Below are 250,000 nucleotides of genomic sequence, written 5' to 3'. Positions count from 1 at the left end.
TTAGGGTTCTATAGAACCTGTCTGTGTAAAAGGTCTGTTGTTTCCATGTTCCGCGGTTACAGTAGGGTTAGGGTTCTATAGAACCTGTCGGTGTTAAAGGTCCATTGTTTCCATGTTCCGCGGTTACAGTAAGGTTAGGGGTCTTTAGAACCTGTCTGTGTTAAAGGACAGTTGTTTCCGTGTTCCGCGGTTACAGTAGGATTAGGGTTCTATAGAACCTGTCTGTGTTAAAGGTCTGTTGTTTCTGTGTTCCGCAGTTACAGTATGGTTAGGGTTCTTTAGAACCTGTCGGTGTTAAAGGTCTGTTGTTTCCATGTTCCGTGGTTACAGTAGGGTTAGGGTTCTATAGAACCTGTCGGTGTTAAAGGTCCATTGTTTCCGTGTTCCGCGGTTACAGTATGGTTAGGGTTCTTTAGAACCTGTCGGTTTTACTAAGGAGTGGCTTCTGTCTGGCCACTCTACCATTCAGGTCAGATTGGTGGATTGCTGCAGAGATGCTTGAACCTTCTAGAAGGTTCTTCTCTGTCCAAAGAGGACCATCGGATGATGGAGGCCACTGTGCTCATTGGGACCTTCAAAGCAGCAGATCATTTTTTGTAACCTTGTAATTGTCATTGTGAAACACTGCATTTAACCCATCACCCTCAGTGTGCAGTGTCTGGAGACGGTACCTCAGGGCACCCTGGTGGGTCGTATTTCAAACCGGCAACCTTCTGATTATGGTCCCGTTGTCCACTAGGGCCACCACTTCCCCTTATAAACTTCCTATGAAGAGAAGAGGAACTCAGACTAGAACATGACTTCCAGGTCCTATGGTGAGTGGGCGGGGCTTAAATCTGAGACATGAATATATTACATGTGAGCGTCTCCCGTGTAATACGCTGCATGGCAACATCCGTACTTGAGACAAATAAACATGTTTTGGTGAATTATTCATATTGAGCCGGGTGGCCTGTTAAGTCCGCGTTTGACGGAACTTGATAGTGATCAAGGCCACAATGAGACATTAAAAACGTACTTAGCAGCGCGGTGCTGAAGCGACATGAAAGTGGCAAATTGAAGTGGCTGTTTAATGAGTTCTTACTCCGGCAAATGGACTTCCTCAAGACCGGCGTGTTATTAGAGAGCAACTCTTTCCTCTCCAATTAGAGCGCGGCGGCGTAACGGCGATGTTTGTGCTGGGAGGGAGAATAAAGGGAACGTTTTCTGCTCCATTCTCTGGTAATGGTGCGTCTGAATGTGCTTGAAATGCTTCCACAGCTAGAAGATGAGCAGGAGAGGTGAGGAACGGAGAGTTTAATGCTGGCCAGCAGTCTTCAGCTCAGCCCGTGTGCGTCGTGTCTGAAATTGCAGGTTTTTTTTTTTTTGCTCTGCGATTGCTGCCAAATGAGCCAATTATTAAAATCTTAATTAGCCAGCAGGACATGAAAGTGAAGCAGAAATATTTGAAGTAAAAGGCGACCTGTAACTGCGGAACTGGAATTATAATTGCTGTATAAAAGCAAAGAATATCAATTCCGTGACGGCTTTGATTTGTTGAACAACGTGACAACGTCAGCACCATGGCGACCAGATGACAAGGTGACAAGGTGGGGCTGCACCAAACACACACACACACACACACACACACACACTGTCTAGTTATGGAAGTGGACTTCAAATCCTGAACTGCCAAGCTGCCACTGAGGTCCCCTTGATGAAGGTCCCATCCCCACACGCTGATCCCCGGGTGCCTGTCATGGGCTGTCACCAAGGGTGACGGTTAAATACAGAGGACACGTTTCACTGTGTGCTGTGCTGCAGCGTCTCATAATGACAATCACGTCACTTTCGCTTTCAATTCTCACACAAGGACTGGACACATTCAGGACATGTTTCACCCGGAAACCCGGCCAAGTTCAGGCCATGACACAATGACAAAAGCCACCAGTTTTACTTAAACATGCACAGAACACATATACACACACACACACACACACACACACACACACACTCCCGTGCAAAGGTCACTGAGGGACAGCTTGGTGTGACAGAGGCGTGACCGTTGTGTGATTGGATGGGAGATTGTGGTGACCAACTGACCAGAGATCAGTCCTTCTACATGCAGTATAGAAGTGTGCAGGTGGCAGGATGGTGTTCCTGTTGACGGCCCTCAGACACAGATTCCATCACCTCAGGGCACTGGTCACCACACGACTCTTCCTGCACAGAAGCAACCAGAACAAAGAGCATTTCCCATGAAGACCACGCCTACTTCTTCATCCCCCACTCCACTGCTGTGGTCCTGGGCGAGCGAGAGAACATCTCCATGATTGTGAGCACCTCAACAGAAGGTCGAGTTTCAGACTTTCAGAAGAGAAGAACCTCATCTCATGATGACCATGATCGGATGCTCAGGATCAAGTGGAGCAGCAGTGAGGGGGTCTGGATTATGAAGAACCAGCCTACATCCATCTTCTAAACCTTTTCAATGTCAGGGTGACAGGAAGGCTGGAATTCGTCCTGGTGGCAAATACACACATACACACACACACACACACACACACACACACACACACACCTAACCAGCCGCCATGAATGTAAAACGGTGGTTTCTGATCACGCTTCTGGACGTGAGACCCTCATGGATGGATGGAGGTGGGATGTTACTGCAGATGTAATGAAGAGCTGCTTCAAATCTGATCTACCAACAGAACTGGATCTAATTTAAATATTCAAATTCCTCCCAGACCGGGAGGGAGGGGTGAGAGAGAGAAAGTGAGACAAGATGGATGGGTGGAAAGATGGAGGCAGATGAAGAGAAAGGACCAGACAGAGGGATAAATGAGATGCTGCGAGGTCCCTGACAGATGGAATGTGTATCTGATACTGTATGTGTATTAGTGTGTGTGTGTGTCTGAACAAACAAACACAGAACCAGTCCAATAAACACTTTGGATGATGTTCAAGTCTTTGAACACACAGACACTGAGATCCAGTACAAGCCTCTGAAGGCCACCCATGGCGCTGAGAGAGAGAATGTGTGTGTGTTCTGACATACTAATGATAAAATCAGCCGTGGGACTGGATCTCCTCCTCGTTCTCCTGGTTCTCTCTCTCCGCCGTGATCTCAGGTGTGTGTGTGTGTCGCGGGGGGGTGGGGGGGTGGAGCATCTCTCCAGCAGAACATAGCCAGGCTGGACATTTACCACAACTTCATCTCCAAACAGCCAGGTTCCGCCGCCACACGTCCCCAGACCCCTGACAGACAGCGGAGCCCCGCCCCCCCGCCGCAGAGCAGCGATTCATCACAGACCAGATGGCCGTGTGTGTGAACATCTGACTTGGTGCATAATGTGAAGTGTGTGCTCAGTAGTTACTTTGTGTGTGTGTGAGTTTATTAAACCCAGCGCTCGTGTTCCATCACCACCTTCATCCCAGTAAGCACCAACCCAGGAGGCCACGGGGCACGTTGACTGTATTCCCCCACACACACACACACACACACCATACACACGCACACCACACACCCACCATACACATGCGCACACCACACGCGCACACACACACCACACACACGCGCACACCACACACACATGAGCACACACACACACCACACACACGCGCACACCACACACACACACGCACACACACGTTTGTTTTTCATCACAATGAGTCATTTTGACTTCCATTGATTTCTGTAGGATAATTCTGTTTAGTAAGAGATTTTAACGTGATGCGAAGTTGTATCGTGTTTCTTGTATTGAATCTAATCTCAGCCAACTTTTATTTCTTCTTACTCTTCTATATCTTATTCTTTTTCTCTGCCACTTTTTCTCACTGCATTTAATCTCAGTTTTTAAAATACATTCATGTTTTCAGGGATTTAACTTCATATTCTGTACATGTGTATATGGGCTTTTTATAAGCCCACTGTGTGGGCTGAATATGATATTTCCCCCATTGACGATTGTCGATGTTCATCGTATGTCGGTATAATTCACACCACTTTATCGTAGTGACGTACTCTTTACGTTTCCTTACCCGCTAGGCCACATCTGCCCCGTCTTCAACTAAAATCAGCAGCAACGTTCATCAATTAAATGAAATCATACATCAGCTATATTTCATGTAATATCATTATGTCATGTTCTATTGCTTTTTAAATGTAAATTAAATGTTTGTTATGTTAGGTCGTGTGGGGTCACAGTGTGTGTTGCGCTGGGTCATGTGGGGTCACATTGTGTGTTGCGTTGGGTCGTGTGGGGTCACTGTGTGTGTTGCGTTGGGTCGTGTGGGGTCACTGTGTGTGTTGCGTTGGGTCGTGTGGGGTCACTGTGTGTGTTGCGTTGGGTCGTGTGGGGTCACATTGTGTGTGTTGCGTTGGGTCGTGTGGGGTCACAGTGTGTGTGTTGCGTTGGGTCATGTGGGGTCACAGTATGTGTTGCGTTAGGTCGTGTGGGGTCACAGTGTGTGTTGCGTTAGGTCGTGTGGGGTCACAGTGTGTGTTGCGTTGGATCATGTGGGGTCACAGTGTGTGTTGCGTTGGGTCATGTGGGGTCCCAGTGTGGGTTAGATTGTGTCATGTGGGATCACAGTGCATGTTGCGTTGGGTCATGTGGGGTCACAGTGCGTGTTGTGTTGGGTCATGTGGCGTCACTGTGTGTGTTGTGTTGGGTCATGTGGGGTCACTGTGTGTGTTGTGTTGGGTCATGTGGGGTCACTGTGTGTGTTGTGTTGGGTCGTGTGGCGTCACTGTGTGTGTTGTGTTGGGTCATGTGGGGTCACAGTGCGTGTTGCGTTGGGTCATGTGGGGTCCCAGTGCGTGTTGCGTTGGGTCATGTGGGGTCCCAGTGTGTGTTGTGTTGGGTCATGTGGGATCACAGTGCGTGTTGCGTTGGGTCATGTGGGGTCACAGTGTGTGTTGCGTTGGGTCATGTGGGATCACAGTGCATGTTGCGTTGGGTCATGTGGGGTCACTGTGTGTGTTGTGTTGGGTCATGTGGGGTCACTGTGTGTGTTGTGTTGGGTCATGTGGGGTCACAGTGTGTGTTGTGTTGGGTCATGTGGGGTCCCAGTGTGGGTTAGCTTGTGTCATGTGGGATCACAGTGCGTGTTGCGTTGGGTCATGTGGGGTCACAGTGTGTGTTGCGTTGGGTCATGTGGGGTCCCAGTGCGTGTTGCGTTGGGTCATGTGGGGTCCCAGTGTGTGTTGTGTTGGGTCATGTGGGATCACAGTGCGTGTTGCGTTGGGTCATGTGGGGTCACAGTGTGTGTTGCGTTGGGTCATGTGGGATCACAGTGCATGTTGCGTTGGGTCATGTGGGGTCACTGTGTGTGTTGTGTTGGGTCATGTGGGGTCACTGTGTGTGTTGTGTTGGGTCATGTGGGGTCACAGTGTGTGTTGTGTTGGGTCATGTGGGGTCCCAGTGTGGGTTAGCTTGTGTCATGTGGGATCACAGTGCGTGTTGCGTTGGGTCATGTGGGGTCACAGTGTGTGTTGCGTTGGGTCATGTGGGATCACAGTGCATGTTGCGTTGGGTCATGTGGGGTCACTGTGTGTGTTGTGTTGGGTCATGTGGGGTCACTGTGTGTGTTGTGTTGGGTCATGTGGGGTCACAGTGTGTGTTGTGTTGGGTCATGTGGGGTCCCAGTGTGGGTTAGCTTGTGTCATGTGGGATCACAGTGCGTGTTGCGTTGGGTCATGTGGGGTCACAGTGTGTGTTGTGTTGGGTCATGTGGGGTCACAGTGTGTGTTGCGTTGGGTCATGTGGGGTCACTGTGTGTGTTGCGTTGGGTCATGTGGGGTCACTGTGTGTGTTGCGTTGGGTCATGTGGGGTCCCAGTGTGTGTTGCGTTGGGTCATGTGGGGTCACAGTGTGTGTTGCGTTGGGTCATGTGGGGTCACAGTGTGTGTTGTGTTGGGTCATGTGGGGTCCCAGTGTGTGTTGTGTTGGGTCATGGGGTCAAATCTTGGCTTCCATTGTGGAGGTCGTTCCATCATCCATCCCCCGAATGCTGCATTGCATCCTGACGTGAATTCTGAAGCCCCTCCAGGAACCGTGACGCAGTCGGAGTGAAATGAATGGTGGGACGAGGTGAATTGAAATGCGGACCGGCTCCAGAGTCGAGCAGGTGGAGGCGTTTTTACTAATTCGCCACCGAGCAGCTCCTGCAGCACACGAGCCTGAGGAAATGAGAAGCAGACAGGCATTTACATGCAGCAGGAAGTCATTTCCATATGTTTCACTTAGCTGGGAAATATGGCCCCTCCTCTCCACACTCATGCTACGCCATTCCCAAAATCAATAATCCAATATGTTCACTTAGAGATAACGGATGATCAGACGAGGGGAGAAAATAGTCCCTGAGCGCCGCAGCGGCCCGGCGTGTCCATCACATAACGAATGCGGCGATACCGCCGTTCCAGCGTCCTTCTCCCTCCCCGTAATAGTCACGCTGGAGACAAATGTGGGCAATAACTGGAAACGAGATTAGACTTGGTATGAAAACGCGGCGGTTACGGTTAAAGCGCCTCGGCCACGCACGTCCTGGACGTCCCAAAATTCCCCACCGTCTACGGAAGACGGATCTCCGGAGAACCGCAGCAGAAATCACCGAAGGGAAGTCGATGGCGCGCAGCGTCCTGGGGTCATGGGATTTATGGAGGCGGGGTCAGACAGCCAGGAGGTGTCCTTTAAAGAACCTTCGAAGTGATGGAACGTTGATGAACGACGTCTTCCCTGGTCTGTGGTGTTTAGTCTGGAGCTGCTGGAGAGGTGACGTGTTTGTGACGCGCCCCGGCGTGGTGACGGGCCCTGTGTGCTCGTGGGGGCCGTGCTGGAGCAGCTTCATAGAAGGAGGCCGATCGCCGAGCGAGGAGTCAAAGGTGCGGCGGTAATCGCCAACTTGCCGAGTCTGGGCCATTTCGCCTGTCGTCTCCTGAGACTTCCCCGCCAGGCGAGGTGGAAAATGGACGTTTTCTTTCTTCTCCTCCACCTCCTCCACCTCCACCTGACTGGTCATTAAAGCAGATTGGACTCAACTGCGATGAAGCACAATCTGCAATTTAATTTCAGAGTCATTTAGCCTCCATTTACATCTCAATCAGACGCGGTGACGGCGCCACGAAGAATATGTTGTTAAAAGCGATATCAGAATTAGGACCGGAACGGTCGCGGCCCAGCAGGGACCCACATCCATCGTCCAACTCGTCCTCGGTCATTAGAGACCCGGCGCGTCCCGCCTCATCTGCTCCAGCTGACCCCTGATGTGTAAACGTGGCTCCAGGAACCAGTAATTGTTCAGCGTTCCAGAACCGGGGCCGCGGGTGCGGGGTCCGTGTCTCTCCTCGCCATGTCCCCCGCCATGCGCGTCCCACCACTAATGAAGACACAAGAACATGATGTCCACAGGTCACAGTGCGACAAATGACAAAACAAGAACCAATTACGGCGCTGGCTGAAGATCTCAATTTACAATCATGCTTGATCTTCAGACCAAACCACCTGCCACAGTACACATCCTAACCAGGACGTCCTTCAGCGTCTCCGTCACGTCCTGAACCAGTCGGAAGAGGTGGAAGCTGTAGGTAAACTGTCGTAACGACGCCATCAACGGTGTCCCCTCCCGATTCCCTCCATTAAAACAGCTTCAGTTTCTTATAAAACCCCAAATCACATACAGGATGTCTCAGTTGACAAAAACACCGGTGTTCCGGGTCCGATCCCGTTGCGTCCTGTATGCGTGCTATGTGTCTGTGTGTGTGTGTGTGTGTGTGTGTGTGTGTGAGGGCCCAGTGAGACATTTTTGTGATGTTTCTGGGTTTTCAGAAGTGGATTGTAGAGTAGAGCCCTATATGTTTGATGTTTTCGGCGTCCCACCTGCAGCTGGGTCCTCCCCTCTTCTCTTGTCTCAGAAGATCCCAGGGAACCTTGGTATCTGCTGCACTGATGTCCTGTTCACGCCTGACAACTGCTTCCAATATTAAAGCGGAAACGTGTCGTGAAATTCGCTGCCGGCGCCCCCAACTTCCTCAGGTCAAAGCAAAGAAGCGTGTAAAAAAAACAGAAACCTGGCGCCCTCCACACCTCACAATAAAAATACGGCGGGTTCCTCACAGAGAGAACCGGCAGAACCAACACTGTGACAGAGCGGCGAGAGCGCCCTCTACAGGAACTACTTCATACACACACACACACGCTATAGTGGTGGCCTAGCGGGTAATGAAGCAGAAGGTTCGAATCTGAGGTCCCCTTGATGGTCCCGTCCCCACACACTGCCCCCCGGGCGCCTGTCATGGTGCCCACTGTCACCAAGGTTCAATATAGTTAACAGTTAAGAATATTTATTGAAAATGTAGAAAACTCATCAAATGTTATTAGTTACATTCCATGTACATAGTAACTAAAATAGGAACATTTTAAATGCTAAATTGTAATGAATTACAGTAATTTAAAGTAATCTTCTATACATTGTGTGTAGTAATGTAGTGGATCAGGAGAAGAAGGCAGCTGGTGGGGCTGGCCCACCTGTCTCAGGTTCTCTGCCTGGCATCGCCATGGCGACAGATGGCGGGCATCCGCTGGTTCTCACCCTGGACAGGCCGCTGGAGTCTGGGGAATGTGAGGTTAATCCCATGCTCCTCTTCCCAGGGCAGGGAGTTAAGCGCTTACAGACAGAGGTCATCGTGGTGACCCCAGCGTTGCAGACGTCCGCCCCCTGTGGTCAGGACTGGAACTGTGATGAAAGTTCCACACATGAATCTTCCTGGTGAGGTGATGTCACATCACATGATTTATAAGAAATCAATGGAACTTGTGTCCAGTAGTGACACTGTTCCACCATGGAATAAAGGTCATAAATCACCATCACTTATTATTGACCTGAAGTGACCCTTGACCTTAAAAGGGACAGGAGGACCCTGACAATCGATGCAAATTGCCCCAATAATTCATTCCAATTTTCCTCCTGCTGTACAATGAGTTGCAGTTGATGTGTGTGTGTGTGTGTGTGTGTGTGTGTGTGTGTGTGTGTGTGTGTCATGCTGTGGCAGCTGCACCGGATGACCTGAAGGTCGTAGGTGAGGAGGTTTATTGTGGCTTTATTGACCCTGGTAGATTTTGGTCACTACAACGTCCCCAGGAGAGTAATGAAGAAGAAGCTGCTGACTGCGTCTACTGCAGGGAGGAGGAACCACAGCGGAACCGAAACAGAACCGCCAGTTTCTCATGAGACCTTCGTCCGGACCTCCACCCCTGGCGTTACCATGACGACCCTCGCTGGGAGGTCACTAGCCTCCATCCCTGTTGGATGGGCTAAACCGCGCTTCTTCTCGCCACAGACGCGTTCTGGCAAATAATCACCAGCGTAATTACGCACGGAGGGAGCCTGTCCATCCGTCCGTGCGAGGAGGAACCCCGCCTGTTCCTGGGGTCTCGGGGTGTTCCGCCGCTAATCAGCCGCTGGCAGCGGCCGGCCTCGGCGCGGTGGCACCCCGGGTCCACGCCGGGTTTGAAGTTTAATGATGCCAGCTGCCGACTCCGCCAGCCTGCCGGTGCTAACAAGCTGGCAGCGGCGGCGGCCGCGCGGCCCGGCCCGCCGCGGCGCCGCACGTGTTCCGCCGGTGGAGGCGGGGCCTGCAGGAGACCCAGGACGCCAGCGCTGCTCTTTGAAGAGCGGCCCCATTTCCATATTTCATTACGCGCCGTTGACTGACACGCCTCAGCCAGATGTTCTATTTTCAGCAATTTAAATTCTGACCTGCTTTTCCCACTGCGCTGGAGACAGGACATCTTGATGTTCATTCTTCTGCTTTCATTCAGAGGACAGAGCGTGGTGCTGGAGCGACTCCTGGAGCCTCTTCAGCTCCACACCATCATTTATCTGATAAAAGATTTGAAGTCTACAGGAACTGATGGAGCAGGAACCTGGTGGAGCTGAGAAGAGGAAGATCCTGGTTGCAGGTCGAGGTGAGTCAGAATCATGGTCAGGGGATTTCAAATCCACTTAACACCACAAACAGAAACAGAAAAAATGATGCTGTGTGTGATATCGACATTCTCCCATGATGCACTGGGTGTTAATAGTCATGTGAGGCCAGTGATGAGTCTGGTACAAATTCTCCAGCATTTAAAACTCTGGTCCACACTGCACAGTCAACCACACGACGACAGCGCTGTGATCGTAAGGTGTGTATGTGTGTGTGTGTTGAAAGGGGAATACTGTCCAGCCCACCCAACAACGTAACCCAGTCACAGGCCAGATGCTTCCATGTCCCTCATGAACACACACGCAATTCTAATGATTCTCAAAAGTCATCTATTCCCCATCAGATGTGGAGCACAGCCACTCCGAGCTTTAACATCCAATCATCTCCAACTCCACCCCCACCAGGCCAGAACACAGCCACTCCGAGCTTTAACATCCAATCATCTCCACCACCACCACCAGGCCAGAACACAGCCACCCTGAGCTTTAACATCCAATCATCTCCAACTCCACCACCAGGCCAGAACACAGCCACTCCGAGCTTTAACATCCAATCATCTCCAACTCCACCACCACCAGGCCAGAGCACAGCCACTCCGAGCTTTAACATCCAATCATCTCCAACTCCACCCCCACCAAGCCAGAACACAGCCACTCCAAGCTTTAGCATCCAATCATCTCCAACTCCACCCCCACCAAGCCAGAACACAGCCACTCCAAGCTTTAGCATCCAATCATCTCCAACTCCACCCCCACCAAGCCAGAACACAGCCACTCCAAGCTTTAACATCCAATCATCTCCAACTCCACCACCACCAGGCCAGAGCACAGCCACTCCGAGCTTTAACATCCAATCATCTCCAACTCCACCCCCACCAAGCCAGAACACAGCCACTCCAAGCTTTAGCATCCAATCATCTCCAACTCCACCCCCACCAAGCCAGAACACAGCCACTCCAAGCTTTAACATCCAATCATCTCCAACTCCACCACCACCAGGCCAGAGCACAGCCACTCTGAGCTTTAACATCCAATCATCTCCAACTCCACCACCACCACCAGGCCAGAGCACAGCCACTCCGAGCTTTAACATCCAATCATCTCCAACTCCACCACCACCAGGCCAGAGCACAGCCACTCTGAGCTTTAACATCCAATCATCTCCAACTCCACCACCACCACCAGGCCAGAGCACAGCCACTCCGAGCTTTAACATCCAATCATCTCCAACTCCACCCCCACCAGGCCAGAACACAGCCACTCCAAGCTTTAGCATCCAATCATCTCCAACTCCACCACCACCACCACCAGGCCAGAGCACAGCCACTCCAAGCTTTAACATCCAATCATCTCCAACTCCACCACCACCACCACCAGGCCAGAACACAGCCACTCCAAGCTTTAGCATCCAATCATCTCCAACTCCACCACCACCACCACCAGGCCAGAGCACAGCCACTCCAAGCTTTAGCATCCAATCATCTCCAACTCCACCACCACCAGGCCAGAGCACAGCCACTCCGAGCTTTAACATCCAGTGGAGCAGTGTGTGGGGACAGTGCTTTGATTAAGGCTACTTCAGTACCAGGCAGGCCACTACTGCCCAGGGTTTTATAAAAGTCCTTCAGATTCATGCTGTGGTGCATATTTAAACTTGACACTAAATGATGGCGACCTGAACATTTTAAACAGACTCATGTTCCTCCCTCATCATATCCTTACGTCAGTTTACTGATAATAATTCTACTTCCTTTTCAAGAGTTCGGATTTAAAACCTCCACCTCCGTTTCATACCCAACATGAAACTTAATCGGTGATGTGAGATGTGTAGATGTTGACTATTTCAGCTGTCATACTTCTTCTGTAACACAATCAGGCCACTTGAGTACCTCACTACAGACCAAAAAACGTGTTACACCACATTAGTTACTGAAGATGCAACCTACCAGGAACAAACTCGAAACTCCAGCACACTTTCAAAGTGAACTTTCCTGCACTGCACTCTGCAGGAAGACCAAGAGGAGGACGACTTCACAGTTCCTGAACATTCTCCATGTTCTCCATCCTGGACTTGTCTGCAGAGTGGAAGTTAAGTGGAGAACATCTCCTGGTGGTGATGCTAGTTTAAAGACCTTACTCATTTCCACAGCCATTTTAAACTGATTAATATTGGATTTTTTTTTTTTTTTATAAAAACACTCCTGAACTGGAGCCCTGGGAGAAGAACACAGACACCAGTCTCTCCATACGAGGAAGACAATATTCCATTTATTAAATGCAGAAACCCAAAAGGATTGAGAACAAATAAATCCCAACAGGGGCAGAAGAGGTCAAAGATGACAGGAAGAGGGCGAGCCTGGAACAGGCCTGGACAGAGTTGAGCGGCTTCGCTCCTTCCATTCATAAATTAATTTCTGGGTAAAGGATGAGGTCAAATTGTGGATTATTTGATCAGGTTCCTCAGCCTTTGGTCCAGCGCTGTATCCAGAACACGAGTTCTAGAAGTCTGGACGATCCTTCTTCAGCTGCTTGTAGTCCGTGTTGACCGAGAAAAACTGTAATTACATTATGAGACTTACTTAAAGACCTCAAAGATGAAAACTGCACTTACAATATTCACATAATTCATGTCCAGTTCAAATACAAATAGATGATTAGAGACGGTGGTGAGACTCTCGGTCCTACCTTGTACTGGTCATTGGGACCCAGCTTGTTCCAGGGCTCAGGGTTGTTGGTCTTGTCCCAGCTGAGAAGACATGAAGGAGAGGAGAAGGTCTGAGTACATGCATACGGAACTCAAGCAGCCGGAGCAGGTGGAGGAGAAGCTCACCAGACGTCAGGGTTCCGCAGGGCCAACCTGGCCAGGTAGGTCAGGGACATGGTGCATCCGCCGCCGATGAAGATGAACAGGGGGATGAGCTGTGGACGAATTAAGAAGACTTCGCCATTTAAAATGCTTTAATGGCCGAGGACAGGAGACCCGGGTCACCGGCTCGCCCTTCACGGACTTCCGGGGCCTAAAGGCTAATGCTATCTGGGAGCTTTAAATAAAGATTATTTCACGCGATTCCCTTTCGTGTGTAAAACCCCGAACTGGGACACACGCTCTTTTATAATAAAAAGTAATAAATGATAATTCAAAATATGACTTTAATAAAAAAGATAGAAAGTTCACAGATCCGCGTCATTTCTGGCAGAAGTGAGCCAGAGTATCACTTTTTTCTGTAACTTCACTAAAAGTTCACGATATTGTAGATGTGACAGTTATATAACTGTTGGCAGCGTCTTTGGACGCGAAATATGTAAAAACCGCGATAAAGCGTCACTGCGCCGCTAACATTAGCACCCAGGCTAACGGGCTAAAGTGGAGGAATAAAGTCCGGACTGCAGCCGCCTCAGCTGCTACTTACAGCCGGGTGGCTCCTCAGCTGCTTCCCGACAGTAGCGAGCATGACGGCGCGGTTCGGCGGCGAAAATCTCCCAGAAGTGTGAAGAAGTGCGGCGAAGTGCGGACTGGGGTCCTGAAGCCTCCGCCTGATCAAAATTCATCACGTGGCCGGGCCGACATGAAATACTACTCCATCCTCGTCCCTCGTAAAACAGCACTGGTCTCATTACAGAGTACAGTTTCGACTTGAAAAGGGCCCCATTTATACACGGCTGTTGTTCATTAATTTTTACAGAACCAGGGGTGGAGCATTAATATTCCTGCAGCTTTGGAAAATTGGAAGTAAATCATGACGTGACGTGACGTCAGCAACTGACACCCATTAGTCAAGGTCAGAGGTCACAGTAAAGGCCGCTTCATATCAAGGTCATAAATACCAGGCCTCAACAGATGAAGAACTCGAACATGACCAGCGTCTGCAGCTGGAAAGTTTCATATCTACCGAATCATGTTTGTGATCATCTTTCATACCTTATTCACTTTCATGCTAAAACTCGGTAATAAATGTCGGACGTTTATCTGTGAGTCCAACGGTGAAGAGAACTTTTCAGATTTTTATTTTATTAACAAACGAATGAGTGGCCAGTCGTCATATAAACCTTGGTAGAATTCCTCAGGAAGGTTCCTCCGTGTCTGCGTTTCAATCAAGACTCGAGACGAAATGACATTTTGCGGGGACAGCTGCGGACCAGGCCACCTCTTCATCTCATTTCCAGACGCAGCCACCACATGAGCTAAATGAAGCGTAATCAAAGCGAAACTGATGTCAGGTTATTTGTGAAGATGATGCGTGGACACAAGCTTCCAATCTGCATCCGTGATGAAACAGCTGCTGTAGACGCCGCGGTCCCCACACGTCTATTTAACATGCAGCAGGAGGAGGAGCCTCGCAGAAGCTCTGCCTGGAGAGCGGGAAATCTTCATCCAGCGCCTTTAACCAGATTACCGTCCCTGACACCAACAAATCCACTTTGCGCTCCCAATTGAGCATTAACCTTCTGAAGCGCTCTTCTCCAGCTGCCTGGTGACCAGGGTTAGAATGAGGTCAGGGGTCAGGAAGTGGAAACCAGGCGGTGGAGTCCGGACCAGTTTAATGTCGTTACAGTCAGTGATCAGGTTCCCTTTTCCCATCATGCAACTCACTCTTTAGTATAAAAACAGAGATAGGAGCTGCATTTACACCATTTAAACACTCACGACACTATTTATAATCTATAAAAAAAAAAAAAAAGACAGAAGAAACAAATCTCAGGTCCAATTAAACATACAGAGACCGAGGGGGCGTGGCCATCTGTCTTCTCAGATTTAATCAGAAGACGAGGTGCAAACCACAGCTGGAGGAGGCGGAGCATGTTTATAACATATGAAAGCCACGTCCTCACGGGTACAAATGAGTGGGTGAACAGCAATGAGCTTGCTGACCTTTGACCTCACAGTACAGCATGTGTTTCAGTGAGGACATGAGGGGTCAGTAAAGTTCCAGATCCTCGTTCTACCCACCGCCATGACGACAGCGAGTCCGCAGCCCCAGCAGGCAGCGCGAGTCTGTGTGGTCCAATGAGAACGCAGGGGCGTTTCCCCCACGTCTGAAGTGGGCGTGGTCAGTGGTTGGGTGGGATTTGGGGGATTCTGGGTGAAGGACAGTCCTTCAGCTTAGTGTGTCGTTTTCTTGGGCACCTTCCCAAACTTTGCATCCAGGCCAAGACCTTCAGACGGAACACACACACACACACACACAAGGAACGTTAATATTCAAGTCACATGAGCTATTCAAGACACTTCTGCCCATCTCCACGAGAGAAGAGGATGAGTAGGACAGCAGAAAAAAGAAGAATAGTCTTCCAAATAAAGATTAAATGAAGGTAGAACATGTGATGTTCCTTTGTTAACTGACCAAGGAAGACCAGCACAGTTCCGACCCACTGAAGAGAACTGATCACGTTCCCGAAGAGCAGGACGGAGCCTAGGATGGTGAAGAACTTCCGCGTTGTTGTGACGATAGAGCAGGTCAGGGGGCCAAAGTAGACCACTGTCATGAAGATGAAGGTCTGAGGGAGGAGTCAGGCCTGTTACCACAGCAACCATGTGACAGGTGATGTACATGATCACCCAGCCATCCACCCACCTGTCCCAGAGCGCTGGTGAGGCCGAACAGCAGGATGTTGTAGAAGATGCTGGGATATCGATCGGTGAAAGTCAGGAACTCCCAGATCTCCCCGGTCCAGAGCACAGCTGGGAGGGCGGAACAGTCACAAACACGGAACCACACAGTGAGAAACGCCGGTGCTGCATAACTGGCGCGGGGCGCTGCTGCCCCCTACTGGAACCACACGCACAGTCACCACAACCAAACCATCTTCTGAGAAGAGATGGCTGGTCCACCGGGGGCTGAGGTGGCGAACCTGACAACGAGGTGGTGATAAAGAAAGAAAGGTCACCTAATCCCAGCACCAAGGTGGACCACAGGTTGATGTTGAGCATCATGTGGTTGGCTCCTGTCTGGAAGCGCCCCCTCATGTGGTCCTGGGCCACGCCAGTCAGGCCATCCAGCGTCAGCGACAGCAGCTGGGACACAGGAAGTTGAGGAAGGGTCAGCTGGGAGACACCCAGACACCCAGCCAATAGGGGTGCATGTTCTACCTCCGACATGTTCTCCATGTTCTACCCCCGACATGTTCTACCTCCGACATGTTCTCCATGTTCTACCCACGACATGTTCTCCATGTTCTACCCCCGACATGTTCTACCTCCGACATGTTCTCCATGTTCTACCCCCGACATGTTCTCCATGTTCTACCCCCGACATGTTCTTCCCCCGACATGTTCTTCCCCCGACATGTTCTCCATGTTCTACCCCCGACATGTTCTACCCCCGACATGTTCTGCATGTTCTACCTCCGACATGTTCTGCATGTTCTACCCACGACATGTTCTCCATGTTCTACCCACGACATGTTCTCCATGTTCTACCCACGACATGTTCTCCATGTTCTACCCACGACATGTTCTCCATGTTCTACCTCCGACATGTTCTACCTCCGACATGTTCTCCATGTTCTACCTCTGACATGTTCCCATTTTTCACCCCCGACATGTCTCCTGTCTACCCCCCCGACATGTTCTCCCTGTTCTACCCCCCGACATGTTCTCCATGTTCTACCCCCCGACATGTTCTCCATGTTCTACCCCCGACATGTTCTCCATGTTCTCCATGTTCTACCCCCGACATGTTCTCCATGTTCTACCCCCGACATGTTCTCCATGTTCTACCCACGACATGTTCTACCTCCGACATGTTCTGCATGTTCTACCCACGACATGTTCTCCATGTTCTACCCACGACATGTTCTCCATGTTCTACCCCCGACATGTTCTACCTCCGACATGTTCTCCATGTTCTACCCACGACATGTTCTCCATGTTCTACCCCCGACATGTTCTACCTCCGACATGTTCTCCATGTTCTAACCACGACATGTTCTCCATGTTCTACCCACGACATGTTCTCCATGTTCTACCCCCGACATGTTCTACCCCCGACATGTTCTTCCCCCGACATGTTCTTCCCCCGACATGTTTCTTCCCCCGACATGTTCTCCATGTTCTACCCCCGACATGTTCTCCATGTTCTACCCCCCGACATGTTCTACCCCGACATGTTCTCCATGTTCTACCCACGACATGTTCTCCATGTTCTACCCCCGACATGTTCTCCATGTTCTACCCACGACATGTTCTACCTCAGACATGTTCTCCATGTTCTACCCACGACATGTTCTCCATGTTCTACCCACGACATGTTCTACCCCCGACATGTTCTACCCCCGACATGTTCTACCCCGACATGTTCTACCCCCGACATGTTCTACCCCCGACATGTTCTGCATGTTCTACCCACGACATGTTCTCCATGTTCTACCCACGACATGTTCTCCATGTTCTACCCACGACATGTTCTCCATGTTCTACCCACGACATGTTCTACCCACGACATGTTCTTCCCCCGACATGTTCTACCCCCGACATGTTCTACCCCCGACATGTTCTACCCCCGACATGTTCTACCCCCGACATGTTCTGCATGTTCTACCCACGACATGTTCTCCATGTTCTACCCACGACATGTTCTCCATGTTCTACCCACGACATGTTCTACCTCAGACATGTTCTTCCCCCGACATGTTCTTCCCCCGACATGTTCTCCATGTTCTACCCCCGACATGTTCTCCATGTTCTACCCCCGACATGTTCTACCCACGACATGTTCTACCCACGACATGTTCTCCATGTTCTACCCACGACATGTTCTCCATGTTCTACCCACGACATGTTCTACCTCAGACATGTTCTCCATGTTCTACCCACGACATGTTCTCCATGTTCTACCCACGACATGTTCTACCCCCGACATGTTCTACCCCCGACATGTTCTACCCCCGACATGTTCTACCCCCGACATGTTCTCCATGTTCTACCCCCGACATGTCTACCCCCGACATGTTCTACCCCCGACATGTTCTACCCCCGACATGTTCTACCCACGACATGTTCTCCATGTTCTACCACGACATGTTCTCCATGTTCTACCCCGACATGTCTCCATGTTCTACCCACGACATGTTCTCCATGTTCTACCCACGACATGTTCTACCTCAGACATGTTCTCCATGTTCTACCCACGACATGTTCTCCATGTTCTACCCACGACATGTTCTCCATGTTCTACCCACGACATGTTCTACCTCAGACATGTTCTCCATGTTCTACCCACGACATGTTCTCCATGTTCTACCCCACGACATGTTCTCCATGTTCTACCCACGACATGTTCTACCTCAGACATGTTCTCCATGTTCTACCTCAGACATGTTCTCCATGTTCTACCTCAGACATGTTCTCCATGTTCTACCCACGACATGTTCTCCATGTTCTACCCACGACATGTTCTCCATGTTCTACCCACGACATGTTCTCCATGTTCTACCCCCGACATGTTCTCCATGTTCTACCCCCGACATGTTCTACCCCCGACATGTTCTTCCCCCGACATGTTCTTCCCCCGACATGTTCTTCCCCCGACATGTTCTCCATGTTCTACCCCCGACATGTTCTACCCCCGACATGTTCTCCATGTTCTACCCACGACATGTTCTCCATGTTCTACCCACGACATGTTCTCCATGTTCTACCCACGACATGTTCTACCTCAGACATGTTCTCCATGTTCTACCCACGACATGTTCTCCATGTTCTACCCACGACATGTTCTTCCCCCGACATGTTCTACCCCCGACATGTTCTTCCCCCGACATGTTCTTCCCCCGACATGTTCTACCCCCGACATGTTCTACCCCCGACATGTTCTTCCCCCGACATGTTCTCCATGTTCTACCCCCGACATGTTCTACCCCCGACATGTTCTACCCCCGACATGTTCTGCATGTTCTACCTCCGACATGTTCTCCATGTTCTACCCACGACATGTTCTCCATGTTCTACCCACGACATGTTCTACCTCAGACATGTTCTCCATGTTCTACCCACGACATGTTCTCCATGTTCTACCCACGACATGTTCTACCTCAGACATGTTCTCCATGTTCTACCCACGACATGTTCTCCATGTTCTACCCACGACATGTTCTACCTCAGACATGTTCTCCATGTTCTACCCACGACATGTTCTCCATGTTCTACCTCCGACATGTTCTACCTCCGACATGTTCTACCTCCGACATGTTCTACCTCCGACATGTTCTACCTCCGACATGTTCTACATGTTCTACCTCAGACATGTTCTCCATGTTCTACCCACGACATGTTCTCCATGTTCTACCCACGACATGTTCTACCTCCGACATGTTCTACCTCCGACATGTTCTACATGTTCTACCCCCGACATGTTCTACATGTTCTACCCACGACATGTTCTCCATGTTCTACCCACGACATGTTCTCCATGTTCTACCCACGACATGTTCTCCATGTTCTACCCACGACATGTTCTCCATGTTCTACCCCCGACATGTTCTTCCCCCGACATGTTCTTCCCCCGACATGTTCTTCCCCCGACATGTTCTTCATGTTCTTCCCCCGACATGTTCTCCATGTTCTACCCCGGACATGTTCTCCATGTTCTACCCCCGACATGTTCTACCCCCGACATGTTCTACCCACGACATGTTCTACCCCCGACATGTTCTGCATGTTCTACCTCAGACATGTTCTCCATGTTCTACCCACGACATGTTCTCCATGTTCTACCCACGACATGTTCTCCATGTTCTACCCACGACATGTTCTACCTCAGACATGTTCTCCATGTTCTACCCACGACATGTTCTCCATGTTCTACCCACGACATGTTCTCCATGTTCTACCCACGACATGTTCTCCATGTTCTACCCACGACATGTTCTCCATGTTCTACCCACGACATGTTCTACCTCCGACGTGTTCTACCTCCGACGTGTTCTACCTCCGACGTGTTCTACCCCGACGTGTTCTACCCCCGACATGTTCTACCCCAGACATGTTCTACCCCCGACATGTTCTACCCCCGACATGTTCTACCCCCGACATGTTCTCCATGTTCTACCCACGACATGTTCTCCATGTTCTACCCACGACATGTTCTCCATGTTCTACCCACGACATGTTCTCCATGTTCTACCCACGGACATGTTTCCTTACCTCAGACATGTTCTCCTGTTCTACCCACGACATGTGTCTCCAGGCTTCTACCCACGAACATGTTACTCCATGTTCTTACCCACGACATGTTCTCCATTGTCTACCCACGACCTGTTCTACCTCCGACATGTTCTACCTTTCCGACTGTTCTACCTCCGACATGTTTCTACTCCGACCTGTTCTACATGTTCTACCCCCGACATTTCTCCTGTTCTTACCCACGACATGTTCTCCATGTTCTACCCACGACATGTTCTCCATGTTCTACCCACGACATGTTCTACCTCCGACATGTTCTCCATGTTCTACCCATGACATGTTCTCCATGTTCTACCTCCGACATGTTCTACCTCCGACATGTTCTACCCACGACATGTTCTCCATGTTCTACCCCCGACATGTTCTACCTCCGACATGTTCTACCCCCGACATGTTCTACCTCCGACATGTTCTACCTCCGACATGTTCTACCTCCGACATGTTCTGCATGTTCTACCTCCGACATGTTCTACCTCCGACATGTTCTACCTCCGACATGTTCTACCTCCGACATGTTCTACCTCCGACATGTTCTACCTCCGACATGTTCTCCATGTTCTACCTCCGACATGTTCTCCATGTTCTACCTCCGACATGTTCTCCATGTTCTACCTCCGACATGTTCTACCTCCGACATGTTCTACCTCCGACATGTTCTACCTCCGACATGTTCTACCTCCGACATGTTCTACCTCCGACATGTTCTACCTCCGACATGTTCTCCATGTTCTACCTCCGACATGTTCTCCATGTTCTACCCCCGACATGTTCTACCCCCGACATGTTCTACCCCCGACATGTTCTCCATGTTCTACCTCCGACATGTTCTCCATGTTCTCCATGTTCTACCCCCGACATGTTCTCCATGTTCTACCCCCGACATGTTCTCCATGTTCTACCCACGACATGTTCTCCATGTTCTACCCACGACATGTTCTCCATGTTCTACCCACGACATGTTCTGCATGTTCTACCCACGACATGTTCTACCTCTGACATGTTCTGCATGTTCTACCCACGACATGTTCTACCTCCGACATGTTCTCCATGTTCTACCTCCGACATGTTCTACCTCCGACATGTTCTACCTCCGACATGTTCTACCTCCGACATGTTCTACCCTCCGACATGTTCTACCCCCGACATGTTCTACCCCCGACATGTTCTCCATGTTCTACCCCCGACATGTTCTCCATGTTCTACCCCCGACATGTTCTCCATGTTCTACCTCCGACATGTTCTACCTCCGACATGTTCTCCATGTTCTACCTCCGACATGTTCTCCATGTTCTACCTCCGACATGTTCTCCATGTTCTACCCCCGACATGTTCTCCATGTTCTACCCCCGACATGTTCTCCATGTTCTACCCACGACATGTTCTCCATGTTCTACCTCCGACATGTTCTACCTCCGACATGTTCTACCTCCGACATGTTCTGCATGTTCTACCTCCGACATGTTCTACCTCCGACATGTTCTACCTCCGACATGTTCTCCATGTTCTACCTCCGACATGTTCTACCTCAGACATGTTCTCCATGTTCTACCCCCGACATGTTCTCCATGTTCTACCCCCCGACATGTTCTACCCCCCGACATGTTCTACCCCCCGACATGTTCTACCCCCCGACATGTTCTCCATGTTTTACCCCCGACATGTTCTACCCCCCGACATGTTCTACCCCCCGACATGTTCTCCATGTTCTACCTCCGAGAGCGGCCGGTCGCTCAGCACAACGTACTTGATGGTTGCCGGGTTCTTTTTTGCAGTCCGCCTTTGTTTTGTCGCCTTCATTCACTTTAAAGTAGTTCCACACGGCTGACATGTCTAACCCCGCCTCCTCCCCGCTCTGAGCCGGGGGCGGGGCCTGGGGGCGGGCACTCGGCCCCTGTGATTAACCCTTTACACGCCGCTCAAACATAGATTTTTCAGACCGGGGTATTGGTCCCCGGCTTCGGGGGACTTGTAACGAGTACTTTAGAAAATGTGGTATCGCCGCATCCCTAAAAGCCAACAGTCTCGAAAGTAATAAAATAATCAGATTCTAAACTAAATAATGAAATGGAGAGAGAACAATCTTATTCCTGCTTTCTGCCAGGTGTGGAAGGTGTGAAGACCTGGACCCTGGACTGTGATCAGTCCCTCCACTGTCTCCCAGGCACCTTGGTCACCAAGTCCCGTTTACCTATGGTGACCTGGTGTCCAGTGTGAGACCATCGGTTCTTCACGAGAGTTGCACAGAATTGGTGATGAAGATGAAATGTGATCATCTTGCTAATAATAAAGTCAGTAAAATATCGAGTTGTGAGAAGTTCCATGTCTTCGTCGTGTAGGGGAAAAGTAATCATAGAAATAAAAATATCCTGAAGATGATCTTTCACTAAATGTGAGGACTCTCACCAGCAGCATCTCCCCAAACCCGAAGACGTGGGCGTCGGTGGCGGCCACGCCCTTGTTGGGCTTGTAGAGGAACAGGGCGACGCCGGTGACGATCAGGAGGACACACAGGTACTTGGTGACGGGGTACTTCTTCCTCAGGATGGTAACGCCCAGGATCATCACTGTCACATGCAGGCAGGGTGACATTTACACAAACGAATGGCGGCGTCATCGTCAAACAGCAGATATAGAAATCGGTCCTCTACAGGACACGTCCAGATCTTTCACCTACCTGGAATCGGTTTACACGACTTCCCCAACACCTGCTTACGGAGACAAGACGCTCGAATTATAGTCTGGTAGGACACACCCCGCTATTCAGAGACGTGGGGACACACCCACCTGTGTGGGGTAGTTGACGTACTGCAGGGCCGAGTTGCTGGACACCATGGCGCCCAGGTAGGACAGGGAGCAGAGACCGTAGAGCCATGAGCGGGTGTGGTCCGGTTTAGAGCCGTCAAAGAAGTGGATCACTGAGGAGAAATCAACTCGTTACTATTACAAGCAAACGGTGGTGGTAACCTAGCAGGTACCACACCCGCCTACGACCCAGAAGACCCAGGTTCAAACCCCACTTACTACCATCCTGTCCCTGAGCAAGACCCTGAGTGTCTCCAGGGGGGACTGTCTCTGTCACTACTGACTAAGTCGCTCTGGATAAGGACGTCTGGTAAATGCTGTAAATATCATTCTTATATTATTATTTCTAAATCTCAGATCCTCCAGCACAGCTCCACTGGTACCAGAAAGCATTCATCTAGACTCTTCTCCAGTTCTGGAATCATCTTCAAAAGCAACATAAAAACCTTAGAATCATTGGCAGATCAGGTTCTGGTGAACCAAATGACAGGTTCAGTCCTGGTCCTGGGGGTCCTGGTGGTCCTGGAGGTCCTACCCTCCTGCTGCAGACATCCCTGGGCCATTAATGAACTGATCGTGATTAAACTGGGGGCTCAAGGTCTGGCTGCTGGTGGGTCAGGTACTGGGGGCTCTGGTCACACACACAGGACTCACAGATGCGGGCGAAGACAGCGTTGATGATGCACTGGATGAAGACCAGTGTGGTGGCGTAACGGAACTTCTCCTTCTTCTCTCCATGACCGTAGTCGCCTCGCGTGCTGCACACACACACAGTGAACAGCTCACACACGCACAGACACAGTGAACAGCTCACACACACACACACACAGACACAGTGAACAGCTCACACACACATACGCACAGACACAGTGAACAGCTCTCACACGCACACACAGTGAACAGCTCACACACGCACACACAGTGAATAGCTCACACACACACGCGCACACAGTGAACAGCTCACACACACACGCGCACACAGTGAACAGCTCACACACACACGCGCACACAGTGAACAGCTCACACACACACGCGCACACAGTCAACAGCTCACACACACGCGCACACAGTCAACAGCGCTCACACACACGCGCACGCACACAGTGATCAGCTCACACACACACAGTGATCAGCTCACACACACACAGTGAACAGCTCACACACACACAGTGATCAGCTCACACACACACAGTGAACAGCTCACACACACACACACACACACACAGTGAACAGCTCACACACACACACATGCACACACACACACACATGCACACAGTGAACAGCTCACACACACACACATGCACACACACACACACATGCACACACACACACAGTGAACAGCTCACACACACACACACGCACACACAGTGAACAGCTCACACACACACACACGCACACACAGTGAACAGCTCACACACACACGCACACACAGTGAACAGCTCACACACGCACACACAGTGAACAGCTCACACACGCACACACAGTGAACAGCTCACACACGCACACACAGTGAACAGCTCACACACGCACACACAGTGAACAGCTCACACACGCACACACAGTGAACAGCTCACACACGCACACACAGTGAACAGCTCACACACGCACACACAGTGAACAGCTCACACACACACACACACACAGTGAACAGCTCACACACACACACACACACAGTGAACAGCTCACACACACACACACACACAGTGAACAGCTCACACACACACAGTGAACAGCTCACACACACACACACACAGAACAGCTCACACACACACACACACACACAGTGAACAGCTCACACACACACACACACACAGTGAACAGCTCACACACACACACACACACACCACACAGTGAACAGCTCACACACACACACACAGTGAACAGCTCACACACACACGCACACACAGTGAACAGCTCACACACACACGCACACACAGTGAACAGCTCACACACACACGCACACACAGTGAACAGCTCACACACACACGCACACACAGTGAACAGCTCACACACACACACATGCACACACACAGACACAGTGAACAGCTCACACACACACACCACACACACACACACTCACGCAGTGAACAGCTCACACACACAGTGAACAGCGACACCAGCAGATGTCCGCCTGGACTCACATGGTCTCCTGCAGGATCCCGTAGTAAAAATAACAGACGAAGACTCCGAGGAAACAGACGATGAAGCGCAGCCGCTCGTTCCCGCCTCCTGTCCCCGCCGCCATGCCGTCCTCTCGCTGTCCCGCCACCGGCACCGGCACCGACACCGACCCGCTGCCCGCGCTCCGCAGCCCGGCGTCCCGCTCCACTATACCGGCCGTGAGGAACCGCCGCGGGGGAAGACGCGCTCAGCAGGTCCTGCGGAACCGGAGCCGAGAAACGCGGAACTCCGCACGCACCACGTGACCGGCGTGTCCTGACGTGGCGACACCACGTGGCCGCCGCGGAATATGACGCTTTAATGCGGGACTAGAACGCGACATTAATATGAAATGTTGTGCCGTGTGCGGCATGTGGAGCGCTTTCATTGGTCCAAACTCAACTGCGTTGGACCAATGGAGAAGCAGGATTCAGAAAATGGGCGTGTCTTACAGTCACGGCTGCAGCTCCACGTAGCAAAACTGGAGAAGCAAGTTGTGAATAGAAATGAGATTCTGCCACTTCGACACGTTTTTATGAATGAACTAGAACATAAATACACATGAACGTTTTATTCCAACTTCCTTTAATTATGTAAGTTGGAGGAAAACCTGGTCGAATGTCAGTAAATTCGTTTCATTGCACAGGATTTGTTCCAGTGAAAACTGTGACACGTGTCCTCTGTATTTAACCATCACCCTTGGTGACAGTGGACACCATGACAGGCACCCGGGGAGCAGTGTGTGGGGACGGGACCTTCATCATGGGACCTCAGTGGGCACCATGACAGGCGCCCGGGGAGCAGCGTGTGGGGACGGGACCTTCATCAAGGGGACCTCAGTGGGCACCATGACAGGTGCCCGGGGAGCAGTGTGTGGGGACGGGACCTTCATCAAGGGGACCTCAGTGGGCACCATGACAGGTGCCCGGGGAGCAGTGTGTGGGGACGGGACCTTCATCAAGGGGACCTCAGTGGGCACCATGACAGGTGCCCGGGGAGCAGTGTGTGGGGACGGGACCTTCATCATGGGACCTCAGTGGGCACCATGACAGGTGCCCGGGGAGCAGTGTGTGGGGACGGGACCTTCATCAAGGGGACCTCAGTGGGCACCATGACAGGTGCCCGGGGAGCAGTGTGTGGGGACGGGACCTTCATCAAGGGGACCTCAGGGGGCACCATGACAGGCGCCCGGGGAGCAGCGTGTGGGGACGGGACCTCAGGTCCGCTTCCTTACCTGCTAGGCCACCACTGGCCAAGGCATCTATCTTCTCCCCACTGTACATCTTCTACAGTACTTCTACAGGCATTTTAATCTTCTGACCTCAACTCTCCGTACCCACTTAGTCCCTGTCACGGCTGCTGGAGTCCATGCTGGGACACTGGGTGCAGGGCAGGGTAGCCCACACCTACAGTCAATGCAGAGTCACCAGTCCATCTAGTTTAAATTCCTTTAGATGGTGAGTGGAAACCGGAGAACCTGGAGGAAACCCGCACCAAAACTGGGCGTGTTTGGTCTGAGTCGGGACTCGAACCTTGGAGGTGTGAACTTCGTGCGTTATGGTACATGTCCTTCCACCAACAAAAAACACCAGAACGTTTGTAGGCCATATGTATCTTTAATTTGTCTGTTCCATCTACAGGCATCTGCGTTCATGAACAAAAATCCTATATTCATCATCATCATCTCTCAACATCTATCAAGTGCTGAATTCAGACAAGGGAAGTAAAGCAAACTTGTATAATATTTCAATTAACAAATCAAGATATAAATGTAAGAAATGGCACTTTTTCATGGCTCTCTGGCTTTAAACACACGGACCTTGGTGCAGAATCTCAGTCATCGGTGGAAAAACCGCATTCCATCATTACAAGAACTTAAAAAGAGCAGAAAGAAGAGGATCGTTCCCAATCATCATCGTCACCATCCCTTCAAAGAAATGTCCTCTCATGAATAAAACTATAGGCAGGGAACATCTTCTCATCTTCCCCTGGTCACGTGGTGGAGGTGGCCGGGTCAGACAGGGGTCCAGGGAGGAACCCGCCCACAGCGGGTCCGGTTCCTGCACTTTGGGAGACTGACAGGCCGCGGAACAGGAGATCCATGGAGGGCAGGAGGGGCTTCAACAGGCTGACAGGGCAGAAGGCGGAGCCTCCGTGTGGCGTGAAGTTGACCTTGTTGGGGTCGGGAGAGGAGGGCAGCAGGAGGGGTTCTGCTGGGTCCAGGGAGCTGGAGAGCGGGAGACACAACATTAGAAAGGCGGTGCAGGTGGCGGGGCGTCAGCGGGGCGTCACTTACGCAGCATCCTGCCACGCCCCAACTCCCTCACAGCCCTCTGCCGGTTCTCTCGGGAAGGCGCATGTCTTGTTGGGGCGGGGGGAGCAGGCGGGCTGGAGGAGGGCGGGATCCACAACACAAGGGGGCGGAGAAGGACATGGGGTCACCGCGTCTGACGAACACACACATGCCCAGTGAGGACGGCGTGGCCTACGGCCAATCAAGCGGCTCGGTAAGGTCACTCACCGGCCTCCCCCATTGGACATGGAGAGTGCGAGGGGGAGGGGTCACTCTGGGAGCCACTGCTGCACCTCTGGAGCGGAACAGGAGCCCTGTGGCCGTCCGGTATGTCCAGTATCTGACAGTTAAAACACGACAGAACCCTGAAGGGACAGGAGGACACGAGACGGTCCCTGCGCCTCACACACTGACTGGACATGGAGAATAATATTTCACTCACGTGGAAATCATTACACTCAGAACCATGTCATGGACATTCATGCGACCAATTTACCTGGTTGTGCATCTGAAAAACCCCCTGGAGCTCCAGGTTGAGACCCTCCACACTGCGCCGCATCCTGGGGGCCAGGCGGCTCAGAGCCTGGAGAGAGAGGGGCGCGTCGGGGTGCGTATTTAACACTCAGAGCTGGCGTGGGTTTACCTGTGGAGATTCCGGGGCGGAGCCAGCGGGTGGAGGGTGGTGGGGGCGACTGCACCCCCCTGTGGGCGGGGCGGCTCGGAACCGTTTCTGGAGAGAATGGCGAAGTTTGGCCACCTGATGAGTGATGTGGGGGATTTATTTTCCAGTACGGGTCCAAGCGGATAAAACATGCTTTTTTAAATCTTTCGCGTCTCTCAGCCCCACCTCTCGAAGGTGATCGGTGCTGCCCCAGGATGCCGAGCGCTTGTGACCCCCCGCCCCTCTCCTCCCTCTGCTGTCCTCTGACCAGGAGCTGGGAGTCTGGGGAGAAGATTAGAACCAGAGGTGACAACACTGAGTGTCCTGGAGTGGAGAATCAATTACATGACAGACAAGACAGGTCACACACACACGGGGGGGGGGGGGGGGGGGGGGGGGGGGGGGGGGGGCAGTGGTGGCCGAGCACCCGTAATCAGAAGGTTGCCGGTTCCGTCCCCACGCGCTGCTCCCCGGGCGCCTGTCATGGTGCCCACTGTCACCAAGGGTGATGCTTAAATACAGAGGACACGTGAAGAGAGAAAGTGAAGTGATTGTCACATGTGATACACAGCAGCACAGCACACGATGCACACAGTGAAATTTGTCCTCTGCATTTAACCATCACCCTGAGTGAGCAGTGGGCACCATGACAGGCGCCCGGGGAGCAGTGTGTGGGGACGGTGCTTTGCTCAGTGGCACCTCAGTGGCACCTTGGCAGATCGGGATTCGAACCGGCAAACTTCTGATTACGGGGCCGCTTCCTTAACCGCTAGGCCACCACGTGTCACCGTGTTACCGTGTGCTGCGCTGCAGTGTCTCACAATCACTTTCACTCTTCTTTCACACAAAAAGACAAAGAAATGTGGAAACTGGAGATGAAAATGATGATATAACTCTATATTAATGCAGTAAAGATCTCACACACACATTGCATGGCGGTGGTGATACACACATGGACACAGGATGTCAGCTGCACCTGACATGTAGTAGCAGCTAAACCCTCCTGACCCTCTCCATCACGTGCCACGCCCTATGCAGCTGACTACCTGTTATTAAGCCTTCAACATGTCAACCAATCCACAACATAATTCACCTTCTGTTGAGAACTCATATTAATCTCATTTTATTACACGTTTAATGTTTAATTGTATTGACCATTACAGAAACAAATCAGAGAAAACAGCTGAAGATAGAGAGATAGAGAGATAGAGAGAGAGAGAGAGAGAGAGAGAGAGAGAGTGATACATACCGACATGATAAAATCTCACATTTCTTCAGCGACAAGGTGTTTAAAACAATGTCCATACAACGTCCAGAGAATGTCTCTTTCTACCAACGTCCAGAACAAGGGACCCCAGAGCCAGTTTTCAGAAGCTTGGACCCCTCATCTCTCCTCCTGTCGGACACAAAGTCTGCCTATGATTTCACCACCAGAATAGCCCAGGAAATCCTGATAGGAGGAACACATTTAGATGTCTTCCAGTTTTCGGTGGGATACTGTGCCCCCCCCCCTTCTATTCTCCCTCCCACAGGGTCATGTTGACGTGCATCTGGTGTACAGTTCCCACCAACACCCTCACCTGCCCCTCCCTCTCAAATACCCAACTCCCTCCCTCCATCTGTCCATCACGGGACATCCTATAAACAGCTCAACACGACAAGTGTAACATTTCATTCACACTGGACCAGTGTGGCTGTGTGTGTAGACATGGTGGACAATCTGCTCTACATCTGCATCTGCTCAGGTCCTGCAGACCGTGCGGTGAGCAAAGCTCATCCGCAACAAAAACAGAAGACCTGTGAGACTGTAGGACTTATTATTATATCATCCCCAACCCTGCACTGACACCATTTGCAGGCTCACTCTACCCTGGAAGGGGGTCCCTCTCTGTATCACTCCTTCCCAAGGTTTCTTCCTCTCTTTTTTTTCTCTCTCCTAGAGTTTTTCCTTGTGTGCAGAAGGGTCAAGTGTGGGGGGTGTCAACTGTAGGACCTGTCAAAGCCCATTGAGACATGTGATTTTGGGCTAAATAAGAAATAAATGTTGTTGTTGTTGTTGCTGTGAGAAGAGATCCACGGCACATTTACATTTACAGTATTTACCAGACACCCTTATCCAGAGCGACAGTTACGAGGACAGTCCCCCCTGGAGACATTTGGTAGTAAGTGGGATTTGAACCTGGGTCTTCTGGTTCACAGGCGAGTGTGTTACCCACAAGGCTACTACCACCCTACCAACGTGACACCAATGTGATACCTGATTAAATCTGGGCTTGGGTTGCACCGTACCAGGTGAGTTTCCAGGGTCCACGGCGCGGTGCGGTGATTGGTGAAGCCCTGACCTGTGTGGCCATGTTGTTGACGCAGGTGACATGGTGACAATCAGAATAGAGTGTAGTAGGTGAAGCGGACAATTCGGCCATATTTATCCGGGGAGAGTAGAGTATAGAGTAAAATAGAGTACAGAGCAGAGATGGGGAGTTGAGTCACTTAAGTCGAATAAACAGTGACTTGTGGCTTGACTTTAGACTTGCCCTCAGTGACTTGAGACTTGACTTGGATACTGTGACTCATAAACAGTGTTCATTTCATGGAATTATGGACATGTCAATTATCTCAGACTGAAAATGTGACCATTGTTCCTCTGTAAAATGAATGGGTTTCAATTGAGGGATGAAAAGGAGAAGTGCGGGTAAGGGGTATAAGTCGAAGGAGGTTAAATGTGGTTGAGTATGTTAAGTTTGTTGAATAGATGAAGTATGTGGTGGTTGGAAGTAGGACCACTGTTGCTCTGTAAAATGCATGGGGGTGAATGAGAGGATAGGTGGATGATGAGGAGGAGTAGAGGACATGTGAATGAGTGGATAGAGGTTAATTGTGGTTGAATTGGTAACATTTCTACATTTCTACACACATAAAGGATCATTGGTTTAATGGGTGAAATATGTGGTGGTTGGAAGGATGAAAGTTTGAGCATTTTTTTTCTGTTCTTGGTGAATGCGAGGGTAGAGGGATGAAAAGGATGAATGGAGGATAGTGGGAGGTGGAAGGAGGTTAAATGGGTGAAAAGTGTGGTGGTTGGAAGAGTGAAGGTGTTGCTCTGTAAAATACATGGGAGTGAATGGGAGAATGGAGTGATAAAAAGGGTGGAAAATGAGGAGTGGAGGTTAAAGAGTGAAAGAGAAAATTTAATTAGTCTCAGATGAAGGTGTGTACTAAGTTTGATGTCAATGTGTTGAAGTGTGTGGAACTGGTGACGGGTTCAATTTACCCTTATAAGTGAATGGTCCCATGTTATTCCTATGGGAAAAGTTGCTCTGGAAAAGGGGTGTGGCCAAAAACACACCCCAATGCCCACTCCCAATGGATACGGTACGTTCTTTATTTTCTATCATTTGGAAGTGGCTTCTAGGACATGTTGAGTCTCTCCAACTGGATAGGGGGCAGTGGTGGCCTAGCAGTAAAGGAAGCAGCCCCGTAATCAGAAGGTTGCCGGTTCGAATCCCGATCGGCCAAGATGCTGCTGAAGTCCCTTTGATGAAGGTCCCATCCCCACACACTGCTCCCCGGGCGCCTCTCGTGGTGTCCACTGCTCACCAAGGGTGATGGTTAAATACAGAGGACACGTGTCACCGTGTGCTGTGCTGCAGTGTTTCACAATCACGTCACTTTTTTTTTTTTTTTTAAAGGATGTTGATCCCGATGGTTCAGCAGCCAATTCCCTGTGCTAGCACAGTGTATTTTATTCTCCCCACTTCCTCCGTCTTTAACTTAATTTATTATATACATAGAATTTCTTTTTTAATTTATTGTTGGTCTATCATTATAGAGCATGGGGGACCAGGGCAGCTCTCTTCCGCCGGTCTGACACGACAGTCCGAGCCACAGCGTTCTTATTATAGTGAAAATAATAATGGTGATGACGAAGAACCAGAACCGTGATTAATCAGACAAAACTCCGCACATCCATCTTTGTCTGGGCGGGACTCTGGCCAATAAACCCTTCCAACAACGCGTCCGCCATTCAGTTTTATTCTATAGTGATGAAAAGATCCAGGAATAGGAGCAAACATGATTCACATCGCATCCGAATATCAGAAAATGAGCTTCAGGGGTGTAAATGTGAGTAAATCAGCGATTCACTCTGCAGTGTTTATCTTAACCACCAGAGGTCAGGCTCTTCCAACATATGGAAAGGTAATAACAAAATATTTCCTCATAATTTATTCTCATCACAGTTTTTAAAACACACACACGGAGAAAAATAAAAGCCCGACTCAGCGCTCCATCCATTTCTATTCCAGCTTTATTTCTGGTAGGCGTGGTGGTCTGTGTTGATAGGCTGCCGGGTGCTTCTAGCTGGGCGAGGCGGCCGGCGTGGGGTCCCTGCTGATGTTCACCAAACACTCACTGGATCTGAGACTGGCCAGAGACTTGGAGCTGGGCAGGGAGGCCAAGGAACCGCACAGGCCCAGCATGGAGGGCGTGTCCTTACCTGCGGAGGGGGGAGGAGCGAGCTGCAGGCTACACAACGCCGCGCGCGTGCAGGTTATACATGCGAAGGAGCGAGGGGGCGGGGTTTACCTGTCTTACACCACGAATCCCCGTTCTGTTTCCCATCACACGTCTGCGAGTCCGAATTCATGTTCATTACCGCACAGAGCTGATCCAGACTGTCCAAGCTCCTCCTTCACACACACACACACACACACACACAGGAAACGTATCGGCGCCAGATACCATCGTCCTGTTGAAGAAATAGATGAGAAGTGTCATCACCTCCGGAACAGCCTGACGTCCCCTCCAGCTGAAGGCCACTGGTTCTCTGCAGGGACTGACAGGTTCTTGGCCAGATGTGAGGAAGAATCGCTGGGAATCATGAGAGAGTGGAGAAGACGAGATAAAGAGATAGACAGTGTGTGTGTGTGTGTGTGTGTGTGTGTTTGTTCACATACAGCTGTGCCTGGAGCTCCAGAACAACAGCCTCCAGCTCCTTCTTCTCCTGCTGGCTCTGCAGCTGCAGCTCGTCCAGCCTGCTGCTCAGACGCTTGTTCTCCGTCTCCAGGTTCTTCAGCTGGGACTCCCTGAGCCGCACCAGCTCCTCCAGGTACCCCTGCAGGAAAACACTGCGACGTTGCACCCCGCGCTGAGTTGGGAGTAGAGCGAGAGAGACGGGGCTCTCAGCAGGCCCACCTTCTGGGCGTAGACGATCTTGAAGCGCTGCTCCATCCGGCGGTACTTGATGCTCCAGCTCTCCTCATCGGTGACCAGCGGGACGTAGGGATGGTCAGGAACGCTCTCCTCGCTGGCGCTGCTGTCCACACTGCGCCGATCCTCCTCATCACTCATGCAGTCGTAGCTATAGGTCACCATGACGACGATACAGCGTAGACACAAGAGGACCACGCCCTGATCAGTAAAATCTATCCATCTCACATTCAGAGCTTTCAAAACCATGCGCAGCTTCTCAATTCATGAAAAAAACGTCCACAAGTAACAAACCTGAAAAGAGCAAAGACAGATGTGGACAAAGGACCCGGGGACGCTGAACAAACACTGACCTCTGTGTGAACTTCAGGTAAGGTGTGTAGTCGATCACAGCCGGAGTTTTACCATCCAACACCTCTCCTTTCAGGCAGAAACTACGAGAGAAAGAAGGATGACATCAGACCCATCCATAAGACAGGTGGGGACTGTGGACAGGCGGGACTTGTACCTGAAGTCGATGGCACTCAGTCCAATCAGCATACCGGTCAGAACCGTGGCCTCTTCCCTCAGCATGATGGCACTGTCCTCATAAAACCGCCTGAACATCACACACACCAGTCATGGTCCATGTTCTCACCCCGCTAACTTGTACACCAACCTGCACAACATCCAGCTACCTGGTGGTGCGCGTGTCCCTCAGAGCTGTGGCCACGTATTCAGCCAGCCTCTTCTCCATCAGAGCCACCCGGATCCACGCCCGACCCTGATTCATAAGAAAGCAGAGTGAAGGCAGCAGTTTCCAGCAGCTTCGGAACAAAAACCACAGATCCCCCTTTCGTATGATAATAAAGTTTCTTAAGTTGCACATAAATGGCAATACACCCTCAGTTCAGGGGGAATCAGTAAATGTCAAACCATGAAAAGCTAACCAGATAGAAGAAAGGAGATGTGGACCTTACCTTAGCACGAGAGGTGCTAATGTTCTCGATGTTCTCAATGCTGCTAATGCAGTTGTTCTGAACCTTGCTGCAGGCCAGGCGGATGTAGTCCCAGAAGCTCCTCTGGCCATCCGAGCTGAACCAGCTGCCTGGACCTGCTCCAGAACCAAAAAATAACTATTAATAACTATTGTACACCCACTCACATCCAGACACTAACTTCTCTAATGGACAGACATAACCTCGCCTCTAATTAGTCAAGGAAGTAGCAATAAGACATGGGTTTGAGACCTGCCCCGTTACCTTTGAACCGATGGCTGAGGATATGCTCCAAGATGGCAGCAAAGTTGACAAACTCTTCAGACGAGTCATCAATGGGCTCAGCGGTGTACTTCTCGAGGAGAGTCTTCACAGAGAACCTGAGGATGGTCGGCAGAGACAGTCGACAGTCAAGGCAGGCCTCCTGAGCCTACACCCTACTAAAGAACAGCCATTTTGGGAGCAAAGCCACCAAGTTGGCCTGAGGTCACTCCCAATTGTCTTGTGTGTGACACAATGCCCCCTTCACATGCCAGGGTAGTGCTACCGTGTATATGACAACAATCAGTTCCCTTGTGTTCGAGCCAAAGGGGCGATGACAAAGACAGGGTCGGCACGGAGACCTTTGTCAACTCTCTTGGGTTTCAGTCCCCTGGCCCTTTTTGTTGAAAGAACAGTGCCATGATCTGAAAATGAGCGAATCGCTCTCTCTCTCTCTCTTTCTCTCTCTCAACCCACCCCCTTCTCCACGGTAGTGGCCTGATCTATTTAGGTCCGGTGCCACTGCACAAAGCGTCTCGCCACTCATTTTCCAACCACGACCCAGGTCCCTTGCGGACCGGACCTCACAGAACCCAGCATGGTCTACAGAGACTCAACAAGATCAGAGACTCTGTAGGGAGTGTCCTGGAGACGCCAAAGGGCACAGAGGATTCAGCAGAACTGGCTCGTTCTTCATCCTTCCGCATCTTCCTCCTCCTCCTGTCCTTACCTCAATGGGCAACACCAGCATCACCGAGGGAAAGACTGCTCTGTCCCTGGGTGGCTCATCCATAGCCCGAGGCAAGACCAAAATCTCCATGGGCAACACATCCATATCACGCGGGGTAACCACCACGTCCATGGGCGACTCCACCATCACCAGGGGCAAGACCACCATTTCAGTTGGCAGAGCAAGTTTCAGCCGAGGCAAGACGACCACTTCTTTCAGCAAGGCTCTCTTGTCCAAGCGCCGTACCACTTAAAATGTCCTCAGAGGCAGCCTCAAGGAGCGGGGGGATGGCGGCAAAGATGACAGCCAATACCGACAAAATGGATCCAGCCTCGGCCCAGAGGAAACCCACCCTCCTGCTGAAAAAGACTTCCTTCACACGGGGAAAAACTTCCTTACTTAGAACCAGGAAAGCCATCTCTTGGGGAAAGACCTCTGCATCCAGGACCAAAACCAAGGTTAGGAGAGGACAAACTGGGCTAGCCATCGGTACGACCACAGTCACCCATGGAGAGGTCACCAGCTCCCTTAGCAAGGCCACCATCTCACAAGGAAAGAAATCAGTAACTGTTGTCAAAACCTCAGTTAAGAGGGGCAAGGAAACCCAGTGGAATCTGTACTGGGACTTTAACCTTTGATTGCTGATGCCAGATCACACACACACACACACACACACACACACACAAACCTGCAGACTGGGGGGTGCTGGTGCTTTCAGCAAGGCAAAGGTGATGAAAACCACAATGCTTATATGGTATGTATGGTATGTACAGTGTGATGCGATGTCTAAACCTGCTTGTGATGGAAAAAAGTACAGGATCAGGGATCATAAGATTTCACTAAAAGTCTAATTTTCAGATCTAATCTAATGAGGGAACCGTTTGGTGACTACATGATGGGACCACCCATCAAATATTATTCTAATGAGGAAGCCGAGACATGTATTCAGTGTGACGTACAGATGGTAGACAGAATGTAGAGGTTGACCACAAATAACAAAATACAACAAAATTTACCAAGTGGAATCTATGTGATTGTTCTCAATTGTTTAATAATGTGAATACTGGCATATTAATAATAAAAAAATCCAGTTGAACCCACCACCAAGAGAAAATTGTCAATACCAAAATGATCTGAATTTCAGTGTAGCTGTAAACTAATTCATCTGTTTAGTTTCACATTCCTTATCAAATATGACCAGGGTCTTTTAAACTTGCTCCTTTGGTTTGACATGGAAAACGGACCATTCCAATATAATCATATAGACAGAAATCAAGCATGTCGAAATGTGTAACAGAACTCAAGTTCAGGGTCTTTACAGTATGATGGAGAGCCACTGCATTTATAGAAAAGAGTTATGGCGGAACGCTCAACACACTGGCCCTTCCACGCTCAGATCTCCCAACAAACATGTCAACGTTCACCTTGCACTGCAGTCATGTACAGTACCACGCCACCACATAACAGCTCTGCAGGGAACATTGCCATCAAACCCAGTGATGTCACCACCGATTGTGTGGATGCAACAATGTGCTCCTCAGTCTCTTCCGTGGAGTCGCCCTAGAGACGGGACAATGAGGTTCACTGTCCCCCCGTCCCCCGGAGAGCTCTTCGGCCTCCTACGGCAGCCTCTGTCCATTCAGGGCTCACAGGGGTGGTATGTGGCCTCTGCAGTCCCACGTCTCACTGCTCAACAGGGCCATTATGCTGCCGGTGGGCTGCACTGTCCACGTTTAGCATTCTGCTGTTATCCGGGTGCTAGCGGCTGCCTGCCGTCACACCCGAGCAGGGACGCTGGACGCCAGGGCGAGCTGCGCTGGGAATACGCCATGAGTCACACCTGTCAGTGAACCCAGAGAGGAATTAGGGGGAAAAACAGGCGCCAGGTGCTCCTCCAGGCTGGAACAGGTGCACTTTCCTGTAGTGCCATGGGGAACACCAGCATCACAGAGGGCAAAACTGCCCTCAACCTGGGCAGCACCTCCATCAAGAGGGACAAGACCAAGATCCAGCTGGGGAACTCCTCCATCAGCCGGGGCAAGAGCACCACCTCGCTGGGAACTTCCACCATAACTAGTGGAAAGACCAAGATCTCCATGGGTGGGGCCTCCTTCAGCCGAGGAACCAAGTCCACCTCCTTCCGAAAGGCACTAATGCCCAAACGGAAGACGCTCTAACCGGACGGGGATCCTTGGTCCAGGGGAAGGGGTGGGGGGGGTGGATGGGTGTGCAGACTGCAGCCTCTATTGGCTGGACAAAAAAAATAAATAAAACACAAATTATTCAAAGTAAGGAACACCATCACAGGGAACAGAAGAACCCTCTACTGCGTCCTCCAACCTTGGTTTGCTTTATTTTTTGCCAAACATGAAAGGATTCAATTTGCAAAGCTTGGATGTTCTGTCTACCATATTAACGCTGGATTACATTAGGAGAACAGGTCAGTAGCCATTCAATACTTCTTGTCCAGTTCACTACACGACATTAAGTTCAGTACATGTTGTCCAGTTCACTACATCAATCAGTTCAGTACAGTACATGTCGTTCAGTTCAGGACAAGTTCAGTACTTGTTGTCCAGTTCACTACGTCAATCAGTTCAGTACACGTTGTCCAGTTCAGTACATGTCGTTCAGTGCAGGACAAGTTCAGTACTTGTTGTCCAGTTCACTACGTCAATCAGTTCAGTACACGTTGTCCAGTTCAGTACATGTCGTTCAGTGCAGGACAAGTTCAGTACACGTTGTCCAGTTCAGTACACGTTGTCCAGTTCAGTACGCGTTGTCCAGTTCACTACATTAATCAGTTCAGTACACGTTGTCCAGTTCACTACGTCAATCAGTTCAGTACACGTTGTCCAGTTCAGGACAAATTCAGTACATGACATTCAGTTCAGTACATGTTGTCCAGTTCAGTACATGTTGTCCAGTTTAGTACACGTTGTCCAGTTCAGGACAAGTTCAGTACATGACATTCAGTTCAGTACATGTTGTCCAGTTTAGTACACGTTGTCCGGTTCAGGACAAGTTCAGTACATGACATTCAGTTCAGTACGCGTTGTCCAGTTCACTACGTCAATCAGTTCAGTACACGTTGTCCAGTTCAGGACAAGTTCAGTACATGACATTCAGTTCAGTACATGTTGTCCAGTTCAGTACATGTTGTCCAGTTGACTACGTCATTCAGTTCAGTACACGTTGTCTTGAAGTTAACACCCATCGGTGTTGTATGCTTGTCATGGTTCTTAATCTGTAGCATGTACAGCAGACTGTTCATGCATCCATCTGCCTTTCTACTGACGATTAATGTGAAAAAGCCGTGGGCTTGGGCGTGGCTGTCTGAGTTCATTACTAGCAGTGCTCAGATCAAAACTGCTGCAATAATTTAAACCTACAACATGCAAATTCCTGATCTTGACCTGATTAAAATGACTTTGCATAAATTAAAGGTAGAATTATCATGATGCTTGTTCATGGCTTTATCTCGCTGAGAATAGTTCTGGTTTTGATCGTATTCACTTCTGGTCCGTTATCAGCTGGGGCTTCTGACCTCCCCGTGTTTTTAAAGGGGGGGACTCGGCTGCTCCAGGGGACGGGAGACATTTGCCTTAAATGCTACAAGGTCTTGGTACGATTTGTCACTGGACAACAAATGTGCAGCTATGCAACAAACGTCTTTTGTGACCCCAGTTCGCCCACTGTGGTGCAGTGCCAGCGCTGAGTGGCACTGCGGTCCCCTGTCTGCTGACGCGGAGTCTCGTAACTTTAATCACCTTTTGTGTGCTCCTAGATTTGCTAGCCTGGATTCGCTTGTGTCCATAACGAGTCTCTCATGCATCTTGTCCCTGCAGGACCAGCTGTCTCTGGAGAAACATCTCTACAGGATCTCCTTGCAGGCGTGTGGGCGGGCTGTCCCCAGTCAGCTGTCCCCAGGCAGGTGTAACCCCAGGAACAAAGGACAAGAGCTGGCATGTCACCTTGGGAGTTCTGTACCATTGCGATTTGGTGTCTGGGGCCACGACCAATCAGAATCCATCTCCATGGTCATTGGCTGTCTTGGGCACCATCTGGCATGATGGTGACCACAGAAGGAGCCGCCTTTCAAACGCCCACCTACCCCAAACCATGTAGAACAAGAGAAATTCGGTTTCTGTTGAGGGCTCGTGTACGTGTTCTAAAAAGGGAAGTGAGGAGAATATGAGGAGATGCCAAGTTGACTTGTTACCACGGAAACAGTGCTGGACAGTTCACAAGAACCATGCACTTTACATTTAAAGTCCACAATTGCATGTTCACAGGGACAAGAACATGTCAGTTGTAGGTTTTATGATATAATGTTCTGTGCCGCAGAGTAACACAAAACCTTCAATCTCTGCAGAAAGGAGCGTGAGAGATGTTCTCGCTCAGCAACACTAACCGTCCTGTTTATGTCTCTCAGGTCGCCAGCATCAACTGTGACTCGGATTTGGACCAAAACCCAAAGAGTTTTCACCAGCAGCATCAAGTTCATTTACACGCTGATTTGGGTCTAAATTCATGTGAAGTGGCTGAAACAACCAATCAGAAAACAGCTCCAAGGTCTGGACCCTGCAGGCTGGCCATGTAACTGCCAGGTTAAAAAAGCAGGAGGTGTCGAGCCCTACATGCTCAGAGAATGTCCCCAAACGCTCAAACCCTGACCATTGACCTCTGGCCTGTGAGTAAACACACATCTGACACCCTGTGATGGTGAAACTTAATCTGATCCCCAAAGTGGGTGAAACACGTCATTCCCACCATAAAAAGGGTCCCTATAATGATTTTGTCCCCATAAAACCGAACGTCTGTGTGTATTTACCTGTTGGGACTGAATTGGATGTGCAGTTGTGTACAGGCATCTGTTAGTCCGGCACCAAGTGTTTGTGTGAATTATTAAAGCAAAGTTAATGGCTAAAAACGAAAGAAAAAGGGGGGAAAGAAAAGAAAAGAAAAAAAAAACACGGATGTGAACTTTGATTGGACGGGGTGTGGAGGTGGGTGGGATGGGGGCGTGGCTTTCAATATGAAACTAACTGTGCTCCCGTCAGTCATAACCCTGCACTCGGCCTGAGCCTCAATGTAAAGATAAACCTCAGCATGCACACACACACACACACACACACACACACACACACACACACACACACACACCAGGTCAGCAGCCATCTTGCTGGAGTCCCTGTAGAGCAGAGAACATGTTCTTCTCTGTAGACCACCGCCAAATCGTTTCCTGCTGGGGACGTCCAGGGCTCCAAACCTGGAGGTTTATCTACATGACGTCGCCCCGACTGACCGGAGATGTACCGGACACCACAGATCTGAGCAGGCTTCATCATGGGGGTTGTGGCTGACAGTGATGGGAATTAAGCTCCTGATCTATTGGACTGTAGACCCTGAGAGGGAATCAAGGTTTTGGTTACTTACAGCCTCACTGTCGCTTTGTCCATGAAAATAATCCTGTGGTCCCACGAGGAGACGCTGAAAACTAATCAAACTCTGTCTTATGTTTCTTCTTTGACGTCTTCAGTCCAGTGTCTGTCCCGTGTCTTGTCTTTTATTTTGTCTTTGGTACAGTTTAGGCATTTTGGGGAAAAGAAAAGTCCAAATAGATTTTCCCAGGAACGCCTCTAACAGTTTAAAGTCTCTGTGTGAAGAAGACTCTGTTTCTAGCGCCATGTTGTATGTATTTAACCACGCCCACGTTTCTGGGGTCTGACCGTGGTGCCGTACGTGTAATAAAGACGCCCTGATCCCCAACCTGGCTGCGCGTGGTTCTCCCCTCACGAATACGATACCGGGTACCCCACACCCGACACCCGACACCCAACACCCAACACCATACCCAGCACCCAACACCACACCAAAACACCACATACACACCCGACACCACTCTCAGCACCCAACATCACACCAAAACACCACACCCAGCACCCAACACCACACCAAAACACCACATACACACCCGACACCCAACACCACACCACACCCAACATCACACCCAACACACACCACCCACACCCAACACACACCCACACACCCCAACACACACACCAAACACCCACACCACACCCACACACACCAACACCACACCCACACCACACTCACACACCACACACCCACACCCACACACCACACCAACAACACCCCCCCCCCACACAACACCACACACAAACCCAACACCACACCCAGCACCCAACATCACACCAAAACACCACACCCACCCAACACCACACCAAAACACCACACCCAGCACCCAACACCACACCAAAACACCACATCCACACCCAACACCACACACACCAACACCACCACCACCACCCCCACCCAACACACCCAACCCAAACCACTACACACCCACACCAACACCACACACCACCCACACACACCAACCAAAACACCACACCCAGACACCCAACATCACACCAAAACACCACACCCAGCACCCAACACCACACCAAACACCACACCCAGCACCCAACATCACACCACCCAACATCCACAAACACCACACCCGACACCCAACACCACACCAAAACACCACATCCACACCCGACACCCAACACCACACCCAGCACCCAACACCACACCAAAACACCACACCCAGCACCCAACACCACACACAAACACCACCAGCACCCCCAAACCCACACACACCACACCCAGCACCCAACCCGACACTACACCCAACACCACATCCAGCACCCAACATCACACTAAAACACCACATCCACACCCAGCACCACACTAAAACACCACCTCCAACTCTCGACACCACACCAAAACACAACACCCAGCACCCAACACCATCCAGTGTTCGTGTGTTTGTACTTGTGTGGAGAAAATGGCACACATCCACCATAACACGTTCCAAAAGAACATAGACACATGACGCAGGGCAGGGTGAAGTGAATGACGTGATGACGTCATACATGCTGATCTTCTCGCCCATCTTCTCGGCTGATTTCCTGTGTTTACTCCTTCCTGCCAGAAGCTCCTACCTGCAGACGGTGATCAGGTTCCTCCGCTCCACGCCCACGTTCCGAGACGCCGCCTTCTTCGAGGTCAGACCCATCGCCATCGCGGCGTGGAGGCAGCCCGGTTCCATCCGCCCGCCGAACCGAACCGAACCGAGTCTCGCTACATAGAACGTGCGGAACCGCGCGCGCCGCCGGCGATGCGCGAGACTGGGGGTGGCGCGGGCGCGCGCGTGCACGGCGCCGCGCTGCGGCCAATGAGCGACAACATTTTACACACGTTGTACATATAAATATTCATATGAATGCATGTAAATATACTTGCGTGTTTACATTAATAACAGTACATACAAGGAAATGGATTCGTATTTTATTGCACCCTGCTGCGGTTGGTCAGAATGAAAGTTCTCGCTGCGGCCACCGTCCTCCGGGCGCCAGGTGGCGCTGTGGCGACGGCGACGACTCGGGATCCGCGCTGCGCGGAACAGGGACAGGGAAACATGTCGGGCTCCGACGAAAACAAACCCACCTGCACGTTCCTCTTCAAAAAGTCCACCAAGAAGTTCTCGGCTCGGAAAAGAAAAGCCAGCGGCGGCGAGAAGGGTGAGTGGGGAGTGTGAGATACTCGGCGTGGTGTGAGGCGACATGTTGATGTCCTGTCCTGTCCTGTAAAGATGGCAGCAGTGAGGAGGAGGCCAGCACGGTGGTCAGGAGGCAGAAGAAGAGCAGCATCAGCAACCCCATGATCCAGAAGGTCCGTACCTCTGTTAATAAGGTGCCCCGTGTGCTCCGTGTGGCCTGAGATGTTCTCTGCTGGTTCCAGACCAGGAAGGTGGAGCGAGAAGCCGCGTCGTCCAGCGACAGTGAGGAGCAGAAGGAGAAGCAGGAGGAGAAGATCACCGTGTCCTACAAGTCCAGCCGCTCTGCAGTAGGTGGCCGTGAGGACGCGGCCTTGGGGACGCGCGGGGGCTGCTGTTTAACCCTCATCTGCTTGCTGTTTCACCAGAAACCCGAGGGACCCGAGGACATGGGGGCCACGGCGGTTTATGCCCTGGACACGGAGAGGGACAAAGACGCTCAGGCCATTTTTGAGCGCAGTCAAAAAATCCAGGAGGTGAGAAGTTCTCGAAAGTTCTTTTCGTCCAGGTGAGGACAAAGGTGACGAATATGTCTTTATCACCAGGAGCTGAGTGGTAAAGACGACGACAAGGTCTACAGAGGAATCAACAATTACCATAAATATATTAAACCCAAAGACTCGACGATGGGGAACGCGGCGTCTGGGATGGTCAGGTCAGGGGTCACCGCCGCTGGTGAAACGGTCCACCGCTCCGTCGTCTCTGTTCACTCGAGTTCTGTTCCTCCAGAAAAGGACCCATTCGAGCGCCGGAGCACCTGAGGGCCACGGTGCGCTGGGACTACCAGCCCGACATCTGCAAAGACTACAAGGAGACGGGCTTCTGCGGCTTCGGAGGTGAGACGCGTCCCTCTCGCGACCGTCCTACCGCCCCTGTAGATACAGCAGTCAATGGGAGTGTGTGTGTGTGTGTGTTTTGTCCCCAGACAGCTGCAAGTTCCTGCACGACCGTTCAGATTATAAACACGGCTGGCAGATCGAACGGGAGCTGGACGAAGGGAGATATGGAGCGAACGGTGAGGCTTCCACCTGCTCCCACGTGCAGAATCCTCCTCCACATCCTGACCTTTCGTTTGTGGGTTTGCAGATGAAGAGAACTATGAGATTAGCAGCGATGAGGAAGACCTGCCCTTCAAATGCTTCATCTGCAGGGAATCCTTCAAGAACCCCATCATTACAAAGTCAGTTCTCCACTTTTCAGTCCCAATCGACCACCAGGAGGTTCACACAGTTTTAACCTCCGAGGTCCAAATAGTTTTGGAAACAGTTCCCGCCATGACAGTGCAGCATTTTAAAATGAGGGTTTAAACCGGAGAATTCCGTCCCGCGCTCTGTGACACGTGCTGTGTGCTTTATCTTATAAAGCACACAGCAGTGGTGGCCTAGCGGTTAAGGAAGCGGCCCCGTAATCAGAAGGTTGCCGGTTCGAATCCCGACCCGCCAAGGTACCACTGATGTGCCACTGAGCAAAGCACCGTCCCCACACACTGCTCCCCGGGCGCCTGTCATGGTGCCCACTGCTCACTCAGGGTGATGGGATAAATGCAGAGGACAAATTTCACTGTGTGCACCGTGTGCTGTGCTGCTGTGTATCACATGTGACAATCACTTCACTAATTTTTTAATTTTTAAAGTTATTAAGGTTTAAAATGACATGAATTTGGTGGCATTTTTGGCGTGATACAGGGATCCAGATCCTACACTTGTGGTGTATTTTTGCAAGATGTTTGCCAGAAATATTGGAATTTTAGAAATATTGTGTTAGCTAGCAAGAAGACAAACCCTGAGCAGGACACTTAACGCCGAGCGTCCCCAGGGGGACTGTCCCCGCCACTGCTCTGGATAAGGAGTTATTGATTTATAAGTGATGGAACGTCTCCCTCGTGTCCCAGGTGTCGGCATTATTTCTGCGAGGCCTGCGCGCTCCAGCACTACAGGAAGTCCAAGCGCTGCTACGTCTGCAACGTCCAGACCAACGGCGTCTTCAACCCAGCCAAAGGTCTGTAACGTTCTCAGGATAAAGGATCTTCTGGCCAGAATATGGAGAACATTCATCAGGGTTCTGTTTGTTCCTCTCATCTCCTTTTTAGAACTCATGGCTAAGATGCAGAAGCGCCTCGCAGCAGCAGATCAGCCTCCTTCAGAAGATGATGAGGATGATGATTAGTCCGGTCCTCACGTTCTAATATGTTTTTTAATCCATGTTAAAAGCATCTCCAATAAAGTGGTTTTTTTTGGTAATTGTTCTTTATTTGACACGTTTTCAACACTGAGGTGTCACGCTGAAGAAAATACCATCTGCCGGTCCTCCATGCAGCCAGTGAAGAAGAAAGACCACTAGAACAGAGCAGACATTCCACAAAACGTCCCTGTAACAACAGAACCCACTGGACACCCATGGTAACATGACATAGACCTGAAGTCTGTTAGTGATTGGTTCATGCAGTTCTCCAGTCAGAAGTCCCAGTCGTCCACGTCCAGCTGGCTGAGGCCGGACTCCAGGCTGGCCAGGCCCGCGGGGGAGTCCCGCAGCTGGACCGACTCGAAGCTGGTGATGGGGGACAGGGGCCTGAGCAGCTCCGGCAGGGCCTCCGAGGGCCGCCGCTTGATCTGAAGCAGAACAGTTCCTCCATCATCTGGGGCAAGGAACGTGCAGCCAGACGCCTACAGACATCTACTCACCTGTTTAAAAAAGGGATGAGCCGACAGCGCGCTGGCAGAGGGTCTGAGGGTCAGGAGACATTCCGTTACAAACAGAAACAGCCCGTATCTGAGGCTCATTCACCAGCGTCCAGGAAGATGGTCACCTCTTCTCCGGGTCCCTCTGCAGACAGAGCTCCACGAAGGCGTGGAACTGCGGGCTGAAGGTCCGGTTGTAGGGGTGGCTCCCCGACGAGGTCCCCGGACCCTCGCAGATGCCCGAGTCGGCCCCGGAGCGAGACGGCTTCATGCTCAGGTCCTCTGGGGGGATGGTGGTGGTGTCCAGCAGGCAGGGGACGGTTCCGTTCAGCTTCTCCAGGAGCATCTACATGATGAAAGAAAATAAAAACGCCTGCAGAACCACAGAACAAAATAAAAGGCGTCCTGGGCGCCCACCTGGGTGGCTGCCATGTCCTTAAAGGGGACGTGTCCATTGGCCAGCTCACAGGCCGTGATGCCGAGGCTGTAGATGTCGGAGCGGAAGTCGTAACCTTGTAGATTCTGTCAACACACACGTCCAGGTTCAGCATTACAGGTGGGCGCGTCCAGCAGTCCGATAAAAGGTCCTCCTCACCTGCTGCAGGACCTCGGGGCTGAGCCAGGGCAGGACACGGACGCTGTACTGCGGGAAGTCGTGGACGACCCGCGCCCTCTGGCCGTGGCGGATCAGGCTGAAGATGCTGCGCAGGCCGGAGAGACACACCTGTCCATCGGCGGAGATCAGCACGTGGCTGGCCTTCACGCTCCTGAAAGACACCAGCAGCTCCAGCAAAGGAAGAGACAAGCAGGAAGGGAGCGGCAGGCCGTCCTCACCGGTGGACGTAACCCATGTGGTGGACGTACTCCAGGCCCCTCAGGACCCCCAGCAGGATGTAGGCGATGGACAGTTCACTCATCCCTTCAGTGAAGTGGCTGCTGATCAGGTCTCGGGCCGAACCTGGACAGTCAGGACAGAGGTATATATTTACCCCGAAACAGACTGTCCACGACGTCCTGTCTGCGGGGACATGAGAGTACCGTAGGCCATGAACGGCGTGATGACCCACAGCTCGTTCTCCGCTATGAAGACGCTCTTGTAGGGGAGGATGCTGGGATGGTGGAACAGCTTGGACACGTGCAGCTCCCCCTGAGAGACACGGGTAGAGTAAGAATTGTGGGGTGGTGGCGACGGTCACAGTGACGGTGACGATCACACAGTCCTACCTGCAGGTACGTCACCATGTCATTGGTGCAGGACTCCAGGTCGATGCGCCTGATGGCTACGAGCTCCCCAGTGGGTCGGTATCTGGCCAGGTTCACAGTCATCAGATCTTCTAGACCCCGACCTGGAGCCACACAGAGCGGCGATGTTTGAAACCCGAGACTCACCGGCCAGTTTATTAGAAACACCGCGTAGGTTCGCTGGGGGGACACGTGTGTCTAATAAAGTGGCCACTGCGTGTTCCTCCACTTGTAGTCCACGGGCTCACCTACGATGGTGAGGAGCTCGTAAGAGGTGCTGTCCGGCAGGAAGCTGCACATGGTGTCCTGGCGGGGGGCGGAGCTCAAGGACTCCTCGCTGTCCTCATGGACCTGTTGCATGGACGGGGGACAGTTAGCCGCTTGCAGTGATTGGCTGTGGGGTGAGTGGAGGGTGTTTAGATATGCAGATGATACAGAAGGACCAGTCTGGGACCGACGTAGAACCGGTGGTGCGGTAGAACTGCACATTGTCTGAAAGCTCCGTCCATAAAGCCACACGTCATCACCAGGCAGGATGTTCTACAGAACAAGCTGGTCCATATCTGGACCATTAGCAGCAGTACCCATGGTTACCAGCAAAAGCATGGCCAAAGTAAGAGCATCTATGGTCACCAAGACTTCATCACTGTCCATCAGCCCTGCATGGATCTGATCTCTCCGTGTTCCTCAAGAGGGGCCTAATGGTTAAGCCGCTTTGAATCCCCAATCGTCCAGGTGCCACAAGGTCCCCACACACTGCTCCCCGGGCGCCTGTCATGTCACCGTGTGCTGTGCTGCAGTGTCTCACAATGACCATCACTTTCATCTCAGGAACTGGGTGGTAATGTGCAGTATATAAAACACTGAACAGATTCTAAAACAGAAACAGCTCGTAACCATGATAAATACATGAACGATTATGGTTTCTACTCATATTCTATACCATCAAAAGGTCTCCTGACATTATCTTCTTTGCTCTTTTAATCGGCCTTGTTCTGTAGCTGAAGTCTCGTGACTGGATCAGCCAAGTTGATCCAGTCCCACGATGAGATTTCCCAGGATGCACCGTTTCACCATCTATAGCTTTAAATGCTAATGAGGAGGAGAGCAGCCAATAGAAGTTGACGTCATCAACACCATCCACCGACCATGTTTGGAGGCCATGACGGTTGGAGGAGTTTTCATTCACTTCACTTCACTTTAGGGGAGGGGCGAAAAAGCACTCTGAACGGCGAAGCAGAACACTCTTTACACCGATCACCATTTGTAGCCGCTGCAGGACCGTAGACAGGCTAGAGGAACTCGTTTTAAGGTGAACTGTGAACTCACGACTCCCCTTCATCACCCCACAATCATCATCCTCACCCTCCCATTGCAGCCCAATGATGATGCTGGGTGGATGTGTGAAAATTCAGCATCGCACTGAGGGCATGCAAATGATACACACTCACACACACACACACACACATCTTCACAATGATCACAGCCTCCCATCTTCACACACAGGACGGTGGTGAAAATCGAAACAGAAATGCTGCACTTACGTTCCTGTGTGGGCTTGCCTGAGCTTGCTCTGGGGTAGAGAAACCACATCAGCATTGTAAAAAACACACAGAGAAGAGCTCCTCCATGAGATCAGAAGGATCCAAAATGCACAGCATGTAGCTCAGCAGCTGGGTGGAGCTGGAATGGAGGCGATCAGGCCTGAGCTGCTTCAGCTGGCGTGCAATGTTACCATGGAAACAACAAGCAGCCAACAGAAAAACATGGACACGAAACACCATGCATGATCCAGGACCAGCTCAGTTCCTGGGGGCCACATGCCGGGTGAAGAACAGGCGTCCAGGACTGAAGGTGCGCAGCTCTGGATCAGGCGATGACAGAAGCCATGAGAGCGATGCAGCGAGAACAAGAGATTGTCCACACCTCCTCAAATGTTCTATATTCTGCTAACTGGCTAAAAACATATTCACATCCTGAGAACTTTTCTTCTAAAAATAATCCAACCCATGACCTCTGACCCCAGGGTCATCTCGCTTGCTCTTCTGATACAAAAGAAATGGGAACAGCAATTCGCAGACTCAACAAAACCGCTACCGCAAACCCCAAAAGAACACAAACACACACATTTCACAACACACACACACACACACACACACACAGAGAGAGAGAGAGAGAGAGTCCCAGATATACAGATACCTTCTGACACACAAAAACTGAGAAGCAGGCGACAGCTCTTCACTCCCAGACCAGCAGCTCCAACCCACCTCCAAACAGCTCCAGGTCCCTCAGGCTCTCCACACTCAGCTTCTCTGACACCCAGCGCTGTAGAGAACAGAGAGGGCAGAGGTCAAGCACAGGGACAGGCCGCCATGGAGGACAGGAGGTTAACATTATCGGGTGGTAGTAGCCTAGTGGGTAACACACTCGCCTATGAACCAGAAGACCCGGGTTCAAACCCCACTTACTACCATCGTGTCCCTGAGCAGGACACTTTACCCTGAGTGTCTCCGGGGGGGACTATCCCTGTAACTACTGACTGTAAGGCGCTCTGGATAAGGGCGTCTGATAAATGCCGTAAATGTAAATGAAGGAGAGCAGCATCACCAGAAAAGACATGGATCCTGCCGAGCCGAGCCGAGTCGAGTCGAACCGAGCCTTTCTACGAGTCCATTCCGGCGAACCGAGTCCTGCAAAGGCGTCACATTTATTCACCACCGATAAATTCTGTGCGATAATCACACGTATCGTGTTAGCTAAATGCTAACTAACCTTATTCCTTCTCTCCGGTCTATTTTATATAATATTGTATCTATTTCATGTAATATTCGTCGGTCTAGTAATAACAATTATATTACATCGTCAAGCTTTTCATATTTTTAAAAATATATTGTGGACCTACACAACTTACCTACACCTCTGTGCTGTGGGCGGCGTCCTAACATAGCGCCCTCTGATTGGACGAAGAAAGAGGCCCCGATCCTTCGCGTACGTTGATTGGCTGTACGTCAGATAGAACGGAACGTCCTGCGTTCTTGGTTTGGGTCTGGTCTTCTTGGACCCACAGCCTCCGCGCCCCGTCCTTTAAGTCATGTCGTGTTTCTTTAAGCGCTTTGGCTGACTAAAGTTCTTCAAATGTATGAAAGTTCTTCTATGAATGAAAAAACGAATGAAATGACGACGTGTTCTCGCCTCTCGCGAGAAGTTACTCCTCCTCCTCCGACAGAAGAGGAGCGTCTCATATTTTGTACGTTCGACGCAGAAGCCGTCGCCGCTTTGATGACGCAAAACGCAAACAAAGCGAAGGTTCCGTCGGCGGAGGCATTAAACAGACGTGTGTAAAACCGCGGCCCGAAACAGGTAACGACGCCGCGCGTTTTATCCCCGCCGCTTCCCTCAGGGTCGTGGGCGCGTTTACTTCGGAATCACGGATCTTTTCTGCGGAATTTGGCCTCGGGGCCGCCGCGGCCTGCGCCTCCATGTTGGGGACCATGTTGGTCCAGCGGCTCTCCTGACCCGAGATTTAAAGTACTACATTTATATAAAACCTGCAGGATTTAAAGTATATAATTTATACTAGAAGCCAAAATTCCAGGGGAAATTGTGATGGGTCTGTCCGGGCATTGGTCACAGCTGCGGGCATGGGATTTGTAAAATGGGGCTTCTTTAATGTGGTACTGCAGTATCACTTCAAAGAATTCCCATTCGGCCTGACCACTCCGTTGTTTCTTTACGTTTGACGGTCTTCGCGTGGTGGTCTTTAACGTAAGACATGTTCTTTTTTGCCATTCTCAGCACAATAATAAATGGTCTGTCTTCCTGACAGACCCAATAAAACCTGCAGGATTTAAAGAATATAATCTATATAAAACCTGCAGGATTTAAAGAATATAATCTATATAACCCGTGAGAGAGCCAGGATTTAAAGTATATAATTTATATAAAACCTGCAGGATTTAAAGAATATAATCTATATAAAACCTGCAGGATTTAAAGAATATAATCTATATAACCCGTGAGAGAGCCAGGATTTAAAGTATATAATTTATATAAAACCTGTAGGATTTAAAGAATATAATCTATATAAAACCCGTGAGAGAGCCAGGATTTAAAGTATATAATTTATATAAAACCTGCAGGATTTAAAGAATATAATCTATATAAAACCTGCAGGATTTAAAGTATATAATCTATATAAAACCCGTGAGAGCTAGGATTTAAAGTATACAATTTATATAAAACCTGCAGGATTTAAAGTAAATAATCTATATAGAACCCGTGAGAGAGCCAGGATTTAATGTATATAAGCTATATAAAACCTGTGGGATTTAAAGTATATAATCTATATAGAACCCGTGAGAGAGACAGGATTTAATGTATATAAGCTATATAAAACCTGTGGGATTTAAAGTATATAATCTATATAGAACCTGTGGGATTTAAAGTATATAATTTATATAGAACCCGTGAGAGAGACAGGATTTAATGTATATAAAACCTGTGGGATTTAAAGTATATAATCTATATAGAACATTGCAATGTTCCTCTGTGTTTCACCTCTGCAGCTCCCAGCGATGAACTGGAACAAGGGCGGCCCGGCAGGGAAACGAGGCTTTGGCTTCGGTGGGTTCTCCCTCGGTGGGGCGAAGAAGGAAGAGCCTCGTCTGCCTGAGAAGACACACACGGCCTTCGGGGCGCCTGGGTCCTCTGGAGGTTTTGGCAAAAACCAGCAGCTTCCAGCTTTCTACAAGATCGGCACCAAACGGGCCAATTTTGATGAGGAGAACGCGTGAGTGAGAGAAACACGGCCGATATGATGCATTAACCCTGATTAATATGAAAATGTGAGGATTTGACGCCTCTTGTGTAGGTACTTTGAGGATGATGAGGAAGAAGCCAGCTCCAATGACCTGCCATACATCCCGGCAGAGAACTCCCCTACAAGGAAGCAGTTCCAGTCTGGGGGAGGCGGCTCGGACAGCGAGGATGACCCCCTGGATGCCTTCATGGCCGAGGTGGAGGTGAGGGATACAGGAAGTGTGTACAGGATCGCTGTGTCCACTTTGTGCAGGTGGAGACTTTGCTCATCTGTTTGACCTTCATCAGGATCAAGCAGCCAAGGACATGAAGAAACTGGAAGAAAAGGAGAAAGAGAAGAAATCCGCCAAGTAGGATTTTTCTCTTCTTTTAAAAGGATTTTTGTTTCTTGCCACGATCCAAATCAGCTCAGATTTCTGGACCATAAAGGTCATAGGGGGTTGTGGGTTTCCACGGGTGATTGGACGAGTCGCAGGGAAGTTTTTTTGTTCTCCGCTTGTTCTTCCAGGGGTATACGGGATGACATTGAAGAGGAAGATGACCAAGTGAGTGAACCTCCCATAGTTCTTACATTTCTACTGCAGAAAGGCGTGGCAGGTCCATTCTGCTTTCTCCTGGTTTACTGGAGCTGCAGCAGGAGTTTCATGGCTCCAGCTCGTTCCACACGCAGAACGAAACATGATCAAGTTAGATTCACATAATAATAAAGTGGAAAGTGCTGAATTCCCCTCTGGCAGAGCAGATCGTTCTTTGCAGGTCCCGGTAGATCTTCAGTATGAGCCGTATTAGAACCATGATGTCTGGATGCTCTGCTCTGGTCTGTCCCTGGTCTGATTTGCTCCTCTGTGTTCTCTGCAGGAGGCCTATTTCCGCTACATGGCAGAGAACCCCACCGCCGGCCTGACCCAGGAAGAGGAGGAGGAGAACGTGGACTACGACAGTGATGGGAACCCCATTGCCCCAACCACCAAAAAGATCATCATGCCCTTACCCCCCATTGACCACTCGGAGGTGAAGAGAAGCTCCTCCTGTCCCTTCATATGCAACCCTTTGTTGATGATGGCTTCACCTCAACCTTCTCCCCCTCGCCGCTTCAGATCGATTATGCGCCCTTTGAAAAGAACTTCTACATCGAGCACGAGGAGCTGAACAGCCTGACTGGGGTCCAGGTGGTGGAGCTCCGGCAGAAGCTGAACCTGCGGGTGGGTGAAGCGTCCGTCTACGTTCGTGTCATCAGCAGAGTTGAGAAGCTGCATTCTCTTCTGGTTTCTCCCTCTCCTGCAGGTCTCCGGTGCTGCCCCGCCTAAACCTGCCACCAGCTTCGCCCACTTTAATTTTGATGAGCCGCTGATGCACCAGATCCGGAAGTCCGAGTACACGCAGCCCACGCCCATCCAGTGCCAGGTGCAGAGGCGCCGCCAGGACTTCTGTTTCTGTAGTCTGGTGCAGTTTAGATGTTGCTGTGGACGAGGAGGACACGTCTCTTGTTCTTTCAGGGAGTTCCCATCGCGCTGAGCGGCCGTGACATGATTGGCATCGCCAAGACGGGCAGCGGTAAAACGGCGGCCTTCATCTGGCCAATGCTGGTTCACATCATGGACCAGAAGGAGCTGGAGGAAGGAGAGGGACCTATCGCTGTCATCGTGTGTCCCACCAGGGAGCTCTGCCAGCAGGTACATGAGACGGGTGGATCTACAGGCTGTCCGTGATCTCCAGGCCTCGACCGCGCCCTGATTCCGTGTCTGTGTGTGTGTGTGTGTGTGTGTGTGTGTGTGTAGATCCACGCGGAGTGCAAGCGCTTCGGGAAGGTGTACGGGCTGCGCTCGGTGGCCGTGTACGGAGGAGGCAGCATGTGGGAGCAGGCCAAGGCGCTGCAGGAGGGGGCGGAGATTGTGGTCTGCACCCCGGTAAGAGCGGCCTATCTCCATGCGAGTGGGAGAGAGAGAGACAGCGGGGACCGTGTGTGACCCTCGTTGTCGTCCCCACGCAGGGTCGCCTGATTGACCACGTGAAGAAGAAGGCCACCTCCCTTCAGAGGGTCACCTACCTGGTGTTTGATGAGGCAGACCGGATGTTTGATATGGGCTTCGGTAAGAATCGTCACCGTAGAAATGTTTTTTTTGTAATTTTATTTGAAATGCTGCGCCGCTAATGCGTCCGTCCTGTCCTGCTCAGAGTACCAAGTCCGCTCGATCGCCAGCCACGTGCGTCCCGACCGCCAGAGTAAGTGCTGCTCATTTGCGTTTGTTTCTGGGTTCATTTGCATCGGCCACCTTCAGCTCCTTTTTTCCCATGAGCCTCTGCTGCTGGGCTGTTTATTCTGCACCAGCTGCTCTTCACCAGGCTTATAGATGGTTTTCATGTAGTGAGGAACATCACAGGATAACAAATTACTCCAAAAAATATAGAACTTATCAACGGTGGTTCCTCTCTCAGCCCTGCTCTTCAGCGCCACCTTCCGGAAGAAGATTGAGAGGTTGGCGCGGGACATCCTGATGGACCCCATCCGGGTGGTGCAGGGGGACATTGGAGAGGTCAGTTCCGTATTTTAGTCCTTCATTGCCAGCAGGACGTGGGAAGAGTTGGAATGATGTTCCTGCAGGAACTGGGCTGAGATCTGACACCAGGCTGATCAGGAAGAGCAGAACATGAGTGCAACCATACAGTCATAATGTAATGATGTGAAACTTCATGATATTCTCCATCCTCCAGGCTAACGAGGACGTCACCCAGATAGTGGAGGTCCTGCACAGCGGCAGTGACAAGTGGACGTGGCTGACGCGGCGCCTGGTAGAGTTCACCTCGTCCGGCTCTGTGTTGATCTTCGTCACCAAGAAGGCCAACAGCGAGGAGCTGTCCACCAACCTGAACCAGGAGGGCTACAGCCTGGGTCTCCTGCATGGAGACATGGACCAGAGTGAGAGGAACAAGGTCATCACTGACTTCAAGAAGAAGGAGCCTTCCAGTGCTGGTGGCCACCGATGTGGCAGGTGAGGGGGTTGTGGGGTATTTGGGTGGAGGAGCCACTGCAGCAGATGTAGTAGAACGGGACGTTGTCTGTCTCCTCAGCGCGGGGTCTGGACATTCCTTCGATCCGCACGGTGGTGAATTATGACGTGGCTCGAGACATCGACACCCACACGCACCGCATCGGCAGAACGGGTCGCGCCGGTGAGAAGGGCATGGCTTATACCCTGCTCACCCATAAAGACACCTCATTCGCTGGAGACCTCGTCCGTAATCTTGAAGGAGCCAATCAGAATGTCTCAAAGGAGCTGATGGATCTGGCGATGCAGGTAGGACCTGCCCGCGCAGGAACCTGCCGTTTTAGCGGGAAAGGAACGTTCTAAACGCGCGTCTCTCTGTTGTCCAGAATCCCTGGTTCAGGAAGTCGCGGTTCAAGGGCGGGAAAGGGAAGAGGCTGAACATCGGTGGTGGAGGCCTGGGGTACAGAGAGAGACCCGGGCTGGGAGCAGAGACTTCGGTAAATCTTCATGGGCGGGGACCTGTTGAGGTGAGCGCACGGTCCTGAGCTTCTCTGCGGTTCTTTCTCCCTTTCTGCAGGAGCGCAGCAGTGGAGGTTCCGCCCTTGGGAACTACGAAGCCTACAAACCGTCCACTGGGGCCATGGGGGACCGCATGTCTGCCATGAAACAGGCTTTCCAGGTAGTGTAAAGACCTCCTTCCTGCAGGGAATACCTACAGTGGGGCAGCCAACGATTGTGCAAATTGTCCCACTTTAAAAGATGAGGGAGGTCCGTAATCTTCATCGTAGGTTCACGTCCAATGTGAGCGAGAGTGCAGGAGATCACATTGCAAGATCTTTAAATGATTTATTTGTATATGCAGATCTTCTCAAGACCTGTGATGTTTTGGGGTGTCACTGGGGGTGTAGCTCCACTGCTATAGCACAACGCTGGCGTCCCCGCCACACGTCATGAAGACAGCTTCGTAGTACAACAGTATGTACGGTATACGTGTATGGAAAAATGAAGTTATATACTGACCAAGGGCAGTGTGCAGAGAAGAGTCACGTTGAACATAATACATGTAGACAACAATGAGACCGACCGGCAGTCGGGGTCCGAGGTCTTCAGTACCTTCTTCCAGATGCTAGGAGGGTGAAGGTGCATGTGAGGGGTGTGTAGAGTCCTTCACAACGCTGGTGGTTTCCTGGTGCGGCGTGTAGTAAATGTCCGTTACGGAGGGAACAGAGACTCCGATGATCTTCTCAGCTGTCCTGTACGTTGACGTGTACCTATGATGAAAATGACCGACCTTCTCATGTTCTCCCCTGGGACAACTCGCACAGTCGCTGGCTGCCCCACCGTATATAATTCATACTTACGAATGAGTTCTGAGATGATGGTGTCCCCCTGGATAAACGTGAACTTTCTCGGTTCTTCAGGCTCAGTATAAGAGCCACTTCGTGGCCGCGTCCGGGACTGTCCCCAAGCTCAGCGCGAAGTCCAGCAGCTCCTCGGGCTGGACCAGCGCCGGCAGTCTGAGTTCGGTGCCGACCGAGGGGCCGGATCGGACCCCTGTGCTGCCCCCCCTCCAGTTGCCCCCTCCCGCCCCCCTCAGCTCCGGGACGAAGATGGCGGGATTCGCCAGCGCAGGATCTCTGAGCTCCGTGCCAGACAGCTACTCAAGCCACGCCCCCTCGGCCTCGCCCAGGGAGAGCTCGCGCAGTGACCGCCACGGCGATGACAGGGGGCGCCACGGCGACGGCCACTACCGCCACGGTGACCGGCACGGCAGCAGCGACAGAGACCGCCACGGGGATCGAGAGCGCCACGGCGACCGCGATCGATACGCCGACAGGGATCGCCATGGCGACAGCCGGAATGGAGATGGAAGCCGGAGAGATCGAGAGGGGCGGTCCGAGCGTGATGACTTCGCCGTCCCCGATCCACCCAAACGCAAGAAAAGTCGATGGGACAACTGAGCATGAAAACAGCTGCTGCTGCGGCCCGAGTCTGTGATTGGTGGACGTGGGTGGGAGGGCGTGGCCGCCCCATCTGGTCATCATGTGCTTTGTATGCCGTTTAAGGGGAGAGGAGCCCATCTCTGTGTGGTTTCTATCTTGCCGTGATGGATTAAAAATGTGCCCGTTCCGTAAACCCGTCTTTAGTACTAATGTGGAGAAAGGTCAGGGGTCAACTTCATGTTTAGTTGTGCCTTTTTGTGCACAGAATGTTTTTTTTTTTTAAATGAAGAACTGTCCCCGGATGCGTGCGTGCAGAGTAAAGTTTTAGAACCGTACGGGCCTGTGTGTGCACGTGTGTGTGCTCTTCTGCTGTATTTTTCTAATTTTAAATCCTGGATTGGTTCTGAACCCGGTTCCACCAGAGGAACCTCGTGATGTTAGACATGCGTCCTCATATAAACCTTTCTGGGCGCAGAAACCTGTAATGAGCTTCAATAAACAATCTCTGTTGTCACCGCTGTCACTCGCTTTCACTGTTCGCTTTCATTTCCTGTGTTCATAAATTTGGGGTACAGCGTGCTATAAAGATCCTGTACTGGAATAAAGTTGGGGTACAGCGTGCTATAAAGATCCTGTACTGGGGTAAAGTTGGGGTACAGCGTGCTATAAAGATCCTGTACTGGAATAAAGTTGGGGTACAGCGTGCTATAAAGATCCTGTACTGGAATAAAGTTGGGGTACAGCGTGCTATAAAGATCCTGTACTGGGGTAAAGTTGGGGTACAGCGTGCTGTAAAGATCCTGTACTGGGGTAAAGTTGGGGTACAGCGTGCTGTAAAGATCCTGTACTGGGGTACAGCGTGCTGTAAAGATCCTGTACTGGGGTAAAGTTGGGGTACAGCGTGCTATAAAGATCCTGTACTGGGGTAAAGTTGGGGTACAGCGTGCTGTAAAGATCCTGTACCGGCGTAAAGTTGGGGTACAGCGTGCTATAAAGATCCTGTACCGGGGTAAAGTTGGGGTACGCCGTGCTATAATAAGGTGTAAAGTTCTGAATGTTGTACATGTAGTAAAATTGCAGACATGTGATCGTGTGTGACCACCTGACCTGAAGTGAGACGAGGAACGAAGGAGGATCCTACTGAACCTGATCTGCACACTTTCACTTTCGAACAGGTTCCTGTCACACGCTGATAAAGTTCTGCAGCGATGTGGAGCACGACCATGTCTGGTCATGTCCGTACTGGGGCCTTCACCTCAAAAATAAGGACTCAGATGTTGTCAGAACGTGGGTCTGTGTTCAAATCATAGGTACGTCGGCAGGTCCTACCGAGAAGATCTTTCTCTCCATCTCCATGAAGTACAGAGCTGAGGGATCCAGCGTTCAGACACATTTATTTCTCTGTCTTGTTCTTTTGTCTTCCACATCATTTCATTCTTCACATTTCTAACAGAGAACCTGGAGAAACCGAAACTGCTGCCATGGATGCAGATAAGAAAATAACTTCACTGTTGTTTCTCCAGAGGATCGAGACACATCTAACACACGTCTGATCAGGGGACATCATGTGGGACAGCGTGTCCACGCGGATCGTTAATATTCGCCTCGCAGCAGGGCGGGGACCCGGGTGCGAGGGGGGCGGGGCCTAGCGACCACAGCCAATAGGCGCCGTCCTCCAGGCCCGCGGACACGGGGCGGGGCGCCGGTCCGGGAGGAGGGGAGAGGCCGTCAGACCGAAGCCGGCGGAGCGACGCGGGGGTCCGGAGGAGAAGCCGCAGCGCGGGATCGTGGTCTGCTCGATTTCTTCCAGTCTGCGGGTTTGGTGAAGCGCTGGGGATGGTGAGTGAACCCGGTGAACCCTGTCCCCTGTGTCCCCTCGGTCCCCTCTTCCTCCTCCTCCCCCTCCTCTTCCTCCTCCTTTGTGATGAGGTGATGTGGTGTCCATCGTCCCCGGTTAGCGTTAGCCGCGCCGCTAGCCGTGTGGGGGTATAAATGTCCATCATCTCCGTCATTTCTCCACTTCGTGTCTCTGTTTTCTAACCAATTCCGACGCAATTCTCTTAATTACGACTAAAACGCCGCGTAGTTCAGTCGTGTTATTAATAATGAGCGTGTTGTGTCTGTTCCAGAGAGGGTTTCTACTAAAAAGTGTGTGTGAGGATGTCAGGATTTTATAGTTTATTAAATCTCACCTGCACTGGTCCATTTTACCCAGAATTCCTCTGAATGGTTCCCTCCTAAAGCAGCAGCCAATCGCAGTGCAGGGTCACGCCGGGGCGCAGCTGGGGTTGGGGTCACAGGTCACCGTACCCCACCATTACACCTGCGTCACCCTCCGTCTCCACCCTGTGCGTGCAGAACATGGTTCCGGTTAGAACAGAACTGGTTCTGCGAGGAGAACGGTCGCTGTGCAGGTTTAGCTGTGGAACCGGGCCACTCTGGCTTTGTTCTGCGTGTTCTGTGCATGGAGAACATCGTGTTTTCCATGTGGACTTGGTTCCGGTTAGAACAGAACTGGTTCTGCGAGGAGAACGGTCACTGTGCAGATGTAGCTGTGGAACCGGGCCACCCTGGCTTTGTTCTGCGTGTTCTGTGCATGGAGAACATCATCTTCCATGTGGACTTGGTTCCTGTTTGAGGAGAACGGTCACTGTGCAGGTTTAACTGTGGAACCGGGCCACTCTGGCTTTGTTCTGCGTGTTCTGTGCATGGAGAACATCGTGTTTTCCATGTGAACTTGGTTCCGGTTAGAACAGAACTGGTTCTGCGAGGAGAACGGTCACTGTGCAGATGTAGCTGTGGAACCGGGCCACCCTGGCTTTGTTCTGCGTGTTCTGTGCATGGAGAACATCATCTTCCATGTGGACTTGGTTCCTGTTTGAGGAGAACAGTCACTGTGCAGGTTTAACTGTGGAACCGGGCCACTCTGGCTTTGTTCTGCGTGTTCTGTGCATGGAGAACATCGTGTTTTCCATGTGGACTTGGTTCCGGTTAGAACAGAACTGGTTCTGCGAGGAGAACGGTCACTGTGCAGGTTTAGCTGTGGAACCGGGCCACCCTGGCTTTGTTCTGCGTGTTCTGTGCATGGAGAACATCATCTTCCATGTGGACTTGGTTCCTGTTTGAGGAGAACAGTCACTGTGCAGGTTTAACTGTGGAACCGGGCCACTCTGGCTTTGTTCTGCGTGTTCTGTGCATGGAGAACATCGTGTTTTCCATGTGGACTTGGTTCCGGTTAGAACAGAACTGGTTCTGCGAGGAGAACGGTCACTGTGCAGGTTTAACTGTGGAACCGGGCCACCCTGGCTTTGTTCTGCGTGTTCTGTGCGTGGAGAACATCGTGTTTTCCATGTGGACTTGGTTCCGGTTAGAACAGAACTGGTTCTGCGAGGAGAACGGTCACTGTGCAGGTTTAACTGTGGAACCGGGCCACCCTGGCTTTGTTCTGCGTGTTCTGTGCATGGAGAACATCGTGTTTTCCATGTGGACTTGGTTCCGGTTAGAACAGAACGGGTTCTGCGAGGAGAACGGTCACTGTGCAGATGTAGCTGTGGAACCGGGCCACTCTGGCTTTGTTCTGCGTGTTCTGTGCATGGAGAACATCATCTTCCATGTGGACTTGGTTCCTGTTTGAGGAGAACGGTCACTGTGCAGGTTTAACTGTGGAACCGGGCCACCCTGGCTTTGTTCTGCGTGTTCTGTGCATGGAGAACATCGTGTTTTCCATGTGGACTTGGTTCCGGTTAGAACAGAACGGGTTCTGCGAGGAGAACGGTCACTGTGCAGATGTAGCTGTGGAACCGGGCCACTCTGGCTTTGTTCTGCGTGTTCTGTGCATGGAGAACATCGTGTTTTCCATGTGGACTTGGTTCCGGTTAGAAGAGAACTGGTTCTGCGAGGAGAACGGTCACTGTGCAGGTTTAGCTGTGGAACCGGGCCACTCTGGCTTTGTTCTGCGTGTTTTGTGCATGGAGAACATCATCTTCCATGTGAACTTGGTTCCTGTTTAAGGAGAACAGTCACGGTGCAGATGTAGCTGTGGAACCGGGCCACTCTGGCTTTGTTCTGCGTGTTCTGTGCATGGAGAACATCATCTTCCATGTGAACTTGGTTCCTGTTTAAGGAGAACAGTCACGGTGCAGATGTAGCTGTGGAACCGGGCCACCCTGGCTTTGTTCTGTGCATGGAGAAAATCATCTTCCATGTGGACTTGGTTCCTGTTTAAGGAGAACAGTCACGGTGCAGATGTAGCTGTGGAACCGGGCCACCCTGGCTTTGCTCTGCGTGTTCTATACATCTACTGTTGGTGCAGAACCGCAGAACATGCAGCAGCGTTGTTGACGTTCCGTCTGCGTTCCCACATGTTCCATCCTGTAAAAGCTGTTGGAGAATTTCTCTTTATTTACAGGCTCTGGTTCCGAGGTTCTGTCTGGTACCTGGTTCTTCGTTTCTGAGGCTCCGGACACTGACTGACTGTGTTTTTGTGGCGTTGTGGAGGGTGAGAACTGATCTCCAGTTCTTCTGCTGTCTGTTCCTCTTACGAAACAGGTTCTCGGTTCTTGCGACAACGTCGCGGTGGTGAGGTTGCTGAAGGCTGCGGTTTCTCTCTTCCTTCCTTGCGACGCAGCTGCAGATGCCTCCACCGAGTCTGTGCATGTTCTGCGTTGCATGTTCCTGTCTGTACCGAGCTCTCCATGGTAAAACGTTCCGCCTGTGCGTCGTGAATGTCTTCTGCGCTCTGGCCTGCCCTGTCCTCCTGATGTCCAGCGGAGGTGTGAAGGTTCCAAATTGTATGAAGGTTCCTGTAGGGTTCTCTACAGGAACCTCTCTCTCACACACACTTCCGGAGACGGGAAATGGGTTTTTGCTGCCATGTGTGAAGTGAAAAGGCAGAACTACAGACTGTGTCCACCACGGTGTTCCGTTCTACTGAAAAGCATCTAGATCCTGCAGGTGAACCGTTATTAATATGACCGACAGGAGAAGGTTGTGGAGAGAAGCCCGAGGCTCAGGCCTGAATTCCTGAGCAGTCACATGTCCTGCTGAAGTTGGCCTTCAGACGACCTCAAGAAGTAGTTTAGATTTGATCATTTTCTGCAGATGTTTGGTTGAGATCTGTAGAATATGGAGGACAAGTCAGAACCTCAAACAACCCATTTTGATCCTACTGAAATTTTGTCTCCATGAAGGAGTGAACTTGGTCACCAACAATGTTTAAGTAGGTGGAACGTGTCAAAGTTGCGTCCAGCAGTTCCCCAGCAGAACATAGTCCAGAACATCAGACTGGCTTGTCTCATGGTGTCCATGTGAGTTCTGATGCTCACGTGTCCTGACCAGGGTTCACACACACATCTGTCTTGTGGGCCTTTCCAGACATCTACTCCAGGATAAAGAGAGAATTTCTGAGGTCAGAGGTCATTTGATAATGTTTGGGGGATGTGTGGTCAGACGTTGGGGGTTCTTGATTGTTCCATGGAGTCATGGATGCTGCTGAATTTGAAAAGTTCTCCCATTTTCCCCGTAGTTTTGAAACTCTATTCCATCTGTAATGGGTCACAAGAGCAATAAATGCTGAACGTTCCACGTGTTCTTGTGTTTTCCACCCGAGACGAGCGTGTGGTGGATCGTCCGGCTTTCATCTCCATTTCCCATAATCCCACACTGTCCGGCCCCCCAGACCCACAGGGAGCGTCTGATTGGATTTAGTCCTGATAACGGGATTAGCGGATGGTCTGCAGGGAGGGAGTGAGACCCTGATCTTTACTTGCAGCAGGACGAATCCCAGGTGCTGTGTGTGTGTGTGTGTGTGTGTGTGTGTGTGTGCGCGTGTGTGTGAGAGGACTCATGAACCTGAACTCTGGAGGGGACCCTGTGAAGAACATGACTCTCGGTGACGTCTTCTTGTCTACTTTAGTGGCATTTTTTCATTGTTGGACACCTAGACTTCTTCGTTTTAACATGAAGTGTAGGTGTGTGTGTGTGTGTGTGTGTGTCTTCTGCCCCACCTCCACCCCAAGAAGGGAAGACAGGAAGTGTGGCGTCATGACTGCTTCCTGCTGCGGCGTTTCAGCAGCGCCGTGTACAAATAAGGGAAAAGGGGACAGATGGCAGCGTCCTGATCCACTTTCATCACCGTTCTCCTCTCTTAAAAAACGTCACGGTAACGCCGGGACGTGTCCAGGGAACGTAAAGTAAACTATTGTGAAGAGCTGGATCTTCTCCACCCTCTTATCTTTACAGGCTCCTCCTGGGTCCTTCCTGAGTTGTGGCTTCCTGTCTTCTTCTCCTCCTCCTGCTCCATCGCTCCATCTCCCTCTATTTTTAGCAGAGGCAGCCCAGGCCTCCCATTGGCTGTGGGACACAGGAAGTGGGTTTGTCTGCAAGCAGCAGGTCCTGTACTGCAGGGAACCAGCCTGTCGAGGAGGAGGAGGATGATGGTGGTGGTGGTGGTGGTGGTGATGATGAGGAAGGTGTGGCCCAAATTGGGTCACGGCTCAGCTTTCATCAACTGGAAGAAGCCACACACACACCTACACACACACACACACACACACACACACACACACCTCAACATATTTACCTACAACTCCATTCCAAACATGTATGTACATGCACACATACAGCCCATGGTCTTACCCACCACACACACACACACACACACACACACCTACACACACACACACCTCAACATATTTACCTACAACTCCATTCCAAACATGTATGTACATGCACACATACAGCCCATGGTCTTACCCACCACACACACACACACACACACACACACACACACCGGGTCAGGAGTCATGGTTTCAGGAGGACCTGCAACATCTCACCTAGGATCCTCCTCCTCTCTCTGGCCTGGCTGCAGCGGAACTGTATTCAGTGGTTTGATTGGTCAGTGCTGAGCAGGTGTGTGTGTGTGTGTGTGTGTTTTATAAATAGTGGTGTTGCCCAATGATTTGTGTAGGGTGTGTGTGTGTTTGTTTTTGGTGGATGGATGTAGGGTGTGTGTGTGTGTTTGTATATAGGTGGTTTTTCTGGACTCGTCTGTTTGTCCCCTCGTGAGTGTCCAGGGCCAGAGAGAGACAGCAGGAGTGTGTGGACTTGGAGCGCGGTGACGTATTGTGTCAGGTGGAGGAGGGCGTGGCTCTGGGGGGTGGTTTGGGGGAATTTTACACCGTGGTGCAGTGCTGAGGGAGGATGGGTGTCATGGCAACACTGCTGCTTGGTTTTATTTTTCCCTCCTTTTTCCAGGACAACAGAAACTCCACCGAAGACAAACCTGTTCAGCGCTCGAAGGTATTAAACCTTGAATTATATAAATCAAATTGTTCAGTAAAACATGACTGACGATGCATCCTGTTTCTGAATATTGATATTGTTATTATTATTATTATTATTATGAAGAACCAGGTTGTTCCTGGAGCTTGAAGTTGTGTCTTTTTTTTCAGTCGTTCAGCTTTAAGACTCAGAAGGAGGTGTGTGCGTCATGTGAGAAGACCGTGTATCCGATGGAGAGGCTGGTGGCCAACAACCTGATCTTCCACAACACCTGCTTCTGCTGCAAGCACTGCAACGCCAAGCTCAGGTTACACACACACACACACACACACACACGAGTAACACCTGGCTAATATCGCTTCTACCTCCTGTATTCAGAAATCACACACACACACACACACACACACTGACTGCAGCAGCTCCTCACAGCTTCTCACAGGCCACTTTAACCACAGGTTAGATCTGATCAGTAAATGTCCTGTCTGGTGTCCCGCCCGCAGCCTGGGTTCCTACGCCGCCCTGCAGGGGGAGTTCTACTGCAAGCCCCACTTCCAGCAGCTCTTCAAGAGCAAAGGGAACTACGACGAGGGCTTCGGCCGCAAGCAGCACAAGGAGCTGTGGCAGTCCAAGGAGGCGGAGACCATCACCAAAACGCCCTAACCCCCTGCAGCGCCCCGGACCAGCACACCACATCCATTTAATTCTGCCCCACATACCTAACAATTGAAGAATTATAGCACCGGGGGGGCTCAGTTTTAAGTTCTAGTTTTTAACGCTCGGATCTGGTCTGGTTTTTAACACACTGTGTGTCCTGACCGTGGTACAACTCAGGTGCACACTTCACACTCGCAGGCGAGGGCTGGGCGGGGTCCTGGAGGCCACGCCCCCTACAACAGCTCAATCAGCCCACGATGAATATTTCTTCCAAATAATAGTAACTAAACCCCAGGACCCGACTGTGAGACCCCGCTGGCTCAGGTACTGAAGTTCTACCACGATGGTTCTAATTCACCCGGCATTATAGCAGGGTTCCGTATTCATATCTGTGAAACATAAAGCAGGGTACAAACGTTGTAAATATTCTTCGTCCTCGTCTCCATCAGCCGAAGAGCCGTGCTTGGCTCCAACTTCCTGTCCATCCATGTCGCAGTCTGAAATGGATGTTCAAATTTTTCAAATTCAGCGGTTTTAGAGCCGCTCTTTGCTCTCAATGATTTCAACGCCCACGATGGACCTGCAGCAGGAAATATTCTTTGGATTTAGACAAATCCACTGCAGGGTGGGTCTATTTTTATAAATCTTTTTGGGTTTTATTTACGGGGGCATCTGTAGTCTTCTGGTTTTAATGTGAGAGATACTCTTGTACATAGTGCTAGGTGATGCATAGTGAATGTACCAAATTTTGCTGTGTGTGTGTGTGTGTGTCTGAGAGAGAGAGAGAGAGAGAGAGAGAGCGGTTTCTGCCCCACACGTCTGTCACCAGTGTTTGGGGTTCCAGGACGTCAGGGACGTCCAGCGACGCTCAGGAACCCGCAGGGCTTTGAGGTTGTGCTCGCTTCATCACATTCTGTGTGGTTCTCAGAGAAGATGAGGCAGAATGTTCCTTATCACACTGGTGCCATTGCTTATCTGTGAACCTGTGACGTCACGTCCTATGACATACCCTGCCGACCTGTGACCTTTGTGATGTCCCTTTTCCTGTTCCTTGTGTTTTATTGATCTGTAATAAAAAGCCACGCTCTGTCTGGTGGAACATGGCGTGCAGGGGTCTGATGATGTTCTAGGTTGGCGTGTGGGATGCTGTAGCTCCCCCTGCTGGAAGGAGGATCATAAAACCACTTTCCACAAACATCCAGAACTCAGAACGATTACTGTGAAACTGTGCCGTGGGCTTTCAGCCCCTAACAGAATAAAAACAAAGCCTTAGAATTAAGAACAAAAATAATTAATTTCACTTTAATTGTACTTTCCTTCTGCATTTTGAACGTGATGTAACTGTCTGCATTATAGAGTTTAAATAAAGATGCATGTCCCCCATTCTGTGCCACAAGGTGTGTCAGTAAACCACGGTTCTTGTTGCCCCCCCCCCCCCCCCCCCACCCCCCATTTGTGAAATAATTTTTTTTTTGTACACGCTTTTGGAAAAAAAATTAATAAAATGTGTCTGGGTTGATTTGATGTGCTTTTATTCAGTGTTCTGCGCGTTCTCCATACGGTACTACGTTCTGTAGGATGTGGGGATGAGAACCAGGGTATATTCTGATATTCAGTTGAATGAGTGATTAATTGGCCATATTTACTCATGTCTGTGAGGACTATTCAGTTAAGAAAGAACGCGTTACTCTAACATCACATACTACATAACAGCGTGGTACTCTAACATCACATACTACATAACAGCGTGTTACTCTACATCACATACTACATAACAGCGTGGTACTCTACATCACATACTACATAACAGCGTGGTACTCTACATCACATACTACATAACAGCGCGGTACTCTAACATCACATACTACATAACAGCGTGGTACTCTTACATCACATACTACATAACAGCGCGGTACTCTACATCACATACTACATAACAGCGTGGTACTCTACATCACATACTACATAACAGCGTGGTACTCTACATCACATACTACATAACAGTGCGGTACTCTAACATCACATACTACATAACAGCGTGTTACTCTACATCACATACTACATAACAGCGCGGTACTCTAACATCACATACTACATAACAGCGTGTTACTCTACATCACATACTACATAACAGCGTGGTACTCTACATCACATACTACATAACAGCGCGGTACTCTTACATCACATACTACATAACAGCGTGGTACTCTACATCACATACTACATAACAGCGTGGTACTCTACATCACAGCGGTTAAGGAGGTGGCCCCGTAATCAGCAGGTTGACGGTTCGAATCCCGATCCGCCAAGGTGCCACTGAGGTGCCACTGAGCAAAGCACCGTCCCCACACACTGCTCCCCGGGCGCCTGTCATGGCTGCCCACTGCTCACTCAGGGTGATGGGTTAAATGCAGAGGACAAATTTCACTGTGTGCACCGTGTGCTGTGCTGCTGTGTATCACATGTGACAATCACTTCACTTTAACTAACAGCGTGGTACTCTAACATCACATACTACATAACAGCGCGGTACTCTACATCACATACTACATAACAGCGCGGTACTCTACATCACATACTACATAACAGCGTGGTACTCTTACATCACATACTACATAACAGCGTGTTACTCTTACATCACATACTACATAACAGCGTGGTACTCTACATCACATACTACATAACAGCGCGGTACTCTAACATCACATACTACATAACAGCGTGGTACTCTACATCACATACTACATAACAGCGTGGTACTCTTACATCACATACTACATAACAGCGTGTTACTCTACATCACATACTACATAACAGCGTGGTACTCTTACATCACATACTACATAACAGCGTGTTACTCTACATCACATACTACATAACAGCGTGGTACTCTACATCACATACTACATAACAGCGCGGTACTCTTACATCACATACTACATAACAGCGTGGTACTCTTACATCACATACTACATAACAGCGGGGTACTCTACATCACATACTACATAACAGCGCGGTACTCTTACATCACATACTACATAACAGCGTGGTACTCTTACATCACATACTACATAACAGCGTGGTACTCTTACATCACATACTACATAACAGCGCGGTACTCTACATCACATACTACATAACAGCGTGGTACTCTACATCACATACTACATAACAGCGTGGTACTCTAACATCACATACTACATAACAGCGCGGTACTCTACATCACATACTACATAACAGCGCGGTACTCTACATCACATACTACATAACAGCGCGGTACTCTTACATCACATACTACATAACAGCGTGGTACTCTACATCACATACTACATAACAGCGTGGTACTCTAACATCACATACTACATAACAGCGCGGTACTCTACATCACATACTACATAACAGCGCGGTACTCTACATCACATACTACATAACAGCGTGGTACTCTTACATCACATACTACATAACAGCGTGTTACTCTTACATCACATACTACATAACAGCGTGTTACTCTTACATCACATACTACATAACAGCGTGGTACTCTACATCACATACTACATAACAGCGCGGTACTCTACATCACATACTACATAACAGCGCGGTACTCTAACATCACATACTACATAACAGCGTGGTACTCTACATCACATACTACATAACAGCGTGGTACTCTTACATCACATACTACATAACAGCGTGGTACTCTACATCACATACTACATAACAGCGCGGTACTCTACATCACATACTACATAACAGCGCGGTACTCTTACATCACATACTACATAACAGCGTGGTACTCTTACATCACATACTACATAACAGCGTGGTACTCTACATCACATACTACATAACAGCGGGGTACTCTACATCACATACTACATAACAGCGCGGTACTCTTACATCACATACTACATAACAGCGTGGTACTCTACATCACATACTACATAACAGCGTGGTACTCTAACATCACATACTACATAACAGCGCGGTACTCTACATCACATACTACATAACAGCGTGGTACTCTTACATCACATACTACATAACAGCGTGGTACTCTTACATCACATACTACATAACAGCGCGGTACTCTACATCACATACTACATAACAGCGTGGTACTCTACATCACATACTACATAACAGCGTGGTACTCTAACATCACATACTACATAACAGCGCGGTACTCTACATCACATACTACATAACAGCGCGGTACTCTACATCACATACTACATAACAGCGCGGTACTCTACATCACATACTACATAACAGCGCGGTACTCTACATCACATACTACATAACAGCGTGGTACTCTAACATTACATACTACATAACAGCGGGGTACTCTACATCACATACTACATAACAGCGCGGTACTCTTACATCACATACTACATAACAGCGTGGTACTCTTACATCACATACTACATAACAGCGTGGTACTCTTACATCACATACTACATAACAGCGCGGTACTCTACATCACATACTACATAACAGCGCGGTACTCTAACATCACATACTACATAACAGCGTGGTACTCTACATCACATACTACATAACAGCGTGGTACTCTAACATCACATACTACATAACAGCGCGGTACTCTACATCACATACTACATAACAGCGCGGTACTCTACATCACATACTACATAACAGCGTGGTACTCTAACATTACATACTACATAACAGCACGGTACTCTACATCACCTCGGAGAACAGGAAGACCCTCCAGCACATTATAAAGATGCCCAGTGACTCCCAACACTTGAGGAGAATGAAGAGCATCAACACAGATGAGACACGCCTGCACACACTTTTCACCCTGCTGCTTATAATCTCAATATTCTATAGAAATCGAACGAGAATTGCTGGTGTCTTCCTCTTGTAAGTCGCTTTGGATAAAAGCGTCTGCTAAATAAAGTAAAGTAAAGTAAAGTAAAGTCCACCACACGCTACAGTTCACCCTGCACATCCTGGTTCAGGACCAGCTTCTATCCCAGCGCTATCAACACTCAACTCCTAATTAACTACAGGACTCATCCCATAGACACCACATATACACTAGGGCTGCTACTAATGATTATTTTAAAAATTTAAACAAGAAAAGCATTCATTTCCAACCCTTTATACAAAAAAGTGTCACCTGAGCTGCCAGAACAATAAATCATTTATTTTAAAAAAAACTATACAAATCAGAAAATCTCTGCTGGCACCGAGCTCAACTAAACTTTTTTTAATCATCAAATGTCTCTGCGTCGTGCGACACAACGGATCGATTGTGAAATTCGTTGCCGAACGTTGATGAAATCAATTTTTATCGATCCGTTGATACCGCCCTAATATACACACACACACACACACACCACATACACATGCTGCCACCCTGGACTTGTACATGCACATCCACTCTGTCCTTATTATAATGTAATGGTGTGGTACTCTGCACTTTATTATCTGTCCCACGTCATTCTGTTTGTCTTTGGAGTGGAATAAGATGGACCTTTATTAGTCCCCACACGTGGGAAGTTGCATTAACGATATGCGTGTACATATGAGCGTAATAAATTCTATTTTTCATAGTTGACTTTAAAAGTAGTTGTATAGTGACAGGAAAGCGCTTCATAAACCATCTCCCATAACCCGCCGTGGACACGCGCGTCCTACGTCACGCCTGCGTGCGTGCGCGCGCCCGAGGCGCGCCACCAGTGCGCGTCCCCGCGTGTTGTCGGCGCGCTTTTCTCCCCCGAACCCGCCGTGGCCGCTGCAGTTCGGCGTGACCTTCGACCCACCGCGACCTCGGGCGTGTCCGGTCTGGAGGAACATCTGCAGAACATCTGCAGAACATCTGCAGAACTTGTTCTCTTCGCCAGGAAATGACGAACAGCGCGAGGAGCCGCCGCTGAAGTTCCACCTCAACTTCCTGCCAGCAGAACCGCGACGTTCTCCGCGGAGGAACCCGGACCTGGCGCGCCAGGAGAATGGAGCGGGCGGTTCGAGCCGCGACAGCCGCGTCCCGCCGCGGGTTCAGGTGAGTGAGCGGACAGGCGGGTCAGAGGTCAGCCCCGCCCACCGGCCGTGACGTGGGGGGGGCTTCTCCTGCCGGCGGACCTGTGGAGAGAAGGTCCCAGGAAGGTCCGGAGGATTGTGGTGGACGCGGTCATACCGGAGCGCGCCGCTGGGGGAACATGCCGCGCATTCCTGTGGCGGGTTATTACCCACAATTCCAGGTGCTGCAGCCCTTTCCCGCCATCTCATGAAAGCGGAGAAGCAACCTTCGTATCGAGATGTTGAGGGGTGTGTGTGTGTGTGTGTGTGTGTGTGTGTGTGTGTGTGTGTACAGTCCCTGACTAAAGTCTTGTCGCTTGTGTACAAATTGACCGCAAGTGCGGCTGAAACTTATTTCCAATGAAGATTTTTTTTTTCATTTTATTCCCAACAGCTTTTGTAATAACGTTTCAGTGCAAAACGAAACTGTCCAAAACTTGGTCAAGCCCACTGAGTCCAGACATAAGTGTTGTCCCGTGTCATATGAGCGTCACCTGTCACTAATAATGGATCAATTAGGTGTCAGGTGTGTATAAAATGAACCCCAGAACCCCACTAGACCTTCACATCAACTGCAACTATACACAATTATACACACCTGGGGCAGTGGTGGCCTAGCGGTTAAGGAAGCAGCCCCGTAATCAGAAGGTTGCCGGTTCGAATCCCGATCCATCAAGGTGCCACTGAGCAAAGCACCGTCCCCACACACTGCTTCCCGGGCGCCTGTCATGGTGCCCACTGCTCACTCAGGGTGACGGTTAAATGCAGAGGACAAATTTCACTGTGTGCACCGTGTGCTGTGCTGCTGTTTATCACATGTGACAATCACTTCACTTTTTAACTAGACCTCTGCAAACATGCCTAACGTTCACCATGAGACTAAAGTGTTGATTATCAAGAGGCTGAAGACCAGATCCACTGCTGATGTGGCCGACACCTTCAATGTGTCTCAGCGTCAAGTACAGAGGATAGAAAAAAGATTTGAAGAGACTGGGGACGTTTTTGACAAGCCCAGGTCAGGCAGACCCCGCAAGACAGCTGCTCGAGAGGACCGTTTGTTGGCTCGAGAATCCAAGGCCGGCCCATTTTCCACTGCAGCAGAGCTCCACGAGACCTGGTCACCTGAAGTCCCGGTTTGTGGGATTCTGTCTCGAAACGGCCTCCATGGTGGAATCAGTGCCCAGAAGCCAGAACTAAACAAAGACAATTGAAAAACCGTGTGGCATTTGCGGAGGCCCACAGCCTGTTAAAAAGATGGACGCTGGAAAAGTGGCAGAAGGTGGATTTTTCAGATGAATCTTCTGTTGAATTACACCACAGTCGCCGCAAATATTGCAGGAGACCTACTGGAGCCCGCATGGATCCGAGATTCACCCAGAAAACAGTGAAGTTTGGTGGCGGAAAAATCATGGTCTGGGGTTCCATCCAGTATGGGGGTGTGCAAGAGAGCTGCAGGGTGGAAGGCAACATCAATAGTCTGAAATACCAAGAAATCTTAGTTAACCTTCTATATTCCCAACCATAAAAGAGGCCAAATACTGCAGCAGGATGGTGTTCAATCACATACCTCCATCTCCACATCAACGTTCCTCAAGGTGAAGACGATCAGGATGCTCCAGGATTGGCCAGCCCAGTCACCAGACATGAACATCATTGAGGAAGTGTGGGGTAGGATGAAGGAGGAAGCATGGAAGACGAAACCAAAGAATATTGATGGTAGTAGGGTGGTAGTAGCCTAGGGGTAACACACTCACTTATGAACCAGAAGTTCAAACCCCACTTACTACCATCGTGTCCCTGAGCAGGACACTTAACCCTGAGTGTCTCCAGGGGGGGACTGTCCCTGTGACTACTGACTGTAAGTCGCTCTGGATAAGGGCGTCTGGTAAATGCTGGAAATGTAAATACTGATGAACTTTCTTCGCTGTTCCTGATGACTTCATCAATAAATTGTATGAATTCTTGCCAGAGCGCATGGATGCGGCCCTTCAAGCTCATGGAAGTCATACAAGATGTTACATTTGGATCTCGCAGCACCACGACTTCATTTGCTGACATATTTTTGTCTTGCCAAAATTTGACCTTTCTGTCTTGATTAAATGATAAATCATTTTCCAGTGAAACTAATTCATTGAAAACAGATTTATTTCTAACACCAATTGATTAATTAAAAGTCAGGTTAATAGCAGGTGTTTCTACAAAATACATAAACGACACGACTTTTGTCAGGGACGGTGTGTGTGTGTGTGTGTGTGTTTTACCTGCCTGCTGGGACAGCCGGGATTGGTGTGTGTGTGTGTTTTACCTGCCTGCTGGGACAGCCAGGATTGGTGTGTGTGTGTGTGTGTGTGTGTGTGTGTTTTACCTGCCTGCTGGGACAGCCGGGATTGATTGTGTGTGTGTGTGTTACCTGCCTGCTGGGACAGCCGGGATTGATTGTGTGTGTGTGTGTTACCTGCCTGCTGGGACAGCCGGGATTGATTGTGTGTGTGTGTGTTTTACCTGCCTGCTGGGACAGCCAGGATTGGTGTGTGTGTGTGTGTGTGTGTGTGTGTGTTTTACCTGCCTGCTGGGACAGCCGGGATTGATTGTGTGTGTGTGTGTTTTACCTGCCTGCTGGGACAGCCAGGATTGGTGTGTGTGTGTGTGTGTGTGTGTGTGTGTTTTACCTGCCTGCTGGGACAGCCGGGATTGATTGTGTGTGTGTGTGTTACCTGCCTGCTGGGACAGCCGGGATTGATTGTGTGTGTGTGTGTTTTACCTGCCTGCTGGGACAGCCAGGATTGGTGTGTGTGTGTGTGTGTGTGTGTGTGTTTTACCTGCCTGCTGGGACAGCCGGGATTGATTGTGTGTGTGTGTGTTACCTGCCTGCTGGGACAGCCGGGATTGATTGTGTGTGTCTCATCCCTGCAGGTTGTTGATTGTTTTTTTGAGGACCAGAGAGTGTGAAGATCTCCAAAGCTGATCTAGATCAAGAACACACACACACCAGCAAAATGAGTGAGTTTCCCTGTTGTGTCCTAATAAAAGTTTTGTATGTCTGTACAAACACACCCTTCATAATCATCACACACAGCAGGTATGTAACACACTATGGCTGTTAGAAATATCGATAAATCGCGATACTTTGCAATATTTTACGTGCTGATATTTTATCCATACAGGGAAATATCGCTGTTTTGTATAAAAAATATGAGTCTGCACCACACCAGCCTCAGATTTACTGACTGGGCATTTAAATATCTTCTTTTCAACATTGTGCAACATTTTTGGCTCCCACTACTTCAGATGTATTTTATTAATTTTTTTTTACTTTGGTTATTGGAATTAGAGCACAAGCTGTATTTTTACCTGCTGTGGGTTTTTAATCCAGGAGCCGAGCTCATCTTCATGTGATCAGATCAGTATTGATCCAGGCAGTGTGATTGTGGCCTGATGATGATGATGATGATGGTTGATGCTCCACATCTTCTCTTTGCAGATGAGCGACAGGCTCTCCACTCCATAATGAAGGACCTGGTGGCTCTTCAGATGACACGTCGGCAGCTCCCTCCTTCCTATGACACCGCCAAGCCGAAGCCGGCTGGCACTAACAACCGACAGGTACATGAACACACACACACACACACACACACACACACACACACACACAATTAGACAGTTAATGGGCTTGTCTTCTGTGTGCAGTGCTGTTACTTATGTTCTTCTTGTTCCAGGAGGACATCAGAGTAAAGTTTGAGTTCAGCGGGGAGAGGAGGTGAGTAGGAGCTGCTCTCCTGTGTTGTGTGTGTGTGTGTGTGTGTGTGTGTGTGTGTGTGTGTGTGTGTGTGTGTGTGTGTTCTGAGGGCGGGGCCTGTGGTTTGTCTGTAGCCACCTCAGAACCCACAGATATGCAGATGGGTGGAGTTACAGAGCTAAAGCCATCTTAGTTTCCTCTTTTAATGTGTGTGTGTGTGTGTGTGTGTGTGTGTGTGTGTGCGTGCGTGCAGGATTCTGATGTTTGCTCGCCCGGTGCAGTTTGAGGAAGTCCAGCAAAAGGTCAAGAACGTTTTTGGTCAGAAGCTGGAGCTGCACTATATGAATAATGAGGTACATCATGTAGCCACATAAAAATGAAAAATTGTTCATCACATCCACCACAAACATCAGGTGTGTGTGTGTGTGTGTGTGTGTGTGTGTGTCTGTCTGTGTGTGTGCATGCAGTTGTCCATCCCCCTACGTGACCAGGATGATTTGGATAAAGCCACTGAGCTGCTGGACCGCAGCTCCAACATGAAGAGCATTAAGATCATGCTGCTCCCTAAGGAGCACAACAACGTGAGTCTCTCACTCACTCACTCTCTCACTCACTCACTCACTCACTCTCTCACTCTCTCACTCTCTCACTCACTCACTCACTCACTCTCTCACTCTCTCACTCACTCACTCACTCACTCTCTCACTCTCTCACTCACTCACTCACTCACACACACTCACACACACTCACTCACACACACTCACACACACACTCACTCACTCACACTCACTCACTCACACACACTCACTCACACACCACACCACTCACACCACACCACACTCACTCACACTCACTCACACACACTCACACACACACTCACACACACTCACTCACTCACACTCACTCACTCACACACACACTCACTCACACACACCACACACACACACACTCACACACACACACACACACTCACTCACACACTCACACACACACACACAGTGCTCTGATTGATCGGGTCTGTGTTATGACCTGCATGATGGATTTGATTGGTAATTGAAGGGGTTGTGAATGGCATATCTGTTCACTCAGTCAAAACAAACACTTGACCTGACCTGGCGCTCAACTCTACTCAGATTGGATAAGACAAAGGGACACAACGAAGACATGTCTCATGTCTCAAGGCGGTAACACTGATTATAATTCAAGATGGCGCAGAGTTCTGTTTTTACATTTCATCATAATCCAGCATCAGTTTAACCTCAATTTCTCCCAAGTGCATTTATTTATTCTGTGCATTGACCAATGGTTGTGTGTGTGTGTGTGTGTGTGTGTGTGTGTGTGTGTGTGTGTGTGTGTTCTCCCCAGGCCTCATCACCTTCACAGCACACAGTGTGTAAGCAGGTGCGGATCAAAGCATCTCAGTCCACAGGAGATGTCAGCGTGGCTTACCAGTCTGGTGAGACCAGGGGACGACACCCGTCCACCAGTGAGTCCAGCACTTCTGACACAGTACCATGACCAGTACCAGATCCAGCACCATATTCAGTACCACTACCATGCCCAGTACTAGATTCAGTACCATGCCCAGTACCAGATTCAGTACCACTACCATGCCCAGTACTAGATTCAGTACCATGCCCAGTACCAGATCCAGCACCATATTCAGTACCACTTCCATGCCCAGTACCAGATTCAGTACCATGACCAGTACCAGATCCAGCACCATATTCAGTACCACTACCATGCCCAGTACTAGATTCAGTACCATGCCCAGTACCAGATTCAGTACCACTACCATGACCAGTACCAGATTCAGTACCATGACCAGTACCAGATCCAGCACCATATTCAGTACCACTACCATGCCCAGTACCAGATTCAGTACCATGACCAGTACCAGATCCAGTACTAGATTCAGTACCACTAACATGCCCAGTACTAGATTCAGTACCATGCCCAGTACCAGATTCAGTACCACTACCATGACCAGTACCAGATCCAGCACCATATTCAGTACCACTACCATGCCCAGTACTAGATTCAGTACCATGCCCAGTACCAGATTCAGTACCACTACCATGACCAGTACCAGATTCAGTACCATGACCAGTACCAGATCCAGCACCATATTCAGTACCACTACCATGCCCAGTACCAGATTCAGTACCATGACCAGTATCAGATCCAGTACTAGATTCAGTACCACTACCATGCCCAGTACTAGATTCAGTACCATGCCCAGTACCAGATTCAGTACCACTACCATGACCAGTACCAGATTCAGTACCATGACCAGTACCAGATCCAGCACCATATTCAGTACCACTAACATGCCCAGTACTAGATTCAGTACCATGCCCAGTACCAGATTCAGTACCACTACCATGACCAGTACCAGATTCAGTACCATGACCAGTACCAGATCCAGCACCATATTCAGTACCACTACCATGCCCAGTACTAGATTCAGTATCATACCCAGTACCAGATTCAGTACCGACTGAGCACTGCCACCCTACGTGGCGGTGCTGATTACGTTCAGTCGGACGCCAGTTCCATCACTTTCCCCCTCTCTTGTTCGTCCTGTCACAGCTTCCTCTCCTCCGTGGGTCCTCTTCCTTTTCCTGTCCACCATCACTGGCTGCCCTGCAATGGCCTGCTGGCCGTCAGCCAATCGGATTTGGAGACAGGTTTAGTGTGTGGGGGTGGGTGGTATAGGGAGGGGTCGCCCTTTCACCTCTCCATTCAGCATCTTTACTTCAGATATTTTATTATTAGGATGACAGCCGATCTGACGGTCAGAGACCATGTTTATTCCCTGTATATTTAATTTTTTCCATTTAAACCACAATCTTATGACAGCCAATCAGAAGCATTTTCTACTCTCCTCCTTCACCAGGCTCCCAAAATGCAGGGCGGAGCTCCCCGCCTCCTGGCTACGTTCCTGAGAGGCAGCAGCGAATCGCACGCCAGGGATCCTACACCAGCATCAACAGCGAGGGGGAGTTCATCCCAGAGGCCAGCGAGCAGTGTGTACGTCTCACACCGGACACAGGGACAGGCAGGCACAGAGAGACACAGACGGACCGGACAGAGGGACAGGCAGGCACAGAGAGACACAGACGGACCGGACAGAGGGACAGGCAGGCACAGAGAGACACAAGACGGACCGGACAGACGGACGGGCAGGCACAGAGAGACACAAGACGCACCGGACAGAGGGACAGGCGGGCACAGAGAGACACAAGACGCACCGGACAGAGGGACGGGCAGGCACAGAGAGACACAAGACGGACCGGACAGAGGGAAAGGCAGAGACAGACACAGACGAACCGAACAGAGGGACAGGCAGGCACAGAGAGACACAAGACGGACCGGACAGAGGGACAGGCACAGAGAGACACAAGACGGACCGGACAGAGGGACAGGCAGGCACAGAGAGACACAAGACGCACCGGACACAGGGACAGGCAGGCACAGAGAGACACAAGACGGACCGGACAGAGGGACAGGCAGGCACAGAGAGACACAAGACGGACTGGACAGAGGGACAGGCAGGCACAGAGAGACACAAGACGGACCGGACAGAGGGACAGACACAGACGAACCGAACAGAGGGACAGGCAGGCACAGAGAGACACAAGACGGACTGGACAGAGGGACAGGCAGAGACAGACACAGACGAACCGAACAGAGGGACAGGCAGAGACAGACACAGACAAACCGAACAGAGGGACAGGCAGAGACAGACACAGACGAACCGAACAGAGGGACAGGCAGAGACAGACACAGACGAACCGAACAGAGGGACAGGCCGAGACGGACACAGGGACAGGCAGGCACAGAGAGAAACAAGACGGACCGGACAGAGGGACAGGCACAGAGAGACACAAGACGGACCGGACAGAGGGACAGGCAGGCACAGAGAGACACAAGACGGACCGGACAGAGGGACAGGCAGGCACAGAGAGACACAAGACGGACCGGACAGAGGGACAGGCAGAGACAGACACAGACGAACCGAACAGAGGGACAGGCAGAGACAGACACAGACGAACCGAACAGAGGGACAGGCCGAGACGGACACAGGGACAGGCAGGCACAGAGAGAAACAAGACGGACCGGACAGAGGGACAGGCACAGAGAGACACAAGACGGACCGGACAGAGGGACAGGCAGGCACAGAGAGACACAAGACGGACCGGACAGAGGGACAGGCAGGCACAGAGAGACACAAGACGGACCGGACAGAGGGACAGGCACAGAGAGACACAAGACGGACCGGACAGAGGGACAGGCAGGCACAGAGAGACACAAGACGGACCAGACAGAGGGACAGGCAGAGACAGACACAGACGAACCGAACAGAGGGACAGGCCGAGACGGACACAGGGACAGGCAGGCACAGAGAGACACAAGACGGACCGGACAGAGGGACAGGCAGGCACAGAGAGACACAAGACGGACCGGACAGAGGGACAGGCAGGCACAGAGAGACACAAGACGGACCGGACAGAGGGACAGGCAGGCACAGAGAGACACAAGACGGACCGGACAGAGGGACAGACACAGACGAACCGAACAGAGGGACAGGCAGGCACAGAGAGACACAAGACGGACTGGACAGAGGGACAGGCAGAGACAGACACAGACGAACCGAACAGAGGGACAGGCAGAGACAGACACAGACGAACCGAACAGAGGGACAGGCAGAGACAGACACAGACGAACCGAACAGAGGGACAGGCAGGCACAGAGAGACACAAGACGGACCGGACAGACGGACGGGCAGGCACAGAGAGACACAAGACGCACCGGACAGAGGGACAGGCGGGCACAGAGAGACACAAGACGCACCGGACAGAGGGACGGGCAGGCACAGAGAGACACAAGACGGACCGGACAGAGGGAAAGGCAGAGACAGACACAGACGAACCGAACAGAGGGACAGGCAGGCACAGAGAGACACAAGACGGACCGGACAGAGGGACAGGCACAGAGAGACACAAGACGGACCGGACAGAGGGACAGGCAGGCACAGAGAGACACAAGACGCACCGGACACAGGGACAGGCAGGCACAGAGAGACACAAGACGGACCGGACAGAGGGACAGGCAGGCACAGAGAGACACAAGACGGACTGGACAGAGGGACAGGCAGGCACAGAGAGACACAAGACGGACCGGACAGAGGGACAGGCAGAGACAGACACAGACGAACCGAACAGAGGGACAGGCAGAGACAGACACAGACGAACCGAACAGAGGGACAGGCCGAGACGGACACAGGGACAGGCAGGCACAGAGAGAAACAAGACGGACCGGACAGAGGGACAGGCACAGAGAGACACAAGACGGACCGGACAGAGGGACAGGCAGGCACAGAGAGACACAAGACGGACCGGACAGAGGGACAGGCAGGCACAGAGAGACACAAGACGGACCGGACAGAGGGACAGGCAGAGACAGACACAGACGAACCAACAGAGGGACAGGCAGAGACAGACACAGACGAACCGAACAGAGGGACAGGCCGAGACGGACACAGGGACAGGCAGGCACAGAGAGAAACAAGACGGACCGGACAGAGGGACAGGCACAGAGAGACACAAGACGGACCGGACAGAGGGACAGGCAGGCACAGAGAGACACAAGACGGACCGGACAGAGGGACAGGCAGGCACAGAGAGACACAAGACGGACCGGACAGAGGGACAGGCACAGAGAGACACAAGACGGACCGGACAGAGGGACAGGCAGGCACAGAGAGACACAAGACGGACCAGACAGAGGGACAGGCAGAGACAGACACAGACGAACCGAACAGAGGGACAGGCCGAGACGGACACAGGGACAGGCAGGCACAGAGAGACACAAGACGGACCGGACAGAGGGACAGGCAGGCACAGAGAGACACAAGACGGACCGGACAGAGGGACAGGCAGGCACAGAGAGACACAAGACGGACCGGACAGAGGGACAGGCAGGCACAGAGAGACACAAGACGGACCGGACAGAGGGACAGACACAGACGAACCGAACAGAGGGACAGGCAGGCACAGAGAGACACAAGACGGACTGGACAGAGGGACAGGCAGAGACAGACACAGACGAACCGAACAGAGGGACAGGCAGAGACAGACACAGACGAACCGAACAGAGGGACAGGCAGAGACAGACACAGACGAACCGAACAGAGGGACAGGCAGAGAGAGACCAGACTGAGCTACAGGATTCTGTGCCACATGCGTGATGAGATTAATGGAGACAGCGTTACTCGGGGAAATGAGACTTGGTTTGACACCAACATGGTGTGTTTGTGTACATCGTCAGTGGAATTGATAAAAGGAATAAAATCTGTACTTGTGTATGTATTTGGGTGGAATTTATTAATATGATCTGACCAGGTGCTGGACCCGTGGAGCAGCACGGAGAACTCCGTCTCCGGCAGCTGCCAGTCTCTGGACCGGGACTCGGACAGGTGAGACGGTCTGATGGACAGACGTGAGACTCGGGCCTGAACCGGCGCTGACTAACAGCCTGCCGTATTTCACAGCCCCGCCCTCAGGAAGTCGCGCATGCACCGAGCAAAGAGTTACCCTGACAACCGGCAGGACGGCGCAGGTGGGCGTGGCCACATCTCCTAGCAACATCAGACGGTCTAATTCCACAGCCTCACGCTCCGTGTACTTCTGTTCTCCAGACTGTGAGAAGGTGGGGAAGGGCGGGACGTTCCCCCGCAGATACCACGTGTCCCTCCACCATAAGGACCTGAGTGAAGGTGTGGACACGTCACGGCTGCTGATTATTATTCATATTTTTGGGTGTGGTTTACAGGTCACCAGAATGCATTTTATTGATCAGCGAATCAACCACGTTGTTCCAGGTCGGCGGACGTTCCCACGGATACGGCGTCCCCAGGGTAACCTGTTCACGCTGGTGCCGTCGCGGCGCTCTCTGAACGGCAGCGAGGAGAGTCTGGCCAGCTGGCAGCTGGTGGACCCACAGGGCCGACTCCGCCCACAGGAGCGAAGCGTCGCACACAAGTGTGAGCATTCACGTTCACACACACACACACACACACACACACACACACACACACTCACACACACACTCCCCACCTCTCTCTAACTGGCGTGTGTCCCCAGCCCCCAGTGCCCCGGTGACGTGGCGGCGGGGTAAACTGCTGGGTCAGGGGGCGTTTGGGAGGGTGTACCTCTGCTATGACAGGGACACGGACACACTCTCACACACACACACACACACACTCTCACACACACACACACACACACTCACTCTCCACCTCTCTCTAACTGGCGTGTGTCCCCAGCCCCCAGTGCCCCGGTGACGTGGCGGCGGGGTAAACTGCTGGGTCAGGGGGCGTTTGGGAGGGTGTACCTCTGCTATGACGTGGACACCGGCAGGGAGTTGGCAGCCAAGCAGGTTCAGTTCGACCCCGACAGCCCCGAGACCAGCAAGGTGAGGAACCTCACGCCGCCACTGCTGGCACGTGGAGCGGGTTCTACGGTCTTCTTCTCTGCCTGCAGGAGGTCAGTGCTCTGGAGTGTGAGATTCAGCTGTTGAAGAACCTCCACCACGAGCGCATTGCCCAGTACTACGGTTGCCTCAGAGACCACAGTGAGAAGACCCTCACCATCTTCATGGAGTTCATGCCAGGGGTCTGTAGAACCCTCGTCTTTTGAAATGCTGCAGTAGGACGGAATGTGACCAGGGTGTCTCGTGCAGGGCTCTGTGAAGGACCAGCTGAAGGCTTACGGTGCCCTGACTGAGAACGTCACCCGGAAGTACACCCGCCAGATCCTGGAGGGCGTGTCCTACCTGCACAGCAACATGATTGTGCACCGGGACATCAAAGGTGAGAACGATATAAAACCAGCAGATGGTACAGCACAGCGCAGCACACGGTGAAACGTGTCCTCTGTATTTAACCGTCACCCTTGGTGACAGTGGACACCATGACAGGCGTGTGGGGACGGGGCCTTGAACCCACAATTTTCTGATTACAGGTCCGTTTCGTGGCCCACTAGGCCACCACTGGTCCTCGGTGTCGTGAATGTACTAGAAAAAAAGGAACATTTTTATTAGAAATATTAGAACAGGTGGAAGAGCTTTTCTAGAACACTTTAGTTCTCCGTCCTCCCGTGGGGTGGTAGTAGCCTAGTGGGTAGTAGCCTAGTTCGTCGTCTACGAACCAGAAGACCCAGGTTCAAATCCCACTTACTACCATTGTGTCCCTGAGCAAGACACTTAACCCTGAGTGGGGGGACTGTCCCTGTAACTACTGACCTTAACTCGCTCTGGATAAGGACGCCTGGTAAATGTAAATGTGTTCAGGTGCCAACATCCTGCGGGACTTGGCGGGGAACGTGAAGCTGGGAGACTTCGGCGCCAGCAAGCGTCTCCAGACCATCTGCATGTCCACCAGCGGAGTCCGCTCCGTCACCGGAACGCCGTACTGGATGAGTCCGGAGGTGATCAGCGGGGAGGGATACGGGCGCAAGGCCGACGTCTGGTGAGGATTTCATATCAGACGTAACATATTCATATTTCCCCATGAAACGCTGCCAGGTTCTCCAGGTTCCAGACCTGGATTCGCTGTTCTGCAGGTCTGAATGTTCTGCTCTGGGACTGTAGGCTTCGGATCTGGTTCTGCTGCTAATTTTGCCGTTGATCCGGTCTCAGGCTGATCTTTGGTGAGGTGTGTTTACAAAAACATTTGAGGTCACTGAAATGGGAGGAGCCTACAGTCGTACCAAGGGATTCCCAGCTCTACTCTGATGGGGACGCCCTGTCTAGGACTCACACATTGTCATCAATCAAAGGAGAACATTTCCACAAAAGCACTCCTGTGGTCCTCAACAGTGTTGGACCTCCTCCTCCTTTGTGTGTGTGTGTGTGTGTGTGTGTGTGTGTGTGTGAGACCTGGTTTTTATTCTACATCCCAGGAGCAGGCAGGCAGGTTTCAGATGGACTGATGGTTTGTGTGTGTATGTGGTTGCACACACAGGAGTCTGGGATGCACTGTGGTGGAGATGCTAACGGAGAAACCCCCCTGGGCGGAATACGAAGCCATGGCAGCCATCTTTAAAATTGCCACCCAGCCCACAAACCCCCTGCTGCCGTCACACATCTCGGACCACACCCATGACTTCCTGCAGCGCATCTTCGTGGAAGCCAGACAGCGGCCCAGCGCGGATGAGCTGCTCCGACACGCCTTCTCCCAGGTCCTGTGCTGAGGACCAGCAGGGGGCGCCAGACCACAGGTTCCTCCGTTCCACACTTTACTTTCCTACAGAATTCCTGCTGGGACGATGGTGGAAATGCATGGTGTGGGCACGCTTTCTTACGAAAACACACTCTACATGCATCACCTAGAACCTGGAGAACGTTTCCAAAGAACCTGAAGTGCCGTCATGTTGCCAATGTGCCGTTCGGGTCAGGTGACTGGAAGTCGGGAAGTGTTCTCGTTTTTCTGTCACCTCTTCTGACCTCCTGGTGGTTGGCATGCTGTATGCTTGTTACCATGGCGATACACAACTAGTAGTCCTGCTGAGGCTGATTTATTTCCCAGCTCCAGTCTTCCAGTATTTCTGTCTTCAGACAGGGTTCCATCGTGCCTGGTCATCCATTTCACCCGTATTGTTCTTTCTACATGTGAACCTTCTTGTCTGGTCCTCTCCGTTGTTCGTGTTTTCAGATAAACCAAAGACTTTTTTTTTTTTTTTTTTTATTGAACAGAGAATGACCATGAAGTTGGGTGAAATGCTCCAACTGTAGCTCTGTTGGTCCTCCTGAATCAGTGGTGCGCTGGTTGAGGAGAAGAGTGGGTCGTATGCACTTTTCACTGAATGTTCTTTCCTTGCTATTTGTTTTATTTTTTGTATTCAATGTGAAATCTCTATTTTTATTTATAATCTGGTGGTTCGCCATTTTTTTATAGCGACGCTGTATAAGTAAGAATATCTATATATATATATTATATATTTACTCCAGAACAATGAACTGCTTAGTAGTTTTCCAGAAATATAATGAAATGTATCCTCATGTAAAAGCAGCTGGTTTTGCAAAAATTACTATGGAATTATTAGTGTTAAGGTGTGGGTGGGCAGGGCGTCGACCCTTGATGGACCGTGAACGTTGATGATGGAGATGCAGGGTGAATGGACCCCAGTCACGTTGCTTAAAGGGAGGTGTGTGTGTGTATCTAGAAGGGAAGGCCAATTGGAGAGGGGTGGTGTCAAGAGGGCGGAGCTTAGCTTACCTGTGCAGGTAAACCCCCAAGGTCCACTGGTCCACCCAACACTGCGACGACTTTGTTTAGCTCAGGGTTCGAGTGTCCGGTGGCCCACCGATTCTGTACTGAGATCCTGATGAAAATGGCTGCTAGAGTAAATGTTCAAGGCAGCTAGACAGTATTGTAGAATTTGTTTTGGAGGAACTTAGAGAACCCTGAAGTAAGCAAAAGAACGTGTGTGTGTGTGTGTGTGTGTGTGGATTTTTATAATGATTATGGACTTGCAGTGCAAAGTCCAGTGTACAAAATGTTATTTACAATAAAAGATGAAATGTTCATCCATGTTGTCATTTTAACTCGCACAAAAATATTCCACTTATGCAGCTGACTGTTGCGCTTATGAAGGTTTAACTTTTTCAATTAAAAGCTAATGATAATGTTATTTTGGTTTATTTAATACAGTGTTCTGATTGTGTTAACTAGTGTTCAGGCCTCATAATAATGTGCCTTCATCCAAGCCACCGGGGGGAGAGATGCCACCACCCGGTGTCATCTTTCCTCACTTGGCATGCCACCCAGCTGCTGGTGCAGACTGGGCTTCCTGCTTCAACCCTTACAGATGCTCCAGAGCAGGAATTTCATCCATGATTACTAATATGCATCTAATGTAAAATAATGTGAATTATGACGTGGTTCCCTGATTTGATCCAGCAGCGAGGAGGCCATCAGGTCCAGGGGACACATCTTCTGGAGGTCCATCAGTCTACCCATCGGTTCCTTTTGATTACCTGCTTGGTGGCTTGAAGGTATTAAAGAACTGAGTCTCTATGAAGAATCCACCAGCAGGTCGACGTTGTGTAAGTGTGTGATGCCATTTGGTGGACTTTTTTTTTTATTATTTGATTTACCGTGTTATAGTCAAGATGAAGATGAGGTCGAGTCCAGGTCGAGTCCAGACCGAAAACAGACTAGGGTTAGAATCGACATCAAACCACTCAGATGAACTTCTGGGGAAAAAGATGTTGCTGTAAAGTGTCATTACTCGTTAAAATTCGAATTCATGTTATCTTTTTATATTTATTTATGTAAATTATTTTATTTATATTATATTGTCCATATGTGTCTTATTTAAAATCTCCCAGATTTGTCATATTTACAAGGCCTGATGGAAAATAATATTCTCAGCAATATAGTCCCATAAACATTTTATCAGACCTCAGGAAGAGAAAGACATGGGACGTTCCAGAAAGATAAAGTCTCGTATTAAGCCCTTAAAAACATTGAGGGACAGCGGTGGCCTAGCGGTTAAGGAAGCGGCCCCGTAATCAGAAGGTTGCCGGTTCAAGTCTTAATCCACCCCCTTGATGAAGGTCCCGTCCCCGGGTGACTGTTAAATGCAGAGGACACGTTTCACCGTGCCACTGTGCTGCTGTGTCTCACAATGGCAATAACGTCACTTTCGACTTTCATATCGTGTTTCCCACAGACCCACGATACTGCGACTACAGAAGAAATATATATAAAGTATTACACATTATGCAAAGGGTAGTGTACAGAGATAAAGTTACATCTCTACACACCTCACGATGGACACGACTCCGCTAGTCAAGGTTATAAAATGGAATTATTGCCTCTCCTGCACACAGACGTGGGATTGTGATCAGCCGGACTGGTCTTCTGTGCATACTGGAAGATTGCAGGCTCAGCCAACTACACCGCACACACAGACGGTTCTGGACTCCATCTGATGAACCTTCTCCAGTAAATCTCACCGTGCCGCTGTGAATGCAGCGTTGTGCTACAGAGAACAGAAGCTACTGAAGCCACAGGGACGGAAACAAAGGTTCCTTTACGAGCCGGGCCCGCGTTTTACTGCCTTGTTTTTCTGGCCCAGCCCCGGCTTCAGAGGAAGGGGGAGAAGATGGACAATCTGCCCGGTTGCTGTCGTGTCAAATCCCTGACCATGTTGATCCCGGGACCCCCGGCCAACCCCCCTTACCCCCACAAAAGCCCCTTTGTGTTGCCATGGCGCAGCAGTAATCCCCATTTAATTCACGGCGGCGGCTTAGTGCCGCGGTGAAGCAGATGTGTAAATCTGTGACTGTGTGCCGGGCCGAGCTCTTTGTTGAGACTGATCTCTGTTTTGGAAGGGGGGTTCAGAGCCGGACCACCGAGCGTCCTCTGTCCACACCCACCATGACATGTACATTTACAGCCTTTACCAGACGCCCTTATCCAGAGCGACTTCCAGTCAGTAGTTACAGGGACAGTCCCCCCCTGGAGACACTCAGGGTTCAGTGTCCTGCTCAGGGACACGATGGGGTAAGTGGGGTTTGAACCTGGGTCTTCTGGTTCACAGGCGAGTGTGTTACCCGCTAGGCTACTACCACCCAGTAGTTATAGGGACAGCCCCTCCTGGAGACACTCAGGGTTAAGTGTCCTGCTCAGGGACATGATGGGGTAAGTGGGGTTTGAACCTGGGACTTCTGGTTCATAGGCGAGTGTGGTACCCACCAGGCTACTACCAGCGCATGAACGACGTGATTCCGTCTAGAACTGGCCAGAGATGGATTCTGCCCCTCCCGGCCTCGCCCTGACTACACGGGGACAAAGCCGGCCGGAGGGCGTGGCCCCCTCCCCCGCATACCGCCACGGATCCTTTGGAAGAGCCATTGTCCGCCTCCGGTTCTCCTAGTGAGGGGAACCTGGGCAACACCAGCGGCGACTCCAGTAACGCCGGCTCCTTCTGATTTGTTCGCCTTTAATGACGTCAGACACACATTTCCCTTCTGGACCGAGTTTATTTACCGCTCCGCTGCCGGCTCGAGTTCCCACGCAGCTTCAGAACTTGCGGCGGTGAAAGTTGGTGGGACGGGGGGGACGGGGGCGGGGTTACGGTCACGTCTGGGGACAGGAACTGTTGGAGCTTTAAATGGCTTGTTGAATGTTCTCACCGTGTCTGTGTCTTTATTCCCCACATTTACAGCATTTACCAGAGCGCCTTGCAGTCAGTAGTTACAGGGACAGTCCCCCTGGAGACACTCAGGGACGCGATGGTAGTAAGTGGGGTTCGATTGACAGGCGTGTTACACAGTGGAGTCCATCTTTGTTGGCTGTATAATGTTATTCAGTTTAAGCCAGTCGAGTCTTTTTGTGCAGAATAGGACTCGACTGGAGAAGGTCCACCGTTACCGTGGTATCTCGAGAATGGAGGGACAGACAGACAGACAGACCTTAACTCAGTCGAGTCCGTAATAAAAATGACTGGACTGCTGTTAATAGAGCTGCTCAGTACAGACTGTCTGACTGGCCAGAGGATTACGTAATCGCATCATTACGTCCCGCCAAGGGGGACAAAGGGGAAGCCGATGGGAAATGTGGGGAGAGTATATGAAGACGAAGACAGATGAGGACGTAGTTCTCCACCCGTGTGCTTGTGAGGGTCGTATAAAACCCAGCCAGTGGCAGTGGGTGGAGTTGGGACGTTCATAGCTGAGTGGACAGGGACAAACGATCTCCGCTCCCCCGCCTGAACCCCCCTTCTGTCCCTGCTGCTGGGCTATAAAAGCCCAGTTCCTGCCCAGTCCCGGTTCTATTCCCACACCATGGACAGCCAGAGAGTTCTGTCTTCGTACCGCAAGCGCTTCGGGCCCCAAGGCGGCCCGTCCACCATCGGCGGGGTGGGACGGCTGTCCTCGGGGAGACTCTCGCTGCACAGCAGCCCCCGACACCTGTCCCTGTCCAGCCCCATCACGGCGACCACCTCGCGCCTGTCGCTGGGCGGCACCCCCATGGGGGAGCGGCTGGACTTCTCGGCCGACTCGCTGCTGAAGGCGCAGTACCGCGAGACGCGCACCAACGAGAAGGTGGAGATGATGGGGCTGAACGACCGCTTCGCCAGCTACATCGAGAAGGTGCGCTTCCTGGAGCAGCAGAACAAGATGCTGGTGGCCGAGCTGAACCAGCTGAGGGGCAAGGAGCCCAGCCGCCTGGGGGACATCTACCAGGACGAGCTGAGGGAGCTGCGCCGCCAAGTGGACGGCCTGGGTGCTGGAAAGGCCCGTCTGGAGATCGAGAGGGACAACCTGGCTGCAGACCTGGCCGCCCTCAAACAGAGGTGACTTACAACTAAATTTGGCAGGTCCTGGACCAGGACCTCAGGTCTGTGTAGAAACGTGGTGAGATAGAGAGGGTTTTCCTCCTGGAGATGGACCTGTGTGACCTCAGGTCTGTGTAGAAACGTGGTGAGATAGAGAGGGTTTTCCTCCTGGAGATGGACCAGTGTGACCTCAGGTTTGTGTAGAAACGTGGTGAGATAGAGAGGGTTTTCCTCCTGGAGATGGACCGTGTGACCTCAGGTTTGTGTAGAAACGTGGTGAGATAGAGAGGGTTTTCCTCCTGGAGATGGACCAGTGTGACCTCAGGTCTGTGTAGAAAAGTGGTGAGTTATAGAGGGTTTCCTCCTGGAGATGGACCAGTGTGACCTCAGGTCTGTGTAGAAAAGTGGTGAGTTATAGAGGGTTTTCCTCCTGGAGATGGACCAGTGTGACCTCAGGTTTGTGTAGAAACGTGGTGAGTTATAGAGGGTTTTCCTCCTGGAGATGGACCAGTGTGACCTCAGGTCTGTGTAGAAAAGTGGTGAGTTATAGAGGGTTTTCCTCCTGGAGATGGACCAGTGTGACCTCAGGTTTGTGTAGAAACGTGGTGAGTTATAGAGGGTTTTCCTCCTGGAGATGGACCTGTGTGACCTCAGGTCTGTGTAGAAAAGTGGTGAGTTATAGAGGGTTTTCCTCCTGGAGATGGACCAGTGTGACCTCAGGTTTGTGTAGAAACGTGGTGAGTTATAGAGGGTTTTCCTCCTGGAGATGGACCTGTGTGACCTCAGGTCTGTGTAGAAACGTGGTGAGATAGAGAGGATTCTCCTCCTGGAGATGGACCCGTGTGATGGGATCTGCATTTGCACATTGAGACATGCTATTAAAGTTCTCTGCTCCTGCATCATGAGGACGGTGTGAGGGAATCTTCTCATCACTCCCCCTCATTCGCCTGTTTTAGCTCATCAATAGAGGTCCTGCGGAGTCCAGAACACAATAGTCCTCCTGAATAGAGCCGGTCGGCAGGGTGGAGGTCTGAAAAGCTGGAGATACGGGAGACATCAGCGGGAGAATTCCATTCAGTAGAATTACGGTTGTAGCGTGAACGTTGTGAAAATGAGTAGAGTGATGTTTTACTGGTGAGAATAGTGTGTGAGAGTGTGTGGGTGTGAGTGTGAGAGTGTGTGGGTGTGTGTGTGTACTCCACCCCGTGGGAAAGACTCCGTGTGGAAGGCTAATGATGCAGAAAGGTCCTTTTGGCCATCAATCCAACCTGCACAGACCCTGTCAGCCCCACTGATGGAGGTTAAACTCCTCCTTCTCCAGGATGGGCGTGGACCCTGGCTCCACGTTACCTTTATAAGTCCTTGATTTCCACTTCCTGTCTGTGCAGGATGCAGGATGAAGCTGGTCTCCGGCAGGAGGCCGAGAACAGCCTGAACGTCTTCAGACAGGTGAGAACTCTCTACCACAGATAAACCTGCGGTGAGATGAAGCTGCATCAGTTGTGTCCTCATGATTGTGCAGGACGTGGATGAAGCTGCTCTGAACCGTGTGCAGCTGGAGAGGAAGATTGAAGCCCTGCAGGATGAGATCCTCTTCTTGAAGAAGATTCATGAAGAGGTGAGTGTCTTCATGGTAATAAGGACCATGGTTTGGTCAGCGTTTCAGTGAAGCATATCCCGCCCTTTTCTGCAGGAGCTCCGTGAGCTGCAGGAGCAGCAGATGGCCCAGCAGGTCCATGTGGACGTGGACGTGTCCAAGCCCGACCTGACTGCTGCGCTCAGAGACATCAGGGTCCAGTATGAGGCCATGGCTGCCTCCAACATGCAGGAGACTGAAGAATGGTACAGGTCAAAGGTCAGAAGACATGAGTGCAGTGTGGAGGAAGTCCGCTTGTTCTTTCCAGGGTCATGGATGGACTGGTTTTGTGTCCTTGTCCTCCCCAGTTTTCGGATCTGACTGATGCGGCCAATCGCAACGCAGAAGCCCTGAGGCAGGCCAAGCAGGAGGCCAACGAGTACCGGCGGCAGGTCCAGGTGCTGACCTGCGACCTGGAGGCCCTCCGCGGCACCGTGAGTTTCCAAGCCAGACGCTCATCACGTGACCTTCAGCGTCCGGCTCTGATTCCAGCCGTCTGTTGCAGAACGAGTCTCTGGAGCGGCAGCTGCGTGACATGGAGGACCGCTTCGCCATGGAAACCGCCGGCTACCAGGACACCATTGGACACCTGGAGGACGAGATCCACACACTAAAGGAGGAGATGGCCAGACACCTGCAGGAGTATCAGGACCTCCTAAACGTCAAACTGGCCCTGGACATCGAGATCGCCACGTACAGGAAACTCCTGGAAGGAGAGGAGAGCAGGTGCAGCTCACGCTTGCTCCCTAAATAATGGGTGGGCGGAGCCCAGGGTTCTCATCTCTGCTCTTGGGTTTCAGGATCACGGTTCCTGTCCAGAGTTTTGCCAACCTTCAGTTCAGAGGTGAGGTGGTCTTCACTCGTCGCATCTGAGAGAACTTGCAGAATTTGCTGATCTCCTCTCTTTCTGCTCAGAGACCAACCTGGACACCAAGCTGGCCCCTGAGGCTCACGTGAAGAGGAGCATCGTGGTGCGGACGGTGGAGACCCGTGACGGGGAGGTGAGGGGACTTTCAATAAAACGGAATATCGTCACGTTGATGCATGAAGCAGCATCTCCAGCAGATGTCGCCAATAGCTGGAAATCAGAGCTTCTCCTCAATATCAGTCCGAAAGAGATGTTCTGTCTGAAAATGACCTCTGTCTTCTCCAGATTATTAAAGAGTCCACCACGGAGAGGAAGGACCTGCCGTGACGGCTGCTGACCGGGCGGGCGGCCATTCCTCATTAACCCGTAACAAGGCCCAGCAGGAGCACCGTGCTGGAGCGTGAAGATACTAGTCGTAGCGACCTAACCGTAGAATGAGACACAGTGGACACGTGCTAGTCGGGAGAACTAGGTGGGGTAGAAGGGCGTCTTGGGAAATGTAGTAGGTGGCATGTGAGAGCAGACGGGGATGTAGTGGAGGTTCAGGAGGAGGACAATGTTGCTGTAGATCCGGAGGTCAGACGGGTGGATTTTAGATCTCGTGGAATGTTTGCTGTCTTGATATTCTTATTGACCAGGCGTGCCACCATCCCATCATCAACTACTGATCTTCTCCTTGCTCTTCTCCTGTGTCACTGTTACACTCACAGGCACTCGGCCGACCCCGAGTTTACTTCAGATAATGTCAGAGTGTGTGTGTGTGTGATTGACAGGGTGATGTCTTGTTGAAAAGGAGATCTTCTTCTCCATAGATGGTAAAATTCTGGAAGATTCCCTGCTGCCGTGTGAAGATGTTCCGTTTTTTACTCTGCTGCTTTATCAGTATCTAACACCAATAAAGTCCCAGACATGCTGTTCATCAGGTCCTGGCTTCTTCTCTCATATGTCCCTCATAACCACAGTCCGCACTGTGGACCCGTCTTCGTTCTGCTTTGAGTCGAGCTGTCATGGTAGACATCATAGTCTTTGTCCCGTCCACACTCATTTTAGTCAAGTTTCAGTCGACTGAATAAAACTGGAATTCTATTTACATTTCATCATTAAAACATCTTATCTTATTATTATAGAATTATTGTTACCGTATAGTCACAAGAATATTCGACATCCATTCCATCACCCAGCCATTATGAAACAGGGACTGAGGACGTGACGTCATCTGTGTGACCAGACGGGAGACAGAAACCTCCCATAATATCGCGATTCAAGGAAAACGGGGACATTTTTTACATTTAGTCTCGTTTTACTCATTATTACACGATCTATTTCATTATAGTCACCATCACACGACCAGCAATTACGTCTCGTCTCACTTCCTTCACGTAAAGCAATTCCGTTGACGAAAACCCCGCTTGTCCTGGACGGAATGGGACGCTTTAACTCTGTAACGGGGACAATGATGAGCTGAACACAGGAAGGCCACTCACCATGAATGTCTCTCTCTCTCTCTCTCTCTCTCTCTCTGCAGAATGAAGCAGGCCTGCGTGGTTAAATATTTTTAAAATATTCTCACAGTAAAAGTGAGTGACGGTGACAGTGACAGATATGGGCAGCTGAAGTGTTTCCCGACTTGGTGGAGTGTCTGAGCCGCAGAATTGATAAGAGAGACGCCTCCTTATGGTTTGACCCCCTGGTGACCCCTCACAGTCCAATCCAGCAACACGTTACTCATCCTCCTGCACACACACACACACACACACACAAACGCACACAAACGCATGTATTTGTATTAGATGTTAATTTATTCACAAAAAATAAAAGATGAAAAAATGTAAAAGGAAGAAGGTCACAACGCTTTTACTTTTATTCTGCAGAAGGTGAAATTAGCATAAACCTTGTTTAGAGCCGTAGTCTGGAATTCCACGGAGAGCGTCACCATCAATCTTAATATCCAGCTCAGCCTCCCATCGCAAGTATTCTAACGAGACCTGAAACGGGACGTTTTACAGCCGGGGACCAGCCAGCATGTTCTACCTCCCATAACTCCTCACCTGGAGGTCTGGGAGAAGAAGTTTTCATTTGGAGTAAAGGTGGCCTATCTGAGGATGTGTGTGTGTGTGTGTGTGTCACTGTTATCTGTCCTTGTGTTCAGTCTCACTCGCGTCCTGGAGGCCTGCAGATGCCTGGCCGGGAATGTGGAGCAGATAAGGTCCTTCAGACTGACCCTGAGCAGATCTCAGGCTGGACAGGCTGGACGAGGCGTGTTCTGCATCTGATCGTGTAAAAACCATTTAGAAAAATAAATTCATATTCACGTATAATAAACCACACACACACACACACACACACGGCATGCTTCAGTGGTATGGTCCACGGAGTGGAGAACGTGAGGAAGTTTTTATTTTTTTAACACCTTTAGATGTTCCTCTTTTTCCTGTTTTCGTTGTTTCAGTTGATTTCTGGAGAACACGACGTACTTTTACCCTGTAAATTCTGAATAAACATTTTTTATGGCCGCTGAAATTTCTGCTCCAGTCATGTGACGCGCTGCTCCATATAAAGCCCCTCCAGCGGTCCATGTGTGATCCTGATGTTCTCCACGCACCGTCCCCTGAAGATCTGTGTCATATCAGCTCGTTTCCGTGCTGGGAGACTCGCTCCTCTGCAGGAAGTTCTACATGCGCGACATGTGGCGTTATTCCGCGCGTCTGGGGACACGGAAGGACCGTTAAAATGCCGGTGAGACGCGGTCATGTCGCGCTGCAGAACACCTACCTGGACACCATCATCCGCAAATTCGACGGACAGAGTGAGTTTGACGCTTTCCTCCACCTTCTCAGCTGGGTCCTGGTGGCCTTGTGGACCACAGGGATGATGTTAAAAATATCTGGTATCTGCTCCACATCTCAGCTCGGAAACTGCTCCAGTACAGAGAGCAACGTGGAGAAGTGAGAAGGTGATGAGCTCCAGGAACAGAAGGACCCTTGTTGAGATGAGACGTATCGTGTCTCTGTCTCACGCAGCACCACCTAAAATGAAAGTGACATGATTGTCATTGTGAGACACTGCAGCGCAGCACACGGTGACACGGTGAAATGTGTCCTCTGTATTTAACCATCACCCTTGGTGACAGTGGACACCATGACAGGCGCCCGGGGAGCAGCGTGTGGGGACGGGACCTTCATCAGTGGGTGCTTGGTGGCAGTGGTGGCCTAGCGGTTAAGGAAGCAGCGTTGTAATCGGAAGGTTGCCGGTTCTAATCCCGATCCGCCAAGGTGCCACTGAGGTCCCCTTGATGAAGGTCCCCACACGCTGCTCCCCGGGTGCCTGTCATGGTGTCCACTGTCACCGAGGGTGATGGTTAAATACAGAGGACACATTTCACCGTTTCACCGTGCGCTGTGCTGCAGTGGTTCACAATGACGACCACCTCACTTTACTTTACATCGAGGGGACCTCAGTGGCAGTTCAGAACTCGAACCGGCAACCTTCTGATTACGGGTCCGCTTCCTTAACCGCTAGGCACACACACACACACACACACACCCAGTAGAGAGGGTGGGGCCGGACAGGGCCGGGACCGGAACGTTCCTCTGCGGGGGTGACGGCTGGCTGCAGAAATAGCCGGTAAATGCAGGCCTGTTCTCTCTGATGGATCCCTGGGGAGATAATGTGTGGATCCACCACCCAGCATCCACACTGACATGGAGACGTCTACTAGATACGCAATCTTCACCGCTCTTATATTTACCAGACTGACAGGGACAGTCAAGGTTACGTGTAAGTGGGGTTCGAACCTGGGACTTCTGGCTTAGAGGTGCGTGAACATCCCACTAGGCTACTACCACGTTTAAAACATCATTACACGAGGAGGAGCTACGGCCACGCCCAGCCCTTGTGTTGGTGTGTAATTACTGATTTGAAAGTGGGTGGAGCCTGTATCTGTAGTACCTGATCCTTCCCGAACTTTCTGACCCTTCACCATTTTATCTTCTACTCTGCCCCTCTCAGACCGCAAGTTCCTGATCGCCAACGCTCAGATAAAGAACTGTGGCATCATCTACTGCAATGAGGGCTTCTGCCAGATGTTCGGGTTCTCGCGGGCGGAGATCATGCAGCAGCCGTGCACCTGCCAGTTCCTGGTGGGGCCGGGCACCATGAAGAGCGCCCTCGCCCAGCTGGCACAGGCGCTGCTGGGATCAGAGGAGTCCAAGGTGGAGATCCTCTACTACTCCAAACAAGGTACTGAGCACCGAGGCCGGGAGGGGAACGAGACACACACACAGACACACACACACACACACACACACACACACACACACACACACACACACACTGTTGAACAGCTCGCAGTGACGGACCAGTGGAGATGATGAGTTTATTCATCCTCAGCCATCTGTTCTCCAGTGAAACACCGGAGAACGTTCCTTATCTTCTGTGTGTGTCTAATAGTAGTCACACACAGACACACACACACACACTTTGTGGACATTCACAGTGTTTGCTTCAGTGCTGATGGTGAGCATTATGGTTGCTGGGTGCCTGTTGTCTTGGAAACACTTTTCACTTTTACCACCTCACACACACACACACACACACACACACACAGCTTCAGTCACATTACAAGTGTGAATTGAATTTGTGTTTGATGGACTGTGTGTGTGTGTTTGTGAGGCGTCACCTCTCTGCTCTGTGTGTCAGGTGTGTGTCACCCGTGTCTGGTGGACGTGGTTCCTGTGAAGAACGAGGAGGGGATGGTCATCATGTTCATCCTGAACTTCCAGGAGCTGCTGGAGCCCTCAGGAAAGAAGGGGACCCTGAGACAGAGGATCACTCCGAGCTGGATACATTCTGGTGTGTGTGTGTGTGTGTGTGTGTGGTGTGTGTGTGTGTGGGAGGTTCTGATCTCACTCTGTATCTCAGGTCAGAACCACAGACTCCGGTTGAAGCTTCCTTCTCTCCGCCCGACGCACCGCCCTTCAGTCTCCAGGCAGCAGTTTGAGGATGTGGTGGTGGAGTATCTACAGGTAGGAGTCTTCAAGCTTCAAGTCACTGTGCAGCATACTGAACATGGACCACAGACAGCTGAGGAGAGATTAGAAAGAAAATTACAGACAAGCGTGTTCCATGTAAAGGACCATCTGAAAGCAAAATGGTGCACGTTATTCAGAAGTTAGGAAAGAAAAATAGTTACCAAAGAGCCCAGAACATCTCCCAGAGAGATCAGAGGTGATGTCCATGGACAAATTACATCACACCATCAGATCACACCATCCAAAGTTGACGACTGAGGAGGACGCCACTGCTGAAAGACTGGAATTTGCCAGACAAACCACAAAGCTTCTGGGAGAAGGTCCTTTGGACAGATGAGCCACATGCACAAATTGAATCATATGAAGACTGTACCTACTGTGAAACATGGAGGAGGTTCATACAAGGTACAATGAAATCAGAAAGCTTGGTCTCAGTCACAGGTCCTTCTGGGGTCCTGTCCTGGTCCTCCAACTGGGTAATGACCCAAAACCAGAGGATGGTAGTACGAGTTACATTTTTTAAAGAGTAGGTTTACAACAAGATCCTTTTTTTATTCCGTACATTAGACATGTTTCACCAATCAGACGTAGCCATGTAGTCACGTGACCACACAGACCTCTTCACACAGCACAGACACAGAACGAAGATGCGACAGACTTTCATATCGACACTTTTAGCATGTTGAACATTTTGTTAAATTATGCCAATAGCTAAAGTAAAATTAGCGTTATTGTTTAGCTGTTTTATTTAATATATCAATATTAACACATATAATTGCCGTATATAAGATTTGTATGCTCAGATCCAGTCCAGTAATTACAACAAATAATAGTTATTATTATTATTATTATTATGAAATAGCAGAATTTGCATGTTTAGATTTCTGAAGACATCATCTGTCTGAATACGTCATTTCTAAAAAATAAATGAGATGTTACAATGTAACAGTTACTCAGCACTTGAGTAATTATATCACTACTTCCTTTTTTTACTTGTATTTGAGTAGTATTATTTTGGATTATTAGTATAATAATAATGATTGAGTAGTATTATTCTGTGGTGTCTCTGCCCGCCTCTGCCCAAATCACAGAGCTAAAAACACCCAAGGATGGCCAAGAGCAAAACGCTGGACTATTCTGAAGTGACCCTCTATGAGCCCTGGTCTGATCTGATTTCTTCTTTAATATAATTCCCCATGACTAATTTTCAATAAACTGTTATGTATTAATCCTTTTTTTCGTGACCCTTATGGGTTTTACTGCACCAGCAATTTTGTCCATGTGTGTAGGTGTTGATGATGGACATGACGATGTACAGTATCTCAGATGTTGGTGGCAGGTTGGCTTGTAGAGGGTGTTGAGGGTGTTGAGGGTGTTGGAGGTATTGATGACTGGGTCAGATGTTTGTTGATGCCCCACCCTGTTCTTTTTCTCAGCAGCCTTCTGATGATCAGGTGCCTCTGAAGGATTTCTGCATCCCATCTGAGACCAGCCTGCAGTCTGAGACTCGGGCCCTGATCCAGGAGGACCTTCTGGTGCCGTCTTCTACACACTCCACACCTACCCGACCCCCCCAAACGCTGGATCCCAACCTTCCCCTCACAACACACAGCCAAGCACAGGAGAGCGTGCAAAGTGTGCGGCGTGCATCTTCTCTGGATGACATTGATGGCATGAGAGTCGAGTGGGGCGCCCAGGCAGCTGAGAGACGCACAAGTAGAAGTAAGTGTGTGTGTGTGTGTGTGTGTGTGTGTGTGTAGAGCCGCTGATGATGTGAGGGCGGTCGTGATCAGTAGAACCTCCCACCTGTTGCTGTGGGGATATGTCTGTCCCAACGTGTCCTAGGGTCCAAGTCTTCATTTCCCAGTAATCTGGATTACTGTTCATAACTATAATAATTATAATTACCATCATCATTTCCTGCACACAGACAAACAAATAGGGTTGAATCAGGAGCTGAAATAAACTATTAGCATTTCCCTGAGCACAGCGGAGGCCTGGAGAGATGGAGCCACGCCGGGAACAGGTGGAGGCTTTCATCCCACCTTTCATCTTCCGCGTGTGTGTTCCTCATCCTAACAATGTTCACATGACCTACGACTTTTAACCCTGGCACATGTGAGGTCACATGAAGTGAAGTGAAAGTGAAGTGATTGTCATTGTCATACACTGCAGCACACGGTGCACACAACAAAATGTGTCCACTGCTTTTAACTTTGCTCAGTGGAACCTCAATGGCACCTTGGTGGCTCGGGATTCGAACCCACAACCTTCTGATTTGAACCCGCAACCCTTTGGTTACGAGACTGCTTCCTTACCCACTAGGCCACCACTAGCCATCTTCACAAATAAAGAAGGAGTGGTAGTAGCCTAGTGGGTAAAACACTCGCCTATGAACCTGAAGACCCAGGTTCAAACCCCACTTACTACCATCGTGTCCCTGAGCAAGACACTTAACCCTGAGTGTCTCCAGGGGGGGACTGTCCCTGTAACTACTGACTGTAAGTCTCTCTGGATAAGGGCGTCTGGTAAATGCTGTAAATGTAAATGTACGGATGAGAAGTAACATCCTTAGCAGCACTTTCATACTGGGATGGTGTGAGGTTTTATTTAAAGTTTCTACTGAACGGGACAGTGAATCTTAATATGAGCAGATAAAGCCGTTCTCCTTCAGTAAAACCTTTAATAAAGAAGACACCAGAATAGAATCGGGGTGGAACTGACAGTATGAACGTGTTGTGATGAACGTGTTCATTTGTTGTTAGACGCCAACTCCACGTCAGACTCGGACCTGATGCGCCACAGGACCATCGGTCGCATCCCGCAGGTGACGCTGCGCCCACCCTCTCCCACTGAGATCGAGATCATAGCATCGAGCAAGATCAAGGACCGCACACAGAATGTGACAGAGAAGGTCACCCAAGTCACCCAGGTAGGAACATCTGAAGGTTCCAATCTCAGTTCCTCAGAAGCGCTACTTGATCTTCCATACATCAATACTGGATGTATGAGGGGAATAAAGGGTGGGATCAGATAGGTGGCCTGCATCTGTATCATGTGTTGGTTTGAGTAAATTGGGTTGGGTTGTCATGGGTCATGGGCAGATCTCACGTGGCCGAGTGAGTGGTGCTGTGCTGAAGATTAAACCCACTAGAGTCTTCTTCGTTTAACCAGATCCTGATTTCATGGGAGGCCAGGTATAAAATTCTGATGGTGACAAATGTTCTCCTCACTCGTGAATTCTGCTCCTGATGGAAAAGGTCAGAGAGTGAGAGGTTGATGGCATTCCCAGGCAGGATGGAATCCCACAGTGACCCATATTCTTTACTGAGGGGTGAACAGGGACATACTCAGGTCTGCAGAGGGAAAACGTTGGTTAATAGATATGTTCTAGATGTTTGTGAGACACTTGCATTAGCTTGGGTTCTCCAGCTCTTGTGTGTCTGGAGTTGTGGAAGAGACAGTTATTGCATGTTCCTGTTTTTTTCCGTTGTTGCTGAGTGTGTTCTGTGGTGAAATCGTCGGAATGTGTGTGTGTCTGGCTGTGAGCAGTATTAACTGGCAATGCAACGTTCATGTGAGCAGAAAGGAAAAGCGCAGCAGTCCAACTTTCGTATCGACGTCTCGCTGCATCGACGCACATGGAGGCCGTGTGTCGTCCAGTCAGTGGAAAAATCCATCCAGCCTGTACACACACACACACACACACACACACACACACTCACACCACCAAGTGGCAAAACCACACCTGAACCCCCATGAACAGTCTGTGCTCATAATCAGTCTTCAGTTTTAAGAGCTTTATAGGTCAAAAGTAGGATTTTGTAGTCAATCCTAAATTTGATGGGTAACCAGTGCAGTGATTGTAAGACTGGGGTGATGTGGTCAAATTTCCGGGTTCTGGTTAGAACTCTGGCTGCAGCATTCTGTACTAGCTGGAGTTTACTCATGCACCTACTAGAGCATCCAGACAGTAATGCATTGTAGTAATCTAACCTTGATGTAATAAATGCATGGACCAACTTTTCTGCATCATGCATTGAAATGATATTTCTTATTTTCGCAATATTTCTAAGGTGAAAGAATGCTATCCTAGTGACATTATCTACGTGCGAATTGAATGAGAGACCTGCATCAATGATGACACCTAGATCCTTCACTTCAATACTCGGTGAGATAGAAAGGCTATCCAGGGTTATTGTGTGGTCAGCTTATGCCTGGCTGCTTGTCAGGGTTTAACAGGAGAAAGTTGGTGAGCATCCACTGTCTAATGTCCTTCAGACAATTCTCTATATTGTTCAGCCGCTGCCTCTGATCTGGCATTGCTGACAGATACAGCTAATACCGTGTTTGCGGATGACGTCGCCTAAAGGTAACATGTATAGAGAAAAAAATAACGGACCTAGGACAGAACCTTGTGGAACACCAAACTCTACTTTACTATGTGAAGACGAAACACCATTGATGTCCACAAACTGATACCGATCGGTCAGATATGATCTGAACCATAAGAGGGATGTTCCCTTAATCCAGATATCATTCTCTAACCTGGCAAGGAGAATAGCATGATCAATAGTGTCAAACGCTGCACTCAGATCAAGCAGGACAAGCAGCGAGATGCGTCCCTGATCAGAGGCCAACAGCAGGTCATTAACCACTTTAACCAGCGCTGTCTCAGTGCTATGATGAGGTCTAAATCCTGATTGATATACTTCATGGATGTTGTTACAGTCTAGGTATGCGCTCAGCTGCTGGGCTACGACTTTTTCTAAGATTTTTTATATAAACGGAAGGTTGGATATCGGTCTATAATTTGAAAGCTGACTGCGATCAAGAAGGGTATAATTTATAATGAGATTAGTTCAGACTCTTTAAGGAGGTTGAATCGGTGGTCAGCTATTGGAACCTTATTTTCCATAGAAATTTCGACGGAGCTCATTTCTATTTATAACTATTTTAGTATTAAAGAAATTCATAAAATCATCGCTACTATGATGATATTGAGCGGTAGTATCCGTTTCTGTCTTATTCCTGGTTAGTTTGGCTATTGTTTTAAAATCTGGGATTTTTATTCTTATCTATTAACGAGGAGAGATACGTCGATCGAGCCGCGATAAGAGCCGCATTATAGTTAAGTAGGATCTCCGTCCACGCTATTCTGAATACGTTCAATTTACTTCGACGCCATTTCTAATTTCCGTGGTCTTCTTAAGCGAGCGTGTGTGATCATTATACCAAGAAATTACGTTTTTCCCTGTTTTCATCAGGGCCAGTGGTGGCGTAGCGGTTCAGGAAGCGGCCCCCTGATCAGAAGATCATAAACCAGCACACACTGGTCCCCGGGCGCCTGTCATGGCTGCTCACTGCTCCCCTTTTTTCTAACGTACTAGACATTTGGTCGCTTGGTCGAGTTCATCAGCGGTGATAGATCTGGTAGGGGATTAATAAACCTCTGCGTTTAAACCTCTGGGGAGTTTATTGTGTGTTAGACATATTTCAAAAGCAGGAAATGATCTGAGTTTATCTCACATTGCGGAAGAGTGACTATCTTCTATATTTAAACCAGTACAAGATCGAGCGTGTGACCACCTTCATGAGTAGGTCTCTACCCTGGAAGAGGGTCCCTCTCTCCATCACTCCTTCCCAAGGTTTCTTCCTTTTTTCTCTCTTTTTCTCTCTCTTCTTTTTCCTGTGGAGTTTTTCCTTGTGTGCAGAAGGGTCAAGTGTGAAGGGTCAACTGCAGGGTCGCATATACACGCCCCCTACTCCCCACACGCTCCCCTGGGGTTTTACTCTTCAGGAGGACCATGTTTGTGTTGGGTGGTCAGCAGCTGACCTGGAGATGACCTTGACCTCTGACACTTGTTCTCTCCCCACTGCTCATCGCTCGGCGCTTTCTGCCGCATTTTCATCTCGGTGTGTGTTGGTGCCCTGTGATGTAACTTTCACTTTCACCCGCTTCATAATTGGATTTTGATTGGCTCAGGGCAGCAAAGGGGAAACGATCGCAGCCATTGATCCCTGCGTCCATTGATCGGTCTGCATTACATCGAGCACATTACATGACAAGCTTTACAGTGTGTGTGTGTGTGTGTGTGTGTGTGTGTGTGATTTAGTAGTCTGTAGAGGGGGGGTCTTCCCTTTTATTTCCGCAAACTGAAGATGTGTGTGTGTGTGTGTGCACGTGCGTGAGTTTCGCGGTTGTGTAGCTGTTTCTCATTTATACAAGTGTGTGTGTTTTGGTGTGTGTCTGAGCGTCAGTGGGCTGCTGGTCCTGCTCCACTCACAGAAGCCTCAACATGAGCTTCAAACAGAAACTTAAACCTGTAAGTGCTGCTGCTCCTCCTGTCTTTCATCCTCCTCTTCGTCTTCTCCTCTTCTTCCTCCTCTCCTCCTCTCCAGCTCGATGTGATGGCGCTTTGGTTGGAAGTTGCTTGCAGGTTGTACTATTTTGCTCCACGACTGTGGATTTGTGGGTACTAGATCTTTGGAAGCGACTTCAGGTTCCTGTGCTGTCTTCTGGAATTGGCGTGTGGGACAGGGGGACAGATTAAAGTTGTTTGTGGCGGTTCTGCTGTGGATCCTGATTTGATGTTTCCTGTTTCATCTCTAGTTGACCCACTAGTCTGTAGTAAAAGTGTCTTAAGAAAAGCAGACAGAGTGAAGAGCGAGAAGGAGGGGTAGATGCCCTCAACTCAACTCTGTTGTGAAGCAGTTACACTTGAACCTACACACTCCATCTGACTTGTTTTAATTAACATTTCTTGACGTTTAAAAGCTGTTTTATCTTCTGAAAGTTCTACCCTGAAGTTGATTTAATCTTTGGTTAGTTTGTATGATGTGGTCACGTTCAGACCATAAAGAATGAAGTTCGGGGGTTTCTTCTCCTTCCCTGTAGAGCACAATAAACTGAATAATAATAATCATTATAATGACACAATAATATTTTTCATTCAGATGAGGTTTTATGGACCAAGTTGAGAACAGAATAGAATAGAATAGAATAGGATGGATAAGAAATCAATTAGAACAGAACAAATTAGAAACGGAATAAAATAGATCAGAATGAATTAAAATAGAATAGAGTACAAACAGACCAGAGTGGACTAGAACTAGTGAATGTGGGGAGACTTCTGTCCAATTTAACCCGTCAGTTCCAGTCATCTCAACTTCACACTCAGCTGAGCTGCAGTTCTCCGTTTTTTATTCAACTTACAAACTAAACTAGTCTCTCTGAGCACAGCCTGTCATGGTCGTCGCCTTGCCAGGTTCGAACCCCACTTACTACCATCGTGTCCCTGAGCAGGTGTCTCCAGGGGGGGACTGTCCCTGTAACTACTGACTGTAAGGCGCTCTGGATAAGGGCGTCTGGTAAATGCTGGAAATGATCATGGGGTGGAGCGATGCAGTACTGACCTCCGTCAGAATGAACCCCATTCTGACCCCAACCCTTTACAAGAAGGTTCTCAGACAGGTACACAGATTTTTCCACGTGACCTCTGACATTTGATTGACCTCTGAATGTTTGATTTGAAAAGAGCTGAAACAGGTCTTCTCTGGAGGCCGGTTCCTCACGTAGAACATCCATAAATACACCCTCACACACACTTGCAGTCACTCGGCCTGTTTGGTGAGATGTTCCATGGCGCAGCACTCAGCTGTCGATTTTCTCTCTGGAAATTGGAGGAATTAGTGAGTGTTGGCGGTGGGCGGAGTGCTTGGGGGGTCACATGATTAAAAGAGCTTCATGCCACTTGCAGTTTTGGGGCTTTTGTGGGAATTCAGACAGGAAGAGGAGAACGTGAGCTCTGCTACACATATTCACACATCGAGCACAGCACAATGTAAACACACACACACAGACACACACACACACACACACACCTAGTACATGCAGGCAGCGCTTTACACTGTGGTAGTTCATGTTGGGATGGTGATGGAGCGCCGCTGTCTGTTCCGGGGTCCTGATGGAGGAGCTCTGGCTGCTCTGAAGACGCGTCTGTGCTGCTGCTTCTGCAGCCCCAAACACCACGAGATGGAGCACCTGGACATGGAGGCGCTGATCGTTGTGCCGGTCAGTATAGACCTCTGGAAGGGAACTGGAAGGTGGAGGTTTTACAGCTGAAATGATGCTTGTTGCTCAGGATGGATGCTCTTCTCACCACAGCTTCATGTGCTTCTGGTGGGAGGCAGTGATGTCGTTTATTTTTGTGATCTGGTGCTTCCATGGTCACTGATGGAGTGTGTGTGTGTGTGTGTGTGTGTGTTTGTGTGTTGGTGTGTGTGAGCATCAGAGTTGCATTAGCGTGCTGATAAAAGTTTATATAAATGACCTCATTTGATCTGTCTTTAAAGCCCCGCCCCCTCGCTCTTCTTCTCGCTCTCTCGCTCGCCCCACATATTAGCCCTGATTGATTAGTGTCAAGTGCTGGAGAGAGCAGATAATGGAAAGTGGCCGTGTTTGTTGCTGGTGACGTATCTGGGAACAAACTCTCCATCCTTCCACATCCCTGAACACCAGGAGCTCTAATTCGTTCAGACTCGGTACATTCGTTCAAGCTCGGTTTTACCGGCGGACTGATGCGTGGTTCATGAAGTCGTTCAACTCGTTTGTTCGTTACCTCGAGAAGGTATTTCGCGAACAACGCCTGTGGTGAATGATTTGATTTGACTCTTGCTGTTGTTGGCGCCCGCGGCGCTGTAGCACCATGTGATCTCGGCCATGTTTGGGTTCTGGCTGTGAACTGGGCCGATTGACCTTTCAATGCAAAGCAGGGCTGAACATTTCCAATCAATAGGCGACAAATGTGACCAGAGCTCTGAGCCGGCAGGCCAAACAGTGTTTAATCAAATCTGATTCCTTTAATACACCGTACACCCCGATATAGACGGTCTACTTTCACTGCAGAACCCAGAGAGAGGGTCTCACGCGGTAACTAAACCCCCAGCTACCCCGACTAAAGCTTCAGGGATCTTCAGGTAGACCAGTAGCGTAATGGGCACGACCATGACACTGGACTAAAACCTACTCTGCACTGTCCAGGACCTCCAAACAGAAGCTCCATACTACACTTTTACTGGACTTCTCCACCTCTACAACTGTAGGACTTTTTTTCTCTTCTTGGACAAACTATCACCAACACTGCAGGCTCACTCTACCCTGGAAGGGCGTCCCTCTCTCCATCACTCCTTCCCAACGTCTCTTCCTCTCTCTCATTTATTTGTTCCCCCAAGAATGTATTTCGCAAATGACGACTGTGGTGAATGATTTTATTTGAAAGACAGAATATTTTTGTGGTAATTTTCCTTGTGAAGGGTCAAGCGTGGGGGTGTCATCTGTAGGGTGTCAAAGCCACTGAAAGTGAAAGTGAAGTGATTGTCATTGTGAGACACAGCAGCACAGCACACGGTGACACAACAAAATGTGTCCTCTGTATTTAACCGTCACCCTTGGTGACAGTGGGCACCATGACAGGCGCCCAGGGAGCAGTGTGTGGGGACGGGACCTTCAATCAAGGGGACCTCAGTGGCACCTTGGCGGATCAGGATTCGAACCCCATTAAGACATACTGTATGTGATTATGGGCTTTATAAGAAATAAATGGTGCTGTTGTTGTTGTTACTGTAATTATTCACACTACACTCATATCACTACACTCATCACACAAGGACTGATGGTACTGTACTCTACTGTATTTCACAGCAGGTACTGTACTCTATTGTATTTCGTGGTACTGTACTTTAGTCTCACACTTCACACTATGGTACCGCACTGTACTCTACTGTAATTCACAGAACAACAACTACAACATTTATTTGTTATATAGCCGAAAATCACATACACACAAGGAAAACAAGGAAAAACTCTAGGAGAGAAAATAAAGAAAGGGACTGTACTGTTCTGTACTTCACTCTACTGTAATTCACAGTACTATTCACTACTATATTTCGTAGTACTACGCAACTCTATTTCATGGTACAGTACTGTACTGTATTTCATAGTACTATCTACGCTACTGTATTTCACGGTACTGTACTCTACGCTACTGTATTTCATAGTACTATACTGTTCTCTACGCTATTGTATTTCACAGTACTCTACGCTACTGTATTTCAGCGTTACTGTACTCTACGCTACTGTATTTCATAGTACTATACTGTTCTCTACGCTACTGTATTTCACAGTACTCTACGCTACTGTATTTCAGCGTTACTGTACTCTACGCTACTGTATTTCATAGTACTATACTGTTCTCTACGCTACTGTATTTCACAGTACTCTACGCTACTGTATTTCACGGTTCTGTACTCTACGCTACTGTATTTCATAGTACTATACTTTTCTATACGCTATTGTATTTCATAGTACTCTACGCTACTGTATTTCAGCGTTACTGTACTCTACGCTACTGTATTTCACAGTACTCTATGCTACTGTATTTCAGCGTTACTGTACTCTACGCATCTGTATTTCACAGTACTATACTGTACTCTACGCTACTGTATTTCACAGTACTCTACGCTACTGTATTTCAGCGTTACTGTACTCTACGCTACTGTATTTCAGCGTTACTGTACTCTACGCTACTGTATTTCATAGTACTATACTGTTCTCTACGCTACTGTATTTCACAGTACTCTACGCTACTGTATTTCAGCGTTACTGTACTCTACGCTACTGTATTTCATAGTACTATACTGTTCTCTACGCTACTGTATTTCACAGTACTCTACGCTACTGTATTTCACAGTACTTTTACGCTACTGTATGTCATAGTACTATACTGTACTCTACGCTACTGTATTTCACAGTACTTTTACGCTACTGTATGTCATAGTACTATACTGTACTCTACACTACTGTATTTCACGGCACTGTACTCTACTGTATTTCACAGTACTATACTGTACTCTACGCATCTGTATTTCACAGTACTATACTGTACTCTACGCTACTGTATTTCACAGTACTTTTACGCTACTGTATTTCATAGTACTATACTGTTCTCTACGCTACTGTATTTCAGCGTTACTGTACTCTACGCTACTGTATTTCACAGTACTTTTACGCTACTGTATGTCATAGTACTATACTGTACTCTACGCTACTGTATTTCACAGTACTTTTACGCTACTGTATGTCATAGTACTATACTGTACTCTACGCTACTGTATTTCACGGTACTGTACTCTACTGTATTTCACAGTACTATACTGTACTCTACGCATCTGTATTTCACAACTGTATCAGTGTCCTTTGAACCTTACTTGACTTTCAGCATTAACTCTCCAGAGTTTGATCATCAGGATCATACTGACTTTGCTTGTGCCCCATTCTCAGGTCTTGTCTCTGGGAGCAGATGTTCTTCCGGAGTACAAGCTCCAGGCTCCACGCATACACAGGTGGACCATCCTGCACTACAGTCCCTTCAAGGCAGTGTGGGACTGGTTGATCCTGCTGCTGGTTCTCTACACGGCCGTCTTCACACCATACTCCGCCGCCTTCCTGCTCAACGAGCAAGAGGACGAGCGCCGCCGTACCTGCGGGTACACCTGCAACCCCCTCAACGTGGTGGACCTGGTGGTGGACGTCATGTTCATCATCGACATCCTGATCAACTTCCGCACCACCTACGTCAACCGCAACGATGAGGTCGTGAGTCAACCGTCACGCATTGCACAGCACTACTTCAAGGGCTGGTTCCTCATAGACATCGTGGCCGCCATCCCATTCGACCTCCTCATCTTCCGCTCGGGGTCAGACGAGGTGAGTGTGCAGTCCACATCATTCATTATGTCATAAAATGCAGAACTATTGTTCTAAAAACATCACCAAGCAGTTGCTGTGAAACTGGACTGGAGGCCACAGCTGTTTATTAAAGGCACCTTCGCGCTCTTTTAAAAGCCTCAGACCACCACTCTGATTGGCCTGCTGAAGACGGCCCGGCTGCTGCGATTGGTCCGTGTGGCGCGGAAACTGGACCGCTACTCCGAGTACGGGGCGGCGGTGCTCTTCCTCCTCATGTGCACCTTCGCCCTCATCGCCCACTGGCTGGCGTGCATCTGGTACGCCATCGGGAACGTGGAGCGCCACGGCTCCGCCCGCGTTGGCGGCATGCGGATCGGCTGGCTGGACAACCTGGCCGACCAGATCGGGAAGCAGTACAATGACAGCGACGTCACGTCAGGACCGTCCATCAAGGACAAGTACGTCACCGCCCTCTACTTCACCTTCAGCAGCCTCACCAGCGTGGGCTTCGGCAACGTCTCCCCCAACACCAACCCCGAGAAGATCTTCTCCATCTGCGTCATGCTCATCGGCTGTGAGTGTCTGTGTGGGTGTGTTTGTGTGTGTGTCTGTGTTTGTGTGTGAATGTCTGTGTTTGTGTGTGTGTGTGTGAGTGTCTGTGTGTGTGTGTGGGGGTGTGTTTGTGTGTGTATGTGTGTGTGTGAGTGTCTGTGTTTGTGTGTGAGTGTCTGTGTTTGTGTGTGTGTGTGTGTGTGTGTGTGTGAGTGTCTGTGTTTGTGTGTGTGTGTGTTTGTGTGTGAGTGTCTGTGTTTGTGTGTGTGTGTGTGTGTGAGTGTCTGTGTTTGTGTGTGAGTGTCTGTGTTTGTGTGTGAGTGTCTGTGTTTGTGTGTGTGTGTGTGTGTTTGTGTGTGTGTGTGTGTGTGTGTGTGTGTGAGTGTCTGTGTGTGTGTGAGTGTCTGTGTTTGTGTGTGAGTGTCTGTGTTTGTGTGAGTGTGTTTGTGTGTGAGTGTCTGTGTTTGTGTGTGTGTGTGAGTGTCTGTGTTTGTGTGAGTGTCTGTGTGTTTGTGTGTGAGTGTCTGTGTTTGTGTGTGAGTGTCTGTGTTTGTGTGTGTGTTTGTGTGAGTGTCTGTGTTTGTGTGTGAGTGTTTGTGTGTGGTGTGAGTGTCTGTGTTTGTGTGAGTGTGTTGTGTGTGTGAGTGTCTGTGTTTGTGGTGTGTGTGAGTGGTCTGTGTTTGTGTGTGTGTGTGGTGTGTGTGTGTGTGTGGGGGTGTGTTTGTGTGTGTGTATGTTGTGGTGGTGAGTGGTCCTGTGGTTTGTGTGTGTGGTGTGTGTGTGAGTGTCTGTGTTGGTGTGTGTGTGTGTGAGTGTCTGTGTTTGTGTGTGTGTGTGAGTGTCTGTGTTTGTGTGTGTGGGGGTGTGTTTGTGTGTGTGTGTGTGGTGTGTGTGTGAGTGTCTGTGTGTGTGTGAGTGTCTGTGTGAGTGTGTTTGTGTGTGAGTGTCTGTTTTTGTGTGTGTGTGTGTTGTGTGGTTGAGTGTCTTTTTTTGTGTTTGTGTGTGTGTTTTTGTTGTTTGTGTGTTTTTGTGTGGTTGTTTTGTGTGTGTGTGTGTGTGTGTGTGTTTTTGTGTTTGTGTGAGTGTCTGTGTTTGTGTGAGTGTGTTTGTGTGTGGTGTCTGTGTTGTGTGTGAGTGTGTTTGTGTGTGAGTGTCTGTGTTTGTGTGTGTGTGAGTGTCTGTGTTTGTGTGTGTGTGTGAGTGTCTGTGTTTGTGTGTGAGTGTCTGTGTTTGTGTGTGTGTGTTTGTGTGTGTGTGAGTGTCTGTGTTTGTGTGAGTGTGTTTGTGTGTGAGTGTCTGTGTTTGTGTGTGTGTGAGTGTCTGTGTTTGTGTGTGTGTGAGTGTCTGTGTGTGTGTGTGGGGGTGTGTTTGTGTGTGTGTGTGTGTGTGTGAGTGTCTGTGTGTGTGTGAGTGTCTGTGTTTGTGTGTGAGTGTCTGTGTTTGTGTGTGTGAGTGTCTGTGTTTGTGTGTGTGTGAGTGTCTGTGTTTGTGTGTGTGTGTTTGTGTGTGTGTGAGTGTCTGTGTTTGTGTGAGTGTGTTTGTGTGTGAGTGTCTGTGTTTGTGTGTGTGAGTGTCTGTGTTTGTGTGTGTGTGAGTGTCTGTGTTTGTGTGTTTGTGTGTGAGTGTCTGTGTTTGTGTGTGAGTGTGTGTGTTTGTGTGTGAGTGTCTGTGTTTGTGTGTGTGTGAGTGTCTGTGTTTGTGTGTTTGTGTGTGAGTGTCTGTGTTTGTGTGTGAGTGTGTGTGTTTGTGTGTGAGTGTCTGTGTGTGTGTGTGTGTGTGAGTGTCTGTGTTTGTGTGAGTGTGTTTGTGTGTGAGTGTCTGTGTTTGTGTGTGTGTGAGTGTCTGTGTTTGTGTGTGAGTGTCTGTGTTTGTGTGTGAGTGTGTGTGTTTGTGTGTGAGTGTCTGTGTGTGTGAGTGTGTGTGTTTGTGTGTGAGTGTCTGTGTGTGTGTGTGTGTGTGTGAGTGTCTGTGTGTGTGTGAGTGGGTAACTCACAGGTAACTCAAGGGTAACAGTGACGGCCCGGGTCGGGAAGTCCCAGGTTGAAACCCCACTTACTACCATTGTGTCCCTGAGTGTCTCCGGGAGGACGGTCCCCGTGTGGTAACTGCTGTAAATGGATGCAAATCTCCCCCTGCAGCTCTGATGTACGCCAGCATCTTCGGGAACGTATCGGCCATCATCCAGCGGCTGTACTCCGGTACGGCGCGGTACCACACGCAGATGCTGCGCGTCAAGGAGTTCATCCGGTTCCACCAGATCCCCAGCGGCCTGCGCCAGAGGCTGGAGGAGTATTTCCAGCACGCCTGGTCTTACACCAACGGCATCGACATGAACGCTGTCAGTGTTCCACACACACGCATACCGCGACGAGGCGAAGGCACGTCTATAGACCCCGCCCCCTCTCTCTCTCTCTCGCTCAGGTTCTGAAGGGGTTCCCTGAATGCCTGCAGGCTGATATCTGTCTGCACCTGAACCGCAGTCTCCTGCAGAACTGTAAGGCGTTCCGTGGGGCCAGCAAGGGCTGCCTGCGCGCCCTGGCCATGCGCTTCAAGACCACGCACGCCCCACCCGGGGACACGCTGGTGCACTGTGGGGACGTCCTCACCGCCCTCTACTTTCTCTCCCGGGGCTCCATCGAGATCCTGCGCGAAGACGTGGTGGTGGCCATCCTGGGTGGGTGAGAGGCAATGAAATGGCCGGGTCTTTGGACATTGTTCTTTCGTCCCCTAGTGGTCACTGATGGCTGTGCAGCATATTTTTTATTTATTTGAATTCATTTGAATTTCTGTACATTACTCTTCTCAACATTTAGCTCGATCTGAAGTAAAGTGAGGGTCCTCCTGTTGCTTATTTACACCCCTCCCCAGGCAAGAACGATATTTTTGGGGAGCCCATCAGCCTGTACGGCCGGCCAGGGAAGTCATGTGCAGACGTGAGGGCGCTGACCTACTGTGACCTCCACAAGATCCAGCGAGACGACCTGCTGGAGGTGCTGGACATGTACCCCGACTTCTGCAACGTCTTCTGGGGCAACCTGGAGATCACCTTCAACCTGAGAGATGTGAGTGGCTCCACACACCCAGTCACCATGAGGCCAGTGTGTTTGGGTGTGTGTGTACAGTGCCTATAAAAAGCATTCAACCTTCTTGCCAGTTTTCATGTTTTGTTGCCTCACAATATTAAATGAAATGGACTGTTTGAGATTTTGCATAATTGTATTTAACGGACATTAATTTTTTTATTGTGAAGCAATTGTCTTACTGAAAGGTGAACCTCAAAATCCACAGACGGGCTGAAACATGTTTTTCTGCAAGAATATCCCTGTATTATTATAGAATATCCCTGTATTGTTATTAGAGGTGGGCATAGATTAATTTTCTTAATCTAGATTAATCTCACTGTAATCTTGGACTTAATCTAGATTAATCTAGATTAAAATGGCTCATTTGAATTCTTCCGAAGGCATTCAGAATATGTGTGCTACCCAAATAGTGACTAAAAGTAAGTCTTTGAGAACGGGTTTCTCAAGTCAGGTGGCGCATTAGACCAGGGGCTCATCTCCTGTTTCCAAAATGCATCACAAACTGCTTGAGAAAGCTGTTCTACTATGATAATTGGTGATGAAAATAAATTATGTTCAATATGATGTACTTGTGTTTACCAACTGTTTATTCAGTTAAATAGCTGCATCCATGTTACCACGTCACGTTTGATGTGGTAATTTCACAGTTTGAAGACTCGTTCTCGCCCCCTACAGTGCAATTTGGCTAGGTATACATCCGCGCTAAAATATCAAGGTGAAAGTCATCATAGTGTAGCGGTTCTTCTTCTGCGTTGTGGAACTTTTTGTTTTCGTTTCTTGAACCACAAATGATGAGCTGACACCCAAGAGATTTTCTGTGCAAAGTGTATTCTGTACAAAAAGCAAGGTCGCGTCAGAACATCGCGTCTTACTGCACCTCTCACAACTCACGCCATGTGTCCAAGAGACCTGAACCGGGTCTCAAAAACAAAATAAAAGTCTTTAGGAAATAAGAAACTAAAAGACACAAGAAAGAAGAAATATACTTATAAATCTAGTGTAACCATTTAACTCCGGCACAATAGTACAATATCCCTGTATTATTATATAATATCCCTGTAATATTATATAATATCCCTGTATTTTTATAGAATATCCCTGTATTATTATAGAATATCCCTGTATTATATAATATCCCTGTAATATTATATAATATCCCTGTATGTTATAGAATATCCCTGTATTATTATAGAATATCCCTGTATTCTTATATAATATCCCTGTAATATTATAGAATATCCCTGTATTCTTATATAATATCCCTGTATTATTATAGAATATCCCTGTATTCTTATATAATATCCCTGTATTATTATAGAATATCCCTGTATTCTTATATAATATCCCTGTAATATTATAGAATATCCCTGTATTGTTATATGATATCCCTGTATTATTATATAATATCCCTGTATTCTTGTAGAATATCCCTGTATCCTTATATAATATCCCTGTAATATTATTTAATATCCCTGTATTGTTATATAATATCCCTGTATTATTATATAATATCCCTGTATCCTTATATAATATCCCTGTAATATTATATAATATCCCTGTAATATTATATAATATACCTGTATTGTTATAGAATATCCCTGTATTATTATATAATATCCCTGTATCCTTATATAATATCCCTGTAATATTATATAATATCCCTGTATTCTTATAGAATATCCCTGTATTCTTATAGAATATCCCTGTATTATTATAGAATATCCCTGTAATATTATAGAGTATCCCTGTATCCTTATAGAATATCCCTATAATATTATATATTATCCCTGTATTGTTATATAATATCCCTGTATTCTTATATAATATCCATTTACAGCATTTATCAAGACGCCCTTATCCAGAGCGACTTACAATCAGTATTTACAGGGACAGTCTCCCTGGAGCAACTTAGGGTTAAGTGTCTTGCTCAGGGACACAATGGTATTAAGTGGGATTTGAACCCGGGTCTTCTGGTTCATAGGCGAGTGTGTTACCCACTAGGCTACTACCACCCTAATATCCCTGTATTATTATAGAATATCCCTGTATTGTTATATAATATCCCTGTATTATTATAGAATATCCCTGTAATATTATAGAATATCCATGTATTCTTATATAATATCCCTGTAATATTATAGAATATCCCTGTATTGTTATAGAATATCCCTGTATCCTCATATAATATCTCTGTAATATTATATAGTATCCCTGTATTGTTATATAATATCCCTGTATTATTATAGAATATCCCTGTAATATTATAGAATATCCCTGTATTGTTATATAATATCCCTGTAATAATATATAATATCCCTGTATTCTTATAGAATATCCCTGTATTGTTATATAATATCCCTGTAATTGGGTCTGTCAGGAAGACAGACCATTTATTATTGTGCTATGAATGGCAAAAAAGAACATGTCTCACGTTAAAGACCGCCACGCGAAGACCGTCAAACGTAAAGAAACAACGGAGTGGTCAGGCCGAAGGCCTGACCACTCCGCACACGATGATATATTTTTTGTTTTGGTAGGTCGTACGGCCCGGCCACAAATCGGGTTAAAACGTGTAAAAAGTACCGTTTACCATCGTGCCGGGAACGCGTTTTTGGCTCCCTGAGGCTAACCGTTGAAGCTAGCGACCCGAAAATCGAGGCGGGGCCGAAGGTGCTGGACATGTACCCCGACTTCTGCAACGTCTTCTGGGGCAACCTGGAGATCACCTTCAACCTGAGAGATGTGAGTGGCTCCACACACCCAGTCACCATGAGGCCAGTGTGTTTGGGTGTGTGTGTACAGTGCCTATAAAAAGCATTCAACCTTCTTGCCAGTTTTCATGTTTTGTTGCCTCACAATATTAAATGAAATGGACTGTTTGAGATTTTGCATAATTGTATTTAACGGACATTAATTTTTTTATTGTGAAGCAATTGTCTTACTGAAAGGTGAACCTCAAAATCCACAGACGGGCTGAAACATGTTTTTCTGCAAGAATATCCCTGTATTATTATAGAATATCCCTGTATTGTTATTAGAGGTGGGCATAGATTAATTTTCTTAATCTAGATTAATCTCACTGTAATCTTGGACTTAATCTAGATTAATCTAGATTAAAATGGCTCATTTGAATTCTTCCGAAGGCATTCAGAATATGTGTGCTACCCAAATAGTGACTAAAAGTAAGTCTTTGAGAACGGGTTTCTCAAGTCAGGTGGCGCATTAGACCAGGGGCTCATCTCCTGTTTCCAAAATGCATCACAAACTGCTTGAGAAAGCTGTTCTACTATGATAATTGGTGATGAAAATAAATTATGTTCAATATGATGTACTTGTGTTTACCAACTGTTTATTCAGTTAAATAGCTGCATCCATGTTACCACGTCACGTTTGATGTGGTAATTTCACAGTTTGAAGACTCGTTCTCGCCCCCTACAGTGCAATTTGGCTAGGTATACATCCGCGCTAAAATATCAAGGTGAAAGTCATCATAGTGTAGCGGTTCTTCTTCTGCGTTGTGGAACTTTTTGTTTTCGTTTCTTGAACCACAAATGATGAGCTGACACCCAAGAGATTTTCTGTGCAAAGTGTATTCTGTACAAAAAGCAAGGTCGCGTCAGAACATCGCGTCTTACTGCACCTCTCACAACTCACGCCATGTGTCCAAGAGACCTGAACCGGGTCTCAAAAACAAAATAAAAGTCTTTAGGAAATAAGAAACTAAAAGACACAAGAAAGAAGAAATATACTTATAAATCTAGTGTAACCATTTAACTCCGGCACAATAGTACAATATCCCTGTATTATTATATAATATCCCTGTAATATTATATAATATCCCTGTAATATTATATAATATACCTGTATTGTTATAGAATATCCCTGTATTATTATATAATATCCCTGTATCCTTATATAATATCCCTGTAATATTATATAATATCCCTGTATTCTTATAGAATATCCCTGTATTCTTATAGAATATCCCTGTATTATTATAGAATATCCCTGTAATATTATAGAGTATCCCTGTATCCTTATAGAATATCCCTATAATATTATATATTATCCCTGTATTGTTATATAATATCCCTGTATTCTTATATAATATCCATTTACAGCATTTATCAAGACGCCCTTATCCAGAGCGACTTACAATCAGTATTTACAGGGACAGTCTCCCTGGAGCAACTTAGGGTTAAGTGTCTTGCTCAGGGACACAATGGTATTAAGTGGGATTTGAACCCGGGTCTTCTGGTTCATAGGCGAGTGTGTTACCCACTAGGCTACTACCACCCTAATATCCCTGTATTATTATAGAATATCCCTGTATTGTTATATAATATCCCTGTATTATTATAGAATATCCCTGTAATATTATAGAATATCCATGTATTCTTATATAATATCCCTGTAATATTATAGAATATCCCTGTATTGTTATAGAATATCCCTGTATCCTCATATAATATCTCTGTAATATTATATAGTATCCCTGTATTGTTATATAATATCCCTGTATTATTATAGAATATCCCTGTAATATTATAGAATATCCCTGTATTGTTATATAATATCCCTGTAATAATATATAATATCCCTGTATTCTTATAGAATATCCCTGTATTGTTATATAATATCCCTGTAATTGGGTCTGTCAGGAAGACAGACCATTTATTATTGTGCTATGAATGGCAAAAAAGAACATGTCTCACGTTAAAGACCGCCACGCGAAGACCGTCAAACGTAAAGAAACAACGAAGGCCTGACCACTCCGCACACGATGATATATTTTTTGCTTTGGTAGGTCGTACGGCCCGGCCACAAATCAGGTTAAAACGTGTAAAAAGTACCGTTTACCATCGTGCCGGGAACGCGTTTTTGGCTCCCTGAGGCTAACCGTTGAAGCTAGCGACCCGAAAATCGAGGCGGGGCCGAAGGCCTCGCCGAGTCTTACGATCCGACGTATGGGACGAGTCGGTGCACCAACGGGGGTTTGGAAAACCCGGAAAAAGCCGGAAAACCGGGAAAAAGGCAATAAAAGGACACGTCTTACGTCCAAGGCCGCCACGATAAGACCGCGAAACGCACAGAAACAACGGAGTGGTCAGGCCGAAGGCCTGACCACTCCGCACACGATGATATGATTTTTGTTTTGGTAGGTCGCACGGCCCGCCCACAAATCGGGTTCAAAGCGTAAAAAGTGCGGTTTACTGTTACGCAGAGGAAGAGGTTTTCAGCTCCCTGTGACCAGCCGTAAAAGCTAGAGACACGGGAGTCGAGGCGAGGCCGAAGGCCTCGCCGAGACACACGATCTGACATATTGGATGTGTTGCTACCGCCAACAGTGGTCAGGAACACATGAGAAATAGGGAAGAAGGCCAAAAAGGCCATGTCTCGCATTTGTGGCTGCCACGCTAAGGCCGTGAGACGCACAAAAAAAACGGAGAGGTCAGGCCGAAGGCCTGACCTCTCCACACACAATGACGTATTGGTTGCTTCTTTGGGGATTACAGGAGGGCCACAAATCACGTCCAAAACATTAAAAGTGTGAAAAAATCTGGTTTCCAAGAATTTGCGATGAAACGCTTCACAGCACACACACGATTCTCATATCAAATCGTGCGGCTTGTCGTTACGCACGGTTTGACGTATGGCTCGGCTCGGCCGGATTTACGGTCCGCGCGCAATTAGCCAAAAAGCGTTTTCGGAACGCGTTTAATATTCTAGCCCAAAATTGGACTTTTTTGGAGTTTGCGTCCAGACGGTTTGACATACAAAGAAGATATTGATGTCGTCTCGTAGATCTCGCCATGGCCGACGATTTGACGTATGGTTTATCTCCGTCTGACTTACGGATCATGCACAAATTTGGGAAAACAAAAAAGTGTAAATGCGCGAAAAAAATTTATTGGGTCTGTCAGGAAGACAGACCATTTATTATTGTGCTATGAATGGCAAAAAAGAACATGTCTCACGTTAAAGACCGCCACGCGAAGACCGTCAAACGTAAAGAAACAACGGAGTGGTCAGGCCGAAGGCCTGACCACTCCGCACACGATGATATATTTTTTGTTTTGGTAGGTCGTACGGCCCGGCCACAAATCGTGTTAAAACGTGTAAAAAGTACCGTTTACCATCGTGCCGGGAACGCGTTTTTGGCTCCCCGAGGCAAACCGTTGAAGCTAGCGACCCGAAAATCGAGGCGAGGCCGAAGGCCTCGCCGAGTCTTACGATCCGACGTATGGGACGAGTCGGTGGCACCAACGGGGGTTTGGAAAACCCGGGAAAAGCCGGAAAACCGGGAAAAAGGCAATAAAAGGACACGTCTTACGTCCAAGGCCGCCACGATAAGACCGTGAAACGCACAGAAACAACGGAGTGGTCAGGCCGAAGGCCTGACCACTCCGCACACGATGATATATTTTTTGTTTTGGTAGGTCGCACGGCCCGCCCACAAATCGGGTTCAAAGCGTAAAAAGTGCGGTTTACTGTTGCGCAGAGGAAGAGGTTTTCAGCTCCCTGTGACCAGCCATAAAAGCTAGAGACACGGGAGTCGAGGCGAGGCCGAAGGCCTCGCCGAGACACACGATCTGACATATTGGATGTGTTGCTACCGCCAACAGTGGTCAGGAAAACATGAGAAATAGGGAAGAAGGCCAAAAAGGCCATGTCTCGCATTTGTGGCTGCCACGTTAAGGCCGTGAGACGCACAAAAAAAACGGAGAGGTCAGGCCGAAGGCCTGACCTCTCCACACACACTGACGTATTGGTTGCTTCTTTGGGGATTACAGGAGGGCCACAAATCGCGACCAAAACATTAAAAGTGTGAAAAAATCTGGTTTCCAAGAATTTGCGATGAAACGCTTCACAGCACACACACGACTCTCGTATCAAATCGTGCGGCTTGTCGTTACGCACGGTTTGACGTATGGCTCGGCTCGGCCAGATTTACGGTCCGCGCGCAATTAGCCAAAAAGCGTTTTCGGAACGCGTTTATTATTCTAGCCCAAAATTGGACTTTTTTGGAGTTTGCGTCCAGACGGTTTGACATACAAAGAAGATATTGATGTCGTCTCGTAGATCTCGCCAAGGCCGACGATTTGACGTATGGTTTATCGCCGTCTGACTTACGGATCATGCACAAATTTGGGAAAACAAAAAAGTGTAAATGCGCGAAAAAAGTTTATTTATTGGGTCTGTCAGGAAGACAGACCATTTATTATTGTGCTGAGAATGGCAAAAATGAACATTAAAGAATGTTAAAGACCGCCACGCGAACACCGTCAAACGTAAAGAAACAACGGAGTGGTCAGGCCGAAGGCCTGACCACTCCGCACACGATGATATATTTTTTGCTTTGGTAGGTCGTACGGCCCGGCCACAAATCAGGTTAAAACGTGTAAAAAGTACCGTTTACCATCGTGCCGGGAACGCGTTTTTGGCTCCCTGAGGCTAACCGTTGAAGCTAGCGACCCGAAAATCGAGGCGGGGCCGAAGGCCTCGCCGAGTCTTACGATCCGACGTATGGGACGAGTCGGTGGCACCAACGGGGGTTTGGAAAACCCGGAAAAAGCCGGAAAACCGGGAAAAAGGCAATAAAAGGACACGTCTTACGTCCAAGTCCGCCACGATAAGACCGTGAAACGCACAGAAACAACGGAGTGGTCAGGCCGAAGGCCTGACCACTCCGCACACGATGATATATTTTTTGTTTTGGTAGGTCGCGCGGCCCGCCCACAAATCGGCTTCAAAGCCTAAAAAGTACGGTTTACTGTTGCGCAGAGGAAGAGGTTTTCAGCTCCCTGTGACCAGCCGTAAAAGCTAGAGACACGGGAGTCGAGGCGAGGCCGAAGGCCTCGCCTCGACACACGATCTGACATATTGGATGTGTTGCTACCGCCAACAGTGGTCAGGAAAACATGGGAAATAGGGAAGGAGGCCAAAAAGGCCATGTCTCGCATTTGTGGCTGCCACGCTAAGGCCGTGAGACGCACAAAAAAAACGGAGAGGTCAGGCCGAAGGCCTGACCTCTCCACACACAATGACGTATTGGTTGCTTCTTTGGGGATTACAGGAGGGCCACAAATCGCGTCCAAAACATTAAAAGTGTGAAAAAATCTGGTTTCCAAGAATTTGCGATGAAACGCTTCACAGCACACACACGAATCTCGTATCAAATCGTGCGGCTTGTCGTTACGCACGGTTTGACGTATGGCTCGGCTCGGCCGGATTTACGGTCCGCGCGCAATTAGCCAAAAAGCGTTTTCGGAACGCGTTTAATATTCTAGCCCAAAATTGGACTTTTTTGGAGTTTGCGTCCAGACGGTTTGACATACAAAGAAGATATTGATGTCGTCTCGTAGATCTCGCCAAGGCCGACGATTTGACGTATGGTTTATCGCCGTCTGACTTACGGATCATGCACAAATTTGGGAAAACAAAAAAGTGTAAATGCGCGAAAAAAGTTTATTTATTTATTATTTATTATTTCAGCCTTTTTTCGGCAATTAATGCGGGTCGTACCGAAGCACGCACACCCGCGTGTTATATATCAAAAATTAGAGCTTTGTTGCGTGAGGTGTGCTATTACTTTTATAAGCGATCGGACTGGGCCTGGCCGAGCTATTAACGCTGAAACAGGGTCATTTCCCATTGGAATGTATTGATCGCTAGTTTTAGCATTGGTAGCATTTGTAAAAAAAACTTCTTTGAAGTGATACTGCAGTACCACATTAAAGAATTCCCATTTTACAAATTACATGCCCGCGGCTGTGACCAATGCCCGGACAGACCCATCAAAATTTCCCCTGGAATTTTGGCTTCTAGTTTATTATTTATTATTTCAGCCTTTTTTCGGCAATTAATGCGGGTCGTACCGAAGCACGCACACCCGCGTGTTATATATCAAAAATTAGAGCTTTGTTGCGTGAGGTGTGCTATTACTTTTATAAGCGATCGGACTGGGCCTGGCCGAGCTATTAACGCTGAAACAGGGTCATTTCCCATTGGAATGTATTGATCGCTAGTTTTAGCATTGGTAGCATTTGTAAAAAAAAACTTCTTTGAAGTGATACTGCAGTACCACATTAAAGAATTCCCATTTTACAAATTACATGCCCGCGGCTGTGACCAATGCCCGGACAGACCCATCAAAATTTCCCCTGGGGATTTTTGTTTCTAGTTGGGTCTGTCAGGAAGACAGACCATTTATTATTGTGCTATGAATGGCAAAAAAGAACATGTCTCACGTTAAAGACCGCCACGCGAAGACCGTCAAACGTAAAGAAACAACGGAGTGGTCAGGCCAAAGGCCTGACCACTCCGCACACGATGATATATTTTTTGTTTTGGTAGGTCGTACGGCCCGGCCACAAATCGTGTTAAAACGTGTAAAAAGTACCGTTTACCATCGTGCCGGGAACGCGTTTTTGGCTCCCCGAGGCAAACCGTTGAAGCTAGCGACCCGAAAATCGAGGCGAGGCCGAAGGCCTCGCCGAGTCTTACGATCCGACGTATGGGACGAGTCGGTGGCACCAACGGGGGTTTGGAAAACCCGGGAAAAGCCGGAAAACCGGGAAAAAGGCAATAAAAGGACACGTCTTACGTCCAAGGCCGCCACGATAAGACCGTGAAACGCACAGAAACAACGGAGTGGTCAGGCCTTCGGCCTGACCACTCCGCACACGATGATATATTTTTTGTTTTGGTAGGTCGCACGGCCCGCCCACAAATCGGGTTCAAAGCGTAAAAAGTGCGGTTTACTGTTGCGCAGAGGAAGAGGTTTTCAGCTCCCTGTGACCAGCCATAAAAGCTAGAGACACGGGAGTCGAGGCGAGGCCGAAGGCCTCGCCGAGACACACGATCTGACATATTGGATGTGTTGCTACCGCCAACAGTGGTCAGGAAAACATGAGAAATAGGGAAGAAGGCCAAAAAGGCCATGTCTCGCATTTGTGGCTGCCACGTTAAGGCCGTGAGACGCACAAAAAAAACGGAGAGGTCAGGCCGAAGGCCTGACCTCTCCACACACACTGACGTATTGGTTGCTTCTTTGGGGATTACAGGAGGGCCACAAATCGCGACCAAAACATTAAAAGTGTGAAAAAATCTGGTTTCCAAGAATTTGCGATGAAACGCTTCACAGCACACACACGACTCTCGTATCAAATCGTGCGGCTTGTCGTTACGCACGGTTTGACGTATGGCTCGGCTCGGCCAGATTTACGGTCCGCGCGCAATTAGCCAAAAAGCGTTTTCGGAACGCGTTTATTATTCTAGCCCAAAATTGGACTTTTTTGGAGTTTGCGTCCAGACGGTTTGACATACAAAGAAGATATTGATGTCGTCTCGTAGATCTCGCCAAGGCCGACGATTTGACGTATGGTTTATCGCCGTCTGACTTACGGATCATGCACAAATTTGGGAAAACAAAAAAGTGTAAATGCGCGAAAAAAGTTTATTTATTTATTATTTATTATTTCAGCCTTTTTTCGGCAATTAATGCGGGTCGTACCGAAGCACGCACACCCGCGTGTTATATATCAAAAATTAGAGCTTTGTTGCGTGAGGTGTGCTATTACTTTTATAAGCGATCGGACTGGGCCTGGCCGAGCTATTAACGCTGAAACAGGGTCATTTCCCATTGGAATGTATTGATCGCTAGTTTTAGCATTGGTAGCATTTGTAAAAAAAAACTTCTTTGAAGTGATACTGCAGTACCACATTAAAGAATTCCCATTTTACAAATTACATGCCCGCGGCTGTGACCAATGCCCGGACAGACCCATCAAAATTTCCCCTGGAATTTTGGCTTCTAGTTTATTATTATTATTATTTATTATTTCAGCCTTTTTTCGGCAATTAATGCGGGTCGTACCGAAGCACGCACACCGGCGTGCTATATATCAAAAATTAGAACTTTGTTGCGTGAGGTGTGCTATTACTTTTATAAGCGATCGGACTGGGCCTGGCCGAGCTATTAACGCTGAAACAGGGTAATTTCCCATTCGAACGTATTGATCGCTAATTTTAGCATTGGTAGCATTTGTAAAAAAAAACTTCTTTGAAGTGATACTGCAGTACCACTGTAAAGAATTCCAATTTTACAAATAACATGCCCGCAGCTGTGACCAATGCCCGGACAGACCCATCAAAATTTCCCCTGGGGATTTTGGCTTCTAGTTATTATTTATTATTTCAGCCTTTTTTCGGCAATTAATGCGGGTCGTACCGAAGCACGCACACCGGCGTGCTATATATCAAAAATTAGAACTTTGTTGCGTGAGGTGTGCTATTACTTTTATAAGCGATCGGACTGGGCCTGGCCGAGCTATTAACGCTGAAACAGGGTAATTTCCCATTCGAACGTATTGATCGCTAATTTTAGCATTGGTAGCATTTGTAAAAAAAAACTTCTTTGAAGTGATACTGCAGTACCACTGTAAAGAATTCCAATTTTACAAATAACATGCCCGCAGCTGTGACCAATGCCCGGACAGACCCATCAAAATTTCCCCTGGGGATTTTGGCTTCTAGTTATTATTTATTATTTCAGCCTTTTTTCGGCAATTAATGCGGGTCGTACCGAAGCACGCACACCCGCGTGTTATATATCAAAAATTAGAACTTTATTGCGTGAGGTGTGCTATTACTTTTATAAGCGATCGGACTGGGCCTGGCCGAGCTATTAACGCTGAAACAGGGTCATTTCCCATTCGAATGTATTGATCGCTAATTTTAGCATTTGTAGCATTTGTAAAATAAAACTTCTTTGAAGTGATACTGCAGTACCACAGTAAAGAATTCCCATTTTACAAATAACATGCCCGCGGCTGTGACCAATGCCCGGACAGACCCATCAAAATTTCCCCTGGGGATTTTTGTTTCTAGTTGGGTCTGTCAGGAAGACAGACCATTTATTATTGTGCTATGAATGGCAAAAAAGAACATGTCTCACGTTAAAGACCGCCACGCGAAGACCGTCAAACGTAAAGAAACAACGGAGTGGTCAGGCCGAAGGCCTGACCACTCCGCACACGATGATATATTTTTTGTTTTGGTAGGTCGTACGGCCCGGCCACAAATCGTGTTAAAACGTGTAAAAAGTACCGTTTACCATCGTGCCGGGAACGCGTTTTTGGCTCCCCGAGGCAAACCGTTGAAGCTAGCGACCCGAAAATCGAGGCGAGGCCGAAGGCCTCGCCGAGTCTTACGATCCGACGTATGGGACGAGTCGGTGGCACCAACGGGGGTTTGGAAAACCCGGGAAAAGCCGGAAAACCGGGAAAAAGGCAATAAAAGGACACGTCTTACGTCCAAGGCCGCCACGATAAGACCGTGAAACGCACAGAAACAACGGAGTGGTCAGGCCGAAGGCCTGACCACTCCGCACACGATGATATATTTTTTGTTTTGGTAGGTCGCACGGCCCGCCCACAAATCGGGTTCAAAGCGTAAAAAGTGCGGTTTACTGTTGCGCAGAGGAAGAGGTTTTCAGCTCCCTGTGACCAGCCATAAAAGCTAGAGACACGGGAGTCGAGGCGAGGCCGAAGGCCTCGCCGAGACACACGATCTGACATATTGGATGTGTTGCTACCGCCAACAGTGGTCAGGAAAACATGAGAAATAGGGAAGAAGGCCAAAAAGGCCATGTCTCGCATTTGTGGCTGCCACGTTAAGGCCGTGAGACGCACAAAAAAAACGGAGAGGTCAGGCCGAAGGCCTGACCTCTCCACACACACTGACGTATTGGTTGCTTCTTTGGGGATTACAGGAGGGCCACAAATCGCGACCAAAACATTAAAAGTGTGAAAAAATCTGGTTTCCAAGAATTTGCGATGAAACGCTTCACAGCACACACACGACTCTCGTATCAAATCGTGCGGCTTGTCGTTACGCACGGTTTGACGTATGGCTCGGCTCGGCCAGATTTACGGTCCGCGCGCAATTAGCCAAAAAGCGTTTTCGGAACGCGTTTATTATTCTAGCCCAAAATTGGACTTTTTTGGAGTTTGCGTCCAGACGGTTTGACATACAAAGAAGATATTGATGTCGTCTCGTAGATCTCGCCAAGGCCGACGATTTGACGTATGGTTTATCGCCGTCTGACTTACGGATCATGCACAAATTTGGGAAAACAAAAAAGTGTAAATGCGCGAAAAAAGTTTATTTATTTATTATTTATTATTTCAGCCTTTTTTCGGCAATTAATGCGGGTCGTACCGAAGCACGCACACCCGCGTGTTATATATCAAAAATTAGAGCTTTGTTGCGTGAGGTGTGCTATTACTTTTATAAGCGATCGGACTGGGCCTGGCCGAGCTATTAACGCTGAAACAGGGTCATTTCCCATTGGAATGTATTGATCGCTAGTTTTAGCATTGGTAGCATTTGTAAAAAAAAACTTCTTTGAAGTGATACTGCAGTACCACATTAAAGAATTCCCATTTTACAAATTACATGCCCGCGGCTGTGACCAATGCCCGGACAGACCCATCAAAATTTCCCCTGGAATTTTGGCTTCTAGTTGGGTCTGTCAGGAAGACAGACCATTTATTATTGTGCTATGAATGACAAAAAAGAACATGTCTCACGTTAAAGACCGCCACGCGAAGACCGTCAAACGTAAAGAAACAACGGAGTGGTCAGGCCGAAGGCCTGACCACTCCGCACACGATGATATATTTTTTGTTTTGGTAGGTCGTACGGCCCGGCCACAAATCGGGTTAAAACGTGTAAAAAGTACCGTTTACCATCGTGCCGGGAACGCGTTTTTGGCTCCCTGAGGCTAACCGTTGAAGCTAGCGACCCGAAAATCGAGGCGAGGCCGAAGGCCTCGCCGAGTCTTACGATCCGACGTATGGGACGAGTCGGTGGCACCAACGGGGGTTTGGAAAACCCGGAAAAAGCCGGAAAACCGGGAAAAAGGCAATAAAAGGACACGTCTTACGTCCAAGGCCGCCACGATAAGACCGCGAAACGCACAGAAACAACGGAGTGGTCAGGCCGAAGGCCTGACCACTCCGCACACGATGATATATTTTTTGTTTTGGTAGGTCGCACGGCCCGCCCACAAATCGGCTTCAAAGCGTAAAAAGTGCGGTTTACTGTTGCGCAGAGGAAGAGGTTTTCAGCTCCCTGTGACCAGCCATAAAAGCTAGAGACACGGGTGTCGAGGCGAGGCCGAAGGCCTCGCCTCGACACACGATCTGACATATTGGATGTGTTGCTACCGCCAACAGTGGTCAGGAAAACATGGGAAATAGGGAAGGAGGCCAAAAAGGCCATGTCTCGCATTTGTGGCTGCCACGCTAAGGCCGTGAGACGCACAAAAAAAACGGAGAGGTCAGGCCGAAGGCCTGACCTCTCCGCACACAATGACATATTGGTTGCTTCTTTGGGGATTACAGGAGGGCCACAAATCACGTTCACTATTACTTTTATAAGCGATCGGACTGGGCCTGGCCGAGCTATTAACGCTGAAACAGGGTAATTTCCCATTCGAACGTATTGATCGCTAATTTTAGCATTGGTAGCATTTGTAAAAAAAAACTTCTTTGAAGTGATACTGCAGTACCACTGTAAAGAATTCCAATTTTACAAATAACATGCCCGCAGCTGTGACCAATGCCCGGACAGACCCATCAAAATTTCCCCTGGGGATTTTGGCTTCTAGTTGGGTCTGTCAGGAAGACAGACCATTTATTATTGTGCTATGAATGGCAAAAAAGAACATGTCTCACGTTAAAGACCGCCACGCGAAGACCGTCAAACGTAAAGAAACAACGGAGTGGTCAGGCCGAAGGCCTGACCACTCCGCACACGATGATATATTTTTTGTTTTGGTAGGTCGTACGGCCCGGCCACAAATCGGGTTAAAACGTGTAAAAAGTACCGTTTACCATCGTGCCGGGAACGCGTTTTTGGCTCCCCGAGGCTAACCGTTGAAGCTAGCGACCCGAAAATCGAGGCGAGGCCGAAGGCCTCGCCGAGTCTTACGATCCGACGTATGGGACGAGTCGGTGGCACCAACGGGGGTTTGGAAAACCCGGAAAAAGCCGGAAAACCGGGAAAAAGGCAATAAAAGGACACGTCTTACGTCCAAGGCCGCCACGATAAGACCGCGAAACGCACAGAAACAACGGAGTGGTCAGGCCGAAGGCCTGACCACTCCGCACACGATGATATATTTTTTGTTTTGGTAGGTCGCACGGCCCGTCCACAAATCGGGTTCAAAGCGTAAAAAGTGCGGTTTACTGTTGCGCAGAGGAAGAGGTTTTCAGCTCCCTGTGACCAGCCGTAAAAGCTAGAGACACACGATCTGACATATTGGATGTGTTGCTACCGCCAACAGTGGTCAGGAAAACATGGGAAATAGGGAAGGAGGCCAAAAAGGCCATGTCTCGCATTTGTGGCTGCCACGCTAAGGCCGTGAGACGCACAAAAAAAACGGAGAGGTCAGGCCGAAGGCCTGACCTCTCCACACACAATGACGTATTGGTTGCTTCTTTGGGGATTACAGGAGGGCCACAAATCGCGACCAAAACATTAAAAGTGTGAAAAAATCTGGTTTCCAAGAATTTGCGATGAAACGCTTCACAGCACACACACGACTCTCGTATCAAATCGTGCGGCTTGTCGTTACGCACGGTTTGACATATGGCTCGGCTCGGCCGGATTTACGGTCCGCGCGCAATTAGCCAAAAAGCGTTTTCGGAACGCGTTTATTATTCTAGCCCAAAATTGGACTTTTTTGGAGTTTGCGTCCAGACGGTTTGACATACAAAGAAGATATTGATGTCGTCTCGTAGATCTCGCCATGGCCGACGATTTGACGTATGGTTTATCTCCGTCTGACTTACGGATCATGCACAAACTTGGGAAAACAAAAAAGTGTAAATGCGCGAAAAAAGTTTATTTATTTATTATTTATTATTTCAGCCTTTTTTCGGCAATTAATGCGGGTCGTACCGAAGCACGCACACCGGCGTGCTATATATCAAAAATTAGAACTTTGTTGCGTGAGGTGTGCTATTACTTTTATAAGCGATCGGACTGGGCCTGGCCGAGCTATTAACGCTGAAACAGGGTAATTTCCCATTCGAACGTATTGATCGCTAATTTTAGCATTGGTAGCATTTGTAAAAAAAAACTTCTTTGAAGTGATACTGCAGTACCACATTAAAGAATTCCCATTTTACAAATTACATGCCCGCGGCTGTGACCAATTTGACACATGCCACCACCACTAACCGCTGAAGCTAGCGGCCCGAAAATCGAATCGTACGATCTGACATATGGGACGAGTCGGTGCCACCAACGGGGGCTTGGAAAACCCGGAAAAACCCGGAAAAATGGGAAAAAAGCAAACAAAGGACACGTCTTACGTTTAAGGCTGCCACGATAAGACCGTGAAACGCACAGAAACAAAGGAGAGGTCAGGCCGAAGGCCTGACCTCTCCTCACAAAATGACATATTGGTTGCTTCATTGAGGACTACAGGAGAGCCACAGATCGTGACCAAACCACTAAAAGTGCAAAAAAGGACATAACTTACGTTCAAGGCTGCCACGCAAAGACCGTGAAACGCACAGAAACAAAGGAGAGGTCAGGCCTTCGGCCTGACCTCTCGTCACAAAATGACATATTGGTTGCTTCATTGAGGACTACAGGAGGGCCACAGATCGTGACCAAACCATTAAAAGTGCAAAAAAGAACATAACTTACGCTCAAGACCGTGAAACGCACAGAAAAAAAGGAGAGGTCAGGCCGAAGGCCTGACCTCTCCTCACAAAATGACATATTGGTTGCTTCATTGAGGACTACAGGAGGGCCACAGATCGTGACCAAACCACTAAAAGTGCAAAAAAGGACATAACTTACGTTCAAGGCTGCCACGCAAAGACCGTGAAACGCACAGAAACAAAGGAGAGGTCAGGCCGAAGGCCTTAAAGAAGACACCAGTTCAGGAGGCTACACCCGCCCCATTTTACAAATTCCATGCCCGCAGCTGTGACCAATGCCCGCAGCTGTGACCAATGCCCGGACAGACCCATCAAAATTTCCCCTGGGGATTTTTGTTTCTAGTTTGGGCCTGTCAGCATGACAGACCACTTACTATTGTGCTGGACCAGCAAAAAAGGACACGTCTTACGTTCAAGGCTGCCACGCAAAAACCGTGAAACGTACAGAAACAACGGAGTGGTCAGGCCGAAGGCCTGACCACTCCGCACAATATGACGTATTGTTTATTTTGGTAGGTCGTACGGCCCGCCCACAAATCGGGTTCAAAGTGTAAAAAGTACCGTTTACTATCGTTCTGGGAACAGGTTTTTGGCTCCCTGTGACCAGCCGTAAAAGCTAGAGACACGGGAGTCGAGGCGAGGCCGAAGGCCTCGCCGAGACACACAATCTGACATATTGGATGTGTTGCTACCAGCAACAGTGGTCAGGAAAACATGGGACATAGGGAAGAAGGGCAAAAATGCCATGTCTCGCATTTGTGGCTGCCACGCTAAGGCCGTCAGACGCACAAAAAAAACGGAGAGGTCAGGCCGAAGGCCTGACCTCTCCGCACAAAATGACGTATTGATTGCTTGTTTGGGGACTACAGGAGGGCCACAAATTGTGATCAAAACATTAAAAGTGTGAAAAAATTTGGTTTCTTAAGATTTGCGAACAAACGCTTCACAGCACACACACAAGTCTCATATCAGGTCGTGCGGCTTTTCCTTCCGCACGGTTTGACGTATGGCTCGGCTCGGCCGGATTTACGGTCCGCGCGCAATTCGCCAAAAAGCGTTTTCGGAACGCGTATCTTATCCTAGTCCAAAATTGGACTTTTTTGGACTTTGTGTCCAGATGGTTTGACATAGAAAAAAGTTTTTAATGGTGTCTCGTAGATCTCATCAAGACCTAATTTTTGACGTATGGTTTGTCTCTGTCTGATTTACGGATTATGCACAAATTTGAAAAAACAAAAAAGTGTCAATGGGAAAAACAAAAATTTATTTATTATTATTATTTCAGCCTTTTTTCGGCACTTAATGCGGGTCGTACCGAAGCACGCACACCGGCGTGCTACATATCAAAAATTAGTTCTTTATTGTGTGAGGTGTGCTATTACTTTTATAAGCGATCGGACTGGGCGTGGCCGAGCTATTAACGATCAAACAGGGTCATTTCCCATTGAAATGTATTGAATGCTAGTTTTAGCACTGGTAGCATTGGTAAAATGGGGCCCCTTTTAAGTGGTACTGCTACTGTGTCATTGCCAGCAAAGGGGGTCCTACAAGGGGTACTGATACAGCAGCAGCGACAGCACTGTGATTCAATGGCAGATTAAACCAGCAGCTTCATTAGGATGACAATCATCCACATTATTAAGACCCCCTGGTCCTTTGGCTGCTTTATTAGGGACATTGTCCAAACATCACCAAATCTAACATGACTCATCTCGGCCACACCCTGTTAGCGGTTTTGATGTTAGCATTAGCATGCTAACATGCTAATTTTTAAACATGCTCCAAACGTCACCAAATTTACAGTGACGCATCTTGGCCACGCCCTGTTACCGTTTTTGATGTTAGCATTAGCATGCTAACATGCTAATTTTTAAACATGCTCCAAACATCACCAAATTTAACGTCACGCATCTTGGACACGCCCTGTTAGCGTTTCTGATGTTAGCATGCTAGCATTAGCATGCTAACATGCTAATTTTTTAAACATGCTCCAAACGTCACCAAATTTACAGTGACGCATCTCGGCCACGCCCTGTTAACATTTTTGATGTTAGCATTAGCATGCTAACATGCTAATTGTTAAACATGCTCCAAACATCACCAAATTTAACGTCACGCATCTTGGACACGCCCTGTTAGCGTTTTTGATGTTAGCATGCTAGCATTAGCATGTTAACATGCTAATTTTTAAACATGCTCCAAACAACACCAAATTTCATGTGAAGCACCTTGGCCAAGCCCTGTTAGCATTTTTGATGTTAGCATGCCCGCGCTCCTACGAAAAACGCCCGGACAGGCCCATCAAAATTTCCCCTGGAATTTTGGCTTCTAGTTTGGGCCTGTCAGCATGACAGACCACTTACTATTGTGCTGGACCAGCAAAAAAGGACACGTCTTACGTTCAAGGCTGCCACGCAAAAACCGTGAAACGTACAGAAACAACGGAGTGGTCAGGCCGAAGGCCTGACCACTCCGCACAATATGACGTATTGTTTATTTTGGTAGGTCGTACGGCCCGCCCACAAATCGGGTTCAAAGTGTAAAAAGTACCGTTTACTATCGTGCTATGAACACGTTTTTGGCTCCCTGTGACCAGCCGTAAAAGCTAGAGACAAGGGAGTCGAGGCGAGGCCGAAGGCCTCGCCGAGACACACAATCTGACATATGGGACGAGTCGGTGCCACCAACGGGGGTTTGGAAAACCCGGATAAACCCGGAACACTGGGAAAAAGGCAATAAAAGGACATGTCTTACGTTCAAGGCTGCCACGCAAAAACCGTGAAACGCACAGAAACAACGGAGTGGTCAGGCCGAAGGCCTAACCACTCCGCACAATATGACGTATTGTTTATTTTGGTAAGTCGTACGGCCCGCCCACAAATCGGGTTCAAAGTGTAAAAAGTGTGGTTTACTAATGCACAGAGGAAGAGGTTTTCAGCTCCCTGTGACCAGCCGTAAAAGCTAGAGACACGGGAGTCGAGGCGAGGCCGAAGGCCTCGCCGAGACACACAATCTGACATATTGGATGTGTTGCTACCAGCAACAGTGGTCAGGAAAACATGGGACATAGGGAAGAAGGGCAAAAATGCCATGTCTCGCATTTGTGGCTGCCACGCTAAGGCCGTCAGACGCACAAAAAAAACGGAGAGGTCAGGCCGAAGGCCTGACCTCTCCGCACAAAATGACGTATTGATTGCTTGTTTGGGGACTACAGGAGGGCCACAAATTGTGATCAAAACATTAAAAGTGTGAAAAAATTTGGTTTCTTAGGATTTGCGATCAAACGCTTCACAGCACACACAAAAGTCTCATATCAGGTCGTGCGGCTTTTCCTTCCGCACGGTTTGACGTATGGCTCGGCTCGGCCGGATTTACGGTCCGCGCGCAATTCGGCAAAAAGCGTTTTCGGAACGCGTTTATTATCCTAGTCCAAAATTGGACTTTTTTGGACTTTGTGTCCAGATGGTTTGACATAGAAAAAAGTTTTTAATGGTGTCTCGTAGATCTCATCAAGACCTAATTTTTGACGTATGGTTTGTCTCTGTCTGATTTACGGATCATTGACAAATTTGAAAAAACAAAAAAGTGTCAATGGAAAAAAAAAAACTTTATTTTTTTTTTTTTTATTTGGGCCTGTCAGCATGACAGACCACTTACTATTGTGCTGGACCAGCAAAAAAGGACACGTCTTACGTTCAAGGCTGCCACGCAAAAACCGTGAAACGTACAGAAACAACGGAGTGGTCAGGCCGAAGGCCTGACCACTCCGCACAATATGACGTATTGTTTATTTTGGTAGGTCGTACGGCCCGCCCACAAATCGGGTTCAAAGTGTAAAAAGTACCGTTTACTATCGTTCTGGGAACAGGTTTTTGGCTCCCTGCGACCAGCCGTAAAAGCTAGAGACACGGGAGTCGAGGCGAGGCCGAAGGCCTCGCCGAGACACACAATCTGACATATTGGATGTGTTGCTACCAGCAACAGTGGTCAGGAAAACATGGGACATAGGGAAGAAGGGCAAAAATGCCATGTCTCGCATTTGTGGCTGCCACGCTAAGGCCGTCAGACGCACAAAAAAAAACGGAGAGGTCAGGCCGAAGGCCTGACCTCTCCGCACAAAATGACGTATTGATTGCTTGTTTGGGGACTACAGGAGGGCCACAAATTGTGATCAAAACATTAAAAGTGTGAAAAAATTTGGTTTCTTAAGATTTGCGAACAAACGCTTCACAGCACACACACAAGTCTCATATCAGGTCGTGCGGCTTTTCCTTCCGCACGGTTTGACGTATGGCTCGGCTCGGCCGGATTTACGGTCCGCGCGCAATTCGCCAAAAAGCGTTTTCGGAACGCGTATCTTATCCTAGTCCAAAATTGGACTTTTTTGGACTTTGTGTCCAGATGGTTTGACATAGAAAAAAGTTTTTAATGGTGTCTCGTAGATCTCATCAAGATCTAATTTTTGACGTATGGTTTGTCTCTGTCTGATTTACGGATTATGCACAAATTTGAAAAAACAAAAAAGTGTCAATGGGAAAAAAAAAATTTATTTATTATTATTATTATTATTATTATTTCAGCCTTTTTTCGGCACTTAATGCGGGTCGTACCGAAGCACGCACACCGGCGTGCTACATATCAAAAATTAGTTCTTTATTGTGTGAGGTGTGCTATTACTTTTATAAGCGATCGGAGTGGGCGTGGCCGAGCTATTAACGATCAAACACGGTCATTTCCCATTGAAATGTATTGAATGCTAGTTTTAGCACTGGTAGCATTGGTAAAATGGGGCCCCTTTTAAGTGGTACTGCTACTGTGTCATTGCCAGCAAAGGGGGTCCTACAAGGGGTACTGATACAGCAGCAGCGACAGCACTGTAATTCAATGGCAGATTAAACCAGCAGCTTCATTAGGATGACAATCATCCACATTATTAAGACCCCCTGGTCCTTTGGCTGCTTTATTAGGGACATTGTCCAAACATCACCAAATCTAACATGACTCATCTCGGCCACACCCTGTTAGCGGTTTTGATGTTAGCATTAGCATGCTAACATGCTAATTTTTAAACATGCTCCAAACGTCACCAAATTTACAGTGACGCAACTTGGCCACGCCCTGTTACCGTTTTTGATGTTAGCGTTAGCATGCTAACATGCTAATTGTTAAACATGCTCCAAACATCACCAAATTTAACGTCACGCATCTTGGACACGCCCTGTTAGCGTTTCTGATGTTAGCATGCTAGCATTAGCATGCTAACATGCTAATTTTTAAACATGCTCCAAATGTCACCAAATTTACAGTGACGCATCTCGGCCACGCCCTGTTACCGTTTTTGATGTTAGCGTTAGCATGCTAACATGCTAATTGTTAAACATGCTCCAAACATCACCAAATTTAACGTCACGCATCTTGGACACGCCCTGTTAGCGTTTCTGATGTTAGCATGCTAGCATTAGCATGCTAACATGCTAATTTTTAAACATGCTCCAAACGTCACCAAATTTCATGTGAAGCACCTTGGCCAAGCCCTGTTAGCATTTTTGATGTTAGCATGCCCGCGCTCCTACGAAAAACGCCCGGACAGGCCCATCAAAATTTCCCCTGGAATTTTGGCTTCTAGTTATTATTATTATTATTTCAGCCTTTTTCGGCACTTAATGCGGGTCGTACCGAAGCACGCACACCGGCGTGCTACATATCAAAAATTAGTTCTTTATTGTGTGAGGTGTGCTATTACTTTTATAAGCGATCGGAGTGGGCGTGGCCGAGCTATTAACGATCAAACACGGTCATTTCCCATTGAAATGTATTGAATGCTAGTTTTAGCACTGGTAGCATTGGTAAAATGGGGCCCCTTTTAAGTGGTACTGCTACTGTGTCATTGCCAGCAAAGGGGGTCCTACAAGGGGTACTGATACAGCAGCAGCGACAGCACTGTAATTCAATGGCAGATTAAACCAGCAGCTTCATTAGGATGACAATCATCCACATTATTAAGACCCCCTGGTCCTTTGGCTGCTTTATTAGGGACATTGTCCAAACATCACCAAATCTAACATGACTCATCTCGGCCACACCCTGTTAGCGGTTTTGATGTTAGCATTAGCATGCTAACATGCTAATTTTTAAACATGCTCCAAACGTCACCAAATTTACAGTGACGCAACTTGGCCACGCCCTGTTACCGTTTTTGATGTTAGCGTTAGCATGCTAACATGCTAATTGTTAAACATGCTCCAAACATCACCAAATTTAACGTCACGCATCTTGGACACGCCCTGTTAGCGTTTCTGATGTTAGCATGCTAGCATTAGCATGCTAACATGCTAATTTTTAAACATGCTCCAAATGTCACCAAATTTACAGTGACGCATCTCGGCCACGCCCTGTTACCGTTTTTGATGTTAGCGTTAGCATGCTAACATGCTAATTGTTAAACATGCTCCAAACATCACCAAATTTAACGTCACGCATCTTGGACACGCCCTGTTAGCGTTTCTGATGTTAGCATGCTAGCATTAGCATGCTAACATGCTAATTTTTAAACATGCTCCAAACGTCACCAAATTTCATGTGAAGCACCTTGGCCAAGCCCTGTTAGCATTTTTGATGTTAGCATGCCCGCGCTCCTACGAAAAACGCCCGGACAGGCCCATCAAAATTTCCCCTGGAATTTTGGCTTCTAGTTATTATTATTATTATTTCAGACTTTTTCGGCACTTAATGCGGGTCGTACCGAAGCACGCACACCGGCGTGCTATATATCAAAAATTAGTACTATATTGTGTGAGGTGTGCTATTACTTTTATAAGCGATCGGACTGGGCGTGGCCGAGCTATTAACGTTCAAACAGGGTCATTTTCGCATTAGAATGCATTGAATGCTAATTTTAGCATTGGTAGCATTGGTAAAATGGGGCCCCTTTTAAGTGGTACTGCTACTGTGTCATTGCCAGCAAAGGGGGTCCTACAAGGGGTACTGATACAGCAGCAGCGACAGCACTGTAATTCAATGGCAGATTAAACCAGCAGCTTCATTAGGATGACAATCATCCACATTATTAAGACCACCTGGTCCTTTGGCTGCTTTATTAGGGACATTGTCCAAACATCACCAAATCTAACATGACTCATCTCGGCCACACCCTGTTAGCGGTTTTGATGTTAGCATTAGCATGCTAACATGCTAATTTTTAAACATGCTCCAAACGTCACCAAATTTACAGTGACGCATCTTGGCCACGCCCTGTTACCGGTTTTGATGTTAGCATTAGCATGCTAACATGCTAATTTTTAAACATGCTCCAAACGTCACCAAATTTACAGTGACGCATCTTGGCCACGCCCTGTTACCGGTTTTGATGTTAGCATTAGCATGCTAACATGCTAATTTTTAAACATGCTCCAAACGTCACCAAATTTACAGTGACGCATCTTGGCCACGCCCTGTTACCGTTTTTGATGTTAGCATTAGCATGCTAACATGCTAATTGTTAAACATGCTCCAAACATCACCAAATTTAACGTCACGCATCTTGGACACGCCCTGTTAGCGTTTCTGATGTTAGCATGCTAGCATTAGAATGCTAACATGCTAATTTTTAAACATGCTCCAAACGTCACCAAATTTACAGTGACTCATCTTGGCCACGCCCTGTTAGCGTTTTTGATGTTAGCATGCTAGCATTAGCATGTTAACATGCTAATTTTTAAACATGCTCCAAACAACACCAAATTTCATGTGAAGCACCTTGGCCAAGCCCTGTTAGCATTTTTGATGTTAGCATGCCCGCGCTCCTACGAAAAACGCCCGGACAGGCCCATCAAAATTTCCCCTGGAATTTTGGCTTCTAGTTTGGGCCTGTCAGCATGACAGACCACTTACTATTGTGCTGGACCAGCAAAAAAGGACACGTCTTACGTTCAAGGCTGCCACGCAAAAACCGTGAAACGTACAGAAACAACGGAGTGGTCAGGCCGAAGGCCTGACCACTCCGCACAATATGACGTATTGTTTATTTTGGTAGGTCGTACGGCCCGCCCACAAATCGGGTTCAAAGTGTAAAAAGTACCGTTTACTATCGTTCTGGGAACAGGTTTTTGGCTCCCTGTGACCAGCCGTAAAAGCTAGAGACACGGGAGTCGAGGCGAGGCCGAAGGCCTCGCCGAGACACACAATCTGACATATTGGATGTGTTGCTACCAGCAACAGTGGTCAGGAAAACATGGGACATAGGGAAGAAGGGCAAAAATGCCATGTCTCGCATTTGTGGCTGCCACGCTAAGGCCGTCAGACGCACAAAAAAAACGGAGAGGTCAGGCCGAAGGCCTGACCTCTCCGCACAAAATGACGTATTGATTGCTTGTTTGGGGACTACAGGAGGGCCACAAATTGTGATCAAAACATTAAAAGTGTGAAAAAATTTGGTTTCTTAAGATTTGCGAACAAACGCTTCACAGCACACACACAAGTCTCATATCAGGTCGTGCGGCTTTTCCTTCCGCACGGTTTGACGTATGGCTCGGCTCGGCCGGATTTACGGTCCGCGCGCAATTCGCCAAAAAGCGTTTTCGGAACGCGTATCTTATCCTAGTCCAAAATTGGACTTTTTTGGACTTTGTGTCCAGATGGTTTGACATAGAAAAAAGTTTTTAATGGTGTCTCATAGATCTCATCAAGATCTAATTTTTGACGTATGGTTTGTCTCTGTCTGATTTACGGATTATGCACAAATTTGAAAAAACAAAAAAGTGTCAATGGGAAAAAAAAAAATTTATTTATTATTATTTGGGCCTGTCAGCATGACAGACCACTTACTATTGTGCTGGACCAGCAAAAAAGGACACGTCTTACGTTCAAGGCTGCCACGCAAAAACCGTGAAACGTACAGAAACAACGGAGTGGTCAGGCCGAAGGCCTGACCACTCCGCACAATATGACGTATTGTTTATTTTGGTAGGTCGTACGGCCCGCCCACAAATCGGGTTCAAAGTGTAAAAAGTACCGTTTACTATCGTTCTGGGAACAGGTTTTTGGCTCCCTGCGACCAGCCGTAAAAGCTAGAGACACGGGAGTCGAGGCGAGGCCGAAGGCCTCGCCGAGACACACAATCTGACATATTGGATGTGTTGCTACCAGCAACAGTGGTCAGGAAAACATGGGACATAGGGAAGAAGGGCAAAAATGCCATGTCTCGCATTTGTGGCTGCCACGCTAAGGCCGTCAGACGCACAAAAAAAACGGAGAGGTCAGGCCGAAGGCCTGACCTCTCCGCACAAAATGACGTATTGATTGCTTGTTTGGGGACTACAGGAGGGCCACAAATTGTGATCAAAACATTAAAAGTGTGAAAAAATTTGGTTTCTTAAGATTTGCGAACAAACGCTTCACAGCACACACACAAGTCTCATATCAGGTCGTGCGGCTTTTCCTTCCGCACGGTTTGACGTATGGCTCGGCTCGGCCGGATTTACGGTCCGCGCGCAATTCGCCAAAAAGCGTTTTCGGAACGCGTATCTTATCCTAGTCCAAAATTGGACTTTTTTGGACTTTGTGTCCAGATGGTTTGACATAGAAAAAAGTTTTTAATGGTGTCTCGTAGATCTCATCAAGATCTAATTTTTGACGTATGGTTTGTCTCTGTCTGATTTACGGATTATGCACAAATTTGAAAAAACAAAAAAGTGTCAATGGGAAAAACAAAAATTTATTTATTTGGGCCTGTCAGCATGACAGACCACTTACTATTGTGCTGGAACCAGCAAAAAAGGACACGTCTTACGTTCAAGGCTGTCACGCAAAAACCGTGAAACGTACAGAAACAACGGAGTGGTCAGGCCGAAGGCCTGACCACTCCGCACAATATGACGTATTGTTTATTTTGGTAGGTCGTACGGCCCGCCCACAAATCGGGTTCAAAGTGTAAAAAGTACCGTTTACTATCGTGCTCGGAACACGTTTTTGGCTCCCAGTGACCAGCCGTAAAAGCTAGAGACACGGGAGTCGAGGCGAGGCCGTAGGCCTCGCCGAGACACACAATCTGACATATTGGATGTGTTGCTACCACCAACAGTGGTCAGGAAAACATGGGAAATAGGGAAGAAGGGCAAAAATGCCATGTCTCGCATTTGTGGCTGCCACGCTAAGGCCGTGAGACGCACAAAAAAAACGGAGAGGTCAGGCCGAAGGCCTGACCTCTCCGCACAAAATGACATATTGATTGCTTGTTTGGGGACTACAGGAGGGCCACAAATTGTGATCAAAACATTAAAAGTGTGAAAAAATTTGGTTTCTTAAGATTTGCGATCAAACGCTTCACAGCACACACACAAGTCTCATATCAGGTCGTGCAGCTTTTCCTTCCGCACGGTTTGACGTATGGCTCGGCTCGGCCGGATTTACGGTCCGCGCGCAATTCGCCAAAAAGCGTTTTCGGAACGCGTATCTTATCCTAGTCCAAAATTGGACTTTTTTGGACTTTGTGTCCAGATGGTTTGACATAGAAAAAAGTTTTTAATGGTGTCTCGTAGATCTCATCAAGACCTAATTTTTGACGTATGGTTTGTCTCTGTCTGATTTACGGATTATGCACAAATTTGAAAAAACAAAAAAGTGTCAATGGGAAAAACAAAAATTTATTTATTATTATTATTTCAGCCTTTTTTCGGCACTTAATGCGGGTCGTACCGAAGCACGCACACCGGCGTGCTACATATCAAAAATTAGTTCTTTATTGTGTGAGGTGTGCTATTACTTTTATAAGCGATCGGACTGGGCGTGGCCGAGCTATTAACGATCAAACAGGGTCATTTCCCATTGAAATGTATTGAATGCTAGTTTTAGCACTGGTAGCATTGGTAAAATGGGGCCCCTTTTAAGTGGTACTGCTACTGTGTCATTGCCAGCAAAGGGGGTCCTACAAGGGGTACTGATACAGCAGCAGCGACAGCACTGTGATTCAATGGCAGATTAAACCAGCAGCTTCATTAGGATGACAATCATCCACATTATTAAGACCCCCTGGTCCTTTGGCTGCTTTATTAGGGACATTGTCCAAACATCACCAAATCTAACATGACTCATCTCGGCCACACCCTGTTAGCGGTTTTGATGTTAGCATTAGCATGCTAACATGCTAATTTTTAAACATGCTCCAAACGTCACCAAATTTACAGTGACGCATCTTGGCCACGCCCTGTTACCGTTTTTGATGTTAGCATTAGCATGCTAACATGCTAATTTTTAAACATGCTCCAAACATCACCAAATTTAACGTCACGCATCTTGGACACGCCCTGTTAGCGTTTCTGATGTTAGCATGCTAGCATTAGCATGCTAACATGCTAATTTTTTAAACATGCTCCAAACGTCACCAAATTTACAGTGACGCATCTCGGCCACGCCCTGTTAACATTTTTGATGTTAGCATTAGCATGCTAACATGCTAATTGTTAAACATGCTCCAAACATCACCAAATTTAACGTCACGCATCTTGGACACGCCCTGTTAGCGTTTCTGATGTTAGCATGCTACCATTAGCATGCTAACATGCTAATTTTTTAAACATGCTCCAAACGTGACCAAATTTACAGTGACGCATCTTGGCCACACCCGGTTAGCGTTTTCGATGTTAGTATGCTAGCATTAGCATGTTAACATGCTAATTTTTAAACATGCTCCAAACGTCACCAAATTTACAGTGACGCATCTTGGCCACGCCCTGTTACCGTTTTTGATGTTAGCATTAGCATGCTAACATGCTAATTTTTAAACATGCTCCAAACGTCACCAAATTTACAGTGACGCATCTTGGCCACGCCCTGTTACCGTTTTTGATGTTAGCATGCTAGCATTAGCATGTTAACATGCTAATTTTTAAACATGCTCCAAACAACACCAAATTTCATGTGAAGCACCTTGGCCAAGCCCTGTTAGCATTTTTGATGTTAGCATGCCCGCGCTCCTACGAAAAACGCCCGGACAGGCCCATCAAAATTTCCCCTGGAATTTTGGCTTCTAGTTATTATTATTATTATTTCAGCCTTTTTTCGGCACTTAATGCGGGTCGTACCGAAGCACGCACACCGGCGTGCTACATATCAAAAATTAGTTCTTTATTGTGTGAGGTGTGCTATTACTTTTATAAGCGATCGGAGTGGGCGTGGCCGAGCTATTAACGATCAAACACGGTCATTTCCCATTGAAATGTATTGAATGCTAGTTTTAGCACTGGTAGCATTGGTAAAATGGGGCCCCTTTTAAGTGGTACTGCTACTGTGTCATTGCCAGCAAAGGGGGTCCTACAAGGGGTACTGATACAGCAGCAGCGACAGCACTGTAATTCAATGGCAGATTAAACCAGCAGCTTCATTAGGATGACAATCATCCACATTATTAAGACCCCCTGGTCCTTTGGCTGCTTTATTAGGGACATTGTCCAAACATCACCAAATCTAACATGACTCATCTCGGCCACACCCTGTTAGCGGTTTTGATGTTAGCATTAGCATGCTAACATGCTAATTTTTAAACATGCTCCAAACGTCACCAAATTTACAGTGACGCATCTTGGCCACGCCCTGTTACCGTTTTTGATGTTAGCATTAGCATGCTAACATGCTAATTTTTAAACATGCTCCAAACGTCACCAAATTTACAGTGACGCATCTTGGCCACGCCCTGTTACCGTTTTTGATGTTAGCGTTAGCATGCTAACATGCTAATTGTTAAACATGCTCCAAACATCACCAAATTTAACGTCACGCATCTTGGACACGCCCTGTTAGCGTTTCTGATGTTAGCATGCTAGCATTAGCATGCTAACATGCTAATTTTTAAACATGCTCCAAACGTCACCAAATTTACAGTGACGCATCTTGGCCACGCCCTGTTACCGTTTTTGATGTTAGCGTTAGCATGCTAACATGCTAATTGTTAAACATGCTCCAAACATCACCAAATTTAACGTCACGCATCTTGGACACGCCCTGTTAGCGTTTCTGATGTTAGCATGCTAGCATTAGCATGCTAACATGCTAATTTTTAAACATGCTCCAAACGTCACCAAATTTCATGTGAAGCACCTTGGCCAAGCCCTGTTAGCATTTTTGATGTTAGCATGCCCGCGCTCCTACGAAAAACGCCCGGACAGGCCCATCAAAATTTCCCCTGGAATTTTGGCTTCTAGTTATTATTATTATTATTTCAGCCTTTTTTCGGCACTTAATGCGGGTCGTACCGAAGCACGCACACCGGCGTGCTACATATCAAAAATTAGTTCTTTATTGTGTGAGGTGTGCTATTACTTTTATAAGCGATCGGAGTGGGCGTGGCCGAGCTATTAACGATCAAACACGGTCATTTCCCATTGAAATGTATTGAATGCTAGTTTTAGCACTGGTAGCATTGGTAAAATGGGGCCCCTTTTAAGTGGTACTGCTACTGTGTCATTGCCAGCAAAGGGGGTCCTACAAGGGGTACTGATACAGCAGCAGCGCCAGCACTGTAATTCAATGGCAGATTAAACCAGCAGCTTCATTAGGATGACAATCATCCACATTATTAAGACCACCTGGTCCTTTGGCTGCTTTATTAGGGACATTGTCCAAACATCACCAAATCTAACATGACTCATCTCGGCCACACCCTGTTAGCGGTTTTGATGTTAGCATTAGCATGCTAACATGCTAATTTTTAAACATGCTCCAAACGTCACCAAATTTACAGTGACGCATCTCGGCCACGCCCTGTTACCGTTTTTGATGTTAGCGTTAGCATGCTAACATGCTAATTGTTAAACATGCTCCAAACGTCACCAAATTTAACGTCACGCATCTTGGACACGCCCTGTTAGCGTTTCTGATGTTAGCATGCTAGCATTAGCATGCTAACATGCTAATTTTTAAAACATGCTCCAAACGTCACCAAATTTACAGTGACGCATCTCGGCCACGCCCTGTTAACATTTTTGATGTTAGCGTTAGCATGCTAACATGCTAATTGTTAAACATGCTCCAAACATCACCAAATTTAACGTCACGCATCTTGGACACGCCCTGTTAGCGTTTCTGATGTTAGCATGCTAGCATTAGCATGCTAACATGCTAATTTTTAAACATGCTCCAAACGTCACCAAATTTCATGTGAAGCACCTTGGCCAAGCCCTGTTAGCATTTTTGATGTTAGCATGCCCGCGCTCCTACGAAAAACGCCCGGACAGGCCCATCAAAATTTCCCCTGGAATTTTGGCTTCTAGTGTTAACGTTACTATTGTGTTTTTCCACATTTCGGCAATTAATGCGGGTCGTACCGAAGCACGCACACTGGCTTGCTGCATATAAAAAATTAGTACTATATTGTGTGAGGTGTGCTATTACTTTTATAAGCGATCGGACTGGGCGTGGCCGAGTTATTAACGCTCAAACATTCAATGCATTTCTAATGGAAAGAATTAAATCCTACAGAATAAGACTATAACTGTCCTTCAACACAATCAAAAAGCTGCCACTTCATTTTGAATCATGCTCTTATGGCAACATCCTTCTTGGCCACGCCCTGTTAGCATTTTTGACGTTAGCATGCTAGCTTTAGAATGTTAAATTGCTAATTTTTCAACATCATTCAAACATCACGACTGCATGGGTGTGCCTGACCCATCGACCATTTTAATAGGACCGCCCGCTCTTAAAGTTGACACCAGTTCAGGAGGCTACACCCGCGGCTGTGACCAATGCCCGGACAGGCCCATCAAAATTTCCCCTGGAATTTTGGCTTCTAGTTATTATTATTATTATTTCAGCCTTTTTTCGGCACTTAATGCGGGTCGTACCGAAGCACGCACACCGGCGTGCTACATATCAAAAATTAGTTCTTTATTGTGTGAGGTGTGCTATTACTTTTATAAGCGATCGGAGTGGGCGTGGCCGAGCTATTAACGATCAAACACGGTCATTTCCCATTGAAATGTATTGAATGCTAGTTTTAGCACTGGTAGCATTGGTAAAATGGGGCCCCTTTTAAGTGGTACTGCTACTGTGTCATTGCCAGCAAAGGGGGTCCTACAAGGGGTACTGATACAGCAGCAGCGACAGCACTGTAATTCAATGGCAGATTAAACCAGCAGCTTCATTAGGATGACAATCATCCACATTATTAAGACCCCCTGGTCCTTTGGCTGCTTTATTAGGGACATTGTCCAAACATCACCAAATCTAACATGACTCATCTCGGCCACACCCTGTTAGCGGTTTTGATGTTAGCATTAGCATGCTAACATGCTAATTTTTAAACATGCTCCAAACGTCACCAAATTTACAGTGACGCAACTTGGCCACGCCCTGTTACCGTTTTTGATGTTAGCGTTAGCATGCTAACATGCTAATTGTTAAACATGCTCCAAACATCACCAAATTTAACGTCACGCATCTTGGACACGCCCTGTTAGCGTTTCTGATGTTAGCATGCTAGCATTAGCATGCTAACATGCTAATTTTTAAACATGCTCCAAATGTCACCAAATTTACAGTGACGCATCTCGGCCACGCCCTGTTACCGTTTTTGATGTTAGCGTTAGCATGCTAACATGCTAATTGTTAAACATGCTCCAAACATCACCAAATTTAACGTCACGCATCTTGGACACGCCCTGTTAGCGTTTCTGATGTTAGCATGCTAGCATTAGCATGCTAACATGCTAATTTTTAAACATGCTCCAAACGTCACCAAATTTCATGTGAAGCACCTTGGCCAAGCCCTGTTAGCATTTTTGATGTTACCATGCCCGCGCTCCTACGAAAAACGCCCGGACAGGCCCATCAAAATTTCCCCTGGAATTTTGGCTTCTAGTTTATTATTATTATTATTTCAGCCTTTTTTCGGCACTTAATGCGGGTCGTACCGAAGCACGCACACCGGCGTGCTACATATCAAAAATTAGTTCTTTATTGTGTGAGGTGTGCTATTACTTTTATAAGCGATCGGAGTGGGCGTGGCCGAGCTATTAACGATCAAACACGGTCATTTCCCATTGAAATGTATTGAATGCTAGTTTTAGCACTGGTAGCATTGGTAAAATGGGGCCCCTTTTAAGTGGTACTGCTACTGTGTCATTGCCAGCAAAGGGGGTCCTACAAGGGGTACTGATACAGCAGCAGCGCCAGCACTGTAATTCAATGGCAGATTAAACCAGCAGCTTCATTAGGATGACAATCATCCACATTATTAAGACCCCCTGGTCCTTTGGCTGCTTTATTAGGGACATTGTCCAAACATCACCAAATCTAACATGACTCATCTCGGCCACACCCTGTTAGCGGTTTTGATGTTAGCATTAGCATGCTAACATGCTAATTTTTAAACATGCTCCAAACGTCACCAAATTTACAGTGACGCATCTTGGCCACGCCCTGTTACCGTTTTTGATGTTAGCATTAGCATGCGAACATGCTAATTTTTAAACATGCTCCAAACGTCACCAAATTTACAGTGACTCATCTCGGCCACGCCCTGTTACCATTTTTTATGTTAGCGTTAGCATGCTAACATGCTAATTGTTAAACATGCTCCAAACATCACCAAATTTAACGTCACGCATCTTGGACACGCCCTGTTAGCGTTTCTGATGTTAGCATGCTAGCATTAGCATGCTAACATGCTAATTTTTAAACATGCTCCAAACGTCACCAAATTTACAGTGACGCATCTTGGCCACGCCCTGTTACCGTTTTTGATGTTAGCGTTAGCATGCTAACATGCTAATTGTTAAACATGCTCCAAACATCACCAAATTTAACGTCACGCATCTTGGACACGCCCTGTTAGCGTTTCTGATGTTAGCATGCTAACATGCTAATTTTTAAACATGCTCCAAACGTCACCAAATTTCATGTGAAGCACCTTGGCCAAGCCCTGTTAGCATTTTTGATGTTAGCATGCCCGCGCTCCTACGAAAAACGCCCGGACAGGCCCATCAAAATTTCCCCTGGAATTTTGGCTTCTAGTGTTAACGTTACTATTGTGTTTTTCCACATTTCGGCAATTAATGCGGGTCGTACCGAAGCACGCACACTGGCTTGCTGCATATAAAAAATTAGTACTATATTGTGTGAGGTGTGCTATTACTTTTATAAGCGATCAGACTGGGCGTGGCCGAGTTATTAACGCTCAAACATTCAATGCATTTCTAATGGAAAGAATTAAATCCTACAGAATAAGACTATAACTGTCCTTCAACACAATCAAAAAGCTGCCACTTCATTTTGAATCATGCTCTTATGGCAACATCCTTCTTGGCCACGCCCTGTTAGCATTTTTGACGTTAGCATGCTAGCTTTAGAATGTTAAAATGCTCATTTTTCAACATCTTTCAAACATCACGACTGCATGGGTGTGCCTGACCCATCGGCCATTTTAATAGGACCGCCCGCTCTTAAAGTTGACACCAGTTCAGGAGGCTACACCCGCGGCTGTGACCAATGCCCGGACAGGCCCATCAAAATTTCTCTTGGAATTTTGGCTTCTAGTTGGGTCTGTCAGGAAGACAGACCATTTATTATTGTGCTATGAATGGCAAAAAAGAACATGTCTCACGTTAAAGACCGCCACGCGAAGACCGTCAAACGTAAAGAAACAACGGAGTGGTCAGGCCGAAGGCCTGACCACTCCGCACACGATGATATATTTTTTGTTTTGGTAGGTCGTACGGCCCGGCCACAAATCGTGTTAAAACGTGTAAAAAGTACCGTTTACCATCGTGCCGGGAACGCGTTTTTGGCTCCCCGAGGCAAACCGTTGAAGCTAGCGACCCGAAAATCGAGGCGAGGCCGAAGGCCTCGCCGAGTCTTACGATCCGACGTATGGGACGAGTCGGTGGCACCAACGGGGGTTTGGAAAACCCGGGAAAAGCCGGAAAACCGGGAAAAAGGCAATAAAAGGACACGTCTTACGTCCAAGGCCGCCACGATAAGACCGTGAAACGCACAGAAACAACGGAGTGGTCAGGCCGAAGGCCTGACCACTCCGCACACGATGATATATTTTTTGTTTTGGTAGGTTGCACGGCCCGCCCACAAATCGGGTTCAAAGCGTAAAAAGTGCGGTTTACTGTTGCGCAGAGGAAGAGGTTTTCAGCTCCCTGTGACCAGCCATAAAAGCTAGAGACACGGGAGTCGAGGCGAGGCCGAAGGCCTCGCCGAGACACACGATCTGACATATTGGATGTGTTGCTACCGCCAACAGTGGTCAGGAAAACATGGGAAATAGGGAAGGAGGCCAAAAAGGCCATGTCTCGCATTTGTGGCTGCCACGCTAAGGCCGTGAGACGCACAAAAAAAACGGAGAGGTCAGGCCGAAGGCCTGACCTCTCCACACACAATGACGTATTGGTTGCTTCTTTGGGGATTACAGGAGGGCCACAAATCGCGTCCAAAACATTAAAAGTGTGAAAAAATCTGGTTTCCAAGAATTTGCGATGAAACGCTTCACAGCACACACACGACTCTCGTATCAAATCGTGCGGCTTGTCGTTACGCACGGTTTGACGTATGGCTCGGCTCGGCCGGATTTACGGTCCGCGCGCAATTAGCCAAAAAGCGTTTTCGGAACGCGTTTATTATTCTAGCCCAAAATTGGACTTTTTTTGAGTTTGTGTCAAGACGGTTTGACATACAAAGAAGATATTGATGTCGTCTCGTAGATCTCGCCAAGGCCGACGATTTGACGTATGGTTTATCGCCGTCTGACTTACGGATCATGCACAAATTTGGGAAAACAAAAAAGTGTAAATGCGCGAAAAAAGTTTATTTATTTATTATTTATTATTTCAGCCTTTTTTCGGCAATTAATGCGGGTCGTACCGAAGCACGCACACCCGCGTGTTATATATCAAAAATTAGAGCTTTGTTGCGTGAGGTGTGCTATTACTTTTATAAGCGATCGGACTGGGCCTGGCCGAGCTATTAACGCTGAAACAGGGTCATTTCCCATTGGAATGTATTGATCGCTAATTTTAGCATTGGTAGCATTTGTAAAAAAAAACTTCTTTGAAGTGATACTGCAGTACCACATTAAAGAATTCCCATTTTACAAATTACATGCCCGCGGCTGTGACCAATGCCTGAACTTCGGCCTGACCTCTCCTCACAAAATGACATATTGGTTGCTTCATTGAGGACTACAGGAGGGCCACAGATCGTGACCAAACCATTAAAAGTGCAAAAAAGGACATAACTTTCGTTCAAGACCGTGAAACGCACAGAAAAAAAGGAGAGGTCAGGCCGAAGGCCTGACCTCTCCTCACAAAATGACATATTGGTTGCTTCATTGAGGACTACAGGAGGGCCACAGATCGTGACCAAACCACTAAAAGTGCAAAAAAGGACATAACTTACGTTCAAGGCTGCCACGCAAAGACCGTGAAACGCACAGAAACAAAGGAGAGGTCAGGCCGAAGGCCTTAAAGAAGACACCAGTTCAGGAGGCTACACCCGCCCCATTTTACAAATTCCATGCCCGCAGCTGTGACCAATGCCCGCAGCTGTGACCAATGCCCGGACAGACCCATCAAAATTTCCCCTGGGGATTTTTGTTTCTAGTTGGGTCTGTCAGGAAGACAGACCATTTATTATTGTGCTGAGAATGGCAAAAAAGAACATGTCTCACGTTAAAGACCGCCACGCGAAGACCGTCAAACGTAAAGAAACAACGGAGTGGTCAGGCCGAAGGCCTGACCACTCCGCACACGATGATATATTTTTTGCTTTGGTAGGTCGTACGGCCCGGCCACAAATCGGGTTAAAACGTGTAAAAAGTACCGTTTACCATCGTGCCGGGAACGCGTTTTTGGCTCCCTGAGGCTAACCGTTGAAGCTAGCGACCCGAAAATCGAGGCGGGGCCGAAGGCCTCGCCGAGTCTTACGATCCGACGTATGGGACGAGTCGGTGGCACCAACGGGGGTTTGGAAAACCCGGAAAAAGCCGGAAAACCGGGAAAAAGGCAATAAAAGGACACGTCTTACGTCCAAGGCCGCCACGATAAGACCGTGAAACGCACAGAAACAACGGAGTGGTCAGGCCGAAGGCCTGACCACTCCGCACACGATGATATATTTTTTGTTTTGGTAGGTCGCACGGCCCGCCCACAAATCGGGTTCAAAGCGTAAAAAGTACGGTTTACTGTTGCGCAGAGGAAGAGGTTTTCAGCTCCCTGTGACCAGCCATAAAAGCTAGAGACACGGGAGTCGAGGCGAGGCCGAAGGCCTCGCCGAGACACACGATCTGACATATTGGATGTGTTGCTACCGCCAACAGTGGTCAGGAAAACATGGGAAATAGGGAAGGAGGCCAAAAAGGCCATGTCTCGCATTTGTGGCTGCCACGCTAAGGCCGTGAGACGCACAAAAAAAACGGAGAGGTCAGGCCGAAGGCCTGACCTCTCCACACACAATGACGTATTGGTTGCTTCTTTGGGGATTACAGGAGGGCCACAAATCGCGTCCAAAACATTAAAAGTGTGAAAAAATCTGGTTTCCAAGAATTTGCGATGAAACGCTTCACAGCACACACACGACTCTCGTATCAAATCGTGCGGCTTGTCGTTACGCACGGTTTGACGTATGGCTCGGCTCGGCCGGATTTACGGTCCGCGCGCAATTAGCCAAAAAGCGTTTTCGGAACGCGTTTATTATTCTAGCCCAAAATTGGACTTTTTTTGAGTTTGTGTCAAGACGGTTTGACATACAAAGAAGATATTGATGTCGTCTCGTAGATCTCGCCAAGGCCGACGATTTGACGTATGGTTTATCGCCGTCTGACTTACGGATCATGCACAAATTTGGGAAAACAAAAAAGTGTAAATGCGCGAAAAAAGTTTATTTATTTATTATTTATTATTTCAGCCTTTTTTCGGCAATTAATGCGGGTCGTACCGAAGCACGCACACCCGCGTGTTATATATCAAAAATTAGAGCTTTGTTGCGTGAGGTGTGCTATTACTTTTATAAGCGATCGGACTGGGCGTGGCCGAGCTATTAACGATCAAACAGGGTCATTTCCCATTGAAATGTATTGAATGCTAGTTTTAGCACTGGTAGCATTGGTAAAATGGGGCCCCTTTTAAGTGGTACTGCTACTGTGTCATTGCCAGCAAAGGGGGTCCTACAAGGGGTACTGATACAGCAGCAGCGACAGCACTGTGATTCAATGGCAGATTAAACCAGCAGCTTCATTAGGATGACAATCATCCACATTATTAAGACCCCCTGGTCCTTTGGCTGCTTTATTAGGGACATTGTCCAAACATCACCAAATCTAACATGACTCATCTCGGCCACACCCTGTTAGCGGTTTTGATGTTAGCATTAGCATGCTAACATGCTAATTTTTAAACATGCTCCAAACGTCACCAAATTTACAGTGACGCATCTTGGCCACGCCCTGTTACCGTTTTTGATGTTAGCATTAGCATGCTAACATGCTAATTTTTAAACATGCTCCAAACATCACCAAATTTAACGTCACGCATCTTGGACACGCCCTGTTAGCGTTTCTGATGTTAGCATGCTAGCATTAGCATGCTAACATGCTAATTTTTTAAACATGCTCCAAACGTCACCAAATTTACAGTGACGCATCTCGGCCACGCCCTGTTAACATTTTTGATGTTAGCATTAGCATGCTAACATGCTAATTGTTAAACATGCTCCAAACATCACCAAATTTAACGTCACGCATCTTGGACACGCCCTGTTAGCGTTTTTGATGTTAGCATGCTAGCATTAGCATGTTAACATGCTAATTTTTAAACATGCTCCAAACAACACCAAATTTCATGTGAAGCACCTTGGCCAAGCCCTGTTAGCATTTTTGATGTTAGCATGCCCGCGCTCCTACGAAAAACGCCCGGACAGGCCCATCAAAATTTCCCCTGGAATTTTGGCTTCTAGTTTGGGCCTGTCAGCATGACAGACCACTTACTATTGTGCTGGGAGCAGCAAAAAAGGACACGTCTTACGTTCAAGGCTGCCACGCAAAAACCGTGAAACGTACAGAAACAACGGAGTGGTCAGGCCGAAGGCCTGACCACTCCGCACAATATGACGTATTGTTTATTTTGGTAGGTCGTACGGCCCGCCCACAAATCGGGTTCAAAGTGTAAAAAGTACCGTTTACTATCGTGCTGGGAACACGTTTTTGGCTCCCAGTGACCAGCCGTAAAAGCTAGAGACACGGGAGTCGAGGCGAGGCCGTAGGCCTCGCCGAGACACACAATCTGACATATTGGATGTGTTGCTACCACCAACAGTGGTCAGGAAAACATGGGAAATAGGGAAGAAGGGCAAAAATGCCATGTCTCGCATTTGTGGCTGCCACGCTAAGGCCGTGAGACGCACAAAAAAAACGGAGAGGTCAGGCCGAAGGCCTGACCTCTCCGCACAAAATGACGTATTGATTGCTTGTTTGGGGACTACAGGAGGGCCACAAATTGTGATCAAAACATTAAAAGTGTGAAAAAATTTGGTTTCTTAAGATTTGCGAACAAACGCTTCACAGCACACACACAAGTCTCATATCAGGTCGTGCGGCTTTTCCTTCCGCACGGTTTGACGTATGGCTCGGCTCGGCCGGATTTACGGTCCGCGCGCAATTCGCCAAAAAGCGTTTTCGGAACGCGTATCTTATCCTAGTCCAAAATTGGACTTTTTTGGACTTTGTGTCCAGATGGTTTGACATAGAAAAAAGTTTTTAATGGTGTCTCGTAGATCTCATCAAGACCTAATTTTTGACGTATGGTTTGTCTCTGTCTGATTTACGGATTATGCACAAATTTGAAAAAACAAAAAAGTGTCAATGGGAAAAACAAAAATTTATTTATTATTATTATTTCAGCCTTTTTTCGGCACTTAATGCGGGTCGTACCGAAGCACGCACACCGGCGTGCTACATATCAAAAATTAGTTCTTTATTGTGTGAGGTGTGCTATTACTTTTATAAGCGATCGGACTGGGCGTGGCCGAGCTATTAACGATCAAACAGGGTCATTTCCCATTGAAATGTATTGAATGCTAGTTTTAGCACTGGTAGCATTGGTAAAATGGGGCCCCTTTTAAGTGGTACTGCTACTGTGTCATTGCCAGCAAAGGGGGTCCTACAAGGGGTACTGATACAGCAGCAGCGACAGCACTGTAATTCAATGGCAGATTAAACCAGCAGCTTCATTAGGATGACAATCATCCACATTATTAAGACCCCCTGGTCCTTTGGCTGCTTTATTAGGGACATTGTCCAAACATCACCAAATCTAACATGACTCATCTCGGCCACACCCTGTTAGCGGTTTTGATGTTAGCATTAGCATGCTAACATGCTAATTTTTAAACATGCTCCAAACGTCACCAAATTTACAGTGACGCATCTTGGCCACGCCCTGTTACCGTTTTTGATGTTAGCATTAGCATGCTAACATGCTAATTTTTAAACATGCTCCAAACGTCACCAAATTTACAGTGACTCATCTTGGCCACGCCCTGTTACCATTTTTTATGTTAGCGTTAGCATGCTAACATGCTAATTGTTAAACATGCTCCAAACATCACCAAATTTAACGTCACGCATCTTGGACACGCCCTGTTAGCGTTTCTGATGTTAGCATGCTAGCATTAGCATGCTAACATGCTAATTTTTTAAACATGCTCCAAACGTCACCAAATTTACAGTGACGCATCTCGGCCACGCCCTGTTAACATTTTTGATGTTAGCATTAGCATGCTAACATGCTAATTGTTAAACATGCTCCAAACATCACCAAATTTAACGTCACGCATCTTGGACACGCCCTGTTAGCGTTTCTGATGTTAGCATGCTAGCATTAGCATGCTAACATGCTAATTTTTTAAACATGCTCCAAACGTGACCAAATTTACAGTGACGCATCTTGGCCACACCCGGTTAGCGTTTTCGATGTTAGCATGCTAGCATTAGCATGTTAACATGCTAATTTTTAAACATGCTCCAAACAACACCAAATTTCATGTCAAGCACCTTGGCCAAGCCCTGTTAGCATTTTTGATGTTAGCATGCCCGCGCTCCTACGAAAAACGCCCGGACAGGCCCATCAAAATTTCCCCTGGAATTTTGGCTTCTAGTGTTAACGTTACTATTGTGTTTTTCCACATTTCGGCAATTAATGCGGGTCGTACCGAAGCACGCACACTGGCTTGCTGCATATAAAAAATTAGTACTATATTGTGTGAGGTGTGCTATTACTTTTATAAGCGATCGGACTGGGCGTGGCCGAGTTATTAACGCTCAAACATTCAATGCATTTCTAATGGAAAGAATTAAATCCTACAGAATAAGACTATAACTGTCCTTCAACACAATCAAAAAGCTGCCACTTCATTTTGAATCATGCTCTTATGGCAACATCCTTCTTGGCCACGCCCTGTTAGCATTTTTGACGTTAGCATGCTAGCTTTAGAATGTTAAATTGCTAATTTTTCAACATCATTCAAACATCACGACTGCATGGGTGTGCCTGACCCATCGACCATTTTAATAGGACCGCCCGCTCTTAAAGTTGACACCAGTTCAGGAGGCTACACCCGCGGCTGTGACCAATGCCCGGACAGGCCCATCAAAATTTCCCCTGGAATTTTGGCTTCTAGTTATTATTATTATTATTTCAGCCTTTTTTCGGCACTTAATGCGGGTCGTACCGAAGCACGCACACCGGCGTGCTACATATCAAAAATTAGTTCTTTATTGTGTGAGGTGTGCTATTACTTTTATAAGCGATCGGAGTGGGCGTGGCCGAGCTATTAACGATCAAACACGGTCATTTCCCATTGAAATGTATTGAATGCTAGTTTTAGCACTGGTAGCATTGGTAAAATGGGGCCCCTTTTAAGTGGTACTGCTACTGTGTCATTGCCAGCAAAGGGGGTCCTACAAGGGGTACTGATACAGCAGCAGCGACAGCACTGTAATTCAATGGCAGATTAAACCAGCAGCTTCATTAGGATGACAATCATCCACATTATTAAGACCCCCTGGTCCTTTGGCTGCTTTATTAGGGACATTGTCCAAACATCACCAAATCTAACATGACTCATCTCGGCCACACCCTGTTAGCGGTTTTGATGTTAGCATTAGCATGCTAACATGCTAATTTTTAAACATGCTCCAAACGTCACCAAATTTACAGTGACGCAACTTGGCCACGCCCTGTTACCGTTTTTGATGTTAGCGTTAGCATGCTAACATGCTAATTGTTAAACATGCTCCAAACATCACCAAATTTAACGTCACGCATCTTGGACACGCCCTGTTAGCGTTTCTGATGTTAGCATGCTAGCATTAGCATGCTAACATGCTAATTTTTAAACATGCTCCAAATGTCACCAAATTTACAGTGACGCATCTCGGCCACGCCCTGTTACCGTTTTTGATGTTAGCGTTAGCATGCTAACATGCTAATTGTTAAACATGCTCCAAACATCACCAAATTTAACGTCACGCATCTTGGACACGCCCTGTTAGCGTTTCTGATGTTAGCATGCTAGCATTAGCATGCTAACATGCTAATTTTTAAACATGCTCCAAACGTCACCAAATTTCATGTGAAGCACCTTGGCCAAGCCCTGTTAGCATTTTTGATGTTACCATGCCCGCGCTCCTACGAAAAACGCCCGGACAGGCCCATCAAAATTTCCCCTGGAATTTTGGCTTCTAGTTATTATTATTATTTATTTCAGCCTTTTTTCGGCAATTAATGCGGGTCGTACCGAAGCACGCACACCCGCGTGCTATATATCAAAAATTAGAGCTTTGTTGCGTGAGGTGTGCTATTACTTTTATAAGCGATCGGACTGGGCCTGGCCGAGCTATTAACGCTGAAACAGGGTCATTTCCCATTGGAATGTATTGATCGCTAATTTTAGCATTGGTAGCATTTGTAAAATAAAACTTCTTTGAAGTGATACTGCAGTACCACTGTAAAGAATTCCCATTTTACAAATTACATGCCCGCGGCTGTGACCAATGCCCGGACAGACCCATCAAAATTTCCCCTGGGGATTTTTGTTTCTAGTATTATATAATATCCCTGTATTGTTATATAATATCCCTGTAATATTATAGAATATCCCTGTATTGTTATATAATATCCCTGTATTATTATATAATATCCCTGTATTCTTGTAGAATATCCCTGTATCCTTATATATTATCCCTGTATTATTATAGAATATCCATGTATTCTTATATAATATCCCTGTAATATTATAAAATATCCCTGTAATATTATAGAATATACCTGTATTGTTATAGAATATCCCTGTATCCTCATATAATATCTCTGTAATATTATATAATATCCCTGTATTATTATAGAATATCCATGTATTCTTATATAATATCCCTGTAATATTATTTAATATCCATGTATTATTATATAATATCCCTGTAATATTATATAATATCCCTGTATTATTATAGAATATCCCTGTGTTCTTATATAATATCCCTGTAATATTATAGAATATCCCTGTATTGTTATATAATATCCCTGTATTCTTGTAGAATATCCCTGTATCCTTATATAATATCCCTGTAATATTATTTAATATCCCTGTATTGTTATAGAATATCCCTGTATTATTATATAATATCCCTGTATCCTTATATAATAATATCCCTGTAATATTATATAATATACCTGTATTGTTATAGAATATCCCTGTATTATTATATAATATCCCTGTATCCTTATATAATATCCCTGTATTCTTATATAATATCCCTGTATTATTATAGAATATCCCTGTATCCTCATATAATATCTCTGTAATATTATATAATATCCCTGTATTATTATAGAATATCCCTGTATCCTCATATAATATCTCTGTAATATTATATAATATCCCTGTATTGTTATATAATATCCCTGTATTATTATAGAATATCCCTGTAATATTATAGAATATCCCTGTATTGTTATATAATATCCCTGTATCCTCATATAATATCTCTGTAATATTATATAATAACCCTGTATTATTATAGAATATCCATGTATTCTTATATAATATCCATGTAATATTATAGAATATCCCTGTATTGTTATAGAATATCCCTGTATCCTCATATAATATCTCTGTAATATTATATAATATCCCTGTATTGTTATATAATATCCCTGTATTATTATAGAATATCCCTGTAATATTATAGAATATCCCTGTATTGTTATATAATATCCCTGTATTCTCATATAATATCTCTGTAATATTATATAATAACCCTGTATTATTATAGAATATCCATGTATTCTTATATAATATCCCTGTAATATTATAGAATATCCCTGTATTGTTATAGAATATCCCTGTATCCTCATATAATATCTCTGTAATATTATATAATATCCCTGTATTGTTATATAATATCCCTGTATTATTATAGAATATCCCTGTTCTTGGTATTTTTGGGGAGTGGCCCATGTGCATTTTGGTAAACCTAAGATGTGCCTACTTTTGACACTGAGTAATGAAGCCCAGCTCTGCTGTGGTGCTACACGCCTTGGTCTCCATGGTTTGCTTCTGCTTGCTTGGTGGAGTCACTGGGGCCTTTCCGAAAAGGTGATAAAAAGCCAGGGGGTCTGAATAATTTTATAGGCCCTGTATGTATGTGTGTATGTGTATGTATGTATGTATGTGTGTATATGTGTGTAGTGTATGTATGTGTATGTATGTATGTATGTGTGTGTCTGTGTTACTGAAGCTGTTTTGTATCAGGCAGACAGAATTATGCAGCAAACCCCCAGCGAGGACTCAGACTGTGTTTATCATCGACCCCGACGCCGGAGGAACTCACTACAGCGACCCAACCGCCCAGGTGTGTGTGTGTGTGTGTGCGTGAACGTGTGTGTGTGTGTGGTGTATTGATGATGACGTGACGTCTGTGTTTCCCCCTGACTGTGGGCAGATGGGACAGACAGGGACGATTCCTACCCACAGCAGGCGTGTTCAGCAGGTAACCACCGGGCGGCGCTGCAGAGCTCCCACTGGGATGATGGGTGCAGCAGTGCCAGCGCAGCATCTCTTTCCAGCGAGGAGGACATGAAGCCCCCAGACCCCGGCAGGGTGGAGGTCCGGGAATTCCCTCCAGCCGTCAGCCTCTTATCTCCCAACACACACCCCTACACAGGTCTGTCTGTGTGTGAGTGTGGGCGTGGCTCAATACATTCTTTATATGCAAAATTATTCTTTATACAACACAATTCCAATATTTTTGTTGGGATTTTTACATGGGATTGCAAAAGGGCGGTAAATACCGATTTCAGCTTATAATGATGCCATTATATAACACCGGAAAGTGTAAAACTCCCTGTATTGTTATATAATATCCCTGTATTATTATATAATATCCCTGTATTCTTGTAGAATATCCCTGTATCCTTATATAATATCCCTGTAATATTATTTAATATCCCTGTATTGTTATATAATATCCCTGTATTATTATATAATATCCCTGTATCCTTATATAATATCCCTGTAATATTATATAATATCCCTGTAATATTATATAATATACCTGAATTGTTATAGAATATCCCTGTATTATTATATAATATCCCTGTATCCTTATATAATATCCCTGTAATATTATATAATATCCCTGTATTCTTATAGAATATCCCTGTATTCTTATAGAATATCCCTGTATTATTATAGAATATCCCTGTAATATTATAGAATATCCCTGTATCCTTATAGAATATCCCTATAATATTATATATTATCCCTGTATTGTTATATAATATCCCTGTATTCTTATATAATATCCATTTACAGCATTTATCAAGACGCCCTTATCCAGAGCGACTTACAATCAGTATTTACAGGGACAGTCTCCCTGGAGCAACTTAGGGTTAAGTGTCTTGCTCAGGGACACAATGGTATTAAGTGGGATTTGAACCCGGGTCTTCTGGTTCATAGGCGAGTGTGTTACCCACTAGGCTACTACCACCCTAATATCCCTGTATTATTATAGAATATCCCTGTATTGTTATATAATATCCCTGTATTATTATAGAATATCCCTGTAATATTATAGAATATCCATGTATTCTTATATAATATCCCTGTAATATTATAGAATATCCCTGTATTGTTATAGAATATCCCTGTATCCTCATATAATATCTCTGTAATATTATATAGTATCCCTGTATTGTTATATAATATCCCTGTATTATTATAGAATATCCCTGTAATATTATAGAATATCCCTGTATTGTTATATAATATCCCTGTAATAATATATATCCCTGTATTCTTATAGAATATCCCTGTATTGTTATATAATATCCCTGTAATATTATATAATATCCCTGTATTGTTATATAATATCCCTGTAATATTATAGAATATCCCTGTATTGTTATATAATATCCCTGTATTATTATATAATATCCCTGTATTCTTGTAGAATATCCCTGTATCCTTATATATTATCCGCCCGAGGTCCCGGACCAGAGACCTCGGCTCCCACACAACCCCCAGAATATCTGTAAGGGTGTAAAAGACTCCTGGGACAGGACCAAAACATATGGACAAGGGAGGCTTCATGGACTTCGCGCTTGTCAGAATTGACTTCAGCGTACATGCAAGAGAGCGTGGCTCTCAGAGGATCAAGGGACATGGAGAGATGGAGTTCCAGTCCTCCTCCCTTCCTACCTTACGTCTAACACCCTAACCCTAACCCTAACCCCAGCCATAAAGAAGTGACGTGAGCCTTCTGCATGATGGGTTTAAAGACAGAACCGCGTCCACAGACGTTGTAATTGATGGCAGACTGGGGGACTGGGAGGGGACATCATGGATTTTGGTCGACTTAGCTGTTCAAATGAAGCCTTGGTATTTCCAATTAGCAGATCTTTAAAACGCACGATACCGTTAGCGTTGAGAACTTTAACCTCTTCACTGTATCAGGACTGTACGGGTTCTGGCCGGACCGGAGACCCAGTCAGATGTCTGAGGGCCAACACCGGGCCTCCACCATGAGAACCGCCTACCCGCCCCACCCCTGTCCTGAGGAGCGGCCCAGCGAACTGCAGGCGCGCCTGGAGGTGCTGCAGTTGCAGCTGAACAGGTCAGAGACGCCAGATGACAGAGTGGGCGTGGCCTAAATGAAAGACACGCCCTCCATGTGCTCTCCATCTCTGCCCCCTCAGGCTGGAGACCCGGATGACTGCTGACATCAACATGATCCTGCAGCTGCTGCAGAGACACATGACCCCGGTGCCCCCAGCCTACAGCGCGGTGTCCCCGCCCCCCTCCACCCTGTACAGTCCCAGCAGTGCCACGCCCCGACTCAACATCCAGGTCCCAGTGGTGCAGATTGAAGGCCTGGCCACGTCCATCAAGGTCTTTTGGTTTTTCTGATCATTCAGGGAGCTGGATCAGAATTAAAACAAGAATAATGTCCTACATCCACTGCTTAAATTCTGATTGTCCTAACCCTGGGTGCAGTGCACCGTCCCCACACACTGCTCACTCAGGGTGATGGTTAAATACAGAGGACAAATTTCACCGTGTGCTGTGCTGCTGTGTATCACATGTGACAATCACTTCCCCTTCTTTCTTTCTGTCTATGTTGTATTAGCATAATGAATAATATCCCAGAATTCCCTGAGGAGACGACCCCTAGTGGGCCTAACGTCACTCATTTCTTCTCCAGAGCGCGGAATCAGACAACATCCATCACCAGTCTCCAGACTCCCTGTCCAGCGGGGTCCACCTGACAGTGGCTTCAGACGACACTATGTCCATGTCCCCCGAGACGGAGGCTGCCCTGACCCAGACGAGCGTGTCTCCGTCTCCCCTGCCCTCCCCCGGACTTCTGAGCGGGAGCCTGCGCTTCCCCTCGCTACCTGACAGCCTGGAGGCGTCCCGCAGCCCAGCTGAGATCCAGAGGCACGTTTCAGACCCCACCCTACCCAGCAGCTAGAAACTCTGCCTTCCACACACACAGCGCCCCCTGGAGGACAGGAGGAAACAAGTCTTCCGTTCCTCTAGTCTCGAATACACACAGAACACACTAATACCACACAGCGCACCCTGGAGGACAGGAGGAAGCCTGTCTTCCGTTCCTCTAGTCTCGAATACACACAGAACACACTAATACCACACAGCGCCCCCTGGAGGACAGGAGGAAACAAGTCTTCCGTTCCTCTAGTCTCGAATACACACAGAACACACTAATACCACACAGCGCCCCCTGGAGGACAGGAGGAAACAAGTCTTCCGTTCCTCTAGTCTCGAATACACACAGAACACACTAATACCACACAGCGCCCCCTGGAGGACAGGAGGAAACAAGTCTTCCGTTCCTCTAGTCTCGAACGCACACTTAACACACTAACACCACACAGCGCCCCCTGGAGGACAGGAGGAAACAAGTCTTCTGTTCCTCTAGTCTCGAATACACACAGAACACACTAATACCACACAGCGCCCCCTGGAGGACAGGAGGAAACCTGTCTTCCGTTCCTCTAGTCTTGAACGCACACTTACATTTACATTTACAGCATTTATCAGACGCCCTTATCCAGAGCGACTTACAATCATTAGTTACAGAGACAGTCCCCCCCTGGAGCAACTTAGGGTTAAGTGTCTTGCTCAGGGACACAATGGTAGTGAGTGGGATTTGAACCTGGGTCTTCTGGTTCATAGGCGAGTGTGTTACCCACTAGGCTACTAGCACACTTAACACACTAAAACCACACAGCGCCCCCTGGAGGACAGGAGGAAACCAGTCTTCCGTTCCTCCAGTCTCAAATACACAGAGAACACACTAACACCACACAGCACCACCTGGAGGACAGGAGAAAATCTGTCTTCCATTCCTCTAGTCTCGAACCGACACAACACAAAAACAATGCACAGCGCCCCCTGTAGCACAAGAGGAAACCCGTCTTCCGTTCCTCCAGTCTTCAATACACACACAACACACAAACTGCACACAAAAGACACACAGTGCCCCCTGGAGATCAGCGGGAAGATCGTCTTCCATTCCTGCAGTCTCGGACACACAACACACACTACACACAACCTACACACAGTGCTACCTGGAGACTTGTCTTCCGTTTCTCACACAGCATACACACTTTGAGTTGCATATTCAGACAGGCAGGTGGAATCGCGTCTTTTCTGCTGTTGGAGTGACGTTGAGGAGCTTCATGGGCGATATCAGCCACTGATAAATTCAGGTCCTAATGTACATTATTGTTATTGTTTTCATGATGTATCATTTTCACATGAAGTACAAGATCCATCATACTACATCAAGAGAGAGCAGAACCCTGCGAGAACTTCCCTTGATGCTGTAAAACTCTGTAGAGATGTAGAAGCTCCCCGTTGTTGCTGGGAGGAGGTATAAAGAAAGACTTCTCGTCCTGTCTGTAGTGTAGGACAGAAACAGCAGTGGACACGTTCTCCTGCCTGGTGATGGTGCTGTGGTCCATGATGGAAGGTACTTCTCTCCAGATAAAAACAATAAAAATGTTTTCCAGCTCCATTCCAACCACGAGCCGCTTTCCTCACCAGCCTGTCCAGCTGCATAGTGTCCCTCTTCACCACAACGTGGGAGGTCATCATCTTGTAGATGTTGAAGGACTATTTCAGTGTTTGCAGTCCAGTCCAGGTTCTGTCATCTGGACAGGTTTGGGCACCACGTTCACATCAACCCCTGGTAGGAGACTGGCTGCAGGTGAGGTAACTCCCATCACATCACAAAGTGCTCCACCAGGGTCGCCTGAGAACTTTTCCATGTGGCAGAGCTCCGAGTTGTGCTTGTTGGAACATGGTGAAGAGGATGAGATCAGGATGGATGAGATGGCGTTTTGACTAGATGTGGTGGGGTGACAGCTCGTGTCTCAGGCCCTGGTCGCTCTGTTCAGCATTATGTGATCATACTAAAGTCCCAGAATTTGGTTAATGGATAAACAATGATGGTTCTATTTCGTAAAGGGTGCACTGGTTTTCACTGAATAATATAATTTCATAGTAAGTTAAGATGTCTTGGATGAAATGTGAATTTGTGGACGTGTGTCTTTATGGCAGGTTGATTCTCGCTCTGAATGTCACCAGACTGGTGAGAAATGTGGACATTAGCTGACAAGTGGGGATGAAATCTGAAGTGTATCTGTAAAGGTGTCCAAAAGCACAATATGTATTTTTTTTTAAAGAATAAAAATATGTATCATAGCGAGATGTTTTAATATTCTGTCATCTGTGGGCGAGATTTGTCACCGTTTCGGTACTGAACTAAATCTAACGTCTTCTGCAGAACGTGCTTGTCCCCCAAAACCATTCATTTGTAAAGCAAGATTTTCATTCTGTAAATTTAGAGTATAATTATAAAGCAGGTTTTTTTTTTCTATAATCATATATTACGTTACAAATATTAAAAAGGACCCTTCATAGTCAGCTGTGCCACATAGAGATCTTACAATAAAACATTGAATTATAAGTTTATTAAATGTAATATAAAATCCGGATGCTGCAGTTCAATATTTTTCACCGAGACCAGAGAACGAGAAGAACCATGGGAACACAGAAGAAAATTGTGGGGAACAAAAACAGGACGTTCTGAAGACAAAATCCGCGTTCAGCTGCTGCTCAACGTAACCTGACGTTTCCCAGGCCTTCAACAGCTTCTTCATGACGTTCAAATCACTCTTCTAGCAAGAGTTCCATTCACATTTCTAAAAAATATGATCAGTACGTGGGCAGAACCCCTAAAACACCGTCAGCATGTCTGTGGTGTATTTTGGGGTTCTTCTGTAGCTATTTATTCGTGTGAATCCTGAGGAAATGTGGACTAGTGAACAAGCCCCATGTACACGGTGCTGCACATTACTGCCACGTGTCACATACCTCCTGAAGCGTGAAAGATTATTACGGAACAATGTTGGAATATGGCACCTTCATAACAACAACAACAGAAGCAAAACAATCAAGGGCTGGACAACGTCTGAATTATTAGGAATAATAATATGAATCATAATCTTCCTCAGCCATGGTGAAATATGCATTTCTATCAGGACAAAAATGAAGGAGATTTGACGTGTATTCACTAGGAGAACTGAAAGAGCTTTACTCATCTCACACACACACACACACACACACACACACACACACACACAGCCCACCAAGAAGGGCTAGAGTTCTGTATGAAAGGTTCCTACACGCGCAGAATCTCCAGGCAGTTGTTGTAACAGATGCCGATCCAGTCGGGCTGGGTGGACGCCCACTGCACGTTGTTGATCTCCCCCTCAGCGGTGTAGGCCAGGATGGGGTCCTCGATGGCGCGGGGCATCTGCTGGATGTCCCAGATGAGCGCCTGGTGATCGTCCGCTACAGTGGGGATGAAAGGTAGGGAGGGAGGTAAAGACCACCGTAGAAGTAGAGACCACCGTGGAGGTAGTGGGACATAAAGGCCACTGTGGAGGTAGTGGGAGGTAAAGACCACCGTAGAAGTAGAGACCACCGTGGAGGTAGAGGGACGTAAAAACCACCGTGGAGGTAGAGGGACGTAAAAACCACCGTGGAGGTAAAGACCACCATGGAGGTAGAGGGATGTAAAGACCACCGTGGAGGTAGAGGGACGTAAAAACCACCGTGGAGGTAAAGACCACCGTGGAGGTAGAGGGACGTAAAGACCACCGTGGAGGTAGAGGGACGTAAAAACCACCGTGGAGGTAGAGGGACGTAAAAACCACCGTGGAGGTAGAGGGACGTAAAAACCACCGTGGAGGTAAAGACCACCATGGAGGTAGAGGGACGTAAAGACCACCGTGGAGGTAGAGGGACGTAAAAACCACCGTGGAGGTAGAGGGACGTAAAAACCACCGTGGAGGTAAAGACCACCATGGAGGTAGAGGGACGTAAAGACCACCGTGGAGGTAGAGGGACGTAAAAACCACCGTGGAGGTAAAGACCACCATGGAGGTAGAGGGACGTAAAGACCACCGTGGAGGTAGAGGGACGTAAAAACCACCGTGGAGGTAGAGGGACGTAAAAACCACCGTGGAGGTAAAGACCACCATGGAGGTAGAGGGACGTTAAGACCACCGTGGAGGTAGAGGGACGTAAAGACTACCGTGGAGGTAGAGGGACGTAAAGACTACCGTGGAGGTAGAGGGACGTAAAAACCACCGTGGAGGTAGAGGGACGTAAAAACCACCGTGGAGGTAGAGGGACGTTAAGACCACCGTGGAGGTAGAGGGACGTTAAGACCACCGTGGAGGTAGAGGGACGTTAAGACCACCGTGGAGGTAGAGGGACGTTAAGACCACCGTGGAGGTAGAGGGACGTAAAAACCACCGTGGAGGTAAAGACCACCATGGAGGTAGAGGGACGTTAAGACCACCGTGGAGGTAGAGGGACGTTAAGACCACCGTGGAGGTAGAGGGACGTAAAAACCACCGTGGAGGTAGAGGGACGTTAAGACCACCGTGGAGGTAGAGGGACGTAAAAACCACCGTGGAGGTAGAGGGATGTAAAAACCACCGTGGAGGTAAAGACCACCATGGAGGTAGAGGGACGTTAAGACCACCGTGGAGGTAGAGGGACGTTAAGACCACCGTGGAGGTAGAGGGACGTTAAGACCACCGTGGAGGTAGAGGGACGTAAAAACCACCGTGGAGGTAAAGACCACCATGGAGGTAGAGGGACGTTAAGACCACTGTGGAGGTAGAGGGACGTTAAGACCACCGTGGAGGTAGAGGGACGTAAAAACCACCGTGGAGGTAGAGGGACGTTAAGACCACCGTGGAGGTAGAGGGACGTAAAAACCACCGTGGAGGTAGAGGGATGTAAAAACCACCGTGGAGGTAGAGGGATGTAAAAACCACCGTGGAGGTAAAGACCACCATGGAGGTAGAGGGACGTTAAGACCACCGTGGAGGTAGAGGGACGTAAAGACTACCGTGGAGGTAGAGGGACGTAAAAACCACCGTGGAGGTAGAGGGACGTTAAGACCACCGTGGAGGTAGAGGGACGTTAAGACCACCGCCTCTACTCCACACTCACTGTGTGTATATGTGTACTAGGCTCTTACCTGCTGTACAGATGTGGCAGGAGGAGTGCGGCGCCCAGGCGATGCCGTTGACACAGGCGCGGTGGTTGTTGAGTCTCGCCACCGGTGTACAGGGCACACGTACGTCTAGAATCACCACCTACACCAGACAGGAAGGGTCAGAGGTCACACGCCTCAAACTTATCTAGAGCGACTTACAATCAGTAGTTACAGGGACAGTCCCCCCCTGGAGACACTCAGGGTTAAGTGTCCTGCTCAGGGACACAATGGTAGTAAGTGGGGTTTGAACCCGGCTCCTCTGGTTCACAGGCGAGTGTGTTACCCACTAGGCTACTACCGCCCTCTATGCTACCTAGTTACCCCCTAGGCTACTACCGCCCTCTATGCTACCTAGTTCTACCTTTATACTACCTAGTTACCCACTAGGTTACTACCGCCGTCTATGCCATCTAGTTACCCACTAGGCTACTACTGTCCTCTATGATAACTAGTTACCAGCTAGGCTACTACCGCCCTCTATACTACCTAGTTACCCACTACGCTACTACTGCCCTCTACACTACCTATTTCCCCACTAGGCTACTACCCCCCTCTATACTACCTAGTTCTACCTTTATACTACCTAGTTACCCACTAGGCTACTACCGCCCTCTATGCTACCTAGTTACCCACTAGGCTACTACCGCCCTCTATGCTACCTAATTCCCCACTAGGCTACTACCCCCCTCTATTCTACCTAGTTCTACCTTTATACTACGTAGTTACCCACTAGGCTACTACCGCTCTCTATACTACCTAGTTACCCACTAGGCTACTACCCCCCTCTATACTACCTAGTTCTACCTTTATACTATCTTGTTACTCACTAGGTTACTACCGCCATCTATGCCATCTATTTACCCACTAGGCTACTACCCCCCTCTATACTACCTAGTTCTACCTTTATACTACCTAGTTACCCACTAGGCTACTACCGCCCTCTATGCTACCTAGTTACCCACTAGGCTACTACCGCCCTCTATGCTACCTAATTCCCCACTAGGCTACTACCCCCCTCTATTCTACCTAGTTCTACCTTTATACTACGTAGTTACCCACTAGGCTACTACCGCTCTCTATACTACCTAGTTACCCACTAGGCTACTACCCCCCTCTATACTACCTAGTTCTACCTTTATACTATCTTGTTACTCACTAGGTTACTACCGCCGTCTATGCTAAATGTTCTAAAACGCTCTACCTCCATGCCGTCCATCGCCATGGTAGCCAGGTAGTTGGGGTCCTGTTTGTTCCAGCAGAGGCGGAGGAGCGGGTGGTGCTGAGGGTCCTCGTAGATGATGGTACTGTGCTCCAGGTGCCGCAGGTCGAACATGCGAACGGAGCCGTCCGCCCCCACCGACGCAAACATGTCACGGCCCCCTCCAGCCCGGCTGAACGCGATGTCGTAAACCTGCAGAAACAACGTCATAAACAGTCACACTTCATTCACTGTGAGGTGTTCTTCATCATTTCTAAATTAATATTCTTGATAGTCACTTATTTCTCGATGTCCCCATTACCCCAATACTGGGACGTAACAACATGTATCATCGGGGTTGGTCCCCGTCTCTGATTTGAGTCATGTGACCGCTGCATGGTACGATTCTCTGCATTGTTACAGGCGGTTAAAGTGACGTGATTGTCATTGTGAGACACTGCAGCACAGCACACAGTGACACGGTGAAACGTGTCCTCTGTATTTAACCATCACCCTTGGTGACAGTGGACACCATGACAGCAGCGTGTGGGGACGGGACCTTCATCAACTGCCCTGTTACTTGATAACAACATGAACCCTGATCCTTCACCGGTCCCCAACTCACCTCTTTGTCATGGGCGATGAGCTGGGTTTTGACGTGTCCCGACACAAGGTTGACCCGACCAAGAACCTGTCCTGTCTCGAGACCCCAAATGGTGCAGGTGGTGTCAATGCTGGAGGTTCCTGCAGGAGAAAAGCACCCATGACAACCACTTCAGGTAAAGTGGAAGGACTGGGAGGAGTGTGCGGTCCTCACCCAGCAGGTTGGGGTCCACCTCGTTCCAGTCGAAAGAAGTCAGGGGGGCACAGAAGTCCGAGTTCTTGTTGTTGTTCAGCAGGCACTCCAGCCGAGTCTCGGTGTCACTCACCTAGAAGAGAAAAGAGCAAGATGTGAGGAAGTAGACTGATGGAGGGGTGGAGGAGATGCAGTGTGAGGAGGTGTGGTGTGAGGAGGTGGGTGGAGGAGGCACGGTGTGAGGAGGTGGGTGGAGGAGGTGGGTGGAGGAGGCGCGGTGTGAGGAGGGGGGTGGAGGAGGCGCGGTGTGAGGAGGTGGGTGGAGGAGGCGCGGTGTGAGGAGGTGGGTGGAGGAGGTGGTGGAGGAGGCGCGGTGTGAGGAGGTGGGTGGAGGAGGCGCGGTGTGAGGGAGGTGGGTGGAGGAGGCGCGGTGTGAGGAGGTGGGTGGAGGAGGCGCGGTGTGAGGAGGTGGGTGGAGAAGGTGGGTGGAGGAGGCGCGGTGTGAGGAGGCGCGGTGTGAGGAGGTGGGTGGAGGAGGCGCGGTGTGAGGAGGTGGGTGGAGGAGGTGGGGGAGGAGGCGCGGTGTGAGGTGGGTGGAGGAGGCGCGGTGTGAGGAGGTGGGTAGAGGAGGTGGGTAGAGGAGGTGGGTGGAGGAGGTGGGTGGAGGAGGCGCGGTGTGAGGAGGTGGGTGGAGGAGGCGCGTGTGAGGAGGTGGTAGGGGCGGTGTGGTGAGGAGGTGGGTGTGGAGGAGGGCGGTGTGGGGAGGGGGGGGGGGGGGAGGAGGCGCGGTGTGAGGAGGTGGGTGGAGGAGGTGGGTGGAGGAGCGGGGTGAGGCGCGGTGTGAGGAGGTGGGTGGAGGAGGCGCGGCGTACCCTCCAGATACGCAGGTAGTCGCCGCTGGTGGCCAGCAGGTCTGGATAAACCCCCTTGGTGTCAGGAATCCACATGATCTTGGTGGTGGGGTACGGGTGGTCGAAGGTGTTCCTGCAGATGAACTCTGAACTCTCCTCCTCCAGACCTACAATCTGAACCTAAAACACAAAGTCGGTCCCCGTAAGTAGGACCGTGGTGTCCATCAACCCCACCGCACAGGAGATGCTGACCAATCAGCATGCAGCGAAACACCATCTATTCATAATAATGCATGCGCGAAAGACAATAATAATAATACTAATAATAATAATGAGAATAGTTGTTGGCTTTATTTCCCAGTAGTTCCGCATCTCCTCCCTCCCCGGAGTTACCTTGTTGTTGTACTCCTCCACGAAGCTGCCCAGCGCCAGGCGGAAGCGCTTGTCGGGCCGGACGCTCCAGTTCATGGCGTACACGGTCCACGGCGCCTCGTATTTGTAGATTTCTTTGCGCTTGCCGTGCAGCGACATGTTTCCACGGCCGGCGGTTCACCGCGATACTAATAACGAGAAGGAGAAGTTGTGGAGGATTAAACCCGGAGCAGGAGAGAGGGGAGGCCGCCAGACAAAGAACCGCAGCAGCTCCGCGGCCCTGCGCGCCTCCTGCGCTCACTTCAACCGAGCAAGATCATCCAGAGAGCGGGGGACACGCAGCTGAGACGGAGCCCGTGACGGACAGCCGCCGAAAAACTTCCCTTTCCCGAAAAACGGCCCGTTACAGACGCACCGAGCGCGGCGCTTCCTCCGCTCCGCTCCGCGACGCGACGCAACGCAACGCAACGCGACGTCCTCTGGGTTGCCAGGTGCTGGCACAAACAACAAACGCGCTTTCTCAACAAAACGATACCCTTATAACACATGCTGATTTTGCATTTACCTATTTTGTGATAAAATCCCAATTAATCCCAGTTTTTCCTCACGGCTTAATTTGCAACTTTATTAAAGCCATTCCAAAATGGCGTATAAACGCCGTACTTGGCAACACGCGGGTCACGCTCAGCGCTTAATTTGGCGTATTTCAGTCGGGACGTCAACATAAGACTACCGCAGACTGAATTAAGAAGACGCCGTGGTCCAAAGCAGTGGTTCAAAATAGAACATTCATCTCTGGAGGGAATTAGTAGAATATTTTGCTTTCAATAATCACTGGATAACGACACACACACACTCTCTCTCTCTCTCTCTCTATATATATATATATATATATATATATATATATATATATATATAAAGTCAACATAAACCATCTGGACAATGAAATGAATCCGGCAACATGAAGTAAAAGTTAAAGACATTTCATGATCTTGTGAGTATTTCCACGGGGATGTAGCTGCTGCTGCTGATTGGCCGCCTGGGAGCTGGCTTCTCGCACGGAATTGTGGGACGAGCAGGAAGCTTCTCGGGGTTCCTGCTGTTTATTTCGGGCGACGATCGACCATTAAAAGAGGTGCGTGTTTAGCAGGCGTCCCTCCGCGGGGTTCTGGCCGTGGGCCGCACGCAGGTTACGGGGTGGACGGCGGTGGAAATGTCGCGTTTATTTCAGAAGGGTCTATAAATACTGCTGTGTTGAGATCCGATTCCATGCTAACAGCCTAGCGGCTCTTTCTCTCTCGGCGTGACTCCATTTTACACCTTGTTCCTGCCAAAGTGTCTTTCCACGGTCACGAATTAACCTCGCCACGACTCGGGTTAGTTATTAAGTGGTCGGTGGGTGGTTTTGTCATGGTTTGTGCTCCTTTAACAGTTGACTAGTCGGCCACTGCTGCTTATTAATTGCAAATTTTGAGCACAGATCGCGGATTTACTCTCTTATTCTCATAAAACAACGTGACGCCGACGTTTCTAATGGAGGTTTAATGTCTGCGCATGCGCACTAGTGTCACGGACCGTGACCTTTACTTAAGGTCGCGTCTTGTCGTATTAAAAAGGGAACGTGCAACGTTTGCTTGTATTTCTGAATAAATTTGGAAGGGAAAAGGAGATCTGTCGCATCCACCATGTCTGTTACAAGGCTTGAAGGAGCTTAGGCTTTGTTCTTCAGGTTAAGCCAATTAGACAGATTCAGCTGATGTCACAACCACAGAGAGAGAGAGGGAGAGCCTGGGGTCTTCTGCTGGTGACTTTCAGAAATGCTCTGTTCTCTTGTAGACTGAGACATGCAGTTGGTGTTGCCGTTCCTGCTTCCTGCTCTGGTGCTCTTCCTTGCCCTCCCCGCCACCAGAGGGCGCTACAATGATGAGTTTGATGATGGGGAAGACCTGGCGGAGTTTGATGATAACGACTTTGCTGAATTTGAAGATGTGAGTGAAGATCCAGGCACGGAGTCCGAGACAGCCCCACCTCCTCGAGCCGCACCTTCAGAAAACCCCGTTGATGAGGAGGAGGAAGATGATGAAGCCACAGTGGAGACGGAGGATGGGCAGGACGAGTTTTATGATGTGGATGCACAGGTGCGATCAGGCTGTGGTCGGTCTATATAAACCAGTCCAAACATGCGTCACATGACTCGTCAGTAACCTGTCACTCTCTGAACAGGATCAAGACATGTACCCAAAATATGACAACGAGGAGTTCGAGGGTTATGAGAAGTCTGGCCCTTCTTTTAAAGACCCACTGATTCTGAAAGAGGTAATCACCGTTACCTCTAGTACCTCCGGTGGTCCAGGTCTGTCCCTGAACATCTGTCCCTGCGCTTCCAGGTCCCAGTCCACCTGCAGAACAGCTGGGAGAGCTACTACATGGAGATCCTGATGGTCACCGGTCTGCTGGCCTACATCATGAACTACATCATCGGCAAGAACAAGAACAGCCGCCTGGCGCACGCCTGGTTCAACTCGCACAAGGAGCTGCTGGAGAGCAACTTTGCCCTCGTGGGTCAGTGTGTCTCCGCTTTGTTGCCACCCTGTCCCCCCAACGTCCCTCTCTCACCAGACTACATGCTTTTCCCTGCGTCCAGGTGACGATGGGACCAGTAAAGAGGCCACCAGCACCGGAAAGCTGAACCAGGAGAACGAGCACATCTACAACCTGTGGTGCTCAGGCCGGGTGTGCTGTGAGGGCATGTTGATCCAGCTCAAGGTGTGATTGATTGATTGATTGATTGATTTAATAGTCTTGAGTTCTTTGATTGATGTTTTGGGTGACATTTTCTTCCAGTTCTTGAAGAGGCAGGACTTGCTGAACGTCCTGGCCAGGATGATGAGGCCAGCCTGTGATCAAGTGGTATGGCGACGCCCGTGGCGTTCATTCTGTTTCTTCTAGTGCTTCTGTTCCACCTTCCTGGCCTCTGTCTCCTGCAGCAAATTAAAGTAACGCTGAATGAAGATGACATGGACACGTTCGTCTTTGCTCTGGGCACCAGGAAGGCCGTGGCTCGCCTGCAGAAGGAAATGCAGGACCTGGTAGGTCTCGGCCAGGGCGTGGAGTGTGTTTACCAGGAGATGGAGATAGAAGCCTGATGAAGTATCTCGCTGTTCCTGTGCTCTTCTCAGAGCGAGTTCTGTGGGGACAAGCCCAAGTCGGGGGCGAAGTACGGTTTGCCCGAGATTTTGGCCATCCTGTCGGAGATGGGAGAGGTCACTGATGGGTTGATGGACAGCAAGGTGGGGCCACATCTCCGGTTTTATTTTATTTTCCAGCTTTTCCTCCCCATTTGGTCCATCTGAGTAAATCGGTCTCTCTCTCTCTCTCTCTCAGATGGTTCATTACGTCACCAATCATGCTGATAAAATCGAATCCATTCATTTCTCGGACCAATTCTCTGGTCCAAAAGTTATGCAAGAGTGAGTTTAATGCGCACACACACACACACACACACACACACACTCAGTGTGATCTGTGAACTGTGTAAATGTCCTGTGGTGCTGTAGGGAGGGTCAGCCGTTAAAGCTGCCAGAGACCAAGAAGACGCTCCTGTTTACATTTAACGGTAATTTCACCAGCTCCTCGGCACGCGGTGATTCTGTACGCCAGTAGTGGAGCGGATCGGAGTAAGAGTGTGTGTGTGTGTGTGTGTGTGTGTGTGTGTCCGTCCGTAGTGCCTGGGATGGGAAACACGTCTCCCAAAGACATGGACTCGTTGCTGCCTCTGATGAACATGGTGATCTACAGCATCGACAAAGTCAAGAAGCTGCGTCTCAACCGAGAGGTGAGTGGCGCCCAGACGCCTCCCGCTCCACCGTCTCCGTGCCTGTCCCTTCTCGCCCACGTCCCCCCGTCTGCACGTGCTCCAGGGGAAGCTGAAGGCCGATAAGAACCGCGCTCGCGTGGAGGAGAACTTCCTGAAGCAGACCCACGCCCAGCGGCAGGAAGCTGCACAGACGCGTCGAGAGGAGAAGAAGCGGGCCGAGAAGGAGAGGATCATGAACGAGGAAGACCCTGAGAGGCAGCGCCGCTTGGAGGTACGTGTGACCCGGACTTTCCTCCTGTAATATCGTACAACACTGACTCCATTTACCGCTCGATGTCGCGTAGGAGGCGGCTCAGCGTCGGGAACAGAAGAAGATGGAGAAGAAGCAGATGAAGATGAAGCAAATCAAAGTGAAGGCCATGTGAGGGACAAGAAGTTGTCCAGCTCAACACAGTCCACTATCCAGCTGAATGTGTCTCGTCCTGTGGGCTGCGATCGATCTTCCATGTACGACCCGTCCCCTCCGTTCTCCGCGAATCAGGGACTGTTGTTAAAGCGTCGTCCAGAGCCACGGTCCCGTTTTATAGAAAAATGTGTATAATGTAAAACGGATGCTAATGCTGCTGACATTGGGTCAAACAAGACATTTTAATTATGAAATAAATGGTTCTTAATGCTATTACTGATGCTTGTCTTTGGTTTCACCCAGATCAGAGTCTCCAAACTAATAATAAAACGTGCACTGAAAGTACCTGGTCCGTGGAATTTGTTAATAGGGTAATGATCCATTATACAGTCCGTGAGAAATCACGGCTGGCCAATCAGCGGGCAGCTTATTGCAGCCAATCCTGGCGCAGAGGGCGGGGCTTGTGGGAAACCGGGAAGCTGCAGCTGGAACGTTGTTTGGTAATAAAAGTGGAGCGGAAATGTGCAGGTCCGATTAAAATTGTGGTGGGGCTGCCGAGGCCGAAGCTTTAATGTGTTTCGCGTGTCGGTGAGTGTTGATCACGTGGTCGTGATTTCTACAGCAGCTCTCCGTGTGGGAGTGCTGATGATGGCCATGATTTACAGCGAGCAGCATGACGCTGATCGTGGACGCCGTGTGGGCGGCGTGGAGCATCGGAGCCTCGGTCTACGACTACTTCCACACCAGCGCGATGGAGGAGCGCATCCACGCCCTGGAGAGCGTCCTCACCCTCCACCAGTGCGCCATCGGGGTGCTGTCTGCAGGCCTGCTCCTCCTCATCACCTACATCCTGTGGAGGAGACGCTGACCTCGCATAAAAACCGATCTAACGTTTCATCATCTTCATCCTCTGCTTTTATTACTCCACTTTTCAATGTGTCTGTGTTTTGTTTACAAGTAGCGACGCACTAAATGTCCCAATAAAAAGAGTCTCTTTTAAAATGTGCGCATTTGTCTGCCTCTTTTTTTTTTTTCTAAAAGAATAAAAATCGGTGGTAGTAGCCTAGTGGGTAACACACTCGCCTACAAACCAGAAGACCCAGGTTCAAACCCCACTTACTACCATCGTGTCCCTGAGCAAGACACTTAACCCTGAGTGTCTCCAGGGGGGGACTGTCCCTGTAACTACTGATTGTAAGTCGCTCTGGATAAGGGCGTCTGGTAAACGCTGTACATGTAAATTAAAAGTGACGGCGGTTAGTCGACCTCACGCGTCATCAACCATTTCCCGCAAAAGTCACGCAGCTTCCGCTCTAACAAGCTTGATTCCCTCTAGCCAGAGGCCACGCCCACTGTTTCTAGATCAGCCAATTGCGTGCCCCCGAAGTTCCCCCGCGGCCTGCCATTGGTCCGCTCGGTGTGGGTGGGGCCGAGGACGCTGTACAGCGCAGCGCCAGCACTCCACGTCCGCCGTCAGACGGAGGGGAGGGAATATTTTTAAATATTAGTTGTCATATAGTCATACATACATACATAAATCTATATTTTTATTACTTTCTCACTTAAAACAGAGGACTCCTCCGAGGTGCGTTGTGAGCCGCGCTGTGTGTTTTGTTCGTGTGTGTGTGTGTTCCGCGGCGGAGGGGAAGTGAGGCGCTTCATGGTGGCCACAGTCGCCATCATTACTTCCCGGCGCCCGTTACCGGCTTCACCTCCCGCCGGATAAAAGCGAGAGGAAGCGGAGATACTAGCTGACGCGGGTTCACCGGGGACTGCGGCGGCACTTTTAGCCCCGGCGCGGGGTCTTTACTGGAGCCGCTAAGCTGCTCCTTTGTTTCGGCTCGGGCTGAAATCCGCTCCCTTCTCACCGAATTCTCCGTCTCTGCAGATTTCCCTCCGAATGGCACCGCACAAACACGGCCTGGCTGGTGGGGGTGCTGGCTGCGCCGGCGGGGGCGTCCAGTCCACCGGCGCGGCGGTGGCCGCTGCTGCGAAGAAGCCCAGAATGGACCAGATCCAGGCGGACCACGAACTCTTCCTACAGGCCTTCGAGAGTGAGTTTAAATTCTCCTCCTCTTCATCATCACACGCGTCACCCTGCTGTTTCACCTGGTTCCTGCTCGTCCCGCTGACCTTCCCCTGACCCCTCCCCCCAGGTCCCGCTGACCTTCTGTTTACCTCCCCACGTCCCGTTGACCTTCCCCCGACCTTCCCCTGACCCCCGCACGTCCCTCTGACCTTCCCCCGACCTTCCCCTGACCCCCCCCCCCACGTCCCGCTGACCTTCTGTTTACCTCCCCAGGTCCCGCTGACCTTCTGTTTACCTCCCCACGTCCCGTTGACCTTCCCCCGACCTTCCCCTGACCCCCGCACGTCCCTCTGACCTTCCCCCGACCTTCCCCTGACCTCCCCACGTCCCTCTGACCTTCCCCTGACCTCCCCACGTCCCGCTGACCTTCCCCTGGCCCTCCAGCTACGTCCCGCTGACCTTCCTCTGACCTCCCCACGTCCCGCTGACCTTCCTCTGACCTCCCCACGTCCCGCTGACCTTACCCTGACCTCCCCACGTCCCGCTGACCTTCCCCTGGCCCTCCAGCTACGTCCCGCTGGCCTTCCCCTGACCCCCCCACGTCCCTCTGACCTTCCCCCGACCTTCCCCTGACCCCCCCACGTCCCTCTGACCTTCCCCCGACCTTCCCCTGACCTCCCCACGTCCCTCTGACCTTCCCCTGGCCCTCCAGCTACGTCCCGCTGACCTTCCCCTGACCTCCCCATGTCCCGCTGACCTTCCCCTGACCCCCCACCAAGTCCAGCTGACCTCCACTCTGACCTTCCCCTGACCCCCTGCCAAGTCCCTCTGACCTTCTGTTGACCTCCTGCCAAGTAGGGTGGTAGTAGCCTAGTGGGTAGCACACTCGCCTGTGAACCGGAAGACCCAGGTTCAAACCCCACTTACTACCATCGTGTCCCTGAGCAAGACACTTAACCCTAAATTGCTCCAGGGAGACTGTCCCTGTAACTACTGACTGTAAGTCGCTCTGGATAAGGGCGGCTGATAAATGCTGTAAATGTAAAAATGTAAATGTAAGTACCCCTGACCTTCCCCTGACCCTCCCACGTCCCTATGACCTTCCCCCAACCTTCTCCTGACCCCCCCCCCCCCCCCCCCCACATCCTGCTGACTTTCCCCAGAGCCTCCGGCCACGTCCCGCTGACCTGCCCCTGACCCCCCGACCTGCCCCTGACCCCCCCACATCCCGCTGACTTTCCCCTGACCCCTCGCCAAGTCCAGCTGACCTTCCCTATGACCTTCCCCCGACCCTCTGTCCACGTCCCGCTGACCTTCCGCTGACCCCACAGCCACCTTCTTCTTTAATTATTCTGTGTATATCTCCAATACTTTAATGCTTACTGCCATATTCATACACGTCCTGTTTACATCTAGTAATTACAATGAAGTCCAGTTTATATTGAACCGCCTTTTTTTCCTGCTTGTAGAACCGACTCAGATCTACCGGTTCCTACGCACACGGAACCTAATTGCTGTAAGTCCTGCGTTGTGATGATGAGGGTTCTGTTGCTGCCGTTCTGGAAGTCATTGGGATGTTTCCTTCTTTTTCAGCCGATCTTTTTGCACAGAACTCTTACATACATGTCCCACCGGATCGCAAGACCGAACGCCAACAGGTACGCAGTGTGAACGTCCCGAACGTCACGACTCTCTTCCGGGCTGTGACGGTCATGTGACTGCATGGCCACGTCTAATTGTTGAAAAGGTGTCATGTTGGATCTGCTGGCGGTTTAATAAAGGAACGAGTTGAGCGTAGCCAAGTTTTATACTTCAGAAATTAGTCAAGGTGCTGAAGTAAAAGTCAGTACTACACCTCTGCTAGTAATCCTGTGGTGCTTATGAAAGGTTTATCAGTGATGCTGTGGCGTTGTATATGTGCTATAACCAGGCCGTTAACAACAACCGTTATTTCTGATAAAGCCCATAAGACCCCAGGAGAGAGGAAGACGTCCTTCCACGGTAGAGTGAGCCTGTAGTTGCTGTCAGTGCAGGGTTGGAGATCCGGGGTAGTGGTGTAAAAGTCTAGTATGGAGCATCTGTCCATGTCTGGAGGTCCTGGACAGTGCAGAGTAGGTTTTAGTCCAGTGTCATGGTGTCCATTACGATGCTACTGGTCCATTTGAAGATCCCTAAAGCTTCAGTTGTTACAGTGGTGGTGGCTGTGGTGACCCTCTGGTACATTTCATGCTGGGTCAGCTTGTCAGAAGGTCATATGGATGTAGAGTAACTGGAAGAGAGACAGATTAGACTCGAGTGGTTTGGACTGAGTGCCTATGTACATGTTGAGTGCAACAATCTAGGACAATGTGAGTTGAGCGTCATAGTATTTGTGAGTTTTAGCTGTTATTAAAACTGCAGGGCCAGTGGGTGCCTGGCGGTTAAGGAAGCGGCCCCGTAATCGGAAGGTTGCCGGTTCGAATCCCGAGCCGCCAGGGCGCCACCGAGGTCCCCTTGATGAAGGTCCTGTCCCCACACGCTGCTCCCCGGGCGCCTGTCACGGTGCCCACTGCTCACTCAGGGTGACGGTTAAATACAGAGGACACGTTTCAGCCGCTACGGCTTTCGGTGTTTAGTACGTGTGCAACAGAAGCAGCTTGTCGACTTGAGCGAAGCTAATGCTGTTAATTACCAATATTAATACAATGAATTATCTGTAGATTCTGAACTTGGAAGAAGAAGATAAAGAGATTTATGTGGCGTAGAACCGATTGATCTCATCATATTTCGTTTGATTCAGGAAGTCATTTAAATTGGATGGTTTGCTGCACAAGGTAGAAAAAACAAGAGGGGAACAGGAGACACAGAGGTGAGAAGGAACGGAAGATGAAGTCCTCATCATAGCATGAAGATGATCTTGCTCAGTGCTTCTGTGTTTCTGTCTGTCCACAGTCTGGCTTCACATCTCCAGCTGACCTTCACTGGATTCTTCCATAAAACAGGTTGAATTTCAGCCATTTCAAAGAATTATTTCCTGTTTTGTGCACGTAACATTTGAACAGTTTGTTGTCATGTTTGTACAGAAAAGCCACCAGAGAACTCTGAGAACGAACAGAACTCGGTTTCATTAGAGGTGCTGCTGGTGAAGGTCTGTCACAAGAAGCGCAAGGTAAGGTGGGATTGTGGGCGGGGCCACTCGTGTCCGCGGCGATTATGGAGGGTGACGTGCTCTCCTGTCCTCCTCAGGATGTCAGTTGTCCAGTAAAGCAAGTGCCTACAGGTAAGAAGCAGGTGCCTTTGAACCCTGACAGCAGCCAGACGAAGCCTGGAGCTTTTCCCTCGCTGGTGGTGTCCAGCCAGGAGTTCGAGCCCAGCAACAGTCACATGGTCAAGTCCTATTCGCTGCTGTTCAGGGTGTCCCGGCCGGGGAGGAGGGACGTCAGTGGTGAAAGCAATGAGAACATAGGTTGGTGAAGGTGACACATCTGATCGCCACAGCACCCAGGTGGTAGTAGCCTAGTGGGTAACACACTCGCCTGTGAACCAGAAGACCCAGGTTCAAATCCCACTTACTACCATTGTGTCCCTGAGCAAGACACTTAACCTTGAGTGTCTCCAGGGAGACTGTCCCTGTAACTACTGATTGTAAGTCGCTCTGGATAAGGGCGTCTGGTAAATGCTGTAAATGTAAATGTAAATACCCGCTAGGCCATCCAGCCACAGAGTTCAACTGATTAGATGTTTTAAGGAACTCGATTTTTACACCATAATCAGCTTTAAAGTTGGTATTAGTATTTTTGGGCTTTTAGACGGTGAAGATTTCAGCCCTGCTTCCTGTGTTCTTCTCGCACCTTCTGATCTCTCACCTCAGATGTTCTAGAAGAGCTGCCAGGCAGGAGAAAGCGCTGCTCTTCAAACAGGGACGATGACGGGGAGACCATGTTTGTGGCACAGATGACGGTCTTTGATAAGAATAGGTGTGTTAGAATGTGTGTTTCTCAGCACAATTTTACTTCACTCGCGTATTTCATCATGTTCACATCATACAAAAAATATTCTACAACATTTCAAGTAGAATCTGAATGACCTGATGCAGGGAAATTAGTGGAGGGATTTGTGTCTGGTCCAGGCTCAACCTGCTGTGTGTGTGTGTGTGCGTGTGTGTGGTTTTTCAGACGCCTACAACTGTTGGATGGAGAATATGAGGTGTCCATGCAGGAGATGGAGGAGTGTCCAGTGGGCAAAAAAAGGGCCACGTGGGAAACCATTCTGGATGGGAAGGTGTGTGTGTCTGTACGTGAGTGTTTGTGTGTGTTGTGTGCATGTACATGTCTGTGTGATATGTGTGTGATATGCGTGTATGGAGTTTTTGTGGTGTGTGTGATAGACGTGTGTGTGTGTTTCTGTGTGATGTGGTGTGTGTGTTTCTGTGTGATGTGCCTGTATGGGTTGTGTGTGATACGCGCGTGTGTGTGTGTGTGGTGTGTGTTTCTGTGTGATGCGCCTGTATGGGTTGTGTGTGATGTGTGTGTGCTGTGTGTTTCTGTGTGATGCGCCTGTATGGGGTGTGTGTGTGTGTGTGTGTGTGAGAGACGTGTGTGTGGTGTGTGTTTCTGTGTGATAGACGTGTGTGGTGTGGTGTGTGTTTCTGTGTGATGCGTGTGGTGTGGTGTGTGTGATACGCGTGCGTGTGTGTGTGATAGACGTGTGTGTGGTGTGTGTTTCTGTGTGATAGACGTGTGTTTCTGTGTGATGTGCCTGTATGGGTTGTGTGTGATACGCGCGTGTGTGTGTGTGTGGTGTGTGTTTCTGTGTGATGCGCCTGTATGGGGTGTGTGTGTGTGTGTGTGTGTGAGAGACGTGTGTGTGGTGTGTGTTTCTGTGTGATAGACGTGTGTGTGTGGTGTGTGTTTCTGTGTGATGCGTGTGGTGTGGTGTGTGTGATACGCGTGCGTGTGTGTGTGATAGACGTGTGTGTGGTGTGTGTTTCTGTGTGATAGACGTGTGTGGTGTGTGTGTGTGTGTGCGTGTGTGTGTGTGTGTGTTGTATGCACGTGCGTCCTCACCGTGTCCCCCCTGGTTAGCAGTGGTTGCCCCCGTTTGAGACGTTCTCTCAGGGTCCCACCCTGCAGTTCACCCTGCGCTGGACGGCCGACTCGTCCTGCAGGTCCACCGCGCCGGTGGCCAAACCGCTGGCCACTCGCAACTCGGACTGCAGCGCGGCGGAGAACCGAGTCGGCGCCGTGAAGCCCAGCCCGACCGTCGGTGAGACCGGGGACCCTCCGCTACCCAGAGTCCTCCGGGGGGACGTGGCGCGTGACCGAGTCGTGTTGTTCTGTGTCGCAGCTGTTAAAGATCTCGGCGCCGCCGCCGTCCCGGCCAGGAGAGAGCAGGTCGCGGTGGAACCTCGGCAGAAGCTGAGGATCGTTTATCAGGTAAAGTCCTCCAGATGTTCTCCTGCCGGTCCCCCGGGTTCCGCCAGCGCTCAGCCGGTGTCCCCCCGTCCCCCCAGTTCCTGTACAACAACAACACGCGGCAGCAGACGGAGGCGCGGGACGACCTGCACTGTCCCTGGTGCACGCTCAACTGCCGCCGGCTCTACAGCCTCCTCAAGCACCTCAAGATGTCCCACAGCCGCTTCGTCTTCAACTACGCGGTGAGTGGCCGGGCCGCGGGGACACCAAGCACCCGCCGGGCGCTGACGCCGTCTCCCCGTTCCTCCGCCCAGCCGCACCCCAAAGGAGCGCGGATCGACGTGTCCATCAACGAGAGCTACGACGGGTCCTACGTGGGGAACCCGCAGGACGTCCACAGCCAGCCCGGCTTCGCCTTCAGCCGCAACGGGCCGGTCAAGAGGACCGCGGTCACTCACTTCCTCGTCTGCAGGTCTGTCTTATTCCGGCGCCGTGGAACCTGCGCTAGAACCTGCTGTAGAACCTGCTTCGTCCTGCTGTGTGGACAGGCCGCGGCGCGTGAAGCCCAGCCTGTCCGAGTTCCTGGAGTCGGAGGACGGAGACCTGGAGCAGCAGCGGACCTTCACCAGCGGCCACAACCGCCTCTACTTCCACAGCGACAGCTGCACCCCCCTGCGGCCACAGGAGATGGAGCTGGACAGCGAGGACGAGAGGGACCCCGAGTGGCTTCGGGAGAAGACCAGCATGGTGGGACACGGCCCGTTTTTCCCGTTTGGTCACTTTTATAACCTTGTCTTCATGGTGTTCTTTCATCTCAGCAAATTGAGGAATTTATGGATGTGAACGAAGGAGAGAAGGAGGTGATGAAGCTGTGGAATCTTCACGTCATGAAGTATGGGTGAGTTTCTCCTCATTTGCCGGTTCTCCCTGTTCTCCCGCTCGTCATCTCCCACCATCTCCCACCATCTCCTCCTCAGATTCATAGCAGACAATCAGATGAACCAGGCCTGCCTGCTGTTCGTGGAGAACTGTGCCGCTCACATCATCAGCAGGAACCTCTGTCGCAACGTCCTGCTGCACCTGGTCAGCATGCACGACTTCAACCTGGTGAGTGTGGTGACCATCGACCGGGCCATGGCCCGCCTCCGGGAGATCCAGCGGCAGCCCCGCCACGCCCGGCGAGACGCCACGGCCAGGCCAACCAGAAGGCAGAAGCTCTGAAGATGATGGTGCTGACGTACACGAGAACCAAGGTCTCTGGTGTGGTTCCACCAGGGACGTCCGTTCTTCACTTGAACGTGGTGCTGAATAAACTGTGATGGAGGCCCTGGGCTGGTGGAGGTGGTTGTCCTGTTTTTAGGTGCCTGTGGGGACGGGACGGGACGGGACGTTTTTAAACCGTGTGGCTCGTACTTTCCTTTTTTTTTTTTTACGTAATTTGCCGCTGTCGCTGCCACACTGGACTAGTCAACACTGCCGCTTTATATGCAAGGAGCACACACACGTTCGCAGGGTAATGGCGGGAGGGGCCGCGACCTCTGACCTCCAGCACTGAGTCCTGCCTGCTGCTGGACCGCTTCGGTGCTACAAATGTTTACAGGCCGGATTCTTATTCCATTTTCCTCCGGAGGTCCTGAACTTGCGGACGTCGAGCCATTTTTGTAAATTGTGAGATTAAAAAGAAGCGCCACGCACGACTCTGGTCATGTGACTGGCGAGGAGAGTTCAGACCAAAGCGAGTGACTGTTTAGAGGTGAGATTATTGCTAGTAATTATTGATTCATTTTTTCCTTCATGAGCTCGAATCAGGTTCTATTTAATTTGCTAAAGCTGTGCACAGATGTATGATGGGACAAGGTGAGAAGAACCTGACTTCGTTTGGAGCAAATGGACTGCTTATTGCTTTAGAAAGACCAGCATTATTTGCACAAAAAACAATAGCCAGGAAATTAGTCAAGTGTGGAAACGAGGACAAGGGACGACGTGTCTGAAGTTGTGAATTTTGTAACTTTTAAAAATAAAGCTTTTTTTCTTTCATCCATGTAGTGTTGCTTTCGTCAATGAAATTTATGATTAAATATCTTCAACTCTTCGACATGAGAAATGAGACAGTCGTGAAGATCTATAATATAATATAGATCGTGTAATATTGTTGAATAAAAAAAAAAGACTAAATATGGTTTACAAAACAAAATCTAGACTAAAATGTCGACGAAACGTTATTTCGTCTTGTTTAATCTCATTATTGTGCCGTATTTCTGTTTCCTACGTCGCATAGATGACGTCACGTCCTCATTATGCATCGTGAATATATGATTACGTATTTGCATAATTAGATGTTATGATGGCTAGGAGAAGCGACCTTTGGATATGGAACAAATCAGAGCATCTTCTGTGTCTGGAATGGATGGCGAGTATTCTTGAGACTATAAGGTAAAAATATAATAATATAACCTTGTTTTAATAATGAAATGGGTTTGACTAAAAGAAAATGTTGGTTTTGTTCTACCGGGAGCTTTTACTGTATTGACTGGGTTAAATAGAATTTCATTACAAAAAAACAAAGAAACTACAATACAATTTTTGTAGACTAAAATTTGACTAAAATGGCAGCTGGATGCAAAGACTCGGCTAAAATTAAATCAGGCCACCAAAAACCACTATTTAAATCTTTTATTACATTTGCCCATATTGAATCAGCTCCAGTTAAAAAGCGTAGGTACAAAAATGAAAATGGCCTATCAGACTGTAACTGTTGCTACAGTAACGTGTACCGTGCTACATAAAACAAATCGGGATACTGCACAATATCACAGTTTATTAAGTGACCTTTGACAAAGTTCTCACAGCATCAGACTGGAAATGTCCCCTGTTCCAGGCCACCAAATGTGTACAGTGCAGATGGAACGTCTGCATTATAGAAATAAGGAGGAAGAAGAGGGTTCGGATTGTTCACGTTTATCAATATTGGAACTGATATGAACATGAATACTCAGCCTGGTGGCACCTGGTGGCCCTGATTCTACAGGATAAGAACAGAAGCCGTAAACTTGGCTGCCGCTGGACATGCACTGGGTTCCATCCTCCGGTCCTCAGAACACCAGAACTTTCCACCCAGCGTGGGTGAAAGAACAACCGAAGAACAGACAATCCACCGCCTGTTCCAGCAACCAATCAAACACCACCTCTCTGTTGCCAGAGCCAATAGTCACCCTCAGTTTGAAGGTTCCTCCTTCACCAGGGTTGTTGTTGATGGGAAACAGGTTGACCACCTCCATGTCGAAGGTCACAGCCGAGCCGGCCGTCATTGCTGGCAGCTGGTTGGTCATCTCTTTGCCGTTAACGAACACAGCACCTGGAACGAGCGTGACGTCTGGGTAGAAAAACGCGCCCAAATATGGAGCTTCCTGCAGCGCCTGTCGGGCGTGGTCGTACCTTTGGTGGAGACGCAAACAGCGGCATCTCTCTGCAGTGACTCCACCCCTCCCCGGTCGTCCACGCAGACACCCAAACTGTCCCGCTTGTCCACCTCCCCCACGGCTGACATCCTGCAGACACAGGCACACGCACCAGTTACCCTTCACGCGGCCACGCCCCGCGCTGCTTACGTCAGGAGAACTGACTTGAAGGTGAGGGTCTGTCCACAGAAGTAGGTGGGCGCGCTGGAGTAGAGGACTTTGCCGAGGGAGGGCAGGGACTCGCTGCGCATGGCGACGTTTCTCCTGCTGCTCAGGATGAAGCCCTCGGTGCCCGGACTCCACTCTGAAACACGGCCACAGTCAGCGTTCCCGCACGTTCCTCCCGCCACGTTTCACAACCACCACACATGCTGCATCAGCAACGTTCATCCACTTAAAGAGGTTTCACCGTGTGGGGCGAGGGTGGTGCACCCCGTCTGCGGGACGCTCCACGGACTCCACTCGGTCCGGCCCTCCCCTCGAGCACACACCCGGAACAGGTGGTCCGTGTGGGGGTCCAGGTGCAGCACCAGGAACTCGGACTCCCCGCCCACGTAAGCCTCTTCGTACTGCGCCACGTTGCTGCGCCGGAACTGCAGTCTGTAATCTTGCACCGCGAAGTCCTCGTCCACCTGCAGGTGGTGCACAGGTAACCTCTGACCCCTTACACACTTCTGCCTTTTCATCAGAAACACCAATAAGAAGCCTCACCTTACACCAGCGGACCAGAACTCCACCCGGCTGCTCCACCAGCTCCACAATCTGAACTGGCGGGTGGGACGCGACGCTGGCGTGACGTGCTGCACGTTCCCTCACCGCGTGCAGCAGGGAGTCGTCCAGCTGTGCCGACAGAAAGGGCACGTCCACTAGTGCAGGAACCTCGGGCAAGCTACACACACAACAACCCACTGGTAAAGTGTAAAAGCACAGCACCCGGTGACACAGTGACACGTGTCCTCTGTATTTAACCATCACCGTTGGTGACAGTGGGCACCATGACAGGCGCCCGGGGAGCAGCGTGAGGGGACGGGACCTTCATCAAGGGGACCTCAGCAGGCACCATGACAGGCACCCGAGGACCAGTGTGTGGGGATGGGACCTTCATCAAGGGGACCTCAGCGGGCACCATGACAGGCGCCCGGGCAGCAGCGTGAGGGGACAGGACCTTCATCAAGGGGACCTCAGTGGGCACCCTGACAGGCACCCGGGGACCAATGTGTGGGGACGGGACCTTCATCAAGGGGACCTCAGTGGGCACCCTGACAGGCACCCGGGGACCAATGTGTGGGGACGGGACCTTCATCAAGGGGATCTCAGTGGGCACCATGACAGGCACCCGGGGAGCAGCATGAGGGGACAGGACCTTCATCAAGGGGACCTCAGCGGGCACCATGACAGGCGCCCGGGGACCAGTGTGTGGGGACAGGACGTCTGGGCATCTCAGTGGCACCTTGGCGGTTCAGGATTCGAACCGGCGATCTTGTGATTACGGGGCCGCTTCCTTAACCGCCAGGCCACCGCTGGCCCAACAACCCCAACGCTACATTCATGACATTTATAAGATTGAATCCAGTAAGCTGAGCTGTGACCACCTCACCTGTCCAGCTGGATGTGCAGGGCCTTCTTGGTGAAGCTGCCCAGTTTGTCCTCCTTCTCAGTGATGCTGCAGCGAATCGCAGCTTCTCCTGCAGAAGACAGCCGAGCCAGTCAGGATGAAGGACTCCGCCCCTCATGGCCTGTGTAGATATGCTCCTCACCTTCCCTCAGCAGCTCGTCCGCGGTGCTGATTCCCTGCTCGATCAGCTTCTGACAGTCGTCCAGCGGCCGGACGCTGTCCTCCTCGATCACGTCCACCTCGTGCAGCAGGGTGGACAGGCGCTCGCTCAGCAGGCGTCTCACCGCCGCCTGCAGGTCCTGGAAGTGGCGGCGCAGCGTCTCCCGCGTCTGGCTGGCACTGCCCCGCACCTGAACCACAACACACACACACACACACACCACCGTGTTTACAGGAAGTTCATGTGGTTTTCACAATCACTTCCATCTCAGGAACTTGCTGAGAAGAACAGAAGTTGTGAGTCTCAAAAAACAACACCAGATCGTCAGCAGAACCAATGGAATATGAGAACATCAGATTATCTCACATACTCCAAAGGGACAGAAGAGAAGTGTCTGAGGGACAGGAAACAGACAGACAGCGCTGATAAAAGCGACGTGGCGCTCGTTCCATATCGGAGACTGCTGTCAGGGAGAACGTGCAGGTTCTCTACAGGATGTTTAAAGTTCCACTTGACCCCAGGATGGGTAGGATCACAGCAACTCAGCTGGGGGGGTCAGAACCTGCTTCTATTAAAAAGTAATTACACACTTCCTGTTTATTGTAGATGAACGTCTCTGTGGCTGGTCAGCTGGTATCAGGACGTGATGAACCACCATCTCACGATGTCATGTGGACCCCAACAATTCTGGACAGGAAGAGAAGTCCCCCCCACAGGGTCAAGGGTGACTTGTTCAGCCTGATCTTCGACTTCTGCACTGGACATCTCTGGACCGCCCGCAGGAAATAAATGCTTTGTTTACAACCTCCCCGCATTGTGGGGAGGTGGAGGGGAGGAAGGGGCTTCAGGATGTTGGGGGAGATGCCAGCGAGATTCTGCAGACAGGGGTCGGCCTGTTCACCCCTCACCTCTAACCTCTGGCAGATGTATGGAGACAGCGCTGCTGAACTTGACGTACTGGAGAATTCATGACAGTATGATCATAATCTGTCCATATGTTTCACATGTTGAAAAGACAATCGTAGATTAAGCATGATTTTAAAAGGGCAATGTGAAGAAAAAATGAACATCTAAACATTTACAAATAAATTAGCACTCAATTTAAACTGTTCTGTTTTTGGAGTTTCTAACAGCTCCTCCATGAACCATCACCTTATCGTGGTGGAGGAGTTTGAGAGCCCTAATGATCCTAGTAGCTTGGTTCCAAGGGCACTTGATTCCCCTGGTAGGGTCTCCCATGACAAATTGGTCTTAGGTAAAGGGCGAGGCAAAGGATGGTTCAAAAGATCTTTCATGGAAAAAACAACACAGAGTCAGTGTACCTGGCCCGGAGGGTTACCGGGGTCCCACCCTGGAGCCAGGCCAGGCGTTGGGGCCCATGAGCGAGCATCTGGTGGCCCAGCCCGAACTGGATACATGGGACAATCCAACTGTGGACCCACCACTCGCAGGAGGGACATGAAGGGTCTGGTGCGGGTGGCAGAACGAGGCGGGAGCTTCGGCGGTCCGATCCCCGGACAAGGAAACTGGCTATTGGGACATGGAACGTCACTTGGTGGGGAGGGAGCTGGAGCTTGTGGAATAGGTTGAGCGGTACCGGCTGGGTATAGTCAGACTCACCTAGCATAGCATTGGCTCTGGAACCCAAGTCCTTGAGAGAGGTTGGACACTCTCCTTTGCTGGAGTTACTCTGGGTGAGAGGCAGAGGGCTGGGGCTGGATTTTTGTTAACCCCAAGATTCTCAGCCTGTTTGTCGGGGTTTACCACGGGGGGGTTTCCTGCACCTTCGGGTCGGGGAAAGGGTCCTGACTGTTGTTTGCACTTACGCGCCAAGTAACAGCTCAGAGTACCCACCCTTTTTGGTCCTGCTGGGGGACTTCAAAGCTCACGTGGGCAATGACAGCATGACCTGGAGGGGTGTGATTGGGAGGAACGGCCCGCCAGATCTGAACTCGAGTGGTGTTTCGTTATTGGACTTCTGTGCAAGCCGCAGTTTGGCCATAACGAACACCATGTTCGAACAAGAGGATGCCCATCGGTACACTTGGTACCAGGGCAGCCTGGGTCACAGGTTCGTGTTTGACTTTGTAGTCGTATCATCTGACCTTCGGCCATATGGACACTCGGGTGAAGAGAGGAGCGGAGCTATCAACTGATCACCACCTGGTGGTGAGTTAGATCAGAAGGCAGGGGAAGATGCCACAGAGACCTGGCAGACCCAAACGAATAGTGAGGTTCTGCTGGGAACACCTGGCAGAAGAACCTGTCAAGATGGTCATCAATGCCTTCCTCCGGCAGAGTTTTGACTGCGTCCCAAGAGCAATGGGGGACATTGAGTCCGAATGGACCTTGTTCCGCTCTGCGATTGTTGAGGCCGGCGCCAGTCATGGCGGTAACCCTGTACCCGCTGATGGACACCAGAGGTTAGGGGAGCCATCAGGCTGAAGAAGGAGGCCTATGGTCTGTGCGTCTCCAGAAGCAGCAGACAGGTACCGGACGGCCAAGTGGGGTGCAGCAGTGAGTTGCCGAGGCAAAATCTCGGGCGTGGGAGGAGTTCCGTGAGGCCATAGAGAAAGACTACCAATTGGCTCCAAAGATGTTCTGGCAAACCATACGATGCCTCAGGAGAGGAAGGCAGCAACTCACTCACACTGTTTACAGTGGTGATGGGGAGCTGCTGACGTCGACTGGGGCTAAAGTCGGGAGGTGGAAGGAATACTTTGAGGAGCTCCTCAATCCCACCGAAGCGCATTCCGATGAGGAACCAGAGCTGTGATGCCTGTGTGTGGACTGTCCAATCTCAGGGGCAGAAGTTGCTGAGATAGTCAAACAGCTACAAAGCGGCGGAGCCCCGGGGGTCGATGTGATCAGTCCTGGGTATTTCATGGCTATGGATGTTGTAGGGCTGTCATGGTTGACACATCTCTGCAACATTGTGTGGACATCGGGGACAGTTCCGGTGGAGGTCTAGGGTGGTGGTCCCTGTTTTTAAGAAGGGGGACCAGAGCGTGTGTTCCAACTATAAGGGGATCACACTCCTCAGCCTCCTTGGAAAGGTCTACTCCAAGGGACTGGAGAGGAGGGTCCTGTCGATAGTCAATCTCAGATTGAGGAGAAGCAATGTGGTTTTTGTCCTGGCCGTGGAACTGTGGACCAGCTCTTTACCCTTGCTGGGGTGATGGAGGGGTCATGGGAGTTTTCCCAACCAATCCACATGTGTTTTGTGGATTTGGAGAAGGCTCATGACCGTGTCCCCAGGGGCACACCATGGGGGGCACTTCAGGAGTATGGGGTGGATGGCCTTTTTTGTTTTGTTGTTTGAGTATACATTATTAAATACTGGAATTTTGTGTACAGGATTACAGCCCAGGATCAAGTGTACAAAATAATATATTACAGACTGGGATTAAACGTATGATGGTACAATATCACAAACTAAGGGGTGGTTAAGGGGTGCTAGTAGCCTAGTGGGTAACACATTCACCTATGAACCAGAAGACCCAGGTTCAAATCCCACTCACTACCATTGTGTCCCTGAGCAAGACACTTAACCCTGAGTGTCCCCAGGGGGGACTGTCCCTGTAACTACTGGCTCTGGGTAAGGGTGTGTGCTGTGAATGTAAATGTAAACGTATGATGGAACAAGTTTACAGACCGGGATTAAATGTATGAGGTACAGGGTTACAAATTGGTATTAATCATATGAGGGTAGAGGATTATAGACTGGGATTATGAGTATGAGGGTACATACTGGGATTACGTGTGTACTGGGAGGATTATAAATGGCTATTAATCATATGAGGGTACACATTTACAGACTGAGACTGTATGTTCACCTGTTTGCGTGCCTGGCTGAGTCCATTCAGGCGCTGCTGCAGTTCACTCCGGTAGTTCTGTGCCGCCTCGATGTTCTCCTTTGCCTCCTGCAGCAGCACTTCAGCCTCAACAGACATCGTGGAAATGACTGTGTATTAAAACATATAGAGTAACATCAATTGGGAGAAAAGAAACAGCATCAATGAGCGTTCTATATGAAGCAAGATGGAAGCTGTTAGAACCACAACTGATTTGATGGGTGTTCTAGCAAGAACACAAGACAGACAGCTTTATCACACACACAAGCACACTCTTTCATATGATATTCTATAACTCCTTCATCCACATGTTCTAATGGTGTAAATGGCCACAAGAGACAGTGAAATGGGTGGAATTACAGTAACCTGATGGAGATGAAGGCCTCCATCATACTATATCCACAACGTATCCTCATGACATGTCGTGTGCATACTGTTCACATTCTACATAAACCTGTCCAACACTCTCCTACACGTCTATTCACTACCTCTCGCACTAGCGCTGGGCGGGGCAGGATTACGACGCGATTTACGAAGGAAAACAAAAATCACAAAAAACAGCACAAATTTGGAGAAAACGGGCTACAAAACTTGTCATTTTGACTGTCTATTCATACAAATCTATGAATTTGCTCATGTTCCTCAAAATATAGACCTGCCTGTCATGTACAAACTGCCAACTACGCTAATGGGAGTGAGCAAAGGGGAAATGCTGAACCCATGAAGACTGGGTCTAAATAGCAGAAAAGTTTGTAAAATGCTTTTTATGAAAATTAAATAGATCAGTAACACAGTTAATCAAGTGACTTTGAAGTTATGTTTGTTTAAAGGTCCCCTGTCGTGAAAATGAATACGAGTTCCTCTAGTCTGTCTATGGTCCTGTATGGCTAGAAATGGCGGTCAGTGTAAAGAGTGTTTTGGTCGTTCTGCTTTGCTGATCAGAGAGGTCGTATCTGGAATTTGTCCCCTTATGACATCATAATGGAAAAGGTTACCTCCCAACACCGAAATGGCACGTCCTTTTGGGACTGGAAAAAAGTGGCTGAAAGAGACTTTAGATACAGTATAAGGGAACCAATGAGACCGATATAAACCGATGTAAGATGGTAGTGGCCTAGTGGGTAACACACTCGCCTATGAACCAGAAGACCCTGGTTCAAATCCCACTTACTACCATCGTGTCCCTGAACAGGACACTTAACCCTAAGTGTCTCCAGGGGGGGGACTGTCCCTGTAACTACTGATTGTAAGTCCCTCTGGATAAGGGCGTCTGGTAAATGCTGTAATTGTAAAAGCAAAAAAAAATATTCATAATAGGGGACCTTTAAAAGACACTGCAAACACATCCTTGAAATAAATGTCACTGCAATGGTAAGAAATTAAGACCATCAGCATCAGATTTGAGTGACGTGATGTCACCATGTCACTCTTCCACGCCATGCAGGCAGGTGACATTTCACGTCCACAGCTGACTGGTATTTTAATATACACATAACTTATTATTTCACTAATTTTATATGCCCTCTGAAAAGTGTCTTTGGACATTATGGGGCAAATTCCTGATATATATATATATATATATTCACAAGAAGACAGAAACCGTAAACAGACACAGACACACGACTCAGCAGCTCAGCTACTCATCACTTCCCATCCACCATGGCCTTAACTCACAGCTGGTTCCTCTTTCTGTCCCACCACCCAGCAGGCCCTGGTCTGCACATCTTCCGACCACAGAGACCCAAATCCTCCATCTACAACTGCAGAATGTCCCCATCGGACGGAGACATACACACGATCACACACACACGCAGCACGTCAGTGCGAGTTCCGTAAAAACTCGACTCTGGAGCTGCGGGTCAATTCGACCCCCGAAACGTCGTCCGGCGGTGAGGCGGTGAGGCGCGTTACCTGACGCGGGCTCAGATGCCGATCATAATTCCGGAAAGTGTCCGGCGACGCCCGGGCGGCTGCGACCAAGTTTTGATGCAGCACAGAGGCGACGGGACGCGAGTCTCTGACGTCCAATCACATCTCAGCATTCTGTAACCCCGCGGCTGCGCTGGCCAATCAGAGCAGACGGCGCTCTCATTATCCCCGCCCCCCATAAACTTCACAAATGACATATTTATACAAAAAACAGACACTATAGGAAACCATCGTTGTGTTCATTCGTGTATAATGCGGTATGTATCCAGAATTAACATTTTACGTTTTATCAACAACCGCTATTTCGTGAAATCCATTTTACGTGAATGATACATGATTATGTGTTCAGTTTTTTCATGTGAAATCGACATTATAACGACCAAACACTTCATCCCGTGTGTCCCTTATATGTCGCTGGGTGGCGTTAGCCGCATAGAAAAGAAATCGGTTTCAAACGGTTGGCCCGTGGTCGCCTTCTTGAAAACCCCCAGAAGTGGTTTGATCGATCGGGCCTAGAATCCACGACGCCCCATCCAGTGTTTTATTTCACGACGTGCTCTGACGTCAGGACGTTACGTCTCTGTGATTGGCGGAAACCGAGCCGATTAGGGCGGTCTGTGTTTCGCGCCGTTTGTCCAGGGCGGAAGTGCGTTGTAACAGCGGTGGCGGGTTTTTCAAAGAGCTGCTAGCCGGCGGAGTTTATTCGAAAAAAAAAACTTGTTTTAACCGAGCGTCTTTTATTATGGTGATTTTAACACTACTGTAGGTGTGCCGGTAATTCGTGAAACGTTGGCAATGAGCTTCAGCGCTCCGGCCGTCCAGGTGGTTTGTTGTTCACTAGCCAGCTAGCAAGATGTCTCGCTGGCTTGTAAAGAGCTTCGGCCAAATGATCATTATTTAGCGTCCAGGGGGGCAGAATTATTCGTCGTTTATCAGCTTGTTATGCGTGTGAATTCTGAAGGTTCTTTTTGGAATATCCAGAAATGACAGAGCCTCCTACGTTCTGCATGTAACAGGTGTCCTGTTCTTGTCTGTGAAGCAGCATTATGGCCGGGCTTGTGGCCATGGCGTCTGTTCTGGAAGATTTTGAAGCACAGGTATTTAAATGCTTGAAAATGCCTTTATTGTTTGACGTGTGCGCATATAAAACCAAACTGCCCCCGTTTCTCCTGTCCCTCTCCAGCCAGACAAGAAACCAAGGAAAGATGGTGACACCAATTCAGCAAAGACCATAACCAACTACTTCATGCCGGTGGCCAAGACTGTGGAGAAGCCGTTTTCTCCTTCTCGATCCAACAACATCATGAGCTATTTCCACAGGACTCCACCATCCAAAGAGAAGAGTAACAGCAGTTCTCCACAGATGGGCAAGGAGATCCTGCTTCAGTCCCCTGAAGATCTTAACAGCCCCAGCAACACTACAAAGCATGGAAAAGGTCCAGTGAAGAAGCAGGTAAAGAAGAGAAAAGCCGTGAAAAAGCTGCAGGAGTTAAATCACCTGCATGCGTCTGAAGACTGTGTGGTTCTAGAAGGCCCAGACATGCCCGTAGTAAAGGATGTTCAGACAGCTGTAGCTTTGCCAGACCGGACCGGCAAGGAGAGCAGTTTAAATGCGCGTCGACATCAAAGCGAGAGCTCAGAAGAGTGTGAAGAACTTTCCTCAACTCCGAAGGTGGTTCCACCACAGCAGAGCGAGCTGGAGGATGTCAGCGTGGATGAAGGTTCCCCGCTGAATCGGAGCACCGTCACCATCTCCTTCGAGGAGTTCATACACAGTCAGAGTCATGATGAAGGTGTACAACCAGACATGTTGAGGGCCGTTTCTCCTGCAGAGTTGCCAGTGTCACCTCGAACCCTGACAGTACAAGCCGAAGTGCACCCTGTTTCCCCAGATCACAACCCAATCGGGTTCATGGAGAAGAAGATGGCGTCCATTTTCACCTCCAACAAAAGAGACCGGAACAAGACGGTAGCAACTCAACAGGGCAGAGCAGAGAATCTTCCAACTCCTGTCAGGAGGTCCAACGTGGTCCTGGAGGAAGATGATCTGGAACTGGCCGTACTGGAGTCCAGCTCCACCCCCAGGTGCAGCGTGGAGGAGGTGAAGCAGTTCATGAACGCCTTCAAGCAGCCCAGTCAGGATGGAGCCAAAAGCAAATCCAGCAAGAAGCAGAAGCTGACCAAAGATGAGCTGGAGGAAAAGAAGAAATGTTCAGAGGAACTCATCATGGACCAAACCGAGCCAGAACCTCCGAAGGAGGACAAAGCTGCCGCTGACTGCAGGAGGACAAGAACGAGGAAGAAACCCGCAAAAAAATCTGCTGAACAGGAGAACGGGGCTCCTGTGATGGAGACGGCAGGCAGTTCTGCAGAAGCCCCTGACCTACCCACAGTTAGAGAGGTCAGGAGGTCCACCAGGGACATATCACGGACGAGCAGACGCCAGGAGAGCGCTGCTCAGGACCGTCCTCCAACCACCACGCCCAAAACGGGGAGATACCGCGCCGAGATGCTCGCACCTCCAGACAGCAAGGGAAGCCCGATCAGGTGATGGTTTTGTGGTTTACAGCATTTACAGGGACAGTCCCCCTGGGGACACTCAGGGACCCATGGTAGTAAGTGGGATGAAATTTCAGTGTTTTTTTTTTTTTTTTTTTCATCTCCAGGATGAAACTCATCCGTGTGATTCCAACGTCCCTGACTAAATCCGGAGAGAGTGATTTTGAGATCCTCAGCCCGTTGGTTAAAAAGGTTCCCTTTGCGTTCCAGTTATTCCTGTGTTATATGACGATATCTGTTATAATGTTAAATGATCATGTTAATTCCTCCTGCACAGGAGCTGAAGAAGCAGAAACGGGCCAAGAAGCTGGTGCAGAAAGCCAGAGCCCTGCAGCAGAGCAGGAAGCCAGCCCCTGCACGCCAGTCTCCGAGAAGACCGGCCTCAGCCAGGACCAGTTACCGTGACGACGAGGTGACGAGGCCACGCCTAGTTCCTTTAACTAGTGGCCCGTAACGTGCTATAGCTTCCTCTCATGGTCTTGCAGGACACCATTATCTCTTTGGAGCTGGATGAGAGTCCTCCTCCCCCCTCTCAGAAACGGCTCTGCACTGTGAACGATGTGCTGAGAAAAAATGGCGGCGCGGGCAGGACGCTCCCGGGTAAAATGTCGACTCCCGCTTCCCTGCTTTGCCTGTACGTGTCTGTTGTCCCGCATGGAACTAGAACGAAGCTTTTCGTTTCTACAGGGACTAAAGTGGCTCCTCTTTTTCTGGGGAAGAAACCACAGCGGTCTGATGACAGCAGGTAGGACGAGTGAGAAATGGACCCTGAATGGGCTCACGAGTCGTGTTAAAGAGAAATGAAACTGTGGAGTGAGGACCAATCGTGTAACATTTAAAAATGTGAAATTTCACACCCCTGTTAAAAACCATTATAATGGAGGATATTGTTGGACTCCTTGTCTTGTGCTCGTAGTCGGGACGCTTCTGAAAACTCCCAGGATGATGAGCAGTTCCGCGCCCGCAGGGACTTCCTGAAGAGCGGCCTGCCCGACTCCTTTAAGAAGCAGATGGCCAAGACTGCAGCCAGCCTGGAGGCCTACAGCCAATCATCTTCCTCCTTCCAAGCCAGCGTGCACATCCAGCAGAGGGATGCTGGTGAGCACGTTACCCCACATATTACACGCTCGAGCGTGTCTCCTGCATCTAGTGAGACAGCAGAACAGCAGATTTGAAACCGTGGTTGTGTATATTTTGTGTGTCCAGATTGTGGTCTGTGGCGCCTGTCCTGGCCCGCTTCTCCGCAGCTGAGTGGCCTCCACGAGTCGCTTCTTCCTGCACCGGAACCTCCTCAGATCCAGGAGGCACCTCTGGGTCTGTGTGCTCAGGCAGCGGTGAAGACCGGAGTACCGGTCAGTTTTTTCCCCAATTTGCATTTTTACTTCATGCCCTTGTCTGTATCATACTTGTTCTAATTAGTGCTGCACGATTAATCTAATCGCAATCGCGATGTCAGTCTGTGCGACATGAACGCAAAAATCTGCGATTTAAATGATTAGTACATGGATTGGATCGGCGACATATCCGTTTCCATTCTCTCAAAGTTTGCGAGCTGACTGAAGTCTCACTTCAGTCGAATGTGACGTGTTTGGTCACATGACTTTCTATTTGGAGACATATAGGTAGACACCGCATGACGCGCTGCATCGTACGTCAACGTCGCCGCCATATTGCGATAGACTCTGCTGTGGAGTGAAGCATATACATGTCTATGGAGAGAAGTGCATAAAAATGCCTCACTCCTGTGCTGCTTGGGGCTGTACAAACCGCTGTACGCTCCAAACCAGATCCCGGGGGATTACATTTCATAGGTAAGGCTGGACAGTTGTTTTTAATATATTTGGCCATTATAAAATCCCGTTTTATAAGTCTTAACCTTAGCTAGACTAAGCTAGCAAAGCTATGCATTCCAAACAAGGTTTTGGTTAAACGTAAGAACTATAATACGGGATTTTATAATGGCCAAATATAATCAAAACAGTTGTTTAGCCTTACCAGGGTTTGTTGTTTTTTTGTGAGAGTTTTTTGTGATTATTTAATTTAGTAGAATATTGTATTTTGAAAGCACTGGGCATTTCAGGTTGTTATAAGTTATTTGTATGTTAAGTAATTTGTATGCGACTTTTCATTGATATACAAGCAAGTGCCCTTTATCATATCGCATATCGCAATATTGATCTCAATAATTGCAATATGTCTTTTTCCCCAAATCGTGCAGCTCTAGTTCTAATCTATCGTTTTTTTTTATCTGAGGTTTCTCCTGGTTTTTGTTCTTTATAAAGGTCCCATATTCTGAAGATGTTTTTTATATCGGTCTTGTTGGTCCCCTAATTCTGTATCTGAAGTCTCTTTCTGAAATTCATATGTGATGTGACAAGGGGACAAATCTGAGACCGTCTGAGCTACTGCTCTCTGACCGGCACACTTTGCACCCATCTCCATTTCTAAAGTGAAGTGATTGTCACTTGTGATACACACGGTGCACACAGTGAAACGTGTCCTCTGTTTTCATACGAGGAACTCGTATTAATCTTAAATCATCTCACAAAGTGACATTTTCATGATAGGATGATGTAAACCTGTCACGTGATTCCATGCCTCAGATTTCCTCCGGCTCACGGGAAGATTTTTCTGAGGCGGTGCGCCAGCATCTGCTTGAGGAGATCGGTGCATCTGACCCAGCTTTCCCAGTCAGGAGGATGTTTTCTCACTTCCTGAAACGGCAGAGCGCAGCAGGTGACTTCCAGCTTTCTTCAGGAACCAGAGTGGTGAACATCTCAGCTCCTCTTCTACCACCTCAGCAGTCGGAGGGCGTTTTTAATCAAATCAAACTTTTTGTTCTCAGAGCCACATTTGGACCAAAAGGTCTCCAGCGTTCCCATCACAGAGCCTGCTACTGGGAAACGGAAACGCGTGGAGGGAGATGGGCCGGAGAAGGTGGTGAAGAAACTCCGGCCAAGCCGGAACGCTGCTGAGGTCATGGCAGGAACCTCTGTTCCCAGCACTCCTGATCCAGAACCCCCCAGGAGGGGCCGTGCAGGACGTTCTAAGAGACGGAAAGCGCTGGAAGTGTCTCCTGCTGAGGCTGTGATTTTACTCGACTCGCCATCTTCTGACACCATCTGCCCTGAGGGTGAGTAGAACATTCTGGAACTCCGATCTTGCAGCATGGTAGCCTGGTTCCATCACCACTGAACCCCTGGTTCTCCAGACGCGATGAAGGAGGACATGCTGTGGACTGAGAAGTACCAGCCCCAGCACTCACAAGACATTGTTGGCAACGCAGAGTCTGTCAGGAAGGTGCACAGGTACTGCAGCGCCCGCACCACGCCCGCTCCACGCCCGTTCCACCTCCTCATTTCTCTTTCTTCACCCACCAGCTGGCTGAGGGAGTGGAAACTGAGGGCTGACCGTGAAGACAGGAAGAACCAGCATGAGAGGAAGCCGGCGAGTGACTGCTGTGGTATGAGAAGTAAATGGTGGGTTTTGGTGGAAAAAGTCCCTCGTTTTGTTTTAATGCTGGACTGGTTGTCTTCTTCAGACTCCTGGCTGACTGATGGGTTGGAAGGTGGAGAGGAGATGGAGGATCTGCTGTGCAACACGCTGCTGATTACTGGCCCTACAGGCATCGGCAAAACGGCCACGGTCTACGCTTGCGCCCATGAGCTGGGATTCAAGGTCTGGATTCCTCCTCTGCTTCTCCTCATGAAACTGGAGTTTTAGTTACAAGGTCCACATGGAGTGAACCCCCTACCGTGTCTTAGTGAGATGATTTGACCTTAATACAAGTGGCTGTAATTCTGCACCAAGACGCTTCAGATACCAAATTACGGGACCAACAAGACCGATATTAAAAACAAAAAAAAATAAACAGAATATGGAAACGTGTCCTCCTGGCCATCTGTGGGAAAGACTGGACTGGATTATCTACATGTTTTATCTTCTCCCAGGTTTTCGAGGTGAACTGCTCCTCCCAGAGGAGTGGACGCCAGATCCTGTCCCAGCTGAAGGAGGCTACGCAGTCCCACCAGGTGGACCTCCAAGGGGTCAACGCCCTCAAGCCAACGTTCTTCAATAGTTGCAGCATAAGCAGCATCTCTTCCAGGGCTGGATCCTCTCCTGGTAAGTGATGATTCCGACCTGCCCTCAGCGTCCCGTGTCCCCGATAGATCAAATCTTAAATTCTGTCCAAAATGGATGTCCACAGGAAAGCTGAACTCCCCCCGCCGAGTGGTCTCCTCACCACATAAACCTCCTCAGTCCCCCCGCAGGGGGCCATCCAAACGGGGCGCGCTGGCCCCCACTTCTTTGGCCAGTTTCTTCAAGTCAGGGTCCAGGGCTGAAGCTAGAGAAGCTTCAGGTCACGCCAAGCCGCTACCAGGTTCATAAAAACCTCCTCTCGCAGTTTCATCTGAATTCGTGCTTCATTTCCAATTCCAAACGTTCTTGTTTAGTCTCACAGAAAGCGGCTAAAACCAAAGAGTCGTCCATCAAACGCGCTGCAGAGGAACCGGGCAAGAGAACAGCCACCTCGCTCATCCTGTTTGAGGAGGTCGACGTTATTTTTGATGAAGACTCTGGATTTTTGGCTGCCATCAAAACCTTCATGTCCACGACCAAGAGGCCCGTCATCCTGACCACCAGCGGTGAGGAACCAGCTCTCTCGCCGCGGTTCCGGGGAGTTTGAGGCGTTTGTGTGAAATGTCTTCCGTCTTCTTCAGATCCGACGTTTAGAAGCACGTTTGATGGCTGCTTTGATGAAGTCCACTTTGAGACGCCATCGCTGGTGAGACCAACGCGACCGGGTTAATTGGCGCTTGTGTTCCGGTCTCCTGTGCTGATCCGTGGCTTGCTGTGTGTTGTGCAGGTGAGTGTAGGCAGCTACCTTCAGGTGCTTTGCCTGGCGGAGAACATGTGTACCGACCCCCAGGACCTTCACTCCATGCTGCACTGGATGGGCGGGGACGTGCGGCGGAGTCTCCTGCAGATGCAGTTCTGGAGTCGCAGTGGAGGAGCACTGCGGTCTGAGTCCACAGGTGATCCTTGCTCTGGTCTCCAGCTGAAGGCAACGTGTCTCTTAGGGGGACCTGTTGGGTCTTTTTGGTGTGAGCAGCTCCTCAGGAACATGCGGTTGTAAAGCTCTTCATCTTGTATCCTGTCTAGCGGCTGCAGCAGGTGGCGACCCTGTGGGGCTGAAGACCCGGCCCCATCTACCACCATGTGATACTGGCTGCACTCGCAGTCTGTTGGGTCTCCTCAATGTCCAGCCTCAGGAAGATCTTCTGGACCTGAAGGTGAGCGCTTCTTGTCGTCGCTAGTTACTGGATGGAATCCCTCACCTTTACCTGATCTACTACAGATTATGGATCATCGGAATCCGCGCTGCTGGGACCTGCTGGCTGAAGCTCGAAGGTCTGGCCTGGACCTGCTCTACTCCAACTTTGAAGTGCTGCTTCCCCTTCCCACCAGGACACTGGTCCACTCCACTTTCTCCCAGCCTGCAGAGCCTCGTTCTGTGACTCTCAAACCCGACCCAGCGCTGATGGTGGATGAAGCAGGTGCTGACCCCAGCCCTCTCAAGATCTCCAGCAGGATGAAGCAGAAGAAGCAGCTTGGCTTCAGGGGTAAAGAACTGTTCCAGTCTGACTCCGAGTCAGACGAGGACGTCCTTGTTCTGCCCAAGTCCCAGAATTCTGCAGTAAAAGGAGAGGAGAGGCAGGCAGAGGTCCAGAGGGTGATGACCCCGGCAGAGAAACAGAGGAGCGTCCCGGTGTCCCGCTGCCTAGACTCCTTGTCAGGTTTCCTGGACACCATGTCCTTCCTGGACTCCTCCTTGTCCCATGAGGACCTCCAGGTGGAGGGCGCCACCTCTTGGCCGTCGGCCTTCGGTTGGCCAGGGCCGGAGGTGAAGAGTGGCTTGATGGACGAGCCCCGGCTGGAGAGGCTCCGCCCCCAGCCCGCTGACGGACGCTGGCAGGAAGTGTGGGCCGCGGCGGAGAGCCTGAGTTTCGGGAGGTGCAGGGCGGAGCTTGAGGAGGCGTGGCGCCGAACGCCGACCCTGCCGGAGGAGGTGCGGCAGGCGGCCGTGGAGGATCTGACTCTCCCGGTGGCTCCTCACAGACAGACCTTCAGCCTCACGCGGAACGTCCCTCTGTCCCACCCGGCGTGAGTAGGCTCCGCCCACCACCAGTCCACTATATTCATTTCAATTAAACCACTAATCAAAAGAATAAGATATAAAATTAGGAACACGATGATTCCATAAAGTATCTGTAACCGTCCCTTAACTTCTGTAAATGGACATTTTGTTGTTAGTTGGGCGTGGGACGTTGGTACGGCGTCTCGTTTGACGGGACCGCTTCTTCTGCCCGTTCCCACAGGCCGGTGCAGCGGCGGCGGCGCGAGCTGATGAGCGGTCTGTGTGGCGGCTGGCCGCTGAGCACTCTGGGAAACCGGGCGGCCGTGGTGCTGGACTACCTCCCCGCCCTGCGCGCCGTCTGCAGGGCGGAGCGCCTGAAGGAGCAGGGCAGGGTGAAGCGCAGGTGAGCCGACCTCCGACCTCTGACCTGTGGCCGCTGGCGGGTGGTCCAGTAAAAGGAAGTGTTGTTCCGCGCAGGTTCCTGCACTACCTGGACGGAACGGGTCTTCCCAAAAAGACGTTGCAGGACCTGGCGGCGGAGTTCTAGAGGCTCTTCATCCTGCTTCCTGTACAGTGATGTAATATACACGCCGCTGCTCTCTTTTCTACGTGTGTGTGTGTGTGTGTGTCTTTTTATACCGCGTTTTATGGACTTTGTGAAATGTGTAAAATATAACTGCTCTCGCGCACCCTGCGTGTTGACATGAATTAATCATTTCCCGCCGTGTTGCATGTGTACGAGTGAAGCCGCGCGCTGGTATTTATATATGAAGTGTAGTTATGTTTTGTGTTCTTGTTGAACTCTGAAAAATAAAAGTTTCTCAATTTCAGACGTGAACATAAAAAAAAAAAAAGAAAATCCCAGAATCTCCCCCACGCTGCCGCATTTCACTTTTTTCCAGTGGTGGGCGAAGTTGTGCCTGCTGAAGCCGAGCGTGATGACGCCTTCATAGAGCGTTACACTCGCAGGCTCCTCACTTTCAGAAATAAGGGCCCGTAATCAGAAGGTCGCCGGTTCGAATCCCGATCCGCCAAGGTGCTACTGAGGTCCCGTCCCCACTCACTACTGCCCACTGCTCACCAAGGCTGATGGTTAAATGCAGAGGACACGTTTCACTGTGTGCTGTGCTGCAGTGTCACACAATGACAATCACTTCACTTTTTATTTGTATTTTTTTATGTACGTTGTGCAGATGCATCTTCTGTGGAAGCAAAGTGGACATCAGAACGATTTCAAAAAAGATTCAAATGATTCATGCTGTATAATAAAGCTGAAGTGTGTGTGAGAAAAATCATTTTTATCATTGTCCGAATTCCCTTTTATTCAGTTGTAAACTGAGTTTATAAAAAAAATATAAATCTGCTGATCTTTTATTTATGTGCGTAAATCAAGAATAACACGTATTTTACAGACATGTAGATTATTTATTCGTATTTTATACTTTATTTGATCACACCATCGCCATGTTCTCGGCCCCCGTCGTGTACCGATGTGACCTCCGCTCCAGCAGGGGGCGCCGTCGCGTCCTCCCCGTTTCCCGCGCAGCTCCGGGCCTCGCCGCTCGCCGTAGTTGCCGGTTGTTGGAGGTCAGGCAGTGCGAGGAGCGCAGCGGCAGGAGAATGTTGTGAACTGTGGACGAAGAGGGTGATGATGATGAGGAGGAGTCGCTTCCTGGCCGCGGTTTGACCCTCTTGCTCCGTTTTATCCGTTTTCTTGTGTTGAAGTCGCGTTTGTCCCACTTTAAACCGCGACGGGCGCCATGAGGAAGGACGTCAGGATCCTGCTGGTGGGAGAACGTGAGTGGTAGTAGCCTAGTGGGTAGCCTAGTGGGTAACACACTCGCCTATGAACCAGAAGACCCGGGTTCGAATCCCACTAACTACCATTGTGTCCCTGAGCAAGACACTTAACCCTAAATTGCTCCAGGGAGACTGTCCCTGTAACTACTGATTGTAAGTCGCTCTGGATAAGGGCGTCTGATAAATGCTGTAAATGTAAATGTAAATGTTTCTCCTCCGATCACTGGTCGAATCCTGCGGGCTGTGACGTCACACGTGGCGGGTCTGTGTATTATGACGTCACACGGAGAGGGGTTCAAATACATTTGCGTTAATGAAAGAGTGAAATGTAGATTTTTATTCCCCATGATGAGGTTTTGTTGCGGTTGTTTTTCTGGTTCCTGCAGCCAAAGTGGGGAAGACCTCCCTCATCATGTCACTGGTGAGCGAGGAGTTCCCTGATGAGGTAAGAGATCTTGTTGCCATAGTGAGGACCTCCATGGTGGACCTCCATGTCCCTGGTCTCTAAATGTACCTCCATTCAGGTTCCTCTCCGCGCGGAGGAGATCACCATTCCAGCTGACGTCACACCTGAGAGGGTCCCCACACACATCGTGGATTATTCTGGTAAGTTCCGCTCACACACACCTCACCTCAGTCTACTGGAGGTCTTTAACTGTGGATTGTCATTGTGTCTGTAGAAGCTGAGCAGTCTGATGAACAGTTGTACCAGGAAATCTCCAAGGTGGGTTCTGCTGCTGTAGGTACTGGTGTGGAAGGTCTGCCTGGTGAGACTGGTCCTGATGGAGCTCTTCTGTCTTTACAGGCCAATGTCATCTGCATTGTCTATTCTGTCAACAACAAGAAGTCCATTGAGAAGGTTTCATCTTCAGCTCTCATGCATCTGTTCTGTAGGACCAGAGTTCATATAACCGCAGTTTTTTTAACCATCTCACCTGGACCTGCAGGTGACGAGCCACTGGATCCCCCTCATCAATGACCGGAGAGACAAAGACAGCAGGTAGGTGTGTGTGTGTGTGTGTGTTTTCTATAGACTGTAAAGTGCTGAATAAAATGTGTCATGTGGTCTAAGGTGCAGCAAAAATGTCACATTTTTTACCTTTACGGCATTTACCAGACGTCTTTATCCAGAGGGACTTACAGTCAGTAGTGACAGGGACAGTCCCCCCCCTGGAGACACTCAGGGTTAAGTGTCCTGCTCAGGGACATGATGGTAGTAAGTGGGATTTGAACCTGGGTCTTCTTAATAAGCGAGTATGGTACCCGCTAGGCTACTACCAGCCAGACTCGGCCTGACATATAAAATATAAAAAAGAAGCCCAATTCCAAAATGGATCTCTGTCCACTAATCAGGCCGGACAGAAGTCCACGTACACGCCGTAGTTTTACAGGACAGTGGTGTCCTAGTGCTTACCGAGGCACCCTTGATGAAGGTCCCGTCCCCACACGCTGCTCCCCGGGCGCCTGTCATGGTGCCCACTGCTCACCAAGGGTGACGGTTAAATACAGAGGACACATTTCAGCGCGTGCTGCGCTGCAGCGTTTCAGAACGACAATCACTTCACTTTAGCACACGGCAGCACGAGAAACTCAAACTACGACAAACCAAATACGAGGTGCGACGTGTGGAGGAAACCAGGCCGGTACGTCCCTACGGTGAAGCGTGGTGGTGGCAGCATCATGCTGTGGGAGACTAGAGATATTATCACGGTGTCACACACAAACATACAAGTGACGTGTGACGTCAACTCCCGTTTTCTTGGTGTGTGTGTGTGTGTGTGTGTGTTGCTTTTCCAGGGTTCCACTGATCCTGGTGGGGAATAAATCTGACCTTGTGGAACACAGCAGCATGGAGACCATCCTGCCAATCATGAACCAGTACTCCGAGATCGAGACCTGTGTGGAGGTGAGATCCACCACGGAACATTATGGTTTATGGCTGTAGTATTTTTATTCTGCTTGGCGTGTGTGTGTGTGTGTGTGTGTGTCGCCTGCAGGGGTTTTTAATGCCCAGTTGCCTGGTGGATCAGGTATCTGGTGACGACTGAATAGAGAATCATGTTGTATGTGGAGGGAGTCACGTCCTGAGCAGTGTGTGTGTGTGTGTGTGTGTGTGTGTGTGTGTGTTTTATTCTTTAGCCCAGTAATAATTTAATTAGAAGATTCCAGATAAAAGAGGAATCACAATATCTTTATGGTCGTTGTAACAAGTCCAGTCCCTGAGCTGGAGATCTTTGGATGTATAATGAGGAACGTATAAAGAAGGAGAGAGAGGTGGACATCCACACCTTCTCAGCTCCATGTCGCAATGCTGACGTTGTGATTCTTATTGTTTCTCCGTTGCATGTCAGTGTTCTGCAAAAAACCTGAAGAACATCTCTGAGCTGTTCTACTACGCCCAGAAGGCGGTGCTGCACCCCACCGGGCCGCTGTACTGTCCTGAGGAGAAGGAGGTGAGCGGAGGTTTGAACGATGTCTTCTTCTGGCTCGTTCTAGGTGTTTGAATTGAATCGTTTCCTGTCCCAGAAGGTGTTTAATGGAAACGTGAACGTTTGATTCTGTTGACAGTTGAAGGCTTCATGCATCAAGGCTCTCACACGCATTTTTAAAGTGTCAGACCTGGACAACGATGGCATCCTGAACGACAACGAGCTCAACTTCTTCCAGGTCCGGTTCCTGCGCTGTGCCAAGATCGCCCCCTGGTGGCCGGGGTTTTTAACTCTGCCTGTTGGTTCTGTGCACAGAGAACATGCTTCAACATGCCACTGGCACCTCAGGCCCTGGAGGATGTGAAGAACGTGGTGAGGAGGAACATGACGGATGGAGTGAAGGACAACGGCATCACGCTGAAAGGTGATTTCGTTCACATGTGAAGTTCCATCATGACAACTGAAGATGAAATCCCGCCGTGGCTTACTGTCCACTTCTGGACAGGTTTCCTTTTTCTGCACACGCTCTTCATCCAGAGAGGGCGGCATGAGACCACCTGGACGGTTCTTCGGCGGTTTGGCTACGACGATGACCTCGAGCTCACCCAGGAGTATCTGTTCCCACTGTGAGGATCAGACTTCAGCACACACACACACACACACACACCCTCAGACAGGAGGACATTTTTCTCCATGTCTTCTCCAGGTTGAAAATCCCTCCAGACTGCACCACGGAGCTCAACCACAACGCGTACCTCTTCCTGCAGAGCGTCTTTGACAAGCATGACAAAGTGAGTTCAGGGGCTTCTGCTGCTGTCCTCCTCCCTGCTGTTGGTCAGGTTGTCATTCCACACATCTGCTCCGTGTATCAGGACCGGGACTGTGCCCTGTCCCCAGAGGAGCTGAAGGACCTGTTCAAAGTCTTCCCGTACATGCCCTGGGGTCCTGATGTCAACAGCACCATCTGCACCAACGACCAGGGCTGGATCACGTACCAGGGCTACCTGTCCCAGTGGACGTGAGTTCCACCAGCTACCAGCCCAGCCGGCTCCGAATCCCAACGCTGGTTCCTCACGTTCCTTCTCTCCTCTCTCAGGCTAACAACCTACCTGGATGTTCAGAGGTGCCTGGAGTACCTGGGATACCTGGGCTACTCCATCATCAGCGAGCAGGAGTCTCAGGCAGCAGCCATAACAGGTGTGGGGACGTCTTCTCAGCGGCAAGTCCATCTCGCTCGCGTTAAGAACTTCCACTAATAAAATGCACCGTGGTGCCCTGTAGTGACCAGGAACAAGCGCATCGACCTGCAGAAGAAGCAGACCCAGCGCAGCGTGTTCCGCTGCAACGTGCTCGGGGCCCGAGGCAGCGGGAAGAGCGGCTTCCTGCAGGCCTTCCTGGGCCGGAACCTGCCGGTGAGGAGCACCGCACACAACCAAAGACCTGCTGATGATCGGGTCCATCTAACCAGTCTTCTTCTGACTCCACCTTAAAGCGCCAGAGGCGGATCAGAGAGGAGCACAAGTCCTACTACGCCATCAGCACCACCTACGTCTACGGCCAGGAGAAGTACCTGCTGGTGAGTGGCATCATGGCCGCCCGTCTCCTCTGACGGCAGGAAGCCTGACCAGATTTGTGGTCCGCAGCTGCACGAGGTCGTGCCGGACTTCGAGTTCCGGTCTGAGGCGGACCTGTCCTGCGACGTGGCGTGTCTGGTGTACGACCTCAGCAACCCTCGCTCGTTCGAGTACTGCGCCAGGGTCTATAAGGTGAGAGACGAAGGTCAGAAGAAGGGCTGCCGCGGTACTCGTTAAAAAGTCCCCCGAAGCCGGGGACGATACCCCGGTCTGAGGAATGTGTAAGGGGTTAATGACAGGCGCCCCGTGTAGCTAATTAGCATAATGTCCCGGTGGACCAGCCAGGCTACAGCGCATGTGTTCCAGCAAATGCTCCAGACGTTTGAAATACATGTATTTAACTCCAAACTGGTCCTTTTTTGGTGTTAAATTATATGACTAAAGCTGTTACCTGTAAATTTAAATCATGTTTTTAGTATCGGCGAGTACCAAAATGCAAAAAAGTGCTATCGGTGCACCCCTAATCAGAAGTAAGTGGCCGGGACTAATGTCTCAAGTATGTGTGTGTGTGTGTGTGGTGTGTGTATGGTATGTATGTATGTATGTGTGTGTGTGTGTGTATGGTATGTATGTATGTGTGTGTGTGTGTGTGTGTGTGTGTGTGTGTGTGTGTATGGTATGTATGTGTATGTATATGTGTGTGTATGGTGTGTGTGTGTGTATGGTGTATGTGTGTGTGTATGGCATGTATGTGTGTGTATGGTATGTATGTGTGTGTATATGTGTGTGTATGGTATGTATGTGTGTGTATGGTATGTATGTATGTATGTATATGTGTGTGTATGTATATATGTATATGTGTGTGTATGTATGTATGTATATGTGTGTGTATGTATATATGTATATGTGTGTGTGTGGTATGTGTGTGTGTGTGTGTGTATGGTATGTATGTATGTGTGTGTGTGTATGGTGTGTGTATGGTATATGTGTGTGTATGGTGTGTGTGTGTGTGTGTGTGTGTGTGTATGGTATGTATGTATGTGTGTGTGTGTATGGTATATGTGTGTGTATGGTGTGTGTGTGTGTGTGTGTGTGTGTGTGTGTATGGTATGTATGTATGTGTGTGTGTGTGTATGGTGTGTGTATGGTATATGTGTGTGTATGGTGTGTGTGTGTGTGTGTATGGTATGTATGTATATGTGTGTGTATGTATATATGTATATGTGTGTGTATGGTGTGTGTGTGTGTGTATGGTATGTATGTATGTGTGTGTGTGTATGGTATGTATGTATGTGTGTGTGTGTGTGTATGGTATATGTGTGTGTATGGTGTGTGTGTGTGTGTGTGTGTATGGTATATATATATGTGTGTGTGTTCGCTCCGCAGCAGTACTTCATGGACAGTAAGACGCCGTGCATGATCATCGCGGCCAAGTCTGACCTGCACGAGGTGCGTCAGCTCTACTCCCTCTCGCCGCTGGACTTCTGCCGGAAACACCGTCTGCACCCGCCGCAGCCCTTCACCTGCAACGCCAGCGAGGCGCCCGGCAGGGACGTCTACACCAAGCTCACCACCATGGCCATGTACCCGTGAGTACCGAGCGGCAGGGTCCGTCGTTCACGTGGTCACTCGTGCTCAGAGATGTAGGAAGACTCTCACCGTGAAGCGGTGGTCGTAGGTCCCGCCTCCATGTGGTAAATCTGTCCATCACCCCTCTTACACACAGCATCTCGCCAGAGTTAAAGTTAGTTTATTTCGTGTTTAGTTAGTTTTGAATAAACTGTAGTGTTCTGGTGTCCTTCGGCTAGTAATGAATTCCTTTCTTGCTGTGACTGTAGTATGTCAGTAGGTGGGAAAAACTGGGAATAGTAAACTAGGGATCGATTAGGCTGGTAGTGGCCTGGTGGGTCCCAGGTTCAAAGCCCACTTTTTTCTTTTTAAAGTCAAGTGATTGTCACTTGTGATACACGGCAGCACAGCACACGGTGACACGGTGAAACGTGTCCTCTGCATTTAACCATCACCCTGAGTGAGCAGTGGGCAGCCATGACAGGCATGCTCAGTGGCAGCTTCTGATTACGGGGCCGCTTCCTTACCCGCTAGCCACCACTGCCCCCATCGTGTCCCTACCATCGTGTCCCTGAGCTGCTCCAGAGTACTCGGTCCCTGTCCCCACTCACTCTGGATAAGGGCGCCTGGTAAATACTGTTAATATTAATCTAAAAGGAAAATATACTGGGTTTGTTCATCTCATGTCTGAATATTGTTCATTTATTTACAAAAAAAAAATCAGTATTTCTTTAAATTCTCACTTTGGAGCCTTACCCATGGACCCCGCCTGACAACGACGAAGATCAGGGTTCTACCCAAGCTGGACCGCAATGTTGAGGCTATCAGCCCTGTTTATGTCTCATGACTGTGAGACTGGCACAGTGTGCTGACCTTCTCTACTGTGTGTGTGTGTGTGTGTGTGTGTGTGTCTGCGTGTGTGTGTGCAGCCATGCCAAGCTGCGCTGTTTGTGTAACAGGTGCACGTTCTGCATCTGCCACCTCCTGCTGAACTCGGAGCTGCTGCGCTCTATAAAGGCCACGTTCTGCTCTGCCGTTTCCAACAGGTCGACAAATCCCTCCCCCACACAGCCACTAACCCCGCCCCCTCCTTCAGTCACCCAGGTTACTCTGCATATCCATGCTGTGGCGTCCGGGTTCTCCGCAGGGATGCAGAATTTCGCTCTTCATCGCAGCACATTTTTAATATTAGTTTATGAATGAGTTGAAATAATAATGATCTAATAATAACTAGTTGTTTTAAACCTGATGACCTCTCCGGTGGAGCCGGAACCCATCATTAACTATAAAGCGAACTATTTAGCAGTTAGCTAGGATTTTTCCCCAAATCCAGAATGTCGGGGTTTCATTCTTCTCAGATGGAGGCTTGTGGATGTGCAGAGAGGGAACCTGCTGCAGCTGTAGAAGTTCCTAACCTCCACGAGCTGCTGTAGAACATCTTCATATCTAACGTGCTGAGATGATTTTACTGTGTTGCGTGGAGCCCCTTGTGACATGATGTCCCCTCTCCTCTTTTGTCCTTGTCCTGCTGTGAACCTGCTGCAGGTTTTCATGTTCCTGCGTGTGGTTGGCCCTCGTCCTCCTCTTACTGCACGTCTTCAGCGCAAATGCTTAGATTAGTGCTGGTTCTCTCAGGGTTCCGTATGGTTCCTCTGGGCGTGTGTGTGTGTGTGTGTGTGTGTGTGTGGTGTGTTCTGTCACATATGAGATATGCTGCTTGGATTTTGAATTTTATCTTAACAGTTGTGGATTAAGTGCTGATTGAATGTGAACGAGAACCATCGGTGCATGATGGGTAACGGTTAACCGCTCTGCCTCTTTAACCCCGGTGAACACACCACACTGACCAGCATCTGGAGGTCAGGGCTCCACCTGCTGGCCCAGTTTGACCGTCACCGGGTAGTGTGGTGTGTGTGTGTGTGTGTGTGCGCGCTGTGCTGGGCGGTGCCGTAGCTTTGTTGGGCGGGGTTGTTGAAGCCCCTCCTGTGTACGTGTGTATACAAGGTTGGGGCCTTTTCTAGATGACCTGGGTGCGTTTCTGTTGGCTGATGAGGAGTCCAGCCTCATCCACCAGGTCCACGAGGTGGACGATGTGGAGGAATCCGTCTACATGGACGCGTCTGTTAACCTCCCTCCACACAGGTAATTCAGTCAGTGGGGAGGTCTGGATGTGTGTGTGTGTGTGTGTGTGTGTGTGTGTGGACACGCGCCTCACTAATGTTCTTTAAGATGGAAAGAGAAAAGAACCAAACGCCTCATGGGCCAGAGAAGAAGCCCTGATGTTTTAGAGCAGATCATGAATTGAGGTCGAGGTTGGCCGTATGCAGCGTTTCATGTGGTCCAGTAGGTGGCAGCGTTGAGGACAAATCATTGGATGTCACTCCGTCCCTCCTGTTGGTGGAAGGTTGTGTTTGAGCTTCTTGTCTGTCCGCTTCCTGCTTGCTCCTCTCATTTCTTGTGTCCAGTTGTTGTCCCGGGTTGTGTTCCGTTCTTCTTCTTGTCCAGACATTGACCAATCACTCACTAATCCAGTTTTAACTCCTCCCTCTCCCTGCAGACACCTCACCCAAGCAGACCTGAAGAACTCCACCTTCTGGCTGCGGGCAAGTTTGGGGGCCACCGTGTTCGCAGTGTTGGGTTTCGCTATGTACAAAGCTCTCCTGAAGCAGCGGTGATCTCCAGCACGAAGCCCATGACTCCTGGCCCCTCCCACAACCATCCTTATGCCCCACCCACCTGTCCATTTCAGCCTCAGCTAGATCTGCGTTTGGTTTAAAGAGATCCTGTCGCCACTGTCATTCGTAGGAAGGACCTGGTGACCTGTAATGTTCTCAGGTCCATCTTCTCGTGTTCACTAGTGGTTCTCCTTAAGAAAGGAGAACACAAGATCTGAACTGACAAAGAGGAGGAGCATCACTACAAAGCCATGAGTTTTATTCACACTGCAAGTGTAATTTATTGTTATAATTCTTTATTCATTTTAGTTCTGGACTTTGGGATTATTCTGCGTTGCATGCGAGTGGCTCAAGGAAAGATTTTTTTGTATTATTATTTTTCATGTAGTCACTGTAACAAATAAAAGAATGCCCGGGTTCCGAGCCGGGCCCGGGTTCCGCCGAGGCCCCGCCAGCCGGGCCCGGGTTCCACGGAGCCCAGGCCGGGTTCCACCGCGGCCCCGCCAGCCGAGCCCAGGTTCCGCCGAGCCCAGGCCGGGTTCCACCGCGGCCCCACCAGCCGGGCCCGGGTTCTGTCTAGGCCCCGCCAGCCGAGCCCGGGTTCCGCCGAGCCCAGGCCGGGTTCCGCCGAGGCCCCGCCAGCCGGGCCCGGGTTCTGTCTAGGCCCCGCCAGCCGAGCCCGGGTTCCGCCGAGCCCAGGCCGGGTTCCGCCGAGGCCCCGCCAGCCGGGCCCGGGTTCCGCCTAGGCCCCACCAGCCAGGTTCCGCCTAGGCCCCACCAGCCGGGTTCCGCCGAGGCCCCGCCAGCCGGGGTGTATTGGTTCCGCCGAGGCCCCACCAGCCGAGCCCGGGTTCCGCCGAGCCCAGGCCGGGTTCCACCGCGGCCCCACCAGCCGGGCCCGGGTTCTGTCTAGGCCCCGCCAGCCGAGCCCGGGTTCCGCCGAGCCCAGGCCGGGTTCTGCCTAGGCCCCACCAGCCGGGCCCGGGTTCCGCCGAGGCCCCGCCAGCCGGGCCCGGGTTCCGCCTAGGCCCCACCAGCCGGGTTCCGCCTAGGCCCCACCAGCCGGGCCCAGTGTTATGCTGCTCTGACCCAGTTGGTTCTACATCATATTTATTTTCTTTTAAAACCACCAGTGTTATTTGGGGTTCCATGTGTCACATGATTATTTTTTTATAATAATAATGATTATATTTGATGCCTCCCCTCTCATTTCAGACCATGAACATGTTTCTCATTTCTGACCCCCCTTCAACCCAACATTTACAATAAATGACTGTGTGAACTACCTGTGTGTGTGTGTGTGTGTGTGTGTGTGGGGTACATGACTTGTACTTCTGGAAGGAAGGTGGAGAAGCGTCCTGCTGCACTCGGAGATGATGTCCAGCAGTGAAGAGTCGTGGTTCCAGGGAAACATCTCTGGACCACTTACAGATGAGGACGTGTAATAGAAGAAAAAATGAAATGAATCTATTTACATTTTAGAAGGTCACTTGGTTCAAACTTCATAACTCCAGACTGTTCTTCTACACTAGTCAACATGCATGTGCTGTAAATACTGTTCTCAGAAATCATCTCATTAAAATGGTTTTATATGATAAATATGTTAATTTTTAGAATTAATGAGAAAAATCTGAATATTTCATTTTCTGTCCCTGGTCTGAGAGGAACGTACAGGAACCTCAGCTCCATGGTCAGTTTGACCAGATGCTGTCGGTGTGGGAGATGGAGATGTCTGAGGGAAAGTCTGGTCACTTCTAAACATTACTGACTGTGCAATAATCATTATTATTATCTTCACCAATATTGCTCAGTGTTTTTAATCTTCATAATATCTTTTTAATTCTCATTTCCTTCTTATACATTATACTGGTGCACTGCTACTAGAAAGTAAAATCGCTGAAGGAACATTAATGAAGGATTAATAAAGTTCTACCTACTCGTCAATGGGTGGTAGTAAGCAGAAGACCCAAGTTCAAATCCCACTTACTACCATCGTGTCCCTGAGCAGGTGTCTCCAGGGGGGGACTTGTCCCTGTAACTACTGACTGTAAGTCGCTCTGGATAAGGGCGTGTGGTAAATACTGGAAATGTAGATGTTTACAACATGTAGGTCAGTAGAAGTAGAACGTGGCATCACTGTCCTCCACAGATCTTGCACGTCGGTTCGAACCTGGATGAAGCTGCTAATCCTGCATGTATCTAACTGCACATGAACATCCCAGGGAGTCCAGTGCTGACCAGAGGAGGATGGGTTCATCTTGCTGACTCTTGGTTCTTCTCAAGGTTTCTTCCATTTTCAGATTTTTTTCTTGCCACTGTCGCCTTTGGCTAAAAATTGATTGATTGATGCTGTGGTCCTTTCAGAAATCCCAGAAGCGACTGAGATACTCCACAACATCTCCACACATGCAGGATGAGCGGCCCCGTCTGCCGGTTCAAGGTGCCACTGAGGTCCCCTTGATGAAGGTCCCGTCCCCACACACTGCTCACCAAGGGTGACGGTTAAATACGGAGGACACGTGTCACCATGTCACCGCGTCACAGCGTGCTTCACTTGACTTTAACTGTCACGAGCAGCTCTCACATCTGCTTACTGCAGCCGACAACCACGACTTGTAGACTTTGGACAAATAAAACGTTCGATTTATACATATGACAGAATAAACGACATGGTATTTATAACGATTTACTGCATTATTTACCATATTCACCAGATCTACAATAAATAATATTACACCCACAACATATTTACAGCAAGTCACATCTCCTCCACCTGACGTTAGTGTCACGGAATGACTGGGGGCGGGGCCTGTTCCCCCAGGAACTCCTCCAGGACGCGGATGATGCCGCAGGCCTCGGGCAGGCCGCGGTGCTCGCTGCGGGCGTTCTGCAGGAGAACGCCGCTGTTGCCGCAGCTCTGCAGGAACAGGCAGCAGCGGAACAGGGCGTAGTGGCTCATCTCCGCCTGCCGGATGAAGCGCTTCAGGGTGTTCATGTCCTGGATGGCCTGCGGGGTACAGTCTGCTTAGTCTGGGGGAGCTCCATGCCTGGCACGTGAAATGTCTGGAGGAGGGCCTGAACCTTGAGTTTGAAGTTCTCCAGGATCTGCCTCAGCAGGAAGGGGTTGCAGCGCTCTGCTGCGTTGAGGAAGGCCTGGTTCCAGTCCTCACAGAACCGGTTCCCCACTGCAGGGCACAGCGCCTGGCTTTAGTGTGTGTGTGTGTGTGTGTGTGAGAGAGAGAGAGAATGAGAGATATGCTGACCTGCGTTAGTGATCGTCGGTGGTATGGTGGAACAGTCTATGATCAGGTCAGTGGGGGGGTCCTCTGAGACGGCTCTGCACAGTGTGCCGGAGGCGGGGTTCTCCTGAACCAAACCCAGCAGACTGGCGGCTTTAATGAACCTGCAACATCAGGAAATGGTTCTAATTCACACAGTCGAGGGTGGATGAAGTGCAACGTCTCATTTATGGAACTTTGCGTAGAACTTATATGAAATGAATTAGGTTTACCACTATAAAGAACTTTCTCCCTGTTGTCTGTCACAGCTGAACAAGCCGAGATTCCATGTTCTTCTGCCTGAAGTTGAACAGTTCGCTCGTAATATCATGTGTATTAACGTATTGTGGTGAAGAGTATCTTTAGTTCTCCTGTTTGACTCGATAAATGATGTTGAAAGGATCGTTTTGATCTGGATTGTGGTGGAACTCACAGAAGAAAATATCTGTAGTGCAGAAGAAGCCTGGAAAGCTGCAGAGCAAATCTTGCACAGGTTTCTATTGGTTCCCTGTTTTGTTGGAAGTTGTTAATGCAAATGAACCAGATCCAATTAAGACTGGTGGTGACCATCCAGAGCGACTTAGAATCAGTAGTTACAGGGACAGTCCCCCCCTGGAGACACTGTCCTGCTCAGGTTAAGTGTCCTGCTCAGGGGTTTGAACCTGGGTCTTCTGGTTCATAGACGAGTGTGTTACACACTAGGCGGGTAAGGGCGTCTGGTAAATACTGTAAATGTACAATTTAAATGTAGCGCATCGCCACCACTGGCACCCAGCTCCACAACGCCTGGTACAGTCACGCCACCCAGGACACCCTGGACACACACCGTCCACCCCCTGGTAGTGCAACAGAACCCAGAACATCAGCGCAACCCAGTCTTTCACAACCCTGCGCTGCACCAATACACCAACTTACCAGAACATTGTATTCATACCATGACCATCATCTCACCTGGACACATCCACCATGGTCCTCTCATCTGCACCGGTCACCTGCACGGTGGTGTGGCTCAGAGCCTGCAGAACATCAGCACAGGGCAGGTCAGGTTCACCTTTACAAACGTTACACAGACTGAAAGCACTTCCTGTCAGACTCACAGCATGAAGCAGGAAGCAGACGTTCTCCTGCACCATCTGCACCACCCGGTGGATGTGCATGACCGACTCCTCGTACCAGCGGCTCAGGTAGGGCCTCACCTCCACATCCAGGTTCTCCATCTGCCACGCAGGAGTTCAGATGAAAATGCGCAAGCTGCAGTATGAAGTTCAATCTGATGAGACTCACCTCAGGACTCAGGCTGTCCCGCAGGCCCTGGACGTACTTGTCCAGCTCCAGTCTGAACGTAGCCTTGATAAGGAAATTCCTACCTTCATTTCAACTACAGGTGACTGGTTAGGAGTGTTAGATGGAACTGATCTGCAGGATATAGATTGAGTCCCTTCTCCGTCCCCCCCAGCAGACACACCACCCAGCCGCTGCCGTCCCCTTCTGGCTGCTGGGGGGACGTCTCCCGCTCCAGCAGGCAGCAGTAGCAGCCCAGCGCCTGCTCAGGAACGCTGCTGGGCAGAAGATGGAGGGAAGTCAGGTCGCTGCTGCAGGGCGAGGAGCTGAGATGATCAAGCACCGCTCTGCATGGTCACCTCAGGTCCACCGTGGCGATGTTGCCCATGCCGCCCAGCAGGGCGCCTTTGCTCAGCCGGCGGGAGATGTAGCAGCGCAGCTGTGGCTCCGCCTCCGGCGGCAGGCTGGAGTCCAATAGGGTGAGGCTGCGGCAGGAAAAGATCAGTCAGGATCTGGCCGCTGTATTAGAAAGATCTAGAGCTCTACAGCTCATACAGGACAGCAACTCAGATGAACGGGAGATATGCGCTAATGAGCGTTCTGCCTGTAGATGAATATGCATGCTTATTAGCATAAAGCACCAGCACAACACAACGTCAGCACGTGGAGCAGAGCCTGCATGAGATGAGGCGGATTCAGAACCTTGCTCAGGCCCTGTTTACCTAAAGTCATCCTGAAGAGAGGTGGAGTCGGCTCTTCTCTCACTCCACGCCACAGATCTGAACAATCAACCAACCAATCAGCATTCAACAACGTACTGCATGGAAGCGACCAGAGAACTCGGAACCAGAACAGAAGTAGAATAGAACAGTCTAGTTACCTGGATCTGTGGTAGAAATAAATTAAACAGATACTAGTTACTGTCACGGTGAAACGTGTCCTCTGTATTTAACCATCACCCTTGGTGAGCAGTGGGCACCATGACAGGCGCCCGGGGACCTTCATCAAGGGGACCTCGGTGGCACCTTGGCGAACCGCGATTCCTTAATGGACTCCTAAATAAACTAGTTACCTGGTACTATCGTAGAAGTAAATAGAATAGTAGCAGCTGATCTGCTGCGCGATGTCGTCCCCGTCATAATCCGCGTCCCTCTCCTCCACGTCAATGGACTCTTGGAAGGACGACGTCTGGGATGTAAACATATTTCGCTTCTACCGTCAGCAGGCAGGAAACACGAGAAACCTGAAATCGAGAGCGATGCACAAATTCTGACTTGTAGAACAGAGCAGAGAGACGCAGCCGTGACGTCATGCACTTCCGGGTTCGGTCACGTGGTATGACTAGCTGCGTTCGTCTGGTTCAAAATCCATTCAGGTTATTGTGGGTGTCTTTTTTTTAATGAATTAACTAGCATATGAACTCATTTAAATGGAACTTCACGTGAATTAAAATGAGTAAAATATTAAATTTTATATAATACAATATTTTTATCAACGTTGTTTTTATTGATAAATCGTAATATCATGTGTATTAACGTATTGTGGTGAAGAGTATCTTTAGTTCTCCGGTTTTACTCGATAAATGATCTTGAAAAGATCGTTTTCAGACCTGTAGGTTTCGTTATAATGATCTGGATTGTCGTGGAACTCACAGAAGAAAAATCTGTAGTGCAGAAGAAGCCTGGAAAGCTGCAGAGCAAATCTTGCACAGGTTTCTATTGGTTCCCCGTTTCGTTGGATCTTCATGTTAATGCAAATTAACCGGATCCAATTAAGACTGGTGGTGGCCAAACATGATTAAATTGATTTCAGGTTTTTAATTCAGTCACTTTTCATGTAGAATATTCAAACTAGCCGTGTAAGGATTGCTACACTATTAAATAACTTCCAATGTAATGATAAGGCAGTAGAACAAAATAATATAACTAATGACTACATTGCATTTGTAGTTCGTTGTAACAAATTCTTTATTTTATTTGTCACATACACAGTCATACACGGTATGATATGCAGTGAAAGGCTTTAAATAAGAAGTGGAATGTTTTAATGTAATTCCAGAAATATTCCTCTAAAATAACATGTTAGCATTAATAAATCAGTTGAACGTATTATGTTGCCTCATTTAAATATTTAGCTTTGATGAGTAGAAATTAATTCATGCCAGTTGGTTGTATTCTGATAATGTGGGACCGCCGTACACATTCAAATCAAGTACGAAATAATAAAATTGGAATTGACCTTTTCAACTTGCAGGGACGTGAGGGAAAGAAACAATTCTCATTTTGTTCTCAGTAAGATGCTTAATATTCACAATTATAAGACAATTGCCTTTGAGAGTTATTCTCTGTAGATGTTTTGATATTTTACTTTCACGAATTTCATGACTAAAAAAGATTCGAAGGACACGTTCGCGATACAGAAATAAAAGCGAGAGATTTAAAACACGCCGAGTTCACGGTGGGAACGAGCAGAAATGTAAAAGTTTCGGCGCCATTTTCTCCTCAGCTGCGGGCTGTGTGCGCCGTCGCCGGAGTAAACATGGGCAGAAAGAAGAAGAAGCAGATGAAGCCGTGGTGCTGGTATCCTTCTACGAGGACCACGATGAGCTTTAAACGATTAAGCCCAGTCCTCGCTTCCCACAGCGGCCACGCGGTTTTTATTTATCGCCAAAGTCAGTTAGCATGTAGCATAGCATGTAGCATAGCATGTAGCATGACCGTTCACTAGAACCTGCATGGACTCGGTAGAACGCGGTAGAACGTTGCGCTTCCTTCACTGTCCACTCAGGTATTGTAACAGAGACTTCGACGACGAGAAAATTCTCATCCAGCACCAGAAGGCCAAACACTTTAAATGTCACATATGCCACAAGAAGCTGTACACGGGTCCCGGACTGGCCATCCACTGCATGCAGGTAAGAGGGGTGTCGTGTGTGCTGGTTCCATGTCGGTACCGTGCTTCTAACAGCAGCCCGTCTACAGGTCCACAAAGAAACCATCGACGGAGTTCCCAACGCCATCCCAGGAAGGACCGACATCGAGCTGGAGATCTACGGCATGGAGGGAATTCCAGAGAAAGACATGGACGAAAGGAGACGCACGCTGGAACAGAAGACACAAGGTACTGGTGTTGATCTGATCTCCAAGCAGGTGCTGGAGAAGCTCCTTCACGTGGCGGCCGATGTGTCCACAGAAAGTCAGAAGAAGAAGCAGAACAATCCGGACGACTCGGACGACTACGAGGAGGACGATGAGGCGGGTCCGTCCTTCCAGCAGCCCGCCGCGCAGCCTCATGCTGCCTACGCACCCCCCATGACCCAGGCCGCAATGCCCCCTGTACCCACCACCGCAGGGATGCCGCCCGGCAGCTACGCAGGTCGCCTTCTACATGGACCTGCTTATAATCGCTCCGCATCTTCTCTGTGGTTTACTCGAGTTCATATTTCCATTCTGGTTCAGGGATCCCCCACATGATGCCAGGCGTTCCCCCCATGATGGCAGGAATGCCACCGGTGATGCCAGGCTTGCCGCCAGGGTGAGATGCTGCTGGATGAGCTGAGTTGTCTGTGTCTGAAGAAGCTCACAGCTGATTTGGTATTTTTCTCAGCATGATGGCAATGGGTGGAATGATGCCGCCGGGGCCTGGAATGCCCCCCATGATGCCCCCTGGTGAGTGTCTGTCGGTTCTGAGGGGAACTGTCCTCTCTGCACCCGTCCAAATGGGCTGCTCCCCCCTCTCTGGTGCAGGAATGCCGCCTCCTGTAGCCCGCCAGGCCGGCATCGCGCCGGGGCTCCTGAACCGCCCGGCGGTGGCCACGCCCGCAGGACCCGCGGCACAGCCGGCAGTCACCAAGCCCCTGTTCCCCAGCGCAGGACAGGTACTGGCCCGGCACACCACAAATATCCGTCGCTGTGGACATATTCCCGAGCTCTGTACCTGCTGCACTTCTCTTGCCTCTTGTGGTGGACCCACCGTCTCATGTCTCCTCTTGTTTTGTACTTTACTTTTCCTTCATGCCACAGATGGGGACTCCGAGTGCGAGCGCATCCTCACCAAGTGCCGACATTCTGTCCGCCTCCTCTAAGCCCCAGTTCCCTAGCGCGGCACAAGTACGCACAAACACACAGCGGCCGAGTTTGTGGAAGTAGCGCTTCACAAATTCCTCCCCGGCATGTAGTCGGGTTGCACGTCCAGTCCAACATTCATCTGGACGCCATTGCTGTGACATTGCCAGTATTTGCCCGGCGCCCTCATCAGCCAGTAGTGACGGGGACCGTCGGGGTGGGGTTTGAACCTGGGACTTTGTGCACATCTGGTTCTTAGCTGGGTGTCTGACCCACATGATTAAAAATGGTGGCGTTTTGAATGGTGACGGTGGAGACTCACCGTCCCTGTTTGTGTCCCGTTCGTGCCCAGCAGGCCAGCGCGGGGTCGGCGAGCAGCCCGGCCGCCACCTCCGAGCCCGCCAAGCCCACGTTTCCAGCCTACACTCAGTGCTCCGCCCCCTCCTCCTCTTCCAGCGGCACCGTTTCCAAACCCCCCGCCACGGTCACCAGTAAGCCCGCCACCCTCACCACCACGAGTGCAACCAGTAAGTTGATCCACCCTGATGAGGACATCTCGCTGGTGAGGACCTTCTGACCGCCCTACTCGCCTGCATGCAGTATTTTTACGGTTGTGGCCGTTTTTATATTCTCGTCCCTCTGCCACCTTCTTCTTTTGAAACGTGCAGGAGGAGAGGCGCTCCCAGCTGCCCAGGTACCAGTGTAAAATGCCCCGTTCTGGACAGGGACACATGTCCACGTCGCCCGTCGCCCCCATGAGCAGCATGATGTCGACTCAGCAGGGCGTCCTGCCCCAGCAGCCGGGAGCTCGTCCCCCTATGCACGGTGGGCAGAGTTTCTCGCTAGTAACGTGTGAGGGGTCGTATGTCGCCTTCATGTCCGCCGTCCTCTTGTCCCCCCGGACGTGTCGTGGAAATTGTGCCATTAATCACTAAATATTGGGTCCTTGTTCAGCGCCATTTTTCCTTGCTGTGTGTTTCTTACAGGCCAGTACGGTGGTCCACCGCAGGGTATCCCTGGGTTCATGCCTGCAGGGATCGCCCCCTTTGGGCAAGGCCCACACATGGTTCCCCCTTTCCAAGGAGCCCCGCCCAGGCCACCCATGGGTATTAGACCTCCTGTCATGTCTCCAGGAGGCCGATTCTGAAGCCCATCTTCCTCCTTCAGTAGGTTTGGACATTCATCCATTTTCTCATCTCGTGCTGTTTTGATAGCCGAACGGTAACTGTAATGATGATGATTCTGCTTGCGCTGAGGAGGAGGAGGAAAACGGAAACAACTTGGCCACGAATGGGACTTTTCTTCTTTTAAAAAAATAAGGAAAAGAAAAACATTGTTTTCTACTTGAACAAAACTGCTGTTGCAAATCATTCTGTGGCTTTTTCCCCCTTTATGTTCCATTTAGGTTTGTAGAAGTGACGTTTAGTAATTGTGCTTCGTAACGGAGTTACATGAACAACCGTAATCAAGGCAAGTTCCTGTGAATCTGTTCTTCTGTATTTCTTTAGCGAGCGAGGCCTTCACAGCACGCTTAGGTGCTGTTGGACTTTTTGTCCCCAACTGTGTTTGGTGAGGGCTTCCTGAGGTTGCTTTTACCATCTGTCTGCTGTCCACATCTGCGTAGTTCTTAAAGACAAAAGCTCACACAACCAGTTGATGTGCGTGGTCTCTGTATGGCTGTAACAAGACTTGACATGTAATAAAACACCAAAAGTGTTTAAAAGCCGAACTGTGTTTTCATGGACGGGGAGCAGGTTTGTACCGCAGCTTCTCATCTGCATGCCCTCCTGACCGGCCGTGTGTGTGTGACACCGCTGTACCAGCCGAGCTGCTGCCACCCTGGCCACCGAGGTCGGTGTTGACCTCCGGTGACCCCTTGGATGACAGGGCTGGCGTTTCACTATTGTTGCTCCATTTTACTAGCTAATGCATGAAAAAGAGCCACAGACACCCAGCTGTGTCCCAACGTGATGATGATGATGATGATGATGCCTAGGACGCCTGATGTGAGCCGCTTTGCTAAACTCAGGATTTCTCTTCCCCCTTCCTGTAGCGATGCCATGGGATTGGCTGAGGCAGAGTCTCATTGTAGTCCTGTTCAGACTGAGGCAAGTGCCAAATTTGTGTTTTTTGTTTAAATGAAATATGTCAATTTTGCACCAGGGGCCGTCACAGCCTGCCAGCTGTTGGACACCAGCGTCCCCAAACTTGCAGCAAGTTTGGTGAAGGCCCTTGATCCTGTCAGCTTCATAGGGACACTCACCAGGGCTCTAGACATACGTTTTGCGCTGGTGCAGGAACTTTTTTTTTTCTTACGTGCACCTGCTCAAAAAGTTCGATGCGCCAAATTTCTGACAGAAACACATTTAACAATGCGGTTTTACAGGACCACGCTCATTTACATTTTATGTGGGCTGAAATTAGAACAAGATAAATGAAATGAAAAGACAATCTGAACTTGATTATCATCTCGGCCTGATCTGGGGAGAGGGGACACTGGGACCAGCACATCTATCCCTGCATAGAATGTGTATAATTACCGTTATTTTACTCGGTTCTTGGTTGCGTGTAGTGCTTTCGTCAACAAAATTTATGATGATCTCTTAAATCAACGAACCTTTTTGACACGATTAAGATGAAATGTAAAAGCTGGTCATGTGGTGATAACTGTAATGAAATATATCATTAAATAACAATATTTCATTGTAATAATAACTGCAGATCACGTCACTTCCGCAGTCGTGGCATTCATTTTATAATGAAGTGGGAAAGAGAAGCGAATGCGTGTTTATTCTGAGCATCTTCCAGACACGAGTTCTTGAGTCTATAAAGTAACAATATCATAAAACAAGATAATCGTGGTTTAAGTGTGAAGTGGGTTTGACTAAAAGAAAATGTTGTTGTACTTTGTACTTCTACTATACTGACGGGGTTAAATAGAATTGCATTACTAAAATATTATTTTCATTGAATAAAACTAGACTAAAATTTTTGAATTTGAAATTGGCTGCCCCCCCCTCTATGATGCAGGGACGCCGCCTCCTGTATCCCACCAGGCCGGGGTGCTCGGCTCTGACCGCGCGGTCAGGTGACCATTTTGATGCTTCTGACCGTTACGTTCTGGTTGCACTGGCAATGAAGGCAAAGTGTGGGGACCAGTGGGGACTTTGACCATGAAAAGTATAAAGGACTGAACGTGCGTGAAGCAGATCCGCCGCCACGCCGGTGTCTGGTGGCACCATCGAGAAACCGGGTCGCACTCTAGAGCCCTGCGGGGAGATGCTGGAGACGCCGTCGCATTATCTGCTTATCCTGCAGTACAGAGTTTATTATGCCTGTTCTCTCTCTCACACACACACACACACACACACACACAGAGCGTTGTGGAAGCTCACAGCCACATCCTACACTGTAAAACACATTAACAGTGGTTCTTTTGCTCTTTATATCCTGTTTCAGCAGACATGCTTTTAACTGGTAATGGTGGATCAGTGGCGCCGGTGCAGGTTGGTTTCTCCTGTAAGTACCCGGCATGGACTAGAGTAGTTTTCACCTCTGACTGACACTCACTGCGTGTTGTGTGGTTTATATTGAGAAGGTTGGGAACTCGTGTCTAATTGTCAAGTGCCTCCAATGTTCCCCCGATGGAGCAGAGGGGACACCTCCTGCTTTTTGGTAAGTACGGGAGAACGACGTGTCCCGAGTCGGATAGTCCACGTCAGGAAGACTCGCCGCTCCAGGACTGGATCTGTAAACCCTCAGCAGTTGCCGTGTTCTGATTGGTCAATGACTTCTAGTCCTGTGGGGGTCATTCATGTTACCATGGCAAACAGCTGCATGAGCCTTTCAACCAGTCAAAGCAGGAGAAGAAGCTGGGCGTGTCTCCCTGACGTGGACTATTTGGAGATGAATCTCAGAAGTCAGTCCTGGCTCAGAAACTGGTGTTTTTAACTCCATCTTCTCCAATAAGACGTGAACATCTTCACAAAGATGTCATGGTTGGAGGAATCCAGGATTGTGTCCCCACACAGCAAACGCACCACGTAAATGTTAAACCCATCAGAAGAGTAATTAGAGCATTAACGTCTGTGTGATGTGTGTTGTTGAGTTAATTTAACTTGTTCTCAACTCATCGAGAACTTGACCGTTAATAAACGTTGTTCCAGCCCTGGACTGTGTGGCTCTTCTGTGTCTCTGTCATATTTTTACACGGTGAGGCTCTGGGCTTCCTGTGGAGATGAGGAACAAAATTTACGCTGCTGGGGCTTTATTGTGACCTGGTGTTCACCATGAGTAACATCTCTGCATTCTTCTGGTTCTTCATCATACGTGCAGGTAGGTTCTCCACCGGCCCTGTAACAGATTCGCGTGCAGGGTACAGAACTACAATGAAATGTATTTATTCGCATGTTTTTTTGAAGAATATTCACAAGTTTGTGAGTTTTTTTTTTTTTTTTGTCTGAGCTCTCGAGTTTCACAACAGAAACGCTTCACAGTAATTACTTACGTACTTTTCTATACTAATTTTTGTTTTAATTGGCTTTCTGTTCCCAACCTCCAACTTTCCATCAGGTTCCACGTCCGAAACAGATCAATATACAGCCAACCGAAGTTCTCCACGCGTGCATGGCGTCAGCACGATCGTATTCGGCTGCTGGTTAATACGGTAGCGGTGGCGTTTCTCACCCTAGCAATGAGGAAGTAGGACGGTAGTTTGTGTAACTTGTTTCCCAACATCGTTGTTGTTCACGGTATCTTCATGTCATTCACTGTGCGACACAGAGACCAGAATAACATTACATGGAAAAGCCGTTGACATTTGATTGACACATGGATGTATGATGAAGTACGTTCCGGTAGCCACCAGTGGAGTGTTCGGTTTTGTGGTTCAATTTTAACGTGAGTGAATCCTCATTAACTCGAGTTGACCTGATTTGTTTCATAAAGCATCCAAAGATGTGCAGATTGTCCAAAAGGCAGAAGGGGGCTGGGTAACTCTGACCTTTAACCCAGAGGGGAATCTGCAACAACCAATTGGTTTCCTCCTGCAGCACATGACCAACTCAGCCCTCACCGACGTTCTGTTCCTATCTGCTGATGGAGGCATGAAGGAGGATCTGAGGTACCAGAAGCGTGTCCACATTGGTGGGAACCTCTCGGCTGAAATCTGCGTGACACTTTCCCACCTGGAGCCCTCAGACAGCGGCCTGTACACGGGTCATTTTACATCGACCCACGTCCCTGATGACCACGCAGTCCACGGGACGCCTGGACACTTCCTCCATGTCCAGAGTTCAGGTATAAAATCTGCACAACTTAGAAGAAGTGGCTTCACCACATCACAGCGGGTTTTCTTGCAGCAAACGGTTGCTCCACTCAGATCCACGGTTGCTCCACAGTTAAACATTATACTAACTGAATTGAAACTAGAATGATCTCAGAACCGTTCGTGCTCTAATCAGTCGCATCAGCGTACGACCCTCATCTCAAAGACTCGGTACTGATGTTGCAACACTTTAGTTCTTCCTCTTCTTGTCTTCTCTTCACATTCCAACAATCATCTGCCTCTCATTCTCATCATGGTTCATTCCATCACATCAATTCAGAGTTTGCAGACACCAGCATAGTTCCTGAGCCTCTTAAGCATACGGTAGTATGACCACTTATTTAAAAACCCTCACTATACTCAAATTTTACACCTATTTCCAAACTCCATTTCACGTTTCTAGAAAAAAACATGGACTCATGGAGCCATTCCAGTCTGGGTTCAAGTTCAGACATAGCACTGAAACTGCTCTCCTAATGATTCTGGTACTTTTGTAGTCCATGTGCGTTTACACTTTACTGCAGCTTTCGATACGGTTGATCACAATCTTTTGATTTGTCATCTAGAACACTGGGTAGGCATGAAGGGTCTGGCCCTGGACTGGTTTCGTTCATATCTCACCAACAGGTCCATCTGTTGATGATAATGTGTCCTTTACAGTGCCTCTCCAGTATGGGGTCCCACAGGGTTCTATTCTCGGGCTTCTCCTTTTTTTCTTAATGACATAAAGGATTGGCTCTCATTAAGTTTTCTAAGTTTGAATGAGGAGAACCTCTGATACTGCAAGCCTGCCACATTTAAATCTTAGTCCATGGAGCCCATTTACCACCAACAGGGTAAAACCCTTGGGCATGATCATGGACTGTGACAGTCAGAAAAAAGCATTTTCCAGCCACGGCAAATATAAAAGTTAAAACCTATTTTGAAAAGTCGTGACTTTCATACATGCATTGTATGCATCTTTACCACACGTCTTGATTACTGCAATGCCCTTTATTCTGGAGAAAGGCCGTCTGCCCTCTCTCGATTGCAGCTGGTTCAAAATGCTGCTGCATTGTACAGGCAGGTACGAACACATCACGCCCGTTTTATCTTTCCTTCACTGGCTCCCTGTACGTTTTAAAATCCTGCTTTTAACCTATAAACGTTTGAATGGTCTTGCTCCACCCAACGTCTCAAAGCTACTTCATACCCACACATACCCTCACATCCACTGAGGTCTTCTTGTCCCGAAAACTCCTGTGGCTCCTATGCACTGGAATGAGCTGCCTTTAAATATCAGACAGGCTCCTTCCTTCTTGCTTTTAAGTTCATCTTTTCACTGACATTTTCTGATCATTGAACTTTGTTTTTCATTTAAATGTATTAATGTATTAATATTGTTTAGATTAGATTGGTTATTTTATGACTGGCTTCATCTTGTATGCTTTAAATGTGCTTTAGAAATAAAATGGAGCAAAAGTAAAGAGCACGGCTCAGCAAGTCTTGCTCTGAACCAGCAAGTCAAAAGTTAATCACAAAACTGCCTTCACCTTGAATAGAATTTCGAATTAACCATGTCCCGTAGAAACTTTTATTCATCTTTTTATTCATATGATGCTTTTTACATGACGCCACATGCAAAATACAATGCAAAGCACGTTAAAAGTAGAACCTGCTCAAAGCTGATGTGCTTGTTTGCTTCAGTCGCTGTCTGACTGGTTTTGTTTGAGGGTGTAATTTGCTGGTGTGATGATGTTGGTCTTCAGAAGAACCCTGCCACTGTTCCAGTTACGCTGCTCTGCTGTACTCCAGCTCTGCCCTGGCGGGCGTGGTCCTCCTCGTCCTCGTGGTGGCGACGGCGCAGTGTGTTCAGCGTGTAAGTTCAGCCTGCTTCACATGTAGATTAGAACGCTCTTCACTCTCCAGATCAGCTTCTTCGTCTGAGATACAGTTCTGCAGATTAATGTCATTCTGTGTCTGTGCTCATCTGTGCTGTCAGAAAAAGATGGTCTCTTCAAGCAGAGAGTTGGGCGGGGCTCCCATATATGAGGAGATGAGAGCAGGCCGACAGGAGAACCCAGCTGTCCTCAGCCTGACGGAACAGGGGGACTAAACGTCCAGCGGCAGGTTCAGGAGCCTGATGCCGGTTCCTGTGGGCGTTTAAAGATTGTAGATGAAGTGGTGGAACCGACTCCACTGCATCTGCATTTTGACATCTTTTCTTGAATGAAAAATGCAGATACGTAGTTTTTACTGAATAAAAACCCTGAGCCCAGTGCATGGTGGGCTTGGTGGAGTTTATTAATACGAGATCTGGTCTGTTATGTGCTGAGAAGCACGGTGGTTGTCCTGACTCGCCCACCCACTCGCTCTCTCCGCATCTTCATGACCTTTGACCTGACATGAAAAGGAGCGGCTTCACCAACGGTCATTTTTATTTCTATACCCTAATTTTTCCAAAAATTAACCCATCCACCCGTCTACTGGAGGGCAATAAACCCCAAATTCAGGAACAGTGTGCATCTTTTTACAGATTTATTAATAATTTGAAATAAGCTCCATAATTCAAGACTTTTTTTTTTCTGAGCACGTCAACAATCACATTCTACATGGAAAAAGGGTTCGAGAAAAAATGAAAAATTTTAAAACAGAAACTGAAAATAAAAACATATCAACGCTATATTCCACTTTCGTTTTTCATGTCAAATTTTACGGGCTACGTAAAAAGCCACAGTGCTGTAGAACGAGACACTCATTGGTTTGATGTGATGATGCGAGACACTTGTGCATAGATCATGATCCCTTACAACCAGCTTTTCTAAATGAGTCCAGATCATGGAACAGAGAGAAATTAATGCAAATATTCCTGATTTCAACAGGAAGGGATCATAAGAAAATACAATAAAATTCACAACATACAGCTCTCGTATGCGGCGTCACGGTCCTCACAATCAAAATCAACGCGCATTTCATTTCAAACGTAAAGCAATTTTAATATAGATTTATATATAAAGCACTCCATTTTGAAAAGCCCATTATTTGGTAAATATCTACTTGAACTGCTACAGATTTAGAAATAATTTTATAACCTTCAGAGCTTCATTTTCAGTCATGTTTCCTTCTTCTTCTCATGAACATGAAAACTCAGGACCTCTGACCATCCTGAGACAATCCGCTTCTCACGAATGTGCAAGATAGTGAGCAGGAGCATTTTCAGATGGATTTTTATATATACGTAGGCTTCCATAGTCCAAGACATTAACATCATCAACAACATAAAGTCATGAGAGGAACCCAACTCTCCATCCCCGAGTTCCAGAGCAGCACAAGGGTCTCCGTTCTACAGAGGGTTCCGCTGGAAGAACGTGGCGGCAGCTGTGACAGAAACAGAGATGAAAACAGTAGGCACCTCATACGTCCAGCAGAGGTCAAGTTCCTCCATGCTGACCTACGACCAACTTCAACTTTATTTCTCTTTTTTTTGTCATTTATGTAAAATGTGAAAATGGTGCAATTCTCATAATCCACCGTTTCTCTTTTCTTGGATTCCTCCACAGTAAAAGCCACTATGACGAACAGAATACAGCTTCAAAATAAAACCGTGCACACACACACACACACACACACACACACTTCCTCATGAAGTCCATAAGTAAACATGAACGAGTGAATTGTCACCGTTGCCCCGGCGTGGTGGTGGGGGGGGGTAGACACTCAGCGCAGAACTACGAACGAACCGCAACGATCACGACATCCGGGGAAAAAACAATAACGAAGAATTTCAGCAACTAAACACACACACACACACACACACACACGTGTGCAAACACTCATTAAAACAGGATGTCACTTTTCTTCAACATTGTACGATTTGAAGTGACATTATAAAAAGATTGGAAGTGAATGAGGGACGTTTTACAAAAAAAGATTCACATTAAGTTATTGGCGCTTCTTTTGTTTCAAGTATTCGCACTTTTGTAATTTCGTATCGTATTGATATGTTTCTGACCGTGTTTCATTCAGTATTCAATATGTGCATATTTCTACACAGGAGGACCTGACCCCTGGGGTCGCGGCGGCTCCGCGCCAGGTAGGTGCGAGGAGGGGTGGGCGGAGCCTCTCAGTGCTGGTGACCGGGGGGGGTGAAGTACTGGCGGACCCCCCGGATCCTTCCGTCATGCTCGGAACAAGGCAGTTTCCTCAACAGGCAATAGTGATTGTGTTACTCAAGTCCACGTGGAATAAAAGTAAACGACTTGGCACCAGACACGGGCGTGTTGGGCTCGTCCGGGGGCACCGGGGCGCAGAGTTCGGCCCTCGGGGCTGAAACGGGGCTCAAAAAAACAAAAAAAAAAAAAAAGGAAGAATTTTTGGTTTCAGGAAAAATGGACCCAATCGGACCTGACGACCTGACCCCAGCCTGACCTCTTCTCTGCCCCACCATGTAGCTCAGCCGATGGTTTCAGCCATCCAGAGGGGGCGGAGTTACATAGAGGTGGGACTGGGCGGAGCTGCATGCTGGAGGGGGCGGGACAACCTCAGACATTCAGAGTTTAGTCTTTGCATAGAAACCAAGTGCTGCTGTTAGATCAGGTTGGACCTGGAGGACTCTGCTCTGCCTAAAAAGCACCAGGGTTAAGGGGTCAGAGGTCAAGCCAAAGACAGGCTAGGGGTCGTCCATCCTTACCTTCTAAACTAGGCTTTTTCCACCACAGTTGATGAAGAGTGAAGGTAGCTGTAGTATTAATACCCTCATCATCATCATCATCATCATCATCATCATCACCCACGCACAGAAAACAGGGCTGGACAGCAGCTACATCGAAGACCGCTGCCCGATCCAAACACAATAACCATGCCAACCTAACACTGGCAATTCCACAGTACACAAAGAAAAGGTCCCGCCCACTTCCTGCTAGAGTGATGTAGCATGAGAGTGATGAGAGGGCGGGGCAGGGGACGGTCGTGCACAGATTTAGGCACTCAACAGCCACACATATCATACAGGCTGGCAGGTGGGCGGGGCCCAATGTACAGAAGGCTACAGACAATGGTGAAGTTGAGAACTTCGACTCCCAGGATTCCTTCAGACTCTCTTGGTTCCTTGTTCAAAATTAAACAAGTTTTAAAAACGATTTTTTTCCTCCTATTTAAGTGCTAAAATAACGCAGTGCCTGCGGATTTGGTTTGGAGCCTGGGCGCCGCCATTTTTCTCACCAGTTCTGTCCATTGGAGCATTACTGAACGTTCTCATCTCCTTCCATCTGAAACTAAGCAAAAGGGGAGAAGGACAAGCTGGAGGTCTTTGTGCAGCGAGCTCCTGGAGACAAGAGATGTTGCACATCACACAAACGTTTGAGATTGATCCAGAACCTCAGCGTAGATGCCGCAGATGGAATCTTTTCAGGAGACTCAGGCCCCTCCCTCATCTTAGCGGTGGGCGGAGCCGGATGTTGGACAGAATAAGAGGGAGGGTTTAAGGCTGAGGTTTTAGTGCTGAGGAACCAACGAGCCAGTTAGAGTGGAGAGAATCCGACTGGAGGGCGGGAGGAGGCGGAGAATGACAGGGCGGGGCGGTGGCCGCTTGTGCAAATGTTGGAGAGAGAGAGAGAAAAAAAAAAAAGTTGCTGTTTTTATACCACAGGTTCCTCCCGTCTCAAAAATACTGACAAAAAAAGTGAATAAAGAGAGTAAATCCGCAGATGAGAGGAAGAACGTGTTCATCATCATCCTCTTTTGACCTTCTGTCTGGTGCTCATCTCGCCACATGATTGGTCGGTTCCTACATGGATTCTCCACTCAGTAAGTCTCCAGGAAGCAGCGTGTTGATGGGGGAGGGGCTTCCCATGAGGTGGCCGTCTTCTGTGCTGGGCGGTCCCCACAATGTGGAGTACTGTGGAGCCCCGCCCCAAAGCAGCTCGCCTCCGGCTTTACAGGCTCCACCCCCTGCCCCGCCTCCCAGAGCAGCAGTGTTCCAGTGGCCCATGGTGTGGGCGGAGCCAGAGGTCACCAGCCGCGTCTGATTGGTGGCTGAGTGGTTGGCCTGCCAGGTGGTGGTGGGGGGGAGGGTCTGGCTTTGTGCAAAGAAGCGGTTGACCTCCTCCTCTCCAGCGAACTCTGCAAGGATGGTGGTGTTACCCAGAACACACCTGGAGAAACAGCATCACACCTGCATTCAGCCTGGAAGTGAAGGTGTTAGAAGTTCCTGTTGTGTCGGGGGACCTACATGTGCAGGGACTTCTGGGCTTTGGCCGCCTCCTCTCTGGAGCTGTAGCGCACCACGGCGTTGCCCTGCGTCAGGTTCAGGTGGAACGTGATGAGGGGTCCGTGCTGCAGGCACAGCGTCCGCAGGGTGGAGCCGTCGATCTGACCAACAAACCAGGTCACATGAGTGGACCGACGACTAGGAGAGGGGAGACAGAACAAGGAGTGGAGTTCCTACCTGAGGTGTCAAGTTCCTCAAAACCAACCAGCTGCTGGTCCTGCTGGAGCTGTCGGTGCTCCATGTGGTTCCTGAGAGAGAGAACATTGAGAAGGTATGGAGACCACAGATTAATCCAACCCCACCCAAGGCCAACGCAGAACATTGCTCTCTCCATCCTCCACCCCACCTGAGGAGTACGAGCTGCCCCAGCTGGGCACCAGTCCCAGGGTGCTGCCGCTCCAGGTGGAAGAGGACTTGGTGCTGGTGAGGCCGGGAGGAGGACGGGTGGGGGTGGCGGTGTTGCGGGGACCCTGCGGAACCTTCCAGAGCTCTTGGGACAGTGATGTCTGTGTGTGGGAGATCGGGCCAGGGGACCAAGTGGACTTCATGTCTGACAACTTGCCTGTAGACCAGAAAAGAACCTATGAGGTGAGAACTGGTGGAACATGTGGAAGATGGATGAAGGCATGCAGATTCTGCATCAGTTCATGCTCATAATCACCATCTTCACACTGATGATCTCATAATAAGAAGGCAGAACAGATTCCAGACAGTTTCTGCATTCAAAATATCTTCTGCAATCTTGGAGTGCTAAAACCATGTAACGGTGGAAACCTCACACAGGTACCTCAAAAGGTGGAGGTTTTAAAAAAGCTGCCTTCAGGATGGACCAGCATATCTGGTATCATCATCATCATCATCATCCCAGTGACAGTGGTAGTAAGTGCGGTTTGACGGACCACCCTGATCCATCAACATCCAGCAGCAGATGAAGATAAATCAAGTCTCTTACCGGCGTTTCGGTCTCTCAGCAGGTAGCGATTGACATCATGGATGTTGGTGTTGATGGTGGGACCACTGGGGACGCTTCCAGGGGTGACGTTGGGGTCTGTCTCAGGGTCGATGTTCTGCAGCCCTTTCCAAGGAACCCCAGGGCAGAACTCTGTGAGAAGAGGAACACAAATGCTATCACCATGGCAACTAGTCACATGTCTGTAAAGGAGCCTTCTTGGATTATCAGGTGGTTTCTAGCCCACTGTGTGTGTGTGTGTGTGTGTGTGTTCAGCTGTACACCCACCAGGAGGCCAGCTGACGTTGGTCCCATTGGACAGCTTGTCATTGGAGCTCTTGCCCTGTCCCAGGGGACTGGAGGGTTCGGAGCCGGCCAGTGTGCCATAGGTGGGGTAGGACTCGTCCAGTGGGGGCTTCCCAAGACTGGGGGCTGCAGACAAAGAATCCACATGAACAGACCTGTTTGAAGGTCCTCTGTGACTCGGGGCTTCCTACGTTGTACAGACGTGCACGTAGGTGGCGTCTATACATAAATATATCTAATTTATGTAAATCAGACCGGGCGTACAGTGTTTGTTCAGGCCGGGTTCCAGGGGGGAGGAGCTGCCAGTGTGATTGTCCATAGAGTTTGGGTGGGTCCACTGCGACAGGCGTGACTGGGGCTGAGGCGTGTCTTTCAGGGAGACCCCGCCCACCTCCAAGCAGTTTACATTCATGCTGGGGTGCAGTGCAGCTGCAGAGAACAGAGGAAGATGATGGTTTACACACTATAACGTTCCACTGAGGTGGTCTAACGTCCAGCGGGGCCTTACAGAGAGGGTACGAGCTGAACGCGTTTGGAGAAGACTGGGTCTCTTTGGTCTGCAGCTCAGACCGGCCTGGTGCCGGGACGGGTCCTGGGAAAGAGTCCAGGGCTGATTTTCCGGAGTTGGGGTGGAGGCTGGGGTGAGAAGGTGGCTGCTGCTGCTTCATCAGCAGGGCCTGGGTCAGCTGCCTCTGGTGCTGCTGGATCTGCTGCTGCATGTTACTGATTGTACGTGCAACCTGCAGCAAGACAAGCGTCACGCAGAAGCAGACATCTACACCCACAACCCCGACCAGGAGAAGGCCACTCACCTGCTGCTCCTGCTGCCTGATGGGACCAGAGACGTTGCGCTGGGCCTGCAGCATCTGCTGCTGGAGCTGTAAACGCTGGTACGTCTGTGTGAACACACACCCATTACGGTTCTATCCTGCGTTCCTGGCTGGTAAACGCTGGTAAAAGCCACTGACCAGTTGCAGCTGGTAGAGTTGGTTCAGCAGGGTCATGTGTTGCGGGTTGATCGGGGAGGTTAGGAGCGCAGGATTCAGACCAATGTTTTTTGCTGCGAACTGTAAGAGCTGAGCTTGAACCTGTCGGAGAAAAGATGAGGAGATGTGGGGTGATGGTCCTGCAGCTAGTTTTGTAGAGTCATCATATTATTGCCTTTCTTCTCAAACATATTCAGTCAACACGATATGGTCTAAAAAATATGACAATTCTAAAAACTCTTCACCAACAGCTGTGTGTGTGTGTGTGTGTGTGTGAGTGTGTGTGTGTGTAAACAGACCTGAGGGGAGAGGAACTGAGGCACTTGAGTGCGAAGACTCGGCTGGGAGGAGCTGAGAGGCGGCACTGATGGCTGAGGCGGCGGCTGCTGTAGAGGCCGACCCGGAACTCCTCCCCCACCCACAAACATGCCACTCTGCACCTGAACACACAATATAAATATAAATATACACACACACACACACACAAAGGCAGGCGCATGCACACACACACACCTGTCTGCTATTCAGGTTTTGTGTTGCCACACCCAGGGCGTGGCCAGGTAGAGCAGGGTTGGCCAGCGGTAACTTTAGGCTGGTTGAAGGCATAAACGGTGAAGTCTGGGGGTCGTCCACCAACCCTGCGTCCTGCAGGGACACACAGTGAAAGGAAAAGTGAACGTGACGTGATTGTCATTGTGATACACAGCAGCACAGCACATGGCGACACGGTGAAACGTGTCCTCTGTATTTAGCCATCACCCTTGGTGGGGACGGTCCTTTGCTCAGTGGCAGCTTGGCGGATCGGGATTCAAACCGGCAACCTCCTGATTACGGGTCCACTTCCTTAACACTAGGCCACCACTGACATTAGAGCTGGGCCACCTGGCAGGTAAGTCACCTTGTCACCGAAGGGGGTGTGGTCTGAGGGCAGCTCTTTGGTGATGAGGGGGGTCCTGCAGCCCATCTGCTTGTTGACCAGGCCGTTGCTGTAGTCAGATACCCCGACACACCGCCTGTCCAGTTCCATCTTCTTCTCCAGTAGAGCACCTGACCACACACACAGCAACAGTCCATTATTACACATGCACACACACACACACACACACACACACAGGAAGGGCCACTCACTCATGGCCTGGTCCAGGTTCATGTTGTTGCTCTTCAGGGCTTCTTCAGCAGGTTCTCTCTAAAGAGAGAAAGAGTGATGTGATGTGGCATACAGAGGTCAGAGGTCACACCTACACACCTGCTGGATATTTGCTGTGCTGCTCTACTCACTGGGAATCCCATGTCTGTTAGCTGCTTGATCAGGCGGCTCATCATCCAAGCATCATCATGCTTGCTGGTGGCCTTCAATCCGTAAAAAGCATTAAAACGCAAATCAAAAATACATTTAGTTGAAGTTTTACGTGACAGATTCTCTCTCACCTTCAGAGGTCCCTTTTTGGGTGGGTTGCCCCAAGAGCTGCAGGAAGAGTTGCTCTCCTGGGAGGCTGTGCTGTTCCACATGTCTCCATCATCTGGCTCCCACTGTCCTGCAGAGTGAACCATGTCCTCCCCTCCACCTCTCCAGTCCTCTTGCATAGGTTTGGATGCTGGAATAGAATTAGACGTTGGATATGAGCCTCCTGATGGATCTCAGCAGCCTGCTCGGCAGTAAAACTGTCTTCTGGTCCAACTAACCTGGCTTGCAGGCTGTGGGTCCAGGTGGAGGGTTGGTCAGGCCATAGACCTCAGGGCTGCTCTCCCTCCAGCCACTGCACCCAGTGGAGGGTTTACCCCAGGCGGAGGTGCCAGCATCAACTCCAGCTTCTCCCCAGGAAGGCTCAGGTTTAGCGTGGACATTTGACATTTCCCCCCATCCTGCGCAGAGAGAAATGAAGAATGTCAGTCTAATAGTGCGATCACGACCAGACCCTCACCCTGACACAACAGAATAATCATTTCAAATGAAAGTATGATAAAGTAGTCTGGCCTGTTACACTGAAACCACACCGTTCTATCATAACATCTGGAAATGTCATTCATGTACATGGTAAAACCATCGGAACCTACCAGCTCCATACATGAACTTGACCCGCTCTACAAAAATATAATAATAATAATAATCTGACAACCACATTTAAATAGTTGAAATGGGTTTTGGGGGATTGCGATATGATAAAGGACACTTGCTTGTATATCAATGAAAAGTCACATACTAATAGTAAAATGTTTAATTTCAAAGTGAAACATACAAACTACTTATAACAACCTGAAATGCCCAGTGCTTTCAAAATCCAATATTCTACTAAATTAAATAATCACAAAAAACTCTTTTACATTACTGTCGAACGACAAACCCTGGTAAGGCTAAACAACTGTTTTGATTATATTTGGCCATTATAAAATCCCGTATTATAGTTCTTACGTTTAACCAAAACGTTGTTTGGAGGCTGACTTGAACACAGGGATGCATAGCTTTGCTAGCTTAACTAAGGTTAAGATTTGTAAAGTGAGGTGAATTTCATTAGGAAACCTTCAAAGTTTGAGAAAAGTTAACTAAACAGCTAAGAACAGTCTAAATAGTTAATGCCTACGTTTAGCCAAAACGTTGTTTGGAGGAATGCATAGTTTCGCTAGCTTAGCCTATTTTAGCTAAGGTTAAGACTTATAAAACGGGATTTTATAATGGCCAAATATATTCAAAACAATTGTCCAGCCTTACCTATGAAATGTAACCCCCCGGGATCTGGTTTGGAGCGTACAGCGGTTTGTAAAGCCCCAAGCAGCACAAGAGTGAGGCATTTTATGCACTTCTCTCCATAGACATGTATATGCTTCACTCCACAGCAGAGTCTATCGCAATATGGCGGCGACGTTGACGTACGATGCAGCGTGTCATGCTCCGTCTACCCATATGTCTCCCAAAGTCGAAAGTCATGTGACCAAACACGTCACATCCGACTGAAGTGAGACTTCAGTCAGCTCGCAAACTTTGAGAGAATGGATCGGATATGTTGCCGATCCAATCCATGTACTAATCATTTAAATTGCACAGACTGACATCGTGATTACGATTAGATTTATTGTGCAGCACTAACATATACTGTTGAAATGTGTCATTTTTTCCTCAGAGAAAACTAACACATCTGTTACCTGGTGTGGTGGCAGGGGCGCGGCTGTGGTGCGGTGGAGGGCCTGTGCTGACTGGGGAGCTGTCATTGTTGCCGGAGCCACGGCGATGACCAGGCGGAGGAGGTTGGCTTTGGTGGTGGCTGCCGCTGGTGTTGGAGGTGTTCTTGCCTGTGCTTCCTCCACTGTGGACCACACCACCGCTGTCACCTGCCTTCTTCGGCTTGTTCCGGTCCCAGAGGTTCACCGCCTTGCAGGCGGTCGGGTCGCCCCAAGCGGAGGTACCATCATCAATCTCCAGCTTGCGTCGGATGGACGGCGGGGACGGCTCCTCCCATCCAGTGGGATCCCCGGTACGTTCCGTTTTGGGTCCTCCACTGCTGGCGCCCCACCCTGATGCTGGCTGCTTCACCGAGCCAGGTCCACCCCAGGAGCCGATGCTACTTGCTCCACTGCTGCTACTGTCACCTTCCTGAGGCTTGTTGTTCCATCCCTGTGCAGAGCCACTGGGCCGGGGTGGCTCTACCCAGCCTCCACCACCTCCACCTGATACAGGTTTTGTCCAGTTGGTAGGACCTTCACCTTCCCTGCCTGCATTCGCTGGGCCATTTCTCTTACCATCTCCAGGGTCTCCCCATTGTCCCCCTGTACCATTATCGGACCCTGACCCATTAGCCCAGCTGTGAGAAGACTTGGGCCCATCGCTCCAGCCCTGTGGTTTAGCCTTGCTGTGGGGATTGTCCCAGCTTGGGGACACGTCATCAGAGACCCTGTTCTGCCCATTTTTCTGGTTGTTGGTCACTGGGCCTACAGCAGGTGGGTTGGCCCAGCCTCCATTTGAAGGTTTCTCTCCCCATCCAGGAGCAGGTTGGTTGGAAGGAGGTGCAGCAGTGCCCCAGTCCAGCGTAGAAGAATCACCACCTTTCCCCACAGGGTCTGGTCTGGAGTGGCCGGGGTTAGTGCTGGAACCACCTGGAATGTTCTGAGGACCCGTGGAGGACGAGCCCCACGCTTCAGTCCCCAACGTTGTTCTTTCGGCCTCTTCGCGCCGCCTCTTCAGTCTCCCAGGCAGTGTGTTGGTGGACGGGGGTCTGGCCCCAGCCGGTGTTGCACAGCACCCGAGGGTCCAGGTCCTGGGCAGGAATGACAGGGACATCCTCGTCTCTCTGGTGGGGGTGTGTCTCCATGCAATTGCTGCTGCCCTCGCAGGCTGGGCCAGCGGTGCTGCGAGTCCAGGAGCTGAGCTGCTCCTGATTGGAGACTTTGGCCTCGTTGGAATGCTTGGCCCAGTTGCCACTAGTCTGCTGTCCCCAACCAGTGGTGTCACTGGTGGATGTAGGAATCCCTCTGTGACCCCAGCCTGTATCCTTGGAAGCGGAGGCCTTTGTGTCACCACTGCCCCAGATGGACACTTCTTCACCGTTGACCTGCTGGGTGATAGGAGTGCTGAGAGGCCGGCTGTGGACAGGGCTCAGGGTGTCTGGCTGCTGCTTTGGGTGATTTGGTCCATCAGTGTTAAGGTTCTGAGGTTCTGAGCTAAAAGACACATTTGTGGACTGAGAAGGGCGTGGCTCTAAGGGGTCAGAGGACATCAGGCTGCCCCAGGCATTGCCATCCCTGTTCCCAGAGGAGTTTCCATTTGCTCCGCCCATATTGCCAGTGTTACCCTGATTGGGTGCGGCGCCTGGTGGGCTACAGAGGCTGGAAGGAGTTCCTCCAGAGCTGCCAACCCCAGAACCAGACCCTTCGTGGCCCAGGAGAGGCCAGGCAGAGGGGTTGGCGTTGGGGTTGAGATTCAAGTTAAAATTGGAGGAGCCCCAGCAGTGCTGGCCCCTCTTTCCTATTGGCACACTGTCATTCTGCCCCTCCCCACCAGACACGGAAGGGGAGGAGCCCCAGCCTCGACTGATCGCGCCCTGGCTGGAGCCAGCTCTGCTGCTGGTGGGAAAGTGTCCAGTCTGGCCGGCCCCTGTGGCCATGATCGCTTGGCTGCTGCTGCTGTCCCTGGTGCAGTCAGCGTCTGAGTGACATCCTGGAGGGGCGTGGCTCAGAGAATGAGAAATGGTCGGCCACTCCTCAGTGTCGTTATTGTCAATGATCAGTTTCTCCCAGCTGCTGCTGCTGCTGCCACTACCTCCTGTGCTGCAGCTGTTACTGGCTGTGACGTTCGTGGCACTGTGACTGGTGGGTATGTGTCCCCAGTGGCGATTCTCATACTGGGTTCCAGGGCCAGTGTGTTGAGGCAGCTCTGAAACAGACAGGAACAGAGGGGCCTGTGACCAAATCTACACAAATTCTACCCCCATTGACCCTGTATACCTCCTAAAACCCAGACCCGCCGAGGTCCCGTCCCCACACGCTGCTGCCCGGGCCCCTGTCATGGTGCCCACTGCTCACCAAGGGTGATGGTTAAATACAGAGGACACGTTTCACCGTGTGCTGTGCTGCAGTGTTTCACAATCATCTTCACTTAAAGGTCCACACACTGCAGGCAGATGGTGGATTTTATTCCTGTGTGTGTATCTCTGTCTGTGCAATTTAAACAGCAGCAGAAAACGGAGGGACAGGGACAGCAGGACGAGACGGGGAGAGCGTTTCTGACATGACTCGGTCCTTCTGGACTGGAGCTCCCTGGCAAAATGACGCCATTTTATAGAGTCTGACCCGCGGCTAAAATATTCACCACACACACACACACACACACACACACGCACACACAAGCCCAACTGCTGCAGTCACACACACACAGACACACACACACACACACACACACACACCACAAGAAAACCTGGACTCCCCAGACTCTCCAGAGCAGGACGGAGGACACCGAGGCCGGTGACGGTACCTGAGGAGAGGTGGCTTCCAACCATCCTGCCAGCCGCCAGATCCTACAACATGTCTGCTGCTCATTTGAGAAAATCCACGCGCCTCCTCCACCTCCTCCACCTCGCTCGCCGTTTATTTATATCCTCCCTGCTCCTGATTGGACGACGGCATGGAGGTTCTCATACTGAACGGGGGTGAAGGTTAAAGCAGAGAGAGGGGAGAGGGAGACGGGGACATTCCTCCATTCTCTTTACTGCTTTCAAACGCTCAGAAGATATTTAGCAGCGAGCGCTCTGCCACTCAGCTACAGAGTAGAAGGGGAGAACGTTTCTCCGGAACATTAAACCACACGTGCGACACACCAGTCAGGAAGGTTGCTCCCGATGGCGTGACAGAAATGACGTGACAAAACCGACAGAAACCAGGTGGGGAATAACGTTGCCAGATGGTGAAACATGATGGTAGCTTGCGGGTTTATTAGTGTGAACACAATACTGTCGTTTTAGCCAATAAAATGTACGAAAAATGAATCTGGACGTGACTAAGACTAATAAAAAAAACTAAATGACAGCTTGACGCAAAGACCTATAGTTATTAATGCAAGATAATTAATATAATTGTTAATTTGGAATGACATGATTATATTACGCCTATATCACCGCCAAGGTGCCACCGAGGTCCCGTCCCCACACACTGCTCCCCGGGCGCCTGTCATGGTGCCCACTGTTCGCTCAGGGTGATGGTTAAATGCAGAGGACACATTTCACAAATTTCGACACAACTGGTCATTACAATTCCGGTCACGTTCTATGAAAGTTCTGAAGATTCGCTACCCAAATTCTTCTGTAAAAAGGATCCACGTGAAAACCCACTGCTCACTGGGACAGAGGTCACTTGTCACAACAGCCACATTGTGTGGGGGCGGGGGGGGGATCTACACCCCAACGTCAGACTTCCCATCATGCATGGTGGAGGACCATCACACCACCACTGGTGCTGATGAATGATTAGCTGCCACTCACAGAAGTGAAGAAGTCATGTGACTGGTGTAGTGACAGCACCTGAGACAGCAGCCGATGTGCAACACACACACACACACACACACACACACACACACACACACACACATTTAGCAAGAGCAGTGAGTCAGTGTAGCCCACACATCTGGGCGTCTCCACCATCACATCTATCACTGCAACATCACATAATAGGACCAAAACTGACCCCCACTGGGACATGATGGAGTTGAGATCTGCTGACCTGCCTGTGTCCTGCTGGAGAAGGTCGGTTGCTGGACACTGGCTGGGGACGGGGGCAGCGGCTGTCCCCTCTTCAGCAGCTGTTTGTGCTCCTGTTGTCGGAACCGCGGTGGCACCTCCCTGGGTGGGTATCGTGGGCCGGAGGTCTGCTGCTGCTGCTGCTGCGGTGGTGGTGGTGGAGGTGGAGGTGAAGGTGGCGGCTGTGTGCTGGAGGTGGGGACACGCTTGCCATTTCCACTGGTGCTGGTGCTGACTGGAGGCCTGGACAGGCCGCTGCTGGGGATGGCAGGGGCAAGGGGGACAGAGCTGGGCGTGGCACTCTCTGGCACTGGGGGAGAAGGTGGAAGGTTACAGAAAACACCAGAACCGATGAATGAATTGCAGTTTTTTTTAGTTCTGAAACAGGAAGTCCAGAACAAAGCAGCACTGTGAGCTAATGGGGCGGAAATGACGCCACTCGTCAGCACAGGGTCTACAGCGGAGGGACAAGTTCCTACTGATATCTACTCCGATTGTATTTAGAATCGTAATAAAAGAAAAGTATTAGATCATTTTATAAAGTGCAACACAGCATGTGTGAATGTGACACACCGACTTACATAAGCACCCGAGTGCTGATTGGGTCGTGTCTATGCCCCGCCCCTTCTTCCCTCCCAGTCTCACACACAGCCACAAATCTTCCCCACCCCCTGGCCCCTGTGTGGGTTAGGGGGCGGTCCCAGACAGGACCCGCCCACTGACACTAAATCTGGAGCACTCTGGGCGAAGTGGAGTATTCCATGACTGGCACCCGGGGAGCAGTGTGTGCTTCTGGTTACATGGCCGCTTCCTCAACCGCCAGGCCACCACACACACACACACACACACTCACTGGGGCGATCAGTCTTTCCATTAATGTGTGTGTGTGTGAGAGAGAGAGAAAAAGTGAAGAACTTTGCTCAGTGGCACCTTGGCGGCCTGGGATTTGAACCCTCTGAACCCACCTGGTAGGTCACCACTGCTCCAGTGTGTGTGTGTGTGTGTGTGTGTGTGTGTGTGTGTGTGTGTGTTCTACTATAAGCTTATGAGCTGGTTTTCATATTAAGGGGTGAAAACAGACAGTAGCAGCATCAACACCATCTAACATCACCATCGTTCCTCCTCCTCATCATCATCTACAACTAGGCTGTTAGAAACTAGCGATGCAGTAATATCGCCATATTTCACCTGGTGATGTTGTAACGGACATCACATATCGCGCTAGGAACTTTTAATACTGTAAATTCGCATGACCGGCCAACTTTAGAATCTTGCAGTATGTTCAGTATCAGGATATATAGTGAAATAATCGTATCGTGACCAGGGGTGTTTATCGTATAATCGATGCAGAACAGATTCCGTCATACGGACGTTGCGTGGTGACTTTCTGGTATAAGAAGTAGCGACCACTACGAACACACACACAGTAGAGGGGTGACTGACACCCCAACTGTCAATCAACAAAGACGCAGCTACATGAAGGTCAAGGCTGAAGCCACAGAAGCGACAAACTGCCATCTTGAAAAATACGAACATCTTTAGATGAAATAACATGTTTATATGATCAGTGTGCCAGGTGTGCCGCGGGGACCTCAGGACATGTCTTCTGTCCCACCGTACCAGCGAGGAGAGAGAGAGATCATTATCGTCCCGGCCTGTAGTTCCTCTCTTCGCCGTGTCTGTCCGGGTTAGTCAGCTATTCAGGTTCAGACCAGGTTCAGTTGCCATGGAAATAAGCACAGAGCCAGTGAGTTCCACACTGCCAATAAATATCAATTAACTAAAGTCATCTGTCACTGTCACTTTATCAGAGTGACAATGACGTTGCCTTACTGGACACTGCAGGACACCCCTCAAACCTCCCCGGGACGACACTGAAGACGTGACACTTCATATCCAGATCCTGAGGTCCAGAGCTCTTCACCACGAGCTTGTAACGCACCCGTCACATGACACCGAGGAGGGACAATTCCCCCAAAACAGCACTAATTCCCACAATGCATCTGTGCTGAGCAACACGGCCAGACCAGCGACCCAGAAACACCAGAATGTCCATTCCAGGTTACCACCACGGTAAAAGACTCCACCCCTAATCCCAAAGAACCAGTCATGTCCGATGCTCTAACTGCTGCACCTAGTCCAGTCGGGGACCAGGTGTTTAGAAGATGAGGAACCTGCAAGTTCTAGATCACACGCACAGCACCGAGCGTGCGCTCCGTCCCAGTAAGATGAAGAAGTAAAAATGAAGGCAACTCACCTTTGGTTTTCTGTTCAGTTGCCTGAAAGGAAAAAAAAAAAAAAGCAGAACGTGTAAAAATTCCACAGGAAAGAACTAGAACTGAAGTCCACACATGCAGGAACAGAACAGAGAACAGTGGAGAACGTACGAACGTGCAGCAGCCTTCTGATTACGGGGCCACCACAAAGCGAAAAGAGAAGAACTAACAGTTCTTCAGACTGCAGGTGCTGATATGATCAGGTAGACCTGATACATGGTTGAAGAACCATCATTCGCAGTAAACAGTGCTGATAGGATGATGTGGGTTCTACTTCACCTTTTTCTGAACAGCTTGCTTCTTTTTCTTCTCCTCTTGCTTCTTCTTTTTCTTTTCTTCCATCAAATTGTACTCCGCTTGTGTTTCCTGTGTCTTCTCTAGGCTGTAGGGGACAGAAGACAGAGACATGGCAGACTTCATGTTGTGTCACATTAAAAGTTGCCTGCTGGCCGAGAGCCCTAAAACATTCCCTCCAATCAGAGCTCAAGACAGAGAGACCAAATGGAGATGTTTACCAGCGCTCACTCCTCTCAAGCCAGAGTTCTGAATGGTCAGAAAGCTACAGATGATCAAGAGTCAAGAAGAACTTTCACCGACTAACAATGAACTGGTGTTATTCTTACTGATGGGGTGAACGTCATCTTTTACCTTACTTCACTTTTCCAACAGTTGTAAAAAGCTACGAAGGAGTGATGTTATAAAATCGTTGCAGGTGTTTCAGTAAAATGTACAAGATTGCTGATGGAGTAGAATGTCGAATTTTTGGAGAAGATCGTTGCTGATGGAGTAAAGTGTAGAATTTTGAGAAGATCGTTGCTGATGGAGTAAAGTGTAGAATTTTTGGAGAAGATCGTTGCTGATGGAGTAAAGTGTAGAATTTTTGGAGAAGATCGTTGCTGATGGAGTAAAATGTCGAATTTTGAGAAGATCGTTGCTGATGGAGTAAAATGTCGAATTTTGAGAAGATCGTTGCTGATGGAGTAAAATGTCGAATTTTTGGAGAAGATCGTTGCTGATGGAGTAAAATGTCGAATTTTTGGAGAAGATCGTTGCTGATGGAGTAAAGTGTAGAATTTTTGGAGAAGATCGTTGCTGATGGAGTAAAGTGTCGAATTTTTGGAGAAGATCGTTGCTGATGGAGTAAAGTGTAGAATTTTTGGAGAAGATCGTTGCTGATGGAGTAAAGTGTAGAATTTTTGGAGAAGATCGTTGCTGATGGAGTAAAGTGTAGAATTTTGAGAAGATCGTTGCTGATGGAGTAAAGTGTAGAATTTTGAGAAGATCGTTGCTTATGGAGTAAAGTGTAGAATTTTTGGAGAAGATCGTTGCTGATGGAGTAAAATGTCGAATTTTGAGAAGATCGTTGCTGATGGAGTAAAGTGTAGAATTTTGGAGAAGATCGTTGCTGATGGAGTAAAGTGTAGAATTTTTGGAGAAGATTGTTGCTGATGGAGTAAATTGTCGAATTTTGAGAAGATTGTTGCTGATGGAGTAAAGTGTAGAATTTTGAGAAGATCGTTGCTGATGGAGTAAAGTGTAGAATTTTGAGAAGATCGTTGCTGATGGAGTAAAGTGTAGAATTTTTGGAGAAGATCGTTGCTGATGGAGTAAAATGTCGAATTTTGAGAAGATCGTTGCTGATGGAGTAAAATGTCGAATTTTGAGAAGATCGTTGCTGATGGAGTAAAATGTCGAATTTTTGGAGAAGATCGTTGCTGATGGAGTAAAATGTCGAATTTTTGGAGAAGATCGTTGCTGATGGAGTAAAGTGTCGAATTTTTGGAGAAGATCGTTGCTGATGGAGTAAAGTGTCGAATTTTTGGAGAAGATCGTTGCTGATGGAGTAAAGTGTCGAATTTTTGGAGAAGATCGTTGCTGATGGAGTAAAGTGTCGAATTTTTGGAGAAGATCGTTGCTGATGGAGTAAAGTGTAGAATTTTTGGAGAAGATCGTTGCTGATGGAGTAAAGTGTAGAATTTTGAGAAGATCGTTGCTGATGGAGTAAAGTGTAGAATTTTGAGAAGATCGTTGCTTATGGAGTAAAGTGTAGAATTTTTGGAGAAGATCGTTGCTGATGGAGTAAAATGTCGAATTTTGAGAAGATCGTTGCTGATGGAGTAAAGTGTCGAATTTTGAGAAGATCGTTGCTGATGGAGTAAAGTGTAGAATTTTTGGAGAAGATCGTTGCTGATGGAGTAAAGTGTAGAATTTTTGGAGAAGATTGTTGCTGATGGAGTAAAATTGTCGAATTTGAGAAGATTGTTGCTGATGGAGTAAAGTGTAGAATTTGAGAAGATCGTTGCTGATGTTGCTGATGGAGTAAAGTGTAGAATTTTGAGAAGATCGTTGCTGATGGAGTAAAGTGTAGAATTTTTGGAGAAGATCGTTGCTGATGGAGTAAAATGTCGAATTTTTGGAGAAGATCGTTGCTGATGGAGTAAAGTGTAGAATTTTTGGAGAAGATCGTTGCTGATGGAGTAAAGTGTCGAATTTTTGGAGAAGATCGTTGCTGATGGAGTAAAGTGTCGAATTTTTGGAGAAGATCGTTGCTGATGGAGTAAAGTGTCGAATTTTTGGAGAAGATCGTTGCTGATGGAGTAAAGTGTAGAATTTTTGGAGAAGATTGTTGCTGATGGAGTAAAGTGTAGAATTTTTGGAGAAGATTGTTGCTGATGGAGTAAAGTGTAGAATTTTGAGAAGATCGTTGCTTATGGAGTAAAGTGTAGAATTTTTGGAGAAGATCGTTGCTGATGGAGTAAAGTGTAGAATTTTTGGAGAAGATTGTTGCTGATGGAGTAAAGTGTAGAATTTTGAGAAGATCGTTGCTTATGGAGTAAAGTGTAGAATTTTTGGAGAAGATCGTTGCTGATGGAGTAAAGTGTAGAATTTTTGGAGAAGATCGTTGCTGATGGAGTAAAATGTCGAATTTTGAGAAGATCGTTGCTGATGGAGTAAAGTGTCGAATTTTGAGAAGATCGTTGCTGATGGAGTAAAGTGTAGAATTTTTGGAGAAGATCGTTGCTGATGGAGTAAAGTGTAGAATTTTTGGAGAAGATTGTTGCTGATGGAGTAAATTGTCGAATTTTGAGAAGATTGTTGCTGATGGAGTAAAGTGTAGAATTTTGAGAAGATCGTTGCTGATGGAGTAAAGTGTAGAATTTTGAGAAGATCGTTGCTGATGGAGTAAAGTGTAGAATTTTTGGAGAAGATCGTTGCTGATGGAGTAAAATGTCGAATTTTGAGAAGATCGTTGCTGATGGAGTAAAGTGTAGAATTTTTGGAGAAGATCGTTGCTGATGGAGTAAAATGTCGAATTTTGAGAAGATCGTTGCTGATGGAGTAAAGTGTAGAATTTTTGGAGAAGATCGTTGCTGATTTCTGTTTACCTGATGAACGAGTCGCTCTCTCTCCTTTTCGGTCCTTCTGCACGCAGTAAATGAGGATGAGGAGGGTCGTGGTGGTGGTGGTGATGATGATGATGATGTTTGTGATGGTATCTTCTCCTCCTCTCTCCTCTCGGTTCCCGTACTGCCAGATGAGGGACGTGGACTTCAGCTTCTCTTCACGCTTGTCTCTTTATTTACTGCAGCTGGCTTCACCCGCTGGAACATCAACGGCTCCGCAGCTTCCACCGTTAAAGCTCTAAAGAGCAGAAACGCGGATGGATTGACGCGGCCCAGTTCGCTGAGTGGATTTCCGGGGGTCCTGGAGAAGAGGAAGGCGCAGGTCCTGGAGAAGTGGAGCTGCACGGCGGGGTTTCCTCACGGAGCTCCGCCGGCCATTTTGTTGGAAGTGATAAACAGTGGCCAGGGTTGCCAGATTTCGCAGAATTAGCCTCAATTTTCCACGGCAGCTTAGATCACAGTAACAGACGTGAATGTTACAGTACCAACACGAAACTATTCAGTTATTTAACTGGATTTAAAGGCTCACATTTTAAACATGCACTTGACGATTATATATTTTTACTGTAAAATGCTCTTGTGTTTTTGCTGAAACAATATAGATTGAAATGTTTAAAAAAAAAAACACCTAAATGATCTTTGATCGGTCCCATTTTCATTTAATTTAAAACCGCCCAACCTGGCAATCGCGTCAATGGAGACAAACCAGAAGTGGCCGCGTCCCCAAGCGTCACGTGACGACGCCCGTAAATAACAACAACACATCAATTAGTTCATTAGTGTTAATTAGGGAGATCAGGTAAATATAAGCGTATATAAAAAGTTATGAAACGTAAGAAGAACAAACCAATATATTAATATTTTAACTGCAAAAGTGAAAGTGAAGTGATTGTGCGGTGCGAGTGGTGGCCTAGTGGTTAAGGAAGCGGCCCCGTAATCAGAAGGTTGCTGGTTCGAAACCTGAGGTGCCACTGAGCAAAGCACCGTCCCCACACACTGGTCCCCGGGCGCCTGTCATGGTGCCCACTGCTCCCCAGGGTGATGGTTAAATACAGAGGACAAATTTCACTGTGTGCTGTGCTTCTGTGTTTAACCCTTCGGGACTTGATCTCAACTCTCTCCAGTTGGCTGTTCCGAACACGTAAACCTTATGCCACTGAGGTCCTCTAAGAGGACACATTTCACTGTGGACAACAGAGGGATCACTCTCCACTGAACATCTGTGGTTTGTGTGTGGAGATTTTCACAAAGTTCCTCAGTGTTTATATTGAGGAGAACCTCTCCTGGAATTTCAACAGCCAAGAAAGCCCAGCAGCATCTCTTCTTCTTCAGAGGCTGAGGAAATCCCATCTTCCACCACCCATCCTCATCTATTAAGAACATTCTGACTGTCTGGTTTGGGAACTGCACCGTAATGAACTGCAGGACCCTACAGCGGATAGTGAGGACACCTGAGAAGTTGTCCCTCCATAATGGACATTTACAATCTTCTCAGGAAACCACCAGCATTGTGAAGGACTCTACACTTCCCTCACATGCACCTTCACCCTCCTACCATCCAGAAAATGGTACCGAAGCATCTGGGCCCTCACAGCCACACTCTGCAACAGCTTCATCCCACAGACCATCAGACACCTGAACACTCAGGGACTTTCCACTCTGGACTGACACACACACACACACACACACACACACACACACACACACACACTTTTTGTAGCCCAGTTTTTATGTCAGTATGTAACGTTGTTTAATTGTTTAAATGTAAGATGCAGCACCACGTTCCAGGTTCACTATCTTCTGTCTAACATGCATAACATCAACTTCAACTTCAACTCTGGGGCAGCAGAGAAGAAGAAGAAAGAAAGTGAAGTGATTGTCATATGTGATACACAGCAGCACAGCACACGGTGCACACAGTGAAATGTGTCCTCTGCATTTAACCATCACCCTTGGTGAGCAGTGGGCACCATGACAGGCGCCCGGGGAGCAGTGTGTGGGGACGGTGCTTTGCTCAGTGGCACCTCAGTGGTTCCTTGGTGGACCAGGATTCGAACCTGCAACCTTCTGGTTACGGGGCCGCTTCCTTAACCGCTAGGCCACCACTGACCAGGATGAAGACCCCTTCATATCGCTGCCGGGATTTCATCATCCTCTCTCAGACCCACCATGTCTCTGGTCTCTCAGACGTGATTTTGAGGTTGAAGTTTATTGTCATATGTACAAAGTACAGCGTACAGAGCGCAATGAAATTCTTACTTAGAGATGGTGGTGACATCACACATTCTGTACATGGAAAAGAAATAAAAAAAACACAGATCTCTGTTCAGGCTGCATCACTAGAGAAGATGTCACGGCAGATCCCACCTAACAAGAGCACCCAGAACACTGACTGCAGGCCACGCCCCCTTGAAAAGGCTTCCTGCACCAGTGTTCCAGGTTGTGGTGTTCCTCTTGGCGAAATAAAGATCCAGTCCAGTGATATTTACAATGAAAAAGTAAGCAGTGGGCTAAAGTGAACAAGTGAAGAAGTGTGACATTGCACATAAAAATGGAGATTTGGGAATTTCAGAGATGTGCACCCTTCAGCAGCACTTCTCACCCAAAAGTAACAAAATGGGGAGAATGAGCAATATCCTCATTCTAGACTGGAATTGTCCCCATTTTACAAAAGTCAAACTATCAGGACATTAGAAGAGAAATTCAGAGGGGAAATTCAGCCTCTGTTTCAAATCTTCCATGCAGAGTATCCAGTAAAGAAGAGTTACGCGTTCATGCGGTGGAGCGAGGCAGATGGCGAGGACGGGGCGTGGGGGACATAGGTGTGAGGGCAGTTGCTTTGTCTTTGGGTGGGTAGACGGTGGAACCAGCATGATATCCATTGCAGAAGGACATACTTTGCAACTTTAAATCCTGAAAACGTTAATGGTCTTTTAACAGGGGAATATAGTAAATATGGATTTTGTGATGAGTTTACATACATTTACATTTATGGCATTTACCAGACGCCCTTATCCAGAGGGCCTTACAGCCAGTAGTGACAGGGACAGTCCCCCCCCGGAGACACTCAGGGTTACGTGTTAAGGTAAAGCAGAAGTTGAAGTTGACGTTATTGTCATTTCACTTATATATGAACAAAAACAACACCTCTGTTTTTCATGCCTTTTGTCAGACGGTAACGTGTGAGGTGTCGGCCGTCAGGACCGCCCACTCTCTTTGTCTTCCCCAGATGGGATGCACCGGGGGGCGTGACATCAGAAACAACAAGTTCTGATTGGTCTGTGACAACTTCCTGTGTGAAGATGGCAGGAGATTTCCCACTTTAATTTAAATGTGTTTTCTGTAGGAACTAATGAAGACATTGTGGCAGGGCGGCAGGAGAGGGACCTGCACACTGTTGTTAGGTCCCTGGACGTTTGCCCCCAAGTGCTCTGAATGCTGGCTGTGTTTTTGTGTCTTGTGTCTTTAAGGTGGACTTAGTGGGAGGCGATGAAGCCTGCCAGCTCCACCTACTATCTGCCTATTGGTCACCTCCACCTGTATAAAGAGACTTCAGATGGTGTTCAGGAGGTCCCCAGGGTCTGCTAGGCCCTTACTCTTTCGGGAGGTCCCCAGGGTCCATGGAGATCAGCAAGAAGCTCTGTTGGGAATCTCATTCGCGTGTCTTGTTGATTGTGTGATAGACCCCTTGTTGTTAGCCTGCGTTAGCCTGTTAGCGTTGTGTGTGTTTATGCGCCCCTTTCGTTAACAGAGTTGTCCCTGCTGGACCACCCCTTCCTTTAGGCTGGTCCACAGTTTGCTTTGTTTGGTTGTGTGTGTAACACCGGACGTCCTCCTCTCCACACCCTTGTCCCGTGTCTTAGACCCCTTGACTTAGTAGCATGACGCCGGCCTGAGAGGACATGGTCTGGATGTGGACGAGATCGGCAGGAAAGTCCTGGTCTCCACTGGTCAGGATATCTGTCATGTGATGTTCTGGGTATAAAGTTAACGTTTTACATTCAGTCATCATGAACTCATCAGAAGGCTTTAGCATTTTTCTAATTCTACATATGTATTTATGTATATGGGCACAGATATTGTGAGAATATGATCCTCAAACAGCAGTCACAGTAACACTCTTCACGAGCTCTCTGGACAGAACTAATTCCAGCACTTTCTGCCTCAGCAACCTTGTTGCCAAGGAAACTGTAACGGAACACTGTATAGGTTCTAAAGACCATGTCCGCTATCAGTTACTCAACATGGAGATGAAATAAATCCAGCAACCTCTCTCTCAACATCAGCAATATGAAGGAGATGTGATATAGAGGGCTTCCTACTTCCAAACTCTTCTCAGATGAGGATTCAGCATGGGACCTCCTCTGCCTAGAGACAGAAATGAAGACAAACAGCACACAGGACAACTTGAGACAAGTTCACACTGAACTTCCTTTTCTTTATCTTTTCTTTATCTTCTTCTGAATTCATGTATCACTGGGCTGCATGATTCTCATTAACATCTCACGTCAGTATTGTGATGTGACATGTCTATCTCTCATTGTTTCCAAGACGACAGCAGAGTGGAGATACAGGAAGTGATGCAGAGCAGTGCCCAGCCCGGTGGTGGACGTCTGTCTGCCTGCTGTTCTTCACCATGTAGAGTGACAGTGACGTGATTGTCATTGTGAAACACGGCAGCACAGCCCACGGTGACACGGTGACACGTGTCCTCTGGATTTAACATCATCCTTGGTGAGCAGTGGGCACCATGACATAAACCCACAACCTTCTGATTACGGGGCCGACCGCTAGGCCACCAGAGCATCCCCTTTCACAGAAATGCACAATCACTTCACTTTCACTTCATTTACATTTGATTACTTTAATGAATTTTTTATGTGTTAATCTGCCAAACTCCTTTCAATATGTGAACTTAATAAGGATAATACAAGAACAGCCATTTTTTTATAAGAGCATACATAAACCTCTGCTGAATCAAATATTTAAATTAAATGTGAGGAACTTTATGGTTGGTTAGGGTTCCTCCACACTTCAAAAAAGGTCGGACATAATTCATTTACCATCTCTGCTATAATCGACCTGTCCTCCTTCCTCGATAAAAATAAAAATACGGAATTCATTACTCCCCAACACGGACCATAACCCAGGATTCATCAGATGAACCAGGTGTGGTGGAACCTACAGAAGCTTTATTATTATTAATCGAAACATTTGCATTTTGTGTTTGTTTGTAGTTCATGTGGAACCGTTCTAACACAGATTCCAGTACGGTACCAAACAACAAACCACACCCATCAATGTATTTATCTTAAGTGAGACGCTGAAGAGAAGAAGAACGGACTGAATGGAAGCTACCTGTGGACCAATGGTGGAATGGTGGCTGATCCAGTGAGTTGAATTCAGATGTGTGATTCTGAACAGTGGCCCAGGATCCTCATTCTCAGCTCTACTTCCTCCACATATCAACACATCACACCAGCAGTTTGTCTTGAGATGGAGGTGAAGAAGAATCCACCGCGTCCTCCATCACTGCACATCCTGCTGCTATTTATATTCATATTCATTTAGCATCCAGAGATCCAGCTGACGTGTTCATATTTATTCATTT

At 48.9% G+C, this 250,000-nt stretch overlaps 20 protein-coding genes and 3 long non-coding RNA genes across 49 annotated transcripts in view; 13 read left to right on the top strand and 10 right to left on the bottom strand.

The window, feature by feature from the left end:
- Positions 1–12,215: 12,215 nt before the first annotated feature.
- On the bottom strand, positions 12,216–13,571 carry LOC114794541 (cytochrome c oxidase subunit NDUFA4-like). The gene is made up of 4 exons (XM_028987162.1): positions 13,380–13,571; positions 12,800–12,888; positions 12,655–12,715; positions 12,216–12,524 (listed from the first exon to the last, which is right to left on the bottom strand). Exons 1-4 carry the CDS (start codon positions 13,419–13,421, stop codon positions 12,468–12,470), a joined length of 249 nt encoding a protein of 82 aa, XP_028842995.1. The 5' UTR covers positions 13,422–13,571; the 3' UTR covers positions 12,216–12,467.
- A 920-nt stretch (positions 13,572–14,491) lies between these two features.
- On the bottom strand, positions 14,492–25,402 carry LOC114794536 (solute carrier family 35 member B1). The gene is made up of 9 exons (XM_028987158.1): positions 25,093–25,402; positions 23,606–23,709; positions 22,934–23,064; positions 22,824–22,854; positions 22,553–22,713; positions 15,856–15,982; positions 15,543–15,649; positions 15,312–15,465; positions 14,492–15,123 (listed from the first exon to the last, which is right to left on the bottom strand). The coding sequence occupies exons 1-9, from the start codon at positions 25,194–25,196 to the stop codon at positions 15,071–15,073; spliced, it is 972 nt and encodes a 323-aa protein (XP_028842991.1). The 5' UTR covers positions 25,197–25,402; the 3' UTR covers positions 14,492–15,070.
- Positions 25,403–26,707: 1,305 nt separating this feature from the next.
- On the bottom strand, positions 26,708–29,559 carry LOC114794592 (protein FAM117A-like). 3 transcript variants are annotated; one of them, XM_028987243.1, is made up of 7 exons: positions 29,315–29,558; positions 28,252–28,347; positions 28,048–28,161; positions 27,901–27,987; positions 27,633–27,744; positions 27,408–27,558; positions 26,708–27,338 (listed from the first exon to the last, which is right to left on the bottom strand). In XM_028987243.1, the coding sequence occupies exons 1-7, from the start codon at positions 29,318–29,320 to the stop codon at positions 27,104–27,106; spliced, it is 801 nt and encodes a 266-aa protein (XP_028843076.1). In that variant the 5' UTR covers positions 29,321–29,558; the 3' UTR covers positions 26,708–27,103. The 3 variants fall into 3 exon arrangements, with proteins under 3 accessions (XP_028843076.1, XP_028843077.1, XP_028843078.1); XM_028987244.1 differs by lacking the exon at positions 27,901–27,987 and having other exon boundaries at positions 29,315–29,559; XM_028987245.1 differs by lacking the exon at positions 27,901–27,987 and having other exon boundaries at positions 27,408–27,499; positions 29,315–29,559.
- A 2,715-nt stretch (positions 29,560–32,274) lies between these two features.
- LOC114794885 (RUN domain-containing protein 3A-like) lies at positions 32,275–42,485 on the bottom strand. 2 transcript variants are annotated; one of them, XM_028987717.1, is made up of 11 exons: positions 42,255–42,485; positions 34,515–34,630; positions 34,233–34,369; positions 33,951–34,036; positions 33,782–33,871; positions 33,627–33,707; positions 33,259–33,424; positions 33,021–33,178; positions 32,845–32,934; positions 32,650–32,753; positions 32,275–32,560 (listed from the first exon to the last, which is right to left on the bottom strand). In XM_028987717.1, the coding sequence occupies exons 1-11, from the start codon at positions 42,359–42,361 to the stop codon at positions 32,421–32,423; spliced, it is 1,275 nt and encodes a 424-aa protein (XP_028843550.1). In that variant the 5' UTR covers positions 42,362–42,485; the 3' UTR covers positions 32,275–32,420. The 2 variants fall into 2 exon arrangements, with proteins under 2 accessions (XP_028843550.1, XP_028843551.1); XM_028987718.1 differs by having other exon boundaries at positions 34,233–34,366; positions 42,255–42,477.
- Positions 37,440–41,013, top strand: LOC114794887 (uncharacterized). The gene is made up of 2 exons (XR_003750392.1): positions 37,440–37,681; positions 39,090–41,013. It is a non-coding gene; the product is annotated as an uncharacterized LOC114794887 (long non-coding RNA).
- rnf113a (ring finger protein 113A) lies at positions 42,230–45,108 on the top strand. Its single transcript, XM_028987719.1, has 11 exons — positions 42,230–42,317; positions 42,628–42,833; positions 42,905–42,984; positions 43,054–43,158; positions 43,237–43,344; positions 43,414–43,523; positions 43,598–43,704; positions 43,794–43,883; positions 43,955–44,048; positions 44,760–44,866; positions 44,958–45,108. The coding sequence occupies exons 2-11, from the start codon at positions 42,629–42,631 to the stop codon at positions 45,032–45,034; spliced, it is 1,083 nt and encodes a 360-aa protein (XP_028843552.1). The 5' UTR covers positions 42,230–42,317; position 42,628; the 3' UTR covers positions 45,035–45,108.
- strada (STE20 related adaptor alpha) lies at positions 44,529–49,907 on the bottom strand. 7 transcript variants are annotated; one of them, XM_028987711.1, is made up of 13 exons: positions 49,704–49,907; positions 49,396–49,478; positions 49,056–49,113; positions 48,333–48,361; positions 47,037–47,139; positions 46,771–46,892; positions 46,585–46,693; positions 46,381–46,504; positions 46,142–46,313; positions 45,964–46,068; positions 45,675–45,892; positions 45,550–45,592; positions 44,529–45,477 (listed from the first exon to the last, which is right to left on the bottom strand). In XM_028987711.1, the coding sequence occupies exons 2-13, from the start codon at positions 49,405–49,407 to the stop codon at positions 45,322–45,324; spliced, it is 1,251 nt and encodes a 416-aa protein (XP_028843544.1). In that variant the 5' UTR covers positions 49,408–49,478; positions 49,704–49,907; the 3' UTR covers positions 44,529–45,321. The 7 variants fall into 7 exon arrangements, with proteins under 7 accessions (XP_028843544.1, XP_028843543.1, XP_028843546.1 ...); XM_028987710.1 differs by having other exon boundaries at positions 49,700–49,758; XM_028987713.1 differs by having other exon boundaries at positions 49,691–49,708.
- Positions 49,908–51,362: 1,455 nt separating this feature from the next.
- On the top strand, positions 51,363–57,056 carry ddx42 (DEAD (Asp-Glu-Ala-Asp) box helicase 42). The gene is given in 18 exon segments (XM_028987709.1): positions 51,363–51,577; positions 51,659–51,809; positions 51,895–51,956; positions 52,115–52,151; positions 52,465–52,617; positions 52,704–52,808; positions 52,891–53,010; positions 53,103–53,279; positions 53,385–53,513; positions 53,597–53,696; positions 53,782–53,829; positions 54,043–54,140; positions 54,319–54,564; positions 54,566–54,596; positions 54,676–54,902; positions 54,980–55,090; positions 55,171–55,272; positions 56,015–57,056. Coding segments are annotated over 18 exon segments (2,652 nt in total). The 3' UTR covers positions 56,555–57,056.
- Positions 57,057–58,240: 1,184 nt separating this feature from the next.
- limd2 (LIM domain containing 2) lies at positions 58,241–65,914 on the top strand. The gene is made up of 4 exons (XM_028984971.1): positions 58,241–58,375; positions 63,791–63,835; positions 63,988–64,124; positions 64,318–65,914. Exons 1-4 carry the CDS (start codon positions 58,373–58,375, stop codon positions 64,475–64,477), a joined length of 345 nt encoding a protein of 114 aa, XP_028840804.1. The 5' UTR covers positions 58,241–58,372; the 3' UTR covers positions 64,478–65,914.
- Positions 65,915–70,176: 4,262 nt separating this feature from the next.
- On the top strand, positions 70,177–84,857 carry map3k3 (mitogen-activated protein kinase kinase kinase 3). The gene is made up of 17 exons (XM_028987023.1): positions 70,177–70,511; positions 73,442–73,528; positions 74,010–74,131; positions 74,245–74,285; positions 74,518–74,617; positions 74,732–74,845; positions 75,630–75,750; positions 77,164–77,297; positions 80,672–80,745; positions 80,821–80,888; positions 80,968–81,045; positions 81,151–81,312; positions 81,595–81,743; positions 81,812–81,943; positions 82,011–82,140; positions 82,620–82,797; positions 83,293–84,857. The coding sequence occupies exons 2-17, from the start codon at positions 73,525–73,527 to the stop codon at positions 83,519–83,521; spliced, it is 1,836 nt and encodes a 611-aa protein (XP_028842856.1). The 5' UTR covers positions 70,177–70,511; positions 73,442–73,524; the 3' UTR covers positions 83,522–84,857.
- Positions 84,858–87,966: 3,109 nt separating this feature from the next.
- On the top strand, positions 87,967–92,041 carry gfap (glial fibrillary acidic protein). Its single transcript, XM_028987022.1, has 9 exons — positions 87,967–88,636; positions 90,007–90,067; positions 90,141–90,236; positions 90,312–90,473; positions 90,563–90,688; positions 90,760–90,980; positions 91,055–91,098; positions 91,170–91,255; positions 91,408–92,041. Exons 1-9 carry the CDS (start codon positions 88,125–88,127, stop codon positions 91,447–91,449), a joined length of 1,350 nt encoding a protein of 449 aa, XP_028842855.1. The 5' UTR covers positions 87,967–88,124; the 3' UTR covers positions 91,450–92,041.
- A 1,102-nt stretch (positions 92,042–93,143) lies between these two features.
- Positions 93,144–161,561, top strand: kcnh6a (potassium voltage-gated channel, subfamily H (eag-related), member 6a). 4 transcript variants are annotated; one of them, XM_028987020.1, is made up of 17 exons: positions 93,144–93,928; positions 95,131–95,361; positions 95,821–95,973; positions 96,043–96,146; positions 97,589–97,874; positions 98,918–99,084; positions 107,494–107,919; positions 108,058–108,475; positions 110,592–110,791; positions 110,875–111,127; positions 111,322–111,515; positions 156,080–156,179; positions 156,270–156,491; positions 158,282–158,441; positions 158,524–158,716; positions 159,030–159,335; positions 159,416–161,561. In XM_028987020.1, exons 1-16 carry the CDS (start codon positions 93,697–93,699, stop codon positions 159,297–159,299), a joined length of 3,609 nt encoding a protein of 1,202 aa, XP_028842853.1. In that variant the 5' UTR covers positions 93,144–93,696; the 3' UTR covers positions 159,300–159,335; positions 159,416–161,561. The 4 variants fall into 4 exon arrangements, 3 of the variants coding, with proteins under 3 accessions (XP_028842853.1, XP_028842854.1, XP_028842852.1); XM_028987021.1 differs by having other exon boundaries at positions 97,592–97,874; positions 159,030–161,561; XM_028987019.1 differs by having other exon boundaries at positions 159,030–161,561.
- Positions 161,562–162,245: 684 nt separating this feature from the next.
- dcaf7 (ddb1 and cul4 associated factor 7) lies at positions 162,246–168,144 on the bottom strand. 3 transcript variants are annotated; one of them, XM_028987560.1, is made up of 8 exons: positions 168,065–168,144; positions 167,671–167,837; positions 167,299–167,457; positions 166,448–166,559; positions 166,256–166,374; positions 165,634–165,843; positions 164,415–164,532; positions 162,246–162,712 (listed from the first exon to the last, which is right to left on the bottom strand). In XM_028987560.1, exons 2-8 carry the CDS (start codon positions 167,806–167,808, stop codon positions 162,537–162,539), a joined length of 1,032 nt encoding a protein of 343 aa, XP_028843393.1. In that variant the 5' UTR covers positions 167,809–167,837; positions 168,065–168,144; the 3' UTR covers positions 162,246–162,536. The 3 variants fall into 3 exon arrangements, with proteins under 3 accessions (XP_028843393.1, XP_028843394.1, XP_028843392.1); XM_028987561.1 differs by having other exon boundaries at positions 162,246–162,709; positions 167,671–168,134; XM_028987559.1 differs by having other exon boundaries at positions 167,671–168,133.
- Positions 168,145–168,637: 493 nt separating this feature from the next.
- Positions 168,638–172,214, top strand: ccdc47 (coiled-coil domain containing 47). 2 transcript variants are annotated; one of them, XM_028987556.1, is made up of 13 exons: positions 168,638–168,784; positions 169,486–169,787; positions 169,873–169,965; positions 170,037–170,211; positions 170,294–170,415; positions 170,494–170,559; positions 170,637–170,738; positions 170,829–170,939; positions 171,034–171,119; positions 171,207–171,265; positions 171,375–171,484; positions 171,570–171,737; positions 171,811–172,214. In XM_028987556.1, the coding sequence occupies exons 2-13, from the start codon at positions 169,494–169,496 to the stop codon at positions 171,889–171,891; spliced, it is 1,467 nt and encodes a 488-aa protein (XP_028843389.1). In that variant the 5' UTR covers positions 168,638–168,784; positions 169,486–169,493; the 3' UTR covers positions 171,892–172,214. The 2 variants fall into 2 exon arrangements, with proteins under 2 accessions (XP_028843389.1, XP_028843390.1); XM_028987557.1 differs by lacking the exon at positions 168,638–168,784 and adding an exon at positions 168,797–169,025.
- A 1,095-nt stretch (positions 172,215–173,309) lies between these two features.
- LOC114794187 (polycomb protein suz12-B-like) lies at positions 173,310–181,335 on the top strand. 2 transcript variants are annotated; one of them, XM_028986591.1, is made up of 17 exons: positions 173,310–173,457; positions 173,761–173,926; positions 175,371–175,417; positions 175,495–175,559; positions 176,681–176,749; positions 176,833–176,882; positions 176,964–177,049; positions 177,127–177,346; positions 177,752–177,857; positions 178,056–178,161; positions 178,968–179,145; positions 179,227–179,315; positions 179,393–179,536; positions 179,609–179,766; positions 179,843–180,041; positions 180,113–180,192; positions 180,272–181,335. In XM_028986591.1, exons 2-17 carry the CDS (start codon positions 173,773–173,775, stop codon positions 180,513–180,515), a joined length of 1,995 nt encoding a protein of 664 aa, XP_028842424.1. In that variant the 5' UTR covers positions 173,310–173,457; positions 173,761–173,772; the 3' UTR covers positions 180,516–181,335. The 2 variants fall into 2 exon arrangements, with proteins under 2 accessions (XP_028842424.1, XP_028842423.1); XM_028986590.1 differs by having other exon boundaries at positions 178,968–179,315.
- Positions 181,336–181,952: 617 nt separating this feature from the next.
- Positions 181,953–190,410, bottom strand: crlf3 (cytokine receptor-like factor 3). The gene is made up of 9 exons (XM_028986592.1): positions 190,293–190,410; positions 188,364–188,491; positions 184,510–184,717; positions 184,350–184,437; positions 183,464–183,641; positions 183,162–183,384; positions 182,918–183,056; positions 182,730–182,842; positions 181,953–182,649 (listed from the first exon to the last, which is right to left on the bottom strand). Exons 2-9 carry the CDS (start codon positions 188,478–188,480, stop codon positions 182,387–182,389), a joined length of 1,329 nt encoding a protein of 442 aa, XP_028842425.1. The 5' UTR covers positions 188,481–188,491; positions 190,293–190,410; the 3' UTR covers positions 181,953–182,386.
- Positions 190,411–190,537: 127 nt separating this feature from the next.
- atad5a (ATPase family AAA domain containing 5a) lies at positions 190,538–200,213 on the top strand. Of its 2 annotated transcripts, none has more exons than XM_028986696.1 (23): positions 190,538–190,567; positions 191,327–191,407; positions 191,494–192,857; positions 192,977–193,061; positions 193,147–193,281; positions 193,355–193,469; positions 193,557–193,614; positions 193,786–193,967; positions 194,076–194,221; positions 195,473–195,605; positions 195,715–196,002; positions 196,081–196,177; positions 196,250–196,547; positions 196,820–196,991; positions 197,077–197,250; positions 197,324–197,515; positions 197,591–197,655; positions 197,737–197,905; positions 198,033–198,163; positions 198,229–199,034; positions 199,250–199,411; positions 199,486–199,586; positions 199,840–200,213. In XM_028986696.1, the coding sequence occupies exons 2-22, from the start codon at positions 191,357–191,359 to the stop codon at positions 199,553–199,555; spliced, it is 4,893 nt and encodes a 1,630-aa protein (XP_028842529.1). In that variant the 5' UTR covers positions 190,538–190,567; positions 191,327–191,356; the 3' UTR covers positions 199,556–199,586; positions 199,840–200,213. The 2 variants fall into 2 exon arrangements, with proteins under 2 accessions (XP_028842529.1, XP_028842531.1); XM_028986698.1 differs by lacking the exon at positions 190,538–190,567 and having other exon boundaries at positions 190,963–191,407; positions 196,250–196,332; positions 196,411–196,547.
- Positions 200,214–200,565: 352 nt separating this feature from the next.
- On the top strand, positions 200,566–210,340 carry rhot1a (ras homolog family member T1a). Of its 4 annotated transcripts, XM_028985435.1 has the most exons (21): positions 200,566–200,805; positions 201,195–201,253; positions 201,333–201,414; positions 201,489–201,532; positions 201,614–201,667; positions 201,756–201,808; positions 202,606–202,714; positions 203,160–203,261; positions 203,377–203,475; positions 203,553–203,661; positions 203,743–203,863; positions 203,944–204,028; positions 204,110–204,255; positions 204,334–204,434; positions 204,519–204,649; positions 204,730–204,813; positions 204,881–205,003; positions 206,198–206,400; positions 207,310–207,426; positions 208,385–208,522; positions 208,938–210,340. In XM_028985435.1, exons 1-21 carry the CDS (start codon positions 200,769–200,771, stop codon positions 209,053–209,055), a joined length of 2,115 nt encoding a protein of 704 aa, XP_028841268.1. In that variant the 5' UTR covers positions 200,566–200,768; the 3' UTR covers positions 209,056–210,340. The 4 variants fall into 4 exon arrangements, with proteins under 4 accessions (XP_028841268.1, XP_028841269.1, XP_028841270.1 ...); XM_028985436.1 differs by lacking the exon at positions 208,385–208,522; XM_028985437.1 differs by lacking the exon at positions 208,938–210,340 and having other exon boundaries at positions 207,926–208,521.
- A 1,385-nt stretch (positions 210,341–211,725) lies between these two features.
- c7h17orf75 (chromosome 7 C17orf75 homolog) lies at positions 211,726–214,936 on the bottom strand. 6 transcript variants are annotated; one of them, XM_028985446.1, is made up of 11 exons: positions 214,687–214,936; positions 214,495–214,500; positions 214,337–214,393; positions 213,974–214,099; positions 213,761–213,892; positions 213,618–213,675; positions 213,431–213,550; positions 213,285–213,349; positions 212,319–212,458; positions 212,137–212,240; positions 211,726–212,062 (listed from the first exon to the last, which is right to left on the bottom strand). In XM_028985446.1, exons 1-11 carry the CDS (start codon positions 214,815–214,817, stop codon positions 211,841–211,843), a joined length of 1,161 nt encoding a protein of 386 aa, XP_028841279.1. In that variant the 5' UTR covers positions 214,818–214,936; the 3' UTR covers positions 211,726–211,840. The 6 variants fall into 6 exon arrangements, with proteins under 6 accessions (XP_028841279.1, XP_028841280.1, XP_028841281.1 ...); XM_028985447.1 differs by having other exon boundaries at positions 213,761–213,889; XM_028985448.1 differs by lacking the exon at positions 214,495–214,500.
- A 1,053-nt stretch (positions 214,937–215,989) lies between these two features.
- Positions 215,990–225,666, top strand: znf207a (zinc finger protein 207, a). 2 transcript variants are annotated; one of them, XM_028985444.1, is made up of 13 exons: positions 215,990–216,193; positions 216,402–216,528; positions 216,596–216,734; positions 216,807–216,989; positions 217,073–217,148; positions 217,221–217,282; positions 217,361–217,491; positions 217,637–217,723; positions 218,031–218,240; positions 218,347–218,503; positions 218,665–222,976; positions 224,753–224,862; positions 224,986–225,666. In XM_028985444.1, exons 1-11 carry the CDS (start codon positions 216,153–216,155, stop codon positions 218,823–218,825), a joined length of 1,374 nt encoding a protein of 457 aa, XP_028841277.1. In that variant the 5' UTR covers positions 215,990–216,152; the 3' UTR covers positions 218,826–222,976; positions 224,753–224,862; positions 224,986–225,666. The 2 variants fall into 2 exon arrangements, with proteins under 2 accessions (XP_028841277.1, XP_028841278.1); XM_028985445.1 differs by lacking the exon at positions 217,637–217,723 and having other exon boundaries at positions 215,994–216,193; positions 218,034–218,240.
- On the bottom strand, positions 224,576–244,802 carry tnrc6c1 (trinucleotide repeat containing adaptor 6C1). Its single transcript, XM_028985434.1, is given in 23 exon segments — positions 224,576–229,135; positions 229,213–229,352; positions 229,429–229,499; positions 229,598–229,813; positions 230,204–230,353; positions 230,489–230,632; positions 230,771–230,935; positions 231,015–231,246; positions 231,319–231,402; positions 231,475–231,594; positions 231,792–231,932; positions 232,006–232,137; positions 232,391–232,539; positions 232,621–232,678; positions 232,771–232,842; positions 232,921–233,087; positions 233,176–233,355; positions 234,631–235,627; positions 235,629–236,854; positions 238,693–239,019; positions 240,967–240,988; positions 241,265–241,367; positions 244,372–244,802. Coding segments are annotated over 22 exon segments (5,223 nt in total). The 5' UTR covers positions 241,328–241,367; positions 244,372–244,802; the 3' UTR covers positions 224,576–228,768.
- A 2,794-nt stretch (positions 244,803–247,596) lies between these two features.
- Positions 247,597–249,999, bottom strand: LOC114793549 (uncharacterized). The gene is made up of 3 exons (XR_003750260.1): positions 249,748–249,999; positions 248,712–248,757; positions 247,597–248,364 (listed from the first exon to the last, which is right to left on the bottom strand). It is a non-coding gene; the product is annotated as an uncharacterized LOC114793549 (long non-coding RNA).
- The window catches only part of LOC114793551 (uncharacterized), a 3,393-nt gene continuing 1,049 nt past the window's right edge, over positions 247,657–250,000 (top strand). Inside the window, exons 1-2 of the long non-coding RNA XR_003750262.1 lie at positions 247,657–249,123; positions 249,627–249,780. This is a non-coding gene — a long non-coding RNA (uncharacterized LOC114793551). The remainder of the gene's footprint in view (positions 249,124–249,626; positions 249,781–250,000) is intronic.

The sequence above is a fragment of the Denticeps clupeoides genome, chromosome 7 (genome assembly GCF_900700375.1).
Source record: "Denticeps clupeoides chromosome 7, fDenClu1.1, whole genome shotgun sequence".
NCBI lineage: Eukaryota > Metazoa > Chordata > Actinopteri > Clupeiformes > Denticipitidae > Denticeps > Denticeps clupeoides.
This window is presented reverse-complemented; position numbering and strand designations above follow the sequence as displayed.

What these genes read in the sequence shown, in the direction of transcription:
- LOC114794541 (XM_028987162.1), bottom strand. Translation starts at nt 13,421, where the DNA reads ATGCTCGCTACTGTCGGGAAGCAGCTGAGGAGCCACCCGGCT. An exon ending in AGCTGAGGAGCCACCCGGCT is followed by an intron (nt 12,889 to 13,379) that starts GTAAGTAGCAGC and finishes ATTCGTCCACAG; the next exon opens with CTCATCCCCCTGTTCATCTT. An exon ending in GTCCCAATGACCAGTACAAG is followed by an intron (nt 12,525 to 12,654) that starts GTAGGACCGAGA and finishes ATGTAATTACAG; the next exon opens with TTTTTCTCGGTCAACACGGA.
- LOC114794536 (XM_028987158.1), bottom strand. Translation starts at nt 25,196, where the DNA reads ATGGCGGCGGGGACAGGAGGCGGGAACGAGCGGCTGCGCTTCATCGTC. An exon ending in CGCTGTCTTCGCCCGCATCT is followed by an intron (nt 23,065 to 23,605) that starts GTGAGTCCTGTG and finishes ATTTCTCCTCAG; the next exon opens with TGATCCACTTCTTTGACGGC. An exon ending in AACTGTGCTGGTCTTCCTTG is followed by an intron (nt 15,124 to 15,311) that starts GTCAGTTAACAA and finishes TTCCGTCTGAAG; the next exon opens with GTCTTGGCCTGGATGCAAAG.
- dcaf7 (XM_028987560.1), bottom strand. Translation starts at nt 167,808, where the DNA reads ATGTCGCTGCACGGCAAGCGCAAAGAAATCTACAAATACGAGGCGCCG. An exon ending in TGGAGGAGTACAACAACAAG is followed by an intron (nt 167,458 to 167,670) that starts GTAACTCCGGGG and finishes TTTGTGTTTTAG; the next exon opens with GTTCAGATTGTAGGTCTGGA. An exon ending in ACTACCTGCGTATCTGGAGG is followed by an intron (nt 166,560 to 167,298) that starts GTACGCCGCGCC and finishes TTTCTCTTCTAG; the next exon opens with GTGAGTGACACCGAGACTCG.
- rhot1a (XM_028985435.1), top strand. Translation starts at nt 200,769, where the DNA reads ATGAGGAAGGACGTCAGGATCCTGCTGGTGGGAGAAC. An exon ending in ACGAGCTCAACTTCTTCCAG is followed by an intron (nt 203,476 to 203,552) that starts GTCCGGTTCCTG and finishes TTCTGTGCACAG; the next exon opens with AGAACATGCTTCAACATGCC. An exon ending in TCTTTGACAAGCATGACAAA is followed by an intron (nt 204,029 to 204,109) that starts GTGAGTTCAGGG and finishes TCCGTGTATCAG; the next exon opens with GACCGGGACTGTGCCCTGTC.
- atad5a (XM_028986696.1), top strand. Translation starts at nt 191,357, where the DNA reads ATGGCCGGGCTTGTGGCCATGGCGTCTGTTCTGGAAGATTTTGAAGCA. An exon ending in AGCAAGGGAAGCCCGATCAG is followed by an intron (nt 192,858 to 192,976) that starts GTGATGGTTTTG and finishes TTTCATCTCCAG; the next exon opens with GATGAAACTCATCCGTGTGA. An exon ending in TCACGCCAAGCCGCTACCAG is followed by an intron (nt 197,251 to 197,323) that starts GTTCATAAAAAC and finishes GTTCTTGTTTAG; the next exon opens with TCTCACAGAAAGCGGCTAAA.
- limd2 (XM_028984971.1), top strand. An exon ending in AACCTGTTCAGCGCTCGAAG is followed by an intron (nt 63,836 to 63,987) that starts GTATTAAACCTT and finishes CTTTTTTTTCAG; the next exon opens with TCGTTCAGCTTTAAGACTCA. An exon ending in CACTGCAACGCCAAGCTCAG is followed by an intron (nt 64,125 to 64,317) that starts GTTACACACACA and finishes TCCCGCCCGCAG; the next exon opens with CCTGGGTTCCTACGCCGCCC.
- map3k3 (XM_028987023.1), top strand. An exon ending in CTGGCACTAACAACCGACAG is followed by an intron (nt 74,132 to 74,244) that starts GTACATGAACAC and finishes TTCTTGTTCCAG; the next exon opens with GAGGACATCAGAGTAAAGTT. An exon ending in CAACCGGCAGGACGGCGCAG is followed by an intron (nt 80,889 to 80,967) that starts GTGGGCGTGGCC and finishes TCTGTTCTCCAG; the next exon opens with ACTGTGAGAAGGTGGGGAAG.
- gfap (XM_028987022.1), top strand. Translation starts at nt 88,125, where the DNA reads ATGGACAGCCAGAGAGTTCTGTCTTCGTACCGCAAGCGCTTCGGGCCC. An exon ending in TGGAGGCCCTCCGCGGCACC is followed by an intron (nt 90,689 to 90,759) that starts GTGAGTTTCCAA and finishes CGTCTGTTGCAG; the next exon opens with AACGAGTCTCTGGAGCGGCA. An exon ending in TGGAGACCCGTGACGGGGAG is followed by an intron (nt 91,256 to 91,407) that starts GTGAGGGGACTT and finishes TGTCTTCTCCAG; the next exon opens with ATTATTAAAGAGTCCACCAC.
- znf207a (XM_028985444.1), top strand. Translation starts at nt 216,153, where the DNA reads ATGGGCAGAAAGAAGAAGAAGCAGATGAAGCCGTGGTGCTG. An exon ending in GCTGGAACAGAAGACACAAG is followed by an intron (nt 216,735 to 216,806) that starts GTACTGGTGTTG and finishes ATGTGTCCACAG; the next exon opens with AAAGTCAGAAGAAGAAGCAG. An exon ending in AGTTCCCTAGCGCGGCACAA is followed by an intron (nt 217,724 to 218,030) that starts GTACGCACAAAC and finishes GTTCGTGCCCAG; the next exon opens with CAGGCCAGCGCGGGGTCGGC.
- kcnh6a (XM_028987020.1), top strand. Translation starts at nt 93,697, where the DNA reads ATGTGTGATCCTGATGTTCTCCACGCACCGTCCCCTGAAGATCTGTGT. An exon ending in CCTCTACTACTCCAAACAAG is followed by an intron (nt 95,362 to 95,820) that starts GTACTGAGCACC and finishes TCTGTGTGTCAG; the next exon opens with GTGTGTGTCACCCGTGTCTG. An exon ending in TCACCTTCAACCTGAGAGAT is followed by an intron (nt 111,516 to 156,079) that starts GTGAGTGGCTCC and finishes GTTTTGTATCAG; the next exon opens with GCAGACAGAATTATGCAGCA.
- strada (XM_028987710.1), bottom strand. Translation starts at nt 49,733, where the DNA reads ATGTTAGGACGCCGCCCACAGCACAGAGGTGTAG. An exon ending in CAGGATCCATGTCTTTTCTG is followed by an intron (nt 49,114 to 49,395) that starts GTGATGCTGCTC and finishes TGTTCTCTACAG; the next exon opens with CGCTGGGTGTCAGAGAAGCT. An exon ending in AGGACATGGCAGCCACCCAG is followed by an intron (nt 45,893 to 45,963) that starts GTGGGCGCCCAG and finishes TTCATCATGTAG; the next exon opens with ATGCTCCTGGAGAAGCTGAA.
- rnf113a (XM_028987719.1), top strand. Translation starts at nt 42,629, where the DNA reads ATGAAAGTTCTCGCTGCGGCCACCGTCCTCCGGGCGCCAGGTGGCGCT. An exon ending in GCAGTCAAAAAATCCAGGAG is followed by an intron (nt 43,345 to 43,413) that starts GTGAGAAGTTCT and finishes CTTTATCACCAG; the next exon opens with GAGCTGAGTGGTAAAGACGA. An exon ending in GGGCTTCTGCGGCTTCGGAG is followed by an intron (nt 43,705 to 43,793) that starts GTGAGACGCGTC and finishes TTTTGTCCCCAG; the next exon opens with ACAGCTGCAAGTTCCTGCAC.
- LOC114794592 (XM_028987243.1), bottom strand. An exon ending in ATGTCCAATGGGGGAGGCCG is followed by an intron (nt 27,559 to 27,632) that starts GTGAGTGACCTT and finishes TGTGTTCGTCAG; the next exon opens with ACGCGGTGACCCCATGTCCT. An exon ending in GGGGCGTGGCAGGATGCTGC is followed by an intron (nt 27,339 to 27,407) that starts GTAAGTGACGCC and finishes CCCGCTCTCCAG; the next exon opens with CTCCCTGGACCCAGCAGAAC.
- c7h17orf75 (XM_028985446.1), bottom strand. Translation starts at nt 214,817, where the DNA reads ATGTTTACATCCCAGACGTCGTCCTTCCAAGAGTCCATTGACGTGGAG. An exon ending in ATCGCCACGGTGGACCTGAG is followed by an intron (nt 213,893 to 213,973) that starts GTGACCATGCAG and finishes TCTTCTGCCCAG; the next exon opens with CAGCGTTCCTGAGCAGGCGC. An exon ending in ACGGAGAAGGGACTCAATCT is followed by an intron (nt 213,676 to 213,760) that starts ATATCCTGCAGA and finishes TATCAAGGCTAC; the next exon opens with GTTCAGACTGGAGCTGGACA.
- LOC114794885 (XM_028987717.1), bottom strand. Translation starts at nt 42,361, where the DNA reads ATGGAACCGGGCTGCCTCCACGCCGCGATGGCGATGGGTCTGACCTCG. An exon ending in AGATCGTCTACGCCCAGAAG is followed by an intron (nt 33,179 to 33,258) that starts GTGGGCCTGCTG and finishes GTTTTCCTGCAG; the next exon opens with GGGTACCTGGAGGAGCTGGT. An exon ending in GGATTCGTGGTGTAAGACAG is followed by an intron (nt 32,561 to 32,649) that starts GTAAACCCCGCC and finishes CCCCCTCCGCAG; the next exon opens with GTAAGGACACGCCCTCCATG.
- LOC114794187 (XM_028986590.1), top strand. Translation starts at nt 173,773, where the DNA reads ATGGCACCGCACAAACACGGCCTGGCTGGTGGGGGTGCTGGCTGCGCC. An exon ending in GCAAGACCGAACGCCAACAG is followed by an intron (nt 175,560 to 176,680) that starts GTACGCAGTGTG and finishes CGTTTGATTCAG; the next exon opens with GAAGTCATTTAAATTGGATG. An exon ending in ACGGTCTTTGATAAGAATAG is followed by an intron (nt 177,858 to 178,055) that starts GTGTGTTAGAAT and finishes GTGGTTTTTCAG; the next exon opens with ACGCCTACAACTGTTGGATG.
- crlf3 (XM_028986592.1), bottom strand. Translation starts at nt 188,480, where the DNA reads ATGTCTGTTGAGGCTGAAGTGCTGCTGCAGGAGGCAAAGGAGAACATC. An exon ending in TCAGCCAGGCACGCAAACAG is followed by an intron (nt 184,718 to 188,363) that starts GTGAACATACAG and finishes GTTGTGGTTCAG; the next exon opens with GTGCGGGGCAGTGCCAGCCA. An exon ending in CTGCACATCCAGCTGGACAG is followed by an intron (nt 183,642 to 184,349) that starts GTGAGGTGGTCA and finishes TTGTGTGTGTAG; the next exon opens with CTTGCCCGAGGTTCCTGCAC.
- ccdc47 (XM_028987556.1), top strand. Translation starts at nt 169,494, where the DNA reads ATGCAGTTGGTGTTGCCGTTCCTGCTTCCTGCTCTGGTGCTCTTCCTT. An exon ending in ACCCACTGATTCTGAAAGAG is followed by an intron (nt 169,966 to 170,036) that starts GTAATCACCGTT and finishes CTGCGCTTCCAG; the next exon opens with GTCCCAGTCCACCTGCAGAA. An exon ending in ATGGGTTGATGGACAGCAAG is followed by an intron (nt 170,940 to 171,033) that starts GTGGGGCCACAT and finishes TCTCTCTCTCAG; the next exon opens with ATGGTTCATTACGTCACCAA.